At 36.8% G+C, this 288,358-nt stretch overlaps 2 protein-coding genes, 1 long non-coding RNA gene, 1 other non-coding gene and 1 pseudogene across 11 annotated transcripts in view; 4 read left to right on the forward strand and 1 right to left on the reverse strand.

Annotated features, from left to right (window-relative positions):
* Positions 1 to 51,777: 51,777 nt before the first annotated feature.
* Positions 51,778 to 52,222, forward strand: LOC108585928 (annotated as a pseudogene).
* A 7,602-nt stretch (positions 52,223 to 59,824) lies between these two features.
* BMP2K (BMP2 inducible kinase) lies at positions 59,825 to 202,369 on the forward strand. 2 transcript variants are annotated; one of them, XM_003898716.5, is made up of 16 exons: positions 59,825 to 60,188; positions 110,929 to 111,047; positions 118,371 to 118,476; positions 126,849 to 126,991; positions 129,383 to 129,504; positions 131,775 to 131,856; positions 135,555 to 135,687; positions 144,850 to 144,953; positions 146,629 to 146,708; positions 150,943 to 151,106; positions 157,050 to 157,300; positions 158,335 to 158,433; positions 159,093 to 159,277; positions 165,200 to 165,357; positions 173,599 to 173,709; positions 196,586 to 202,369. In XM_003898716.5, the coding sequence occupies exons 1-16, from the start codon at positions 60,011 to 60,013 to the stop codon at positions 198,007 to 198,009; spliced, it is 3,459 nt and encodes a 1,152-aa protein (XP_003898765.2). In that variant the 5' UTR covers positions 59,825 to 60,010; the 3' UTR covers positions 198,010 to 202,369. The 2 variants fall into 2 exon arrangements, with proteins under 2 accessions (XP_003898765.2, XP_009205139.2); XM_009206875.4 differs by lacking the exon at positions 173,599 to 173,709.
* Positions 144,126 to 144,256, forward strand: LOC116274338. The gene has a single exon (XR_004182964.1). It is a non-coding gene; the product is annotated as a small nucleolar RNA SNORA18 (small nucleolar RNA).
* Positions 197,854 to 225,207, reverse strand: PAQR3 (progestin and adipoQ receptor family member 3). 7 transcript variants are annotated; one of them, XM_009206879.3, is made up of 7 exons: positions 224,817 to 225,207; positions 220,896 to 221,058; positions 216,010 to 216,165; positions 212,340 to 212,537; positions 209,680 to 209,770; positions 203,745 to 203,864; positions 197,930 to 198,039 (listed from the first exon to the last, which is right to left on the reverse strand). In XM_009206879.3, exons 1-6 carry the CDS (start codon positions 224,999 to 225,001, stop codon positions 203,779 to 203,781), a joined length of 879 nt encoding a protein of 292 aa, XP_009205143.2. In that variant the 5' UTR covers positions 225,002 to 225,207; the 3' UTR covers positions 197,930 to 198,039; positions 203,745 to 203,778. The 7 variants fall into 7 exon arrangements, 6 of the variants coding, with proteins under 6 accessions (XP_009205145.1, XP_009205143.2, XP_009205140.1 ...); XM_009206876.3 differs by lacking the exon at positions 203,745 to 203,864 and adding an exon at positions 206,484 to 206,631 and having other exon boundaries at positions 197,935 to 198,039; XM_009206877.3 differs by lacking the exon at positions 197,930 to 198,039 and adding an exon at positions 206,484 to 206,631.
* A 34,372-nt stretch (positions 225,208 to 259,579) lies between these two features.
* The window catches only part of LOC103884377, a 349,506-nt gene continuing 320,727 nt past the window's right edge, over positions 259,580 to 288,358 (forward strand). Inside the window, exons 1-2 of the long non-coding RNA XR_002522050.2 lie at positions 259,580 to 261,192; positions 262,300 to 262,353. This is a non-coding gene — a long non-coding RNA (uncharacterized LOC103884377). The remainder of the gene's footprint in view (positions 261,193 to 262,299; positions 262,354 to 288,358) is intronic.

The following is a 288,358-nucleotide window of genomic DNA, read 5'->3' on the forward strand; positions in this document are numbered from 1 at the left end:
ATTTTAAAACTCAAGATCAATGATCTTGATAAATGCAGTTCTTCCTACTTCTCAGCTGTTATAACCATCGAGGGTATCTATGTGATTTATCTGATGGTATTTGAATGATGCTTTGACTAAATGTCAAAGGAGAAAGTAATATTTGTATTTATTGTTCTAGATCAGAAATCAGCAAACATATTCTATTAAAGGCCTGTTAAATACAAATTATAGAAGGCCATTGGTTTGGACTGAGCTTTTGCACTAGGCCCAACAGACCAAACCAAAATGCAGTCACTCATGCTGAAGTTCCAAGCCACCGAGCTGAAACCAACATGTTTACCCGAGAAATCAGGAAAGAGAAAGAGATAATAGCCAATTTTCCAAATAGGTCAGTTTTAGCTGCATGATAAAGAAGTCCCCTCAACTTCAACCTTTACAAGGAAAGTAACGTTGAAATGACCATTCCACTTTTTGCTCTGTTTCTGCTTTCTTCAGCCCTTTTCTGTCCATAAAGCCAAGCTCCTCTGCTTAGCTCATTGGAGCACTTATTCTATTTTACAGAATGAGGTTTTACGTAATTCTAGAATCACAAATAAAACAAATTAGATCTTTAAACTGAACTTGTTGTAATTTTGTTTTTTGGCAGGCCATGTAGTAAACAATTTAGGCTTTACAGGCCACATAGTCTCTGTTATACCTATTCAAATCTGCCTTCGTAGCAGGAAAGTAGAAAGCAGCTGTATCTTTTACATACTTTACATAGGAATGGTGTAGCTGAGATCCAACAGAACGTTATTCACAAGATTTGTTGGGTCAGATTTGGCCCATGGGAAGCAGCAGTTTGCCCACCTTGGTTCTAGATAATTTCATTTAGTCTAATTGAAAGTTTATAATGGTCCGGGCACGGTGGCTCACGCCTATAATCCCAGCACTTTAGGAGGCCGAGGTGGGTGGATCACGAGGTCAGGAGTTCAAGACCAGCCTGGCCAACATGGTGAAACCACATCTCTACTAAAAATGCAAAAATTAGCTGGGCATGGTGGTGCATACCTATAATCCCAGCTACTTGGGAGGCTGAGGCAGGAGAATTGCTTGAACCCAGGAGGCGGAGGTTGCAGTGAGCCAAGACGGCGCCACTGCACGCCAGCCTGGCGACAGAACGAAAAAAAAAAAAAAAAAAAAAAAAAAAAAAGAAAGAAAGAAAGAAAGAAAGAAAGAAAGAAAGAAAGTTAGTTTATAATGCAGTTTAGCTCCAAGATTTTTGGCTCACAGTAGCAACTCCCTAAAATCACATTTAATAGCTTCAGGTTTAAATAAACATACATCTGAAATGAACTTTGATTTTAAAAAATTAGTAAAATCTACATTGTGGTATATTCTACAAGATAACTGCCCTAGATGTTTTTTGGGAATTTTGGTTGTTTGTTTTTGAGTCAAGGTCTCACTCTCTCACCCAGGCTGGAGTGCAGTGGCATGATCACAGCTCACTGCAGCTTTGACCTCCCAGACTCAAATAATCCCCCCACCTCAGCCTCCCAAGTAGCTGGTACTACGGGCACACGCCACCACACATTGCTAATTTTTGTATTTTTCATGGAGCTGGAGTTTTGTCACGTTGTCCAGGCTGGTCTTGAACTCCTGAGCTCAAGCAATTCACCCATCTCAGCCTCCCAAAATACTGGGATTACAGGTGTGAGCCACCACACCCAGCCTGCCCCTAGATGTTTAAAAGAAAATGTGATGAGGAATGAGGTGGAAAAGCAGGGGGAATGTTCTAATCTAAATGAAAAGGAATTTAAGAGACTGTACAAGCAAATATAATGCATGAAGCTGTTTGGATCTTGGATCAAAAAAGAAAATAAAACGTTGAAAAAAAATCTGTGGGACAATTGAGGTGTTTGAATATGATCTATTTGAATATAATATTGTTGGGATTAGAAAATAATATCCCCAAATGAAGACCTCAGAAGCAGCCTCAGAAGGAAAAGTATTTATCTGACCTTTTCCTGCTCTCCTGTCCTCAGTCCATTCTTCCTTGAGGCTAGTTACAGAAATGAGAATCCCTGTTCCCCAAAGAAGGTCATAGAAACCAGAACCCCTTTTCTCCAAAGCCAGTCATAAAACCTAAAATGTTACTTAACGCTCCCCCCAACTTTTCTTTGTAAAAACTGTTCATTAAGAAACTATGTGACCAATTTTGTTTGACTGTAGGTCAAAAGACCTCTATTCCAGAGGGGGTCTGGCCCCATACTCAGAAGGAAGGAATGTATTCTCAGAGAGGTCAAGAATATGAACAGACAGGCCTTGCTGGGTTTTCCCACTCAGTCTATTAGTATTGGATTTGCCCTTTTTGTCCAACCGTGTTTCTACATAGCATTCCATACTTTGTCAAACGTAAGCATTAAAATGGACAATTTCCCCTATATCTTCGGGTCTTCATTCTGAAGGCTCCTGTGTCACATAAAACTATGATCAAATAAATGTGTATGCCCTTTCTTTTATTAATCTATCTCTGGTCAGTGATTTTCAGTGAAACTTCAGAAAGCAAGGGGGAAGTTTTCCCTTGGCCCTTGACAATATATTATATGATATTAAATCAATGTTATTTTACTAGATGTGATGATGATATTGTAGTTATGCAGACAATGACTTTGTTCTTACATGCTTGTATTTAGGGATGAAATGTGAAAATTGTTCAATTAAAAACAACAGATGATAAATTATCCATGAAAAAAAAAACCCCAGATACAGTCCAATTGAAATAGAGGGAAAAAGCCACAGAATGAAAGAGAGAAAAAGGCAAAATCTTAACAACGGTTAAATCTGGATGATGGGTATACAGGTTTTCATTGTACTATTGTAACCAGCCAGTGGGTTCATGTTGCCCACTGCCCAGATACAGCCGATTTATGAAGACAGGGGAATTGCAATAGAGAACGAGTTTAATTCATGCAGAGCCTGCCTAACAGGAGACTGGAGTTTTATTACTCAAAGCGGGTTTCCCTGAAAATTTGGAGGTTAGGGATTTTCAAGGACAGTGTGCGGGGCCAGGAAATGGGTGCCGCTGATTGGTTGGGGATGCAGTCCTAGGAGTGTGAAAAGTGTCCTTGAACCTGCTGAGTCCGCTTCCGGGTGTGGCCACAGAACCAGTTGGCAGGAGCAGTGGAGCCATCAGCCTTCAGAGATGCAAAAACCTGAAAAGACATCTCAAAAGGCGAATCTCAGGTTCTCCAAGAGTGATGTGATCTGCAGGAGTAATTAGGGAAGTCACAAATCTTGTGACCTCTGGAATAATGGCTGGTAGTCCTTTCCACTACAGCAGAATTCACGCTCCTCTCATCCTAATCTAGTGGTCATTCATTAGCTTTACAAAGGCAGTTTATTTTTGGAAAGGGCTATTATCATTTAAACTATAAACTAAATGTACTCCAAAGTTAGCTTGGCCCAAGCCCAGGAATCCTTATGGGCAGTTTGAAGATTAAGGGCAAGATAGGGATTGGTTAGATCAGATCTCTTTCACTGTCATAATTTTCTTACTGTTATAATTTTTGCAAAGGCGATTTCACTATTATTTCAATTTTTCTGTGGCTTTAACTTTTTAAAAAAGTAAAACTGAGGGGGAAATATTGTAGAGTTCAATGTACAGTACTTTTTTTTTTCCTTTTAAAATGCAGAAGAGGGCTGGTCTACTTCAAAAAGTTCGTTAGTATTAGAATTATATTCTAAAATAATGGAAGGCCTTATAGAAATCTTCGACTCAGGTTTGGGGTTGCCATCTATAACTTTTAGCTCCTGCTTTCCCCATGCTTACAACCCCCTTTCTTTTTTCTTTTTTTTCCCCACAAGTTGCTGGACGGTGTCATAAGATTGCAGCACGCAGCCATGTTCATAGCACCACGCCACATCCTTTCTGATGAGGGTATCCCATATTGTGTCATTGACATTGTCGCTGCTGACATTTTGAGTCTGCCCCGTCTGTGTCGGTGCGGAGTTGATCGTGATGAGGTGACAGAGGCAGAACTGCCAAAGGTGACAGAATCATCTGTGTACACAGTTCTCTTCTGCCTCCGGTTTTGAGTCCTGGGCTCTTTTATCTCGCTCCTCTTTCTGGCACAGCCCAGACTCCCTTCAGGGTCATTTCCGAAGTGGAACCCGTGCTCGGTCACTCCACCTTTCTGTTTCCTTCCCCTCACCAGTGAAAGAACCTTGCATTGAAAATGGTTCAAAGGGGGATGGGGCGGTTGGCAGTTGTAAGTAACTAAATTCAAACCTTATGAAAGAGCATGAATTTAGGCTCTTGTATAAATATATCCTGAGAAAAAAGATATGTATTCTGAAGAGAGAGACCAGTAAAGTGTTGTTTTAAAAGAATATGGCTAACAATAGTGACCATAAACGCATCATGCATATGAAAAAGCATGATCTTTGGGGTTAGGTAGACCTGGGCTTGACTCTCAACTGTGCCACTTGCTGACAGGGTGATCTTGGATAAATTACTTAACTTCTCTGAACCTCAATTTCCTTATCTGTAAAATGGAACAAACGATACCTGAGTCTTGCTAGGGTGAAAAGTTAAAATATAATTTTTCCTTCCTGGCTGAGAGGCTTCCAGACATCTGAACATGAATCTGGTGTAACTGCTGGGCTCAGCCCAAAGTGGTAGCTTCTGTTCCGCAGGAATGATTGAGTACACAGCCAAAATGAGAGACAGGGTCAGTTGAATAGGTGCCCTGAGGGTGAAACGCAAAGCCCTTGTTTGAAGTCTTTTATAATTCAAATCTATCGAGATAGTATCAGCACTTCTCAAACTTTAATGTGAAGAAGAATCACCTGGAGCTCTCGTTAAAATGCAGATTTTGATTCTTTAGGTCTGCAGTGGACTTCTAACTGTAGATGTCCTGAACTTCTATCTGGAACGTCTATCTGGCTTCCAGGGGACGCAGATGCTCCTCTTTCACGAACCATACTTTGAATAGCAAGGCCCCAGGGCATGCATTTAAAAACCTGAGATTTCTCCAGATTGAGAACTCTAGAATTTCCAGACTCTACTTTTTCTTCATTCTCACTCCCCTTCTGGAGCAGCAGCTCACTTAACATGCCCATTTTTAGTTATTATTCTATTAATTGCGATGCTCCTTTCACCGTGTTTTAATGAAGTAAAGCTCCTTTCAAAATAAACTAACAGCAGTTGTTCGCTGCCAGCGGAAACCTCACTGAAGAATTAAATAAAACTATGAGCTTCTCTGCAAACAGGAAGGAAGGAGTGAATGGGAATGAGAGAGGAAGCTTGGCAAAAAAAAAAAAATATCCCTGGGAACTGCATTTATCCCCTGCCCCAAAGGGTGGACATGACTACAGTCCCTTGTAATTGTGAAAGTGAAAAGGGGGAAAGCAAAAATGTAGAGACCTGAACCTCCGAGCATGTGCATTTTTAGTAAGTCCTGAGGCTTCTTCCCTTCCCTGTCCAGGCCTCTCTCAGAGGGCAAATGCTGGTCCTTCTGGAGTGACTGGAGGCCCAGGACCTCCCCAGCAGGTTCTATCCTATTTAAGGTCTCGCTTAGTGAGTCCCAGTAGCCCAGACATTTTGAGCTGCTTGATTTAGCATGTTTACAGTCAGCAAGGTGTTAACGTGAAATAATTGGTTAAATTTCTCACCCGCAAAAAAATCAAACAAAGCCGCAAACACTTTTTGAGAGTCCATTAAAACCCAAGAATTAGATTAGGGACTGTGAAAAATCATACTTAATGGCGAACTCCACTGCCTTTAAGTTTTAATGTTATGAAAAGGAAATAGACACATTATAAAAGTCAATGCTTTAACAGTGAGACAAGAGAGAAGGTGCAAGTAACCAGAGACGGGAATGATGCAGCCCATTAAACGACAGTCTGTCTGTGCCCAGTGAGTACCATGGGACCTGTTATGTAAATGCATAAATATTGCTGAATAAATAAACCAGTTAGTGAGAATGAGTAAGTGAATGCAGAACAAGACCTTAATGTCTCAAAGAAAGCCAAGCCCATTTTTCCCCCTTAACTGATTATCCAGTGCTAGGATTTCACAGGCCTCGCATCCAGCTCACTACTTTGCATCCCCTTGACTGACAGCAGTGAGGCCCTTGGAACGTAAACCACCCCTCACTGTGCCCTTATTAGACATTTTTTGGGGAGCTTATTTGTATATCAATATCTATATCCGCCAGGAATTTCCGTCTACTCTCAGCAGTTATCTTGATAGTGTTTGGGTGAGGGAAAAAGGACAAGATGGAGGAAGGTGTACAAGATGGAGCAGTCCCTATTGTTTCCGGGTTCTTCATCACAGATTTTCCCACGCTGGGGGGAAGAACCAAATCAACTGAGCATGCGCAGAATGACGTCAAGCCGGGGACACTGAAATTCAAGAAGCCACTCCTACACACACGCCCCAAACTCCTCCCCTTCCAGCTCCCAGGCATAAAAGTACACCGCCGGCAGGAGCCGTCGTGACTTCTTCGGCCCCCCATATTCGTGGAGCGGAGAACATCACCCGAGAGCGCCAGCGCGACTTCCCTGGCCCCCCACACCTGAGGACCAGAGAACCTCGTCTGAGAGTGTATGCATATTTGCAATAAAAGACTGCCACTTTCCTATGTACTTTGGCCTCATGTTTAATTACTTAGCTCTCCTACATTAAATTACATTAAATTAAATCAAAACAGATAGGAGTCATATAAGTTTAGAAACAACTGTTGCCAATTTTCTTTTTTTTTTTTTTTTTTTGAGGGGGAGTTTCCCCCTGTCTCCCGGGCTGGAGTGCAGTGGCCGGATCTCAGCTCACTGCAAGCTCCGCCTCCCGGGTTTTGCGGCATTCTCCTGCCTCAGCCTCCCTATAGCTGGGACTACAGGCGCCCGCTACCTCGCCCGGCTATTTTTTTGTATTTTTTAGTAGAGACGGGGTTTCACTGTGTTAGCCAGGATGGTCTCGATCTCCTGACCTCGTGATCCGCCCGTCTCGGCCTCCCAAAGTGCTGGGATTACAGGCTTGAGCCACCGCGCCCGGCCCTGTTGCCAATTTTCTAATCAAAGAAAAAAGAAAGCATCATGGACTGAATGTTTGTGTCTCCCCCAAATTCATAATATGTTGAAATCTAATCCACCAATATAATGGTATTTGGAAGCAGGTCTTTTGGAAGGCAATTAGGTCATGAGACTGGAGCTTTCATGAATAAGAAGAGACCCCAGGGAGATCTCTTGCTGCTGCTGCTGCTTCTTCTTTATTTTTTTTTTTGTTTTATTTTTTTGAGACATTGTCTCACACTGACACCCAGGCTGGAGTGCAATGGCGTGATCTCGGCTCACTGCAACCGCTGCCTCCTGGGTTCAAGTGATTCTTGATTCTCCCGGGTCAGTCTCACAAGTAGCTGGGATTTCAGGCACCCACCATCATGCCCAGCTAATTTTTGTGTATTTTGTAGAGATGGGGGTTTCACCATGTTGACCTGGCTGGTCTTGAACTCCTGACCTGAGGTGATCCTCCTGCCTTGGCCTCCCAAATTGCTGGTATTACAGGCGTGAGCCACCGTGCCCAGCCTTGAGTCTTTCTATCATGTGAGGATACAATGAGAAGTCTGCCGTCTGCAGTTTGGAAGAGGGCCCTCACTTAATCCTGACCATGCTGGCACCCTGATCTCAGACTTTCAGCCTCCAGACTGTGAGAAATAAATTTCTGTTGTTTATAAGCCATCTAGTTTATGGTATTTGTTATGGCAGCCCAAACTGATTAAGACAAGGGGGAAGAAGAAGGAATTACAAATGAGCTAGCCTGGGGAAATGTACAATGGCAGCAAACTGACCCTTTCTGGAACCACACCTGCAGTAGGTCAATCATGCCCCAGAGCAATGTGGGACAAAGGAGGACAAGGGAGTATGCCCATTTCAGTGGTAAGGATGTTTGACTGCAGGTTGTTCCTTACTTCAATAATACATCCAACTGAAAGAATAATATTCTAGGTACTAAAAATGAAAAAATGTGTTGTTTAAGTTTATATAATTCTATTTCAGAGCTAAAACATTGCTCTCTTTAATTACCATTTATAGAGTACTAGGTAAGTACTCCGTAAGTGTCCCACTTGGAATAAGTACCTATTGATGGCTGGGTGTCGTGGCTCACTCCTGTAATTCCAGCACTTTGGAAGTCTGAGGTTGGTGGATCATGAGGTCAGAAGATTGAGACCATGCTGGCTAAACAGGGTGAAACCCTGTCTCTACTAAAAATACAAAAAATTAGCCGAGTGTGGTGTCACGTGCCTGTAATCCCAGCTACTCGGAAGGCTGAGGCAGGAGAATTGCTTGAACCTGGGAGACAGAGGTTGTGGTGAGCCAAGATCGTGCCATTGCACTCCAGCCTGAGCAACAAGAGCGAAACTCCATCTAAAAAAAATAAATAAATAAAAAATCAATATAGTTAATACTTTTGCTATACCTATGTAAATAATCAAGCCAAATCATGTGTGTGTGCATTTGTGTGTGTGTGTGTGTTTATGATCATATAACAACCTTTAAGGAAAATTTGTGAAACTTTGAAATGTGAAAATTAAAAAAAAAGATTTTTATTTCCAGGTGTGTTTTTAATGGAATATGAAGTGTTATCTAGTATACCTTGCAGGGTTTATCTCATCCTATGGGGTCTGTGCCTTTCCCTGTCTTTGAATGAGCTGTCTTATAACTCTGTAAATTGTAGAAAATTGATGATGATGCCAACAATTTCTGTTCACAGAACTGCAAACACATTTTGTCAAAGTGAATATGCAATGGTTCCATATATAGAAGAGACTAGTTTGCCTCTATTAGCAAATTCATTTCAGCATTCCTGACTGCCAGTAGATGTGTCTGTTCTTTGAAGTCTCCTTGAACTGTTTTTCATATCTTACAGTTGCCTTATAAATAAAATATTTCATGTGTTCATTTTGTGTTTGTATAAAATCCATGAATTCTTTTTTCTCTTTCTTTCTTTCTTTCTTTCTTTCTTTCTTTCTTTCTTTCTTTCTTTCTTTCTTTCTTTCCTTCTTTCCTTCTTTCTTTCTTTCTTTCTTTCTTTCTTTCTTTCTTTCTCTTCTTTCTTTCTTTCTTTTTCTTTCTTTCTTTCTTTCTTTTCCTTCCTTCCTTCCTTCCTTCCTTCCTTCCTTCCTTCCTTCCTTCTTCTTCCTTTTTTTTTTTTTTTAGCAGAGTCTTGCTCTGTTGCCCAGGCTGGAATGCAGTGGCACGATCTGCAACCTCCACCTCCCAGGTTCAAGTGCTTCTCATGCCTCAGCCACTCAGCCACTCAAGTAGCTGAGATCACAGGTGTGTGCCACAATGCCCGGCTACTTTTTGTATTTTTAGTAGAGATGGGGTTTCACCATGTTGGCCAGGCTGGTCTTGAACTCCTGACCTCAAGTGATTTGCCTGTCTAGGCCACCCAAAGTACTGGAATTACAGATGTGAGGTGCCACGCTTAGGCCATTCCTTTTTAAAAATTATCCTTTAATATAGGAATAATAAGCTAACCAAGGGTATCAGATATTCATGACATATTGGCAATGGAGAAAATAGATTAAATAAAAATTTATAATCACAAAAGAAGATGTTTTGTGCACAAAATAAACATTAAAACCTTATCCATTAGAGCTGACAACTTTATTTTATTTTATTAATAGTATAGAGACAGGGTCTTGCTATGTTGTCCAGGATGGTCTTCAACTCCAGGCCTCAAGAGATTCTCCTGCCTCAGCCTTCCAAAGTGCTGGGATTACAGGTGTGAGGAAGTGTGTAACTTTAAATATGCCATATCACTATCAGTTTTCCTCAAAGCACAATAGTTGTACCTCAGAGAACAATTTGACATTTTTCCATTTTTTTCTCTAAAGTTATTAATCGAAACTTTTTGTGATATTATTGGTGCAGAGAAAGGGAAAACTTATCTGTTCCAATCTGTGACAAAAGAGAGAATAATAGAACTTTGTTCCAGGCCAGGTGTGGCAGCATGTGCCTGTAGTTCCAGTGCTTTGGGAGGCTGAGACATGAGGATCTCTTGGGCAGGAGTTCAAGACTAGTTTAGGTAAAATAGCAAGACCCCGCCTCCACAAAAAATTACCCAGGTGTGGTGGCACATACTTGTAGTCCCAGCTACTCAGGAGGCTGAGGTGGGAGGCTCGCTTAGGTTACAGTGAGCTATGATTATACCTCTGCACTCTAGCCCGATTGACAGAGCAAGACCCTGTCTCTAAAAAGTAAAATAAAATAAAACAATAGGACTTTTTAAAAAATTACTGATTTTGCAGGCACATAGGGGCTTCATGGAAAAGAATTTGAAACCCATAGAAGCAATAATGCCTGGGAGCTTATATATCATTTTAACAAAGGGTGATAAATTGTGAAGTGACCAGATGAAAAAAAAAAAAAAAGAGGTTTGATGCTTGGACTTTTAGGAGTGGTAAAATTGAGAGAAGATAAATATATGGGGGAAACTAATAGAACATAAGAGTTATTTTAGAAAGCTTTATTTGCTACCCATCTCAGTGCTGATTTTTCATTTCGTGTGCTAAAAGTCATCTTGTCCTCTTGGTATGGAAGAGTGATCAAGGGACATCTTTACAAATAAAACTTCATGACCTGCTGTTACACAGAAAGGGCGGGCAGAGAATGCCTCCTACATCTGCTGTTTCTCAATTGCCTTCAGCTCAAAATAATCCATATGTTAAAGTGTCATATTTTGGGATGGCATATTTTGATCCCCTTCATTGACATTCACTTAGACTGCTTTATTTATGACTGCTCTCTGATATCAATATGATATTTAAATTATTTCTCCAAGGATAATCACTGAAGATCCTCCTTATAGCTGTGAGAGCCAGGCCTGGATTTCTGTATGGCTGACTTGCCTCCCTTTACTTCCTTTTTTTTTTCCTTCCTTCCTTCTTTCTTTCCTTCCTTCCTTTTCTTTCTTTCATTCATTTTTTTTTTTTTTTGAGTCGGGGTTTCTTCTGTCACCCAGGCTGGAGTGCAGTAATGTGATCACGGCTCACTGTAGCCTTGACCTCCTAGAGTCAAGTGATCCTCCCGCTTCAGCCTTCTGAGTAGGTGGGATTACAGGTGCATGCCATCATGCCTGGCTAACTTTTAAAAAAGTCTTTGTAGAGGTGGGGATCTCACTATGTTGCCCAAGTTTGTCTTGAACTCCTAGACTCAAGCAATCTTCCCACCTCAGGCTTTCAAAATGCAGGCATAAGCCATTGCACTTGCCTGCCTCCATTTATTTTCTTATCACATCTAGTTCTCAAGATTTCATGCCATTAGAGAGTCATAAAGAGAATGTAGATTGGCTCAGAACTATTGCTTTAGCCGAAGTAATAAGTTATCATTGATTCAATCTTCAGAGGAATTGGAGAATGACATAAGAACTAACCCTGTTTTATTTTTGACATGTATATAATGGTTCTAAGAAAAATGTTTTGTGGGGTAGGGGAGGCTGTTTTTGTTTGTTTGTTTGTTTATTTTTGAAATAGATTCTTGCTCTGCCACTGGAGATACAGTGGTATCTGTATCACTGTATCTCCAGACTGGAGGTACAGTGATGTGACCTTGGCTCACTCCAGCCCTGACCTCCCAGGCTCAATCAATCCTCCCGTTTTAGCCTCTCAAGTAGCTGGGACTACAGACCCATGCCACCATGCTCAGCTAATTGTTTGAATTTTTTGTAGAGACAGGGTCTCACTATATTGCCCAAGATGGTCTTGAACTCCTGGTCTCAAGCAATTTTTCCACCTTGGCCTCCCAAAGTGCTGAGATTACGGATGTGAGACACCACACCAGGCCCAGAAGTTCACCACTGTTTTCTTCTAATATTTGTATAGTTTCATTTTTTTACATTTGATCTTTGATTCATTTGGAGTTTATTCTTATGTATGCTGTGAGGAATGAATCTAATTTCATATTTTTCAAAATGACCATTCAGTTCTCCCAACACCATTTATTAAAATGTTCATCTTTCTCTCAGGGATTTGGAATCCCATCATTACCATATATGAAATTTCCATATGTAGTTGACTCTATTGCTGGACTTTTAATTCTATTTCATTGGTCTGTTTGAGTACTTGTGTACCAGTATCATCTGGTTTTAATTATAGAGGCCTTACATTTTATTTTAAAAGCTGGTGTGACTTGGCCTTCCTTATAGCTCTTGCTTTGCCATGTTTTCCTGGATATTCTAGGATGTTTGTTTTTTCATATGAACTACACTTCTGAAACTTGTCTAGTTTCAAAAATAATGTTTGTGTTTTTATTGGGATCACATTAAAATTTTGAATTATGTAGGGAACTGATATCTTGATGATTTTAAGACAAGAACAAGGGACATGTTTTCATTTGTTTTAGTCTTTGTTTGTGTCTTTTAGGAATGCTGTATAGGTTTGTTTGTTTGTTTTCTTCATGGATATTAAATATTTTCTGTAGGCCAGGCACGGTGGCTGACAGCTGTAATCCCAGCACTTTGGGAGGCTGAGGTGAGCAGATCACTTGAGGTCAGGAGTTTGAGATCAGCCTGGCCAACATGGTGAAACCCTGTCTCTACTAAAAATACAAAAATTATCTGGGCGTGGTGATGGGCAGCTGTAATCCCAGTTACTTGGGAGGCTAAGGCAGGAGGTTTGCTCGAACCCAGGAGGCAGAGGTTGCAGTGAGCCAAGATCATGCCACTGCACTCAAGCCTGGGAGACAGAGCAAGACCCTGCCTATAAAGAAATAAATAAACAAATAAATAAATAAATATTTTTTGTAAAAGTTATTCCTAGATATTTTATCTTCTTTTGATACCTCAGTAAACGGGTATTTAAATAATTCGGTTTTATTTGTATATGCAAAAAGTGCTAATTTTTACATGTTTCCTGTTAATTTTATACCCTGCTAACTTACTCAATGATTTTAGTGTTGTATAAGTTTATATTTAATTATTCATATTAGCAATGTCCAATAAAAATATAATGTAGTCGGCCTAGTGTGATGGCTTCTGCCTGTAATCCCAGCACTTTGGGAGGCTGAGGTGGGCGGATCACCTGAGGTCAGGAGTTTGAGACCAGTCTAGCCAACATGGTGAAACCCCACCTCTACTAAAAATAAAAATTAAAAAAAATAGCCGGACGTGGAGGCTTGTGCCCGTAATCCCAGCTACTCAGGAGGCTGACGCAGGAGAATTGTTTGAACCTGGGAGGCGGAGGTTATGGTGAGCCAAGATCACGCCACGGCACTCTAGCCTGGGCGACAGAGCGAGACTCGGTCTGAAAACAATAAAAATAAAAATAAAACTTTCTAGCAGCGAAATTTAAAATAGTTAAAAGCAATAGGTAAAACAAGTATTAATGATACGTTATATATTTAACTCAATGTACCAAAAGTATTATTTCAGCCTAGAAACAATATAAAAATTATTAATAAGACATTTTACATTCTTTCTTCATACAAAGTCTTTGAAATCCAATATGTGTATTTCACATTTACAGCACATTCCCACTTGGATCTTAAATTTTTTATCAGAAATATCTTATGTGACTTTGGATTTCATAAAATTTACATTGAAAATATATATTCATGTATCCAAGTTGCTCCAAACATATTTGTTTTCTTATCACTCTAGCATGTACATATATATATATATAAAATCTTCCTTTAATATTCACATCCACATTAACAAAACTAGTTCTTCGTTTTTAGAAGAATAGATTTGACTGTGTTGTAAAAGCCTACATCTGTCCAAGTAAATTCACTAATTCTTGCATCAACATCAAATTCAACAGGAATTTTATTAACTGAAAAGTAGTCTAAAAGTGAAGAATCAAAGCCTGCCAGTGGCATTCCTCAACCAATGGGGATAAAAACCTCTTATATCCCATTATTCAGGTGAGCAATTCTGAGAGTGACTCCACATGCTCCTCAGGAGGTCACGTACAAACTGTCTTCATCAGTTACCTTGATAATGTGCCCTATGTCAACTTTTCCTCCTTCCCTGTCTAATTCCCTCACTCTAGCTCCCTGAGGTCACCTGGCCCCAAAACTACCTGGACCCAAGTCCTTATCGGAAATTCAAGCAAAGACAGAGATCTACCAAGTTTAAGGGATGAGTCATGTGTAAAAGTTGGAGCCCTTATAGAAGAATACTAGACATATTTCATAGGCTCTTAAAATATTGTTGAAGAACCAAACATTAAAACTTTAAGGTGAGAACCAGAAATATGCATTTAAATGTATTCCTTATTAAATTAAGTAGAGAGGAAAGCAATGTCTGAAGCTGTAGTCTGCACTGTGGTTATATAAGAGAATATTATCCTTAGGCATATGCAACTTACTCTTAAAAGTTCAGGAAAAATATGCCTCTATATGTATGTATGTATAAGTGTGTATATGTAAAAAGAGAGAGAGAGAATGGGAGAAACAGATAAAGCAAATGGGGCAGAATGTTTCCAGTAGGTAAATCTGGGTAAAGTGTATTCTCTTAGCTGGGCATGGTGGCTTATGCTTATAATCCCAGCATTTGGAAGGCTAAGGTGGGAAGATTGCTTGAACCCAGGAGTTAGGGATCAGCCTGAGTCACAGAGCAAGACCCTGTCTCAAAACATTTTTTTTTTTTTTTTTTGAGATGGAGTCTCGCTCTGTTGCCAGGCTGAAGTGCACTGGCACGATCTCAGCTCACTGCAACCTCCACCTCCCAGGTTCAAGTGATTCCCCTGCCTCAGCCTCCCAAGTAGCTGAGACTACAGGCACATGCCACCACATCTGGCTAAGCTTTTTTTTTTTTTTTTTTTTTTTTGTATTTTAGTAGAGATGAGAGTTTTACCATGTTAGCCAGGATGGTCTCGATCTCCTGACCTAGTGATCTGCCCGTCTCGGCCTCCCAAAGTGCTGGGATTACAGGTGTGAGCCACTGCGTCTGGCCATAAAAATTTTTTCAAAGCATACAGTCATCTGTTGGTATTTATGGGGGATTGGTTCCAGTACCTCCAGCACATAACAAAATCCACATTTTCTAGCCCCTGATTAATATAAAATGACACAGTATTTGCATATAACCTATGCACATTCTTCCATATACCTTAAATCATCTCTAGATTACTTTTATAATACCTAATACAACATAAATGATATGTAAATAGTTGTCACACTCTATTGTTTAGGGAATAATGACAAGAAACAAAAGTCTGTCTACATTCAGTACGGACATAATTTTTTTTCCAAACATTTTCAATCTGAGGCTGATTGAATTCATGGATGTGGAACCCATGGAGATGAAGGGCCAATTATATGTGGTTGTTCTTTAGACTATTCATGCAACTTTTCTGTAAGTGTGAATTTCCAAATTAAAAGTTAAAAAAGCTATTATAGACCTTTCAAGATAGCAAACTTAAGTCATAAGGCTTCAGGGTCAGCAGCCCTTTCTTTTTACCACCTGTCTTTTAAAATGTCCTAAAATGAGCCGGGCACAGTGGTTCATGCCTATAATCCTAGCACTTCGGGAGGCCAAGGTGGATGGATCACCTGGGGTCAGGGGTTCGAGATCAGCCTGGCCAACATGGTGAAACCCTGTCTCTACTAAAAATACAAAAATTAGTTGTGTGTGGTGGTGGGCTCCTATAATCCTAGCTACTTGGGAGGCTGAAGCAAGAGAATTGCCTGGACTCGGAGGACAGATGTTGTAGTGAGCCGAGATTGCACCACTTCACTCCAGCCTAGGCGAAAGAGAGAAACTCCATCTCAAAAAAAAAAAAAAAAGTCCTGAATGCTGACAAGTTGATATTAATAATAAAGGCTCCTATTTGGGCCCACTAAGAATAAGAGGAAACCTTTACTCAGACATGATTATAAGCAGTCACACTTTGTTCCACTTAAAAAAAAAAAAAAGGTAATGTTGGCTACCACCTCTAAAATGTTGGCTGGCCCTTTTCTTATCTTAGTGGACCGGCAGGCAATAGTACTGTGAACATTCATTAGAAAATTGTAAAACTTTTGAGATTTTGGGTTCAAAGGTCATGCACTGATGTTAATTTTTTCCCAGGGTTTCTTAGAAGTGTTGGCCAGGAAAAGCTCTTGCTGAGTTAGTAAAAACAACACAGATATGATGGGGGAAATTTCTGTTAATTAGCTAAAAGTACACTTGCTAGCCACTTGAGCAAATGAGTGTGAGGCAGCTCTACCTTGTCAAGGCTGGAAGGAATTTTACAACTGATAGTATACAATTCCTTCACTTGTCAGAGTTCTATTGGTGCAGGTCCCAACTGTCATGTGGTTTAAGTGCTCATCTGCAGTTTCCATTATCTCCGATGACACCTGCCATGTTGCTTAAATATGTTCAGAAACAAGCAGGTCACTATGCCTACAACAGCACTAATAATCTACTTCCTTGTATAAGCAATGGTATTAACTGCATTATTATTATTATTATTTTTTTTTTTTTTTTGAGACGGAGTCTTGCTCTGTCGCCCAGGCTGGAGTGCTGTGGCCGGATCTCAGCTCACTGCAAGCTCCGCCTCCCGGGTTCCCGCCATTCTCCTGCCTCAGCCTCCGGAGTAGCTGGGACTACAGGCGCCCGCCACCTCGCCCGGCTAGTTTTTTGTATTTTTTAGTAGAGACGGGGTTTCACCGTGTTAGCCAGGATGGTCTCGATCTCCTGACCTCGTGATCCGCCCGTCTCGGCCTCCCAAAGTGCTGGGATTACAGGCTTGAGCCACCGTGCCCGGCTGCATTATTATTTTTAACAGTAAAAAAAAATTAGCAAGAACTTAAATGTCAATCAATAAGGAAACTTAATTTATTAAAATTCTAAATATCATTAAAAAGAATAAGTTGAATCTACATATACCTATTTGAAACAAACAAAAAAAAATTTAAAGGGATGGGGTCTCACTATGTTGCCCAGGCTGATCTCGAACTCCTAGGCTCAAGTAATTCTCCGGCCTCTACCTCCCAAAGTGCTGGGCTTACAGGCATGAACCACCATGCCCAGTCGTAATACCTGGTTTTTTTGTTTTTTAAGTCTGCAATACATTAAGTTTAAAACATTGAGGCTGGGCGTGGTGGCTCACGCCTGTAATCCCAGCACTTTGGGAGGCCGAGGTGGGCAGATCACGAGGTCAGGAGATCGGGACCATTCTGGCTAACACGGGGAAACCCCGTTTCTACTGAAAATACAAAAAATTAGCCGGGCGAGGCGGCGGGCGCCTGTAGTCCCAGCTACTTGGGAGGCTGAGGCAGGAGAATGGAGTGAACCCGGGAGGTGGAGCTTGCAGTGAGCTGAGATTGTACCACAGAACTCCAGCCTGGGTGACAGAGTGAGACTCTGTCTCAAAAATAAATAAATAAATGAATAAAAATGAAAAATAAAAATAAAGTAAAAAATTGTAAAATAGTTTCATATTATTCTGATTTTTGTATGAAAGATGTAAAAGTTTATATCCATGTGCAATTTTTAAAAAGTCTAGGAACTGTTAACAGTGTTTTTTTCATGGGGAGGATGATGAAGACAATTACTCCCACTCATTTTGTTTGCACTGGAGGAGAGTTTCCCTTATACTTCTGACTTCTTTTTTTTTTTTTTTTTTTTTGAGACAGAGTCTCGCTCTGTCGCCCAGGCTGGAGTGCAGTGGCCAGATCTCAGCTCACTACAAGCTCCACCTCCCGGGTTTACACCATTCTCCTGCCTCAGCCTCCCGAGTAGCTGGGACTACAGGCGCCCGCCACCTCGCCCGGCTAGTTTTTTGTATTTTTCAGTAGAGACGGGGTTTCACCGTGTTAGCCAGGATGGTCTCGATCTCCTGACCTCGTGATCCGCCCGTCTCGGCCTCCCAAAGTGCTGGGATTACAGGCTTGAGCCACCGCGCCCGGCCTACTTCTGACTTCTTTACTCTTACTCCTCATTTCAGTCTCTAGGGGTTGCCTGGGCAATACAATGGGAAATGCATGTTGTCTCCAACTCTTACTGAGTCAAGCAGCAGGCATTGGAGAACCACCACTCCTGGGTGAAGGAGTGGCTTCTCATAGTGACGTTTGTACAAGTGAACAGGTGTGTAACTCAATCACATTTTTTCCCCTCTGGTTTGAATCAGACTCTAGCAGAAACCATCCTTCTATTCCTTCACTTCATCTGTAAGTTTATGGGGACAGGCTCACTTAGGAGGGGAGACTATGCTTGTACAGTGTTCCTAGAGACTAGGGCAGGTAAGTGCTAACCTGGCCCGCCAGTGCCTCACACCTAGGCCACATTCTACAGTAGTTCGGGCAGTAACAAAACTGATGTTTTGCTCTCTATCCACCTCACTCTGTATTTCTCTGATTGGTTTTTGAGCTTGGGTGGGTAACAGGGAGTATCATTCATTAGAAGCCCTCAAGTGTGAATAAAAACAATATTTTCTTTTAATTTTTTATGCTTCTGCATTGTTTAAATGTTTTATTAAAATGAGTATATATTACATAGAATAGTATAGATATCTCTAAATATAGAGATATGAAGACATAAAATCTGTATCCTTAAAATTTCCACCTAATCTTAGAATTCCTGTGTCCTTCTTGATTTGTATTGTCCTTTATACTTCAGTTGCTTGAAGTAACTGCATCATCTTCTAAGGTTAAAAGAGGTAATTTGCCTTCATCTACTCTCTACTCCTTTGGTCACTGGACACTAGTTTTCTTGTTCCATACATTCTTTTCCCTTTCTGATTAAACCATCTAATTTGGCTTCCTTGAAAGAGGCTGTTGCCTCTCTATTCCAGTAAGTCATTCCTATTTTGACTTGGGAAAAAGCTTTTCCTATTTTTCTAGGCCCCCAGGATACTTTTGCTGTGGTGACAGCCTAAGAATGGTCTTCCAGGTATTTATAGAATGTTCCCTTCATTTTCCACATCATAGCCTGCAAATTTATAAAGAAAGTATTATGTCCTCTCAAATCTTTTTTTCTCCAGGCAAAATATTCTCATTTTTTTTCAACTATGCGTCACACAGCATGGTTTCGATTCCCTATTTTGGCCACTCCCCTCAGAGTGGATGCCAGTTTGTCTATAAATCTCCTAAAGATTGACACCAAAAGGGGAATGCAGTTCTCTGGGTGATCTGATTAGTGTGGAATAGAAAAGGGTAGTACCCTACTTGTTATAACAATGGCATACTCTTACCACAGTGGTAAGAGTGGTCAGTATGCTCTCACCAGATACGTACACTGGGGATTATCTTGGTCTGCTATAGCAAAATACCATAAGTTGGGTGCCTTATGCACAAAAGAAATTTATTTCTTACAGTTCTGGAGGCTGGGAAGTCCAAGATCAAGGCATAATTTGGTGTCTGGTTAGGGTCCACTTTGTTACAGATGGCACCTTCTTGTGTTCCTACCTAGTGGAGGGAGTTAAGAAGCTCCCAAAGGCCTCTTTCATAAGGGCACTAATCTCATTCTTGAGGGCTCCACCCTCATAACCTAATCACTTCCCAAATGCCTTAACTCTTAATACCATCACTTTGGGAATTAAGATTTCAACATACAAATTTTGGAGGGAGTGGACACAAATATAGCAGTGAGCGTATCATGGGGTATACTCCTATTGGGCTTACTGTGATTTAAAATATGCAGATCACTTTCATCTATGCTATTAGTAAAACAAACTAATTTATTTCAACATATAAACATCTCAAATCACTTGCACACAATTATATTGAAATTATAATGATAATGATCAATTATATAATTATCATTAATTATTCCAATTAATTAGAATTATATTTCTACTTATAATTATATTAATATTTATGTATTAATATTTATAATTATTATTATAGTTCCAATTTTAAAAGTCTCCATGTTTCCTACAGTGATCACCCCTTCACAAGCAAATACCCTCCCTTCTTTACCCTCTATTCACTCCTCAAGCCAGGTGACACGAGCCTTCTGATCGGAGTAGTTTGAAGTTACTCTTGCAAATAATGTAATAAGAAAAATGCAATGGTCTCTTTTCAGGCTGAGTCTTGACCTTTATAACGAATTTGACATTGATAGCTATTTCCTCTTCTAGGGTTTCAGACACTATTGGTTCCAAACTCATATCACTTCTCAAAAGCTTCCCTTCTCATTCTAAGCAGTTTCACTTTGAGCTCTCTCACTTAAATCTGCCTCCATCATTACCCTGCTTGAAATGCTTCAGTGTCTCTTGAGATCTGTGGTTCTCAACCCAGTTGCATATTGGAATCATCTGGGGAGCTTTTAAAAAATATCTAAGCCCGGACCCCATCCCAGACTAATTGAATCAGAAGTAATAGGGATTGGCCTGAATCTTTAAAACACCAGAAGTAGCCCTTATGTTTTTGTCCAGTCTTTTCTCTCATCCTTTACCTACTGATGTAGCTATATTAAATGGAGGCCTTCAGTGCTCACTGTTTTATCTAGATTATATACTGTCGGTTAAAGTGTCATATCTTCTGTGAAGCCCTAGATTTACGTCTCCAACCTCATTCTATTTTAAATTTTTTTTTTAGAGACAGGGTCTTACTATGTTGCCCAAGTTGGTCTGAAACTCCTGGGTGATTCTCCGCCTTGCCCTCCCAAAGTGCTAGAATTACAGGTGGGAGCTACTGTACCCAGCCACTCACTCTATTTTCATCTTTTTTTTCTGAAATGTGTAGTTCCTTTGACTTGATAGGGAGATGGGGTTTAGGTTAATTCAAGCTGGTAGGGCTGCAGGTACACCCAAATCAAGGGCCAAGCTGAGTAGGGTGAGTGGTGTGTAGGGTTTGTGGAGGGGGGTGAGCGCTTTCAAACCTTTCAAAATCTTCATATCCATGCACACACACGCATATTAATACACATACATAGCCTGTGAACAAAGGCTGGCTCCTCTTTAAAGACTTCAAATTGCGAAAAAGGGGAAAAGCATATTAGGGAAAGAGATAAAGGCCGTATCTAGATTGCTTTGTAATTAAAGAATCAAGAGAAAGAAGAATGGAGTAAGCTGGGCATGGGGTGGCTGATGTCTGTAGTCTCACCTACTTTGGAGGCTTAGGCAGGAGGATCATTTGAACCCATGAGTTTGAGGCTATAGTGCACTAGGATGGAGCCTGCAAATAGCTACTGCATTCCAGCCAGTGCAACATGGTGAGACTCCTTATCCAAAAAAAAAAAAAAAAAAAAAAGAAAAAAAAGAATGGAGTAGATGGGGGCTAACATAATAATGAGAGAAAAGAGTTTGCTTTTTAGCAAGGGGCCTAGGGTGACTGGGATGAGAGAGTTGGGGCAAACATGGGGGAGAACTCATGGACTTTACATATCTGGTGGGCTGAGAGGCCTGTGGTCTGATCAGCTGTCTGCAGCTTCTCATAACCAGTTTGATTCTGAACTAGAATAGTAAAGTCATTGGTCTGTTATTTGTGGTCAACTTCTTTGCAGTTTTGAATATTTCTTGCTTTTCTGATTGTTTCAAAGGTTGCTATCTTGTGATTTCATTTGCAAATTGTCTTAGTATCTGGAAATAGAGCATAATATTGGTTGCCTACCCAACACCCATTTCCTCTTTACCCCACAAATAACTCCTCTCCCACACAGCATGTGCTTTAAAAAAACCTGATTCCACTGCATCTCCTGATCATGATGAATCTTAAGTTGAGAGCAATCTGTGCATTACAACTGTTACAGGTTTGAGATATGCACATAACCCAAGCAAGCTAAATCAGACTGGTTAGGGACTAGGTTTCTCTTCTTTGTTTCTGTTTGTTTGTTTGTTTTTGTTTTTGTTTTTTAACTGTTCCTGAAGCATTTATTTTATTTTATTGAGACAAGGTCTCACTCTGTCACCTAGGCTGGAGAGCAGTGACGTCATCATAGCTCACTGCAGCCTTGAATTCCTGGGATCAAGTGATCATCCCACCTTAGTAGTGATCCTTCTACCTTCGTTTTTTGAGTAGATGGGACTACATGCACACACCACCACACTTGGCTAATTTTTTTTTCTTTTTTAGTAGAGACAAGGTGTCACTATGTTGTCTTAACATTGTCTAGGCTGGTCTTGAACTCCCAAGCTCAAGCGATTATTTCGCCCCAGCCTCCCAAAGTGCTGGATTGCAGCTGTGAGCCACTGTACCCTGCCTCTCTTCTTCTGGACATAAAAATGAATACATGAAGCTGGATGCAGTAGTATGTACTTGTGATCTCAGCTATTTGGGAGGCTGATGTGGGAGGACTGCTTGAGCTCAGTAGTTTGAGAGCAACCTGGGTAACATGGCACGTAGAGAGAAAGGAAAAAAAGAGGGGAGGGGAGGGAAGGGAAGGGAAGGGAAAGGAAGGGAGAGGAAGGGAGAGGAAGGGAAGGGAAATTTGTAGTGGGAAGGCAAGGGAAGGTAAATTTGTAGTGGGAAGGGAAGAGAAGGGAAGGGAAGGGAAGGGAAATTTGTAGTGGGAAGGGAAGGGAAGGGAAAGGAAGGGAAGGGGAGGGGAGGGGAAGAGAGGGGAGGGGAGGGGAAGGGAGGGGAAGAGAGGGAGGGGAGGGGAGGAAAATGACTGCTGGCAGCCAAGAGAAAAACAACATGATAAAGCCACTCCTGAGGACAGCAAAGCAGAGTATTTGAGTCACTGAATCAGCCAACCTTGGATCCAACCCTACCTCTGGACTTCTTGTTACCTGAGATAATAGATGTTACTGTTCAAGCCACTTCAAGTGAGGATTTCTGTTACCACAGCCAAAAGCATCTTAACATTCATCTAGATGTAACTGAAAAGATTAAGTGCTCTGTACTCACTTAAATTAGATGATTATCACCTCATAATTTCTTTAACCTTCTTGAATCTTGGCCTCAGTTACCTCTGTCCAATATTTATTCTAGGACTTTACATTCAAATACCACTGAATTGTATAAGTTGGTGCTACCATTTAACTCATAGATGCTCTGGGAAAGTGAGAGAGAACTAATATAAGAATGTTTTCCTATTCCTAAGGCTTGGAATGGTCAAAATCGATTTTTAACTTACCAATATAGCAAGCAAGTGAGTTATTAGGTTTATTTTATGATTGTGATTATTAAAATAAGATATATCTGGGATACCTCCAGAATAGAATCCCTAAATGGTAGGACTGTACAATTTAGAGAGAGGAAAAACTTGTGAGCCAGTGTGTGACTATTTTGCTGTTACTGAAAATATAAAAAGTCCTATTTCCATTCATCCATCATCCAAGGATCCATCAACCTTGATTTGTAACTGTAAAATCTTTCATTGTTCTTCGGAGGAAAACAGAATACTTTTCGTAGCTGCGACTGCTATGTTTACCGGTCCCTGAAAGTTAGACAGAGCAGCAGGAGGAAACTGTCATTTCCCAATGACCTCCAGATTGAGAGAAAATGGTAATTTTTTCATCAAGGAAACGGTTTTTCAGATAGAGAAGTTAGAGGGTAGGTTTTGTTTGTTCTTTATTTATTTTTTTTTTGAAAACAAATTCTTACTTTGTCACCCACGCTGGAGTGCAGCTGCGAGATACCGGTTCACTGCAGTCTTTACATCCCGGGCTCAAGTGATCCTCCCACCTCCAGCTTCCGAGTAGCGGGGACTACTGGCCTCCACCACCGTGCCTGGCTAATTTTGTATTTTCTGTAGAGATGGGGTTTCACCATGTTGCCTGGATTGGTCTCAAATTTCTGTGCTCAAGCAATTCACCTGCCTCCGCCTCCCAAAGTGCTGGGATTATAGGCATGAACCACCACACCTGGTCACTTTTTTTTTTTTTTAAATGATGATACAGAAGAGACTAACAATTTGCTTTGTGATTTATTGTCCTTGTTGTATTCTTGGCAACAGAAGTCACTGTTAAGGTAGTTTTTAAAACGATCCAAGAGCCTAAAGCACAACTGTAAAAACTACAAACTGGCTGGTGGCAATGGTTCATGCCTCTAATCCCAGTGCTTTGGGAGTCTGAGGCAGGAACACTGCGTGAGTCCAGGAATTTGAAGCTGCAGTGAACTATCCTTATGCCACTGCACTGCACAACTACAAATTGATCAAATGAATTAACACTTAGGAAAGAGGAAGTTTAAGTGATTCTTTCAATTAAGAAATAATATACTAACATAGAGTAGTTCACATACTCAGGCTTAGTAGATAAACAATGAACATATACTTTGAATTTTATTTACACATCTGATTTAAAAGATTAAATTATTTTAAGCCTTTAAATTGAAATGAAAGAAGTAAACTCAGAAACTATGACTTGTGAAATCACTATCTCCCTTCCTTTACAGCAAGAGATTTTTGCAATAAGACTAGGCTGTCCCCAACCTCCTTGCTGTTGGAGAAACTAGTGGATGACTTATCGAGCGTTATACTAAGGAATTAGTCCAAGGATTTGAAGTGTAATTAAACTTCCCCTAGTCACTCTTTATCCAGTTAACGTTTTCATTTCTTTAAAGCATGCACCGCTCTCTGAAATGTTTTTGTCTGTTTGTTGTCTAATTCCATTAGAATGGAAGCTCCACGAGAGCTACAGCCTCATCTGGCTTATTTGCTTCTATAGAACACCTGATGCCTTTTAGGGGCTCAGTAAATATTTGTTGCATACCTAAATGGATGAACATATAAATTTTAGTTCAACTATATTATACTTTACAGAGAAAAAGAATAGACTGGCTATAGTACATCTGAACTAATTCAATTAACTAGGAAAATTTTCACTGAGAAATATTGATGATGTGACATTGTCAACAGATAGACATGTGTATTTAGGAGCTGGCTATAAAAAGGGATGCCAAATATGTATAGATTCCTTCCTTTTTCTTTTTTCTTTGAGACAGAGTCTCACTCTGACACCCAGGCTGGCGTGTAGTAGCTGCTGGTTCAAGCAATTCTCATGCCTCAGTCTCCCAAGGAGCTGAGATTACAGGTGCATGCCACCACACCTGGCTAATTTTTGTAATTTTAGTAGAGATAGGGTTTCACCATGTTGGCCAGGCTGGTCTCAAACTCCTGACCTCAAGTGATCCACCCACCTCAGCCTCCCAAAGTGCTAGGATTACAGGCGTGAGCCACTGCACCCGGCCAGATTCCTTCTTAATAATATAAAAATATGGTTTGGATTACTCTAAACCTTTCTAAACTTAAATTTAAATGTGCCCAAGGTAGAAAAATATTTACTCATTAAGAAGGACAAATGATATATCTAGAATACCTAGAATCAGAGATGTTTGACCCAGCCTGAGACCTGCGGCAACAATCACCAAAAGCGATTCTTTTCACTGCCCTAAGTACCTAACTACCCTTTCACATAAGGCCACTCAAAATCTCTCAAGACTGTGAAAGCTTTCCAAAGTCAGACAGACAAAATGTGGTAGAACAAATAATTGAAACTTCAGGTATCTAACTTCCAAGCGTGTTTGTGTGTGTGTGTGTGTGTGCGCGCACGTGCGTGTGTGTGTTTCTAAGGTAAGATGCTTTCCGGTAGATCGGAGTTTGGTAACCTGTCAGACATAAGAAGTGAGAGACAAAGGCAGAAGTTTAGATGCCTTTGTAAGGAAGAAATGCTTGGCATTTATGAAATCCCCTGCTTTTAGTGGTTGTCTTACAATTTTTTTGGTTGATAAAAAAGTGCAGATCACATTAATAAGGGGCCAGATGCTCTCAGCATCAGATAATGCGTATGGATACCATGCATGACATGATCATCGCCATCATGATCACCGTCAAGCTTCCTATTGGAGAAACTGGTGGATGACATATCAAGTGTTATACGAAGGAATTAATGCAAGGATTTGAAGTGATAAATTTGACGTTCAAGAGATCTCATCTTTTAACTGAGAAACTCAGTATTGACAGTATATTAGCATGAAACAATCAAGGTATGGATCTTTGTCAAGGAAATTTCTTTATTCATGTTTCCATGCATTGGAAAACTAATGCATGATTAGTAAGGTTTTACAAGGTAAGACGTAAAAATACTGAACTGGTAACTGTATATATTTAATTTAATATTTAATATTAATATTTAATATTAATATTTAATGTAATACCAAATTCTTTCTCACCTTAAACAGTTACAGTAATAATTTCTTTCTAAAGAATCTCCTCTGTGAGATTCTTACTGCAAAATAATGTGAATGAAAATAAAAATATCTTGAAATCTAGCAAGGTTTCAATTAACATTTGAGAAAAGCTTTGAAATGTGATGTTTAAAAAACATGCAAGGTTTTTTTTTTTAGAAATTCAGCCCATCGACATTCATGTCAAACCTTTTCCAGCACAGACAACATCGGTTACAGCTACTGCTTTATTTTCCTCAATGCAAATGAACAAAGGGATTCAGTAAAAGCCAGCGAGCCCCAATTTTGAGATTCTCATAATTTTTGGCAAATTGTACTACTATAAAGGCTAAAAGTTTTGTTTGGATTCCTAGCCGGACTGGGAGGATAGACTACTTTGCATATATATATAATGCTCCTGGTTACCTTTCTGGCCAAAGCTAAGATTATTCCTTTCCGATAAATATTAATACTTCCTGCAATACAATCTGCTTTTCCACCTGTTGTTGAAAATATTCTGTTTTCTCTCACAGTTGCTAGATTACTATTTACACTTTGATTTCACACAGCTTCTGTGAGTCTTTTGTTAGAAGGAAATCAATTCTGTAGCTGGATTATAGAAAATATTTGCTTGAATTCTAAACAATCTGATCAGTGGGAATTAAAGAGAGACCTAAGTGACTCAAAAGAAGGAAATGGAAGATTAAGCATCTGAGCTATTGCTGGTCAAAAGTCATATTTCTCCCTGGGCTGCTCAGCGGCCTGCAAAACAAATTGATCTTGGTTCTAGTCATGGAGGGTAAACAGGTGTTTTTGGTACCAAATGGTGTCATTTCTCTTTTGTTGTGGCAATTTTAGCAATAAGGCCAAGAAGCAATGGAGCCTATAGGACTAAACTCTTCACTGAAATGACTCAACTCTTCTGGAGAGAGAAACTGGTCCCATCCTGGATTTAAGCATGAAATTGCTGTGGCATCATCTCTTACAATCATAACACTCAAAAGAAATACATATTAACCTTTAAAAAACCGTTCTTGGGTCTTTGATCTTCACACTTTTCTTTGAACATCATGTTTTCCATAAATATAATCGAGCATGGTAAGAAGCTAAGTAATGTAAATATTAAGTTATAAATTCTTATTGGGAAATAAAATGACATGGCTAATTTTTTAGTTCTGAAAAAAATACATATATATATATATATACACACACACATATATATATATATATATATATATTTTTTTTTTTGAGATGAAGTCTCACCTTGTCACCCAGGCTGGAGTACAGTGGCGCGATCACTGCAACTTCTGCCTCCCAGGTTCAAATGATTCTCCTGCCCCAGCCTCTGAGTACCTGGGACTACAGAAATGCACCACCACGCCTGGCTAATTTTTGTATTTTTAGTAGAGACGGGGTTTCACCATGGCATGAGCCACCACGCCTGGCCGGAAAAAATTATTTTCTATTTTAGCTAAATACAAAAGTGTACATTTAGGAAAGAGATGGAATAGACCCCATCTCAGAATTCATATCAATTCTTAGAATAAACAGAGAGGCAAATCCATGGCTGTGTCTACACAATTACAAAGATTCATTTAAACATTTAATTACATGAATTCAACTAACAAAGTAAATTGTACTAAAATAAATAAAAGTCCTTTATTTTTCTTTTCAGTCATATAAGTGATATAAACAGTTGATTAGTTGAGGATATTAAAAAATACTTAATATCACATTTTGAATTAATAGTATTTGTTATTCTTTTTTTTTTTTTTTTTTGAGACGGAGTCTCGCTGTGTCGCCCAGGCTGGAGTGCAGTGGCCGGATCTCAGCTCATTGCAAGCTCCGCCTCCCGGGTTTTTTTACGCCATTCTCCTGCCTCAGCCTCCCGAGTAGCTGGGACTACAGGCGCCCACCACCTCGCCCGGCTCGGCCTCCCAAAGTGCTGGGATTACAGGCTTGAGCCACCGTGCCCGGCCATAGTATTTGTTATTCTAATCACGAAAGTAACACATGCTTGTTATGGAAAATTTGGAAAATATGACAAAATCTCAACAAAATTATCCATAAGTCCACCTTTCAGGTGTAATTGTTGCTTTTTTAGTGTATGTCTTTGGACTTTTCTATACATAAATTATATGTTTAAACAAAATTGGACTAAAATTGTATATATTGCTTGCAATTTGTTTTTTCCCCCTCAGTATTATGCATGATCAGTTTTCCTTTATTCTACTGCATCTAATCTCTTATGACTGATATGAACATTGGTGCCAATGTTTTGTTATTATAAATAAAGCTGAAATAAATGTCTTTGTAAATAAATTTGTGTATCCACTTTAGATTATTTCATTAGGAAAATATTTGTATTTGAATTTCAAGATAATTATTAAGGCTTTTAGAACATTTAACCTTTTAGAAACTTTGAAATAAATTATATTCTCACAAATAGTGATAAGAAAGCTAGTTTGCCCATGCCCTAACTAACACTGGGAATTATCAACTACAACTACCTGTTTTCATACATAGACACAACAAAATCTAACAAATGCAGAACATAGATAAGTACATGCATTTCCTTCTAAATTGGTCCAGAGATTGCACAAGGCTTCCTTTATGCTCCCATATCATTTGAATCAAAACTGAGTCTTTGAAAGCAAGGACAAAGGGAGTACGCTGACATCATAATTTTTGTCACCATGGTTCATAACTTCCTTTGTCAAACTCATTTGTTCCTTTTACAGATGGTGCCCAATTTATGATGGTTCAGTTTAACTTTTCAACGTTATTATGGTGTGAAAGCAATTGGCATTCAGTGGAAACCATACTTTGAGTATCAATATAACCATTCTACTTTTCACTTTCAGTATAGTATGAAATACATTCATGAGATATTTAACATTTTTTATTACAAAATTGGCTTTGCGTTAGATGATTTTTGCCCAGCTGTAGACTAATGTAAGTGTTCTGAGCATGTTTAAGGTAGGCTAGGCTAACCTGCAATGTTTGGTACTCACTAGGTATAATAAATGTACTTTCAACTTATGACATTTTTAACTTAGGATAAGGTTATAGGGACATAACCCCTTCATAAACCAAGAAGCATCTATACTCTCATGTGTCAGCTCAAAGGCTGCTTTTGTTTCAGGTTACTCGATAATTTACAGAAGTCAGGTCAGCAGCAAAAGAAGTGAGCTGGAACATAGTATATGGGATGGCCCCTTTATTCCTACATAGTCTATGCATTGTTACAGTATATTTGTTCATTTATCCATGAGACTGAAAAGCTGTGATTTGTTCAGTTTTTTTTATTACAGCAAGATAAGTTTATTTAAAATGAACAAAAACTTACCCTATTTCCCTGCATTGTAAAAAAATTAAAAAATAAGAAAATAAAATGAACAAAAACAAATTAGCTTCCTTAGAAAATTTCAAAGGAATTATAATCTATCAGAGGCATCAACAAATGTTTTCTGTAAAGGGCCAGATAATACATATTTCAGGCCTTGCAGGCCATATGATCTTTGGCAGGATTATTCAGCTCTGCCCTTATAGTGCAAAAAAAAAAAAAAAAAAAAAAAGCAATAAATAATATGTAGGCAAATAAGCGTGACGATATTTCAATAAAACTTTATTTATTAAAACAGGTGCTGGACTGGGTTTGACCTGCATGCTATAGTTTGCCAACTCCTGTTCAATCATACAATTTGATTACAAAGAAAAAATAGGCCAGGCACAGTGGCTCACACCTGTAACCCGAGCACTTTGGGAGGCCAGTGTGGGAAGATCCCTTGAAACGAGGTGTTCAAGACCAGCCTGGGCAACAAGCCAGATTCACTCTCTGCAAAAAAATTTTTAAAATTAGCCAGGTATGCTGTGTGCACCTGTAGTCCTAGTTACTCAGGAGGCTGAGGTAGGAGCATTGCTTGAGCCCAGGAATTTGAGGCTGCAGTGAGCTATGATGGCACTACTGCACTCTAGCCTGGGTGGCAGAGTGAGACCCTGTCTCTTAAAAAAGTAAAAAGAAAGAAAAAATGCACCGAGAAATTTTGTATAATTATTCCCCTAAAATGAAATCATTGTTTAAATGAAATGCAATCATTTTTATATTAAGACATGATTTATATTAAATATCTGATAATTGAGGGGGATCATATATGCAGACACTAATATTCCAAGAAAGGATGACTACTCTTGCAGGAGGGGCATAGGAGGGAAATGTCTATGAGTTCTAAGACTAGAGGGAAACAGTTTAGAAGTTGAGGTGCAGAATTTGGAGAAAAGGGAATTAATTAAAGAGGCACCAGGGGCTAAATACTTTGGGGCTAGTCTGGGACAAGAAAAAAAATTGAAATTTAAAAAGCTCATGACAGTAATTATAGCTCTTTGGGAGACTGAGGTAGGAGGATTGCTTGAGCCCAGGAATTCAAGACCAGCCTGGGCAACAAGGCAAGACCTTATCTCTACAAAATACAAAATATAAAAAATTAGTTGGGTGTAGCGGTACGCACCTGGAGTCCCAGTTCAGCTACCTGGGTGGCTGAGGTGAGAGGATTGCTTGAGCCTGGGACATTGAGGCTACAGTGAGCTGTGATTGCACCCCTACACTCCAGTCTGGGTGATAAGAGTGAGACCTGGTCTAAAAAAAAAAAAGAAAAAAAAGAAAAAGAAAAAGCTCCTTTTGCTTCACCCAAGTAAAAATACCAAAACTCTGCTATAGTTCTTTAAAACTTAAAAATCTTAGAATAAAGATTACGTGCAGTGGAAAAACAAAGCTCAACTTGACCTCAGTGCAAAGGCACAACTCTGCTAACTAGCAACAGACAGTGAATAGCAGCCATTTTCATCTCGATCACTGTGTTATTAGTTTTGGCAGATTCGTTGTACCTTATTGGAGATTTAGGAGATTTTTAAAAAAACATTAGCTATCATGGCTAGTATGTACAAAATAGCAAAGATGTAAGTGCTAGAAACTACTTGCAAGAGGCATACGGTGATGAGAGAAATGTTCAAATGGAAAGTCAGCACCAGCATAGATATGGATATGGATATGGAGCAATTTCATATAGATATATCATATTATGTATTGTATACATTTCTGTAGTATCACTTTGGTTTTATGAATAAAACAATGTATGTTATCAAAAGGCAAACCTGTTTAAGAGTTCAGAATAGCTTTTGTATTCTTTTCGTGCATTACACAAACCTTTCTGCCAAAGAGTTTTGGCCTATATGGCAGATTAATGATGGCCACAGATTCTTTGACACTGCCATGAGAGTTGGGCTGTTCCCGCTCAAATTCTCTGACTTATAGAATACACTGGAAGCAACGCTGTGCTAGTTTCTAGGCCCAGGCCTTAAGAGCCCAACTATTTTTATTTCCTGTGTCTTGTAACACTTGCTCTTGGAACCTTGAGCTACCCAGCAAGAAGTCCAACTATCTTGCTAGAGAGAACTACATGGAGTAGGAGACGGTCTCCACTGAGCCCAGCCTTCCAGTCATCCTATCAAAGCACAAGCATGTAGGTGAAACTGTCTTGAACCATCTAGACCAGCTCAGTTATCAATATGTTGAGAGAAGAATCATCAAGCTAAACCCTGCCTAAATTCCTGACTTACAAAACTGTGCGATACAGTAAAAGGGTTTTTTTAGTCCACTACATTTTGGCATAATTTGTAACATAGATATAGGTAACTTGAACAGCATACCTGAATGATGAACAGCAGGAGGCATTTACATGCATTTTACAGCAAATAGTTACTTCATGTTTCTCCCTTTTGTTTTTTGTTTACTTTCAATAAAATATAAATCCCCAGCTTTTGCCACTCTATGTGTAGTCATCTGAAAGTTATGATATTTCACTTTTTAAACTTCATCAAGACATTTCAAAGATTCTTGTTAACTCATAATTGCCAATTAAAAAGTTACTTTAAAAAAAAAGGTAAATCCTGCGACAGAACCAGGGTGAACAGGCAGGCAGATCTTTAAAGTAAGCAATGAACTAGACAACTGAATTAAGTAATTAATTTTCATAACCAAACCCAACTTAATTTGCCTTGTTCAATAATTTCCAACCTTAGTTTTAAAGCATACCAGGCATTGCTAATAGCTTCAAGCAATCACAGAATTATCCATAATATTGCAAAAGACCTTTTCTTGAAATCATTCACATTAGAATAAAAATGTAAGGCATGTCAAATAGCAAGAATTCGGGGGGAGGATAAATTGTAACTTCCATGCATATACAAACTTATTTAGAATGTAGGCTGCGTATCGTGAGAATGGGTAATACTTGTTTATGTACTTTCTTGGTATTCCCATCTGGTATTCTCATGTATGTAATTCTATGGCAACATTTTATTCTCTCAGGTCAGAGCCAGGAAGTCTGTTGAATTCTATGAACATCTGGCTCATGATCTCATGAGATATACTAGTTAACTCATGGGAAAATTATTTTTTTAACATGAAGGAAAATAACAGTTTATGGTGACAATCCTTTCTTATAAAAATTACTCTTTAACATAGCCTGGCATGATGAAGTATTTCTCAAAGAGTTCTGCAGGATTCAATTCCTCAGAATATTAAATATGTGTTAATTGGATTAAAAGATGCCTTTGCAAATAAGTTCAGGAAAATTTAGAAAGAAAAATGTTAAATATGTTTCCTTTCTGAAATTTTCTGGGAATCTTGAATGTGCTAAACTCTATGAATCTCTAAGGGACCCCACAATGTGCTGAATCAAACATTGTTGACTGTGGCATCATTTTGGAAAGGCATTTTGTGGGATGAGTGTAGACTAAAACACACTTTGGGAAATACTGGCAGAATAGAAAGAGTCTGGAACTTGGAGCCCAAAGGCCTTGATTATAATCCTGATCTGCCACTTACTGCCTGGTTAAGTTATTCTATTAATCTCAAGATCATCTTACATAAAATGAGGATAATACATGCATTAACTATTACCCCACAGAGTTTTTATGAGAAATGAATAAGAAATCAAGAGTAAAAGTGATTAATCAATGCCTAGCATTCAGCAGGCCCTAGTGACTGAATGCTAGAGGAATGATTATCTTTGTACAACAACATCTTTAGTTTATTCAAGGTCCTGGTGAGAGGCTCACATGCTTATGAATCAGGTACCAATTTCTGATAAACTTTGAAACCTTTGTATTGGTTGGATGAGTCTAGGCCTGATTCTCCCTGCGGCCTCTCATCATCTTGTAGCAATGACCACCAAGTGTGCTGTATTGCCTGCTAAAGTGAAGATCAACTTGGTTTTGTTTTTAAACCCATCTTGCAGTTGGGCAACCAATTCCAGGGATTTTAAAAACAGTTTCTCAAGAAAATATTAGATGGAGGTAGAACCTATCTTGGAGCAGAGGGCTAGAATCAGAAACTCAGGACAGGGTTTACTTAATCTCTTTGACTTTTTGTTTCCTCACTCATAATTGAAAATAATAATTTCCCCATAGTAATATTATGAGCATTGAATCTGATATTGTGTATTGGAAGTACATTGTATTGTGTATTGTTAATAAACCATTTTCATGACTATCATCAAAACAGATCTTTCATAGAATTATATAATATGTGTTAAAATTAAGAATCTATTATAGATCACCTAGTCAAATGTCCTCCTTTTCTAAAATTAAAAAAAGAAAATCAGAAAGATGAAGGAATTTAGCCAAAGTCATATAGTTCTCAGTGGCAAGTCCAGATAGAATATAATAGCTTTTTCCAAATATTCGAAGAAGAAAACACTTGTGCTATATGACCCCAAGAGATCAAATCAGTAGTGAAAGCTAGAAGAAACTATATGAAAATACACATCTAACAATCTCAATCTTAGTACTCTACTGTTGAAATAGGTTGCCTCAGGGTTGCCATTCCCCACCCTTCCAACCACATCCCCGCCCCCCTCCACCACCTATTTAGGTATTAAAGCTGGCTTTAGGGAGATGAAGTAAGCCATATGTACAGGTATCAGTCTCTGGGTTTGTGAATTGGAAATTAATCATATGCATCATGGTTTGGCCTTGTGGTTGACACATTGCCTGAGACAGTCCCAGACCTATGACAGAGCCAACTCTGGAACTGTATTTTATAGAAATGCAGGAGCCACAATCTCACTGGAAGAAAGGACTTAAAGCTATAATTTCTTAGCACTTTATGTAAGATTGAGAAAATGTCAAGTATCCATATCAAAGAATAGAGTTTGAAGGAGATTACAGAGGGGCTAAATTCCTTTAACCCACTTGGCACTGCCGTTGCTTATATATAGAAGCTGGGCTCAACTCTGCTGGATGGCTAACCACAATTTCAGAGCCTGTAATTTTCTGTTATCTGTACTGACACCCTTTTTATTTATGTGGATAATTGAAAATCGACTATAATTATAAAATCTGACAACCTCAAGATAAACTCATTGAGCATCTTTCTTTTAGAAACAATGTGAATTGAGATGTTTTATTCCCTAGACAACCCAAGGAATGTTCGCACATGGGTAAGAATGTACTATCAATCACAATATCCCAAACAAAAAACACAACAGAACAACCCTACAACAACAAAGTTTTCTCTTAGAGACAATTGTAATGAGACAGGACAGGCATCACCCCAAAAGAGAAGTGAGAGATAATTTGAGGAAGTAAAATACAGTTTAATAAAGGCTGGGATATTTCCGTGGAAACTACTAAAAGGGGAACTCCAAAATATGCCTCACATTTGCCCAGATCTAGATCTGAGTTTGCATATTTTGTGATTTCAGAGTATGTTCTGACTAAAACAGCAAACACACTTAGTGTAAGTGGTTAACGAAGCTACCAGCAAAGTGGGCACATCCTGTCACAGTGCACATAATAATAACAAAGCTAATATTAACTGAGTGCTTACCATGAGCAGGCACTGTGCTAAAACGTTTCACATGAGTTAACTTGTTTAATCCTCATACTAATTATGTTTGTACTCTTCTTAACGCCATTTTCAGGAAACTGAAGTTTAGAGACTACTTTCCACAGCTGATAACTGTTTAACTTCAGGTCTGAATCAAGGTCTTCTGACCACAGACCTCTATCTTCCTTATATCTTGTCCACCTACCCTTGGTAGACGTGAAATGGAGTCCAGTCTTGTTGTGTCAGTACTGCCGTCATTGTCCCCAGAGCAGCCCATTGTTTACTATGCAGGGTGACCAGCAATCTGTAGGCCAGCCTTTGGGGTGTAATGTGCCTCTTTTGTGTTAATCCTTAGAAAAAACCTACTTCAAAATATGTTCTTTTTCCATTAGAGTCATGACAGGTCAAAGATCTACTGAGGAGGAGATGTGTCTTTACTTGATACCACAGGCTTTAATCAGGAGAAGTGGCATAAACTTAAGGAAGAAAACCTTTGTGGTCAGGCGCGGTGGCTCATGCCTGTATTCCCAGCACTTTGGGAGGCCAAGGTGGGCGGATCACGAGGTCCAGGGATGGAGACCATGCTGGCCAACATGGTGAAATCCTGTCTCTACTAAAAATACAAAAATTAGCTGGGTCTGGAGGCACGTGACTGAAGTCCCAGCTACTGGGGAGGCTGAGGCAGGAGAATCACTTGAACACGGGAGGCAGAGGTTTCAGTGAGCTGAGATTGGGCCACTTGGGCCACTGCACTCCAGCCTGGCGACAGAGCGAGCTCCGTCTCAAAAAACAAAACAAAACAAAACAAAAAAACCTTTGAACCCTGATTTCACTTAATGTTACCTAACATTAAGTGTATTTCACAGGTGCTGCTGAGGAAACCATTCAAAGTCCTAGCCTATCTGTGACAGGCCTTAATATCCTAAAGCTAAGAAAGGTAGGGTACAGGGTCAGCCATATACACGCATAAAGCAGGTAGACATTCAGGATGCTGAAAAGGGTACCTGCACCAAATTTGTTTTCCCCTAGACTTACCAACTGGTCTGAAATTTTCACCACTACTATCACTTATTTGGATAAAGTCCCCTATCTTAGAATATAAACATGTTCTTGAAAAGATAAATACATTAAGCCATTAATATTCACTACAGACAGTGATGGTTAATACTATAGCTGTAATGTTAGAAAAGAACAGAGCTTTGAGGGAATGAAGCCTCATTCCCTCAAAATTTCTAAATTTTGAAGAAAAAAAGAAAATTGGAAAGGTCACAACAGTGGTTTTCAAATACAGGTTTGCAGATTAGACAAAGGTACTCATTAATTTTTGGTGAAATATGAGCAACAGGGACAATGTAGTAAAATTTCTAATTAAAACTATACATTTAAAATTGTAAAATTATAAATTCTGAGATAATGTCCTTCTTTTTGGATGGTATCATGTCATTTCTGTTATGGGATGATTATGATAGTATATGAAGGCTGAATTTTTTTAAATGTCTGTATTTGACAAAATAAAAAGCTAGCAATTTTTTGTTAATCTTTAATGGATATACACGCATTCAATATTCTATTACACCTTCACAGTAACTATGAGGAATTTTTTGTGATCATGCCTATTTTATAGATGAGGAATCTCAGGCCTAGAGAATAAATGCCTTATTCAAGTTGATATAGCTATTAAGTGGCAAAACTGTGAGTTGTCCTCCTTACTCACTCCTTCCATTTGGGACAAGGATATTGGGGCCTTTGAGGAAAAGATTGGTACTAAAAACAGAAAGAGAAATGTTAGAAAAGATACATTTCACCTACTTAATTTTAACAAAGACTTTCTAGAACTTTGCTGGCAAAAATGTTTTCCCTTATACTTGGCCTTTAAAAACTAACATCATAAAATCCCGAAAGTCTAAGAGCAAAAAAAGTTTTCAAGTTCATTCTCCTTCTTTTCAATAAATGAGGAAACTTAGAGGTAGCTTCTGACTTAAAATTCTACATTGTTGCATATCACAAGCACTCAGAAATGTTTACGTAAAGCAAAAGGCATAACAGGGCCATTATTGGTAATGTAGAGAAGAAAATAGCAAAGGAAAATGTAGCCTGATCAGACCAGCTAAGTAACTGCATGTGACAGACTTCAGCCACTTCAGTCATCCATGACAAATGAAGAACAGTAAATAGGAAAAATGCTTAAAATAGAATTAATTTCAACTCAGTGATTTGCACATAGGAAGCATTTAACAAATAGTCAATTACTGAAATAATAAATGAATGCCTAATTTTATATTGCTCATCATAACATGGACAACATACCTTATTTCTTGTTCTAGAAATAAACATTTGAAGACCTGGGAAAATGTTTAACCAAGAAAAATCTATTACAAGGCTACACATTGATTGACTACATGTATTTGTCATTAAATATGGGTATAAAATGAAAATGTCCAAATATGTTAATTTACTCATAATGCATATAATGATTAAGATTTAAGAACTAGTATCATTTATTTGGCAGTTTTCCAAACTCTCAACATTTGGAAACATTTTCCATGACTGAGTCTCTCTGCCACCAGGGAGCCCAACTGAGTCCAGAATTATGCTTTCTTCAGGGAGACAGGGGAAGTTCTCATCAGCCACAGCAACCTTGGCAGGTAGCTTCTCTTGTGCTTACTCTGGAACACATATTTGAGAATTAGAATAAAGACTAAAGGATATGCCAGCATTTCCAAGTCCTTATGTACCCTGAATTGGCATCTACTATTGACTAGGAGGACAATGGGTGAACAGTCAAATTACTTTTGGGGGATTGAGAGGAGACAGAGACAGAATGGTATTCTGTGGCCTCAGACATAAGCTTCAGGAAATCCATGGTAACTCTCATATATCTAAAGCAAAGAGCTAAGGAAGTCCATCTTCTTCCAAGCTTCTGACAGGCAAGTAAGTATTGAGGTGGCTGTGGGAACCTCTGAGAGCCCCTCATCTACCCTGTAGACCAAGAAACCACTTATCACAGTGGAAGCTCAGGTGCCCCCATTGAGGAGTTTCCCACCATGGCTTGAATTTGCATGAGAAACATCATCAGACTGACTCTGATTCTTAAAAATGGATGAAGGGACAGATAGGTAACTTTCAAGATGCTTCCTCATTAGTTAGGACTCCAAGATCATCGGATCCCCTCACCCCAGAGGGAAATTAAAGTTCAGAGGACAATGCCTGAGCCTACTGCTGGCTTACAGAATCCATCTCACTCATAAATTTGAGCCCCCAAGGCCTAACGGAGATAAGCGTGGTTCAAGCTTTCCCTTCATTTTCTTTCTATACAGACCTGGCCATTTAACAGCTGTTGGATCTCACCAAGCAGCTGCCTTATTTGGAGAAGTTCTAGCATTTCTCAACCTCTAATTTCTGCTTCAGGCCTTACATTCTGGAAGGTGCGAGATGCCACTAAAATGGAGGATTCCTGAAGCTCTATACAGAAGTGGTGCACCACAGAGGGCCACAAACCTGAACACAGAACTCCCATTGCAATGTGATACGGGCGGGGGATTTACAGCCATTTCAGGAGACCCTAAAATGGATCAGGCAGATTTTGATTTGGGTTACAGGATTATCCTGTAGCCAGGAAGCTAGACTCATTTTTTCATTTGTCCAGCAATAATGTATTAAGCTAAGCACCTATTTTTGTGAAACTAGAAAGGGTAGAATCCCATAGTTTGAGGACCACTTCACAGAGGAATTAGGATTGCTGGAGATGACCAGCACTAAGTATGGGGCCAAGGGACTCTTCACTTAACCCCTGTCCCATACTTCACTCATGCTCTCAGATGGAAATGACCTATTTGACATTATCATTCATCAAATGTTTTTTAGATCTACTGTATAGAAGACATCAAGGCCAAAACTGTTGGACTGTCTATTAATCAATAAAAATGAGATCTATTTTAAATCAACAAACAAAGATCTTAATTTTCCTTTGGCCTCAAGTACATAACACAGTGCCTAGCCCATAGTGGACATTTTAGAGATGTTCATTACATTGAAAAGAAAATAATTCCTATGATGAGAAGTATGTTACCTTGGGCTTTGTTTGGTTGGATGCAATTCATGGCTTGATATTTTCTCATCTACAATGTTTTTGAACCAGTGAATAGTAACACTAAATAGTAATATAATAACAATTGATTTATTGTATTTTTAAGCCAGGAAAATTTGCCCACTCGGGTAGCGAAATTCAGTCATCCAGTCCACTGAGTATTCACTTACTTTAATGCCAAAATTTCAGCCCCGTTGAAGTATTCATCAAAAGTGCTGATTTGAAGCTTTTCTAAAATTGACTCTTACAGTTTTTGCCTTGCATCTCATCTTTCCCTGCTTGTAAGATCCATGTTATAATTGCATATTCCCTAGGAATATCTGTGAAAGGGATATTACTATACACGTACAATTACTATTACTCTCATTGTCAATGATTCAATATGCAGATGTGTTAAAATCAGTTGTTTACTGCAAGCAATAAAGTATATTTTTTGTTTTTTTGAGATGTAGTCTCGCTCTGTTGCCCAGGCTGGAGTACAGTGGTACAAGCTCAGCTCACTGCAACCTCTGCCTTCTGGATTCGATTGATTTTCCTGCCTCAGCCTCCCTGGTAGCTGGGATTACAGGCGTGCACCACCACTCCTGGCTAATTTTTTGTATTTTTAGTAGAGATTGTGTTTCACCATGTTGGCCAGGCTGGTCTCGAACTCCTGACCTCAGGTGATCCATCTGTCTCGGCCTCCCAAAGTGCTGGGATTACAAGCGTGAGCCACTGTGCCCGGCCGATAAACTACATTTTTTAAACATGTGATTTAAACATTCAAATTTAAGACTACTGTAATAACATACATTCTCACTCATTGACTTTTTTGAGCTGATCTGAGAGAAAATAAGGAAGATTACAGCCAGGTACCAGCAATTACACATAGCACACAAGAAGTCTCATTGGTTTACCTATGGAAGTGTGTGACACATATGAATGTCATCAGTCACATGCATCACAGTGAAGGAGAAGCTTGAAAATTCCTGTTCTATAGTTACTCTCTTTTCTTGTGAATTGTAATCTTCTTTGGAAAACTTATATTTAGTTCTGCTACAGTATGATTGCTCATCGTTAGAAGTAAGGCAATCATCTTCTTGATCACACTAATAATGCACCCAACCGCCTTTATTCCACAGTCCCTTTTTCTGCAGTTTTTTTTCCTATAGCACTTATCTCTATCTGACATTCTATGTATTTTAATTATCAGTATATATCTTCCTTCTAGAATGTATACACTCTATGAAGATAGGAAGATTTGTCTTGTTTTCTGCTGTTTCCCCAATAGTGCGTGGCACGTAATTGGCACTCAATAAATCTTCGTTGAATAAAGGAATAAGTAGTACGACAAGATTTGTTCTACTGAGTAACTCTTATGAAGAAACTAGTGATTTTTTCTGTTTAGACTGTCAATTGTTCATTAAAACAATATTTGAATGATGAGTGAAGTAGAAACCTCTAGCAATCGAAAACACAAGTAAATCCAAAAGTAAAAATGGGTACCAGTGGGAGAGAAACAATCTAATATGGTTCTGTGCTCTGCTTGATAAATTAGAGATGAATACAGCTAAGTTGAATCTGTTTTTAATTGGCAGCTAGAAGTGAAAAGATTATAAAAAGTCCTACTTCATTACGTTAAAAAATAATCCAAAACCCTAAACTCGAGTAATTCTAATGCTTAATGTGGACTTAATCATGAGACATATTTGTTTATTTACTTTTAATTAAACTTTTAATTTTGAGACGATTCCGATTCACATGCAGTTGTAAGAAATAATACAGAGGCTGTGTGCAGTGGCTCACACCTGTAATTCCCCTACTTTGGGAGGCTGAGGTAGGAGGATAGCTTTAGCTCAGGAGTTTGAAACAAGCCTGGGCAACATAGAGAGATCCTGTCCCTGCAAAAAATTAAAAGATTAGCTGGGCATGGATCACCTGGGTCCTGGAGTTCAAGGCTGCAGTAAGCCATGATCACACCACTGCACTCTAGCCTGGGTAAAAGAGGGAGACCCTGTCTCAAAAAAAAAAAAAAAAAAAAAAAAAAAGAAAGAAAGAAAGAAAGAAAGAAAGAAAAAAAGAAATAATACAGAGGGAACCCCTCCAGTGACAAGATCTTGCAAAATTATAGTACAGTATTACAGCCAGGGAATCCACACTGATATAAGTGAACATATAGCATATTTCTGAAACCACAAGGATCTTTCATGTTGCCCTTTTGCAGCCACACCTATTTCCCTCTGTCCCCCAATACCTCCTTAATTCCTGGGAACCACTAATATGTTCTCCATTTCTATAGTGTTGTCATCGCAAAGAACGTTATATAAATGAAATCATACAGCATGTAACCTTTCGGGATTAGCTTTTTCACTCAGAATAATTCTCTGGAGATTCATATAAATTGTGGCATATATCAATACTTTCTTCCTTTTTTTTAAATAGTGTCCCATAGTATGGATCCACTGTAATTTGTTTAACCTTCACCTGTTAAAGGACATCTGGTTGTTTTTAGTTTTTGGCCATTATGAATAAAGCTACTATAAATAAATATTCATGTACAGTTTTTTTGTGTGAACTTAGACTTCCTTTCTTCGGGATGAGTGCTCAGGGTTACAACTGCTGGGTTGTATGGTAATTGCACATTTAGTTTCTAAAGACACTGCCAAACTGTTTTGCAGAGTGGCTGTACACTCCCACCAGGAATGTATGAGTAATTCACTTTCTACATTCTTGCCAGCTTTTGGTGTTGTCACTTTTTTTTTTTTTTCTGATAGGTGTGTATTACTATTGCACTGTGGTTTAAATGTGTCTTTTTGTGATGGCTAATGATGTTGAACATCGTTTCATTTGCATTCTTACTCCCTTCTGGTGAAATGTTTGTTCATATATTTCGGCCATTTTCCAATTGGACTGTCAGTTTTTTTACTATTGAATTTTGTAAGTTCTTTATATATTCCAGATGCTAGTTTCTTGTTGCATATGTGGTTTGCAAATATTTTCTTTCAGTTCACTGATTATTTCCTCTGTCCTCTACATTCTACTGTTGAGCCCATCTACTGAGTTTTTTATTTTGGTTATTGTATTTCCCCCACAATTTTCTAAATTAACCAATTGGTTCTTCTTGGTATCTTCTATTTAATTTCTGAGGTTTCCTATTTTTACATTTGTTTCAAGTGTGTTATAATTGCTCATTGAAGCTTTTATTTTAAAAAATTCGTGGCTACTTTGAAATCTCTGTTAGGTTATTCCAACATCTCCGTTATCTCAGCATTGACATCTACTGATTGCCTTTTTTTCATTTGAGTTTGAGATTCATTTATTCAATCGAGGCTCACTTATTATTGAATATCTGAAATAATATCAGTTTGAAATATTCCTCCTTTATATGACTAGGGATTTTTGAATAAAACCTGAATATTTTTGCATTACGAGATTCTGGATCTTATTTAAATTTTATCTTCTAACTGGCTTTATCTGAAATCACCCTGGCAGGAGAAGTGTGGGCACCACCTCCTTACAGCCAGGTAGGGGTAGAAGTCAACATTTCCTACTTCGTTTCCATTGTCCTCTGCTGGGGGCAGGCTCCTCATGAATGCTGGTGGAGTGGAAGTCCCATCTCCCCAAATGGTCTCCGCTGGCATCACAGGTGGGTGGCCTCATGACTGCTGAGTGGTCATAAAAGGCCTGACTTTCCACTAGACTTTCTCTGATATGACCTCAGTGGGAATGGGAAGGGATGTCTTGTTACTGCAAGGAAAGGATGGAAATCCAGGCCCCCCATGTGGTCCCCATTGATAGTAAAGGGGGATGGAGCACTCCTAACAGGCAAGTGGGGATGAAAGACCTGGTTTCTATTGGAACTTCTATCAGTCCTTGGAAAATCTGGCTGTATCCTTATAACCTTACAAAAATGGAAGTCCAGGATCCCCACTCAGCTTTTACTGATATGGGTGGGGTTGGGGGGGGTCACAGTTTGACTGAAGTACAGCAATCAATGTCAAAAATTTCTGCCTTGCTAGGGACCTATTTCCTGGTCCTTTGGCTAGAGAAAGTAAGCTTTTGCTGGGATTTTTTTTGGTCTTCGCCATTGTCATCCTAGGTTGCTTGCTTCTTCAGTTTTAAGTCTAGAACATATAACGAGAGAAAAAAAAAAAAAACCCAGTAAACGTTGTTCCATGGGTCCAAAGGTCCCCAGCTGGTCTGCCCTCTCTTCACCTTTCGGAGTCTTCTTATGTTTGTTTTATATATAATGTTCAGGGGAAAATAAAGAAATAGCAATAGAGAAAAGCACCTCTGCTTTGTCTTCCTAGACATAGAAGCTTCTGTAATATATTTTATTCCTTAAAAATGTTAAATAACTAGATAGTCATTACTGAACCTTCTGAAAGAACAATATCTAGATCTGTGTTGTCCAATTGATAGAACTGGTAACTATATGGGAGTATTTACATTTAAATTTATTAAAATTGAACAAAAGAAAAAAATCCAGTTCTTCAGTTATACTAGCAATATTTTGAGTGCTCAATGGAATGGTAGTCTAGTGGCTACCATATTGGACTGTGCAGACACAGAACATTTTGAGCATATGTGAAGGTCTTTTGGACAAAGTTGACTTAGTATGAACAAAAGTAGTTCATGATACCACTAAATATTGATCTGCCACAAAAAAATATGGGAAGAACTCAAGCATGGTGCTGTGCATCTCTAGTTCTAGCTACTTGGGATGCTGATGTGGGAGGATCACTTGAGTCCAGGAGTTTGAGGTTGCAGTGAGCTTTGATCAATCAAGTCACGGCACGCCAGCCTGGGTGACAGAGCCAGACCTTGTCTCTAAAAAAACAAAACAAACAAAACAAAACAAAACAAAACAAAATGGTTAAATAATACTATAAGACAGATGAGTGAATAAATGACACGGTGAAGGACAGAAAGAGGAGGGATATGAATTTAATCACAATGCAAATTTCCAAAATGAACACCAAACCCACTATCATACCACAAATTATATTTTTAGTGATTATAGTCTGCTTAGGTCTGTCTCTAAGACCATCCCTTTTCCCATAGGTTGGTGCAATTTGGAACAGTAAAAACTGATGTAGCAGCTGAGAGTAGTGTGTATTTACTCTGACATTGCATGTCATCTTCTGGTGTCATCTGACTTCAGCAAATGTTGGACATATTCAGTCAACATCATTTTATTTGATAGAGGGGATTCACATACTTTATAGACTTCAGTATTTTTAAAAAATAAACTGAAGCGATATAGAGGCAACTTTAGCAAGAGAGTACAATTTCAGAGCAGCAAAACCAATATACAAAGAAAATAGATGCAAATAAAATGGGAGATGGTAACAATATCATAAAGATGTCAGAACTGGAGTTTCTTATCATTTAACTTATTCAATAACTATTTATAAAATGCATAGTGTTATAGTTGAATTGTCAATTGCACAAATGAGAAATTGAGCTACAGAGAAATTGGCTTGGTTGTGGGGAAAAGGAAGGAAAAGCATTTAGGCCACTTCCCTCTACATCAAGCACTCTTCCCGCTTGTACTATATGGCCATCAAAAGGTCTTTCCTAGTCTTAACAGCCACACTGGATCTTTTATTATTTGAAAAAAAAATCTGCATTTTCTACCTCAGTGGTTTACTTATGTTTTCCTCTCATTAACTCATTCCACATATATTTGTCAAGCATCCACAATGAGCAGGAACTAGTAGGCACCAATGTACATCAGTGAACAAAATGAAAGTGTCTGTCAGAACATTCTAGTGGGGGTAGGCAGAAAATAAATTCAATACATTGTAAAATATGTTAGAAGATGAGTACTATGTAAAATATGAAGAAGATGAAGCAGAACAGGTGATATGGGGATCAGATGTGAGGTATGGGCCAGATGGAGTCACTCATATAAAATTGACCCATCATCACCATTTGTTGATGTCTTAGCTCTTCTTCAATCTTCATCTCAAATGCCACCTCCCCCATACAATCCTGCTCAATACCTTATTACGATTAATCCTTCCCTCTATGGTCCTATCAAGCTTCCCAGCTCTACTGCAACACTCAGCACCTGCTTTGTATTAGATGTGAATGCATCTAACTCTTCATCAGAGTATAATTCCTTAATAAAGAGAATGTGCCTTATTAATCATTTAATCAATGTGCAGAGTCACATATAGGGGCTAGGTTAATAAGTGTGTGCTGAATAATGAATCCTAAATTAAACGTGAATTGACAGAGTGCTCGATTGTTTATAAAAGACAATCTTGATATTAGGATTCAAAAATATAAAGTCAGTATGTAGATACTGAACGCCTATCTTCCACTCACACTTACATTGGTCCCTTCTGCTAACATTTACAGGGCTAGAGGGATAATAAATGCTTGTTGGAGAAAGTTTTTATTTTCTGCTCTTCCTGGATTTCTAATAACAAATACCAGATATGAACATGCCAAACAGATCAAGCAAAATAATGGCATCATCAAGAACTTAAATTTGTCTTCAGAGATAAAACGCATTATTCATACAGTCTACTAAATCAACCATTATACATTAGAATTTAGGCACCCTAACTAACACCATTGCCTTTTTATAGTATCATGCTTTTATTTAAGAAAATTTATGTGAAGTTGTCAACCTTTATTTTTCTCTTTGCCAATGAATAAAAACCACAGAAATAATCAAGTTATATTCTTCTCTGTTTCTTTCACAAAATATATTGCTTTACATGCACTACAACCAGTAAAACTCGTTGGCTAAGAAATTGTATTTTTTACAAGATGATAACCTGCTATCTTGAAAGCGCTGTCACAAACAATATCCATATACTCATACTACCAGATAAAGCATAGCTATAAAACTGAGTTTGATTACACACTCTGTAGGTATGCTGAAGGATAGGTATGAACAAAAGCCTTTCCTTAAACAATCATATAACTAAAAGTACAATGTAGCTTTTGCATTTTACTTCTTTTAAAAAAATCAGTTTTAGAATTTAAAGATTTAATTAGTACCTAATTAGAATGTGCTTATAAATTCTTGGTAATTCAGTAGATTGAACTGGTTGAATTAGTGATTAATGTTGCTTTTTTGAAAAGAGATGTGACAACATGAAATATTAATGAATGTTCTACTAGAATTGCTAACAATGGATTCTTCTGATGAAGAAGAATTTAAAGCAAACCTCTTTTAAATAAGGAAAGGTGTTTGCATTCTTAATATATTTTATTAAACTGAAACATTGATGTTTCTCTTAAAGGTACTTATTTTTATCCAAAATGTACATACAGTATACATTTTAATTAAATTTTATTCCCGATATGCAGGGCATTACTATAGAATATAATCAGTTAGGAGGAGTTTAATTGCTAAGGTTAGCATTCTCATTATTAGACAAACATTATTATAATTATAGGGAAGTAAAGTAGTTAAGTCATAAGTGAGAAACGTAACAATGGTGAATGAAAGAATGAATGTATGGTCAGAGGCAGAACAAACGCAAAAAAAGTACAGGATGACAACTTACACAACAGATCATGTCTGTATCCACTAGATTCAATGTTTGGCAAAGAATATGGCTATGGCTTATTTCTATTTTCCTACTGTGACTAGTACAATGCTCTGTGTGTGTGTGTGTGTGTGTGTGTGTGTGTGTGTGTGTGTGTAGGCCTGCAGTAAGTATGTATTTGACTAATTTAATTATGTACATAGGGCAAGCCAAGCAGCTGGCTCTAGTTACTCTATGTCTTTGAGGCTGTAGGTCAATGTTATCAAAACAAGTGATAAATTCAACAAAAATTAAAATTGTTATGTAAAATTATTTGAAACAATTTTAGTTGTTTGACTTAATTTTTAAATGTTTTGATCACCTGTTTGTTGTCATATTATTATGAGAAAGTTCAAAGTTTAAGTGTGCCAAATCTATGATTAATCCTCTTTGGTGCAAAATATTGACATTAATTTTTCTCATAATAATTATTTTGATTTAAATGTACTGTTAGGCACATTTTCAATGAGGAAGTGTGTTCACATATGTACGTAAAATTTGAATTTGGCATCTGTGAATACAGAATGGACATTTTAATGCACTGCTGCCTAAATATACTCATATACACAGACATACATATATCTATATTGAGTTTATAAGTTTGGTCAGGCACAGAGGCTCATGCTTGTAATTCCAGCACTTTGCAAGGCTGAGGCATTAAGATTGTTTGAGGACAGGAGTTTGAGAACAGCCTGGACAACATAGCAAGACCTTCATCTCTACAAAAAAATTTAAAAATTAGCTGGGCATGGTGGCACACACCTGTAATCTCAGCTACTCAGGAGGCTGAGGAAGGAGGATTGCTTGATGCCACGAGTTCAAGGCTGCAGTGAGCTACGATTGCACCACTGCACTTCTGCCTGGGTGACACAGTGAGACCTTGTCTCTAAAAAAGAAAAAAAGTTTATAAGTTTAGAAATTACAAACGTGCTTGTCTATAATATAGATATGGTATGGGGACTCAACAGAGAATATTTTATTTGTGTAAAAGTGACAAGCATTTTTGTAAAATATTTACATTATATGAGTTTATTTTAGCTACACAATTTCACATTTGAATTAAAGTTAACTCAGGAGTGCAAATTCCTCTTGCATTTTGTAGATGCTCTGACTTGCTGCTGCTAGTTTATCAGTAAACATTAGTTGGGTGTTGCCACAGTAAATGGAGAAAATGTTATCTGTCAGTATAAGTAGGCCCACTCGTGTCAGCAGATAACAGAGAGAAGAGAAATAAGGTGTCATGTTGAAGTATGAAAAACTAAAAGACTTTTAAAAAGTATATAATAGTCCCATCCTTATCCTCAGGGGCTAGGGTCCAAGACTCCCAGAGGATACCTGAAACCAAGGATAGTACTAAATCCTATTATATATTATGTTTTTTCAATCTGATAACCAAAAAGCCTGCTAAGTGACTAATAGGTGGGTAGCATATAGATCATGGATATGTTGGACAAAGGGATGATTCACAGTGGTGTGGGATCACGTGAGATTTCATCAGGCTACTCAGAATTGTGTGCAACTTAAAACATATGAATTGTTTATGAAATTTTCCATTTAATATTTTTGGCCTGAGATTGACCACGGGTAAATTAAACCTCAGAAAGTAAGACCACCTATAAGGGGGAACTATTGTACTTACCCTTTTAAGAGTGACTCCTGGCCAGGCACGGTGGCTTACGCATGTAATCCCAGCACTTTGGGAGACCGAGGTGGGCAGATCACGAGGTCAGGAGATTGAGACCATCCTGGCTAACACAGTGAAACCCCATCTCCACTAAAAATACAAAAAATTAGCCGGGCCTAGTGGTGGCCACCTGTAGTTCCAGCTACTCGGGAGGCTGAGGCGGGAGAATGGTGTGAACCCGGGAGGCGGAGCTTGCAGTAAGCCAAGATCACGCCACTGTACTCCAGTCTGGGCAACAGAGCGAGACTCAGTCTCAAAAGAAAAAAAAAAAAAAAGAATGACTCCTTTAAATATTATTTTCAGGGCAATACACAAATAGCATAATTGAAAAACATTCAATAAAAAGCAATTTGCAAATAATATGATTTAAGAAGTGGATACATATAGTTTCCATTGTAACTTGTAATATACACTAAGGTGGTATATGATCTTCAACAAGATGAAAACAAATAATAAAAATTGTTTTTAGGTAATATCTGCTCATACTTCATGGAGATTTTTTTCAAGAAAAGATCTACAATAGGAACTTCTTTTTTACTTTAAAACACCAGTGCAGTGAAACTTATCTCTGCTTATCTAGACTGTTCAGTTGTAACTCCCCCTTCAAAGTATTTGTCTTTAATTCATTTTATTCCTGGTAAACCAAAATACAATTTAAAAACCCCACACATCTCAAAATGTCAATTCAAAGTGGCATTTACTATCCAGGCACTAAAGTATTCAGCACCTGTAATATGCCTAGTATTGGGCTACATATGCAATGAGATTACCTAAAAATAAAAACCATGCATTTTGTTTCGTAAACAAAAAGCATGCATTTTGTTTCATAGTTAAGACTTATGCATAGTGACCAATTAAAGAACACAGTATGCCAGGCTTTGTATGCAGACAAAAGTGCTATGGTAATTCTGAGAACTGTTGTATTATGATGAAGTGAGAAGTTGGGAAAAAACATGGAGAAGGTAAAGCAAATTAGGAATGCTGTAAATGCCTAAAGTGGATGGTGAGGAGGAAAAGACAGTGTTCAAGGTTAGGGAAACAGCAAGAACAAAAAGAGTGAAAAAGGTGAGATATTTTAGGCAGGGGAAAATTAATCATCATCCTAAAGCAGATTTGTGTGTTCGGAGTGGTGAGGACGAGTCTTTTTTATATCCCCAAGCTTTGCTTTCAAATTTACAACTGTCAAGTTTCAGAGTTTCTCACCTATCTTTATCTTGTTGATGATTTTACTTATAGCATTCTCTTGGTCATGCTGTCCTGATTTTACCTTATTGCATAAGCTTTTCACTCTAGAATCAGAATATCCTTTCTTATATAGTTCTATACACTGAACAGTTGCCCATTTCCTGTTTTTTTTTTTTTCTTTTCTTTTCTTTTTTCTTTTTATCTAGCTGCCAGCATTTTTTTCTCTTAAGACTAGCATTGAAGATCCGGGACATGATCCAGGCTTAAGTTGGCCAATGCACTTCAGTCCGCAAATGTTTATTAAGCCCTTACTGGGAACAGGCATATATACAGATGGAAAAGCCATGGTTCTTGCCCTTTGGAAGCTTTTAGCCAGGGTTAAAGCCTCTTTCCTGCCTCAAGTCTGCCTACAATTGCAATTTTAAGTTTGCCAAAATAGGAAAAAATAAAATGAAATGATAAATGCTAAGAAGGCTAAAAACTCACCAAAAATAAGAATGAATAGCTTATACCTGTGAGGCATCTGTGACGAAAGGGTAGCATGGTAGAGTCGTTTGGGTCTTTACTCTGTCACTTCAAGTATAACTTTGAACAAGATGATACAGGGAAAGAAGAGGGGACTGGCATTTCTTGATTATCTATGATGTGTCCAGAACTATGACTGGTATTAATTATGTATTATTATTTAATATTCACAGATCACACTACCTCCAAACCCCCTTAGAAAACCATACCACCACCACAAAAAACAACAACCAGATTCTTCCTCTTTTAAAGACGACCAAAACTTAGGTGCAGCTAGGCTAACCTTGGAGTTTCAGACAGACCTAAGATTTCACCCTGGTCTCAACCCCTTAACTCTACCACTTATTAGATTTTTGGCTAAGTCATTCATTCATTTATTCAACACCTAGTATATGTCAAGCATGCTGCTTGACACTGGGTTTGTTGTTGTTGTTGTTGTTTGTTTTTTGGAGACAGAGTCTTGCTGTTTTGCCCAGGCTGGAGTGCAGTGGCATGAACTCTGCTCACTGCAACCTCCGCCTCCCAGGTTCAAGCAACATTCCTGCCTCAGCCTCCTGAGTAGCTGGGATTACAGGTGCACGCCACCATGTCCAGCTAATTTTTGTATTTTAGTAGAGACAGGGTTTCACTGTGTTGGCCAGGCTGATCTCGAACTCCTGACCTCAGGTCATCTACCCACCTCGGCCTCCCAAAGGGCTGGGATTACAGGCACGAGCCACTGTGCCCAACCGACACTGGGTTTTAAGGCAACATTGTGGCATGCTCCCTTTCCTCAAAGCTCTTACAGTTCAGTAGAGGCAGACAGCTATGTAAGGAAGCCCCTGTAGTTAAGTGATAGCTGTAGTTCTGAGGGTCTGTAAACTGTAGTATGGGGTACAAACTAGAACCTAGTCCATTCTAACCCTGGATTGGTAGGTGGCAGAGCTCAGGAAAGCTCTCAGAGGAGAGGTTACCCTGGGATCCACATAGTCACCCATTGAATCAGGTGATCATGAGAAAGAACAAGATATTCTAACCTAAGTGAGCATTAGGGCCTGAAACAGCTTGGTAAGAAATGAAAGTGTTTCAGGTCTGGCTGGAGTAGAGAGCTGCAAGGTAGTGGTAATAAAATCTACTTCACTTGTTAGAGGATTAAAGAGGTAACATATAGAGAGTGCTAACCATAATGTCTGAGAAATATTAGGTGCTCAAAAAAAATGTTTCTTTTCTGCTTCCTTTCAGTTTCTCCAATTGATTATATCACTTTCCACCTCTGAAATTCCATAATTTTTATCACACTGTATGGGTTCTGATTGTGAACTGGTTCACACACTACTCGGCACACTGTTCATGTTCAGTTAACAGTCTCTACCACATTTAATAGAAGGCTGGTAAAACAAGATGTAAATTTTAATAAATGATTGAAGCAAAAGCTGAATTGAACTTCAATACTTTCTTCTCTGTCCCTCTACGGTAACTACAGTAACTTGAATCGATTCTTTTGCATATATGTGTCATGAATATATAGAGCTTCAGTATCAGTTCCACACACTGAGGCAGAATTTAATATGTTTCCAGGGGAATTGTCCATTTGCTTCCAAACCGACAAGAGCTGCTTTTCTGTCTCCAGAAGTTTGTAAGATCACAACATCCACCATACTGCCAGGAGGAGACTTGAAGGCAACGTACCATAATAATATGACCTTAGAACCCATCATTTGTACAGAACTTAGAGTCAGCCTTATCTCCACCCCTAATTTGTCTCCGTCTCTATTATATGGTCCTGTACATACTTTATCCCCTCCAAAAGTGTGTAAACTCTGAAGCCATGACTTGTTTTATTCAACTTGTTCAGCTGCTGCTAGCTGCCCCAATCTACAGTGCTTTACCCTTTTCAGATAATTAGCAAATATTTGTTAAATTTTACAGACACCAAGTTGTTTTCTTTTCTCTACTCGCGTGCAGTGTGGTGGCAGCAGGCATGGTTTTGAGATGCAGAATTACAGCGGCGAGCTTGTGGACCTGTACATGCAGCGGAAAGGCTCTGCTAGTAATCGCAGCATTGGCGTCAAGAACCATGCATCCATCCAGATGAATGTGGTGGAGGCTGACAAGGTCATAGGCAGGTTTAACGGCCAGTTTAAAACCTGTGCTATCTGCGAGGTCATTCGCAGGGTGGGTAAGTCAGATGACTACATTCTGTGATTGACCAAGGCCAGTGGCATCATCTGAAAAAATTTTTGACTGGAGAGAATCATGGATATGGAAAGTTTGTCATAAATAAATAGTGAAAACCTAAAAAAAGGAAAAAAAAAAAAAGAAATAAAAAACATTTAAAAAATACCCAGTTAATCAGAAATTAAACATAATCCCACTTATTATAGTAGGGTTCCCTGAGCTGTGGTGGCATACTTATCTAAGATTAGTAGATGGAGGGTACAGCAGGAGGTACCTTATCATTTCAGACTGTAGCTGTCATGTCATTTATCATGTATTTTCAAAGAATCTGTATGGCGTGGTTAAAAGCATGAGCCATAAAGTCATAATAGCTGTTTTTGAACCCTATTTAAAGTCATAAGACCTTGCGCTTGTGCCTAATCTTTTCGTGCATCAGTATTCTGTTCTGTAAAGTAAGAGTAATCATAGACGCTATCATATAGTGTTGTCAGAAAGATTTACTGAGTTAATACATCTAAAGCATTTTAGGATAGCATGGGTACATTGCAAGTGCCCAACAAGAGTTAGTTCTTACTTTGTACTCTGCGAAAGTTTTATATAAATGTTAACAGGAGCAAGGTAGTAGCTTGTCTACAGGAAGGAAATGCAGGGCTATAAAGAAGAGGGAGGGCTGGGCGTGGTGGCTCACGCCTATAATCCCAGCACTTTGGGAGGCCGAGGCGGGTGGATCACGAGGTCAGGAGATCAAGACCATCCTGGCCAACATGGTGAAAACCTGTCTCTACTAAAAATACAAAAATTAGCTGGTGTGGTGGCACACACCTGTAATCCCAGCTACTTGGGAGGCTGGGGCAGGGGAATTGCTGGAACCCAGGGCATAGAGGTTGCAGTGAGCTGAGATCGCACCACTGCACTCCAGCCTGGCGACAGAGTAAGACTCTGTCTCAAAAAAAAAAAAAGGGGGGGGTGGGAACATATCCAGAAATATGTTTGTAATCCTACTTTAGGACAGATACTTCTCTAGGGAGAAAGCTATCCCTGTCATGAGGCGTGAGGACAAGGTACAGAACTCCTCTTATCCCCCACCCCATTTGCTGGGTAAGGACGAAAGTGCCTCTTTTGGTGGTGAAGATGCCTATATCCTGCAGTCTTTTTTAAAAGCATGGTCAAACTTTTTTAAAAGCATGGTCAAAACTCTATCACAGAATTGTATTTCATGTCAAATGAGTCATATTTCCTGTTAAGAATATTTGCGAGTATCTTGGTATTTTGCACTATACAATCAGATTTTTTTTTAGGCATATATGAAATTTTATAAGGTATAGTGATGATATAGAGTAGTTTTAACAGAGGATTTAAATATTACTGATATCTTAAAAACATTTGTTTTAATAATGGAGGCATATATATTCTTTTAATAGACCTTATAACTTTTACTTTTTGGAAAGCAAAGACATGAACATTTAACTTGGTATAATATAATAATATTAGGCAGGAAAAATATTCTTTTAAAAAAGTTAAAAGAAATGTTTTGTAGAGACAGAGGCTCACTGCGTTGCCCAGGTTTGTCTCAAATTCCTGGCTATGAATGATCCTCCTGCCTCTGCCTCCCTAAGTGCTGGGATTATAGGTGTGAACCATCATGCCTGGCCAAGGAAAAATAATTATTCTTAACAGTAAAACACAGTGAGGCTAATGATGATAGAAGACATGTTATCAAAGGAAAACACTGACTTATGAGGAAAAATGATTAATCAGGTATTGGGAGAGATGACTTATGAAGGTCACTGTGGCAGTGGAATAAGCCTTTCGGGATAAGGACATTTATTTAATCTGTGTCAGTCTTTCTCACTTCTCATAGGTCTTTGAGAGCCACCTTAATGCAAAATACATGGGGGTTAGGTTATATTTTTCCAGTAGAAGACAAAATGTAGCAATCACTCTTTCTTCCCTCATTGTCAAAATTCTTCCCGTTTAAGGATCTCAGAATCCTGCAGTTAGCTACGATCATATATTGACTTTATCAGAAATGTGTAACATGAAATGTGTAAAGGGAAGCAATCTATTTTTTTAAAAAAGAATCTTCGTTATATGGCAACTTTCCATCTATTTTTATAGTCATACAGTTATAAATATATGATTGATATATCTAAAACAAATTGAAATAAAATTATAATTATTTTACTTTTCTCAAACTATTCTGTATCTGTGTTTTGACTGTAAGTCACCTCAATGCCATTGTTTAAGATGGCCAGAATTTACATATCTACTTTTTTTTTTTTTTTTGGTAGAAATTTCATTTTCCAACAGAAAGCCACATTGGATGTTCTTCCATGGTCTAATAATGAGTGTAAAACTAGAAGATGGTGCTTTTGTGTTGATAAACACATCAAGGTGGTGGGAAGGTGGTGCACCTGGAGAAGTATGGATGCTTTGTGCACTACCACTTCCTGTACCTTGCCCTATGCATCTCATCTACGCAGCTGTTCCTGAGCTGTATATCTTTAATAATAAACCAGAAAACTGGATATGACATGAGATGGTGACACAGTAATAATCTCATCATTTCTGATGATCTGAAGAATGCCCAAAAAGTGCACCGAAAGATTAGTTTGTGCACTGGGCTCATCTTGATTCACCTGGTCACTACTACTGGGAGGTGGTCGGGAACATGCAAAGAATGGCATCTGGACATTTGCAAAAAAAAAAAAAAAAAAAAAAAAAAGCAAAAAACTCTCTTTGCCAACAAGAAATGTTACAACTGTTTATAGAACTTGGAACTTGGACTGTAACTAAGAGAAACAGAGGCTACGTCTCCAACAACACAATGCCTGAGACTGCCTTCTGCATGGAACTCCAAATACACAAGAGAGTTTTCCTGGATATAGACATTGGAAACATTTCATTTTTCAACATTAGCAATGGTGCAGTGGTGTGATCTCGACTCCCTGCAACCTCCACCTTCTGGGCTTAAGCGATCCACCTCAGCCTCCCAAGTAGCTGAGACTGCAGGCATGCGCCACCGCGCTCAGTTAATTTTTAAATTTTTTTTTTTTTTTTGGTCGAGATGGGTTTCATTATATTGCCCAGGCTGGTCTTCAATTCCTGGGCTCAAGCAATCCTCCTGCCTTGGCCTCCCAAAGTGCTGGGATTACAGGCGTAAGCTACCAGGCCTGGCCTTCTGACATCTTTGTATTCACTAAAATTTCTCCCTCTGAACCACTGAGCCCATTCTTTTCGCCTTCAAATCCAAATAATGATGATTAGGGCACTCTGAGTATATATACTGTGATGCAACTAGGTTCAGTAATCCTTGCAGTATATGCTGGGGAAGATCATCAGACTGCAACCACACACACACACACACACACACACACGCACGCACGCACACAAACGAATATTTGGAAAAGATCTATTTACTTAAAGAAATATTCTATTATGTTGCTCATTAAAATGTTGAAGGTCAAAATGTATGGAACCTCTTAAAATCATAAGCACAGATTTTAATAGTCTAATATTAATTAGAAAAGACTACATTTTCTTTGTATGTTGATAAAAAAGTTTGCTTTGGGGTCTGGGATTTGACTTCTGTATTTGTACCTCTTGAACTTTCAGATCACGTCACAGCATTTTAGTTTGTTCTAAACACTAGCCAGTGTATTACGAAGGTTTTTAACTCATGAAAAGTATTTTATTATGTCCAAGAATTGCATGATTCATTAAAATGAAAGTCTTTACAATGCTTAATCTACTATAAGCCAGTAAATAAATTTAAGGAGTAAGAAAGTAACATATGGCTATAAAATTTTGTGAAAAAAATCTGAAAGACAAGAAATTTCAATATAGTTTTTCTGCTGGTTACAGCCTGCCCTTAATATCTCAATTTCTGCCTAAAAATTGATTTCAGGTTACACATTTTTATTTCACAAATTTGCTAGAAGAATATGATTTAACAATAGATGTTAACATCTTTTGGTAGTAAAAGTGTTTGTAAATGTTTGGCCTTCTTGTTATTAGTAACATAGTAATCCCCCATCCCCACGGTTTCGCTTTCCTCAGTGTCAGTTATCTGTGGTCAACAATGGTCTGAAAATATTAAATAGAAAATTCCAGAAAAATGAATTGGTAAATTTTAAATTGCATGCTGTTCTGAGTAGCCCGACTGGTAGATGAATCATCCCTTTGCCCAGTATATCTGTCTACACTCTCTGCCTGTTAGTCACTTAGTAGCCTTCCCAGTTTTCAGATCCATTGTCACAGTGCTTGTATCCAAGGAACCCTTATTTTACTTACTAATGGCTCCAAGTGCAAGCATAATGATGCTGGCAATTCGAATATGCCAAAGAGAAGCCATAAAGTGCTTTCCTTAAATGAAAAGGTGAAGTTCTCAACTTAATTTAAAAAAAAAATCATATGCTGAGGTTGCTAAGATCTATAGTAAAAATGAATCTTCCATCCATGAAATTGTTATATTGTTCTAATTGTTCTAATTTATTATTGTTAACCTCTTACTGTACCTAATTTAAACCCTGAACCTTATCAAAGGTATGTATATACAGGAAAAAACATTATACATACATGGTTTGGTTACTATCCTCACTTTCAGGCATCTACTGGGAGTCTTGGAATGTATCCTTCCTGGATAAGGGGGAGAAATACTCTACAATATTTTTGCTTTTTTTTTTTGAGACAGGGTCTTGCTCTGTCACCCAGGCTGGAGTGCAGTGGTGTGATCACAGCTCACTGCAATTTCAACCTCCTGGGCTCAAACGATCCTCCTGCCTAAGCCTCCTGAGTAGCTGGGACCATAGGTCTGCACTACCACATCTTGCTAATGTTTTCGATTATTAGTAGTCTTCGCATTTTTAAGTTATATGTTTGTTATGGGGTGTTACAGAATATTGTGACATTAGTCATTAGTGTACTATAAAGATGGGAGGATATCCAAATTTTGTCACATGCTTGGTGAAAAAATCAAAGAACATATTGCTTGGTGTTACCCTCATCTTTCAGAGGGGGTCTATACATTATTACACATTTAATTATACATTTAGTATAATTATACATTTTAATATCAAAAGTCAAGTTACATTGGTACATACAAGTAATCTTTACCACATTAATTGTATATTGACTTATTTATTTACTTACAGACAGGGTCTTTCTCTGTCATCCAGGTTGGAGTGCAGTTGGTGCTATCACAGCTCACTGCAGCCTCAACTGCCTTGGTTCCAGTGATCCTCCCACCTCAGCCTCCCAAGTAGCAGGGACCACAGGCCTGCACCACCCCTCCATGTCCAGCTAATTTTTGTGTTTTTGGTAGATATGGGAAGTCTCACCATGTTGCCCAGGTTGGTCTTGAACTCCTGAGTTCAAGCAATTCACCCACTTCGGCTTCCCAAAGTGCTGGGATTATAGGCGTAAGCCACTTCGACTGGTCAAACTTCTTGTTTTTAAGAGACACCCAGCCTGGAGTGCAGTATGAAAAGTATTTTATTATGTCCAAGAATTGCATGATTCATTAAAATGAAAGTCTTTACAATGTGTGCCATCATAGCACACTGCAGCCTTGAATCCCTTGGTTCAAGCCATCCTCTTGCCTCTGTCTCCTGAGTAGCTGGGTTTACAGGTGCACCACCACCACACCTGGCTAATTTACAATTTTTTTTTTTTTAAAGAGATGACGTCTTGTTATGTTGACCATGCTGATTTTGAACTCCTGGCCTCAAGTGATCCTCGTAAACTGAGTTTGAAACTTATTATAGCAGGCTTGTTGTGATCAGGTGAAGTTATATCAGGCCCAAACTTTGTATGTTTGTCTGACTCCAGTTTTGAATCGCATGAAATGACTTAATCTCTCCATTATTCTGCTTAAAAAACAATTCAAAACAATTCAAATGGAGGAATGATACTCCACGATGAAGCCCACAGCAACGAAAGCGGTCAGCTTGTTTCTAAATGGAAATCCCCAACTGCCACACCACATCAATCATCTGACATATAATCTCACTTCTATTGAGCTGGAATCTACTTTAAAGGTCAGGTCTCTGGATGAAGAATTTTAGTTTAGTGGGTTATGTAGCAGAAATGCCTAAATCCAGAGCACTGTTTTAGTGTTGGCAGAAATAGCTTCTCTTCAAATAGCAGAGAAGAACGAACAAGGATTTTAAGTTCAAAGTTTTTGTCTAAGCACATTTTCTAATGTTTCTACCCGTTATCTCATTAAAAATAAAGAAATAGGGGTGGGGATAGAACCACATTCACCTACTTTCATAGAAGGTGCATACTGGAGTCCTGCAGATACAATTTATTTGGTCTATATTTTAAAAATTAGGAAAATGCCACATTAGAAAAAAGTTCCAGGTTTTTGGTTCTCTTAAGAAACTGGAACTTCTGAGCACAGTGTGTGTGCCTATCTTCTTCTGTGGAAAAGTAGGCTGGAGCTCAGAATTGGCTGCTCTCTTTACAGAGGCTCTACAGTTTTCCATTCCCTACCACTTCTGAACGTTTACTCCCGTATTTATTTTGCTGCTTCACCCTGCAGTCAGGAGACTCCTGAAGTTTATAAAATTGATGCAACGGGGCTTTTTTTTTTTGGCAGGGGGTGCAAATCTCTTTAAGAGGGGGACGCAGTGGTCGCTTTTGCTTTCAAACAGCCCTAGATTTGCCCGTTTGTCAACGATCTGACCCTAACCTACTTCTTCAGGGTGGCCAAAAGCAAAAAATTATGAATCAAAGAATGGTCCCCAGTTACCGCGAGCCAGCTGTGTGACCTTGGGCGACTCCGTTAAGTTTTAGCGAAGGGTGATAAATGGTCTGTAAAACGGCCTTAATACCTGCTCTGAATACCCCCATATGGCTGTCGTACACCACGAGTGAGATGTTTAAAGTACTCCTAAGTAATTTATAAACTGCAAAACGCTTCCCAGCACAAGCGTCCGCTACACAGTGCGACGACACCGACTCGGCTTTAGAAGTCCAGTTACTGGAAACCACTCCAGTTCCGTCCTGCTCCCACGTCCCACGCTCAGGGTGGGCGAGCGGAAGGAGATTCTCAAGGGAGAAGGCCTGGAAAACTGGCTAAGAAACGAAGCGAGAAGTTCCTTAGCATGGATAAAGTTGTTGGCGGCATTTTTAAGCCCCTAGAGTGACATAGCGACTCCTAGCCGACATGACGGACCCGGGTGCGTGACTAGCGCGGGAGCCAGTCCCAGGGCCACCTCCCTGCTCGAAGTCGGGCCTGGTCAGTGCCCTCCCAGCGCAACCCCGGACCAGGGACCCCCGACTTTGCCCTAGTCCCCAACCCCCACAATCACCTCCCGTGGTCCCCCTCCACGTGACAAGAGCCGGAACCGTCACTTCCGGCGGCGCGGGCAGCGCGCCTGCGCGAGGCGCCCGGCCTCAGTGAGCGGTAGGCAGCAGCGCCCCCCACCCCCGCCAACGGCCACGAGTGGCGGGCGGCTCGGGTCCGGCTGGGGCGGCGGCAGCGCGACGGGCTGCGGTACTGCGGGTTTGCGGCCAGAGACGTCCAGTCCACTCCCTGGAGGGGCCGGCCGCCCCGCCTCCTTCGCTCTCTCCCTCTACCCCGGCTTGCGCTCCAGGCGCTTAGTGAGGCGGCGGGGCGCTTGGGGCACTTGCGGAGGCGGCGGCGTCGCCCCTGCAATCAGACCCGCCCCCTCGCGCCCCGCCCCGTCCCCGCCCTCCCCAACGCTCTCTGCGGGAGCTGGGCAGCTGCAGCGGAGCCGCGGAGCGGGCGGCGGGGCCCGGGCTGTGCGCTTGGGGAGCGCAGAATGTGAGGTTTGGCGGGCCGCAGCGCGCACGGACGCTCGGACCGGCCAGGGGCGGCGACCCCTTGCGGACGCCCGGCTGCGCGCCGGGCCAGGAACTTGCCCTCTCCCTCGCCCTTGCGCGCTCCCTGCGCCCTCCAGCACGCCGGCGGGACCATGAAGAAGTTCTCTCGGATGCCCAAGTCGGAGGGCGGCAGCGGCGGCGGAGCGGCGGGTGGCGGGGCTGGCGGGGCCGGGGCCGGGGCCGGCTGCGGCTCCGGCGGCTCGTCCGTAGGGGTCCGGGTGTTCGCGGTCGGCCGCCACCAGGTCACCCTGGAAGAGTCGCTGGCCGAAGGTACGGGCGTCCGGGGAGGCTCGGACAGGCAGGTGAGGGAGGGTTGGGGCGTGGCGGCGGCTTCTCCGGGTCATTGCCCTCCGAACTGACTTTTATACCCCGTTGTTCCTCCGCTGCCGGGCCAGCGGGGACTCTTAAAAGAGTGACTCGGGCTTTCTCTCTTAAGCTGGCTTTTCTTGCCGCTGGCTGATCTGGCCGGTGCACAGTTCTCTCATACCTAGTTTAAATCATTTTCTGTGCTTTTTGACGCGAGAAAATAGATAGAAGACGTGCTAGGAAGTGGGTTGGTGTTGTGATTGGGCCAGTGACTCATTAGAGGGTCAGATCGAGCAGGATTGAAGCTCTGTTCTGCCAGCTGTGGCTCAGAGGAGTGTCATGCGTTGGCCTCTTCATCTGAGCCTCCACCCGCGCTGCAGGGCATAGGACCCTGCAGCCCCTGGTGTCAAGCTCGGGTTTGCTGCAGCTCAGTCATATGTTGAAAAACAATGTATTTGTGTGCATGTGTGCGTGTTGGAGGTGATCCTTTGCTCTAAATTCAGTTAGTAGGTTGCACTGAGAAGCAGGTAAACTTGAAGCCCATTTGTGTTTGTTATTTAGAATCTTCTCTGTTGGACAAGGTGCTATTCATGCCCTCCCAGTATGTCTCTCTGATAGTAGTTTAAAAGGTGATATGAAAGCAGGTTAATTTTCGTTTGCGAAGTTTTGTGGTCGGTCCTTCATGACCTGGAACAGGTTATGACGGCAGGTAGAAGTCTACTTACAAAAAAAGTTTACTCCATTTTAAAAGAAAAACTTGGAATTTAGTTTTGTATTTCTGGCATAATTGCCTTGTAGAAAATACTTGCCCTGTGTGCTTCATGCTTCAATGGCCTTTGAGTTTTTTTTTTTTTTTTTTTTTTTTTTTTTTTTTTTTTTTGAGACGGAGTCTCGCTCTGTCGCCCGGGCTGGAGTGCAGTGGCCGGATCTCAGCTCACTGCTGGGACTACAGACGCCCGCCACCTCGCCCGGCTAGTTTTTTGTATTTCTTAATAGAGACGGGGTTTCACCATGTTAGCCAGGATGGTCTCGATCTCCTGACCTCGTGATCCGCCCGTCTCGGCCTCCCAAAGTGCTGGGATTACAGGCTTGAGCCACCGCGCCCGGCCGGCCTTTGAGTTTTTAATTGCAAAATGACATTACAAAATAAACTCTTTAAAAGAAATACTTTTTGTTGATAAATGGCCCTTTTGAGTTCTATGGTTAAGATAAAAGAAATCGAAGAGTGGATTAAGTTCTCCGAGAGTTAGACGCTGATGTGGTTTGAAAACAGTAGACTGAGATTTTGCTTGTATTTTTGAAATGCTATAAACAACAGTAAATTAGCACAAGGGAAAAAACCTGAATATTTTTGTATAAAATATTTGAAAGAGAAAGAAATCGTGAATTATTGAGTTGTACACATTGTGTCGTGAACCATTGCTCAGAATAATGATCTTAGCCGAAACTTGGAGAGGTGGGAGAAGGAGGATCCTTAGTTTTTCAGAAGAATGAATATGTGCTGAGTGGTACTTATTAAAGATTTACTATACTATGAAGTTTTCTAGCTCTTTATTACACATGAATTTCAATTGTTAGTTTAGATTGTGTTGTAGGTTTTAAAAACACATGGCTATTAACTCAGATGCCATATTCTGTCTTTGAATAGTTTTAATAACTAATTGAAGTGTAGCTTGAGTAGTGTTACACTCACTTCATTCCACCAGATCCCAAAAGGGTGTTTTATTTAATAGAAAAAAAAATGTTGACATTTCACAAAGTAGGTTTTGAATTTGTAACTGGTATCACTCACTACCCTAAGCATATCTTATCACTACCCTAAGCAAGCCATTTTCAATAAAAAATAATTTTGGAAAATAAAAAATAAAGATGAATTTCAAAAGGAGTGTTCGTTCAACCACAGCGAAGAATAAAAATTTATTTCAAGCGCTAATGTCACTGTTAAGAGTGTTCCACTGACTTTTGCCATAAATGTATCATTTCTTTTGAAAAATCAACAATCAAATGCTAGGAGGAAGCAAGGGTTGAAGAAATCCTTTTGGAAGATGAAAGTTCTCCATGCTACACCCCAGCTTTTAATTTCCTGGAAGGGAGGCCAAGGCCTAGCTTTTCTTTCCTTGTATGTTTTTTCTGTCTCCATCACCCACACAACTGGAATTGTCTATGTATAATCAGTTTACTTTTTGATCTTGGCCGGTCTGTTCTTATTTCAGATGCTTAATATCCCCTCTCCCTTCCAAATAGTGCCACAATTTAGACAAGATGTTTAAGCACAAGTGTAGTTCGCATTTAAGTTTGATTAATCAATAATTGATAGATCTGCCTGATCATTAGATTGGGCCATGTGCTTGTGAAAATGCATTGAAATTTAAGAGTACTTGATTTGGGGAGAGGCATACCACTGAGTAGGAAAAGGGGTGGAAGCTAAGACAGACCAAAGCACAAACTTGGTAGGTTTTGCATTTTTTGCTTTGGCCCAAAGTTTTTTAAACAGAGTTAGGAAGACCCGGTAGATGCTGTGCCCTGAAGTGTTTTTGCCATGCTCCTGCAAACACTGGTAGCTTACTTATAATGACCTCTGCAGTGTCTTTTCAATAAATCAGTCCATCTCTCTTGTTATTTGTATATAATTAGTTACGTTCTAAAAGGTCACCGTGAAAACTGGATTAGCAAATACTGAAGCACTGCTCCTACTACAGTATTAGATTCCTGAAAACCTCTGGTCACAACATTTTTGTCAACTGATTAAGATACAACCTTGTTTTATGTGTGTTGCAGCCTAAAACGCACTTTATTTAATATATTTGGTTGATTTATTAACATTGAAATCATGGCCAACAGCTCTGTAACTCATGTCTCAATGAAGATTATCTAACATTTGTGTTTTCTCTGTAGTCTTTGCTCCTTGAACACTAGACAGCACTTTAGCACTATGTTTGGGGACTGTTTTCAACAGTGAAATCACCAATAGCAAGCACAAAAATGAGAAAAACATGGCACTAAATAGACCATGAAAAGGACACTTGTTTACAGTATGTAAGCTGAAGCAAGAATGTGCACGTCAGTAGACTGACATTTTTCACAATTGTGCACATGTCTGCAGATGACAGTGGAAGTGCTATGAGTAATGATTTTGGGGGTACAAATGTTAGTGAGTAGATGAATTTGCAAATATAGTATCCCCAACCAATGAGGAGCAACCATTGTTATAGGTAGATATGTATATACACATTTTATGTCTATAATTTAAAAAGCATATTCTCAGGGGTAGGTTGTATGTTATAACTAAACTGTTAAAAAGTTTTCTCTCTGAAACATTATATATACTTTGCATCATAATATCTTTGTAGTCAAGCACATAAATGTCTGAAAATAGAACTTGCACCTTTTAGTTCCTCCTCAAGGTTTAAAGGACTGATAGCATAGTGAGGCAGTTCATGTTTTTTTTCTCAAAAACTGTTTAGTTTAGGAGTCTTTGCTAAGCAGATCCCAACTTTGGTCTGTAGAAATGAGGGAGAGCCATATGTTGGTTTTAGCTTCAAACAGTGACAAATTGTCAGGCTCATATAATTAATTCAATGTAACCTTCCAGGTTTTTACTAAAACCTAGTATTGGCTTGTTGACCACAGGCATCACCTTTGCATAACAAGCCTTTGGTGGTAGTCTGAGGAATTTAGTACTGATTGATAATAAGTTGGTTTTTGAGTAGGGGACACTGTTTTCTCTAAATGTCCTTGGTACAAAGTGGGCCTAAAATGGGGTGTTGAGACTGGGAGAGCAGAGATAACTTGTTGAGATAATGTAATCACGAGGTTATGGGGGCTGGATAGGAATGATAGTGTGAATATGGTGATGTGGGTAAGATTTACTGAGATGGGTGTTGGGGGTTATTGGCTTGGTAGTAATTGGAGGCCAGCAATTTACTACAGGGTTCTTTAAAAATAGCTCGGTATTTCTCTTAGAGTTAAATGCTTAGATAAGCGAAGTATTAGCCAGTTCTCATTGTTAATTTTTCAGGAAGGTTGTACTATACATCTGATTTTGCACTGTAAATTAGTAGGGAAATGATGGATTTAAGCGTTATATCTCATTTGCAGAAACAATCTGTGGCTGCCCAGTAACTTTTAAGTTAACATTCCCAAGAGAAGACAGAGAGGATAGAAAGAAGGGGAGGATCAAATAAAAATATCAACAACTATTAACTACTACACAACTTCGTTAAATGCCTTTTGTGTGCTAAGCACTGCTAGGTGCTACTTAACATAGTAGAGGACAATAGTGGAGGTATTCTTCTGGCCTATGAAACTTACAGATTAGTGTGGAAGATAAATGCTAAACAAGCAAACCAAAATCACCAAGTTACTATAGTTAAAATTTTTGATATGTGTTGTGAAGACAATTTGCAGGGTTTTATGAGACAATTCAGTTTGGGGGGTCAAGGAAGGCCTTTTTGATCTTTCAGCAGAAACCTGAAGGATGAAAAAAGTTAGGTAAAAACAGAGGTGTGAGGTCGGGGTGACTTGAAGTATGTCATGAAGACTGAAGTCTCTATGCGAGGGAAGGAAGTTTCAGAAACTGAAATATGCTCAGAGCTGTGGACTACAGTGAATAAATCACATGTAAGAGAGATCCAAGATGATGTTGGCAAGGTAACCAGGGTCCAGGGCTTAGTATACCATGCTGAGGAGTTTAGGTTTTATCTGAAATGCAACGGGAAGCTGTTGAAGGATTTGAATTGGGGCAGTGACATGCTCTGATTTGTATTTTTACAAGATCATGCTGATTGCTGTGTAGAGAGGTGTACAAATTATAAGGTTAGAATGGTGACAGTGGAGATGAAGATGATAATGCTTAAATGGGAAGACCTTGTGGTGGTCATAGGAAGTGTTAGGAATGACTTGCTTATGTATCTCTCAGGTGAAAGTACCATTTGTAAACATAAGGAAGGAACAGATTTTTTATTTTATTTTTTTGAGGTGTTTGGAGGACAGCCTGTAGTTCCAGACATGTTTAGAGACGTGTTTGGATGAGATATCTGAGAGGAAATATCAAATGGGAAGTTGGGTATGTGGTCTGGAACTCAGCAAAGGTGTTTGGGCTTAGAGATGGTACTTCTGATTGATTAGTGAGCCCCTGGCTGTTATTTAAAGCCCTGGGAGAGGATGGATGTAGGGAGAGTGTAGGAATGAGAAGGTGCTCATTGAAGGACTCCTCTAGTGTATCCGTCTCAGACATTAGTGTTCATTGTAAACATTCAGAGGATTTGGTAAAACACAAAGTGCTGAGGCCGGTCTCCAACTTTTGATTATGTCTGAGTGAGGCCCACTCTTTCAGTGATACAGAAAGAGTTCTGTATGGTTGCTGCTGGTTCAGGAACCATTTGTTGAGTACCACTGATTTAGAGCGGGCGAAGAAGACTAAGAAGAAGGTGCTAGAGAGGTATGAGGAATACCAGGACACTCTGGTACCTGGAAACTTGAGAGTATTTCAAGAAGGGGAGGGAGTGAACAGTTGTGTTGCTGCAAAGTCATCTTACTTGATCACATTTTTTGACCTGGCATTCACAGTTATTCATGCTCACTTCTTATCTTTAAAAGCTTACCTGTAATTATTTGCTGGGTGAATACTCTTTGCGCCTGGCGCAATGTGCTCCACAATCTTGTACTTGCCTAGCACTCTGCCTTCGCCTTTGTAATCCCTGTTTCCTAAGTACTGGTTATGATCACTTCCTCCTTTCTGTAGACACATGTAACTATTTGCTTTTTCCCCTCTTGTCACATTTAACCTGTCTTGAGATGGAATTATGTAAGCACCCAGAAACACTAAGGTTGTTAACTACTGTTCCTCTGTCACCTCCACTACCAGATAGTAAAATTCTTAAGGCTAGACAGACTCTGTTTTAATTGATATTGTATCACACAAGTTGGCCATACTGTAAACATTCAGCTACTTCTCAAAGGAAATGATGTTTGACTTTTCTTTTTCTTTTTTCTTTTTAATCGGATGATGATCTTCAGTAGAATTTAAGGCCTAATTTGCAAATTGAAGAGCACCCATGGAGGGCTCTTTACTGAACCATCAGAGGTTTTGTACTTAGGCCAGAGGGTTCTGAACTTTCTAGTTTGGTGAAGACAAACAGCAGTTAAGGCAGTGTAGTTTCACTTAGCAACTTGAAACGGGAAAGGAAAAAAAAATAACCCAGATGCCCCCTTGTAGTTATCTTGCTTTATTTACATTATATTTTTATTTATCCTACAAAGGTGACTGAGTTTTTAAAAAAGTATGTTACATGCAGTTGTGAAATTGTTTTACATTTTGTGGTTGATTTTGGCAGCTTTTTTTGGGTGCTGAGCTTTTTGAGTGTAGAAACAAGGTCTGTTCGCCTGTGCCTTCAGTTGTCCAGTAGTACTTACTCAGCACCTTTTTTTGTTGTTGTTTAATTAAGCTCTTAGAAAACATTGTTTCCTCTTCTGAAACAAGGAGTTAATATCTATTATGAAGATTAGAGAAGATAATGTGTGACAGTACCTAACAGTGCATTGACAAATCTTCTCATAAATATGAGTGGACTTTTAAGTTCAGATTTAGTTATAAGCTTTCAGTGAAATCTGATTTGGAAATTGTAGTGACTTGATTATATATTTGGTGTCACATTTATCCTGAATAAGTATCACATTTATGTTTGCAAAATATCTGAATAGTTTGTTAGATAATTATGTGTACCTCAGCCATATTGAATTTTCAAGTTTCAGTCAGCTGTATAAAATTTTGACTTATATAGTAGCATATGATTTTACAATAAAATGGAAATTATTTGCAACAAAGGACACTATATACAATATTATTAACAAATGGTTCTCTTTTGGGTTATGTTGTTATTGTAGTGATAGCTCCTAGGATGTAATTTTGATTGTCCATTGATGTATTTCCTCTAGAGGTAGCAGTTTTATTCAATGACAAGCTACTGACACTAAAACAATTCTAAATTTTCAGTGTTCCAAAAAAAATAGTGGAAATTTATAGTGCATTTATCTCCAGTAAAGGAGCTAAATTGTACAGAATGGGCATGATGGCTCACGCATGTAATCCCAGCACTTTGGGAGGCCGAGACAGGTAGATCACTTGAGGCCAGGAGTTCAAGACCAGCCTGGCCGACAGGGTGAAACCCTGTCTCTACTAAAAGTACAAATATTAGGCATAGTGGCATGTGCCTGTAATAACAGCTACTCAGGAGGCCGAGGCAGGAGAATCCCTTGAGCCTGGGTGGCAGAGGTTGCAGTGTGGTGAGATAGAGCCATTGTACTCCAGCCTGGGTGACAGAGCAAGACGCTGTCTCAAAAAAAAAAAAAAAAAAAAAATATATATATATATACACACACACACACACATATATATATATAAAATAAAAGTGCTAAATTGTACAAACATGCCGAATATCTTTGCTTTTAGGCTGTAGTCAACTATTGTGGTTAATACTGACATTCTCATGCTGGGCAGATTGAAAAGGCTCTGTCTTTGATATTTTAAAAATAATGAAAATGAATTAATATTTGTTAGTATGTTTGATCATGGGGTGCACAGGAGGGAAACTTGGAAAGGTCCTTGATGATGTTAATGTTAGAGAACATACTAGAAAGTGAGATGGATGTCCTTATGTTGATCCTGAGTTTTCTATAGTGTTCTTTCTGATCTTGTATATTATCTTGGTTTTCTTTCACCATTTCACTCCTATTTTTTTGTCAAAACTTGAAATAGTTTCATATACATCTATTAGAGCTCATTTGGTAGCTATCAAAATGATTAAAGCCTTGACTTGGGGTTCCAAAATTAAGAGTCCTGAACTACCATTTCAAAGCTGCCACACTTTTCTAGTGGTCAGGTATAATATTTCATCTCCAAGGGATTGGGACGGTTTATTCCTTAGTTTTATCTTGCATGCATCTGGTGAACCATTCATCTACCCACAGCTTGCTATTTTTAGGAGACTAAGTTGGGAAGTTGAGTAGTTAATGACTGAGCTGTTTTAAATAGTTAGGCACTTAGTTAATTTGGAGATTCTTTGTCAATGTGTATCAGCTTTACAAATGAGGTCAGTCAGCACATGTCTGCTAACTGTTTCAAAAGTCTCTCTCTGCAGGAAAGTGGTTGTAAGGCCTTTTCTACAGAGAGACTTTGTTTTTGGTTTATCCTAGTCTTGTAGAATTGCAGTAACATTAGAGGCGTTTTGCAGTCAGTATTATTTAAAAATATAGAATGATTGTTGCTGCTAGTTTGCCCATTTTAACATTTTTAATTATCTTTGAAATAGTGCCTTCTTGGACGCATCTGTCAGGGGGAAAAATACCAGCTGGTAATCCCTGTTCTGCCTCTAACTTGCATTGTGACGTTTTGACTTCAGTTTCCTCAAGAAAAAAATGAAGTGGATAAAATGAGTTTGTAACATCCTTTTCCATTTTAGTGTTCTTGGATTCTGTCTATATAACTGATTTTTACTGCTGTTTTCGATAAGTGAGGAGCACGGGATAGGGAGGAATAGCAATGAACAATTTCAGGATTGAGACCGTAATGAAAGGATTGTGTTTGGTCGTTATACAATTTGAGTTCTTTGACAGACTTTACAATGGAATGGCAATTTATTTTTTAATCCTAAAGTATAAAATTATTTTTATTTTATTATTTTCAAGATGGAGTCTTGCTCTGTTGCCCAGGCTGGAGTGCAGTGGTTCAATCTTGGTTCACTACAACCTCTGCCTCCTGGGTTCAACCTCTCCTGCCTCAGCCTCCCAAGTAGCTGGGATTACAGGTTCTTGCCACCACACTTGGCTAATTTTTGTATTTTTAGTAGAGATGGGGTTTCACCATGTTGGCCAGGCTGGTCTCTAACTTCTGACCTCAGGTGATCTGCCTACCTTGGCTTCCCAAAGTGCTGGGATTACAGGTATGAGTCACTGTGCCCGGCCTAAAATTATTTTTTAATCATTGGAAAAAGGTCTTTTCAAAGAAGTTGCCTTACATGCTACTCCTTGAGATCTGGGTAGAAACTCAAATTAAATTGTGTGACATTTCAGAATACTATTTAGTTTCAGTGGGCATGCCACCTTAATTGCTTATTTTACTATCTTGATTGTGTTTTCTAAGAGACTCATGCACAATATATGTATTTTAGAGAGTATTAGAAAGTAACAAAACCTTTTTATTCAAAAAGAATATATGAGGAGGAGGTGTGACAGTACTTTCTCCGATTAAGTTTACAGATAGAAAGTTTACCCATGATATGTGTGGGAAATTGGGTACTTTTTGTTTCCAATGCTGTCAGCCCTAATTTGGGTCCTTAATACATCTCATTTAGAGAATTATATTAGCATTTGGACTGTTCTTTCAGACTCTTTCCTTGCCAAACCAGTTCTTGTATTCCTTCCAGCTTATTCTTCCTAAAATGGACTTATGCTCATGTCACTCTCTTATTTGCCTAAGCAAGTAAAGTACAAACTGATTACTCTAGGATTCAGGACCCTCTGCAGTGTGACCTCCAACCCACCTCTCTAGCCTTAATCTCTCTTACTCCCTATGTATGTTACACTCTTATGCTTGATATTTTCTACACTTCTCTCCAGCTTTCTGCTATCGTCTGAATGTTTGTGACTCCTCCCCCAATTCATATGTTGAAATCCCAACCCCCCAGGTAATGATATTTAGTGATGGGGCCCTTGGGAATTGATTAGGTCATGAGAGCCCTCATGAATGGAATTAATGCCCTTATAAAAGAGGTCCCAGAGAGATCCCTTATCCCTTCCACTATATGAGGGTAGAGTTAGAAGATGGCCATCTATGAGGAAACAAGCCCTTACCAGACACTGAATTTGCCAGCACCTTGGTCTTGGATTTCTAGTCTCCATAACAGTAAGACATTCTATTGCTTATAAGCCACCCAATTTGTGCCTGTGTGTGTGTGTGTGTGTGTATATGTGTGTGTGTTTTGAGACAAGGTTGTGTTGGCTAGGCTGGAGTGCAGTGGTGTGATCATAGCTCACTGCAGCCTTGAGCTACTGGCCTCAAGCAGTCCTCTTGCCTCAGCCTCCCAGATAGTTGGGACAATAGGCATGTGCCACCTTGCCACACTTTCCCATTTCTGTTTTTTAGCTTATGTTGTTATGTTTGCCCAGAATGCAAATACTGGCCTCCACCATTCTGTTAAAAATTGGGTCTTGTAGGATATATTTAAAATAGTTACTTTTTTGCAATCTTTATTTTTTCCTGAAACCCTATCTACAACAAAATAAGTGTAATTATGCCTTCCCTTGCTCTGCTTAGTAACTGTTACTCATATAGCACTTATCTTAAATAGCTTTGTTCAATGCTAATAAAATGTGTAGTTTTCTCTACTTTGAAATTTAATTCTTTTAAAGCTTATCTTGTATTCATTCTTTTTTCTCCCTCATTATTTTTGAAATATTTGGTAGGGATGGGATCTTGTTTTGTTATGCAGGCTGGGTTTGAACTCCTGGCCTAAAATGGTCCTCTTGGTTTGGCCTCCCAAAGTGCTGGGATTACAGGTGTGAGGCACCATGCTTGGCCTTGTATTCATCTTTTATCTCTTTTTTTTTTTTTTTTTTTTTTTGAGACGGAGTCTCGCTGTGTCGCCCAGGCTGGAGTGCGGTGGCGCAATTCGGCTCACTGCAAGCTCCGCCTCCCGGGTTCACGCCATTCTCCCGCCTCAGCCTCCGAGTAGCTGGGACTACAGGCGCCCGCCACCTCGCCCGGCTAGTTTTTTGTATTTTTTAGTAGAGACGGGGTTTCACCATGTTAGCCAGGATGGTCTTGATCTCCTGACCTCGTGATCCACCCGCCTCGGCCTCCCAAAGTGCTGGGATTACAGGCTTGAGCCACCGCGCCCGGCCCATCTTTTATCTCTTGCAGTGCTGTATTCGTGATAGTATTCAGTACCTCTGTAAGAGGTTGAGTTTCGGTTTTGAAAAGTAATCAGAGGGCTTGCTGCAAATTACTATGAAACAATTGGATAGCAGCCATACTTGACATGTCAAACTGTTCAGTTGATGTTTAGGAGAAGGCTGACCCTGTTTTTGAAGTTCTGTCCATTTTAAAGTAAGGAGATAGAGATATTTGGTAATAATGTAGTTCTAACCTTAAATAGATGGATGAAAAAATACTACCAGATTTACTTTTGGACTCCTAGCCTGTTTTATTTCTGTTATGGTGACATGTATAGTACATCTTTGTTTTGTGGGTACTGCATTGCTTGTATTAGATGTGACTCAAAATGTTCTAGCCTGAGTTCCCTTGAGCCACTACCGTTAGACAGAATGGGAGCTGGGTAGGTCTAAAGTATGTGCTTTGGATAACTAATCTTAAGAAGAAACAGTTTTGGGGATGGTCAGCTGTGTATGGCTTTATCTTGAGTGGCGGGTAGTACCAAGGCTTAATGGGATGAATGGTGTCTAAGAGGATGAGGGGATTAGGAAAAAGAAGGGGATCTCATCTCCTTAAGGCTCCTGGGGAGGGAAACAAGTGAGCATTAACTTTGGGGATTCCTCTAACAGGACTGTATGATATTAAAGGTACTTATTTTCTAGGTACAAAGACATTGAGTTTGCTTTTAGATTAGGAAATTTGTAAGCCTGGCCTAAAGGTCAGAAGGTAGCAAACCATCCTTGACTATTCTTTCATTTTCTGGAAGAGAGGGTTCCAGTACACTACTTCCTGTTGCCTAAATGTTATATTTACTTATTTTGCTTTGTGCTAGTTGGACCATTGTTAGTACTGCCTGGAACTTTTTACATAAGTATTCTCTTTTGAATGAGATTGTCAGTGGTGTGGTTAGGTTTTACTCTTCTTTCTGAATCATAAAGATACTACTAATAAGTAATTTTTTTTTTTTTTTTTTTTCTGAATCTTGTCAGGACTATTTTTCTAGGGAGTGGAATTATGCATCACTGGCAATTACCCACTTTTTCATTCTCTTGCCTGCATCACAGACTCTCTTCCATTGAATGTTAATGGCCTATGTTTTTACACAGATATAGGAAAAAAAGTTGCTACCGACTCATGATCAGTAGGACATGTATTCTGAATTATTTCTTCAGAGGTTGGGTGTATATATGCTCAGCTGTGCATAGGCTTTTTATGGTGTCTTCTATGATCACTAACAGGAGTATGTAAGATAGTTAACTGTTACGTGCAGTAATGTGGATCTAAGGATTTTTTTTTTTTTTTTGTCTACCTAATAGGCCTAAATTGAAATTGGAATAGATCCTTAGTTTCATTAGCACAGTATTATAGTTAACTCATCTAGACAGCTCAGTTTAAATCCTAGTGAATAGTTAACTGGATTGCTAAATCTTTGGTAAATTTTCATCTTTTAGCAAAATATTGTTTGTACAACCCAAAGGAGAAATTCTAAGGATGTCAACCCAAATTGGTACTTGTTTTTATTTTTAAACAAGTGAAGGTAGCTGTTAAGGATTTTATAGTTTTTCACCTTAGTGCAGTGGGAACTTCAGAAATATTGCAAACTCATGAGTTTTATTTTTTAAAATATGTGTTTGTGTATGGTATTTTTTGCTTATCCATAGGAAATGTTGGAAGTGCATTTGTAAGGGCTGTATGAATCCATAGTGTTCAAGGTTGGATGTAACTAATGCCCATAAATTTCTAACTTGAGAAACCCTTATATACAGATTCAAAGTTCAGATTTGTTATCATCTTAGAATAGTGGCTGTTTTTTTTTATTTTTATTTTTTAAAAAATACACTAAAGGTATTTCAAAAAGTTGTGGTGGGCCATTATGGATAGTATAAGGTCAATTCCACGATTTTTGTTTTCTTTTTTTCTTTTGCTTTGGAAGACGAAATAATAGGGAACGATGTGTAAGAACCTGAATTAAAAATAGGACGTTCTCGGAGCCTCTTTCGGAAAATATCCTAAGTATTATATTGACCGCATTGGTATTGTTGGACTCATAGTCTTTCTTTGAAAATACTAGTGCTTCATTAAATTTCCCATAATTGTAGTGATTGTCCAAATTTAGTTCCCTCATTTAACAATGAGAAAAGGGAATAATGAATCAACCCAAAGTCACATTATTAGTGTTGTTTGTGGAGAGTAGAACTTAGTTCTTGTGACCAGCACTCTTTCTAGTAGTTATGGCCTCTTTCTTTTTTTCTTTTTTTCATTTTTTTCCTTATGCCTAAGTACTTTTACTTATGGCCTCTTTAATTAGCTCCTATGCTGTATAGACATTGGCCTGTAGCTATAGTTATAGTTCCTGTATTTATGGGCATTGTCTTTTGATTGGGGTGGGTACTTGGAACTGGCTTAAGGGACCTGGGGACTTTTAATAGTCTGAAGGCAGCTGCAGTATTCCTGAGTGCATGAGGAGTATGAGGTGGAAGAAGTATTCTCAAACATTTTTGCTTGAGTTTCTAAGTTAAAACTTTTCTGCTTTGTATTTTCCTAAGGCAATCAAACCATGTGCTGCAGTTATTTGAGCTAAGATGTCACGATTAATTTTAAAAGTTTAAATTCCAACTTCTCCCAGGGTAGTCTGTTCTCTCAGTCTAGAGAGGACAAGTCATAAATGAAATAATATATTTGTGAACTGTAAAGTATGTAGCTTAAAGGTGCAATACTTTAGCTTCTTCAGTTGAATTTAGCATAGCAACATGGAGGACCTCCGGTAAGGAGGAGGGTAAAAGAGGAAGAGATATAGCTAAGTTCTTATCCTCCACTTTTCTTCTGTTCCTAGTTCAATGTTATCACGCGTGGAATCTGAAGTGCTGTAATATCAGATCCCTATTTGCATTTTACCTAGTAAATTTGTGTAGTGTTCGAAGTAAAAAGAAAACAAGGTTCTTTTAAGTTTTTGTTTATTAGATGACAGCAAAAATGCTTTAGACTTAAACTTGGAATACAAAACATCTGAATCTTTACAGTGACATAAATTCCTATGATATTATAAAACAGTTTCCTTAAAAATGACACGGCATTACTTTTATGATACATTTGGCATGTTTTTATACACAGGCAAGTAAAAAGTTAAAATAGAATGGTGCTTGATTTATGATTTTAAAACATTAAAGGATAACCTTTCTAAACTAATCTTATTTGGAAATGGCATTATTGTTTAGGTATAAAACTCAAAAGAATATTGAAAAGCATCTAGGATGTATAAGAAATATTTGTAGAGTAGTAATTACAAAATAAATAAAGCTTAATAGTTTCTTACATCTCAGTAATAATGAATTAGAAAATAAATTACATTTGTAATAGCAAAAGTATATATATCATCTAAGAGCTAAACTCATGAGAAATGTGCAGAACCTCTGTGAAAAAAATTATAATATTGTTTAGAAGAACATAAAATAAAACTTGTCTAAATGGAGAGCTATTTCATGTTACCAGCTAAGAAGACTCAATATTGTCAATATGTTATATCTTCCTAAATAAACTCAGCACAAAAAATAAAAAAAGATAATATTTCTAATATATTTCAAACTATGGAAGTATCACCATCATTATCAAGCAGCATTCATCTAGTGTCTGTATGGTTTTCTGAGTAAAATGAGCTTTTTCGTAAGTCAAAATGTAGAGCCTGGCGTGGTGGCCTACACCTCAGGAGGCCGAGGTGGAGTTCGAGACCGCAGTGAGCTGTGATTGTGCCACTGCACTCCGTCTTGGGTGACAGAGTGAGACCTTGTGTCTAAATAATAATAATAATAATAATAAATTTTTAAAAATGTAACCCATTCCCCCCTCCCATCTGGCTCTAATATTTGTCTCTCCTTCCCACTTTAGCTAGAGGCTGAGCCCCTGGTCATCTTTTCTCCCCCATTTTTTTCCATCAGTTATCTGATTTTTCTCTTACTGTTACTTGTTCCTTAATATTTTTTATACCTGTTAAGGTATACCAGTTTATACCCTGAACAGTTTATATCCTGTTCAGCTTGTAAGCCTGTTTAATTTCAAAAGATAAAACAAACAAAAATAAAACTTTTGTGGTCTTTCCTACTCTTTCCTTCCTTCATTAATTGACCTTTCTGAAAAAATAGATTTTGGTAATGGTTCTCAAAGTGCAGTGTGTGGACCCCAAGGGAAAGGATCCTCGAGACCCTTTGATAGAGAGTCTATCAGGTAAAAAATATTTTCATAATAATGCTAAGACATAATTACCGTTTACACTGTATTGGCATTCACACTGCAAGCACCTTAACACTAGTCAAGGGTAGTGAAAAGCATTTTATTACTCTTGGCCCTTGAGTACCTTTTCTTTTTTTTCAAAATATACATAAGATTCACCGTAATAACCATTTTTAAGTGTACAGTTCAGTGGCATTAAGTACATTCAAATTGTTGTGCATTCATCATCACTATTTCCAGAAAATTTTCATTTTAAACAAACTTCATACCCATCAAACACCAACTTTCCACTTCCCCTCTTCCTTTAGACCCTGATAACCATGATTTACTTTCCATTTCTATGAATTTGACTATTCTAGGTATCTTATAGAAGTGGAATCATAACATTATTTAGCATTTTGTGTCCGGCTTATGTTACTTAAAAATGTCTTTAAGGTATCATCTGTGTTGTAGCTACATCAGAATTTCATTCCTTTTTGAGACTGAATAATATTCAGTTGTACATACATAACACATTTTGTCTGTCTGTGGGCATTTGGGTTGTTTCTACCTTTTGATTGTTGTGAATAATGCTGCTGTAGATATGGGTGTACAAATATGTATACGTTTGAGTTCTTGCTTTCATTTCTTTTTGGTGTATATCCAGAAGTGGAATTATTGGATCACATGGTAATTCTATGTTTAATGTTTTTGAGGAACTGCCCTACTGTTGTTCACAGTTCCTGTACCATTTTACATTCCCAACAGCGTTGCACATGGGCTCCAATTTCTCTACATCCTTGCCTCACCAACGCTTGCAATTTTTTTTTTAATAATAGCCATCCTAATGAAGTGTTATCTATCTCATGAGAAATGTGCGAACCTCTGTGAAGAAAATCACAATATTGTTATAGAGGAACATAAAAGATGGACACTTTCTTAATGATTAGTGATTTTGAGCATCTTTTCATGTGCTTACTGGCCATTTTTAAGTATATGCCTTTTTAATATCTTATGTGAAAAAATGGGAAATACACACAAAGCACTTTTGCTGCATAAGGAAGCAGTATGGTGTAATTGAGGAAGAGCACTTGGGTGATGGAGTTGTGTGCTGAAGTAGCTGCCTTTTTCATAGAGTATCATCTTTACTGGAAACAGTGACAAACTATGATTATTCATTTAGACTTAGATATTTGGCACACATTTTCTCAAAAGGTGAAATGAGCCTGTCACTTCAAGGAAAACAAATTACATGTCTTATTAATGTAGGAATTTGAACTTTCAAAGAAAATCAGAATTTTAGAAAACTTGTGTCAGCCATTGTGAGCTTGACAGTTCCCTATTACTTTAATAGCCTTTCTGAGGAGATAGGTGATAAATATTAACAAATGTGATTTTTAAAACAATTCTGTAATGGAATATCTGTATAACTTATATTTTCCAAATGCATGATGTTACAAATACACAGTACAAGATTGACCACTGGATTTTAATTGTAATTGCCAAAAATTCAGTGATGTGGTTTTAGATTCCATATTACAACGAACCTTTGAGAAGTACTAATTATAATGTTTTGCTACAATAGCAAAGAAGAATAGACTATTCATAGTTATCTGAAAAGACTATAAAATAGTGTTCACCTTTTCCTCTACTTACCTGTGTGAGACTGAATTATCTTTATGTACTTCATTCAGCCAAAACAGCATATCATAGATTTGCTGTCAAAGTAGGTGTGAGAATCTAACAGTCTTTTATTAAGCCAAATGTTAGTTTTGCAAGCATGTTAAACAGTGCCACTGTAGTCTCTCTTTTGAAAAGATAGCTATTTTTTGTTAAAATGTTATGCTCTGAGTTTATTAATTTAAATGAATTAATAAAGGTTTAAAAATTTTCAGATTTAATTTCTAATGTAATATGGATTTATATAACCCATGTAAGCAGAAGCACTCTGGTTTTTGATAATTTTTAGGAATGTAAAGGGATCCTGAGGCCAAAAGACTTTGAGAGTCTCTGGGTCTACAATGTATAGTGTAATAAAACTGTCTGATACAGTAGCTAGTAGCCACATGTGGCTATAGAGTACTTAAAATTTGTGTTGCTACACTGATTTGAGATATGCAGTACATATAAAATGCACTTGGATATAAAAGCCTTGATATGAGAAAAGAATATAGAAGACCTTATTAATATTTTTATACTATGGATTACGTGTTGAAATGATAATATTTTGGGTATATTGGGTCAAAAATGTATTATTAAAATTAATTTTACAGTTTTTTTTTACCTTGTTAATGTAGCTACTACAACGTTTAAAATTTTGTATGTGGCTCATATTATATTGGACATATTAGACAGTGCTGATCTATAGTGTACAGTTTACAGTGTATAGTGTGCACTTTGCAGTTGGGGTTATATAAGCCTGGGGTTCATAGACATCCATGTGCAGTTTTCTTGGGAGAGGGCTTATGGTTTTCATCATATTCCCAAAAGGCCAGGTGACCAAAGAAAAGCGAGAAACTGCTGTAAAATTCGTAGACTCATCCTCTGACCTCTGCTTGTAGTTACTTTTGGGTACTGGTTTTATCTTGGATCTGGGGGGAATCCCTTTCTGAGTTTGGTAGGCTGAGTGAAATCTGTGTTGCTGGGGTGCAATGAGATGCATTCTTGGCCTCTCAAGTTGGAACCTTGAATGAATGTTTCCATAGAAAAGTTTCAATAGACCGTCATTAGGTATTACAGTACTGTTAGTATTAAACTGTAAACAGACCTGAGAACCTAAGAATCACATACAAGACTGTTTCTGTGGGAAAATACTCTGAATACCGAAAGTAGACTTAGAAACTGTCAGAACACAATCTACTAGTAAATTGGAGATTCATTCACTTCATGCTGGGAACCTGATCGAATGAGATATGTTTTTAAACTTGAGCATTAATAGTGTTTGAAAAGATTAAGCATGTGTTAAAGTAGTAATTATATATTTTTTTCCTTTACTTTTGAGATGTCCTTGCTCTGTCATGGCAGTAGTATGATCTTGGCTCACTGCAGCTTTGACCTCCCGGGCTCAAGCGATCCTCCCACCTCCACTTCCTGAGTGGCTGGGGCTACAGATGCGTGCCACTGCGCCTGGCTAATTTTTAAAATTTTTATAGAGACGAGGTCTCACTATGTTTTCCAGGTTGGTCTTGAACCACTGGACTCAGCTGATTCTCCCACCTCGGCCTCCCAAAGTGCTGGGATTATAGGTGTGAGCCATCATGCCAGCTGCCATAAAGTTATGGGATGTTTGTTTACTATTTATCTTTAATCATAAGAGGGATTATATAAATAAGCCACTGAATTGGAGGGTATGTGAATTAAGTGTTTGCCTGTTTAGTTAAATAGGTTGGTGATGCTGTGTATGCAATAGATTCTTGGCTTATGTAATCAGTTCTCATCAAAAAAGACTTCGTAAAACAATGAAATTTCAGGGCTTGTTGAAGTGAAGCGAGAATGTTGAATTATGTATCTCCAAGCATCATTATTTCATTATAACCGTTTGTCCTTCAGTTACATTTGCTCACATTTATCGCAGTGTGCCATAATAACTTTTTTGTCTTTCTCTCTCAATAGACTACAGCCTCACACATACGGTGTCCTATTTAAAACGTGTTCCAGAGACTTTCACAGACACTTAATAAAATTTGTTGACAAAATGAACGTGGAAAGAGCTCTCTAATTATCTAACTGTTGTGAGATAATTGCAGTTAAGGTGAGGTGACTGAGTATGGTCACTGGGTGAAGGGAACATTGAAGGCGATCTGAGAAAACAGATGATGGGTTAAAGAGTTGCAGATGCTGTTTAGGAAATCTGGTGGAAGAGGTGAGGTATTTTTGTACTTAACAGTTATAAGGCCACTTAAAGGAGTCCCAAGGAGAGGTTGGCATAATGCTGAATTTGGACAGCAATATATAAGAGTTCACTAAAATTTAATGCTTTTGGGGGTCCTGATATTCTGGTGAGAAGGAAGTTGTGAAATGGATGATTGTGATCTATATCCAGGCTTTGTATTTATGAATGGAGGAGTTTTGATGTGTAAAAAGGGAGAAAGAGTAATATTAGTAGAGAACTAAATGTGTAATCTTTTTCAGTTCTGCTAAAAAAAAAAGGTATTACTTCTAAAATGTGACTGTTCTACTGTGGGAAATAAAGTGGATATAAAGTAGGGGAAAGGATGTTGTGACTGGCAATAAAGGAAAGTCAAAAGGTAGTGGCTTCATTTTAGCCTTCATTTCAGCTTTATGCATGAGAGTTGTGATGAGGGGCCCTAAAGACTAGTGATATAGCAGGGAAATTCAAGAGTGCTATGAATGCCTCTGGCCTGTTTTAAATATATTAATTTTTTAAAACATTGTATTTTTTGGGGAGTCTTAGTCCTTAACACAGTGCTTCTTAAACTCTAATAAGTATATGAATCACCTGGGATTTATCAAACTGCTTACATTTAGTACATCTGGGTAGGGCCGGAGTTTCTGCATTATCAGCAAGCTCTCAGGTGATGCCAGTTCTGTTGTTTCCACAGGTTGCATTCTTCCTTAGCCAGTCTCCTAAAAGGAAGGAAAAAACTTAACCCCCAAAAGTGATCAAATCAGTCCATTATGAATATCTGCTTTGTTAATGGCCTTCAGATGGATTATTAGTAGCTAACAGGCGTAATGCAGAGATTCTTAAATTTTATCTAGGGTGCTTTATTGAACAGATTCCGTGACTTGAATCTCAGAGATTCAATTCCAGGTTTAGGGAAAGGTCCAGAAAACTTCAGGTTTAATAAATACCCTAGCTAATTTGGTAGTATTGGGATTTTGGTTGGCGTTATATGAAAACTCCATATTAATTTGGAGGGATTGGCATATTGAAAGTATTAAGTAGTGCTTTCCAGAAATATAGTGTGTCTTATCATTTTTATTAAGTTTTAAAAGTTTCTCTCAGTAAAGTTATTCTTCATTTAGGTCTTGCAGCTTTATAAACTTGTCTCATATGTATGTTTTACATTTTTTTGTAAATGGGTTGACCTTTCAGCAATGTGAGAAAGTTTTATGTTGATTATCTTGAAGATAATTTGTCTTTGATTAGGAATGTATTCTTTTTTATTTTAGAGATAGCGTCTCACTGTGTTGCCTAGGCTGGAGTGCATTGGCATGATCATAGCTCACCGCAGCCTCAAACTCCTGGGCTCAATTGAGGAATACTTCCTCCTCATTTGGAACCACAGGTGTGGGCCACCACACCTGGCTAATTTTAAAATTTTTTGTAGAGATGGGGGCGTCTCACGTCGTTGGCCAGACAGGCCTCAAACTCCTGGCTTCAAGCAGTCCTCTCTTGGCCTCCCAAACTGTTGGTATTACAGGCATGAGCCACTGCATTTGGCGGGAATGTGTTATAATAAGCTTATCACTTAGGCCTAAGAATCAAAAAGACAGCTCCTGCCTAGGAAGGTCTTGGAGTTTGGTATGTTTTTTAATGAACTAGTTTCCTCAAGTGCCAGTAAGCCAGGTCCATAGAGAAAGCCATATTCAAGTCATAAAGGTGAGAGTTGCAAGAAATTGTAGAAGATTTTGGTTGAAAGAAACAGGAGATGGAGATAGCTGCTGGATGCCTGTGAGGAACCTGACCTAAGGGTTTCAAAGGTGGGTCGAAGGGGATATCCTGATTAGGAATAGTTTTAGAAATACATGTGTAGAGTCTCATCCAGGGAGAACATAACCAGTTTTCTTTTCTTAGCTTCCTTTCTGTAGCATAAAAACAAATTATTTTACTCTGAAAACAAGTTGTTCTTAGAAAAACTATGATCATGTGTTCTCAAAGGAATGACTGTTATAGTAGTCTTCCAGCATGTCACTTTAGGATGGGCAATATTCTGTAGGGAAACTCCAATGGATACTTGGAATTCTGACTTGAGAATTTTGCTGTAATCATCATTAACCCAAAAGTACACATAACTACTGTTCTTTTAATTGAAATATATTTTAATATAAACCTAAATGTTAAAGATTTACAAGATCACTGCCTTCTTCCTTTTGCTGTTGAGAAGTTCATAGTTACTCCATTTGCTTTTGTGGGCAATTTCACATTGAGGCTAAGTGCTGAATGAGAGAATACAAGCTGAGAGAATTAAAATCTGGGTATCAGTGTTTTTAAGACAAACCTTGTTCTTTTTATGGCACTTACTTTGTCTGAAATTTTAAATGTCTTTCTAGACCATGCTGACACACATGGGAATATCCATAACAACATTATCAAATTATTTTATATTGACATTTTATTAGAAACTTCTAATTGTCTGGGGAACTTTCTACTCCAGACAAATTAATATGCCCAACATTTCTGAAAAAGACAGGGCAACAGTGCTGTTCTCGTTTTTACAAGAAGGAATCTGAGGCCAACATAGGTCAGGTACCCTTAGAAGCCAATTTACAGCAACAGTTTAAAGAAGTAGATATATAAACATATGTAGGACCAGAATTACGAAAAAGTTCTGTTTTCTACATATTTCAGTAAAGATACTAAAAAATAACTTGATTTGTGTTTTTGAGAATATCATGAAAGTTCTGTAGATCCTTTCCCCAGAAAAATTTGCATATAAAACCTACATATGATTTCAGATGGTGCATAGACTTTACATAAATATCCTTGCATTATATTCTTTGATTTCTTATAATGTTTACAATTTAAAATTGGCATGCAGGTTTTGCATTTTAGTTACTTAGATGTTTTTCATAGTGGTTATACGTATTTATAATCAGCATGAAAATATTGGAAAGTGAAAGTGTATAAGAATTTGTGTCTCTAGCTTACATACAAATGGAGTTCCTGGTGCTGATTCCAATGTGTGTATTTGTTTACGTAGAGGTTTACATCCAAGTTTTATCTTAGTGTGATTTGGCTTTTCTATCAAAAGTACATAAGATGTTTGTAAGGCTATGTCTAGACTTATGTCCGAGTATCAGAATAATTTGACTACATCTTGCCTACTCATTTGCTATGGTTACAGTGATATGCCATAAATGGGTTATAGGTGTGCCAAGATGATGATTTTCCTTCCACCCCTCAAAGTAGCCTGAAGGTCCCTGCCTGTCAACTCAGGTTGAAAGTAGACTTCATTTACCCAGTGGGCTGGCCAAGTTGTTAGAAAACAACAATAATAACTAGGTGGTTTTTCATTAGTAGGATAAATACAGATTTAGTCGATGGAATATTCAGTGCAGGGAATAGTGGAAGTTGGTGAGAAGGATATGCTGTACTCTGACAAGCTTGAGCTCTCTTTGCAAAGGAGAAATTATGCAAACTTTTACTATTTCAGTTTGAAAGTCTTGTTTGTCTTTAGTAACATCAAGATAAACCTATTTGAATAATTGTAGAGTGTGCTTTTCTTTGGGCTCAGGCAGAATGTATAAATATGTATCTGTTTTCTGGGCCATGGTTTGGGTATCAGGTCTTGAAGTAACAGATAGTGGCTCTGTGCTGAGACTTTCTCAGTAGTCCTCTCCTCCCCCTTCTGAAGTAATTACAGAAGACTGTGTTTACTTGGCACTTGAGGTAGTTACACAAAGTGCATGCAGAAGCATCAACATGTTAGGGCTAGTATAGTGATACAGGGTAGTGTCAGGAGGAGTTAACAAAGCCCATATAGCACACTCTGTATCTTCAATGACTTAATTATCATGTTTCCTAACCTACCCACGCACATTCAGTACACAAATTTTGGTGGTCTTTGTTTGCTAATGTTAAACTGTCCTATATAGTTTTAATTCTACTTTAATGAGTTGTATACTAGAATGTAGTTATGTCTGTAAATTGTTTAGTGTCAGGTTAATTTCTAGATGTTCCAAAAATGAATTTTTAATTTTATATTCTATAATAATTTCATGTTAATACTTTAAATTGGAATAGTTTAAACTATAGCTGTCTTTAAAGCTTGGAAATAGAGCTCTTTTTTATAAAATTAGAATGTGTGTTATAAACATCTAAAAAATGGCAAACTCAACTCATGTTAATGGTTTTAGATTGAATTGTTTTGTTTGTATACAAGTGTCTAAATACAATAAATGTAATATTACATTTATTAAGTATCAAATATAAATGCTGAAATTGTATTTCATGTAGAGAAGTTTTTAGAGGATGAATACATTTAAACGTTTAATAGATCTTTCCTTTCAGTGTATTTCAAAAGTTTTTTTTTTTTAACAAAGATTTTCTGTTCACCCTATTAGCAGTTGTCTAAAATATTTTAAGATGGAGGTAGCTTATTCCATAATGCTCAATGAACTTGTCTTCCTTTACCTGGTGTTGGTGTTTTACCTGTTAGTTATTCCCCTGCAGTCTCTCTGTGTAATAGATCTATGCACAAATTACCCATATCTCTATTTCTATAAACCAGGCTTCCTTGCTTCTATTGTAGACATGCTATCTAACTATTAAAATGTATTTTTAGATTTTCATACCTGAATTTCTCACCAAGTCAACTTCTCTTGTTTGAATAGGTGGCGCAATCCTAGACACTCAAGTGAGAAACGAATTCACGTGCTGTGTCTTTTCTGTGAATTATCTTTATTGCCTGGATGGTTGAAGTAGCTGTGTGTGTGTGTGTGTGTGTGTGTGTGTGTGTGTGTTTATGTGAGTGTCATAAGTAATAGAGAAATAACTTTTCCTTGTAAGATAAATAGTGTGAGGCAAAAGTTCTTCACCCTTCCCTGCCCGTACTCCCCTCTTAAGTCATTTGTATTGTTTTGAGACCCTTTTTCTTCAGGCTGAAATAGCTTTCTGATTTGTCTCCCAATTCTGATCTTGACTCCTTGTCAATCTCTTCAAACAGTGCTTTCTCATTATCTTTTTAATTCTTTTTCTTGCTTTGTTTTGGAATACTTAAGGTTCTCTTTTTTCCATTTTATTTCCTGCCCTCTGTTAACTGGAAGACATGTATACTTTTTCTGTTGTTTTAGTGTTGGTTTATCCCAAAAAAAGGTAAAACTGTGTGCCTCACCTGTGTAAGAACCTTAGAATGCTCTAACTCCTATCGCTGTCATTCTCTCCTCCTGAGAGGATGTGCTGTTGTTCTTATGATATGACATTGTTTGTGATTTTACATCTATCGTCACTTTTTAAAAAATCTACAGATTAGAAATTATACTTATTTTACAAGTCAGTGTTTAACAGCTGTGATCTTTGTGACTCTTTCTTGTATGTTGAGAAAGAGGGTCTTGTATGATCTTCCATCTAGGCTCAAGTACTTTCAGTCTGACACTTTCTCCTTTAGTGAAGGTCATTTTTTGTTAGCTTGAGAAGTCTTTATTTTAACTTCATTTTAGAAGGAGTTTTGCTGGATATAGACTTCTCTGCAGATAGTTATTTTCTTTTAGCATTTGAAGATGTCATTTCACTGCCTTCTTCGTTTTGCTGTTGAGAAGTTGGTAGTTACTCCAATTGCTTTTGTGGGCGATTTCACATTGAGGCTAAAGTGCGTTGTGGGTCTAGACTTTATGTGGTGATCCCAGTGTGACCTTCTTACTCTTCCTTATGTTGGCTTTTGGCTGTCATCCAATTTATGGATTGATACTTTCTTCTTGTTTTTGTCTCCAAAGAATTCTCTTAGTCTGCTTCCATGATTATTTTATCCAGAATTTTAAAAACTGCTTTTCCAGGAAAGCTTTTTCTGAACCTATAGTCTGCCATGTTTCTAGGAGCAGAAATTGCAATTTAAATTTTAACATGGTCTAACATAGAAGTTTTCATCTTTTTGAGATTTTTATATCTAAATAAGAAATTATTTTCTACTTTGAAGTTATATACAGTCTCCTATATATGTATTAAGACCTGAAATGTTTATCTTTTAATAGTTATATCTTTAAGTCATCTGAAATTTGTATTTGATGTGTTATGAGATAAAGATCAAATCCCTCTGTCTACCCCAGTTGTTCTAGCAAAATGTTTACTGGTTCCTTCCTCAATGATCTCTGATGTCATTTATCAACTTTTTATAGTTTTTATGTATACACAACTCTGTTTCTGAGCTTGCTCTATTCTGTAGCCCTTTGTTTATCTCTGCACCATTATTATATAATCTTATCAGCGTTTACATTTTTTTGTTCTGATTTTTGTTTTTTTGAGACAGAGTCTTGCTTTGTTGCCCAGGCTGAAGTGCAGTGGCACATTCCTGGCTCACTGCAACCTCTGCCTCCCAGGTTCATGCGATTCTCCTGCCTCAGAGCTAATTTTTGTATTGTTAGTAGAGATGGAGTTTCACCATGTTGGCCAGCCTGGTCTCTAACTCCTGACCTCAAGTGATCCATCCTCCTCGGCCTCTCAAAGTGCTGGGATTGCAGGCATGAGCCACTACACTGGACCAGAGTTTATAATCTTGATAATTGGTAAAGTGACTTACCCCACTTCATCTTATTCCTTTAACGTTCCTTTACATTTTATGTAAAAATACATATACCCCCTCCTTTTTTGGTAACTTTTCTTTAATGTCTTTTATTAAAGTTTTATAATTCCCTCATAAAGCTCTCATGTGTCTTCTATTTGATTTAATCCTTGATTTTTAAAAATTGCTATTAAAATAGTATCTTTATTTTTGTTTCAGTGTCTCTTGGTTACTTTTTTTTGCAGGGGAGGACAGAATCTTGCTCTGTCACCCAGGATGTAGTGCAGTGGTGCAACCTCAGCTCACTGCAACCTCCGATTCCCATGCCTCAGCCACCTGAGTAGCTGGGATTACAGAAGTGTATCACCACCCCTGCACATTTTTGTATTTTTAGTAGAGATGGAGTTTCGCCATGTTGTCCAGGCTGGTCTTGAACTCCTGGCTTCCAGTGATCCACCCACCTCAGCCTCCCAAATTGCTGGGATTACAGGCGTGAGCCACCGTGCCTGGCCGTTTACTTTTTAATAGGAATGCCATTGCTAGAGAATTACTTTCCTGAACAAATCAGATGAATATAAACCTTTGATTAACATTTTTCTGTTGTTTTCTAATCTCCTGCAGGGTGAAGTATGAACCTAAAAGCATAATATATGATGATCCTTCATGATTAGAATCATGTGTACCTCTTTATCATGCCTCATCTCCCATAACCTCATATTCTGAGATCTGTGCTTCAGCTGTATGGAACTAGATTCAGTCTGGAACTGAATCTCTTACACTCTGATTTTTTTAAATTATTGAGACGTAATTTACATATCATAAACTTTACCCCTTTAAAGTAAAAAACTTAGTGATTTTTAGTGTATTTGCTTTGTTGTGAAACACCACCACTAATTCTAGAACATTTTCATCAACCCCCAAAGAAACCCAGTATTCATTAGAAATTACTTTCCATTCCTCCCTCCCCACCCCAAACTCTTGTAATCTCTAGTCTGTTTTCTGTCTCTATGGAATTGTCTATTCTGGGCATTGCATGTAAATGAAATCATATGATAATATGGCCTTCTGTGCCTGGCTTCTTTCATTTAGCTAAATGTTTTAAGTTTCATTCATGTTTTGACATGCATTGATACTTCATTCTTTTTTATGGCTGAATATTCCTTTATATGAATGATACACTTTGGTTATTCATCAGTTAGTGGACATTTAGCTTGTTTTTGCTTTTTGGCTATTATGAACATTTATATACAAGTTTTTGAGTGGATATATATTTTAGATTGTTCTACACTTGATACCTAGGAGTAGATTTTCTGAGTCATATGGTAGCTCTATGTTTAACTTTTTTGAGGACCTACCAAACTTTTCCATAATGGTTGAACAATTTTAATTTCCCACCAGCAATTTATGAGGTTTTCCAATTTCTTCATATCCTTGCCAGCACGTCATCTGTCATTTTGATCATAGCCATCTTAGTGAGTATGAGTGGTATCTCTTTATGGTTTTGATTCATCAGTCATGTTCCTAATGACTGATGATGATGAGCATCTTTTCATGTGCTTATTGGCCATGTGTGTATCTCTTTTTTTGGACCAATTTCTATTCTGCTTTTTGTAAAATTGGGTTAATCGTCTCTTTATTGTAAAGGGATAAGCGTTCTTCGTAGATTCTCGATACTAGATTTTTATTAGATATAGAATTTGTAAATATCTTCTACCATTCTTTGGATTATCTTTTTGCTTTCTTGATAGTGTCCTAAAACATTTTTAATTTTGATGAATTTTAATTTATTATTTTTTGGTTGCATATGCTTTTGATATGTCAGTGTCAAAAAATCTTTGCCTAATCCAAGGTTTGAAGATTTATACCTATGTTTTCCTCCAAGAGTTTTATAAGTTTAGCTCTTATTTAGGTCTTTGTTCCATCTTGAGTTGATTTTTGTATATGATGTTATTTATAGGTCAAACTTCATTCATTTGCATGCTAATAGCCAGTTGTTCCAGCACCATTTATTGAAAAGGTTAGTCTTTCCTGATTGAATTCTGTTGGCACCCTTGTTGAAAATCAACTGATCATAAATGTATCGGTGAATTTCTAGGGTCTGAGTTCTTTTCCCTGATCTATGTAAGTATTACCTTCTACCAGTACCACACTGTCTTGATTGCTGTAGCTTTGCAGTACATTTTGAAATTGGAAAATGTGAGTCCTCCAACTTTGGTTTTTTCCAGATTGTTTTGGCTGTTTTGAGTCCTTTGAATTTTCATATATATTTTTGGATCAGTTTGTCCAGTTCTGCAAAGACAGAGATTTGATAAAGAATTTTCGAAGTATTTCAATCCAGTCTTTCAGTCTATGAGTGATGAATGTCTGTTTATTTAGGTCCTTAATTTCTTTCAGTGATGTTTTATAAGTTTTCAGTATACAAGTCTTATTAATTTTATTACTAAATATTTTATTTTTTCTGATGCTTTTGTTGGTAGAAGTGTTTTCTTAATTTATTTCAGATTCTTCATTGCTAGTGCATAGAAATACAATTGCTTTAGGCTGGGTGCGGTGGCTCATGCCTGTAACCCCAGCACTTTGGGAGGCTGAGGCAGGTGGATCATGAGGTCAGGAGTTCAAGACCAGCCTAGCCAAAATAGTGAAACCTCGTCTCTACTAAAACTACAAAAAATTAGCCAGGCTTGGTGGTGGGCGTTTGTAGGCCCAGCTACTTGGGAGGCTGAGGCAGGAGAATCACTTGAACCCGGGAGGTGGAGGTTGCAGTGAGCTGAGATTGCGCCACTGCACTCCAGCCTGAGCAACAGAGTGAGTCTCCATCTCAAAAAAAAAAAAAAAAAAAAAGGAAAAGAAATACAATTGCTTTTAATTTTTTTTTTTTTCATTTTTTGTGGCCTGTGAGACATCCCCTGGAGATCCTGAGAACATGTACTCCTACAATTGCTTTTTACCTAATTATCTTATATCCTGCAACCTGCTGAACTTGTTTATTAGCTCTGACAGGGGGTGTGTGTGTGTGTGTATATTCTTTAGGTTTTCCTATGTATATATTTAAATTTTTAGGATAATTTTTTTTTTTTTTTTTTGAGGCAGGATCTTACTCTGTTGCCCGGGCTAAAGTACAGTAGCACAACCTAGAATTCCTGGACTCATGCATTCCTCCAGTCTCAGCCTTCTAAATAGCTGGGTCTACAGGCACACGCTACTATGTCCAGTGAATTTTTAATTTTTTTTTGTAGAGGTAGAGTCTTGCTGTGTTATGCAGGCTGGTCTTGAACTCCTGGCTTCAAGCAGTCCTCCTGCCTTGGCCTATCAAAGCACTGGGATTACAGATATGAGGTATCATGCCCGGTCTGTATGTATAAGATGACATCTACAAATAGAGACAGATTTACTTCTTCTCAATCTGGTTGATCTTTTAAAGTTTTTCCACCTAAATTGCCTGGGCTAGAAACTTCTCCACAATATTGAATAGAAGTGGTGAGACGTAACTATATATACTTGCTGTGTATCAACCAAAATTAAAAGAAAAAAGTGGTGAGAAAAGACATCCTTGTCTTGTTCCTGATCACAGGGAGAAAGCTTTCAGTCTTTCACCATTAAGTATAGTGTTAGCTGTGGGATTTTTGTAGATTTCCTTTATCATATTGAGAAGGTTGCCTTCTATTCCTAGTTTGTTGACTGTTGTTATCATGAGCGGTGGTGGATCTTTTCTTTTTTTAAAAAATATTTTTGAAATGGCATCTCACTCTATCACTCAGGCTGGAGTGCAGTGGCACGTCCTCAGCTCACTGGAACCTCCATCTCCCGGGTTCAAGCAATTCTTCCTGCCTCAGCCTCCCGAGTAGCTGGGATTACAGATGCCTGCTACCACGCCCAGCTTTCATATTTTTTTAGTAGAGATGGGGTTCAGCTATGTTGGCCAGGCTGGTCTTGAATTCCTGACCTCAGGTGATCCTCCTGCCTTGACCTCCCAATGTGCTGGGATTATCGGCATGAGCCACTGCACCTGGCTGGGTGGTGGATTTTTTTCAAATTTTTTTCCCTGCATTTATTGAGATGATCATGTGATTTTTTTTCCCTTTCTTCTGTTAATGTTTTATTACATTGGTTGATTTTTGGATGCTGAACCAACCTTGCATTCCTGGGGTAAATCTAACTTGGTCATGGAATGTAATCTTTTTTTAATGTATACTGGATTTGGTTTGTTAGTATTTTGTTGAATTTTAACATCTATACTCAAGGGATATTGGTCTGTATTTTTTTTTCTTGTGATGTATTTTTCTGGCTTTCATAGAATAAGTGACAAAACGTTCCCTTCTCTTCTATTTTTTTGGAGAATTTTTTGAGGATTGGTGTGAATTCATCTTTAAACATTTGAGATAATTTATTAGTAAAGCCATCTAATCTTGGGCTTTCCTTTCTTTTTTTCTTTTATTACTGACTCAATCTCTACTTGTTATAGGTCTGTTTAAATGTTCTGTTTCTTGTATCAAATTGATAATTTGTGTCTTTCTAGGAATTTATCAGTTTCATCCAAGTTATCTGATTTTTTGGCATAAAATTATTTACCCTGTAATTGCCTTATAATCCTTTTGATTTCTTTAATGTCAATAGTAATATCCCCTTTTATTCCGGATTATATTAATTTGTTTTTCTAGTTTTTTCTTGGCCAGTTTAACTAATGGTTTCCCAGTTTCAGTTTTGTTGATTTCTCTATAATTTTTTTTAAAACTTCTGTTTCACTTATTTCCACCCTAATTTGTGTTATTTCCTTTCTTCTACTTTGGGGATAGTATGTCTTGCTTTTTCTAGTTTTTTTTTTTTTTTTTTTTTTTTTTGAGATGGAGTCTTACTCTGTTGCCCAGGCTGGAGTGCAGTGGTGTGGTCTTGGCTCATTGCAACCTCTGCCTCCTGGGTTCAAGCAATTCTCTTGTCTCAGCCTCCCGAGTAGCTGGGATTACAGGCGTCTGCCACCGCTTTTTCTAGTTTTTAACATCAGAAGTTACATTATTAATTTGAGATCTTTCTTCCTTTTTTAATACAGGTGTTTTATAGCTGTAAATTTCCCTCTAGGAACTACTTTAACTGCATTTCGTTAAGTTTTGGTATGCTGTTTTTTAAATTTTGATTCAGCTAAAAGTATTTTCTCATTTCCCTTGTGATTACTTCTTTGATGCATTGGTTATTTGAGTGTTTTCTTTAATATCCATGGGTTCATGAATTTCTCAAATTCCTTTTTGTTATTGATTTCTAATTTAATTTTATTGTAGTTGGAACATATTGTATATGATTTCAGTCTTTTTAAATTTATGGAGGCCAGTTTTATGTTCTAACATATGCTCTATCCTGGAGAATGTTCTGTGTGGACTTGATAAATGTGCATTTTGCTGTTGTTGAGGGGAATGTTTTATAAATGTCTGTTAGGTCTAGTTGGTTTATAGTGTTTTTCAAGTCTTATTTTCTTGTTCATCTTCTGTCTCCTTGTTCCATTCATTATTGAAAGTGGAGTATTCTCCAACTACTATTGTGTGATTATCTGTTTCTGTCTTCAATTCTGTCAGTTTTTGCCTCATGCATTTGGGGCTTTGTTGTTAGTGTATGTATGTTTGTAATTATTACATCTTTCTGATGGATTGGCTCTATTGTCATTTCTTTTATTTCTAATGCCTTTCCTTGTCTTTAGTCACAATTTTTGTCTGAAAGTCTAATTTGTCTGATATTAGTATAGCTACTCTAGCCCTTCCTTTGGTTATTATATGCATGGTACCATCCTTTTAGTTCTAATCTACTTGTGCCTTTTAATCTAAAGTGTTTTTGTTGTTGTTGTTGGTAGGATCTTGATTCTCTGCAGCCTTGACCTCCTGAGCTTAAACAATCCTCCCAACCTCTGCCTCCTGAGTAGCTGGGACCACAGACATGCACCACCACACCTGGCTAATTATTTTTGTTGTTTTGTAGAGACGAGGTTTCACCATGTTCCCCAGTCTGGACTTGAACTCCTGAGCTCACGTGACCTTTCTGCCTTGGTCTCCCAGGGTGTTGGGATTATAAATGTGAGCCACTGTGCCTGGCTTAAAGTGTTTTTGTTTTTTTTTTTTTTTCTTTTAAATAATTTCTGTCTCTTTATTAATATTCTTGGTGAACCATCATTTTCATACTTTAGTTCTTTAGACATGGTTTTTTATCAGTTCTTTGAGCATATTTGTTGTAGCTGATTTAAAGTCTTTGTCTAATAAGTCTAACATGGGTTTTCTCAGAGACAGTTTCTGTCAACTTGCTTTCTCTCTGTATGCACTATACTTTTCTGTTTCTTTGCATGTCTTGTAAATAATTGTAATGTGGCAACTCTGGAAACTGGATTCTCTACTGCCAGGATTTTTTTGTTGGTGTTGCTCTTTGTTTACTGACTTTCCTGTACTAATTCTGTGAAGTCTGATCCCCTACCCTGTGGGTTGCCACTGAAGTCTGCTCAGATTAGCAGTCAACTAATGATTGGACAGAGGTTTCCTTAAACACCTGGGACCAATAAGTCTTCTAGCTTTTGCTGAGGATATGTGTTGGGGCATGACTTCAATGCTCCAGTGCAGTTTATAGCTCCTTATAGCTCCTTTCTTTTGCAGAGCCTTAAAGATGTACAGAGGTAAGAGGCTAGGTCCTTCTCAGTTCTTTCCTGGGCATGCACACTCTGCTATACATGTGTGTGGCCTCTACATTACTAGGAGCTAGAGCTTTTCAAAGAGCTTTTTGAAGCCCCTGTAGGTATCTCATTCCTACTTCGATTTAAGTTTTTTGGTCAACCTGTTTTTATCTGTGGCTATTATCACTGCCTATGACAGCTGCAATATTATACAATTGCTGCTGATTGTTTTAAACAGATGCCCTAGTGATAGGGCTTTTTGCACAGAGTGCCGAGTCAGGTCACATAAAGACAAACCTGGAGAATGGAGCTTTTCTAGGTAGCTGCCTGACAGGTCTAACAGTGACAAGTCTTGGGCTTTTTGGTGAGCTCTAAACCTGTTTTGTTTCCTCCAGTGGATGCTAACTTGGTAGTTTTCACAGCTACTGCAGTTGTGAGCTGTATGACTTGAAGGCTGTCATGGAGCTGGAGAGAGAAGGATGGGAATAAAACAAGTTAAAATGCTGCAAAGCTTGCTGTTTTTACTGAGATTCATCCAATATTCTTGAGTAAAAATGTATTGTTACAAGGCTTTAGCTAATTTCTAGTGTTGTGAAAAAGTTGATTTTGACAATTTTTGCCAGTATCCTTATTGCTTTTTTTAATAAAGGGCCAAATTTTTGGAGGTCCTTGCTTCTCCATTGTGTAAGTGCTTCACTTCTGATATTTTTATACTTATTTTTTCTTTCAAGCGTTACTTTGCCTACCTCTTTGTAAAGTACTATGTACTCTTCTGAGATTCAGTTCACGTATTAGTATTACTTTTTCAGTGATACCTTTTCTAATTTCCCTGCATATACCTCACTTTTTGTTTTTGTGTGCCTTAAACATAACACTTTTACTGCACTTGTTGTGGTATTTCATTTGTTTATACTTATTGCCTGTTAGATTGTGGGATACTTTAGAATACTTTCTGTCTCTCATTCCTAAAAGCTGAAGAATCCTTGGAGTTTATCTGAGTTGTTAACATGAATTACAAATGAGGAGTATGAAGCCTAGAGAGAGGGTGAGACAAGTAAACCCTTGACTGAGTATTTTGTGGCAGGTGTGTCTCTAAAATATGCTTTCTACTAATCGTGTAGTACATAATAATTTTATATTTATTAATGCTATTTATATTAAAGTTATGGTTATATGTACTGCTAGATATTTATAAATGAAAACAAGTCTGTCTTATTAGAATTTGACATACAATCATATGCAGGTGAGACCACATGATTACAGATGCAAGGCTAGTTAATTTTAAACATAATGGGATATTCTCCCTTTTCTTCTTTCTGAATTTTATGAAAGTAACAACAAAATTGATGTATATGTGTGTATAAGGTAATAAGCTTAATCTTTTAGCTAAATATACAAACAAATGAGTGATGTTTTACCAAGTAATTGTTAGCAAGCAGGTCTATTTTTATCCATTTGTAAAGATATTTCTTACAAAACATTTTGGAAATCATTTAAGACATTTCTCTCGGCCAGTTTATAAAATACACAGCTTAATTTGTTGACCTGTCATGTATTGTCTTACAAAAACCCTTATTTTCCCTCCTCCATCAAAAACTCTCTCTCCTCATTTAACTGACTCAGTTAGGGATTACTTATAACTGTTACTGAAATTCTATCTAGTCTCAGGAAGTGAGAAATTTCCCGCACTGAAGTTATTTTTTAAAAAGTTTTTTTTTTAAAGACAGAGTCTCACTCTGTCACCTAGGCTAGAGTGGAGTAGTAGCATGGTCTCGGCTCACTGCAGCCTCCATCTCCCAGGTTCAAGTGATTCTCCAGTCTCAGCCTCCTGAGTAGCTGGGATTACAGGTGTGCACCACCGCGCCTGGCTAATTTTTGTATTTTTAGTAGAGACAGGGTTTCGCCATGTTGGCTAGGCTGGTCTCAAACTCCTGACCTCACGTGATCCACCTACCTCAGCCTCCCAAAGTGTTAGGATTACAGGTGTGAAACACCACGCCTGGCCTTTAATGGGAATTTTTTTTTTCTTTAAGATGCAGGAATATAATAATTCCCCTCCTCTCAGCTATAAATGATGATAGATCTTAAAAACTAAGCTACAAATAGGGGTAATGCCCAAATATATATATCTTGTTTTTATCTCTTCTGTGAACTTTACTCTTGGAATTCTAATCACCAATTTCACATCTCCCATTGGATGTCCAGTAGGCATCTCTAACATGGTATGTCCAAAACTGTGCTATTGATATTCTGCGCACACCTTCTCTGTTGTCTGTCAAGACCTGTTAAAAGTCTGAGATTTTACCATACTAAGTCTCCTGCCCCAGGGGAAGACTTACTACCCATTAAAGATTCTGATTCTCTAAACTCAGGGTTGTTTTCATGTAGTGCAACCCACTGCATATGAAGGTATCACCTGCCCTTTCCCATAACCCTGTGGGAATTAAGGCTCTGAGAAATGAAGCAAAGTGCTGTTAATCTGGCTAAAACTATTATGGCTGTGGTGGCTCATGCCTGTAATCACAGCACTTTGGAAGGCCAAGGCAGGAGGATCGCTTGAGCCTAGGAGTTGGAGACCAGCCTGGGCAACACAGTGAGACCCCCCACACCCCCATCTCTACCAAAAAGTTAAAAATTTTACTTACCCGGGCATGGTGGTGTGTGCCTGTAGTTCCAGCTATTTGGGAGGTTGAGGTTGGGGGATCGCTTGAGCCTGGAGGATCAAGGCTGCAGTTTGCTGTGACCATGCCACTGCACTCCTGCCTGGGCAACAGTGAGACCTTTTCTCAAAAGGAAAAAAATACATATATGCAGAAATGCATGAGACCCATGTTAAATAAATCAACAGTCTTCTCCATCTCATTTAATGACTTTGTTCTTCTGTTTCCTCAGTCCAAAAGCCCCAATACCTTGCAGTCGTTTTAAACTGTTTTTCTCTCATATCCAATCGTTCAGGAAATCCTATCAGGTCTACCTTCAAAATATATCTAGAATTCTTTTATTTCTCACTAATTCCCACTGCCCTCGTCAAAACCACTATTACCTTGCAACAAAATTATTTCAGATTTACTGATTTCCCTGCTTCTGATCTTGTCTATCTTCACTGTGTTCTTCACACAGCGGTCATATTAAAATTCGAGTCCAGTCATGTCACTCCTTTGCTGAGAACCCTCTAGTAGTTTTCCATTTCTCTTGGAGCAAAAGCCAGTGACATTACCCTCATCCATAGTAAGACCTTGCATGATCTGGCTCTCTATTTACTCTGACCTCTCTTATTTTCCTCCCCCTTGTTTATTCTGCTCTAGGCTTTCTGATCCTTTTGCTGTTCCTCAAACTTATCAACCATGCCTCCTGCCTTAGGGCCTTTGCACTTCCTGTTCTCTTTATCTGGAATGTACTTGCCTTGATGTCTGCATGGCCCATTCCCTCATTTTCTTCCTATCTTTACTCACAGTCACCTCAGGCCTTCCCCATGTACCTTGATTAAAGATTTCAGCCTCCTCCATCCTTCTCCCAACACAGTTTTCCAAGGGACCATCTATTCTTGCTTTAATTTTTTTCTTCTCAGGACTTATCGTTGTCTTCTATGTACTATATATTTTACTTGTTTATTTTGCTTCAGTCATTCTAGAATGTAAGCTCACAAGGTCAGTTCTCTGATTTGTTTGTAGTTAGTTTTGTTCATAGCATGTAGATCAGTATTTGGCACATTTTGAGCATTTAATATATATTGTTGATTGAATAAATGAATGACTAAATGGTGTAGTTTCTTTGACTTGAAGCAGATGCTCCAGCAATGTAAGAATGAGTGTAGGGGAGTGTGAAAAAGCAAAATGGGGACTTGGAATGAGATGAAAAGTAGAGTTTGGTAGTGAGTGAAGGTAGGGAAATGTTCTTTGGCAGTGGTGACATGGTATAGACATCTGTTTCCCTCTGTCCTCAAGAATTACTCCTTTTTGAGTTAAAAAAGGTATTTTTTTTTTTTAATTTATTATACTTTAAGTTCTAGGGTACATATGCACAACGTGCAGGTTTGTTACATATGTATACATGTGCCATGTTAGTGTGCTGCACCCATTAACTCGTCATTTACATTAGGTATATCTCCTAATGCTATTCCCCCTTCCCCATGACAGGCCATGGTGTGTGATGTTCCCCTTCCTGTGTTCTAGTGTTCTCATTGTTCAATTCCCACCTATGAGTGTGAACATTCGGTGTTTGATTTTCTGTCCTTGTGATATTTACTGAGAGTGATGGTTTCCAGCTTCATCCATGTCCCTATGAAGGACACGAACTCATCCTTTTTTATGGCTGCATAGTATTCCATGGTATATATGTGCCACATTTTCTTAATCCAGTCTATCACTGATGGGCATTCGGGTTGATTCCAAGTCTTTGCTGTTGTGAATAGTGCCACAATAAACATTCATGTGCGTGTGTCTTTATAGCAGCATGATTTATAATCCTTTGGGTATATACCCAGTAATGGGATGGCTGGGTCAAATGATATTTCTGGTTCTAGATCCTTGAGGAATTGCCACAGTGTCTTCCATGATGGTTGAACTAGTTTACAGTCCCACCAACTGTATAAAAGTGTTTCTATTTCTCCACATCCTCTTCAGCACCTGTTGTTTCCTGACTTTTTAATGATGGCCATTCTAGCTGGTGTGAGATGGTATCTCATTGTGGTTTTAATTTGCATTTCTTTGATGGCCAGTGATGATGAGCATTTTTTCATGTGCAGCGCCATCCCCATCAAGTTACCAATGACTTTCTTCATAGAATTGGAAAAAACTACTTTAAAGTTAATATGGAACCAAAAAAGAGCCCACATTGCCAAGACAATCCTCAACAAAAAGAACAAAGCTGGAGGCATTACGCTACCTGACTTCAAACTATACTACAAGGCTACAGTAACCAAGACAGCATGGTACTGGTACCAAAACAGAGATGTAGACCAATGGAACAAAACAGAGACCTCAGAAATAATACCAGACATCTACAACTATCTGATCTTTGACAAACCTGGCAAAAACAAGAAATGAGGAAAGGATTCCCTATTTAATAAATGGTACTGGGAAAGCTGGCTAGCCATATGTAGAAAGCTGAAACTGGATCACTTCCTTACACTTTATTCAAAAATTAATTCAAGATGGATTAAAGACTTAAATGTTAGACCTAAAACCATAAAAACCCTAGAAGAAAACCTAGGCAGGACCATTTAGGACATAGGCATGGGCAAGGTCTTCATGTCTAAAAAATAGCAATGGCAACAAAAACCAAAATTGACAAATGGGATCTAATTAAACTAAAGAGCTTCTGCACAGCAAAAGAAACTACCATCAGAGTGAACAGGCAACCTACAGAATGGGAGAAAATTTTTGCAATCTACTCATCTGACAAAGGGCTAATATCCAGAATCTACAAAGAACTCAAATTTACAAGAAAAAAACAAACAACCCCATCAAAAAATGGGCAAAAGATATGAAAAGACACTTCTCAAATATGGTATTTTCTTTTTCTCATGCTCATGCCGTTGCAAATGCTATTCTCTGCCCTGTGCTTGAGCTCTTCCTCCCTTACTGTCCTATTATTATCCATCTTTCAGGTTCTATCTTCTGTAGTGGATTCTTTAATCATTTCATATATTTGTGTTTTTTTAAAACATTAGCCTGTTGATGTGGTTTGACTGTGTCCACACCAAATCCCATCTTGAATTGTAGTCCCTATAATCTCCAGATGTCATGGGAGGGACCCGTTGGGAAGTAATTTATTCATGGGGGGCAGGTTCCTCCATGCTGTTCTCATGATAGTGAGTGAGTTCTCACAAGATCTGATGGTTTTATAAGGGGCTTTTTCCGCTTTTGCTTAGCACTTCTTGCTGTTACCATGTGAAGAAGGATGGGCTTGCTTCCCCTTCTGCCATGATTGTAAGTTTCCTGAGGCCTCTCCAGCCATGATGAACTGTGAGTCAATTAAACCTTTCCTTTATCAATTACCCAGCCTTGGGTATGTCTTTATTAGCAGTATGAGAACAGACTAATACACTTGTCAAGGGCAAAAAAATGATATATTATGGATGTTTTCCCTTTTATAACTTTTTAAAAAATATATAGTTTGCTGCTCTTGATGCCTTTACTACATTTAATATTATTATATTCACATCTAGAGACTGGCATTTTAATTTCATAGTGGCTTAATTCTAAGATTCTTTCATTTGGCTGATTGATAAAGGAGCTTACCTAATTTTTCAATGTTCTTTTCCCCAATTTGGGAAATAAGATGAACACTCCAACTTTAAGAGCAATAAATGAAATTAAATGAAGACTCCAATTTTCAGGGTAATGATAAGAAAGAGTGCATTTCCTGAAGATAAAGGTCATTCCTTTTCTCCTGTTGCTACTTTATCTTTAGGCCTCATATTGTTTCATTTTTAGACCACTATGGTTTGTCGAAACTATACACTTTGGTGTGAAATTGGTAGTTTAATTCTGGCTCTGCTATTGATAGTCATGATCTCGAAGAACTTGCTAAAATCCTCAGAGCTTATTATCATTTCTGTTTTTAAAAAGTAGGGGAATAAAGTTAATACCAAAAATATGTGTTAAGAATTAAATGAGGTAATTATGTGAAGGTATAGCATGAAACCTGGTACATGAAAGCCCATAAAATATTTTGATTTACATCTTTTTAAGTATAAAGAGGTAATTTCTTTTCAGGAGGATAAGAGATAATAGCCTAATGTGAAGTAATATTAAGAATTGTCAAATTTGAAGTACTTTTTAAAGGATGAACTCAAAAGGATTTTAATATTATAGTTTGTCATGTAATAATTAGACTAAACATGATTTATGTGGTAAAGAAATTAAATTCTGTTTTCAGAATTTGAATAGTATATTAGAAATGTAGTAAATGTCAAGGGAAAATAATGAATCAGAGATTAATTGCTTTTTTTCCATAAATGATCAATGTAGCAATTATAGCTTGTCAATTAGAACAACTTCCCACGAGAAGTAGTTCATTGATTTTAAGTTATTCACTCAACAGATATTTCAGTGTCTGACAAAGTGGTAAGCATCGATGATACTGTGATAAATAAGGTGTACGCAGTCTCTCCCCTTACAGAATTTACGTCCTAGTGGACAAGAGAGGCATTGAATAAGTATTTCAAGCCTAAATACTGTTGTGTGTAAATTAATTAGAAGTTCTTGTTGTAGGGCCTGTAAACTCAGATGCCTGTAAAGGCCAGGCGTGTAATGTAAACTAGTAAACTGGGACAGTGCCCTGAGACAATGGAGGGTAGAGGGGGCTGTGATGAACTGCATTAGCACATGCCCTGTGTAAAGGCTACAGCAACTAATGCCATTTGGTTGATGTCATGTAAGAATGAGGGCCTACTGTTTCTCTATTTCTAAGTTTTTCAAGAAAAGCTGAAAAATCTAGATTGTCATCTGATATAGTACAGTCTTTTTTAAGGCACTGAGTAGTTCAAAGCAAACATGGTTTTTGCCTGCAGGCCTTTTTTATATAGGGAGTGCTGCCTGTTAAGTAAGGTTCTATTTAGAATAAAATTTTAGAGACTCTATTGCTCTCTCTTGATTACTTCATTTTCTTTTTGTTCCTCCTAAATTCTGTTATTCCCACGTCTTCCCATTTGTAATTATGTATCTAGATTTTCTTCTGGCCTAACTCTAACAAGGGTAGTTGTAGACTGTAAAAATCATTAAACTGTGAGATTTGTATGGGAAAAGACCAGAAGTTCTTCTGTCTCCATCATATCTGGTTTATGTTGGCTGGCTCTTTTCCTTCATTTTCACTGTTTGGTTTATTCTTCATCTGTGAAATGGGGATAACAAGATAAGTGCCTCACATGTGTTGAGAATAAAATAAGACAGTATATTTTTTGTTTCTTCTTCCTGTTCTTGGCCCAGTCAGATGTACTAACTCATTCCTTCATTGCCTTGTGAGAGATAGCACTTACTGATGTACTAAGTTTGGTGAGAATTTAAGTTACTAATTACTCTTTAGGAGTATTTGCACTTTTTAAAGAAACTCCTGGAGTCCTTGCCTTAGTCTAAAGTAACGATGCTCTGATGTATCACAGGCTACTGGTCACTGGGTAGGAGGAACTTTCCTTTGGCTCAGACCCCACAGGCAAATAAGTGCTTGTTCCACTTATCTTGAAGATTGTTTTCAAATGACATTGTTTTCTTTGGCAATGGTTGAAACCAGAAGTTGTGGGACAGTTTGGTATTTCCTCTGTTTTACTGATTTGCATGATGTTTGATGATTAATACAGCACAGAAAGACCATGTGTAATTTTATCCCTTCATCTCTCTTCTTCAAGTCCCTAGGAAAACAAACTTGATAGGAGTAAATATCACTAACAGCCCAATCTTTAATAAACAAACAGTGCCTGCCTGTGTTGGGATGTTGGACCTAAGATATAGGAACTATATCTAGGGATGTAGGTCCCTAGGATACCATAAACATTTTCTGTGGCAAGAGACTTCTGGTGCCTTTGGGGATGTTTCAAGTCTGAATAATCAGCAGATAATTCTCAGTGGTGATGGTGAAGTTGTTGCATGGCAAGAGAGAAATCGCCTGGGGAAAAACATACTCTTGTTCTTATTCTTCCAACATTATTGTGAAAAAAATTAAAATATACAGAAGTTGAAAGAGTGATACAGTGAATAATATGCCCATCATCTACATTCAATTACTAATAACATTTTACTACATTTCCTTTATACATTTTTACAGCATGTGGGTAATTTTGAATAGGGACTGTACAAGATAATAATTATTTTCTTAGGTAGGACAGAGAGTACTATAGTTATATAGAATAATATATGGACTTTTAGGATGTATATGTGTTTAAGTATTCATTAAGTATTAATGAGTAAATTACAAGAAGTTCATGAAGGATGGAAACTTTTAAAAAAACATTAACGAGTAAAGTGACATGATGTGTACAGATTGCTTTCAGGTAGTTGAGCACCAACAACAAACATGTTTTACAGTTGATTCTTTGAAACTGGAATTCAGTCAAGGATTACGTATTGCATAGAATAACCCTCACTCACTCTAAAAAATGGGTCACATTGACTCTTTATCTAGTTATCTTGTATAGTGTTCCACGTCTAGCTTTGTCTGATTTCTTCTTTCTATAATCATTTTCCTCATTCTGGCTCCTGTATGTTTTTGGTAATGTGAAGGTAAACCTCAAGGTTTTTTCAGGCTAAAGGTTGTTTGGCAAGGGTACTTCATAGGCGATGCTGTTTACTTTATACTGCATCACATGTTAAGAAACATAATGTCAGTTTGTCCCAGTGTTAGTGACTACCAGATCTCTCCCTTGGAAAGTGATGTTTTTCTTTTCATACTTGGGTACTGTATGAATATCCTGTTTATTAACCTTTCATCTATGATTTTAGCATACATTGATGATCCTTGGGGAATCAATTTTTAAATATTTGACTCATTTTTTTCTACGCACTTTGATACTTTTTCTCCCAATTTCACTAACAGTGTCTTGTCATTTTTGGGAATGAGTAATTGGGCAAGAAAATGCATGGAAAACTACAGTTACAGAAAACATTTAATGGTATCTACTTTTATTTGACTTCTTCCAAGGTCGATTTTCAGTTCTTTGCAAATAAAGTACTGGTTAAGACCTGAGAGATGTTCACTAAGTGCAAATTATACTGGACTAAATTAATTTCTTGTAGTGAATCGATCACTTTTACTTGTCATGTCAAAGAAATTAGTGTGTGTTAGTTAAAATAAAGCATTTAAAAAACTCTTTTTCTTATGGGAAATCAGAGGAGCTTGGTTAATTCATAGGTGACTGGACACGTTGATTATTCATCGTGTATTTACTATTGTATGAAGCCTTTCTCAAGTTGCTTAACGCATAGCAGAAGAGACATATTGATAGTCAGCTATATGGTCTGGACAGAAATTTGTGTTTTCAAGAAATGCGGTACAACCTGAAAGGAAGTCTAATTGTATGGACACACAAATATTTAAAAATTTATCAAGTACTCATTAATTCAGTATTACATGTCTCTGAAATATTTGGTACTGATTTTGAGGACTGTTTGGCTTCTTGACAATCAGTTTTGAATAATGGATAGATTTAAAGCTTCTTAATTGGTAGTTGAATGCATACTTCTCATCCTCCTAAGCAGAAGATATAATACACCCATAACTTATTCCTGAGTAGATAGCTGTGTTCCAAAAACAATTCTCTGACACCAACTGGGTATACGGCAATTCCATTCAATTCTGACACTTAACTGTTCAGAGTTAGCACAGACTCCACAGGTTAAGGGACATAGTCCAACAAGACTACCCCCACTTCAAACACCAGCTCTAAGTCTTGGGGGTCATCTGTACTTCTGATAAACTTGACTACAAATTTGGGGGTTCCCTTTGGGTTTGATAATTTGCTACAGTGACTCACAGAACTCAGGAAAGTGCTATGCTTACAATTACTCTTCTATTAGAAGGGACACGAATGAACGAGAACAGGTACGTAGCATAAGGTCTGGAAGGGTGCTGAGTGCAGAAGTTTTTATCCTCATGCCAGGTACACCACTCTGCCAGTACAGCAGTATGTTCACCAACCAGGAAACTCTGAACCTCATATTCAGAGTTTTTATTGAGGTCTCACAAAATAAGCACGATTGATTAAATCATTGGCCATATGATTGAACTCAATCTCTAGTCTCTCTCCTATCCGGAGAGGTAGGGGGCAGGGGGAAAGGGAAGGGAGAGGCTGAAAGTTTCAACCCTCTAATCTAATCTTTCTAACCTCTAGTTGGTTTTCTGATGATCGGCCCCATTCTGAAGCTATGTAGGGCCCCATGATGACTTAACCTCTTAGCATAACAAAGAAATGTCTACTAGGGAATTCTAAGTGGTTCTGAAGTTCTGTACCAGAAACTAGGAATAAAGAACAGACATATATTTTTTCTCATATTATGGTAATAGAGTCAGAGTGATGCTTTTAATAAACATAATACAATTTTAGGGCTTTTCCTCCCTAAAATGGATGGGGGGAGGCATTCCTTTAGATCTTATTTTGAGTGGCTATATTGAATTGCTATTCCATTAGACAAACAAAGCCAAAACATAGAGGTGAATTATGGTGTTTAAAAAAAGAGATTTTTTTTTTTTTTTTTTAAATTTAAGCTCTGGGGTACATGTGCATAATGTGCAGATTTGTTAACATATTTATACACATGCCATGGTGGTTTGCTGAGGGTATATACCTATTATAATACCTATAATCCTTCAGGTATATACCCAGTCATGGGATTGCTGGGTCAAATGGTATTTCTAGTTCTAGATCCTAGAGGAATCGCCACACTGTCTTCCACAATGGTTGAACTAATTTACACTCCCACCAACAGTGTAAAAGCGTTCCTATTTCTCTACATCCTCTCCAGCATCTGTTGTTTCCTGACTTTCTAACTGGCATGAGATGGTATCTCATTGTGGTTTTGATTTGCATTTCTCAAATGGTGTTGGAAAAAAGAGATGATCTTAGCCTTCATTTAACACCTCACATTTCCAGTTCTTTAAAAAAGTATTTTATAAGCTGATTTGAGGTTTGAATAACTTATTTTGTACTTCTATTTATACTTTTATGCATGTATGACTTGGGCATGGTGAAGCAGGTAAGTATAGTCTCCTTGAATTTTACTGTCTTTATATTAGCTTGTCAAGCAATGTATTAGTTTCCAGTCTTCTTTTTTAGAATGTGTAGTTTAACTCTAACCTTCATAATATGAAGCAATGTTTTTTTTTCTTTCTTTCTTTCTTTCTGAGACAGAGTCTTGCTCTGTTGCACAGGCTGGAGTGCAGTGGTGTGATGTCAGCTCACGGCAACCTCTGTCTCCTAGGATCAAGCGATTCTTGTGCCTCAGCCTCCCGAGTTGCTGGTATTACAAGTGCATGCCACCATGCCTGACTCATTTTTTTGTAGTTTTAGTAGAGACAAGGTTTTACCATGTTGCCCAGGCTGGTCTGGAACTCTTGAGCTCAGGCGATCCACCCTCCTTGGCCTCCCAAAATGCTGGGATTACAGGTGTGAGCCACCATGCCTGGCCAAGTAGTTATAGCAGCAGCCTAATACTACTGATCGTATTAGTAGTAGTTACAAAAGCTGCCATTTATGAAATGAACTGTACTAGTGCTTTGCATACAGAATCTCATTTATTCTTTAGAATAGTCCTGTGAGGAGACCTTATTATCTCTGCTGAATGTATAAGGAAACTGGGGCTCAGAAATTAATTTGCTTATGGTCACACAATTAGTAATGGTGGAGTTAGTATTTACTTTTATGTCTGACTCCAAAAGCCTTGCTTCCCTCTTCCCCTTGATATGCTGGATTCCAAGAAGAAATTTAGCGGAACATTTTTTTCCATCTTTCATTAATTTGTTCATTCAATAAATAATATTGTGTGCCTACTCACTTACCAGGCATTATACATAGAAGTGCTTATTGCTTCAAAACCTCCAACCCCCATAATATTCACTGTTAATGTAAAGGACAGAATCCTTTCATTTCTTGTTGGTCACTTCTTTGAAATAATTTTACAATACTCAGTCTTGCCCAGTGTATAATATCTAGGTCTTTTTTTGTCATCTAATAGTAGGGTGTGGATTCCAGTGTATTTTCTGGATATTCTTACTATGACTTACTGGCATTATTAATATTATTGTACAATTATCTTATGTTGGTTATCTTACTATAGTGACTGTGAAAATGGAGAAATCTTGAAGCAACTTTAAAAGTTTTTAGGCTAATTTTAGTCTAACTGAAATTTAGAAATTTAGCAGGAAGTATTTGGTAAAATGCCATCAGTATATGATACGCCTACTTAATAATAGTATTAGCTTACTTGTGCTTACACATTCATCCATTGCTTTGTGAGATGACTGGGTATGGATATAGGGCTGAAGCCATTCTAGGGGAAATATGCAATCTTTTTCTTCTTCTGGTAACTTTTAGGATTTTGTTTTTATCTTGAGCCTTCCGAAATTTCATGACGATGAGCCTTGATGTGGATCTTTTTGTTCTATGTGCTGGGTATTTGCTTGGTGAGCCCTTTTCATATGGAAACTGATGTACTTCAAGTTTGATGTGTGTGTGAGAGTGTGTGTTATATCTTTGATACATTTTCCCCCCTCAATTTCTCTTTTCTTTTTCTGAAGCGTCTGTTGTTTAGATACTAGATCTACTAGACTTTTTTTTTCTGAGACGGAGTTTCGCTCTTGTTGCCCAGGCTGGAGTGCAGTGGCGCGATCATGGCTCATTGCAACCTCCGCCTCCCGAGTTCAAGCAGTTCTTCTGCCTCAGCCTCCCAAGTAGTGGGTTTACAGACATGTGCCACCACACCCAGTTAATTTTTGTATTTTTAGTAGAGATGGGGTTTCACCGTGTTGGTGAGGCTGGTCTCGAACTCCTGACCTCAGGTGATCCTTCCACCTCGGCCTCCCAAAGTGTTGGGATTACAGGCGTGAGCCACTATGCTCGGCCTGAACTGGTTTTTTAATATTCCAGTCTTTTATCCTTTGAAAAAATTGTGGAATATTTCCTTAATTTTATCTTCTAGCTCCTCTGTGGAAGCTTTAACTTTTGATTTCTTTATTCTATTTTGTAAAAGTAATTTCTCATTCTCCAAATATCCCTTTTATAGAACTCTGCTCTTATTTCATGACTGCAATGTCTGTCTTCTACTCTTAAGAATATTTATAGGTTCTTTGGATGATTTCTTTAGCTCCCAGCACCTCTTCAAAGTTCTTTTTTTCTGTTTGCTTTTTTTAATCTCTTGTCATGTTAAAGGGTTTCTTTGTACGTCTGATCATCTTTTTGTGTCTGTTCTTTTTATAGAATGAAGTTCTAAAGTGATGATGATGGAAGCGATTTGTGTAAATGGGACAAGTTTCTTGACTTGGGGCTTCACTTTAATGTGACGATGCGGAAAGCCACTTTTAAATTCTATGACTCCGACATTTCATTATCTGTATGTTTTTTCCTGTTTCCCAGAAAAAATTTTTTTTCTCCAATTTCTGTTTGTATGTCTCGCTGCCAGTGTTCTTGTAGCTGGGAACAGTGGTCTTGAGTTCAGGTGGGGAGTTCTCTTTTCAGTAGGCATTTACTTAATTCTTTGTTTTTTTTTTTTTTTTTTTTTTTTTAATTCAGGACTACACTCACCTTTCTTCTATTCCCATGCCCCAAAATGTTTCCTGATGTCTCGTATATACTGCTAGTTTAATTAATACTGCGTAGGGGCGAGTGTTGGCCTGGCTTTGGGGAATGGGGTAGTGAATCAAGAGGTCTGACTGACCTTAAGTCAGTTTTCCTATTTGCCGGTGAACTACTTAGCCACGTTTTAAGGATTATTTTGTTATTGATCAATTTCTACTCCTTTGGGTACCTCTGGTTGATCAATTAATAACTATGCCAGAGGAACTGTGGGAAAGATACGAAGGATAGTTACGTTAGCTTTATCACTTTTCATTCTTTTGTGTTATCTTTTTAAGTGAATTTGTGGAGAGTTCAAATATGTAAGCATCAGTAAATTAAAATGATTTAATTAACGCATGGAAATGACAAATTAAAGCAAGGAGAAATAATTGCTTAATAGAGGCAATAAATAATGGCTTACCAGAAGAAGTTAGTCTGTAGCAGTATATGCCATGTGTTCATATATAGTTACTACAGAGACCTGGCATCTCTAGAGCAGTGCTTTCCAAGTGAGTGTAAACTGTGTTGTCCTTATTTTATTATTACCATACTACAGTGTATAAAAATTGAGAGATATCCTGGGTGGCTGGCACTTGAGATTAGATGGAGAATTGTCCATTATGATTCTTCTTAGTTGAAACAAATTTAGATTGGCTTAACAAAGCTACTCTTTCATTTTAATCTCGTTACCTTTTTTTGTGTGTGTGTGGAGACCAAGAGGTAAGATTTCAATTAGGTGTCCTATGAAATTATTTCATGTGTAAATCTTATATCCTACCCTTGAAAAAAGCTGGAGGAGGCTGAGAATTACTGCTCTTTAAAGAATACGCCTATGAATGAAACTTCTATATTTAGTTATACAATTTATATAGTTTATAGAGTGCAAAAGATACCAATCATTTTTCTTACTTTCATGAGTACACATTTATTTCCCATTTTATTTCATCAGATCAATATCTGTCATAATTTTGCTTTTATGGTCTTTTGAGAACATTTAGAATGCTTTATAATACTCTCATAATTTCATGTTTGGAATTATACAATTTAGCATTAATATAACAACTGTGCTTTACAGTATTAATTGTACATATATATGTAGAGTCTGTGGTTACTGCCAATAATCTTATGATTTATGTACAGAAATTTGTGGAAAACTGAAGTACATGATAATATAGTCAAATTCTAGATAGAAGTACCTGAGTGAGTGATGAACGTGAAAGAGTTCTGTGAGGAAAAAGAAATACTTAAGAATTTGATAAGCTATAGATTGGTGGCAAGTATTACACTCCTCTCTTGGACTACTATAGTGTTATAACTGGTTACCTCTCTGTAAGTGCATTCTTCAAACAGAAATAATACTAGCTTATCGGAAAAGTCTTGAAAAGATAGTACTGGGGAAAGCATAAATATTTATTACATTTTATTCTCAAAGTAGATACAATTAACGATCACTGTTTACCATGTTTAGGTAGAAATCCTTTCTTGAAGTTGAACGTGTTTTCTGTATTCAGAAAACTTAACATTTGATAAGATCTGTCTAAATTAGGGTTAGTAGAATTGGAAAACTTTCATTTTGGGAATGGTTTTTGTGAAGAAAACCTACTTGATACTTTTTTTTCTCATTTCTCTGATTCACAGGGATAAAATCATGTTGTTCTGTGGGTGGGTAAGAATAGGTATATAGGATCCATGGTTCCTCTGGGAACTTGGTTCAGTGACTACATAACTTGGTTGTGCATCAGAACCATTTAGGGGAACTCTTTTCCCCTTTCCATCTAATAAACAATTTAAAACATATACAAAAGTATAATAGTATAACAAGTAGGGAGATTTTTAGTGCTCTTTCTCTCTCTCTATATATAGTTATATCTGTATATCTATATAAATATATAAATGGGGTCCCCATTTAGACCTACTGATTCAGACTTGGGGCCGGAATTTGGAAACTGTTCAAGATAAATTCATACACAGACCACCTCAGGCAATTCTGATGCAAAGCTATGTTTGGGAAAGCATTGTTTTAGGGGAATAATCTAGACCTAGATAGATAAATGTCTCAAAACAAATGCTATTTAAATGATTTCTCTCAGCTGTACTTGTACCACCTCCTTATCTAGATAAATTCTTTCTTTCCACGTTTTCCTTAGTTTTTGTAACCAAATAAAATTATGGTAGTTTAAGTGGCCCTTTCTATTAGGTCTTTTACTTTCTGGCTTGTTAATGTTTACATATGAAATTAGTGCTAAGTGAGTTTCTTTTAAAATAATGCCCTGCATTGTTAGAGATTTTACATAAAGTACCTTTCCCAGACATCGTCATCATCTGATTTATTCCTAGAACTGCCTTGTGGGGTGGTTGATTTGATTTCCCTAACACTATATATGTGGAAATCCAGATCTACAAAATGGAAAGTTGTACAGTTTCTTATAACTGGACATGGAAGATGTAGAGAATCTGGAAAGAGTATGTACTGATTCTGGAGTTTCCTAGGAGCTTGTATTAGTCTGTTCTCATGCTGGTAATAAAGACATACCCAAGACTGGCTAATTTATAAAGGAAAAAGATTTAATAAACTCACAGTTCTATGTGGCTGGGGAGGCCTCACAATCATGGCAGAAGGTGAATGAGGAGCAAAGTTACATCTTACATGGTGGCAGGCAAGAGAGCTTATGCAGGGGAACTCCCATTTATAAAACCATTAGATCTTGTAAGAGTTATTCACGACCACAAGAACAGTCTGAGGGAATCTGCCCCCTTATTTTAATTATCTCCAGCAGGCTCTGCCCTTGACACGTGGGGATTATTACAGTTCAAAGTGAGATTTGGGTGGGGACACAGACAAATCATATCAGAGCTCTTTCCCCCTATTATGTATTTCTAATAGTTTTTTTTTCCTTTTACAACTTGTATTGACCTGAGTGCAGGTGACTTATTATTGCTCAGGATGCTACTTTTTAAAGGCTATCAAATTAATGCAAGTGATACACCATTTTTTAAAAAAGTAATTAAGCTATAGCATATTCTGTGTCAAGATAAATTTAAAAAACTTCATGTGGAAATCTTTGTTTAGATATGACAGAATTGTTCTTTAGAATATCTACCTAGTGCTTCAGATAAGATGCTTTCTCAGCTGCAGTTAACAGAATTTCCGGCCAGGTGCTGTGGCTCACACCTGTAATTCCAGCACTTTGGGAGGCCAAGGCGGGCGGATCATGAGATCAGGAGTTCGAGACCAGCAGCCTGGCCAACATAGCAAAGCCTTGTCTCTACAAAAATACAAAAAAATAGCCAGGTGTGGTGGCAGGCACCTGTAATCCCAGCTACTTGGGAGGCTGAGGCAGAAGAGTCGCTTGAACCTGGGAGGCGGAGGTTGTGGTGAGCCGAGATTGTGCCACTGCACTCCAGCTTGGGCAACAAGAGTGAAACTCCCTCTCACAAACAAAAACCAAAAAAACCCAAAAAACAGAATTTCCGTGTAAACCATGGCTTAAGTAATGAAGACATTTACTATGTGAGTTCTAGAGGGAGGTGGTTCCAGAGTTGGCTGATTCAGTAAGCCAAATGTCTGTGTTTTGGATCATTTTCTTTCTGATTCTTTCTTCCATTATGGCCATAGATGACTTCTTTAGGTCTAAACATCATAGGCAACAAAATTAAAAAGCAAAAGAGCAGGGCCTTCTCTACCAGTCTCTTTTATCTGTGGAAAATCATTCCCTGCAACTCGGGCTGACTTTACATGTTCAATTAGCGAGAACTAGTTACATACCCAATCCTAAATCAGTTACTGATAAGGGGAAATGAGATTCCTGTGATGGGCTTAGAACAGTATTGGTTCATCTTCTGGAACTGGAGGAGGGAAGCACCTATCTGATCCCACTGATGTCTCATATTAAATAACATCAGTGTTTTGTTATCCAAGAGGGACATTCTAATACGTAGGCAATCACTTGTATATACCAAACTTTAGTAACATAATTGTGACATTTTTCATTATACTACATAAGAGGTAGTCTAGTGCAAAAGGTGAAATTTTAGCCTTTAAGAGGAAGCATTTTTATTCGAGAAGCATGTTTTCCTCTAAGTACTACTTCATGATTGACTTAGGAAGCCAGTGTTTTGGCATTTAATCTACTAGTGACTTATTGCACTTATTTTTGTCTTGGGTACAGTCATTGTTTATTTTCGCCCAATATTAAGCTCTACAATTATATTACATGATTTTGGCATTTGTTTCTGTTTCTTTTAAATTAATTGGTGCTTTGTTTTTCTAGGTGGATTCTCCACAGTTTTCCTCGTGCGTACTCACGGTGGAATCCGATGTGCATTGAAACGAATGTATGTCAATAACGTGCCAGACCTCAATGTTTGTAAAAGGGAAATTACAATTATGGTAAGTGAAAGAGTAATTCTCTTTCAGAAATTTGGCAAGTTTTTTTTTTTTTTTTTTCTTGAGATTGAGTCTTGCTCTGTCGCCCAGGCTGGAGTGCAGTGGCATGATCTCAGCTTGCTGCAACCTCTGCTTCCCAGGTTCAAGCAATTCTCATGCCTCAGACTCCCAAGTAGCCAGGATTACAGGTGCCCATCACCATACCTGGCTAATTTTTGTACTTTTAGTAGAGACAGTGTTTCGTCATGTTGGGCAGGCTGGGCTTGAACTCCTGACCTCAAGTGATCTGCTTGTCTTGGTTTCCCAAACTGTTGGGATTACAGGTGTGAGCCACCGTACCTGGCCTGTTTTGTTTTCTATAACATTAACCAGCTATTAGGCAAGCTGCTTATTTATAATAATATTTAAAGATCATTAAATTAAAAGATAATCTGGTGATTTGTAGTATAGTCGTCCCTTGGTCTTCTATGGGGATTTGGTGCCAGGACCCACTGCAGATACCAAACTCTGCAGATGCTCAAATCTGAGAATGCTCAAGGCCCTTATGTAAAATGTAGTATTTGCATGTAACCTACACACATCATCTTGTATACTTTAAAGCTACTCTGCTTTCTTTCTTTTTTGTTCTTAAATACATTTTAATTGTAGAGTATTTTCAGGATAGAAATATTTACAGAGTTATATAGTAAACACCAAGCTTGTTCACCATCCAGCTTAAGAAATTAAACTCTGCAAATACTATTGGAGCCTTCTGTGTGTTCCTCCTCAACTGTATCTCTGTATAGGCATACCTTGGAGATACGAGTTTGGTCCCAGACCACTGCAATAAAGTGAATGTTGCAAGAAAGCAAGTCACACAATTTTTTTGGCTTCTCAGTGCATACAACAGTTACGGTTACAGTTTTTATCTCCCCATTTTAGACCAATGTTTCAGTTCCCTATTCTTCTATATCAAACTATTACTCTGTGGAGGACCTTTCTCTGCCCCATTGTTGCACATTATGGACTGTACATTGTGTTCCTTGGTCTGAAGAAATGATAGTTGGCCCTCTAACTCTATACACTCTCTTTTGTTTTGGTTTTTGTTTGTTTGTTTGTTTTTGTTTTTTTTAAATGGCATTCTCAGCATTTTTATCTTCCATTGCATAAGCAAAGCCCAGTCCAGAGTCAATGTCTGTTCCTATCAAGACCTATTCATAGCCCCCCGAGGGCTACCAGCATCAGTCTCACTTGCCAGCTATGTTGAGGGCCTTCCTATCAGGGAATCTCATCCATAGCCATCGGTAGTCTCTGTCTGTCTTGCTGACACTTAGAACAGTTCTTACTGGCATTATGTGCCTGTGAGGGTGCGAAAAGAACACGTCTTTATTCATCCTATGTCTGCACTGCTGCAGTACCCCTATGTGCGCTCATTTCATGGACCCAGGTGGCCACCTCCAGGGAGCACACGGACAGACTTGCTTGCTGATTCCAGTCACTTTCCCGATCTGGAAGGGAGTTCTTCTGATGGGCACTGACTTGTTCTACTTTAATGCACCCCTCAAATTTCCATAGGTTGTGTGGCCAGGCCACTGATCACTGCCTGTGAGTCAGTAAAAAAACTCAAACACAGGGGCTTCCACCACTGTTCAGTTCTGCCATTACTGTTAAAAAAATAAAAAGTAAAAAAAAAAAAAAACTGCATGCAATTCAGCCCACCTTGCTGATACGTTTTTACCTTCTTTGATCAAAGTAGCAGCCATCCAAACGAATGTTGTCCATTCACTTTGGAACTGCTGTCTGTAAACCAAGTAACTCCTTGTTGGTCAATTAAGAGCTGTTCATAGTGCACTGTCCAAGTGTCCAGTAGAATCCAGCAGCACCTCACACAGTTCCAGAGTCAGCCCTAGGGGTAAAGAGGCTCCCTGCTTAAGAGTATCTCCTTATTGCATTCTCCAGGTAGCACAAGAGCAGACCCATCCTCAGTCTGGGTGGGCACCATCTAATCAGCTGCCAGCATGGCTAGAATAAAGCAGGAAGGAGAAGATGGAAGAGCAGACTTGCTGAGTCTTCCAACCTTCACCTTCTAACTTAAAGTTGCGGTTCCTACTACCTGCTCTTTAGGTTCTGTTAATTGGCTGAAGTGGCTGAAGTGGCTCACAGTACTCAGGGAAACACTTATGATTAGTGGTGTATTTTAAAGGATATTGCAAAGGGTACAAATGAAGTGATGCATAGAGTATGAGGTATGGAGGAAGGGGTACAGAGCTTCTTTGCCTCCCTGGGGACATCTCCCTCCAGGAACCCTCAAATATTCAGCTATCTGGAAGCTCCCTGAACCCAGTCCTCTTGAGTTTTTATGGAAGCTTCATGATGTCAGCATTCCTTCCCCTAGGGTATAGTGCAGGACTCTCTCTGGGGAGGGTTTTAAGACCCACAATCAGAAAGGTGGGGAATGATTAGACTCCTGCTTTGGGGCAGGTGAAAGGATGGCAGGGGAAAGTTTCTACTTCCTGGGGCCTAAGACACCCAACATTATGACAAAAGACTGTGACTAGGGCTTTGGGAGTTATGAACCAGGAACTGTGGACAAAAACCAATATAGTATCATAACACCACAACACTACACTGTAGTCTATAAAATGTACAATAGCATTATGCCTTAAAAAATGGTATATGCCTTAATTTAAAAATGTTGTTAAAAAACAACTGATGATCACTGGAGCCTTCAGCAAAGTGCATTCTTTTTGCTGGTAGAGGGTCTTGCTTTGATGTTGAAGGCTGCTGACTGATCAGGGTAGTGGTTGCTGAAGGAAGGGGCGGGGTAGCTGTGGAAATTTCTTAACCCATTTATGCTGGAGGTTGCAATTTTTTGAATTTTTGCATGAGTGAAAAATCAGACCTTGGCGATGACCTTGAGCAGTAGGATATAAATAACTCCCACATGCTCAGCGTTCCAATAATGGAACACTGGTTGTAAGTGGATTTTAAACAGCAGTGAAGTTTGCCACATCAGTTGACTTTTCCTTTCATGAAAGCTTTTTCTGTAGCATGCAATACTGGTTGATAGCAGTTTATTTACAGTAGGACTTCTTTCAGAATTGGAGGCAATCCTGTCAAATCTTGCCACTACTTTGTCAACCATGTTTGTGTAATATTCTTAAATCCTTTGTTGTTATTTCAGCAGTGTTCTCAGTATCTTCACCAGGAAGTAGATTCCATCTCGAGAGACCACTGTCTTTGCTCATTCATAAGAAGCAGCTCCTCGTTTCACAGCAATTCAGTCAGATCTTCAGACTCCACTTAATTCTAGTTTTTTTTTTTTTTTTTCCTGTTTCTACCATGTCTGCAGTTACTTGCTTCACTGAAGTCATGAGTTACTCAGCATCATCCGTGAGGATTGGAATCAGCCTCTTCCAAACTCTTGTTAATGTTGATATTTTGACTTCCTCCTATGAATCACGAATGTTTGTAATGGCATCTAGAATGGTGAATCCTTTCCAGAAGGTTTTTAATATACTTTGCCCAGATCCATCAGATAAGTCATTATTTATGGTAGCTATAGTCTTAAGAAACATATTTTTTAATAATAAGACTTGAAAGTTAAAATTACTCCTTAACTCATGGCTGCAGAATGGATGTTGTGTTAGCAGGCATGAAAACAATATTTCTTTCTTTCTTTTTTTTTTTTTTTTTGAGATGAAGTCTTGCTCTGTTGTCCAGGGTTGGAGTGTGGTCGTGTGATCTTGGCTCACTGCAACCTTAGCTTCCTGGGTTCAAGTGATTCTAATGCCCCAGCCTCCTGAGGAGCTGGGGCCATAGGCAGGTGCCACTACACCTGGCTAATTTTTTTGTATTTTTAGTAGAGATGGGGTTTCACCATGTTGCTCAGGCTGGTCGTGAACTCCTGAGCTTAAGTTATCTGTCCCACTTGGACTCCCAGAGTGCTAGGATTATAGGCAAGAGCCACCGCGCCCAGCCATCAGTATTAATTTTTTTGTACATTTCCGTCAGAGCTCATGGGTGACTAGGTACATTGTCAGTGAGCAGTAATATTTTGAAAGGAATCTTTTTTTCTGAGCAGTAGATTTCAACAGTGGGCTTAAAATATTCAGTAAACCATGCTGGAGACAGACGTGATGTCATTCAGGCTTTGTTGTTTTATTTATAGAGAACAGAGTAGGTTTACCATAGTTCTTTAGGGCCAGCAGTTTTGGAATGGCAAGTAAGCATTGGTTTCAACTTAAAGTCACCAGTCGCATTTGCCCTTAACAAGAGAGTTAGCCTGTCCTTTGAAACTTTCAAGCCAGGCATTGATTTCTTCTCTTTAGCTCTAAAAATCCTAGATGGCATCTTCTTCCAATAGAAGGCTGTTTTGTCTACATTGAAAATCTATTGTTTAGTGTAGCCTCCTTCGTCAATTATCTTAGGTAAATCTTCTGAATAACTTGTTGCATTTCCTGCTTTACTTTGTACTTAATGTGTGCTGGAAATGGCTTCTTTCCTTAAACCTCATGAACGAACCTCTGCTAGCTTCAAACTGTTCTTCTGCAGCTTTCCTTACTTCTTCAGCCTTGATAGAGTTGAAGGCAGTTGGGGCATTGCTCTAGGTTAAAGCTTTGGCTTTAGGGAATGTAGCGGTTGGCTTGATCTTCTGTCTAGACCATTGAAACTTTCTTCATGTCAGCAATAAGGCTGTTTTGCTTTTTTACCATTTGTATGTCCATGGGAGTAGCACTTTTAACTTCCTTCAAGAATTTTTCCTTTGCATTCAAAATTTGGCTGACTGGTGTAATAAAAGGCTTAGATGTTGCCCTTCTTTGGCTTTCCATGTGCCTTTCTCACTAAGCTTAACTATTTCTAGCTTTTGATTAAAACAAGAGTTGTGGGACTCTTCAGTATTGTTGTATTTTATGACGTAGGAAACCTCTTGGAGAGGGAGCCTGAGGAATGGCTAGCCGGTGAAACAGTTAGAACACATATAACATTTATTGATTAAGTTCACTGTGTTATATGGACACAGTTTGTGTTGCCATGAAACAATTAGAATAATAATATCAACCGTCACTGATCACAGATTATCATAACTGTTGTTATAATAATGGCAAAGTTTGAAATAGTGTAAGGATTACCAAAATATGACAGACACAAACTGAGCACATGCTATTGGGAAAATGGTGCCTATAAACTTGCTCTGTGCAGGATTGCCACAAACCTTTAATTTGTATAAAATGCAGTATCTGCAGAGCATAATAAAGCAAAGTACCACTTTAAAAAATGTAGCACAATAGAATGAGGTACACCTTTGCTATTCTCCTTATCCAAAAAAATCCTACTGTCTGAATTCTGTGTTTACTGTTCCTGTGCATTTACTGTATGTGTTTTCATTCACAAACAGCAATTAGTTTTCTTTTTCACTTTTAATATCATGCTCTAACGTTGATTGTTTTTCTGTGAACTCTAATAGCAAGACATCTTTCAACAAGGGAAAACTTCTTTTTAAATATTAGGAAAAGTGAAAAATATTTTAATAGGCCATTAAAAACTTCAGTGACTCTAACTTAACTAGCCTAAGTAGTAAAAAAAAAAAAAAAAAAAAAAAAGGTAGAATAAAAATTTCCTTCTTTTCTAGGATTGCATATGCTCAGTGCTCTGGATGGTTTCTTGTTCTTGTTCTTATTCCTTGTCCTCTCATTTCTCCACTGCTCTTCATCTTCTTTTTCTTCATGGTTTTTTGAGTGCTTACACACAAACACACACACAGGTGCATATGTATATTTGAAGATTGTTGAAGTGAAATTCACATAATTATAGTATTTTTATTTTTTATGGCTGAATAATATCCCGTTATATGTCTGTAACACAATTTATCATTCATCTGTTGATGCAGTTTAAAAAAATTATTTGATGAGCATTTGGGCTGTTTCTGTCTTTTGGGTATTATAATTAATACTGCCATGAATATATGCATACATCTATTTGCTTGAGTGCCTGGTTTCAGTTGTTTTGGGTATATACCTACGAGTGGAATTGCTGGGTCATATGTAGTTTATGTTGACTATTTTCCATGGCAGCTGAACCATTTTATGTTCTAAGGAAAGTCTTTTTCCATGTTATTGCCAACACTTGTTATTAATGTCAGTCCTATTTATCCACCTGCTAAGAGGGGGATTTCTTATTTTGTATCAACGTCTTTACTAACACATATTACAATCCCTTTTGTTAGCAAATAAGTGCATTTGCACAATCTGACTTTTTTGAATTCTACTTTTATTTTCTGTATTCCTTAGCTAGATTAGAGATGACTAGGCTTTGGCATTTACTTTTTTAAAAGTAAGGCTATTAGCTAGAAGGGTAAAAAGATTTACCTCAAGATAATGGAGAAGCTTAGACTAAGTTCTCTAACTTGAGTAGAATTTCTCTCTTCCTTTCGATAGAATTTGTATGATTTTGAGAGAGATGATATATGAGGAGCAGCACACTCAAATCTTACGCTTTTGAACATTTTTTTAGGGAGATTAGTTCTTTAGAATGGTGGTCTGTCAACTTTTTTGATGATTCATCCCCATTATGTATACTTCCTTATAAATAATTCCCATGTTCAGTAGCCCTTAGCCCTTATTTCAAATTACGTTGCATAGTTAAAACTAGGTTTGTTGCTAATGATAGTTGATGTAAATTTATTTTAAATAATATTTTTAATAGTTGTTTTTAAATTTCCCAGTAGAACAGAGTAGATTATTATTCTTAACCTCATTGTATACTGATGACTATCTTGTTAAAGACGCAAAAGTTTCAGATTTTTCATTTTCTTATTTCCGTATATTTGTATTAGCATTATCTTTATGGTTTCTTTTTAGAAATCTTTTTAGCCACTTGTTCATTTTTATAGGTTATTTAGTTAAAAGTGCATGTATCTATAAATTCATGTAATAGCTACACGTAAATTGCAATATGTTGCAGGCACAACAAATGAGAATGTAATTGTTAATAAATATTGGAGCTTAGTTATTTTATTTTTTAGATAAAATCAAATATAAAAGTTCTAATATTTTATTCTCAAGTTCTTTGTACACTTTTGGGAACTATTACTTTTGAATGAACCATTTTCAGGGTTGAATTTAAAAATAATTTTCATATTTGTCTGTTAGAAAATTACAGTCACATGCAGGTAAACTTTTTATTGAAACCATAGAAGCCTTTGCTTGGTTGAAATATGTTAGATTCTATACTCGTGTTTAATTCTTGCCTTTTGAAGTTCTTTACATTAATTTAGACTTCAAACCATTGCTAATTCTATACCTCTAAAATGTGCATTTTCCAGTTTTCATTTTTTTTTCTTTACAGAAAGAGCTATCTGGTCACAAAAATATTGTGGGTTATTTGGACTGTGCTGTTAATTCAATTAGTGATAATGTATGGGAAGTCCTTATCTTAATGGAATATTGTCGAGGTAAGTATTTTTTGCATTTGTATTATAATAAAAAATTTATCCTTAAATGGCTTACTAGATACCTTTGTTGTTTCCAGGGCAGCTGCTAACTTATTCTAGTCACTTACTGTAATCTTACTTTTCATTATCTAATTAGGAATATTGTTAAAACATTATTTAAAACCTAGTCATAGTTGCTGCAATTATGATATGAGCATGTAAATGCAGAATGAGGAAAGTGATATTGAGTTTAAAATAAGAAATCTACAGTTCTTGCTCTCCATAGAATTCTTTTGAAATCCAACCAAGAAGAGCATAATGTGTCAATATTAATGTTGTAAGATTTTTCCAGTGCTCTACTATGTTATTGTAAACATTAAATATAACAAATTTACAGGATGCATTTTGATCTATATAAACCTGTTTTTTGTAGTCTCTTGGTGTTGTTTGTAAACATTAGAATATAGAAAATCACATTTTATTTGGGCCTAATGTGAAATTTTAAAATAAATACTTATGTAGCATACCTTCATCATCATCATCATCATCATAAAAAAATTCCTGACATTTAATTTTTTTTTTTTTGAGATGGAGTCCCACTCTGTCACCCTAGTTGGAGTGCAGTGGTGCGATCTTGGCTCACTGCAAGCTCTGCCTCCCGGGTTCACACCATTCTCCTGCCTCAGCCTCCCGAGTAGCTGGGACTACAGGCGCCCACCACCACGCTCCGCTAATGTTTTGTATTTTTGGTAGAGACAGGGCTCCACCGTGTTAGCCAGGATGGTCTCGATCTCCTGACCTCGTGATCTGCCCTCCTCGGCCTCCCAAAGTGCTGGGATTACAGGCGTGAGCCACCGTGCCCAGCCTTAAAATTTTAATGTGTGGAAAGGTGGAGGCAAAATTCTATTTCCTACAAACTTGCAAGCCATATTTGGCAGTTGTGGTTCTAGGGAGCCCTGGTTTACATTTACATTCTCTTCAGACAGTAATGATTGTTAATTACTATCCCAGGAACTCTTACAGTTTCCTGAAGGTTGAGGAGGAAGAGGGATATGATGATGATGTTGGAGAGAGTATGATCTTGTTTACTGCAGTATTTTAAGGAGGGAAGGATGGGGGAAATGAAGTGAATCAATGTAACAGTGCCTACTGTGATGTATTTGTAACTTATTTCCATACACAATATTTAACAAACAGATGTTTCTCGATCGTTTTTTCTTTATATCTTCTCTACTATAAAGTACTGTACTGTGATCTCTTTTAGGAGAAGATACTCATTTTTTTCTACCCCATTTTCCTGAATTCTAGCATTTATAGTGCTAATTCTTAGTTAGATTAGAGTTTACTCATAGCCCTTCACTACTTGTGACTTTTAAAAGATATTTGAATCAAGCATAATCATAACCCTGGATAAATTTAATTGTCACTTAGAAGACATCTTAAAAGGGGAATCAAATGACCTTCAAGTTTAGGGGCAAATTTTATTTTAAAGTAAAAGAGTGATCATATCTGTTTTTTGAGGAATGCATTATTTTGTTTTAAAAATTTTTTAGAAATAGTTATCCGGTGTTCAAATCATCAAGCTCTGCGGTATATGAAATTTAAAATTTTTATCAAAGTAATTTATGTATATGGTTTAAAAAGTCAAATAGTTGACTGGGCACGGTGGCTCACGCCTGTAATCCCAGCACTTTGGGAGGCTGAGGTGGGCGGATCACAAGGTCAGGAGATCGAGACCATCCTGGCTAACACGGTGAAAGCCCGTCTCTACTAAAAATACAAAAAAAAAAAAAAAAAAGAAAAAAATTAGCCGAGCGTGGTGGCGGGCACCTGTATTCCCAGCTGCTCAGGAGACTGAGGCAGGAGAATGACGTGAACCCGGGAGGTGGAGCTTGCAGTGAGCCGAGATTGCGCCACTGCACTCCAGCCTGGGCACAGAGCGAGACTCTTGTCTCAAAAAAATAAAAAATAAAAAAAGTCAAATAGTTCTCTTAAGCTGTGGCTAAATCAGTACCTTCCTGCCTCATCCCTCTTCAGAGGTAGTCCCTTTAAAATATTTGAGATGTTTCTTACATTTACTTCCATATTTCCACACTGCATTATATAAAAGAGAATCAGTAATTTTAGTGATTTCCTAAGGGTACAAAAGAGAAAGGACTTAGAAAATCAAGGGAAGTGTGTATGTAATTCTGTGCATGAGGAGGCTCTTGAAAGAAAATTTTCTAGTGCTATTTTTGATTTGATGTTTTAGATATTGTCTCTAAGAAAAGATAGGAATTTTACTTCTAGTATAGATATGCTCAGGTTTTGGACCAAATCAGTGTTTATTTTCCCATTTAATGGTGTCTGTAATTGTATTTTCTTATACTTTTTGTTTTTCTGGAGTTAGTAATTATCTCGTTTTTCATTTGCCTAATTTTCTTCATGTATATTAATATTTTAGTCCCACATTTTCCAATAGACATACAAATAATTATGCAGTATGTTTAGACATTTTAATATTTGTGTTGATTTCATTTTTTCTTCCTTTAAAAACACCTCTTGGGGAGACATCATGGTGCTTAATTTTGAACAGCAGTTAGCTGTCCTTCTGGAAATTCCCTTTGCCTCCCTTCTGTCTTGGATTCCCTGCTACTTACACCACACCTTTGTTTTCACTCCCTAATTTGGAGGAGTGTGTTTTTCAGTAGCTTTCTGACTGGATTTTTGGGAGAAGCATTTTTGAAACCTTGCATATATAAACATATTTTTATTCAGTGCCCACATTGATCGTTACTTTGGCTGGCTAAAACATTATGGGTTGGAAATAATTTTGATCCAGAATTTTGAAGATATCATTCCTCTTTTTTCTTAGTGTTGTTGAGAAATTGATGTTATTGTGATTGCTTAATTTTTTCATGTGACATCTTTTCTCCGTGGACACTTTTAGTTTGAATCTTTCCTTTATCTACGACGTATTGAAATTTCAAGATATATGCGCCTTAGTGTTTGTTGTTTTTGGTATGCTTTTTGTGGAGTTTTTGTCTTCCATTTTCAGTTGTCTCTTACTGGACTTCTCATTTTCTTTCAGATATTTTGAGCTTTCTAGATTGATAATCCTCTGATTTTCTTTTCTTTCTTATTGTCTTTATTCTTTTTTTGTTGGAAGCATTCCTCTGTATCTTTTAGCTCTCCTATAGAATTTTGTATTTCTATTATAGTATTTTTAATTTCCAAGGACTTTTTTTTTTTTTTTTTTGAGACATAGTCTTGCTCTGTGACCTAAGCTAGAGGGTGCATAGTGCCATTTCAGCTTACTTCAACCTCTGCCTCCTGGGTTCAAGCGATTCTCATTCATGCCTTAGCCTCTTGAGTAGCTGGGATTGCAGGTGTGCACCACCACAGCCGAGTAATTTTTGTATTTTTAGTAGAGACAGGGTTTTGCCTTGTTGGCCAGGCTGGTCTTGAACTCCTAACTTCAAGTAATTCACTGCCTCGGCCTCCTAGAATGCCGGGATTATAGGTGTGAGCCACCACTCCCAGCTTGACTCTTTCTTGTTCTCTCAGTATTCTTTGCTGAAATACACCTTGTTACCATGTAGGGATATTGGGGAAAAAGATACACCTTGTTCTTGTTTTAGCTGCAAATCTTTTGTTGTCTGTGGATATTAATTTCAGTGTGTCCATTTTTTTTTCTTTGCACCCCTGACCCTTCTTTCTTTCTTTTTGAGACAAGGTCTCACTCTGTCATCCATACGATTCCAATGTCCAACTTCTGGACTCAAGTGATCCTTCTGCCTTAGCCTCTTGAGTAGTTGGGATTAGAGGTGCACATGGCCGTGGCCGGCCAGTTTTTTAATTCTTAATTTTTTATAGAAACGGGATCTCACTTTGTAGCCCAGGATAGTCTGGAACTCCTGGCCTCAAGCAGCCCTCCCACCTCAGCCTCCCAAAGTGTTGGGATTAAGGGCAGAACCACTGTGCCCAGCTAATTTTAGTTTTATTTTTTTTTCTTTTCCTTGCTGTATTAGTCCGTTTTCTTGCTGCTGATAAAGACATACTCAACACAGGGCAATTTACAAAAGAAAAAGGTTTAATTGGACTTACAGTTCCACGTGGCTGGGGGAGCCTCACAATCATGGTGGAAGGCAAGGAGGAGCAAGTCATATCTTTCATGGATGGCAACAGATAAAGAGAGAGGGTTTGTGCAGGGGAACATCCTTTTTTAAAACCATCAGATCTCGTGAGACTTTCACCATTGTGAGAACAGCACGGGAAAGACTTGCCCCCATGTTTCAGTTACCTCCGAATGGGTCCCTCTTACAACATGTGGGATTTCAAGATGAGCTTTGGGTGGGGACACAGCCAAACCATGCTTTCTCTTTTTTTGTTCAAAGTTTTCTTCAGATGTTTTACCTGCTAATGTTACTATATGTATTGCAGATCAGTTGTACCCTCTAAGTGGGCAATTATTTCTTAATAGAAGAAATCCAGAAGGCCTGAATGGAGTATGCTCAATTTTCTCAATGGAGTATATGCAATCTCATTTCTCAGATGAATCAATTAGATAAGTTCCTTTTTCTCCCATGGGGAAGGAGTGATTTGGAGGGACAAAAAATAGAGGACTAAATACTCTTCCCTTACTTCCTCTGTAACAGCTAATTGCATTACATAAAATTGTTTAACAAGGTATTTTAGTAAGGGAACCTATATAATGTATACAGTTCAGGGACATTGGTTATTATGTAGGGATAAAACTGTATAGAGAGTAAAAGAATATGTTATATAGCTCATATCCCCTTACATGGTTTTAGGTATCCAGTGTTTACAATAATCTTTTGTCAAGTGTAATCATCTTTTGTCTTTGTAAATTTGTGATTTGGTACTGCTTTATTTGCTAATATATAAAGAGAAATTATGTACTTTAGGTCTCAGACTTCTAGAAATCATTATTGGTATTTTGAGCACATTTATTTTATGAATAATTCGTGAATAAATTATGAAACTTTATGAATTTTTAATGTCTGTTTTTAGGAAGTATTCTACATATGTTCCCATGGATTATATATTTGTTAGTATTTGCTTAATTAAAAAAAATCCCAAAATTCAATAGCATAAAATAACATTCGTTTATTATCTATCACCTGTGTATCCATGGGCCAGCTGCTTTCAACTTAGCTTGGTAGGGTGACACTGCAGATTTTGGCAGGGCTTGCTCACATGACAGTGGTTAGCTGGAATTAGTTGGAGTAGCTCTGATTCACGTGTCCATCATCCTCTTTCTGGCACTAGCAAGCTATCCTGGGGATGGTTTTCTCATGTGGATGACAGAAACATAAGAAGGCATGTAGAAGCAAATGAGGCCTCTTAAGGCCTAGTCTTGGGACTAGGACAGTGATGCTTTTACCTTTTTCTGTTGGCCAAAGAAAAGCACATGACTGAGCCCAAATCAAAGAGCAGGAAATTTATCTGCCTCATTTATTGGGACAAACTGCAGAGTTACATGACAAAGTGCTTGTAAAAAGTCAGGTTTGAAAGTTTGCGACCAGTAATGCAATCTACTACAGATAAAATTGAATAATCTTGTTGTATTAATCAGGGATTTCTAGAGGGACAGAACTAATAGGATAGATATACATATAAAGGGGAGCTTATTAAGGAGTGTTAACTCATGCAATCACAAGGTCCCACAATATGCCATCTGTAAGCTGAGAAGCGAGGAAGCCAGTCCAACCGCAAAAGCTGAAGCAGTTGGAGAGATGTTCGAGGGCAGGAAGCATCCAGCATGGGAGAAAGATGTAGGCTGGGAGGCTAAGCCAGTCTAGTCTTTTCATGTTCTTCTGCCTCCTTTTTATTCTGGCTGTGCCGGCAGCTGATTAGATGGTGCCCACACAGATGAAGGGTGGGTCTGCCTTTCCCAGCCCAGTGACTCAAATGTTAATCTCCTTTGGCAACACCCTCAAAGACACACCCAGAATCAGTACTTTGCATCCTTCAATCCAATCAAGTTGACAGTATTAACCATCACAGTTGTAAAAATAAAAAAAGTCACATTATCAAAATTTAAATGGAATAGTAGGTTGCATTTATGGTTTTTTTTAAAGTAAGTGTTAATATGTGTACTCGGGAGGTTGTTGAACACCTTTTTAAGAGGTTAGAAAAATGTTGACTTTTTAATATTAGTGATGAAATTTGGCAGAGTGTAAAAAGCTTTTGTTTTGGAAATGATACCTCTTTGGAAAATATAGAAAGAATTGAGAGTTGTAGGCATCTCATTTTATTTTATTTATTATTTATTTATTTATTTATTTATTTATTTATTTATTTATTTATTTTGCAGTTGCAAGATTTAATAGAGTGAAAACAGAGCTCCCATACAAAGGGAGGGGGGACCCAAAGAGGGTAGCCGGCTCGAATGCCTGGGTTTATATCCTGATCATTGTCCCTCCCGGTGTGCTCTCAGGCGATAGATGATTGGCTATTTCTTTACCTCTTGATTTTGCCTAATTAGCGTTTTAGTGAGCTCTCTTTACTACCTGATTGGTTGGGCTTGAGCTAAGTTGCAAGCCCCTTGTTTAAAGGTGGGGCATCTCATTTTAAAAGACCTTAAGTATATAATGTTTGATTTTGAAATCTGACTTTTTACCTTTTTTATTAGAATACCTTCTTTTAAGCTTTAATTTTCAGAAAACTCTGATTTTGAGTAATGAAATTTTATTGATTTCATTTGAAATTCAGCCCAAATATAGTTTTTGGTTTTCTCTGGGGACTTGTTTTTTTGTGATTGAGGATTTCTACTTCAAAGGTTTCTGGATAGAAGAAAGGGAATTAAAGTTTGTTTAAAGTTTATTCTGCTTATTATAACATTGAAAGTTTGGAAGAGGTGGAGTGAGTTCAAGGTTATGATTTCTTTAGGTATGATAGGATATTTCAAGGGTGTGAATATATGCCAAGAAAGCACTTTTAAAAATCTTGTTTAATTATTCTTAAACTAGAGAAGGCTGGGTTTAATTAAAAGGCAGGGAGTCTGCCAACTGAGGGAGTGGTGGAAGTTGCTGCATGGTCAGGTGCCCCAGTCTTCTGAGATAATCTGAACTAATTACACTTGAGTTTTCTTAAAGTTGGGGATTCATAGGTAAAATTAATGTTGTTTTTGCTTTAAAATTCTATGAGAAAAATATTCTCAGAAAAGACAAGACTGCTTAGACAGTAATAATAAAAGGAACAAGTTTATATGTACCTTCTTATAGATTGTAAAATAGCATATGTTCATTTATCTAACCTTGTTAAAGGAAAGTTGCAAGTTAATGAATGCTTTATGTTTTTTGAATTCCCAAACTCAATTTTTATTAGACTGATTTCTGTGTGAATCACATATTTATTTGCATTCTTAAAATATAATGATGATTAACCTTTTGTTAATAATTAAGAATTATCATTAGACTATCAATTTCTACATTGTAATATGTAACTTTCTCAGGGCTTAATTGTGTATGTGTGGCAATTTGATTTTAGTCAATTATTTTGGTCCATTATCTCTTATCTGGATAGACTCTACCCCTTAGCCCATTTTGACTCTCTTGATTCCCCTAACCCTAGATGAAATTTTTTTGAAAGTCAGATGAGGAAGTTTCTTTGGCTCTCAAGATAGAATCTAAGATACGGCTGATCCCTGTCTTCCTTGCCAGTCTCATCTCACCTTACTGTCTCCTCTGCTTCCTAGAGCATATCAGCATTCATTAAGTTGTAAAGAAAGCATACTGGCTTTCTTTGAGTTATTCAAAGTCATGAAGCTCTTTCCTAAACTGATGGCATTTGTACATAGTACTCACTATCGCTAGTATATTGTGCTCGCGAGTCTCTGCCTGGTTGATTCCTAATTATCCTTCAATCTCAAGTATCACTTCCTTAGACCTGATCTGATACCCTCTCTTCCTCATCTTCCTTCACAATTTAAATTTAGGTTTCTTATATAAGTTCTTTCATATTATTGTTATGATATACAATTATTACTATATATCTATTTGTGTGATTGCTTCTACCTTTAGACTGTAATTCTGTGATAACAGAAACCTTATTTTTGTTCACCACTGTTTAGCCCATAAATAGTATGGTGTTGAATAACTATTTCTTCAAACCAGTATTATAAGATATGCTTTGATCTCAGAGATGTTAAAAAAAAAAGTGGGCAATAGCATTAATAAGATCTTTATTTTAAGATGATCTCTGAAATGTAAAATGTGAAAAAATGTGTCATTGAATCAATACAGTATGATGTAATAAGCATCCTTACATGAGAATTATGAAAAAGCCAATTTCCCATTACTTGAAGCCATAAAGACATTTCTTAATTTGCTTGTGAATAGACTTTATTTATTAAAAATATGTCCTCTCAAAATTACTTTTTTGGTTAGCTGGGCAGGTAGTGAATCAAATGAATAAGAAGCTACAGACAGGTTTTACAGAACCAGAAGTGTTACAGATATTCTGTGATACCTGTGAAGCTGTTGCAAGGTTGCATCAGTGTAAGACTCCAATAATTCACCGGGATCTGAAGGTAAGAACTTTAGAATACCTATGGATTAAGTAATAAGTTGGAGTTAAAATGTTCTTAGACTATTTTCATCTAAATCAGTGTAAAAACTAGCTTTGAGATTGGTCTTTCCCTCCCTTTCTACATTTCCTGAGGTCATGTTAAGAATGACTGTAGATTTGAAATTGTGGTTTACTTGACTTTGAGGATTTCTTGCGTGGCTGTGGAGGCAGATTTTGTACCTTCTACCCTGCATCCCTGTTTTCTATAGTAGGCTTCTTTAAAAGGTTTCGTTTGAACAGAAATGTGATTTTCACTGATATTTGTTAAATGTCTGTCCACACTATTGTCTCTCAGTTCAGCCAGCATTCCTCGTATTTCCTGTAATCCATATTAAGCATCAAGGTGTTCTCAAGGGATACTGGAGGAGACCATAAGTGGGTCTCTTTTTCTATTTCTTTATAATTTAGTACAGTTTTCTGTTATTTTCTCTAATTTGGTGGTGGTTACCTTGAAGGTCACTTCATCTTCTGTGGACTCTTGACCTCTTATATTGGTACCCACCTGTTACATTGAAAAAAGTCCCCAAAGAATATTGAATATTCTGGCGTTATATTGCAAGAGATATAATTTATCACCACAGGTGTCCTCTTTCATGCCCACAAGAACACTGAGATTACAAAAACTACTCTTCCTGAATTGCTTTATGCCTGGATAGTCCCCTGGCTACCCTTTCCACTCCTTCAGGTCTGCTCAGGTTCACCTTCTCAGTGAGTCCCATTGTGAGCCACCTTATTTATCACTGCAGCCTAACCTGCTGTACCTTTTATTAGTCCGTATTACTTCCTGTGATACTGTATAATTTGCTTATGTACTATTCCTGTTATTTATTTTCTGCCTTCTCCCTCTAGAATGTAAGCTCCATGAAGGTCAAGACTTTTTTTTTTTTCATTTTTAGTGATGTGTTTAAGCAATTAAAATAGTGCCTGGTAGACAGCAGAGTCTTAATAAATATTGAATGATTGAATCCCAGTTCTGACTGATTATACAGAATTTTATGAAATTTTATTATAAAATGCTTGTAAGATAAAAGAGAAAATGTCACTAAGAATATAGGCTGTTAATCATGAAAATATCATCTAGAAAACCTATGATAGTAGGAGATAAGGCAGGATTGAAATGCTTAACTGCAGGCCTCTGGCCTTAATTTGGATAACCAGTGTAGTTCTTTTGAATGTGCAGCTTTTCCATTTCCCCTAATAATTTGATACGATTTTTTGTGCTATTATGGTTAATTAATTTTTTTGCATAGAAAGTTGATATCTTCAGCTGACTCTTCTTTAAATTCAGAAAACATTTAACTGCATAATTTTGTATTGTCCATATTTTATATGCTTAGTTCTTTTTATATGTGTAAACATATGTAAACAATATATGTTTTCAGTAGATTTCTTTCTGAATTTTATTTTGTACAAATTTTTAAAATATACTAAAGTGAAATATAGAAGAAAAGTTATAATGAAACAGTATTTTGATGAAATGGAAATAAATGAATTACTTATCTAAGACTATCATAAAAATAAAAGACATTGTGAAAAAACATGTAATAGTAATTTATTAGGTGCTTACCATATTCCAGACTGTTCTAAGCACTTTACATATTTTAACTCATTTAATGTTCACTACAGTTCCATATGGCAGATTCATATTCTAATTGTTCGTATTTTACATAAAGAAACTATAGCACAAGAGTGGTTAAGCAGATTGTCCAAGGGTCCATATACTAGTTAGTAGCAGATTGGGCTCTGAACCCACATTTTACTATTCAAGAAACTGACTATAAGAATTTATTTTAGTTACTACAACCCTTATCTCCAAATTAAGTCAAATTTGTATTTTTCAGTGTAGTATTTTAAATAAAAATGGTACTGGAAGTCAAAGATGGAATTCCAGTGGTTTCCATTATACCTATAGAGAAGTAAAAGTGTCAGAAAAGGAGAAAAGTGGAAGTATAGTAAAAGAGAGAAGCTGGACTCTGCCAGGTACTAGTTCTTCTCTTTCATAAAAGCAGTTTTAGGGAGGATTTAGGGTTTCTTTGCCCCTGTACAAATCAACCTGGGGTGGAAGAAGCATTTCTCTGTTCTTAGTAAGAGAAGCAGTAGACATCGTATATTTTTGCTCCCGTTCATTTGTTCTTCCTCATAATTTGGGTATCTTACGTTTACCCAAATATATGTGTGTACTGTGCATATATATATATATATGACACATATTTACATATTTTTGTATATGGCATAGACGGTTCAGTGTTTATTGTGTAAAAATAAACTTTGTAAAAATAACCATTTTTTACAATGGTTGTAAAAAGTTAATTTTCACTTTGAAAATACTAATTATTGATTTTCTTTTCTTAAGGTAGAAAATATTTTGTTGAATGATGGTGGGAACTATGTACTTTGTGACTTTGGCAGTGCCACTAATAAATTTCTTAATCCTCAAAAAGATGGAGTTAATATAGTAGAAGAAGAAATTAAAAAGTAAGTATTTGTCTTTATTGCACTTTTGTCATGGTAATTTTAGTTAACTCGAGTTTCTGGCCAGCACTGGTAAATACAGATTTTAGGTATTTCATTTATAGATTTCTTTGGAATATTTCTGTGCCATAGATTTGATTAATTCATGTGTGATATAGCTCAGTAGGAAATATGTTTTGCCATAGATGCCGATTTTTTAGTCTACATTTGAACAGATTTAGAAAGAAATTTGTTAAATAAGCTGTAGTAATTAGTGAAATTGTTAAAGGGAGTTTGAAATGATTCTTGAGTTCAGTTAAACATCTTTGTTTTTACTGATACTGAGGGTTTGTGCTTGTTAAGAAAAAGTTAAATTATTTGAAAACATTTAAGCTTTTACTTCTTATTTAATATTAAAAGAATTGACTTTTTTATGCATTGAAAACTATGTAGAAAATGAAAGTGTTAAGACTGCATCATCACTGTTACTTTGTAATGATATACTGGAAAGCTCTGGAATGGAAATATGTCATGTCTACTTTATGTTCTCTTAATCCTGTGCTTTCCGTGGTTGCTAGAGTACCTGTGAGAATCTTTCGCTGACTTTTCTGCTTTCTACTTTTAGAAAATGGAACTGTTTGTAAATTTTAGGTTATCTTAATAAAGTGATACAGAATGCAGAAAGATCTCTCAGAATAGGACTTTCTAAATAGTTAGCTTTTCTGAATTGCCTTTCATCACTTCCTCACAAATTCCCTATTGCCTAATACTATGTCAGAGCCATCATTTGAACTGCAATATTTTGAAATAGTTCAAATACAGCTGATTTTACTCTGGCCCATTTGTATAATACCGTGGATTTCGACGCTACATACTACTACTCAGGAAACTTAGCCTATGATGATTATGTTAGATTTAATAAAAACAAACACGTTAGTAAATATATAAAGTCCTGAAGAACACAAGAATAATAAAGTATTGAATTGGCTTATTGGAAAATATATGTATATAATTTAAAAAATTTATTGGATTGTGATGTTTACTGGCTGCTGTATAGGATTCTGTCCAAGCATCCCTGACCTGCTAGACATTTTGTTTCTTGCTGTTGCCTTCTGAAGTATGAGGTTCAATTGAATGTTTTATTAGCGATGAACAAAAGTTCATAAGGGGTTCTCTGGTCCTTTGTGGCTCAATTAATGGACTAACTATTCATTCAATTGACAAGTATTTATTAAGGGCCAACACTTTCTTGATGCTGGGGTGGGGGTATAGTGAATAAAAATCCTGTTTTGGTGAAGTTTATATTTCTGGTTTCTTATGTCATTCCTCCATAGTAGTAGTATTCAGACTCTCTCATCAGTCAGAGTGATTTGGAAAAAGTAAGATAGTAGAATGTTGAGTTTTAAGATACTTCTTGCAAAATAAAATGTAAGACCATTCAATCCGAATCTTAAATTATGCCATGATATAAGATATCCATTCATATTCTGATAATTTCTAACATGAGATTTGAGCACTGCTTCCTTAAAATGTTCTGTTCATAATAAATATGGGGGTTTTCTGTGGATAAATATTTATTCACAATACCTTTTGATTCCACATAGCTTATTATGGCAGTCAGTATTAGAAATATACTTAATGAGTGCAGTTAGATTGTAGCAACTAGATTACTTTTAAAACAATTATAAAAACAAACTCAAAAGAGATTTACTACTGTGTCAAGGAAGTAAATTTGAAAACATTTAAGCTTTTACTTCTTATTTAATGTTAAAAGGATTGACTTTTTTATTCATTGAAAAGTATGTAGAAAATGAAAGTGTTAAGACTGCATCATCACTGTTACTTTATAATGTAACATAAAGTCCATAAAAATAAATTCCTTAGTAAATATATAAATTAAGTTTTTGAGAGTGTGGAAGTTTTACTTTTAATAGACTAAAATATTTTGATAAGGAGACTATAATAGCCAAATTGTGTTATTTCACATAAGAAATTCAAGGAGAACTGTTTCCAATATATTGTCATTATTTAAGATTTTTATAATAAAGAAAATTAAGTTTTTAGATTATTAGAAATACTGTTGTATTTGTTGAATAAAAATGTATATAGATGCTTTGTATTGTTTAATCTTTGATGGGTTTTTTAATGAGCTTTTTACAAAGAGTATTATTCTATATAATGTTATTGAGCCTAAAAGACTTTTTTTGTAGTGTTTTATGTAGAAACAATGTATTATCTGTCTTTTTTTTTTTATATATATATATCTCCACTCCATTTCACTCATTTACTGCCAGGTATACGACTCTGTCATACAGAGCCCCTGAAATGATCAACCTTTATGGAGGGAAACCCATCACCACCAAGGCTGATATCTGGGTAAGGCCAAGAAAGGCTGAAACTTGCTCTAACCAAATTAAAAAATCTGAGTTCAGTTGATTTTTTTTTCTCTGCTCCCCAAATGGCATTTCCTAATAAGTGGAAGAGAGTGATGTACAGTAGAGCTTCTTATTCGGGAGAAGAAAAATACTAGAACATTTTATCTTCTCAGTCCTGAGATGGAAAGCTTATGTATCAAAAAATAAATAAAAAACTTCAGTATAATGTAACTTTTTAACCACAGTATTTTTTTAGGATTTAGATTATATATGAGTGTTAACATTTTTTTTGAGTGGAAGTTTGGTTGATCAAAATACAGAAAAGCTCGACATAACGATTAAGTCATTATACAATAATTTTCTGGAATATTTTAGGATCTTTTTAATGGAAATTGATATGAATAAATGTTTTTCTAATTGCAGTATAAACATACCAGTGACTAGCTTCTGTACATTGAAGGTCTTTATCATTTAGCCTGTATATATCTGGATATAATTACTGAGATAAACCATATTTCTTTGTAGTTGAACTTTGTTAGAATATAGACATCTCTTTAGAACATATTCTGTAAGTAAAATATGCTTGTGATTGTATTTAATAAACTAGGAAAAGAGTATTTTAAGTGTTAATTCATTTAAATTCAACAGTTATTTAGCTGTATCTATCACAAGTGACCATGTTAGGAATTGAGGAATAAAATTCTTTGGAAATTGTTCCAGGGTTTACAGAAATATCAGATTTATTTTGTTTTGAAAACATAATGTTCAGAAAATTGTCAGGCATAATGTGTGAAACCAAATGAGTGTCTCCTTGGTTTTCCTTTCCTGGCCTCCTCCCTTTTAGGGTTGGGGTACCAAAGTCTTGAGAGACAAATATTCTTTTGTAAGGTTATTAAAAAAATTTTTTAATATCTTTTTATCTATATAACATTTATACATTCACCAAACAGTAATTCCGTGTGGTAGATGAATTTTTAAAAATCATATATACAATTTAATCAGTTAACAATAGGTTTATTAGTTAATTAGATCTCCAGCTTACATAACTCAAATTTCGTTTGCTTTCTGCAGCATTAGCATTTGACTCATTGAATGGCTTATAGTAAAGATGAAGGTTATTATAATGTAGAAAGCAAATTAAACTGGATCTTAATTTATAAAATCAAGGTATTAGAAGAGGTGATTATGGAGGTCTTTTCTGGCCTAATTTTGTGCTGCTGTTGAGTTCCATATTACCTGAAAAGAGTATTTCAATAGCAGATAAACAATAGGCATCATACTTTTCGTTTTGAAGCCATTGAAGGTTTATTGAAAAAAAATTATTCTCTGAGCACATGACTGTTATCCAATACCTTAACAAAAAGGAGGAGATCCTTTTTTGGGTTATTTTTTCCTCAGACTTAGTATACCAGTGAGGTAGCATACTAAATTGTCAATGATACTTTTAAAATTTGTACTGTTTATATATTAGTTACGGAGTAGAGATTCCGTGATGGGAAAACTGGAAGCTGTAGGCTTACAAATAGATACTCCAAAAACAAAAACAAAAACAACCGAAAAAACAAAAAACCCATAATTAGAGAACAGTGTGTTTATATGCTTGAAAGAGGGAGAATTTTAATTTCCATGATGCCTTTTTTATGCTGTCTTACTTAGCTCAGCTGAAACACAAGTTTGCTACAACGTTTTAGGTGTGAATTCAGTAATATCCAGAAAAAAATATTCAATTCAAATTGGCCAAGAACTATATCTTTCATCCTGCTTCAACGTAGTACTGATTCAGAGTTATGATATTGAAGTATGATATTGAAATATTTAGCACTTCATGTTTTAGAAAATAATTATTAAAAAAAATTTTTTTTTGCTTGGAAGTTTGTTTTAGGTTGTTATTTTTATCCTGAGATTTAGGATGCTGATTTTATAAAGTATTAGAAAATTCATTGGTTCCCTCCTGTTTCTTGTACAATTAGAAAATTGTATTAGAAAATTCACTGAATTTTCTAATTAGAAAATTCATTAGTGAATTAGAAAATTCACTGGTTCCCTCCTGTTTCTTGTACAATTCTCATTGAGATGGATAAAAAGGGAAATACCTTTGATGTGAAAAAATTAGTATACCTCATTGTGTTCACACTTTACAAAGCAGAGTATTTAGATTTATATATTTTTAAAGTATACTTGCGTTGCTAAAATTGTTATCTGGGAACCCTACAATATTTACTCTAACACAAGACAAATTCCTAAAGTTTGATTGACAAAATAAAACTGGCTAAAATGGAGATTTTTTTTTTGCCTAGACTATCATCTAGACAGTGCAAAGAAAGATGTAATCTAATGTGGACATTATACTATTAATAGCATTTTTTTTTAAGTGTTGTTAAGGGAGCCTTATGTTCAATTTGCTGTATATGAGCTGAAAATATCTTCCTTCAAGAAAAAAGCATCCATAAATCTTTTGTAACCATACAGAACTGGTTATCCCTACTTCAAATCTTTATAATTTTGTCATGTAATAACCCAGTAATTTTTTTGAACTAACATTAAAATTTTTATAGCTTTTGAACTGTTTTCATTGGAATATTGCTACAATATTGAAAACAATCTTTTGTAAATTACTGTTACTGAACTCACCAAGGGTGTTTAGGTCTATTATAATAATTATAAAAATTAATTCATAATAATTATAAAAATTAGTGCACTTGTTAGCTGAGTTTACTAAGTTGATACGTGGAGAAAATTTAACAAAGGAAAGCTGACTTGCTAATTTTTAGATAATAAGGCTAAATTTCAGTATTGCTGATGTAAGTGTATACTAACTTGGATAATTTTATACAATTTGGTTAGAATTGGAAATACACCTTACACTCTTAAGGCCTGTAGGTGACACTTCTTGAGAAAAAGTAATGATTTCTTGAGCCAAAAAATCACTTACAAAAAAATCCTTCTCAAGTTTAAGCTGTTAGCACCTTAGCTAGAAATTTCCTGTGCTACTTTTATAGATGCAATTGGTATTTTAGGGTGTTTTGCCCTCATTGTCAGCAAGTAGATTTATTGGTGCGTTGATAGTTACGAAGCCATGCAGGTTAAGCAGACAGAGCACTTCCCTTTTGAATTTTAATATAGATTACCCAGGTTACAAATACAAATATAATTAGTATAATGTGCAGTAGAAGTTGGAGGGTTGTATCTAGAAACAGAGAACTTAATTTTTATAGTGTAAAATAATGAGGTGTGCCTGGTAAATAGTAAGAATTTACTGATGGTTGTCTGATAAGTTTAACTGTGCTGGCTAATTCGTATTTGGAATCCCAGAACTTTTAAACATGCTTTATACTGAATTTGTAAAAATGCTGTTAAAGAAGAAGCCTTGTACTTTGTTGGTTATATGCTAGTTTTGTACTAAGTATATATCTTCCTGTGGAAGAAATAAAAGTTTAATTTTTTTCCAAAAGGAACAAGCTACTTCTAATTTTTATGATACCATTAATTCGGCCAACTAGCCACAGATGTGATAGAAGATCATGGAAATGATAGTTAAATGTCTTTTCAAAAATTAAATGTATTAATTTGAGAAATAATTTGTAAAAAGATTGTTGCAGTATAGAAACATGCCTTTTTAAAAATAACATTTAGTTTTTGGCTATTTTTATGTCTTGCTTACTTGAGCTCTAATGATATTCATGCTTCTTTGGTTTACAGGCACTGGGATGTCTACTCTATAAACTTTGTTTCTTCACTCTTCCTTTTGGTGAGAGTCAGGTTGCTATCTGTGATGGCAACTTCACAATCCCAGACAATTCTCGTTACTCCTATAACATACATTGCTTAATAAGTAAGTATTTGGAAATATATATGAAAATATTGTAGGATACTGTACTTAGGGCCTACTATTTACATTCCTTTACTTAAATCCAGTCTTTATTTCATATATTATAATTTTGTGAAACTATAGTAAAGAAAAAAATATTTTAAAAAGTGTTTGAAAACTTACATAAGAATGAAAGCAACCTAATTATTGATTAATATAGATGTTTTTAAGCCCCTCAGTAAGATTTAGTAGCACGCACCAAGGGATAATGTCAGAAGGGCTAGTCTCCGAGAGGCCCTAGATTTCAAAATAATACTTGAGTTTTTCTTCCAACCTCCTTTAAGATTTTTTTCTTCCATTTTGGTAGGTACTGTAATTTAACTTTTTATATATCTACATGGTAAAATTTATTAAAAAGGTTTGAGGAGGGGGAAGGACCACCAGCTATTAAATTAGGAAGCTACAATATTTAAACAGCTCCTCTTAACATGGAGTGTGTCTAGCATTAAGTGTGTCTAGCGTTTCTGCTTTGTTTTCTGCATTCAAGTGCCCCTTGTTGTAGCTTCCAGCTCACTGGAATAGAAAAGAGAGAAGTAGAAATATATTTGAGGTTTGTGTGATGAAGATGGCAGTTCAACTTTCTCAGCCATTTGTGGGCAAAAAATAAGACTGGATCTCTATTTCATTCTTTATGCTAAAATTGCAGATAAATCAAAGATTTAAATATAAAAATAAAACAAATGTACTTGAAGAAAATAAGTGTGAAATTATTATAAGTAGAATATGGAATTTATAAGCTAGACATTTAATCCCAGGAACTGTATTAAAAAAAGATTAATGCATTGCCATATAACTTTAAACCATTAAAAGTTCCCCCAGACTCATGAACCCAAACTCATAAATTAGAAATATTTGTTACTCATTTGATAAGTGTCTAAGTTTTATAATTTTTGATGGTTGTGTAAATCATAAAAGGGTAAAAATTCCAAAAAAGATAAAAAATGCCCAAAAGAAAAAGGGAGCATAGAAGAAATCTAGTCTGACTTGTGATTTAATTTGCTTACAGTAGTAGGATCTTATTTTCTTGTGATTAGGTTTTTCTTTTTTTCTCGCTGCGTGTGTGTATGTATGTATGTGGGAGTGGGGTGGAGTTATGTGTGTTTGTAATGGAAAGATGGAAAAAATAAATACTACTGATAATTTTAGATCTAATTAGGCTCTAGTTAATTGATGCATTACAGTATATTATATGCTTCCTTTATTTGTCAGTAAATGTGCTAATTTTAGTTTTTATCATTGCTAGTATAAATTTGATCGTGTATTATGTCTTTGGACTTATTTCTGAGAGCTAGGCAAAAATAACGAAAGGTTGAAAAAACATAAAAGCATTCAAGTCAATCTGAAATTATAATATTTCTGGTATTTTACCTCCTGTCAGAGGGCTTTATGGACTTTTAAAATACTGTATTGAGTAGTAAAAGCTTAACAAAGTAGAGATTTTAAAACCATAATGTACTTACCTGTAATGTAATGTGTTTTAGAAAATATTTAGATTCTTCACAATTTTATTCTTTTTCTTTGTCTTCTTTAAGAGACAAGGTCTCATTCTGTGGCCCAGGCCCTGCTGGAGTACAGTGGTGTGATCAAAGCTCACTATAACTTCAAACTCCTGGCCTCAAGCGATCCTCCCACCTCAGCCTCCTGAGTAGCTGGGACTATAGGCATGTGCCACCGTGCTGGGCTATTTTTTAAATTTTTGTAGAGATTGAATCTTGCTGTATACCCAGGCTGGTCTCAAACTCCTGGCCTTGAGCAGTCCTGCCACCACAGTCTCCCAAAGTGTTGGGATTACAGGCATGAACCACCATGTCCGGCGTGCAATTTTATTTTTTATATTTTTCAAATGTGGCCTTTTGTGTCTTTTGCCATTTTATTTCAGTGTCTCTGTGTTTATAATATGTAGTTAGTGATTTATATTACTTTTAAATAAATCCTACATTCAGAAAATCAGGAATTCCTAGCTTCCCTCATAGTTTTTGAATGTGAAACCTTTGTCAGTTGTGTATTCATGCAATGTAGTTTTTTCCATATATTAACATAAGGTAAAGCATAAGAAGGTATACATCTTTTTAGTATTAGTTCCATTTGCATCCATTTCATAGCACACAGAAATTTTGAAAATGAAATAGCTTTGACAAATCTTTGTTAAAACTGTATGGTTTGTGGTTACTTAAGAATTTGAATATACTTTTTCTTGTTACTAATTTAGGTCAAGATTAGTTACCATTATTTACTCTTCATAAAGCTTAGTTGAACCATTAAGTTCTTCTTTCTTTCCTGGAGACTTTTCTTCTTAAAAGTAATGGAGTCAATTGTTTAGAACTTTTCTTAGCTTTTGTTAACTCTCCCAATAGACAAATAATGGGGCCAACATGGGGGATGAGGAAAGAAGCACTTTGCATTTCCAGATCCAAGAGTTGAACTTAGAGAACCATTTAGAGGAGAATGAGAAGTGTAACTAACAGGATTACTGAATAGTTATGAATAATGTACCGAAAGCTGGCTGCCTCAGTTTTCTTTTGGCTCCTGTGTTGTAAGGTGATTAAAGAAGTACATTGCAGAGATTAAGAGCAAGACTTCTAGAGCCAGTGTTGGATTGCATCTACTCTGTCTGTTTGGTATGGAACATTGAGCACCTCCGTTTATCTCAGTCTTCCCATTTCTAAAAGGGTCATTTAAAAAGTACCCACCTCTTAGGGTTATTGTGAGAATTAAATGAAAGACGAAAAGTGCTTTTTAGTAAGAGATAGCCTTTAATACTGCAGTCATTATTACTGTAACAACTAGCACTATGACTACTCTTGATATCAATATTACAATTCTTTATCTAACTTAATTTCTGATTTTCTGGATAGGGGCAGGACATGCTGTCAGATACTAGAGCATACTTTCCCTGCAGAAATGTCTTCGGATGCATTGAAGTGGAATTTGGTTTTATGGGTTAATGGTGGATCTACCAAAGGCTTACCATAAATTATCATCTATTCTAGAATATACTGTAAATATAACTACTAAGATTATTTTTCTTATCTCCTTATTTTGTACAGTAAGGTAGTGATGAACACCAGGTAAAAGTTTTTTTTTTTTTTAAAACTTTTGGGTCTTCTCACTTATTGCTTTATGGTTTCTTTATCTTTGCTCTTAAGAGCTCATGTATTGGGGCTAAATTTATTATTATTTTTATTATTATTTATTTATTTTTTGAGACCATGTCTCACTCTATCATCCAGGCTAGAGAGCAATGGTGTGATCTTGGCTCACTATAACCTCCACCTCTCAGGTTCAAGTGATTCTCCTGCCACAGCTCCCTGAGTAGCTGGGACTACGGGCCTATGCCACCATGCCTGGCTAATTTTTATATTTTTAGTAGAGATAGGGTTTCACCATGTTGGTCAGGCTGGTCTTGAACTCCTGACCTCGGTGATCTGCCTGCCTCAGCCTCCCAAAGTGCTGGGATTATAGGCATGAGCCACCATGCCCAGCTATTTATTTATTTATTTAGAGACAGGATCTAGCTATGTTGCCCAGACTGGTCTCAACCTTCTGGGCTCAGCTGATCCTCCTGAGTAACTGGTACTATAGATGTGAGCCACTGTGACTGGTTCGATTAGGTTTAAATTTATTTCAATACCCATATTGTGGGAAATCAGGAATTTGCGTGCTTGTGTTTACTAAATTCAAATTTATTATGGAAATTTAATAATTTCTACAAATACTGACAGAGCAGTGCAATAAATTTTCATGTACCTCATGAAAATACCTCACCCATCCTCAGTGGTTATCAGTTCATGGCCATTCTTGTTTCCTCTATAACCTCACCCACTCTCTTCTCCTATATTATTTTTGAAAAAAAGAATCTCAGCTACTTCAAAGTACCTTTGAAATGAAAGATTAAGATAGGGTTTCCTTGGAGCTTTTCAATCATCGGCTCTGGGTTACTACTTGAATAGCTGTAGAGAGAGGGCTCTGATCAGTAACTTTTTGGGGTAGTTACTAGGACTATTCCAAATGTATTATCCTGGCATTATTTAGTGCTACTTAATGTTTTAGTTATGATTGAACATATTATCAGCTATTAAATTTAGTTTCATTTCAGCACCCGTATAATAAGGTATGTAGGACACATGTTACATAGTAACATGTAAGTTTCTATAACAATGTCTAGGTTAACAGATAGAAATAATGTTGATGCATGAAATATTTATGGTTGGAAAATTAGAGTGGATGTTTCCATTTCAGGGAAATTAAGGGTAATAACTTGAAGTTTGTGGGAGAGAACAATGTGTCTTTATGGAGGGGAAACCAAACAAATTTTAAGCAGAAAAATTGTTTTGAGACTTCTATCCAAAGTATTTTCTTTTTAAATTTGTTGAGCTATTAGATTAGAGATGGTGGCTTAACTTTATTTAGGCCCAGGCATGGATCCTTTGTTTTGTGTAACTTGATGGTAACTACTTTAATTTTTGGCTTGGGTCCTTGACTAAACCATAATATAAATTGACTGCTACAACAGCAACTCCTTTAGCTTCTATTTTTGTTGGAATGTGCGGGATTTTGTGCTTTTCTATGCAATATTAGTAGAGGCATAATTAATTCAATTGCCTCAGACCAGTGTGTACATCAATAGGAAATATTGTTGTAGTTTAGTCATACACTACCTTCAGTACTGAAGCTCTATTTTGTGTTCTTAGGTTGTGTTAGTAGTATTTGTGTCAATAGAAAGATTTACACAATTGAGTGAGCAGAGGAATATTATTTCTTGTGGCTAAGTTTTAAAAAGTTGATTTTATATTTATAATAGAATCAGATTCAGTGGTAATGGTCTTGTGATGATTCACGTGATCATTTTAAGTTGAGTTAACAAGGGTATATTCTAGCTTCTCTGCCTTTTTTGTTTGTTTTTAGACCTAATCACAAAATACTACTTTTAGGTGAACTGAACACATACATTCCTTAATCCATTTCTTTTCCCCAAAAGCATATTTTGTTAATAGATGATATAGTTTTATTGTCATGAAGTTGCAATTAATAAAACACTAAACTCGAGGTTTAATTATTTGCAGGAAAAAATGGCTTTAGAAAAACTATAAAAATTGAAGGGTCAATTTCTTGCCTTTTTTTTTTTTTTTTTTTTAAAAAAAAAAAGAGGCAGGATCTTTCTGTCGCCTGTGCTGGTTTGCAATGGTGAGATCATAGCTCACTGCAGCCTTGAACTCCCAAGCTCAAGCCACCCTCTCACCTCAGCCTCCTAAGCAGTTGGGATTACAGGCGAGAGTCACCATGCCTGAGTGAAATTGTTCTCCTTCAATTAGTGTTTAGCTGTATTAAATGTGAGACCTCTGCACTCTAGACTACATCCTTCAGTAATCCAGTAGTACATTTTGCAACCCATTCTCTTGAAGAGTTCAGTAAATTATATTATCTAACTTAAATGCTTAAAGATGCCTTCATGATTTTTTCCTTTTTTTAACTTGCTGATAATACTCAATTTAGAAATATTCAGAGATAAAAATGTAGCCAAGAGTTCTACCTGTGGGTTTTAGGTATGATTATTCATCTTTTCATACTTTGAATTTAGAACCAAGTCAGAGATGGTCCACTGTAGCTCATCAGGTAAAACTGTCAACTTTTTAGTATTGATAAAGCAAATTGCAGAATGAAATTTAGATCTAAAGCCAAAGGATCCTGTTCCTGTGTTCGCAGCCTTCAAATTTACAAACATCCAGTCATAGGCAATGCTGAAAAACCTTCGACTTCTTTCACAGAGGCAGGTTACTTACAAAATATGGCTCAGCAGAGAACATGTATGTTCTTAAAATAACCTGTTCTGAAAGAAAGATCATCAGAGATTGACGGATGGAGTTGCTTCATTCTTTTTTCTAGTCTAGCAATATGACAAATCACTATCTTTCCCATGGGGGAGAATGAGTTATAGTAATAGAGATTGTGGCACTACACTAGCACAGTGGCTTCAAACTTTTTGTGACTGTGATTCAATATATTAATAAAAAATATATTTTAGTTATGACCTGGTACACACACCACACACAGAATATACACACGTAAACTGAATCACATTTCATGAAATATTGCTTTTACCATATTAATATACTCTAATATTTTCTGTTCTTCTTTATTAAAATAAATAGTAGTTCTGACCTTTTGAGTTGATTTTATGTCACATAAATGGGATCAGTACAGTTAGGCAGACTAAACTGGCTCCAGCAGATATATTCCCACATGAAAACATGACCCAGGGAATGCGAGGTCCTTGTGTTTGCTTATAAGATAATATCAGTTCTACCTGCAACCTAGCTACCTAATCATTAGAGGATATAGTGTGCTTAACTTGAGTGACAGAAATACTTATACCCATATAGGTTAGGACACAAAATCTCAAATTTATTTTTTTCTCCCTTGGTGCTTCTCAACTGCTATGAAAGAAAACAAAACAAAGAAAAACCAGGAATGCCTGAACTATCATTTGATTTCTCTCTGGATACTTGAAAAGTTTTTCTTGGATTAAGCCAGGCCACAAAAGAAATACATTCTTATACCATACCCCTTTCTTTTACCGCATGGCATTTAGGCCACTAGTCCATACTGATAGAGTGTTTAAAACATGACCCTGTGTCACTCACTGCTATTCCTAAGGATGTTGTTCACTTTGTGTGAGCTATCTTTAGAAAGACTCAACGGAGAATTTGCTCTCTAGCTTTCAGTATCACAAATAGTGTTTTTCCTTAGCACCTGATTTGTTTTTGTATTAGATACACTGTGATTCATGTAATGGATCATATTGCCCTGTTTATATTGTCAGCTAAAAAATGGAGAGCACATTTTGGGCCTGCATTTATGACCAAATCATATGTAGTTTATAACTGACCTCATTATCCTGTCCAGCCCCCAAGCCATTATTTTTCCGTTAGTTTTAATTTTTTTATATATTAAAAAAATCTTAGTTTTGTGTGCCACTTCAAGTTCTTTATAGGACTAAATATGTATAATTAGCTATTGTTGAAATTAGATTTTAAAAGCCAAATAAATTTGTTAGAATAGAAAAATAGGACTATACGTTTGTGAATTCGCTAGATTTCATGTGATTTGTTTGGTTTTTAAAATTATATGAATAAGTATTTATTGTTAACAGTATGTTTAAATTTATCCCGATTTTGTGTACGGGTGTTATGTTAAAAACATTTAATGTCTGTTGGTGTCAAGATAAAATAAACTTTGTGGATTCCTCAGATCTTTTCTGGATTGAGTTTGAATATAAACTAGCAAATATTAGAATTAAAATGTTTTTAGTTATTTCAATCTAGCAGTGGTGGTAAAAATTATAAAAAAATCAATTTTATAAGTGATACATGTTAGCATTATAAATATCTAAAATCAAGTTACATTCAGAGTTTTGTATATTTTACACTGAGCTCAGAATCTCTCAAATAAATTATAACTTTCCACATAACTGTGTTTTTAGCCAAAATAAGTTTATCATGTCATTGGAGATGTATCACACATTCTGTATTCAAAATATTACTTAAATTTGAAGGGAAGATTTAATTCATTTTGATTTATAATTTTATGTAACCATTTACATACTTAGATCTCTCTATACATTTTTTTATTAGTAAACTTAAGAATATCATCCAATTCTTTAAATTTTACATTTTAAGTAGTTTAAAAAGGATTTAAACATTATAACAACTTAGTGTTAATTAATGAAGCAGAGGTAGACTTTGAGATGTCTTAACAAAATCTTTTACTTATGGAATTGAGTATAAATGTCAACCTTGTGAAATTTAGAATTAAAAATTATCCAAGAAATAGAGTACTGCCAAATGGTAGTGGTCATTTTGGTAGAAAAAAGATCAGGCATTTCAAGCAATGCTGTAAGGTTGTTTTGAAATCTGTTCATAAAAACTATAAAACTCTGCCCATATTTCTGAGCATGATATGGATAACATGTTAAGATACAGAACTATGGTGAATGTTGTTAGCATCAATATGGGAAGAGAGCATGTTTTTGGAAAACGACAGTGCCAATCCTTTACTACTTTGTTAGATTATAATGTACACAATTGAGACTTTTCTCAATGGTTCAGGATCACTTAAAAATTAATACAGGTATTAATTATTTTGAATAGAATTATTTTGAGTAGAATTATCTTGAAGGACCTTTTTACTATCGCCTTGGAACTTTCTTGAATAATTCCCCAGTGTTCACTAAACTCACTTTTTCTTTTGTGTCACTTTTTCAATAGAATAATCATGTTTGTCATTCATACTTGTAGTGTAGGCCTGTTCTGTGACTGATCTACCCTTAGCTTGGGATAATGCTTTATTTATAAAATAGCAATTTCTGCATTTTCTATAGGTATGAATAAAGTTTGCTAGAATCGGTTGAGGTCTGTCCCAATGGGGCTTTTCCTGTAGCTGCACGTCGTTGGAAACGCCTCATAGAGTAACTCTGTGGTTTTACTTTACTCACAGGACTATTGTTAGATCTGTGGGAAGGAACTACAAGACAGTTGCTAAAAGTTTGAAAAAGACAGTTACTAAACGTTATGAAAAACCAGATAATCTACTTTTTTACTTTAGGTATTGGCATATTCCACACATCTGTACCATTCTTGAGTGATCGCTTAGGAATGAATGTGATTTGAACTCATTCATGTTGAGAGGGTGTCAAATTGAGAACCAGGCAGATCCCCACCACCTACAGTATGAAGGACCCTAAAGTAAATTGGTTGAATAAATTAAATCCCAAAGATTCTTGGTGAATTTTGAAGTCTTCCTCAGTATACCCATATTAAAAGGAGATGACGAAGCCAAAGTAATTGTGGGCTGACATGACAACTGGATCAGTTTCATTAAAAAGGGCAAACTTGAAGATGACTCCAGCTCTTTAGAGGATCTAAAGGGACCCTGATGGACAGTGGAAGAAATCACAACATGGAATTCCTTGAATAAAAATTTATTGACTTAAAAATAAAAGTTTGCTAGAATCATCACTGATCTTAGAATGGAACAGAAAATATGTATTTTTTATCTTATAATGTGTGCCGCTACGTAGTATAATGTGTGTTTCATAAAACTTCTTAACATTTTTATCTATTCTTGCAGGGTTCATGCTTGAACCAGATCCGGAACATAGACCTGATATATTTCAAGTATCATATTTTGCATTTAAATTTGCCAAAAAGGATTGTCCAGTCTCCAACATCAATGTAAGTAGGTTTTCAAGTAGGATATAAATTTAAAATTCATTTTATCATATGTGAATATATTTACTTTCAGAGTTACTTTTTTGTTTGTTGCTGCTGTTAAACTACAGAGTTACTTGTTTCATGACAAGTGGTCTGATTGTGTGTTTGATTATATTTGTGGTACAAAGCTTCGGTACCCAGACTATGCACTGAGATACCTCGGGGAACTGCAGCAGACTCAGGCAGCATATTTTGCATTTTTGAGGAAAACACAGGGACATCTTTGTGACCTAGCACAAACTAATTTTATTAAGTTATTTGGGCCTAACCATTTAATAAACAGGACTATTAGAGTTTTTTTTTTCTTAGAAGTAAACAATTACTGAGATACTGAGCACTGTGTTAACTAAGTTTGGGGAACTTTGGTATAAAGAGCACAGGCATTGTTAAGTGGGAACTAAACAATGTGTACGCATAGATATAGACAGTGAAGTAATAGACATTGGAAGCTTAGAAAGGTGGGAAGCGGATGAAGGATGAGAAGTTACCTTATGGGTACAATGTACACTATTTGGGTGATGGTCATACAAAAGCCCAGAGTTCACCATTATGCAGTATATCCTTGTAACAAAACTGCACTTATATCCCCTAAAACTTAAAAAAAAATTTTTTTTAAAAAAGCACAGGCAGTGTAAACAGAGAGACCCAGATTCAGTTTTGTCCTTATCAGTGACTGACTTTGAATTTTTTCGTAAGTTACTTTAATGTCCATTTCTTTTTCTATAAAACACGGATAGTAATTATAAGGATTACATGTAAAACCCAGTGCCTAGTGCATGGAAGGTGCTCAGTTGGCAATAGTTAGTATTATTTAAAAGCTTTGAATTTTATTCACTGTCTGTACAGTGCATTTAACTACATTAGGTGAATCGTGTAGGGCAAGTCTCTGCCAGTGTTAATAAAGGTCTCTAGAATCATCACTGATATAAGCCATTCTTGACTTTGTAAAGATCATCTGGCCTGACCTGTTTCTCTAGGGTTTCCTTTATGTGTAACTTAATCTACCCCACTAAGAAAAAAAGAAGGAATGTGGTGCCTTTCTTTTTTTGAAGCCCTTGCCATACTGATATATTATTTTCTCTGTTGAAGCTGAAAGCTTTGCAGTTCTAAAAGTAGATAAGTAGACTCATTCGACGTTTACTCAGCAAGTATTTATTGAGTACCTACAATGAACTAAACATTGAGTATAAACAAATGAACAAGGCCTTCCGCCCTGATTTTCCAGGCCTTACATTGAGTGTCTTGAAAATTATCTGTAGTATGTAGAAACAACACTTGATGCTTATCCTTGGTGTTTGTTGCTTTTTCCAAAAGGCAAAGTAGTCATTGATTTACAAGTGTAATATAATCTTTCTTTTTACTCAAGATTTACCCACTTATAAATGGACACAATGGTGTTCTTCTGCTTATTTTCCAAGGTTTCTGTGGCACATGAATGTGAAATTGACATTTGTGTAACATGTAGTGATATTTGCAGATTAGATCTGGTGAATATATGTGAACAATTTATAGGTATCTGATATGATAGTAATAGCGTCTCATAGTACTTTTAAAGTTCAATAATATATCCATAGCTTACAAAAACTTTCTGCAATTAAAAAACTAAAATGAGAAGTTTTACTTTTTTCCTTCCAAGAATTCTTCTATTCCTTCAGCTCTTCCTGAACCGATGACTGCTAGTGAAGCAGCTGCTAGGAAAAGCCAAATAAAAGCCAGGTAGGCAAAACTATGCTAAAATTGAAAAGGCATTAAAAAAAAGATAGATTTTGTTTTTACTCCTAGCAAGTATAATTGATTAAATATCATCTTCATCCACAAAAGATGTTGTGTTGCTTATTGTATGTGGTATAATTGAGATAGCAAATACAAAATAAGCTTTTAAAAATACTAGATAAAGAGTTTGGCATCATCTCACTGGAACTGTTCACTCAATGACAAGTGATTGTTTGATGATGTTAGAGTGGGTCTTTTTTTTGGACAGGGGTTGTCATTTTCATCACACAGCAACTCTAATTTAGGAAATACTGTGTTTTCAGTTTATAAATACCATGTTTATTTTTTAAATTTAAGGAAAGAAAAAAATAGCTCTTACAGGCAACTAGAATATATAGAATATGTATGTACTTTGTAGAATTTGTAATGAGTGGTTATAACTATAGTACTTTTTAGGGCTGGTAAATATGTTTTCAATCTTATTTTTCAGAGTATTTATTATATTATTAATAATAAGTTTGAACTATATTATGTAGGTTAAGACTGAATCTGTTAATGACTGATTTTTACCCCCCTCACACTTTTTTGAATTTAAAAGTTAATAAGCAGGATTGTATCTTAGATTATCAGACAGGTATAATATTACATTTGGGGAGATTTCTTGGTCACAGCAATTTTGTATTGTATGTTATTTATGCAAAGTTTGTTTACCCAATACAAAAATATGTTTGTTCATATGCTTTTTATATGCAAGATATAGACAATTGAAACACAAAGGAAAAAAAGCAGTTTTTATTTCCAAGGAGTTCACATTCTAATTGACAAGTAAACAATTACAACCTGATAGATACTAGGCTACTTTGAGAGTGTGGAGGAAGGGAAAGACTGGGAACAGAGAAAACAGGAGCACATACAGAATGCTTTCCCTGCGGGTGGGAGTTGCTGCACTCCTCCTTGAATGGTGAATAGTCAATCACCTGGAAGGGTGGGGAGTGAAATTATAGCAGGCAGGCAGTTTAGGCAAGAATGACCCTTGTGAAACTACAAGACTAGGACAAAGGGGGACATATACAGGAGGTAGATAAATGCCCGTCATGAACAACTTTGTTTATATATCATGCTGAGAAATTTGGACTTTGGCCTATAGGTCAGTTAATTTTCAACCTTCTAGTCAGTTCTACTCTTTGAGACTTGGTTGTGACATGTGTTGTAAATGATCTGTTACTTATAAATGTTAAAATTTCATTTGTGAATGACTTATTTTCAAAAATGGTGTTACTCTAAAAATATCTTCATTCACTTGAATTTCAAAACGTTCTTTTGAGAAGAGATGAAGGTGTAAAGTTATATCTAACCTGCAGGAATCCAGCTTGACCAACAATGGATCTTATCTATGATGTAGCTTTAAGTAGCATCCACTGTTATAGTTGAGTGGTAATTAGAAATTATTGTAGGATTTGTCAGTTGAATTTTATTGTGACTTCTGTTTTTTAAAATAATTAGTAAATAAATCTTTGAGAAAGTAGGTGCAGATTTTTTTAAAAAAGCATAAGTCAGCTGAACAAGAATGATGATTTGATTTTCTTTTCACCCTAATGCAAGTTATAGCTGTGGAGTTACAAGACAGTGAAATAGTACTATTAAAATTCACAGTGCTTATTTATAGTATGTTAAATCTGAACATTATGTATATTAAAAAATAAGGTTGATTGGTACTTACTGGTTAATATAAATTTAGTCTATGAATATTAGTGAAAACTTGAAAAAATCTTAATGTATACAAAGCTTAATATTAAAAAATTTAGTTTTTTTCATGTAAAGAGCATATTTTGGGAGGAGAAATCATTTACTAGCAGTTTCATTACATGTTTTCAAAAAGCACCTGTGGGTTTTTCAGCTGCCTTCAATCTGTGGTACTCTTTGCCTTCTTAAAAGGTCGCTCTCATCTCCCTGAACTTTGCATCTGCTCTGGGTATGGTTTAAGATGTGAAATTTATCTGACGTGTCTTAAAGATGGAGACACTGAGAATCACTGGCCTGGCAGATGGAAACATTGAAGGATTTTAAGCAGGAGAGTGTGAGTCTGAGTTTTAGGAAAACTACAATGATTTTGTTCAGGTGATGGTGAGGAGAAGGAAGGGAAGCAGAAAAACAGCTCCATGACTGTTGTAATAGTGAAAATGAGACTATGCGGCAGTATTGATGCAATAATTACTGTTTTTAACTTCAGTCAATTTTGTATCTCCCTATGCCAATCTGCCCAGGCATTTTCTTCCCATTCCTTCCCATAGAATACCTGGTTTCTCTGTCACTGCCTAATGAAATCAAACTTATTCAGAAAATTTTAAACCCCAGTTTCTACCTGAAGCCTTCTGTAGCCAGATTAGGTTAAAAGTACAATTACATCTCCATAAACTCTTGACAGCACTAGCTTGGCACTGATGATTTTTACTCTCTTATATTTATTACATTTCCACTAACATGTGCCCTGTCTTCCTAGGTATACTGTAAATTCTTTGAGGACAGGGTGTTGTGCAGTGTTTTGCTGGATATCAGTAAATGTACAATACATATTAGCACTTTGGTAAAACAGGAGACGTCAGAGTGAATAAAGTATACAGACTTTTAATATGCTTCTTAGGGCTTTTGCTATGCCTACGTGTGTTGTGAATCTCTAAAGAGGGTTTAGATCAGCAACAAGGCAATGTCAGGTCTGGCCTGTCCTAGCCACTTAATACAGAAGGGATAGTTAAATAGAGAGATTGTGTACAATATTTTCCCCAAATTACTTGAGCTTAGGGAGTATAGCATTGGTTGTAATGGCACATCAATAATTCAATGTCAATAAATACTTGATTATCATTAAAACAAGATATAATTGATTTTTTACATATATATACCGATTATATGTATATATACAGATGTACAGTGTGTATATATATCTGTGTGTGTGTATATATATTTTTATATATATATATATATATTTGGCCTATTAGTTCAATTTTCATGTCTTTTACCATCCCCATCCCATCTAGAGCATTAGTATTATTTTCAGAAAACAGCATACATGTAATTCTAAGATCTTTTGATTCTGTGTCACGTTTTTTTTGTTCTTCTTGGAAAGAGTTGTTAGTAGGGTTCCCTCTTGTGGTACATACAGATACTGGGAAATAACTGGATCTGTGCACTTGTTGATAGATGCAAATGCAGCAGATGTGTGCTTCATAAATCATATGTATGTAAAAATTTAAGTATTCACTTGAAAATGTGTAAGGGGATTTAATAAAGATATTTTATTGTGAATCCTGTTGGAAAGTGAACATATGGTCCTATTAACAAGTATTTGAATTTTTGTACTTAATTTATAGAAAGCAAGCACGTTGATAAATATATAAAGATTTTACCTTTTTTTTGTTTGTTTAAAAAAAAGCAATGTCGGTGTCTTCTCACATTATGGTCTCTTGATTTCAAAACTGTGTTTACTGCTTAACTACCCACATCTGGGGCCTAAACTAAGTCCTAGTGGGATAAATTTTATATGCTTTCCATTCTGTGTTCTGAGTAAAGCAAAGTTAAAGATTCAATACGTTGAATGTGAGCAGGTGGCACCTGTTAAAAGTTTTGGCTTATTTTGTTTAACATGTCCTAGGCCACAGTCTTTTCTTTTTTTTTTTTTTTTTTTGTAGAGACGGGGTTTCACCGTTTTAGCCAGGATGGTCTTGATCTCCTGACCTTGTGATCCGCCCATCTCGGCCTCCCAAAGTGCTGGGATTACAGGCTTGAGCCACCGCGCCCGGCCGTCTTTTCTTTTTTTATGCCTTGGAGTCCAAGCAAAGGGAGATTATTCTTTGTTGTTTCTTATTTTTATTTCCCTGACAAGTTCAGAGAGTGGCTCCCAGTTTTGTCCAAAACCTTATGAAAAGGTTTCTGTTTATTTCTTTTCAGTATCATTTCATCTCCTTAAGAGCAATTTCTGGGACTATGTTCTTTTTCTGCTGGTTTTGATAGCAGACCATGAGTGGTTGTGTACTGTTTTAAGGAAAATTGTTAGTTTTATTTGTTTTTCTATCTTTATTAAACATTTGATACTTGAAAATGAGCCTTAGGAGAAAGATGAGGACTAACGTGATTATCAGTAATAGTTAAAATGCATCTGTTGAGTTGGATGCTTTATAGAATAAATAGTAAATTAGAAATAATCCCAATATTTAGAATGAAATATATTCTTCTTTTGTAGAATAACAGATACCATTGGACCAACAGAAACCTCAATTGCACCAAGACAAAGACCAAAGGCCAACTCTACTACTACTGCCACTCCCAGTGTGCTGACCATTCAAAGTTCAGCAACACCTGTTAAAGTCCTTGCTCCTGGTGAATTCGGTAACCATAGACCAAAAGGTAATAGAGCCCTGCCAATCTCATCCTCTTAAAGGTTAATGTAAATAAACCTTTTATGGTTTGATTTCCTGACCTCAGGTGATCCTTAATATTGTAAAGCGGGTAACATAATGCTTTCAGAAACTTTCTACTGATGTCTACTAAATTTGGTTGGTTTCTCAACAATTCAGTTGTTGTAGGCAAAAGGAGTTACTGGCAATATGAAAGTATGGTACAAAAAACTCACAATTTGCTTTGATACTATAAATACAAACTCTTATCCCTAGAATCATCAAGTAGTAGGGTTTGAGGTTGGGAATAAAGTTCAAAGGTATGGAAAAAGTCTATGTTATATGAGAAAGAAAGAAAGTTGAAACACTAGTCTTACAAAGTTATATGTCTTTTCATTGCACCTAAAGTCTTGGTGAGGGACTATCTTGAACCATCGCTATGGACATTACAACATAAAAACTTACCTGATTTTGAGAAAAATTTACTTATCTAAAGTATCTCCTAAGCATGATGGTACAGCGTGGTACTTTAAAAAAAATTTTTTTCCCCCAAAGAAATATCCCTAACATTAGAGTAAACTTATTTTCTCAAGGATTTGGGGGTATAACCTGAAGACTCACCTTAAAGAAATCCTGTTTTGCACTTTATTTCATGATCAATCTGTCGTGTTTTAATGTTAAAATGTTTTTAATGGAATACCCTAATGGTTAAGAGCCTACATTTTGAGTCTCACGGACCTGATTTGAGTCCTATTTCTCCCATTTTTTAATATAGCTTCTAAAAGTACTAGTACCTATCTTAATAGGATTATTGGGAAGATTAAATGGCTGTTTAATATGATACCTGATACTTGATATGCCTTTGATAAATGTTAACTGTTAACTACTGTTATCAAGTAAAGTATATGTTCAGGAAAGGTAATGTTTATTTTTATTTTTTATTTTTTTTTTGAGACGAAGTCTCACTCTTGTCCCCCGGGCTGGAGTGCAATGGCACCATCTCAGCTCACTGCAACCTCCCGCCTCCCGGGTTCAAGCAATTCTCCTGCCTCAGCCTCACAAGCAGCTGGGATTACAGGCACCTGCTACCATGCCCAGCTAATTTTTGTATTTTTAGTAGAGATTGGGTTTCACCATGTTGGCCAGGCTGGTCTCGAACTCCTGACCTCAGGTGATCCGCCCACCTCGGCCTCCCAAAGTGCTGGGATTACAGGCGTGAGCCACCGCACCCGACCTGTTTGTTTATTTACTATTTGTTTATTTTTGAGACAGGGTTTTACTCTGTCACCCAGGCTGGAATGCAGTGGCACTCCATGATCATGCTACTGCATTTGTGCCTCCCATGCTCAAGCGTTCCTCCCACCTCAGCCTCTTGAGTAGCTAGGACTATTGGTGTAGGCCACCATGCCTGCTAATTTTTTAGTTTTTTTCTCATAGATTTAGAATTGGGTCTCCCTATGCTTCCTATGTTTCCCAGGCTAGTCTTGAACTTCTGGGCTCAAGCAATCCTCCCATCTTGGCCCCCAAAGTGCTAGGATTAAAGGCGTGAGCCACTGCACCCATCCTGTTTTATCTGGCATATTGCTATGTACTTCTTTGGTAATCAAGTACAATAATTGGAGGAGTATTCCATGGAAAAGGGAAAACAATGTGAATTTGAAATCATTTGTATTTAATTCCTATTTCATCATTTCTTAACTAACCCACTGTTCTCTTATGTAAAATGGAATAACAACTACTTTTCCTGTTATGAGGAGTAAATAAGGTGTGATATCTATGAAAATTTTGTCTCATAGTAAACATTCAATGTTAGTTTGTCTTTTTTATAGCTTTTTGGGTTGGAGGCCCTATCAGTCTTATTTATCATGCATTAGTGTCCCCCAGTCAGAGAACGCTAGAAACACACTTGTTGTTGAACAAGTTATGTTTATTACTCCTAAACTATTCAGATCTGTGGGGTGTCTCAGGAAGACGGTGCTTGAAAAGACATATTAAAGGATTTGGGCTTGTTTGGGGTAATTTTGGAGAGGCTATAAGGAAGTGGGAGGCCAGACATGCTGACTCATGCCTGTAATCCCAGCACTTTGGGAGGCCGAGGTGGGAGGATCACTTGAGGCCAGGAGTTTGAAACCAGCTTGGGGAACATAGTGAGACCCCATCTCTACAAAAAATAAAGAATTAGCTAGGCAGGGTGGTTCATTCCTGTTCCAGCAACTCAGGAGGCTGAGGTAGGATGATCACTTGAGCCCAGGGATTCAAAGGTAGAGTGAGCTGTGATTGCACCATTGCAGCCTGGGTGACAGGGCAAGACCTTATCTTTAAAAAAAAAAAAAAAAAAAAAAAAGAAACGGTGTTACGATATGTTTAGGTTTCTTAATATAAATTTTGTCTAGAAGGAAGGAAGCTAAAGCCTCAGTAGCTAAACATGTTGAGACATTTTTGGGGTTTGGACAATGTTCATGGTTTTGTTGCTGTTCAGACATGATTTTGGAGTGGTCTTGTTTTGATCCATCACAATCATAGTGACCTTGTCTAATGTTGTATGAGATTATTCAACAGGAGAGCAACAAGACTTAGCTGTGATTGCCAGGCCTACTCCTGATGTCAGGGGCCATGTTTCTCTTTCTTACATGCTTTCAGCTTAAGTTGGAAAAATGTTCCTCTTTTTCCCCCGATAAGTGCATTTTTTTTTTTTTAACATTTCTTTACCCTTTACAAAGAATACAAAAATTAACATGTGAGTATTGTATTTTAAAATATTCGGATTATACAGTAGTATTCAGTGAAAATGTGAACATCTCCCTCCATTTTCTTCCCAGAGTTAACCAGCAGTGTTTAATGTTCATCTTCCCAGTCCTTTTTTATGTTTTTACATGTATATATACAGATATAAATAATTCATGTTGTATTTAAAATAAATGGAGGCCGGACATAATGGCTCACTGCCTGTAATCCCAACAGTCTGGGAGGCCGAGGTGGGTGGATCACTTGAGGCCAGGAGTTCAAGACCAGCCTGGCCAACATGGCAAAACCCCATCTCTACTAAAAATACAAAAATTATCTGGGCGTGGTGGCACATGCCTGTAATCCCAGCTACTTGGGAGGCTGACACACAAGAATCACTTGTGCCCAGGAGGCGGAGATTGCAGTGAGCCGAGATCATGCCACTGCACTCCAGGCTGGGCAACAGAGCAAGACTCTGTCTCAAAAATAGTAAGTAAATAAAATAAAATAAAATAAAAGGAGTCATACTATACATACATATTAGTTCGTTTTCTTGCTGCTGATAAAGACATTCCAGAAACTGGGAACAAAAAGAGGTTTAATTGGACTTGCAGTTCCACATGGCTGGGGAGGCCTCAGAATCATGGTGAGTGGTGAAAGGCACTTACATGGTGGCAGCAAGAGAAAATGAGGAAGAAGCAAAAGCAGAAACCCCTGATAAACCCATCAGATCTCATGAGACTTATTCACTATCACGAGAAAAACTGGCCCCCATGATTCAGTTACCTCCCCTTGGGTCCGTCCTACAATGTGGGAATTCTGTGAGATACAATTCAAGTTGTGATTTGGGTGGGGACAAGGCCAAACCATATCATTCCACCCCTGACCCCTCCAAATCTCGTGTCCTCACATTTCAAAACCAATCATGCCTTCCCAACAGTCCCCCAAAGTCATAACTCATTTCAGCATTAACCCAAAAGTCCACAGTCCAAGGTCTCATCTAAGACGAGGCAAGTCCCTTCCACCTATGAGCCTGTAAAATCAAAAGCAAGCTAGTTACTTCATAGATACAATGCGGATACAGGTATTGGGTAAATACAGCCGTTCCAAATGGGAGAAATTGGCCGAAACAAAGGGGTTACGGAGCCCATACAAGTCTGACATCCTGTGGGGTGGTCACATTTAAAAGCTCCAGAATGATCTCCTTTGACTCCAGGTCTCACATCCAGGACATGCTGATGCAAAGGTGGATTCCCATGATCTTGGGCAGCTCCGCCTCTGTGGCTTTGCAGGGTACAGCGTCTCTCCCGGCTGCTTTCATGGGCTGACTGTTGAGTGTCTGCAGCTTTTTCAGGCGCATGGTGCAAGCTGTAGGTGGATCTACCATTCTGGGGTCTGGAGGATGGTGGCCCTCTTCTCACAGCTACACTAGGCAGTGCCCCAGTAGGGACTCTATGGGGACTCTGACCCCACATTTCCCTTCTGTACTGCCCTAGCAGAGGTTCCCTATAAGGGCCCTACCCCTGCAGCAAACTTTTGCTTGCACATCCAGGCGTTTCCATATATCTTCTGAAATCTAGACTGAGGTTCCCAAACCTCAATTCTTGACTTCTGTGTACCCACAGGCTCAACGCCAAATGGAAGCTGCTAAAAGGGTTGGGGCTTCCACTCTCTGAAGCAACAGCCTGAGCTCTACGTTGGCCCCTTTGTTATTTCTTTTTTAACCTATAAGTTACTTAGGTTGTTATTAAAGTTACTTATTATAAAGTTATTAAAGTTACTTACTGTTATTAAATTTTCAAGGAGATAAAAGATACTAAAGGCTGGAAGGATAGGGGAAGTGAGGGGTAGGGAGGGATTTACTAAAGGATATAAAATTTTAGCTAGATAGGAAGAATAAATCCTAGTATTCTCTACCACTTAGAATGACTAGTTAACAATATTTTGTATAATTTCAAATAGGTAGAAAGAGAATGTTGAGTGTTCCTAACACACAAAAAAAGACGATGCTTGCGATGATGGTTTTGCTAATTACCCTGATCTGATCACTTTGCAAAATATGTATTAAAACATCAATATGTACCCCATGAATATGTACACTTATTATTTGTCAATTAAAAAAAAATTCAAGGTGAATGATTTTTGAGTAGTTATTTTAATATTCTTTCACCTGGAAAGAAATACACTTAAAAGGCTAATGATGGTTGTATCTGTGTGGTGGATTTGTGATTTTCATTTTTTAACTTACATTTTTATAAGTATTTTCAAGGATAGTTAAAATGAACATGCATTTCCTTATAAGTAGAAAAGTTAGAAATAGTTATAAAACTATGTTCATAAAGCTGTTGTACTTAGGTCTGAGGAAATTTGAGGATACTAACACTGATGAAAAAAGAACCCTTGTCTCCCTCCTTGCACTCTCTCCCCACTCTTTCTATCCTCTAGGATTGAACAGTTGCATTTGAATGTAGGGTAAGTTAGAGGAGAATATAGAAATTATAGTGTGTTAGTGTATTGCATTAAGTGCATATCTTTTTAATTAATTTTTAAAGTTTATATATAGGATTTGCCTAGGGCATAATTTATGGAGCTTATAAATAAATATCCATTTAGGAGACAGTGTTAGTAGATTCATTACAGTGAACATTTATTAATCATCTTTTGTATAAAAGGTTTTCTGGGACTCTTAACAGATGAGTAAGTCATCATCTTTTGCCTCAGGGTCCCTGGCTAGGAAATAGCCATGTAAGTCATTAATATGTGCAAGACAGACTAAAATGGAATAAACTGAGTGGAAGTGCTAGTTGAAGGAACAAGGAAGAGAGATTTGAGCTAAACTTTAAAGAATAAGAATTTCAGTAGGTGGAAAATGGCATTCTAGACTGAGAATTATTTTGGTAATGATACATACTCATGATAGTACATGATATAGTTGAACAGTGTAGAACAAACTAACATGGATATTGTGTTCATGGAGAGCCGAAGCATGAAACATGAAGTGTTTCTAAGATGTTGACTTGTTCAGAGTTGTAGATGACAAAATTAAGCTTCTTCGGTACTTATAATTAAAGTAAATCCCTATAAACTCTATGTATATGGAAGTTTCTGTATTATAAATAAGGATATAAATGCCTTAGTTAAATTACTATTGAAATGAGCATGTTGAAATCCAGCTTTTTAATTGAAATCATTAGTATGGTAATGTAAGTGTTTGGGACCTTGTCTCTAGGGGCACTAAGACCTGGAAATGGCCCTGAAATTTTATTGGGTCAGGGACTTCCTCAGCAACCACCACAGCAGCATAGAGTACTCCAGCAACTACAGCAGGGAGATTGGAGATTACAGCAACTCCATTTACAGCATCGTCATCCTCACCAGCAGCAGCAGCAACAGCAACAGCAGCAGCAGCAGCAGCAGCAGCAGCAGCAGCAGCACCACCACCACCACCACCACCTACTTCATGATGCTTATATGCAGCAGGTAATTTTTTTGTTTCTTTAGATATGGAAGTAGTGTGAAATTGATGCAGCAAATTGAATATCAGTGAATTCCTTTTTGTATCATGGGCGCCTTGAACTCTAGATTTGAGTAAACACTTTCCCCAATTTTCTGATTATGAAATAATATTTAATTTGCAATCAGTGAAATACTTAAGAATACTCTAAAATAGGTTGCATTGTGGCCTTATAAAGAAAAGAATGTTCATCTGAAACATTTAGTATTCACAAATAAGTACTGCAGTTTATAATGAATATTATCTGAGGTTACATTTTGAGTTCACAGACTAATAATGCTATTGTTGGAAAGGTGATATTAGGCTTTGCAGAAGTAACATTGTCTTAGATTTTTGTCACCTCCTGGTTTTGGTTGATAGATCCAGAGTGGAGGGTGGTAAGTAGGTGGTACCATGGGATGCCCAGAGGACACCACTGGAGGGGAGATAAAAGGAGAGTGTAAATTTAGTGTAATGGATCTTGGTTAGAAGTCACTTCTTGTGTCTTTACCTTCTAGGAAAAGGTGGTAAATGTGTTTTGGTAACTTTCTTCTAAACAGTCTTAAATTGTGCTACAAGTGGTTTTAATTGAATCTCTGTTATGTTTTGTTGATAATTTTGAAACTAGTTCTGGATCAGAGAATTGCTTCAGAGAATAATTTGCTCTTTTTTTTTTTAATAGCAACCACTGTATTAGTGACTTTTTCTTAAATATTTAAAAGAGGATTTTTGATTCTGGCCAAGTGAGCCTACCTTCAAAACTTTTTAAAAAGGTTTATTTCATCTTGCTGTGGTTTTCTAGTAATAGAGCTGTTCCTGCAGATGATTGGTTTTAGGTTTCTGATGATAAGCATATTTATTAATAAATTATAGTAATTTAGAGTGTAACTACTTTGTGTTGATGTTTGGACTGCTGATTTCTCAAATCATTATTATGGTAAGATCAATACTTTGAAAAAGGGCTCTGACACAAAAAAGGCATGAATAACATTTATTAATTTGTTTAATTTTCTCATTGTAGTATCAACATGCAACACAGCAGCAACAGATGCTTCAGCAACAGTTTTTAATGCATTCGGTATATCAACCACAACCTTCTGCATCACAGTATCCAACAATGGTAACTTAAATAATTTCTAGAGATTTCTCTTAGTATACATTATGGTGTTGGAATTCACAGTATGAATCATATTATGCAGAATTTAATAATTCAAAATCAGGTTAATTGACATGTATTTTATCAAAGCCAGTCATATATTCTCAAACAACTTTAAATTGCACTGAACTATGGCACCTAAATATGGCACATAGTAATTGACTGATAACATACTTCTCTTATTGTGTAAGGGAAATGTCTTACCTATAGTCTTTTGTCACATGTCTCTTTCATTCAGCAAATATCTATTGAGTAAAAAAATGAAACCCAAATGGAGAGTGTATTTGCTTCAGAGAATAATTTGACTTTTTTTTTTTTTTTTTTTTTTTTTTTTTTTTTTACAGCAACCACTGTGTTAGTGACTTTAAGCTACTCTTTTTCTTGAAATATTTAAAAGAGGATTTTTGATTCTGGCCAAGTGAGCCTACCTTCACAACTTTTTAAAAAGGTTTATTTCATCTTGCTGTAGTTTTCCAGAAGTAGAGCTGCTCCTGCAGGTGATTGTTTTTTAGGTTTCTGATTTTGTCACCAATGTGAAAGGAAGGAACATAGTAAATAGATGCAGTGCTGACAGTGCTTTAGGACTGGAGCATTGTTTTGTATAATATCATTTCTTTTTTCAGATGCAGCAGTATCAGCAGGCTTTCTTTCAACAGCAGATGCTAGCTCAACGTCAGCCGTCTCAACAGCAGGCATCACCTGAATATCTTACCTCCCCTCAAGAGTTCTCACCAGCCTTAGTTTCCTACACTTCATCACTTCCAGCTCAGGTTGGAACCATAATGGACTCCTCCTACAGTGCCAATAGGCAAGTATTTTTCCAGTGAAAGCAAAGGAAATTATTGTGGAAGTGGAAGTCATTGTTGAATGGTCGGTCATTAAGTTCTCTTAAATTAATTTGGACTTATTTTTTCTGTAGAGCCACCCATTCTCTCTTCCTAGTCCTGTCTTCTGGTCCCTTCGCATCCCCATCCTTCCATTTCCTCAGTTAATTCTGCTTACTGTTATTTGTAGGTAAGGCGTAGCAACATCTAATAGCATTTAGGGCTAAGGATATTATTGGCTTGTGTGTATAGGCATTTTTTGTAATGTAAGTATAAACAACACCCTAACAAGTGACTTTAGCAGTTAAAAATAAATCCTCATAGACTTTTTCTATTTACATGTTATTACCTTTGATTAATTTTACTGTTTACTCATAAAGGTTGTATAATTTAATTTAAATAGGTATAAACATTTTTACATATATATATTTTAAGATGATATATAGTAAACATACTGTTACTATAACAGTTGGGAATAGTATATTTTGGCTATTTAGATATATTGGTTAGGTGAGTTATAAATTAAAGAACTTTGGTACAAATTTTCTTTTACATATAAAATGGCAGGTGCTTTGGCATCTTGTAGTTAAGAATCATCATGAATGCCTCCTAATGTTTTTAGATACTTAGGAGGTAGGAGCTGTTAGACTTTTGTTACAGGAACACTGAAGAAGTTCTCATACAATGCTATTTAAGGATTTGAAACAATAGCTGAGAAAAGGTGTCTATAAGCTTTGGCTCAGAGTTGAGCAGGAGAAACAGCAGCATCAGTAGCATAGTCGTACACTGCATCTCAAGAGAGAGCTAAAGTATGCAGTTTGCTATAGAACACCTCCCAACCTCTGTGTGTGTGCGCGCACGTGCGTGTGTGTGCATGTGTGCACACATGCACCAGGGACAGATGGTGGGGCGGGTATGGTAGGGAGGAAGACAGAAACATGAACTGATTTCTTGAACTTCTTTTCTAAAGTAAGAATTGGGGTGGAGGAATTAGGACAGTTTTGTCTAGGGAGAAAGCAGAGTATATGGTTAAAGGCTAGTTTAAATGTCCAGCTCAGGCAGGGTGCAGTGGCTCATGCCTGTAATCCCAGCACTTTGGGAGGCCAAGGCAGGTGGATCACGAGGTCAGGAGATCAAGACCATCCTAGCCAATATGGTGAAACCCTGTCTCTACTGAAAATACAAAAATTAGCTGGGTGTGGTTGTGTGCGCCTGTAATCCCAGCTACTTGGGAGGCTGAGGCAGGAGAATGGCTTGAACTCGGGGGTTGGAGATTGCAGTGAGCTGAGATCATGCCACTGCACTCCAGACTGGTGAATCCATCTCACAAAAACAAACAAACAAACAAACAAAACCTTCAGATCAGTATTTGCCAAACTCGTTGTCATTTATCTACTCTAGTTAAAGTGTTTTGCTTTATTCATGTAGTGCTTTTTTTCTTTAATAATTAGGAACATTATTGTGTATAATAAAATTAAAACATTATACATTTTAAACAAATAAGATCCACTAAAATATAAAGTACGAAATGTAAATTGTAATCTAATAAATTTGCTAAGTCCGCTAGTGATAAGAATGGAATAATTTTCCTCATTAAAAATCGGATATTCTGCTTGATGATTGCTTAGTTTAAGATACCGATGAGGCTATTGTATTAATTAGATGATTGCTTTTTTCCACTTTTGAAGCTAACTAGCATAAAAAAATGTCAAATCTAGTGTATTTAGTTGGAAAGTAGAAAAGATATTAAACTGTCTTCTCTGACATAGCATAGGTATTGTGTATACTTCATATTGTAAAAGTCTGTCAGCTCCTGGAAGCAAAGTTATGTCACTGATGAGAATGGGATGATGAATTGGAAATCTGTCTAAACTTCTGATTAGTTACAAAGAAAGTTGGATATCCAGGGATTTGAGGCATACACTGGCATGCAAGGTGCTGATACCTGTAATGTATATTAATTACTGTAGCACTGCTTGCTTTATTCTCATTTGTAGTGATGCTATTCGACAAATCACAGGTTTGATACATTAGATACTTTTCTTTTAATTTCTGTGTAACTATTAAAAAATAAGTTATCACAAAAATCATCTTGCATTCCCCAGGTTAGGAAATATTGGGTTGCATATCTGGGAAAGTGCATAAGACTTGTTTTACTCCACTCCTATGAAATTATGTATTTAAGGATATGGTAGAAAAAATTATACACTTAGCCACTAAAGGTTAGAAATGTGGAACTTCATGTGTGAACATTGCTCCAGCGACACTTGGTACGTCAGTGCTACTGCATTAATATTATTATACCTATTTAACATCAGATTGTATGTTGAGTGTAATGTCTTCTGTAACAATTGAAAAAGAGCTCTACACTAATGTTCCTGCTTATAACTAAGTCAGTAGAAGAAGAGAATTGGGGTTAAATGTTTGTCTCTAAGTGGGTAAGGGGCTATTTGAGTAGAATATAAGAAACTAAGTAGTTCCTTAGACAGAGGGAAAGAGTCACTATCTTTGTTGAAATGATTATTTCCTTTTCTTTTCCACTGTCTTTTGCTAAACTTTCTACTCTTCCACCATGTTAATTTATCTTCACTATGAATATCAGAGAGTATTATTGTTTTATATTCCAATAATAGTTAAAATAAACATTTTCTATACATACGTTATCTTCTTATGATATAATTGCCCTGTTGTATTAGTTATCTGTTGATGCCTAATAAATTATCTCAAAACTTAGTGGTTTAAAACAGCAGTAAACATTTGTTATCTTACATACTTTCTTTGGATCAGAAATTTAGGAGTGGCTTAACAGGGTGGTTGTGTCTGGTAAGGCTGGTTCGGCTCTCCTCTGAAGGCTTGGCTGGTGCTAAAGGATGTAATTTACAAGATAGTTTACTCACATGGATTTGGGCAGGAGGCTTCAGTCCCCTGCCACATGGATTTCTCCAAAAGACTGCTTGAGTTTTCTCTTTGGCAAGGCAAAAATTATTTTGAACAAGGAATTATTGATTCTGGTTTCTCCCTCAACAAGTGATCCAAGAGACAGAGCAAGGAGGAATCTGAAATGTCTTTTTAGACCTGGTCTCAGCAGTCATGGGCTGCTGCTTGTGCCATGTTTCATTTGTTAGAATTGGGTCACTAGATCTAGCTCATGTTCAAGGGCAGCGAAATTCAGTTTCACCCTTTGAAGGGAGGAATGTCAGATAACTTGTAGACATATTTTAATACCTGTTTAAACTAGGTTAAGGTGATACCCTATTGAGTTAGAGCCTGCCAATGGGAATCCGTAAATTTATTTTGGGAATAGTAAGAGGGTGATTCATATAGGGAATCAAAGTTCTAAAAGGAATCATTGACAGACAGGAGGGGGAATGCCCACCATCTCTCTCTCAGTTTTACACACTCTGATTTGTTTTTTTTTTTCCTTCAATTTTCTGGATAAAAACATATCTGATCTGTGTTTTAAGGACTGAAAATTCTTAGAGATAGTTTCGGAATTAGAGATGGGACTCTGTCACAGGAGGCAGGCTCAGACTGCTTGGCAGTTAATGCATCCAGAATGGATTTTAAACTGAATTGTTTTTTAAATTAAGATAGTAAGTTCTACTTACTAAGCAAGTCTGTCTACTTGTAGGTAACTTACTATGTTTATTTTCCTCTATTATATGCTAGCCTTCAGTAAGTATTTAAGTATCCTATTCTTGGCTTAGATATACTGAAGGGGCTTGGACTAAGGGATTAAATGGATGACTTTTGCCTTTTTCTTTCTCTTCTAAGACCTGTTTGGTGGCAATGACAATGAGCTCTCAACAGTTAGGTAAATTTAGGGAATCAGTTAAGACTTGCGAAATTGGGATACCACTTTGAACATTAGGATTCTCCCTTCATTACTACTGTTAAGAGGATTTGGATGTGAATTATGAAAGGAACTTAATAGCTTTCTTACATTGTCTCATTCTTATGCTATACAGTCATGCATTGCATAACAACGGGGACATGTTCTGAGAAATTGCATCATTAGGCAATTTTATCGTTGTATGAACATCGTAGAGCGCATTTACACAAACTTAGATGGTATAGCCTACTACACATCTAGGCTTTATTATATAGCTTATTGCTCTTAGGCTGCAAACCTGTATAGCATGTTATTGTATTTAGTACTATAGGCAATTGTAACAGAATGGTAAGTATTTTTGTATCTAAACATAGAAAAGGTAGAATAAAAATACTGTATAAAGGATAAAAAATGGTACATCTGTATAGGGCACTTACCATGAATGGAGCTTGGAGGACTGAAAGTTTCTCTGGGTGGGTCAATGAGTGAGTCGTGAGTGAATGTGAAGGCCTAGGACATTACTGTACAGTATTATAGACTTGACTTTATAAACACCGCATTCTTAGGACACACTAAATTTATGTAAAATTTTTTTCTTCAATAATAAATTAACTTCAGTTTTTTACTTTATAAACTTTAAAAATTTTAAAAATGTTTTGACTCTGGTAGTAACACAAAACACAAACATGTACAACTGTACAAAAGTATTTTCTTTATATTATTCTATAGTTTTTTTCTATTTTAACTTTTCTTTTTAAACTTTTTTGTTGAAAACTAAGACACAAACACACACATTAGTCCTGGCCTAAGGTGTGGATTGTCAATATCACTATCTTCCACCTCCACATCTTGTCTCACTGCAAGTTCTTTAGGGGCAATAACAGGCATGGAGCTGTCATATCCTATGATAACAATACCTTCTCCTGGAATACCTCCTAAAGGACCTGCCTGAGGCTGTTTTACAGTCGACTTCAAATAAAATAAGTAGAAGGAGTATACTTGAAAATAACTCAAAAATATGGTATAGTAAATACATAAAACAGAATACAGTCATTTATTATCAAATATTATGCACTGTACACAATTGTATTGCTATACTTTTATACAACTGGCAGCCCAGTAGGTGTCTTCAAATCAGCATCACCACAAACACATGAATAATCTGTTGTGCTATAGTGTTACAATGGCTACGATATCACTAGGTGATAGGAATTTTTCAGCTCTGTTTTAATATTACGGAACCACCGTTATATATATGGTCCATTGTTGACTGGAAGGTCATTGTGTAGTACATGACTATATTTCCAGGCTGGGTTGCCGGGAGAGGTACACAGAGATTCTCGGGTTAAGAAATCTTTAGATTCTCATCTTCTCTTAAAAGCCTAGAGCCCTGTAAGATAATTTTGATAGAACCAGTGGTCTCAGGCTCCAGACTCTAGATACTTTAAATACTATAAATAATTTATTATATACAAAAATAACCCTCACTTAATTTTAGCTAACTTTTAAAGCAGTCCTAGCAATTCATCTTTTGTTAGTAGCTATATATAGGGAATGCCTTTGTCAAAAGGAAAATTACTGTGGTGTCCCAGCGTAACCAAGGCATTTGATCACTGTGTTCAGTAGTGATTTTAGAGTGATACTGTCTGATAGGTGACTGATTTTTTCTTTAAGGCTTATTTCCTATGATAACAGTTAATATTTATTCTTATTTTTACTAGATATTGTTCTCTTTGCTTTATGTGTATTAAATTATTTAATCTTCTCAGTAACCCTATGAGGTGGATACTGTTACTCCTTTTTACAGATGAAGCTGAGGCAGAGAAGTTAAGGAACTTGCCAAAGGGTATACAGCTAGTGTACCTTAAGTAGGTGATTATGGAGCTAGTATACCTTATGCAGGTGGTCTAGATCCCATATGTTCTCTCTCTCCATCTCATGCCTTTGTCTGTCATACTCTGTCATAAGGAAATGATTTGGTTTTCTAAGTATTTATAAACTAGGGCATTGTGAATTTTTATTAATTTTAATTTTGCTTTCCATCTTCTTTTTTCTTTCTCAATTATTACTATAGGTCAGTTGCTGATAAAGAGGCCATTGCAGATTTCACAAATCAGAAGAACATCAGCAACCCACCTGATATGTCAGGGTGGAATCCTTTTGGAGAGGATAATTTTTCTAAGTTAACAGAAGAGGAACTATTGGACAGAGAATTTGACCTTCTAAGATCAAGTAAGGGACACTTGAAGGCTTATTTTGCTTCACAGTAAAATAACAGCTCTATTATTATTCAGCAAGGCCAAAGACTTTTGAGAATGTATATGGGAAATTCTTTTTGTGCATTTGAGGGCAAAATTCAGGCCATCTTCTTATACTATCAAATTATGTTGTGTGCATTAGAAATCAGTTACCTGATAGTAGCTATTAAACCCAATATTGCTGATAGTATGCTAATATCCTAAAACTTAAATATTGCATATCTATAAATGTTAAATTCAGAATATCTCCAAAACATGGAACATTGATGTTTCAATAAAAAGGGAGACATTATTATTTTGCCTTAGTAATGATTGTGCAACTCTGTTTTTCTGCACACTCAATAGAAAATATTGTGGGTCTGAGATGCCCTTTGAAAATGCCTGAAAGAAAACATGGGCTACTACATTATGTTAATGTTTTGTAATGCCCTTTTAATGAGTGGTGACATAAAAGGGCTGCTTTGTTGTCCTGATATGGCAAAAATTAAATAAATTCTTTTTCACTTTAAATCAGATATCTCAATGTTTTTACTTGGAATCATTGCTTTTCTTTGAACTACCTAGTATATGTCAAGCTTCGCCACACATTTTAGAAATGTCCTTTTTTTGAAAGAATGATGCGAGTGTTTTGAGTAGGTCGCAAAATAGGAGCAAAAAGCTCACTTCTAGAGTATGTAGATAATTTTCAGGTTTCTGAGGCTTGTGTTTGTGTGTGTGTGTATGCAGGTGTGCACACAAAATAAGTGTGTTTTCCCCTTTTGCATGTGAAAAGAAGGCCTTAATAGTCCCTAGTTTATAGTTCCTAGGTCCTATTTCATTTAGGTAATTGGCCTTATGAGAATGTTTAATAGATAAATACTTTGTTCTAAATTGGTATATATTTTATATAAAATTCCTGTAAGAATAGTTGTTTGGGATTTAAATTTGTATTTTACATATTGGTTATATGAGTATGAAAATTGATGATTAAATGCGATATAAAAATATGTTCTGAACTGTTAATAAAGGTTTCTTAATAAAACCAATCATATCTTACTAAAACAATTTTTTTTTAAACCACAACTTTTTTATTTGGCATTTTCCTAGAATTTATGTTGAGTAGGCCCAAAAGCAAGAGTTTGTTTTTTTTTTTTGAGACTGAGTTTTGCACTTGTTGCCCAGGCTGGAGTGCAATGGCACAATCTCGGCTCACTGCAACTTCCGCCTCCTGGGTTCAAGTGATTCTCCTGTCTCAGCCACCCGAGTAGCTGGGATGACAGGCATGTGCCACCATGCCCGGCGAATTTTGTATTTTTGGTAGAGACAGGATTTCTCCATGTTGGTCAGACTGGTCTCAAACTCCCGACCTCGGGTGATCTGCCCACCTCAGCCTCCCCTGGTGCTGGGATTACAGGTGTGAGCCACCACGCCCAGCTCTTTCAGAGTGATGGAAGAGGTAGATACAGGGTGTAACCAAATCATTATAATTTATAGGACTATATTTAAAGCAAAGTATATTAATTTTAATGTGTACTGATCAGGGTTTGCTAAATTAGTATTTTCAACTGCTTAGGTAAAAAATTATTTTTAAAAAATGAATTTATGAAATGAGTATTCACATTATTTTGAATCCTATAAAAATGTGTTATTCTAAGCTTCCTAGAATTTGTAATGACATCAAAGTAGTTTTATTTACTTAGCATAGGCAAGAGTGACATATGAATATGCCTATATGTATATAACTTCATAAAAATTGGGTTGAGTACATAAAATTCTTAAGTAGCTATTTTTAAGAATAGCTTAAAACTTCATGATCAGATAATGTGTGAATTTTAAACTTCATGATCAGATAGCATTTGTAAATTGTGCATGTATCTGTGTGCACATGTGTATGCCAAAGAGAGTTCAGACTTTGCAGTATTAATTATAGAAAGATACTAAGTTCCAAAGGAAAGTGCAGGAGGAATTTTATGTGAAGGTTAGACTTGGAGCAACCTTAGCCATTTGGAAAAACACATAGATGGTCCATGAGCTACTGAAATTATTGTCACAAGTCTGATGCACTTAATTTGGCAGAAAACATAAATTTTGTTCCCTGGCAATGTTACTTAACTAGGTTGTAATCTCAGATAAGTCACTCAACTGCTGTCAGTCTCACTTCCGCATTTGTAAACTGGCGATAGTGATGCCTATTTCATAGGGTTGTCCAGATAATTAAATGATGCCTTTAAATCTGGGCACTCAATAAATAAATGCCACTTTCCCTTTTCTCACTTTCTGTATAAGCCTTTATGTCATGATTTAAGAGGTTTTTGACTTTTAGCCAGCATTTAAAAATTGTATTTAAATGATCAGTTTCTCAGTGGTGATGTAACCGTCAAATTAGAAGGGGCTTTGTGGGCAAACACATCAAAAGCAGAAGTGACAAATCATAGCAAGGAAGTTGATGGAAAAGTGTCTGTTTTTCTCTTAATAATTGATATTCACTGTTCAGTGACTATTTTGGGGTCAATGAACCCACCCTTTTAGGATTCAAAAAAGTGAAATGTCTTTAATAAAGAAGTTTGTAACTACTATAAAGTTGTGTATAAAATATAGTTTAGAAAGATTTCCTCTCAGAGTTTAACTTAACTGTAAAATTTAGTCATCTTTAGCACCTCTTTCAGAAGCAATAAGATACCTAATATGTGATCTATTTGATAGAGTTTATATTATATTGATGGGCAAAAGAACTCTTTCAGAACCTTAAGAGTTTATTAGAAGACTAATTGTGCAATGAAAATTGATAGTTGGTCATTATATTAAACTTTCTTAAAGTTTAATAACTTTTACTTTTTTGAATTCCGAAATAGTGGGTTCAATGACTCCACAAATTTGCCCATCAGTATAATATAAATCCTGTCATTTTCCAAAATGAATAAACTATTGATGTTGTTGAAATGCCGTGTAGGATATTTGTACCCTTTTCCTTGACACAGGTATTAACAATTTTCCAAAGTCTTTTCTAAAATAATTTATATTTGATTTATAAAACATTTTCCAGTGAGAAACTGAAAGCCTTTATATGGTCCTTAAAAGTAGAGGTATTGCCAGTATAATGATTATTCAGAATAATACTTTTCCATTTGGGGTTTTATTTTGAAAATGATTCATGGTTATTTGTTTAAAAGCAAAAAAAAAAAAAAGGAAAATAATATGTTGGTTAGGAAATATTTTACATGTATTATCCAGAAAGTAATTTTCAAATCATAATAGTATTTTGAGATATCAAAATTCTAAAATATTACTAATTGATAACGTTTTTTAGTGATCTTTAAGAAAACAGTAGGTTCCATATACTAGGCAAAGGGATTTAATTTGTAAAATAAACTAGATTCTTCTTGCTTTCACCTTCACTATAAATGAATACCATTTATGGTTCAGAATTGTTTTACCTGTTCTTAATTTTAGTAAGAAGAAAACATTAAATCAAATTTAAGCATTAATAATAAAGCTTGTCTGAATGATATTTTTAAAAATTTAAGTTTGTATTTTTACTTTTTTGTACCAGAATATCCAGACTAGTATGTAAACTTTAGCAATTTGTCATAATATTTTAGTATCTTAATATTTAATATGACAATTTAACATTGACATCATATTTAATACATTAAACTAATTAGAACACAGATGCTTGCTTTGGGGAATTTATAAACTTATATTTGTGCAAATAGTTGTGTACCTGTTAATTAAAACTATTACTTCATGAAATATATTTCATTTATTGATGGTGGATTTTTTCTGCTTAAAATTGGATCAAAATAACTAAAAGGAAAAATAGAAGATACTAAAGATATTGTGATTGCTTTATAAATTCCACTCAATGTTGTTGTTTCATCTATGAAGCCACAGAATGATAATGGCTTATAAGCATCTGAATCTACAGTTTATTGTAAAATATTAACCCTCATCTTTTTTAGCAAATTCATAACTATTATTGTTCCTTCAGTGCAGAATAACAGAACTTTTCAAGTATATTAGACCAGTTTCAAGAGTATCACATGACGACTGTACTTTTAAACCTTATTCATTAACCTTTTAGCCTTTTACACCATTATCCATATAAGCAGCAGAATTAACTTTGTAGACTATTTTAATTTCGTGATGATATTATGGAATATACTTTGATTCTAAGATTTTAAAATCCTGTATTTTCGCTATCTGTATCAATTAAAATTCTTGAAAAGATACTGTCTTTATTCACCAACATAATTCTTTTGTGAAGGTAGGAGGTAAGTTTCTTATATTGGATAATCAAGCTTTGTTCTAATCTAAAGAAAACCAGTCATTTGAAAATGTAATTAAAAGCATTTTAGGGATGACTGTGTATTTACAAAGTAGTTCTACATAACCATTTCATTAGATTTTATTTATAGGTAATTAATAATTACAAAATTAATGTGTATATTTATTTTGTATTTTGTGTCCTGAGACCCACATTTTCAGGTGAACTTTAGAAACATAAATGATTTTTAAAAAATTCCATTGAAAAGTTGATTCTGCATTTTATGGAACAATAACATTCATTTTACAATGAATTTATTCTGATTCCTATTTTGAAATAACTGGATAAATGAACTTTGCATAGAGCAGTATCTTCCATATTTTTACTTATAGGGACCCCATATAAAAATAAGTTCACCCCTACATGATAATGTGTATAGTTTTGTCATAATTTCACAGTACTGTTTATATCCTTACCATAAATTTACCACAGACTGATGGATGTAATATACCAGTGCATGAGAATTTAAAGAACCTTAGTGATAACTTCAGTTTTATAAGCTGGGACTTATTCATATAGTAGTGGTTTAAATATGTCGAGAGGGCTGGGTGTGGTGGGTTCTCGCCTGTAATTCTACTACTTTGGAGGTTGATGTGGGAGGATTGCTTGAGGCCAGGAGTTCGAGACTAGCCTGGGCAATATAGACCTCGTGTCTACAAAAAATTAAAAAAATAAAATTAACCAAGTGTGGTGTGCCTGTAGTTGCGGCTACTCCAGAGGCTGAGCCTTGGAGGCAGAGGTTGCAGTGAGCCAAGATCATGCCACTGCATCACAGCCTGGGTGAAACAGCAATGCTCTGTCTCAAAAACAAACATGCGCTGAGAGGCCGGGTGTGGTGGCTCATGCCTGTAATCCAGCACTTTGGGAGGATTGCTTGAGTCCAGGAGTTTGAGACCAGCCTGGACAACATAGAGCTTATCTCTACAAAAAAATAAAAAATTAGCTGAACATAGTGGCCTGTGCCTGTAGTGCCAGCAACTTGGGAGGCTGAGATTGGAGGATCGCTTGAACCTGAGAGATTGAGACCACAGTGAGCCATGATCATGCCACTGTACCCTAGCTTGGGTGAAAGAGTGAGACCCTGTCTCAAAACATAAAATAAAACAAAAATAAAAACAGAGAGTATGTAAAATTGCAGATTCCTAAGTTACTACTCAGATAACTTGATTCATTAGGTCTGTGGTAGGGTCCAGGTAACTACATTTTATACAGAAATCCTAGCAGTTATGATGCAGATGGTTGAGGTATAAAGTCTGTTTCTAATTCAGACTTAAATATTTATACTTTTGGTCTTAATTTTCAGGAATGAGGGCCCTTGGATATTGACATGCTGTCATCATCACTCTGAGTCAGTCTCTTCCATTTGTTCTTCCTCACCCCCTCTTTTCTCTGTCCTCAGTGCTTTATATACTGGAATTTGGGAAATGGAGAAGAGTGGGGGAGTCCAGGAGGATTCTGATACAAGGCATACTTACTGGTTTTACTGTTATTCCATAAATGCATTCAGGGCCTGAATAAATAAATAACCACATGTAATCTCACTCAGTGAATCTGAATCCTCTCCTTAAGGTTTGATTGCAGCCTCCCACCACAATAAGTTAGGGACCCTTCGTTATATAAATTATTCTTCAACCTTTTGCAGAAAGATGTTATGGGACTGGCTTCTCTTTAATAGGTGTTTTGACAACAAAATAATAAAAAAGTTTTTAGTAAAATGAGCATTTGTTACTGATTTCCTGCATTAAGTATATAGTTAATACCTTGAAAAATAATACCCAAAATAAATTTTCATTGTTAACCATTGCAGTGTTGGATTTGAATAGAGCACTTAAGTTTAGGAAGTTTTGTTTGTTCATAAAACAATTGTCAGATGTATTTAGTAACTCAATATTAGTGCCTCCATAAAATGTTTGATAGTGTTTCAACAAAATTTTAAGTAAAAATTTAAACAATCCAAAGTTTCATATAGATACTGCAGAATTCATGTTAACTGTAAAGGCTGGTAATTGTACCTATTGTCATAAAGGTTTTGAAAGAATTAGTTGCCCATAGGAGTAGTTATATTTAGAATATTATAGACTCTAGGGCCTTGTTTATTCAAGAGTGTACTTCTTGGACAGCAGTATCAGTATCACTTGGGGGCTAGTTGAAGTTCGCAATGTCAGAATCCTCCCCAAACTCATTCCATCAGAGTCTACATTTTAACAAATCCCCAGGTAACTGAAATGTACATTCAATGTAAACAGCACTGTTAGAAGAGATGCTGCTTGAACTTGGGGCTTTTTGCTTCACTCCAAATTAAAAGTCATTTTTAGGGAATTCCAGTTCTACTTGGGTTCCGCTTCCCCTACACTGCAGTCCCTTAAAACTCAGTTGAAACCAGTACAGCTTACCATGGAGTTCTTGGAATATAGGTCAGTCTAAACATGATTTGGATTTCTTCAAATGGCTGTGGACCAAAGGTCTGCTGGTAGAAATGCTCGAAATATCTGGAAAGGAGGTAGAATGAGTCTCAAATAGAATTTTGATTGCCAAGAATCGGAGGCTAGAGAGACATCCTACAAAAATCAGGAAGTTCTCAACTAGTATGTGTCTACTATGTGGAGAGATTTTTGTTTGTTTTAGAGACAGGGTCTCTCTGTCATCCAGGCTGGAATGCAGTGGTACAATTTTGGCTCACTGCAGCCTCAATTTTTAGTAGTATTTTTGTATTTTTAAAGTAATGTGTTTGTTATTGACTGTTATAGAATATTGTGAAGTTAACATTCTGTAAAGATCGGGAGAGATCCAAATTTCATTACATGCTTGGTGAAAAAAAATCAAAAGACCATCTCTCTGTGTTGCTCAGGCTGGTTTCAAGAAATCCTTCTGCCTTGGTCTCCCAGATTATAGGTGTGAGCCCACATCCCTGACCTATATGGAGAGTTTAAGAGCAGGGAAAAGATAATCATTACTAGGGAGTCAGGATATATCAACTCAAACACACTGGGCCTCCAGCTCTTTCTCTTCCTGATTGTTCTTTCCTAGGTATTCACTCCCTTGCTTCCTTCAAGTCTTTTCTTACCTAGTGACTATTAGAATCACTCTACTACTAAAACCTCTACCCATTCCCTGAATTCCTGTTACCCTGCACTACATTTTTCTCTATAGCTTTTAACACACCATATACATTCTTATTATGTCTATTGCCTATTATTTGTTTTTCCACACCAGCATATAATCTGCATAAGGTCAGGGGTCTTTGTTTTGTTTGACATTACATGCCAGTTGTCTAGAATAGTGCCTGGCACATTGGCACATAGTAGATACTCAAATTTACTTGTTGGGTGAATCAATAAACTCTGTTTTTATGTAAGTCTTTGTGAGTGTGGGGGGGGGGATGTGTGTTTGTGTGTGTGTGTATGTGTGTGTGAGAGAGAGAGAATGGTTTGATAATACAAGTAGTATGAAAAATGAACAAAAAAGTAAAATATAGTGAATTTTTATTGCTATTGAGAAGTAAGATTTACCTACTTTATGGATGAATGACCATTTGCAAGATTTTTTCTAAATTTCTTTTTGGAGACAGTCTGTTAAATATGTCTCTTTTTATTTAGCTGGGTTTGAGTTCAGGCCCAATGTCTTAAAGCTGAGGACAAGTAGTATTTAAATGAACCAGAGTAAGTTTATTATTAGGTTAATTGTATTTAGTGAAACCTATCATGGATTATATTGTTAAACTTGCTTTTGCAGCAACAAATACGTATTAAATTCAGGACTACTCCCTAATACTTAAAATGATAGATTCTGAACCTAATATTTTTCAAAAAGGCTGGTGCTTTAATTTTCACTTTTATTTATGTTGTATATCACTTTTTAATTTAAAGATCATTTTTATTTCATTTTTTATTTCATTTCATCTTATTTTTGCAGATAGGCTCGAGGAGAGCGCATCCTCAGATAAGAATGTAGACTCACTTTCTGCTCCACATAACCATCCTCCAGAAGATCCTTTTGGTTCTGTTCCTTTCATTTCTCATTCAGGCAAGTTACACATGTAACATCATCACTATCGCAAATAAAACACACAAGAACAACAGCAAAATCTTATAAAGTGGAAGTAAGACTCTGATATTAGCTACAGAAAGTAGAAAATATTTTAACCTTTAGCTATCCTACTCTTCTTAATGATGTTCTTTGCATTGAGTTATTCAGTTGTATCTTTGCCAACATAGAAAAATGCCGATTTATGTAATAGAAACATAACTGCTTCTTTTCATCTTCATTATTGGATACTATTGAAAAAAATATTTAAAGATATTTTTATACTTGGCTTTTGCTTAAAAATTTGATATTTTCCTAGTTTGTACATGCTCTCTTGTAGATGCATTTTAACAGTCTTAATAATTTTGTATTTGTCACAATCACTTTGTTTTAGCTACTCTTTTCTTCTTATATCCCTGCTTTTGATTCAATCCAGAATTTAAATATTGATGTTTTTCACAGTTAAAAGTTTTCAGTAATAATTTCAAATTACCCAGTTAACACCTGGAAGATACTAGGATGGAACAGGATCGTGCATTGGCATAAATGAATTTTCATGTATGTATGGTTATAGTGGAAAAAAGAGTTTTAATCTGGGCACAGGGAAATATGTTAGAAGAAATAATGCTTTATTAGAAGGTAAAAGTTTAATATATTCATGGTAACTGTCAGCCATGTTCTTCAGTTCTGTTCCTTTTATTTCTCACTTAGGCAAGTTACATATGTAACACCATTTAAAAACTACAGGAATAACAACAAAAGAAAACTTACAAATGTAAAGCCAAAATAAGAATTGAATGTTTAGGATTTCTGCTGAGTACATTGAACAACTTTTCAACATTCAGACTTGTTTGGTTATCTAGAATATACAGGATAGTAAACAAGATTGTTTTTCATTGCTTTCATACTCCATATTTTTCTCTTTGACATGTATTAAAAACAGTTCCTATTCTTGCTATTTTCTTCTTGCTGCTTTCAAGTTTTCTTTTTCATAAATGACATAATTAACTGGGGAACATAGCTTACTGTGTCTGTTTACTTATTCTGCATAAGTGTGTTCCCTTATACCCCCAATACCCTGGGTCATGGACTTACTACTTTTTAAAATTATAACAACTCAAAATAGTCTTTGTAAGTTCTCAAGAACATAGTATTCAGTGACTTGAGATACTGATCTATGTGTGGCAGAAAGCAGTTTCAGTACTAGCTGTTTTACATCCTCTGGAAGGAATTACATTATCCTTTTCAGGTTTGCATGGACCTATACAACTACTTCTTGCTCTTTAATAGTATCTGAGAGAACCCTGGGGAAATGAATAGTAGAGTTAGGAGAACTGAAGTAAGTGTCAATGATTGGTCTTTTCTCTGGACACCCTTATTTTGAGTTGGCTTAAAGATTTTGTACTTCGCAACATGTTCACAGATTTAAGCTTGATTGCTGCTATTTTGTTTAACTATTTACTATGGGTATTTATATTAGATTTTACGCTTATTGAGGGTGGGAAATATGAATTGTCTATCTTTGAATCCTGCCCAGTATCCAACCCAGTAGGTACCTAATACAAACATTGGATGTACAAACAAAGTTACGACTATCTGTAAAAATTCATATTCCTTAGATTTAGGACACTGACCTTAAAAAATGCCCATTAATATAAATGCTACCTTTTAAAGAAATCTTTTTAAACAGTGTGAACGTAAACATTGGAATGATTTGGTTACGAAAAAATTTAAGTATATAGACTGGAATAAAGGAGAGTATGGTCATAGGAGAAATGCATCTCTAGAGAAAGAAGAAAAAGTGATCACCTTGCAAAATTAGCACTGTTAATTTAATATATATCAGATCTAAAATATATAATTAAGTTAAAAAATTCTAATATGTTGCTACTTATCATAAAGCTTTGAAATACTTTGTCACGTATAATTTTTAGGTAAAGTATTTGGAGGCATTCATGTTTCTTTAATAGCAGAATAATTGAACCTACTGAAACAAAAATTAACCTCCCTATAAGCTTTAGGAAAAAGTTGGAAAGAGGAGTTCTATCCAGTGAAAATATTCATTCTACTCGCGTTGTGAGACTGAAAAAGCATCTGGAGATTTCCAGGACTAGTACTCAAGAAAGGCAAAAAACTACTCCCAGGAATATGTGTATATATACAACACAGAATGATAAGTGTATGCGATAAACCATCTTATTTGAATTTTAGAGTTGACAATTACCAAACAGAATTTAATTTTTAGTAAACCATATAGAGAATGCTACTTGAGAATAAAATGAATTTAATTATGCTGCAGAATGCTTACAGGAACTTAGTTAAGTTTTAAGTCTAATGCTAATGTGCATGTAAGAAGAACCACTGTCCTGAATCTAGTGTTCCTTACACTGGTTTTATTAGGAATCGTGCTTTTTATTTTAAAAGAAAAAGTTTTTGTGAAAACTTTTAATCTCATCTTTGATACTGTAATAGATTAGTTTATACTTTTTTTCTGCAGTTCATCATAATCTTACAAAGTAATTTGTAAATTGAAACTTTATTAAAGTATATATATAGTTTAAAAAGTCAGATTTAACAAGGTTTAAAAGAAAAAAAAAATCACTTCCCTCCCTGCTCCCTCCCAGTCCCCTTCTTCTACTTAAACTCCTTAGAAGTAATTTTTCACTTCTGGCATTTTAATATATCACGCTAATTATGCTATTTCTTACCTCTGCACTTTTAAAAACAGTATCTGTGAACTTTCTGTTATGGAAAATGAGATTTTTTTGTTTTGATTTAGATATTTTATAGTTTGTCCACCTCACACATACACAACCATGCGCTCGCGCGCACACACAAACACACACACGTGTCCTTTCCTTACATCCTTCCAGCATGTTTTTGACACAGTTTTTGGTTGAATCAGTGTTCAGTGTCTACATTTTTTTAATATGTAAATATTTGTCACCACTGAGGCTGACTATCCCATGATCACATTTCCTGTCCTTGTTTTTCCTGGAGTTAATTACTGTGTTTATAATTACTGTGTTTTTTGTTTGCTTAGTTTTTTATGTATCCTATCATTGATTAATCTCCGTTTAGAAGTGTAAATTTCCTCCCAGTTTAAGGTGGCTATCATTTTCATTCTTCATTACATCTCTCATAGAGCTTTGCAATCAGAATTGGTTGCTTTCTGGAGCTGCCACACACTTATAATTCTAGTATTTTCCCCACCAATCTTTATGGAAATTCCTGGATCTCTTCTCGTCCTTTTTCTTGGTTTGTTAGTAAAACAACTCCTCTAGTTGTTGCTAGAGAAAATATGCACGAGAGGAAGTTTAAGCTTTGCTGCCTAGGCTGGGTGTGGTGGCTCATGCCTGTAATCCCAGCATTTTGGGAGGCTGAAGTGGGAGGATTGCTTGCTTGAGGCCAAGAGTTTAAGACCAGTCTGTGTGACATAGTAAGACCCTGTCTCTACAAAAATAAATAAAAAATAAACTTTGCTGCCTAAAAGTTTGTATTTTCCCTAAACTGATACCTGATTGATAATTTGGCAGGGCAAATAATTTTAGGTTAGATATGATTTTCTCTGTGAGTTTTAAGAGGCACTCCTTCAAAGTATTGTAACTTCTTATATTTCTGTTGAGAAATCTGATATTACTGTCTTTTCGGATCTTTTATGTGTGAACTGTGGTGGGTTTCTTCTTCCTCTTTTTCTTATTCCTGCTCCTCCTCCTCTTCCTCCTTTCTCACCCCACCATGAACATTTTTAGCATGTGTATTAACTTGTTTTGAATATTCAAGATGTTGTACCTTTTATTCACTGTGCTGGGTACCTTGCGGGCCTTATTCAGTCTGGAAACTTATATTTTCTTGCTTTATATGTTTTGGTAATTTTCTTTCTTCTTCTTTCTGTACATTCTTCTTTTAAAATCAGTCCTCTTACTTACAAAAGGATATTGTGCCTTTTGGATTGAACCTCTAATTTAAATTTTGTTCCCCTCTGTTTTCTAGCTCTTCGTCTTTTATATTTGCATCTTAGAAATTTCCTTGGCTTTATATTACAGACATTATTTCTAATTGCAAATAACATATTATTGGATGCAACGTATTTTAATTTGTCTGAGGATACTTTGGGTTTGCACATTTTCCACACGTTTTCTTCTCTTTTCTTTCTCTTTCACTCTAAGAGTTTCAGCAAATTATCGTAAATTATTTTCTTCCCAGAGAAGGTAGCCTTAAACTGAGACCTGAAGGATGTAAAGAAGTTTGCTTATTAGATACAGTGTTTCCCAGGCTTGAGAAATCCTTTAGTTTGATACAGATTACTGAGTCTAAAATGTGATGGAGAAGTGGGGGAGGACTAGTGGGAAATGCCAAACCAACCTTGAATGTCTTGGAAACACCCTGGTTGACCACGATTTCTTTTATAAAAAATATATTGCTGTTTTCAATCTTTAAAAGGATTTTTTATTCATGAAGGATATTGAACTTTCGTTTTCTTTTTTAGACTTTTGTTTCAGAGTTATGTTGGTCTCATAAAATGAGTTGAGAAATGTTACCTCAACTTTCTGTAAGAGTTAGTGTATGATGTGTATTTTTTTCCTAAATATTTAGAATTCACCTGTGAAGCAAACTGGGCTTCAATTTACCTTTGTGAAGAGGTTTTTAATTACATATTTAATATCTTTAATAGTTATAGGGCCGTTTAGATGTTCAGTTTTCTTACATTGTAAATTTTGAAATTTATATTTTTAAAGAAATTTGTACATTTCATCTGAGATACTGGGTTTTATTGACATGAAGTTTTTAATAATGTTCCAGTATAATCATTTCAAAATGTGGAGGATCTATTTTGATATTCCTTTTTTTATACCTAATAGTAATAATTTGTGTTTTCCCCTTTTTATTAAACTTGCTAAGGCATTAATCTCTTTAAAGAACCAACTTTTGACTTTATCTGGTCTTTATTTATTGACATATGCTAAAATTTTTATGTTTTATTTTAAGAGATATTGCAGTGAATATTTTGCAATAAAGAGAGGCACACACAGTGTTTTGTTTTTTGTTTCCCAGTGCATACAAAAGTTACATTTATGCTATACTGTAGTCTGTTAAGTATGCAATAATATTATGTCTAAAAAGTGTATATACCATAATTTAAAAATAACTTATTGATAAAAAATGCTAACGATTATCTGAACCTTCAGCTGGTTGTAATCTTTTTGCTGGTGGCGGGTCTTGCCTCAGTATTGAAGGCTGCTGACAGATTAGGGTGGTGGTTGCTGAAAGAAGGGGAGGCTATGGTAACTTCTTAAAATAAGACAATGATTTAAGTTTGCCAAGTCAATGGACTCTTCCTTTCATGAAAGACTTCTCTGTGCATGCAGTGCTGTTTGATATCAGTTTTTATGCACAGTAGAACTTCTTCCAAAATTGGAGTTAGTTCCCTCAAACCATATCAAACCATACCATTGCTTTATGAATTATGTTTATGTAATATTCTAAATTCTTTGAGTCATTTCAGCAGTGTTCACAGCATCTTCACCAGGAACAGATTCCATCTCAAGAAACCACTTCTTTGCTCAAGGATAAGCAACTCCTCATCTGTTCCAGTTTGATTACGAGACTGCAACAATGCAGTCACATTTTTAGTTTCCATTTCTAGTTCTCTTGCTCTTTCCATGACAAAATTCAGTGAAATCTTAAACCCTTCAGAGTCATCCATGAGGGTTGCAGTCAACTTCCAGAGTCCTGTTAATGTTGATATTTTGACCTGTTCTCATGAATCACAAATATTTTTAATGAAATCTAGAATGGTGAATTCTTTTCAGGTTTTCAGTTTTACTTTGCACAGATTCATGAGAGGATTCACTATCTATGACAGTTATAACCTTATGAAATGTATTTCTTAAATAATAAGACTTATCAAAATGGGTCCTGCTTTGTCTTCCAGGCTGGAATGCAGTGGCATGATCATAACTCACTGTGGCCTCAAACTCCTGGGCCCCAGTGATCCTCCCACCTCAGCCTCCAATGTAGCTGGGACTATAGGCATGTACTAAGACACCTGCGGAATTCTTTAACGTTTTCCTTAGTGTTCGGGTCTCACTATGTTGCCCAGGTTGGTCTTGAACTCCTGGCCTCAAGCAGTCCTCTCACCTCAGCCTCCAGAGTAGCTGGGATTATAGGTGTGAGCCACCACGTCCAGCTAATAAGACTTGAAAGCCACAATTACTCCTTGATCCATGGGCTGCAGATTGGATGTTATTTTAGCAGGCATGAAAACAACAGTAATCTTCTGTACTTCTCCATCAGAGCTCTTGGGTGACAGGTGCATTGTCAATGAGCAGGAATATTTTGAAAGGAATCTTTTTTTCTGAGTGGGTTTTTTTGAGTGGGTTTCAGATATTTAGTAAACTATGCTGGAGACAGATGTGATGTCATCCAGGCTTTGTTGTTTCATTTATAGAGCACAAACAGAGTAGTTTTAGCATAGTTCTTAAGGGCCTAGGAGTTTTAGAATGGCAAGTAAGCATTGGTTTCAGCTTAAAGTCACCAATTGCACTAGCTCCTAACAAGAGAGTCAGTATGTCCTTTGAATCTTTGAAGCCAGACATTGACTTACTTTAGCTCTGAAAGTCCTGGATGGCTTCTTCCAATAGAAGGCTGTTTTGCCTTTATTGAAAATCTGTTGTTTAGTGTAGCCACGTTCATCAATGGTCTTAATGAAATCTTCTGGATAACTTGTTATACTTCCTACGTTACCTTGTACTTATATGTTCTAGAGATGGCTTCTTTCCTTACAGCTCATGAACCAACCTCTGCTAGCTTCAAACTTTTCTTCTGCGGGTTTCTCAGTTCACTCAGCCTTCATAGGATTGAAGAGAGTTAGAGCCTTACTCTGGATTAAGGCTTTGGCTTAAGGGAATGCAGTGGTTGGTTTGATCTTCTGTCCAGACCATTAAAATTTTCTCCATATCAGCAATAAGGGTGTTTTGCTTTCTTATCGTTCGTCACTGATGACTGGAGTATCACTTTTTTCCTTTAAGAATTTTTCCTCGGCTAATGGTGTAAAGAGGCCTAGCTTTTGGCTTATCTCAGCTTTCAGCATGCTTTCCTCTCTAAGCTTAGTCATTTCTAACTCTTGATTTAAAGTGACAGATGCATCTCTTCCTTTCACCTGAACACTTAGAGGCCATTGTGGGGTTATTAATTGGCCTAATTTCAGTATTGTTGTGTCTCAAGGAATAGGGAGACCCAAGGAAAGGGAGAGAGATGTGGAACGACTGATCGGTGGACCAGTCAGAACACATATAAACATTTATCAGTTAAGTTTGCTGTCTTATATGGGCTCAGTTTGTGGAGCCCGAAAAAATTACAGTAGTAACATCAAAGATCACTGATCACAGATCACCATAACAGATAAAATAATAATGAAAAAGTTTAAAATATTTTAAGAATTAGCAGAACGTGACATAGAGACACCAAGTGATCACATGCTCTTGGAAAAACGGCAGTGATAGACTTGTTCAACATAGGCTTGCTACAGAGTTTTAATTTTTTTAAAAAGGCAATCTTGGAAGTGCAGTGAAGTCTGGCACAATATAAAAACATACACCTGTATTTAATTTTACACTGATCTTTTTAAAACATAAGGTTTAAGGTACAGATTTCTCTTCAAACACTGTTTAGCTGCATTTCACACATTTTGATGTGCTGAATTTGCCACATAGTTTATAATTTTTCTAATTTCTCACAAATTTCAGAAAGTGTTTTGATTAAAGGTTGAAATCCCAGAGGGTTTAGGATAAATTTTTAAAAAATACTTGACTTTGAGGATTCCCTTGGAGTAAATGATACTAGAAGAAATAAAAGAACTGACACTTAAAAAAAAGAGGTAATGAAATAAAAGTTGAAAGTGAGACTTGGGGAAAAAATAAGAAGATGGATCTGTAGATTTATTAATGGAAGTTGGGATGTAGATGGGAATTTAGCTCATATCTATTGTTAAAGAATAAAAACCATCAGAAAATTTTATGGAGCAAAAGGACTATAATATCATTGCCAGTTGTACTCCACTCTAATTTTTATATGAACACAGTTTTTATTGTTGTTTTTGAAACAGCATCTTGCTTTTTTGCCCAGGCTGGAGTGCAGTGGCATGATCACGGTTCACTGCAACCTTGAACTCCTGAGCTCAAGCAGTCCTCCCACCTTAGCCTCCTAAGTAGCCTGGACTACAAGCACAAGCTACCACGCCCACCTAATTTTTTAATTTTTAGTAGAGACGAGGTCTTACTTTGTTGAAAAGGCTGATATTGAATTCCTGGGTTCAAGCAATCCTACTGCCTTGGCCTCCCACAATGCTGGTATTACAGGTGTGAGCCATCCTGCCAAATCCAAATACAGTGTTTAATTAATTGAAACATAGGGTGCTTTTAATTTTCTTTCCTTACCTTTATGAATCTATAACCTAACTTTTTTGCAGCCAAGATTATAAATGACCTTCATTTTTCTCACAACTAATAATCCTAGTGTCACTACCAGAGATTGAATATTGGTCTTGGTGAGCCAATGATCAAACTATCAAATTTGGCAGTTTTTTATACAAATGCCTATATTATGATAAAATACTCAAAGCGTGTGTATTGAAAAAGTAGGGATCAGAAATAACATTTAATTGTACTTATATTTAAAAATTACATGAGTAAATTCTTGAAGTTAAAATTATCTGGGTTCAGTTTAAGGTCTATTGTTAGCGTTTGACCCAGGCAAATCACCTACTTGCTGTGTATATCAGTTTCCTCATCTATAAAATGGGGGTAATATTCCATAACATGTGACTCATAGGGTTTTTAGTGATTAATAAGAAAAATATTGGTGAAGCACAAAAAATGCCTGGCACATAGTTTTTCAGGAAACGTTAGATTTTGTCATGATTATTATATATGGTGAATGCAGTGCAGTGAGATAACTATCAGACTAATATATCTACTTGATTTTTACAAATGACTTACCTTTTTAATTTTATGAGAATTTCCAGAAGTTGTTAAATTTTTAATATTTAAACTGTTTTTTATCACAATGTTTCTTTGCTACTGCTTTTGCAAATCCATCAAGAAGAGTTTGCAGTATTTTAAATAATTCTTTATTGAACATCCTTACACATGAACATTTGGCACATGGCATTATTCCTAGAGGAGGACTAATGGCCAAGAGCATGTACATTTACAGAATGGATTTATTGCTAGATGGGCCTACAGAATGAATACACTGATTTATGCTCACACTGGAAGTTTTAAAAAAATTCTCATTTACTTGAGAAGCTTAATCTTAGAGTTTTGATAGTTTCCTCTGTTGAAATACATTGCTTGGGGGAAAATGTACAATGGAGCTGGTAAGTAAATACACTTTAGTATGATTATATATATAGAGAGAGATAGATATATAATGCTTAAAATATGGAGTAAAATTAGCATAAGATATTGCTGATGGCATAAATTGGTAAAAGTTTTTTTTTAAAGCAACTTACGAATAAAATGGTTTTCAATTTTTTTTTTTTTTAAGCCTTATTTCTGGGAACTTACCTTAAGAAAATAACATAACATCTCGGGGAAAAGTGCAGCTACAGAAATGTTCAGTACAGCATTAGTTGTAGAAACAAAATTTAAAGCACCCTAAATATAAAATATTAGGTGAAATATTAAATTATGGCTTATTTAGTAATTAAAATTTAATGCTGTTTTTAAAATGATGGAAGTGAAGATTATGTAGGAATGTACAAATGTGTCTATGCTATAATTGAATTAAAAATTTATAATGAAAAATTAACTATATCATAAAACTTTGAATAATATGGAAAAACACAATCTCATATGAGCACAAGTATTTGAATTTTGAACCATTTACTTCATTTTCCTTGTAGGTCTAATATTTATACTTGTTAAGTATAGTGTATGTAAAACTTTTTGATCCTTTTTCTTGCTACTTCTGTGTTTTCATAGCATTTTTTATAGCGCTAAGTATCCTGCTGTGTACAGATAATTTCTGTTTTAATTCATATTTGCATTGGTGCCTCTTATTTCTTCTACCTTCTAATTTCCCAGCCTTGATTAATATCAGCATAGTCTCAGAAGTTAATTCAGGAGCTATTGCTATTACAAGATAGAGTTTTATCTGAAAATCTAAAAGGATTATTATAAAGATTACAGCCCCTGCCTCTCAAGGACTTCGAGATTGGTTGAGAGAGTCGTGAAAACTACATGCAATTAAGATGCAAATGCTAGAGGAGATAAATTATTGCAAATGCTAGAGGAGATAAATTATTCTGTTGGTGCGCAAAGGAGAGAGCTGCTTTATTCTCGTTGAGTTGGGATTGGGAAATGAGGAAAGCTTCATGGAAAAGATGTTACTTACGGTAGTCCCTGAGAAGTGAATGCATGTGAACTTGTAGGAATGAAGAGGGCATTCAGAGCAGAGAGAACAGTTGTGAGCAAAGTTCTGAGACAATTCAGTATGTTCAGAGAATTGCAGGTATTTGAAGATGGCAGTATTAGGTTTGGTGTGAACTTCCTCAATGCTGCCAAAGACCCTAGACCCACCCCGTGGGCTTTATTATCTAATAGGATGTTAAATTGAGTTTAAGATTGGGAAACATTACATTACATATAGCAAATATTTGTTGGAACATAACATTTACAGATTGCCAGTCCAAATGCTGGGCCATTTTATAAGCTACAATGAGGTATTGTTTATTTTAGATTCCAGTGTATGATTCTTGAAGAACTTCAGGATGTTAGCAATAATAGTTATGATATATTGAATTAACCTGGAGAGGTTGGCAGGGGCTATCATGTTGTGGAGACCATGGAGGCAATAGGCAGAAATGGAAGGACTTTAAACAGGAAAGGAATATGATTAGATATACAGTCTAGAAAGATTACAAAGTCTGTCCAGTGTAATCTTTCTGGGCTGTGGCTCTTCTTCACTTCCTTTAAAATGGTGACTGAAGCGAGAACTCCATCTCAAAAAAAAAAAAAAAAAAAAAAAAAAAAAAACCATTTGGAGCAGTGCTCCTCAAAGTGTGGTCTGCAACAAAATGACTACAGAAATTGAAAGCAAGTGAGAAATAACTTGATATGTATTGAATCACTTGGACAATGTGAATTGGGAATTAATAACAAAAATAAGAAATAAACCTATTGTTTCACTACTTCAGTGTGAGAAGTAGTGATTAAAAGATTATTGCAGCTGGTGCGGTGGCATGTGCTTACTCGGGAGGCTTAGGTGGGAGGACTGCTTGAGCCCAGTAGTTCTGGACTGCAATGCCCTATGCTGATCCTGTGTCCGCACTAAGTTTGACATCAATATGGTGACCTCCTGGAAGCAAGGGGGCCACCAGGTTGCCTAAGGAAGTCTGAACTGGCTCAGGTTGGAAGTGGAGCAGGTTGAAACTCCTCTGCTGATAAGTAGTGGGATCATGCCTATGAATAGCCACTGCACTCCAGCCTGGGCAACATAGTGAGACTCCTTCTTTTAAAATAAATCTATTGCAAAAGACTCCATGCTTGAAATAACAGCCTGAGAGAGATGAGAGGGACAGAATATATAGGATTTAGTAACCATACGGGAGGGAGCAGGAGACCTTGAAGGAAAGAGAGGAACTTAAAACGATTAGCAGACTTTTGTTTTGGCAAAATTGGTGAAGTTCTTTTCTGGAAAGGGAGAATATAGGGTAGGTCAAGAAAAGAGTTCACGTTCACATAGGTTGAGTTTGAGTTGTCTGTAGGGGCATTGGAATCTTTTTAGTAGGAATTTAGACACAAAAGAAGACATCCAGGACAGAAATCTTGGCCATCAGTTTACCATAAAGAAAGTGGCAGTTCATGCCAGTTAGAAGAGACTAGAAGAGGGATGAGAAGAAAATTCAGGTTAATTCTAACAGTGATGAGGCAAGGCAAAGGAGATAAGAAAAGAGATAGAGAAAGAAAGACCATAGAGACAGGAGAAGTACAGGAGAACTTAAGAAAGAAAATATATATATATATATATATTTATATTGAGCATATCTTTTGAAATGTTCACAGGGGTAAGGTGACTGGGAATAGTCCTCTAGATTTAGCACTTAGTAATTATTTAATCTTGGCAAGAATAATACCGTTGGAATCCTGATTGCAGTGGATTTGAGAAGCGAATGGGAGTTGAATAAGTTGAGCAACGGATTATTCTTTCGAAGAGTCCAGCTGTACTGAGAACAGAGAAAGGTAGGTAGGTAAGGATTAAGGGAAGAATTTAGATTTTACATGGGCAAGACAAGAAAATTATGCGATATGGGAGTGTTTATTTATACAGTTGACCCTTGAACAACACGGGTTGGAATTGTATGGATTCCTTTATACACTGATTTTCTTTCGCCTCTGCTATCCCTAAGACAGCAAGAACAACCCCCATTCTTTGCTCCTCAGCCTACTCTGTGAAGACGATGAGGATGAGGACCTTTATGATAATCTGCTTTCACTTAATTAGTAGTAAATATATCTTATTAACATTTTGTTTTATCTAACTTACTTTAAGAATATAGTGTATAATATAACATTCAAAGTATGTATTAGTTGACTCTTTATGTGATCAGCAAGGCTTCTGGTTAGCAGTAGGCTATTAGCAGTTAAGTTTTTGAGGAGTTAGAAGTTACACATGGATTTTTGACGGTGGCCGGAGGTTGATACCTCTAATCCCCTCATTGTTCAAGGCTCAACTGTATATAGAAAGATTGAAAGTGAAGGAAGGAGATGGATTAAAGAACAGTATCCTGGAGAGAGAAAGTCAGTAGCACAGTTGGAAAAATGAGTGTCTAACAAGACATAAAAATTTTTCTCCTTGAGACTGGGAACAGCTGTAAATAGGTTTGTGATAGGAAATTAAGGATAATTCATGTATTCACAATCTGGTACAGTCAGCTGGCCTACCTTACTTTGGCCACAAAGAATGATCTTTCTGATTTATTTGTTGCCTTAGTTTATATCATTTCCAGACTTTTAGGAAAATTAGCGAATATAACATTTTGGCAGACTATGTCTTAAAATGAATCAAGTCTAGTTTTTTCTCTTCTTAATTTTAAACATTGATTTCTGGGAAAGTTAAATTTATAATGATGCATTTATTCAAGAATCAAATAATTGTATCAATAATCTGCTGCATGCAAATGTTATGTTTTATTCCATAAGTTGATATTTTAATTATCATGAATTATATTTACCTTTTATGTCAGGTTACAAAACTGATGTTAGTAATGTAGTTTATCAGAAAGACCATTGACTTTGGAATTATAAAACCCTGAGTTAAAATCTTAGTTCTATCACAGATTAACCATTTGATATTGAGTATTGGCAAACTTGTTTTCCTTTTTTGAGATAAGAGTCTTGCTCTGTTGCCCAGGCTGGAGTGCAGTGGCATGATCATAGGCTTACTACAGCCTCGACCTCTTGGGCTCAAGCAATCCTCCTCCCTCAGCCTCCTAAGTAGCTGGGACTATAGGTGTGCACCACCATTCTCAGCTACTTTTTTTTTTTTTGTAGAGACTAGGTCTTACTATGTTGCCTAGGCTTGTCTCAAACTCCTGGCCTCAAGCAATCCTCTCACCTCAGCCTCCCAAAGTGCTGGGATTACAGGCAAGAGCCATTGTGCCCAGCCCAAACTTCTTGTAAAATTTATCTTAAATTGAAGATAGTACTGGCTACTTGATAAGATAATTGAAAGGGTTAAATGAGTGACTATTATGTTAGTGTTCTCTTCTGAATGAAACCGTTAAAATATAGAACCTGTTTGTGAGGATTTCCACTACCAGTATCTGTGTAAAATAGCGCCATTCCTATTTTCACTAAAGGATTAACTACCAGTGTTCATTACAGTATACTCATAAAAATCATATTTAAAGCATGGTATTCATTCCCTTTCCTGAAACCCATTCCGTTTCTTCTCCTCAGGACACTGTTTTACAGTTAGTTTGTATACCAACATAGGATAGGTGGCTCTGTGAATTATATAATGTAGTGTGGACCACCCAATTTTAATAAACACCTACAACTTCTAAAACGTAGTGTTCTTGAAATTCTAAAATTGTATTTGAAGAGTTTTAGTGACATGTAGGCCATATTAATTAGGTCACTGAAGTTTTAAATTTCTTATATTGCGTTTAATTTTTAATTAGGTTTGGTGAACTTCCTCAATGCTCCCAAAGACCCTAGACCCACCCCGTGGGCTTTATTATCTAATAGGAAGTTAAATTGAGTTTAGGATTGGGAAACATTACATTACATAAAGCAAATATTTGTTGGAACATAACATTTACAGGTTGTCAGTCCAAATGCTGGGCCATTTTTTAAGCTACAATGAGGTATTGTTTATTTTAGATTCTAGTGTATGATTCTTGAAGAACTTCAGGATGTTAGCAATAATAGTTATGATATATTGAATTCCACTGTATACATAGAGTAGAAAATGAGGCTCAGAAAGGTTCAGTGACTTGCTTAAGCTTACACAGTTTATAAGTAGGAATCTGGCTTTGTCTCATTCTAAACTCTAGTCTGTAAATAGCAAAACAAAGCATTAATCTATTTTAAATAAAAATTTATATTAATATGAGAACATAATGGAAATGTCAGTTTTATGGCATTTTTCATCTGGCTGGGAAATACTGTTCACAACTATTAGGATTCTCTTCTTATACTCAAACCCTGTCACTTGGCCTGCCTTCTGAGAAGCAGTACAGATTTTGATAAAACCTCCTAATCCACTAATCCTTGGGACTAACATGGTAAATTGCTGGGAGATGATGGCAGGCAGTATGCTGCCAATTCAAAGTGAACTTTAAAGTCTTATAGCCCCTCCCTTACACCCTCAATGATGAGACAACAGAAGGCATGTAATTACAATAGCAGTTTCAAGCCATTTATCTTCTATAATCTGACAGCGAAGAAAAGAACATCAAAACAAAATTTCCTTGACACTGGAAGCTTCTTATATGATTAAAAATGTACCACCTGTTTTATAACTAAAAGAACAACTGCCCTCTAAAAGGAAACCTGATTCTAGAAGAGTGGTAATATGCATAGTATGATGCAAACATGCTGCTCTCTTCACATTGGATATTTTCTAAATATTTTGAATTTTTTGGTATAGTTTATAAAGGTTTATTTAAGAATATATTGCAATATTTGTTTAAAATAGTGTGGCATTAACTAGGATCTCATTCTTTTTATGAAGTATTTGTTTGAAAAAATGCTATAACAAATACATGAAAATGTAGCCTAAGAAATGTTTTAGGCATTGACTACAAATTTTAACTTTTGAGTTTAGAATCCTTATTTGGACTGTGCAAGGCTATGAAGTCTGAAATTTTAACACCAGGGTATTGTATGGCATACAATACCTTGCTGAATGAATTCATTGTCAAATTTTAACACCTTCATAAAAGGCCTAAAATTAGCCTTTTATGAAGACTTATAAGCAAGAATGGGCAAATTCATGTTCTTACATTTATTTGGTGAATATAAGCTTGTTTTTCAAAATTATCCAATTGTTATTACCTTGGTCACTCATTTTCCAGATCACTAGAGTCAGATTAGCATGTTTCTGAATGCATAAATGTACATAATTATTTCACAAATTTTTAAGTGAATAAGCTTCTTGAAGTCGTCAGGTATTGTCTTACTCATCTTTGTATCCCATACGGTACCCTGCTGAATGAATTCATTGTCAAAATACACATTCATAATCTAACACACACTCCTACCCAATATTTAGTGAACATTCACTAAATAAAATGAATTATATTAACATCAGCCCTATCACGTAAGTTCTATTATTGGCTCTGTTTTCTAGATGAGAAAACTCAGGCTTATTTGGATGTTTCTCTCTCATAAATTTTGTAAAGTTGAGTATTCTTTTGTTTGTTGATAAAGCCTTATAGTATTTTTAGAACTTAACCCTACAGAATATTAAAAAAAAAAAAAAACAAAAACCTCTTAATACCGGGTACTCGTCATACAGGTTCAACAAAAGAGTCTTCATCCTGTTTGTGACTTTTATTTTTCGGGTATGGTTTTTAATGAGGATACAAAATAAATGCAAGATAAGTCTGTGTTTGTATTTTGTAGTGTGTTGGTGATAAACCATGTTGAATTTTTGCTGGTGATAATATTCTACTGGTAATTTAATTGTAGAATTTACAGATGAGAGTTTTAAGCTAGTGTCAGCAGAGAAGTCATTATGGCTTTGATATACAGCCTTAAATTTGGGCAGGTCTCAAATTTCTTATGTATAAAAAAAGTTAGACTAAATCTCCCAAAATCCTTTCTTACGCTTTCAAGATATAATTGGAGCTATGAAAGAGTACTAAGGCCACCAAAAGGAAAAAGGGCAAAGAGCTAAGAGAAAGCCAAGGACTGAGTTTTGAGTGTTAACAATGCATATTTTTGAAATGGTAGGAAGTCATGACAGTGAACTAACATGGAAAACAAGGAAAGTTTCTGAAAATGTGGTTAATAAGATTGAAGAGAAAAAAGCTCTAAGAAAGATCATAGTAAACCTTACAGAGCATTTTTTGCCCTAAAATGTTGTGGGAGCCTAATAGTAGGGAGATAAGAGGTAACATATGAAAAACTCTTGGCACTGTGCTTCAGGATATTAGTTCCTATTTCCTCTGATTCATTTCTGATTCAAGTACCATTTGTGTCCTCTTGACACTTATTTGAGTGGTACTTCATTGCTCATTTTTTGCAATACTTGTAATTTCCCTGAGAGACTATTTAGAAGCCATACAAGATAATTTAAAACTTTATAACCTATCATTGCTGTTCTTAATAAATTGCCCAGATCTGCATTGTCTTAGTTACTCACCTTATTCTCAGAATTTGGCTCTGAATGAATTTTGATGGTTTCCAGCAATCAGACTCAACCTGAAAAGATGAGGATTTGCTCTCATTTTCAGATAGTAGAATTCAACAGAAATAAAGAATTGAAAGAGCACTGCATTTGATGTTGAGACCTGTATTCTGTTCCAAGTTCTTCTGTTAAGTAGATGTATACTTTCATTTAAATTCTACTTGAAATGACTTAATTATTAATTATGGCTTAATAACAGCATAATTATTATATATTGTGAAAGTCTATGATTTTATTATTTTAACTAGGCTCTGAAAATAAGATAGTTATAATTCCATCTACAATAATGAATCTTTGAAAATTTGGTTCTTAGTAACTCTGTACCAAAGCTGCCTAAAGAAAATTTAATTCTGTATTTTTGTATAAATATGTGGAATATATTAATGTATTCCTATTTTGAGTTTTTTCCCCTAAAAATCTACTTAGTATTATGTTTTGACTAATGGTCTGTTGGTTCATTCTTAGTTGGGGAACAGCATTTGAAGTAACAGCTCTCAAGTAATTGATTAACCCTCTGTTAAGTTTTGTTTACAGGTATTGGTTGATCATATAGATTTTTGCATGGCATTTATTTACTAAATCACTGCATAATTAGTGAACTTGCTTTGTGTCACCAATTAACATGCAACTTCCTAAGATAATAAAAAAGCTAAAATTTTTAGTTCGTAGTTCCAAAGCACAAAAACATAAATAAAGAATATCTTGACTAGAAACCATCAAAATATCATTCTACTGTATTTAGTTAAAAAAAAAAAAAAGAAATACCTTTCTTAGAGCCAAAAATAAAAACAATGGGTGAATATATGAAATTTTACAGTATACTAAAATAATGTAAATGAGTTATGATTCTGTGCACCATCTACACAGTTTTTAAGGCTGTAAATACATGTTCTTAGTACTTATTCTAAATATTATACCCCCGTCTCCCACATACTTGAAGAACAGCTATTTTTATGTTAATAAAACAGATCTCAGTAAATATGGGGATTATTAGGATTTAGGATATATTGAATTATAAAGCAACATATTTAGGCTTATACTTTTGGGAAATTAACTTTAGCAGTGAAATAATCCTGATTAAATTTCATAGTAAATCAAATGTGTATTATTTAACAACTAGTGGGAACCTGGCCCCAGACACAAATAGTGGGAATATCTGAATTTTTTTTTTTAATTACAGGATTATGTTTAGGCAAATAAATAGAGTATAAATGTTTATGGCATTCTTAGCTAGAGGTCACATTCTAAAGTGCTGTGCATCGTATGGTTATAACCAACTTTATAACTTAAAATGCTTAGTCTTTTATGTCTATGGAATAGGACTGAAAGCCTTAGAATATACTGAAATACTTTTTATTTTTGTGTAATTCACCTTTCTTTCCCAGCTCTTCTATAGTTTCATAATGAATAGATGATTAAGTAGATCACTGCTACTGCAGAAAAGAGAAACTTACCTTGGATCATGGTAACTTGCAGCCTGGATCCTAACTCTTCCTCAGTAGGAGGTGCTGAAGAGATAAAAGGATTAATAGTTTCTCTTAGTATGCTTTCAGAGAGCCTCATTATTGCTCTTTTTATAAGTTTATGACAGCAGTAAAAGTGTAGAGTGAAATATTTAAACAGTGTCAGTGTGGGTTGCAAGAATATGGGAGAAAACAGGAATTTGGATAAATATTTTTGATTGTTATTTTAGTTTTATGTAGGGGGGCAAAATAATTAAAACCAGTCTATCTACATCAACAGAAAATTTCCCCAATTGCCTGTACTATTCGCAGATGTAATCTGAAACCACAAAGGTGGTATAGATGATTGTGTCTTTTCTTGCTCTTTTGAAAGTGTGTTTCCATTTCTTATACTGTGTTCCCAAATATAGCTGTCTAAAAATCAAAAATATAATTTCCAGGATCTAAAATGCACCCTTATGCTGTGTGGATATACATTGGTTTGTCTACTTACTTCTGGTCAATTCTGAAGTGGATCTCAGCTCCTCTTGAATTAGCCATAGACTTGCTTCTCCCCACACTTCTCCCTCATTTATATTCACCTGCAGCCATTGGGCCCAGAAAAGTTACTAGAAGCGTGTTGAGTGTGATGGATAGAATAATTGAATTTGGCCATTCCCTGGACATGAAGATGGTAGAGTGCTTATTATGTGTCAGGCAGCGTTTTAAGTCCTTTCTTCACAACAGCTCTGTGAAATAAAATGTGTTATCCCATTTTGTGTATAAAGAAAGAGTGGAATAGTGGTGACCTTGTCAGGATTATTATTGGGTTAGCTTTATTAGCTGTGTTAATTACCCATAAGGAGGGAATAATAGTATATAAATAAAGGGAAATTGATACTAAAAAAGGAGGGTTTCCCTTTTACTCCCTGAAGGAAAAAGTGCATGAATCATGGTTGTATCTAAAATGCTGAAAAACTAGAAACAACCTAAATGTTCTATTGCTAAATAGTGAACAGTTATATATGCAATATTTTATCATATTTCTGTCAGAATAAATACTGGACTATGTTGATACCTGAAAAGATGCATTAAAAATAGTAAGTTAAAAACCCACAGATTTATACCCACACTGACAATTATAAATGTGTATTTCTATTAATACAACTTTGATAAACTGACAAAGGGCCAACAGAATGGGAAGTATAAAGTGACAGATGTCTTCTGAAAAGTAATGGTAACCAGTTGGATAATGAAAACAGTAAATTTTAAGAAGACTAGGGATTACAATGTAGTAATTTTAAAAAGGTGAATTTAAATTCACTTCCAAATGACATTCTCCAAGATGAAATATCTGTCCTATGTTAAATGTTCTAGAAGACCTTCAGGAACACAACTAAAGTGCCCTAGAAATGGAAAATTTCAAGATAAGTTGTATAGCAGCGTTTCCCAAAGCACTTTTGCACAGTTGGTTTTAAAGGTTAACAGGCATTACATGTAAATAAAAGGGTAGTGAAGACAATTTGGGAAATCCTAGGGTTCATAAAATTAGATTCTTTTGTGTAGGACTCATTAGCCCCTTTAATGAGCATACTCCAGGTGAGTAGGAGTGGAGGCAGAATGCAGAGTGCCCCATTTCATAGACTTGTTTGCTTGAGACCACAGAACTGTTGGGCTTGGTTCTTGTTAGGGAAATAGCCTCTGCAGATACACTTTGGGCAACATTGGCATGTTACTTGGAGGTGTCCGTGAGCAGGCGTGAGGTGTGAATGTTGTGGCTGTGGGTGGGTATGCAGCTCGAGGAATAATACGTTGAATGTTCCACAGTCAGGGATGATGGGAAATCATCTGGAACCGTACATATTTTGTTTTATTTTTATTTTTCCCCTCTTCCTATATTTTGCTTTTGAATAAAAATTCATGAGAATAAATTCACTAATCTAAAATTAACTTTGTTTTTAATATCATAAATATGCGGTATAGGGAAGAAGTCAAACTTGAGAATCTGCATTTGATTTGCTTTTAATCTGGAAGGATAACAAATACAGCATGTAGCTCTTGGCTGGTTTTAAGGAACTGGCAGAAGATTATATTTGCATTAAAGTATAACCTGGTGGTATTCTCCACATATTTGTCTCCCACACATTCTTTAGCACCACAACTCATGTCAACATTGCCAACAAACTATACAAGATGACCAGATCCAGTGGCCATTTTATGTCCTTAGTTTACCGGACCTCTTTGCACCATCCAGCTCAGTTGTCTGTTACCTCCCTGCAAACATTCTTCTTTCTCCATTTCTGTGACATTGCACTCAGCTGTTTTCTTCCTTCTCTCTGGCTGTTACTTTGTAGTTTGTTTTGCATGTTCATCTTCCTCTGCTGACTTCTGAATGTTTTATACTGAGGGCTCAGTTTTGGATCTTGTTTTCTTCTATGTTTTCTTCCGAGGTGATGTCCTTTAGTCTTGTAGCTCTCCCTGCATACCGACTGCATGGTGATAACTCCCAAATCTATTTTCTTCAGCCAAAAACTAACCATTGTTTTCAAGTCACAGATACCTAACTGCTGTACACTTAAATGTTGTCTCACACATATGTCAAGCTTAATGTCTCCAAACAAAATTTTTAGTACTCCTCTTCACTTTCCAGCTATTCATTTTTTAAAAATTTATGCTCATTAAAATTGTGTGTGTGGGTACATAGTAGGTATATACATTTATAGGATACATGAGATATGTTGATACAGGTATACAGTGCATAATAATCACATCAGGGTAAATGGGTTTCTATCATGCCACTCATTCTTTCCTTTCTGTTAATGGTACTGCCATCCACCAAGAGTTTTCCATCTCTATTTTTTCTACTTTGATCCACTCTGCCACCACTGTCATGTCATCTAGGCCACCAAAATCTCTAATTTGCATTACTATAATTTCCTTTTGCCTAAAGTCCCTTTCTTATCTCCCCTTAGTCTGTTTTTTTTTTTTTTTTTTTGAGACAGAGTTTCGTTCTTTCGCCCAGACTAGAGTGCAGTGGTGCGATCTTGGCTCACTGCAACCTCTGCCTTCCAGTTTCAAGCGATTCTCCTGACTCAGCTGGCACCCGCCACCATGGCTGGCTAATTTTTCTATTTTTAGTATAGATGGGGTTTCACCATGTTGGCTAGGCTGGTCTCAAACTCCTGACCTTGTGATCCACCCGCCTTGGCCTCCCAAAGTGCTGGGATTACAGGGGTGAGCCACCGCACTTGGCCCCCTTAGTCTTTTTCTATAGAGCAGTCATTTTTTTTTTAAATGGAAACCTAATCATGACACCCATTTTAATAGTAGCTTTCCATTATACACTGAATTTTGAATAAAATCTATGCTGCTTATTGTGGCCTTAAAGGACCTTCACAGTCTGGCCTTTTCCAGTCTTCCTTACCTCATCTTGTACCTGATCCTCCCTTGCTCACTATGTTCCAGCCACAATAGCCTATTTTCAGCCCCTTAAATATGTCTTCATATATGCCATTGCTCTTACTGGAAGCAGCTTCCAGCTTATCCTTTGCATGGCTGGCTGCTTCTCATTGTTCAGTCCTGTCATCTCCTTAGGGTGGTCTTCACCGACTGTCCAAAGTAGGTTTATGCACCCATTTCCCTGCTCTCCTTTATTTCAGAGCACTGGTCACAATTTATGTTTACTTGCAACCTCTGATTGTAAACCCCTGAAAGCAGAAACCATGTTTCTTCTACTCACCAATGTACTATGTGTATAGTAAAGTGCCCTATATTTCTTTTGTTGAATGAACTCAGAAAATGAAGTGACTGAATGGATTCTGAGCTAAAAATATCTCCAGATGGTGTATATTTGTTTTTAAAAGCATCTCGCTTTTAATGTAATGTATAGATATTATAATTAAAGGAAGATATATCATCTAGAGAAGACAGATGTTCTTGGTACAGTCTCCATTTAGTATCTGGTCCTTAGCTTTGATCAGGCCATTCATGCTAACTCAATTCAAAAGATACTGGTTTATAAAAAATACAATGCTGATTTAAAAAAAATAGTGAAACAAATATGTAACTGAGTAGGCAGGCTGTTCATGCTTGTGGATCTCCGTGAGAAAACTTTACAACAGTTGAAATATAAGCAGAAGGTGTTTAGTGAATGTGAGATCTGAGCTTTCAGAATTAGCAGAATAATGTTATTTTGGTGGTGGGGTGAAGAAAATTTGCTAGTCTACTACATTCTGAGTGCTATAAATAAAATTTGGCTGTCAGAGTATGATGAGGAGGCAGGGTGTAGGGTCCAGATATGAGTAAGTCTGTTTACGTTAAGACTTAACCATCTACTTGAGGTCAAATGCATTCTCTAGGTCTACTGACAAAGAATTGACAACATTATTCTTTCCTCTAAGGGAACTCGTAGGAGGGATTTGTAATGCTGTGTGTAATACATATTAACATTTAGTGCAAGAGGATTTTGAAATGCATTGGAATGCTGTAATAATTTTTCTTTGAACTTGCAGGTTCTCCTGAAAAGAAAGCTGAACGTTCATCTATAAATCAAGAAAATGGCACTGCAAACGCTCTCAAGAATGGCAAAACAAGTCCAGCATCTAAAGATCAGCGGACTGGAAAGAAAACCTCAGTACAGGGTCAAGTGCAAAAGGGGAATGATGAATCTGAAAGTGATTTTGAATCAGATCCCCCTTCTCCTAAGAGCAGTGAAGAGGAAGAGCAAGATGATGAAGAAGTTCTTCAGGGGGAACAAGGAGATTTTAATGATGATGATACTGAACCAGAAAATCTGGGTCACAGGCCTCTCCTCATGGATTCTGAAGATGAGGAAGAAGAGGAGAAACATAGCTCTGATTCTGATTATGAGCAGGCTAAAGCAAAGTACAGTGACATGAGCTCTGTCTACAGAGACAAATCTGGCAGTGGACCAACCCAAGATCTTAATACAATACTCCTCACCTCAGCCCAATTATCCTCTGATGTTGAGGTGGAGACTCCCAAACAGGAGTTCGATGTATTTGGCGCTGTCCCCTTCTTTGCAGTGCGTGCTCAACAGCCCCAGCAAGAAAAGAATGAAAAGAACCTCCCTCAACACAGGTTTCCTGCTGCAGGACTCGAGCAGGAGGAATTTGATGTATTCACAAAGGCGCCTTTTAGCAAGAAGGTGAATGTCCAAGAATGCCATGCCGGGGGGCCTGAGGCACATACTATCCCTGGTTATCCCAAAAGTGTAGATGTATTTGGCTCCACTCCATTTCAACCCTTCCTCACATCAACAAGTAAAAGTGAAAGCAACGAGGACCTTTTTGGGCTTGTGCCCTTTGATGAAATAACGGGGAGCCAGCAGCAAAAAGTCAAACAGCGCAGCTTACAGAAACTGTCCTCTCGCCAAAGGCGCACAAAGCAGGATATGTCCAAAAGCAATGGGAAGCGGCATCATGGCACGCCAACTAGCACAAAGAAGACTTTGAAGCCTACCTACCGCACTCCAGAGAGGGCTCGCAGGCACAAAAAAGTGGGCCGCCGAGACTCTCAAAGTAGCAATGAATTTTTAACCATCTCAGACTCCAAGGAGAACATCAGTGTTGCACTGACTGATGGGAAAGATAGGGGCAATGTCTTACAACCTGAGGAGAGCCTGTTGGACCCCTTCGGTGCCAAGCCGTTCCATTCTGCAGACCTGTCATGGCACCCTCCACATCAGGGCCTGAGCGACATCCGTGCTGATCACAATACTGTCCTGCCAGGGCGGCCAAGACAAAATTCACTACATGGGTCATTCCATAGTGCAGATGTATTGAAAATGGATGATTTTGGTGCCGTGCCCTTTACAGAACTTGTGGTGCAAAGCATCACTCCACATCAGTCCCAACAGTCCCAACCAGTCGAATTGGACCCATTTGGTGCTGCTCCATTTCCTTCTAAACAGTAGATACTTCTGATGGATTCTTGGCATTAACTCCTGTTTCAAGAAAGTATGAATAGTTTCATGAATTTGAAAGAAAATTTGGTAGCTCTTTATATCATTCATTATTAAAAGATCAATCAGAATAGGTGATTTCTAAATAAACCAAATAGAAAAATGAAGTATCTCTGCAGGGTAGGAACTTGATGCCTCTTCAGGAGAAAGGGAGCTAAACTGCAAGCTCTAACGAAGGGTTTCTGCTACTGACATCACAATACAGAAATGCAAGTGTGGTACTTCCAGTGAAAGCACATGGCACCTTTCCAGGTGTGTAGCCACTGAGAAGGGACAGTAAAACTTATTTTTGATATCCGAATGTCATTTTTGTGTGCATATCCCTAAAATTAGGGTTATTTGTACATACACTAGTTACACTTGTGAATTTTTTTAAGGTCTCTTCTAATTTCCAGACAGTTAAAAACAGTCTAGTTATCTTAAAGCATTTGAAAGTAATTATCTGGAGAGTGCAGAGATTTCAGTCCATACACCTTTCTCCACAAAGCAGAGCCAGAAGTAACTGACTATTGTGCCTAAAACTCTGTTTCATTTTTAAAAACAAGTGCCATTAATATGGAATATCTAATGATAAGCATATGAAATAATGTGTAGTTAATTAGCGCAATTTAACTATTCCACAATTTACATATTTCAAAGCAATGTTATACATGATAAATATAATTTTTGTCAATTAAAACAGAACTTAAAAAATGGACTATCGCATAGAAGCCTAGAACAAAAATATGATGAGAAACACCTGACATTTGCAAAGAAATTATAAGAAGAAAAAATGATATAGAATAGAAAATGTTCACTACTTTAGAAACACTTTATGAATGGCTTCTTGCCCCAAACTTTTATTGTCATGGCCGTAATAAAGCAGATTATTGGAAAAATTGGAGTGAGGACAAGGGTTATATAAAAATTTTATAAGAAAATATGTAGCGGAAACTGAATTTTCAAGACATTTACAATGTGAAATCATGTTGCATTTAATAATGTACTTTATTAGCAACTTCACCAAATATTCCCCAAATCATAAGCAACAATTATTTTTATTAGGTTTGGGGGGTGGAGTAGATTTAATAAAGTGCACAGAACGGCGACACCCACAAAGCCTTATATAAAGGCAGGATTCATGCATCCTGCTGCAAGTACCTCTGCACTAATACACCAGATCCTAAAATGCATATAAGGTGGACTAGCATCTTAACTCTGCTAGTTGATTGTGTCTTTACTGAAGAGAACCCAGCTACCAATTTGCCTTTTTTTTACACCACAAATCCTAATTAGAAACTTGAGATTTTATAGAAATCATTTAATGATAGAGATTACATATGTGAATTAATGTGAATATAGTGTCTGTGCTTCCTGTGTCTGTAACTATTTTAAGTTATAATTGTGCTGTGCTATCAGATTAACATTTGGAAGTTTCTAGAACAGTTAATGCTATTTACAGAAAGGAGTGGACACTCATCAACTGGCACTCTCTTTGATTTTTATATTTTAAATTAACTCTCTTCGAACCCAATTAAAGTATATTTTATGAGTAATTTTATTAGGAATCTCTTAATTATAGTGCCCCAATGGGATAAGCTATTTGCCTCTTTTCACAGTTCTGAACTTGGAAAGAAGCAAAGTATATGTAACTAAACCACTTATTTGTCTTTTTATTGCTTTTTCCCTTCTTTTATATGCTAAATCAAATACAAATTTGTGGATAGGGAAGCAATATGTGAATCACAATGTAGCAGAGGCAGACCAAGCATTACATTATTATTTAGAGTTGTACTTTTAGAGCTGGACTGCACCAATTACTTGTCCTCGTGCCAAAGGCAAATGTGTTCGCACCTTTTTTTTTCCTTCTGATTCTCAGGTTGATTAATATTGCTAATGCAAATGCTCAAGTAGATGTTTAAAAACTTTACAAAATAGATTCAAGTGATACTTTCTTTTAAAAGTGAAGAGTTGATGATTACACATAGTAAATTCATGAACTACAGTAGGTTTGTATCAAACAATTTTTTTTAATGAAAATCTGTTGAGGTGTACACAATATGCTTCTTCATTGTATTAGTCCTTGGTCTCTGCTAGACCTCACGAGTTTCATCATTTAGAAAAGGGGTAGAGGATGAACTAATGTGGTCTCCTTCAGATGTAAACATGAAATACCTAGAGTTTTAATTGCTTTTCAATACACTGAATAATTTTAAATGATTCCGACACAGATGTAGACCTTTTGGCTTATAAATTCTGAGGAAACAACTCTGACAACTTAAAATATTTACATTCTTAATGTTATAACACAGCACAATGACTTTCTTCTTTCAAGATTGTAGCTCAGAGAAAAGATACAGGATTCAATTGGGGGTTCAACAGGATATAAATGGAGAGATTCCTTTGTGTTGTAGTAGAGGCATTTTCCTAAGGAGTATAGATTTATATTTTGCATTTTCATTCATCATCCCCCAGAATCATGGTCAAGGTGTAGGTCACTCCACACAGCTGATGCTCAGGTTATTCCCTTGTGAGAATTATGAGAATAAAGCTCCCAAGGTATGTGAAAGTGCTTAACACAGTACCTGGCACACAGCACTCAGTAAAAGTTTGGCTCTATGATGGGATGGTTCAATTCTGGTTTAAGGAAGTAAGAAAGGTTATATATATATTTATATTTACCACTAAGCAAATACACACACACACACACATATGGGTTTTTTCCCCTAATATTTGGGTGTCCCCTGTGCTTCTTTAGGATGTAGTTATAACTAAACCTGTTATACTTGAACATCACTAAGAGAAGTAAATTATTATGAAGCTAGCAAAAATCTGAGGCCAAAGTTGTTTCCTAACAGCTTTAATAATGCTTGTTGATTTTGAATAATCCTTTAAAAAGTGGACCATTTGCTTATTTTAATATTATCACGTCAGTAAAATGTTAGTATTAAAAAGATCAGCTTTTTATGGCATTGAAGAATGTATCTGCTAAGACACAAAAATTGCATGGTAAGTATATTAGGTGGAGGAGGAAAGGTTGTAGGCTGGATGAAAATTTAACTGACTAGAACATTTATTCAGGAGTGTAATTATTTTCCCTTACCCCAATCCCTGTGTATGTGTTGCGCATAGTTATGACATTATCTGGATTTGCAAATAGACACAGGTTTCATTCCTACCCTGTCTATTGTTTAAGAGTGATAGACTGTTGTTCTCTTGCTGGTAGAAAATCTAAGGTGGAGCCCACTCTTCTCTGCTGAAGTTCACCAGGCAGAGCGGTTTTGTTACAAGTCAGCTACTCTGCTTGGTTTATTTTAGGTTTTGGTACTTCACGTAAGCACTGTTAGAAGGTACAAGTGTATTAATATCACTAGTTTTGAGGAGCTTGGGTACATTTGTTTTTAATATATTTAGAATGTGCAGTAAACTTTTTTCTCTCATTTTTTTTTCTTTTTAGCAAACTTGTTATTTTAGGTCCAATTATTGAGTTGACAGTCTACTGTGAGAATGAGATGACATATCTACTGTGAGAATACCATAAATGACGAATAGTTTGAGAACTTTTATACTCAGTGGTGTTTTATATATTAAGATAAAAATATGTACACACATGCATGTCACATCTCTCTACTGTGGAGTTAATGTGAATTTTTTAAAAATGGAATTGCAACCACAATCATATCTAAGAGAACATTCACTCCTAGTGAGGGTTTACAAAAGCTACTAAGAGAATAAGGTAGATGATAATGCAAAGGGTCATGATTGGGGTTATTTTTGTTTTATTTTAAAATTTATAGTGCTACTTTTGAAAGAATTGTTTTTATGACTGTGCTCTTTTTGTGATTGAAAAGTCATCTAATAGAAGCTGTATAGAAGCTACTTTTTAATTGCTGGCAAACAGCTTTAAGTGCACTTTCTTTGATTACACTTCCATTTTTTGTTAAACTTGAATTTTCTGAAGCCTTTTATGTACCACTAAGCAAATAACTTTAACCTTTAAATAAATCAGATTTACATCTTTATTGTATTTCTACTTGTTACAAAACATACTTGCTGAAGTAACTTCAGTCCTCAAATATCGCTGGGAAACAGTTATGAGATAGACTCAGTCTCCCCTGCCATCCCCTTCCCCCTGCCATATCTAATTAAGCACTAACTGATTTTATTACTTTATTGCCTTTACATTGCTTATTCTTTTTGACTGAATTCTGTCCCTGATTCACTATATTTTGTTTGAAATTTAAAGTTATTTTCTTACTCTATTTATCATACCTGTTTTAATCTGTTTTCTTTAAATGCAATAAATCCCAAATGGATTGCATATTCTTTATAATCAGTGACTTTGGAGTTTTTCATTATTTGTCTTATTACGACGTTTGAATGTAAACTTCTATTCAAATTCAGTTATTTCATTCACACCACAAACATTAAGGACCTATTATGTAGCAGCTAGTGGAATAGAAAAGTTTGTAAGATTAGATCCCTATTCTTAAGGAGCTCACAGTTTACAATTTAGGTAAGAAAACCCATTTGACTTAAAGAGTTTTTGCTACAAGAACACTTAACAGAACGACTTTTTCAGTGAGTCATAATTACTGATACTCAGAGCGATGACAGTAGGCAAAAACTATTCTGTAATGCCTTCTGAATAACTTGTTTTGTAGCTTCCACATTATAAATTTTAAAAAATCCTTAAAACCTGGTAACATCTTTGGTTGAATTAATATTGGTTATTTGGTTAAATAACATTGTAATCCTCAATTATATCAGAAGAGAGGCTATGACACATTAAAGAGAAAACCTGTTTATTGGATTGATGGACTAAGTTTGGCATCAAGGTTATAATATTATGTATTATTCCACAAACTGGAGTCTTTAGATTGGTAGCCTGTGGAAAGGTTCATCTTATTTTTATGAATGAACTTTTTTTGAAGTTGTGTGAAAAAGGGGGCTTTGTATCTTTTTAATGAATGGTACAAAGCAGCAAAATAACACAAATGATCAGAAAAGTTCTATTAATAAAGAATAGTTTGCAGTGTTACTGTTCAAATTCAGTTATAGTTAACTTATTTGAGATGAATATATGCTGCAATTTGAGCTATTTATTTTGGATAATGAATACCTTTTTAAGGAAGCCCAGCTCAAGCATCACATGTAACATGTAGTTAATATTCTCATATTGAAAGCTTGAACGTTTGGTGTTACATATTAAGATAGTTCAAATGGTTGCCACAATTGAGATTACATGCATGTTAGGTAGTATTTTGATCTCAGATTTTATAGAGCAGGACTAGAACCTTGGCGGCTGTTCATTTCAGCTCTCTTGAGGATGGAGGTTAATTTTTCACAGGAAACCCCCTACTGCTATTTACCTCTCCCTTCCAAAAATGTTTTCTTAAGGGTAGTTTCAGTTCTGGATCATTATCTCATTACACTACTTGGGAATTCTGGTACAAGATCTCAGAGGACCGTATCTACACCTCTTCAGTGTAAACACAGTTTTTGTGATAATACACATAGAAGGTATTTCTACCCCTTCTCTAATAGGTGAGCTGATTCTTTACACACTTGGGCAGAGGAAGAATTCCCAGGAATGATGATTTAGAGTAGACAGGGACCTAATGCAGCAAAGCAACTAGCAGGAATTCAGAGGAATAGGCTTTGCCCCTTGACATTTAATACAGGGCAAAGTATTATCTAGTAGGTACCTGCCAAATGGAGAGTTGTATAGTTTTATGGCAGTCAATCACAATCTTCAAATCGGATATTCTGTCCAGGTGGGATGCCATAAGATGTGACAGACATTCCCTGAATCTTCGTTCCTGATTCTAAAATATGATTTTAAAGCTGTTATGTATTACAAAGAATGACAAGCAGCACTTAAAAATATTTAGTAAACCCGGTTTATTTACATAATACATATTTTGTCATGCAGCTTACTGAATTACAGTTAGTGTAATAACAAAAAAAGACAAGCACTGTCTTGCTATTTGAAAATGGCTTAATATAGAAAGATAATTGTTTCTTAAATGAGTTAACCACAACCATATAAATTGCGAGACAATTTAAAACAGCCATAGATAATTTTAAAATGTACTTGTAAAATCTGTAGGCAAAAGCTTTTATAGTTCACACATTGGTAAAATTAAAACCAGTCTTTTTTAGTACTGTAACTGGATAGTATATTTTAATCTTATTTTAATCTATAAAAACAAAAATAAATATACATCATTACAAGGCTCAGATTTGTAGACAACTTTAAAATATTTTTTAATGTTAACAATGTCTTCAAAATTTTACCAGTAGTGCTGTGCACACAGTAGGTGGTCATTAAATGCTGACTGACATACAGAAGTGTTTCTAGTTGACAGCAATCCACATTCATTCATTCATTCCCTACTTTATAATAAATACATCAAAGCAGTGAAAAAATGAGAGGATAACTTTCTTACAATATTTAACATTTTCATAAAAAGTTGAAATGTTTACACGGAACAATTTTCCTACAGAAAGACCTGTACACCCTTTAAATTCAAAGAAACACTGATTGAAAAACACAGTATGCTCTTTTTATGTATTAATTCAGATGGCAAGTATTAATTCATATAATAATACAGGGATTGCAAAAATTGAAATGATTCAATTTTTTTTATTTTGACAAAGTTTTCTAATAAAAATGGCTCCACACCTAAAATAATGACTTTCCTCTCATTTTTAACTTAAATATAACTACTCAGTGTCTTTTGTTTGGCCAAAATGACAAAATATCTATTTAAAGGCAATAAAATCATGTAAGCCAATAAGGGATGTTCTAGGAGAAATATATCCTACTACTGTTGCACCAAAATCTTCTATCACTTAACATATGGATCAAAATTTTAACCTTATAAGGTAAAATAGCCATTTTCAAAGCAGGGTTCCATCATCACGATGGGTAAGACATGGTGTTCCTTTACTGAGCCTCCTGGGGGGAAATTCTCTTTGCTGAGATACTAGCATGGGGAATTTATATTCCAAAAACACTACACTGGAAAAGAAACACAACATTTCACTGATGTATTAACTGAGGCACATTAAAGTGACTTTCCAAATATCATATGTACAAAAGGCATTTTGGGAATAAGCTTCATCATCAATTAACATTTTTTCTGATATTCAGTAATTTTGCTGTTCTGAAAATACACCAATATTTAAAACAGCTCATGTCAACTCATTAAGAAACTTGGGTAATATTTTATATTTCAATAAACAATGTAAGTTTTTATGAATGTCTGCTTTAAGGGATTTAATGCATATGAAAGACCAAAGAACAAGAGGGCTACAATGTATGATAGGGCAGTGAGATCTATTTTTTTAAGTATATACAATAAAGAGAAAGTTTAATGCTTCAGGTCCAAATATTAAGTGTTTATCAAGATTCTGAGTTATCAATGCAATGCTAACACATGCAGAAACCAAGGACTAGAGCACAGGTGAATAAGCGTATTATCAAATGGGGTATCTGCATGACTTTGTTCTAAGGCTTAAGGTTCATTTCAGGGTCAAGACAGGGCCATCTAGATTCTATGGCCTTGAAAGTAGCACCCATAAAGCTGGGAACCCCCATCACTGGATATTCAGGACTAAAAATTCAGAGAGTTGAAAGCTCTGGAATTTTGGGATCAAAAACCTGCTGTAATCCACTCACAAGAATTCAGTTATTATATGGAATTAATATCTGGAATTAAAATGTTTAGGTGGCTAATGACTATGTTGTTTGATCATATAATTTGTGTAATCCTGTACTTAGTTTCTAATGTGATTCTTATCTGATAGAAAATGACATGTTCTTTTCCTCTTCTCAAACCTTCTCTCAACTTGCAGGAGAAGTTTAAAGCTTTTGTTCTGGAAAACTAAAATATCTAATGTTCTTAGGGAGAGAAGAACCTATAGCTAAAGGATATAATCTCTGAAGTGCCAGTTTCTCACAAATCATGTACTTAAAAGCTAGTGATTATTTAAAATCACTATCCTAGCTTGCATTAAGCATAGGCTGAAACAACCCTTGACTTGATTAGGCACTTAAACTTGGTAATTTACTGAAAATAGTTAAGCACATAGGATGACTCCATTTTCTAATGGAGATGAGCCCTTCCTAAGGAAATTAAGCTGGTGCTAAGTAAAATGAATCCTATTTCAACACTAGTTTCCCATTCATCATTGTTATTCAGATATTTCTTATGATTGCCAACTAATTTTCACTTTCTGTACAAGCAGCAAATTAGTAGTTTTAAGGGTTTTGTAAAGCAGCTATTACTACAGATCCTTAAGTATACTTTTTTCCCCCATTTTTATAAAGTGTTACTCAAAGAGGAAAAAGGGAAAACGAATGGGAATTTTAGAAATAGTGGGGTATACAATTCCCCATTATATATTGCTTAACAACTGAATTCACCAGGTGGCCATACCTAATTCACAAATGTGAAACATAGTCAGGACAAGGCTTGCTATGTCTGTACTGCATGACATACACTGTTGACTGATGCCACCAATATAACATCACTACTGCAAGGATATGCCATATTTGGTGGCTTGATCCGAGGTAGTTTAGTTGTCCTGGAAAGAAGGTAGAAAAAAAATAATATTGATTTCAATATGTTGATATTAAAGGAAAAATATATTTCTTGGAAGTATAGTTTAGCAGAAAAATTTTCATAGTCTCAGAGTGCCTAGAGACTAACTGGAGATCCAAATGTTTTTAAAAATGGATCAATTCATATTTGGGTCTAATTTTAAGGTTTTATTTATTAAGTACACAGGTAAACTTCAGAAATGCTCTTCCAAGTGTGTTTTCAAAATCTAACTTAATTTCAGGAATTTGACCTTATGCCTCCCATGTCTCACATCTAGCAGAACGAACAACAACAAATTATTGAGAGAGGCAAAAGAAACTAGATGTTAAAAATCACGGGGTGATTTAGGTATAAATCTGCGAGAAGCAGATATACTGTTGGGTTTCGATATAAACCTACTAGAAGCACTTTTTATTTCAAGCAGGCGTGCAAAGAAAAAGTGCTGACCTGAATCCTGTGCTCTCTAACTAATGGAATAATCTGCAGGATGTAATTAGTAATGGCTTAATTAACTAAGGTTATTTCATATACAACTTCAGAGAACAATTTAATCTCTTTGTGGTCAAATGTTAAATTCTAAGAAGATTAAACAATTAACATATGGAAAACTTCTTGATCTCTCTTAGCAAATAACAAAATACAGAGCTATAATAATTTCAATGTAAATAACATACTCATGGTACTTCTATGGTCATATAATGTAAATATTCTCTAACCTCTCTTTTTTCTTACCAATCAGTACAGTACATAGATTTTAAAGTGTATGTCAACAAGATTCTTAGCCTTTTTTGTACCATGGACTCTTTTGACAGTCTAGTGAAGCCTACAGACTCATTTTTAAAAAAACAAAATACAGCAAATATTGATTATCTAATACAACTATCAGAGGTCCACTCAATTTTATCCACACACCTTGGGGATCCTTGGACCCATCAAATGCCATTGTATTGTGTATACATTTTTAAACATTTGACCTGAGCTGAATGAAAGCTTTTAGGTTAAAATTTATTTTATTTCCCAGTGGCCAGCTCATACATGAGGACTTGCCAGAGATAGTTTCTAAGGCATTTGTACATGAACATTTGAGACTATCACTTTTCACTGTAAAGACTTCTAATTTTTTAGTTTCTGTATCTCCACTGCTCTCATGTACCCGAACTCAACATGTTCTGCTACATAGGGCACATTTTATGTCAAGTATGTCTCGGGGAAGGTTAAGTTACAACGAGTTTGATTGTTTATAGATGTTCTATATTAAATGACTGGTAACTCCTGATCTGAATATTTTAAGGCCTAAAACCCACTATGGTCATAATCACATAGAGAGTTTTCATGGTTTGGTGTTCTACTTATCTATTATAAAGAAAATATAGAATTTTAAAAAGAATCATTAATAAAGTGATACAAAAATATGTTTTACCAGAATTGTTTTCTGAGGGAAATTCTGGCCCTGCCTGGAAGATGGGTGGTCTTCAATTCAGTGGCATGTCCTAGATCTGTTCCCAAATCCTCCTGTTTACAACTCAGGTTTTCCCCTGTATTTCCGTTCTTGTTTAAAGCTCAGTGGTGAAAAACCAAGTATACAGAGGAATGCCTGAGGATCCGTGGGATGCATTGTTTAGGCCAGGGTTTCTCACCCTTTCTTCTTCCCCAACACACGTGATGAGTGGGACAATCCCTTCTCTGATTCACCGTGGAAGTGATTCTTAACCCAGGAAGAAGAGGGGATAAATTTGCAGTTTAGATTTAAACTGCTCCCTGACTTTTAGCTCTCCAAACTGAAAAAAACATCAGTTTTATGCACTCTAAATGTTATTTCTGACCCATGCCAAAACTTACCTGGATTTGCGTCACTCTGTCTCTCACTAAACCACATATTTCACTTATAAGACCAGGGCTGGGGGACATAGTAATAACTGCTGTCATTTATTCAGTCCCTACTAATTGCTAGAAACCTGGTTACATGATATGTGCATTTTCTCATCTAATCCTCATTAAACTGTGTTATATGCATTTTTTCATCTACTCCTTACCATAACCCCAGGGGGGCGGAAAAAAGTATTTCCATGTTTTAGATAGGAAACTGGAGCTGAGAGCGCTTAAGTAACTTACTTAGCTCACGTAACTAGAAAGTGGTTGATGTGGGTCTTGAACCCAAGCAGTCTGACTCCAGAGCTAAAGTTCTCAAACAAGCAAATACAGGTTTTGGAGACTGTTGTTCACTCCACCCAGTGTCCTCTTATTTTCCATCTGAAAATATTTTCTTTGGAATGAAGAACAAAAAAATCTATTGGCTTGTGTATCTTGGAAACACAAAGACTCTTAACTTTCACTATTTTCTTCCTAGTGCTGGGTGCCAGGAAGCCTAAAGCCAGCTTTGTCACCATTATCTATTTTATAGACCCTTTTGATGTACATATTGTGAAGTGATCCTACACCTCACTTATTTTCACTATCTTTTTCTGGAAACATAAAGACTCTTAACTTTCACTATTTTCTTCCTAGTGCTGGGTGCCAGGAAGCCTAAAGCCAGGTTTGTTACCTTTATCTTTTTTATAGACCCTTTTGATGTACATATTGTGAAGTGATCCTACACCTCACTTCTTTTCAGTATCTTTTTCTTACTGTCCTTTGCTTCTTATTTCTTGCTTTATATATCTCTGCATATATAAATTACTTTTAAACAACCAGCTGGCATATAAAGAAGTAAATGGTAGTTGACGGTGTTCTACTTTTTAAAAGAAATAGTGGTTGGGAGTCAGAAGACTCAAAAGTCTAATGTCAGCTTTGTCACTAGTTCATAACCACAAAACAGTGACAACTCCACCTACTGGACTCAACTCACATGGTCAGGATGAAAGGAAAAGTTGTGAAAGCCCTTTGAAAGTTTTAGGTAACATTTGGAAAGAGAGGAATCATTTCCATAATCAATAGTATTAAAAAATGAAACTAAGTTTCGATGCTGTGATGCATACACCTTGGGCATATATTTAGGATAACAATACAAAACTGCTATAAAAGAGACACCTACCTGGAAAGTACCGCTCTGGGACTTTGGAAATGTAGAATAGGAAAGCAAGAAGAGCAATCATATACATCACAATTACACGGGGTGCAAAGTCCTGAAAAGCAAAACATGTTTTTTTACAGATCTTCCTGTTACTGAACTCCAGATTTATTACGAATCTAATAGTTGGATTTAAGATTGTTAAATCTGAATTGTTTTGCAGACTGTCTCCAATAATGAAACTTGTTCTCATATGCAGGAAGCAGTCTGCAAGAATGGAGCACAGAGAGTGCTCTAATGGTCAGGCTCCTAAAGGGGCTGGAGCTTTAACATGCTGAAGTTCCTAAGGGCACCCAACTCCATCTGCAACATAGGTATATGGGTAGAATGCATATGGAAATAGAGTTGGCAGGTAAATAAGCAAAGACACTGAAGAACAGGAACTTATGGCTGGAAAAGACCTAAGGGGTCTCCCCAAGACAGAAATCTGTTCCAATATCCCAGATAAATGGTCCTCTTGAATACTACTATATGAAGCACTTTGTCTCACTGCTGACACAGTATTGAAAAGACTTTCCTGGCCCCGAGAAAATCCAGCAAGCTATCCTTATACATATTGTTCCTAATACTGGTTATAAACCTAATTTACCAAGAACTCATTTAATAAGGACAGGCTGGGTGCATGGCCTATGCCTGTAATCCCACCACTTTGGGAGGCTTTGGCAGAAGGATCGCTTGAGGACAGGAGTTCAAAACTAGCCTGAGCAACACAGTAAGACCCCTCCCTCTAATTTTTTTTTTTTTTTTTAAATTAGCTGAGGACAGGAGTTCAAAACTAGCCTGGGCAACATAGTAAGACCCCTCTCTCTACAAATTTTTTTTTTTTTTTTTAGCTGGGCATGGTGGTGCATGCCTATAGACCTAACTACTTAGGAGGCTGAGGTGCGACGGCTGCTTGAGCCAAGGAGTTTGAAGGCAATAGAGAGACTCTGTTTCAAAGAAATAAAAAATAAAGACAAATTTCTCCTTCCTCTTCAAATATGAGAATCATCATAACCCTCCCGAACTCCTATATTTTTCAGATTAATCAACCTCAGATTTCTCAAACATTCTAGAACACAATTTGATCCTGCCTCCCAAGATTAACCCTTCCAGAACTTTTTATCTTTGTTAAAGTGCCCGTCTTTCCATCTTTTTTAAAATTAGAGCTTATCAAACAATTCTGTGAAAGTTTCCCTTTGCTTCCTCACTGGAAAGATCTGTGATCATATTAGGATTCCATCTTTGAAAACTATTATCTAAGCCATCTTTCCGTTTTAAGATTTCTGAATACAAAAAAAAAAAAATCCCTTTTTTTTCCTTAACTTCTCTAAAATTCACTGACTATTAGACCCATTAGGGTCTTATTCTTTTTGTCATTATAAGCTTAAAAGGAATGTGTTTATCACATCCAAAAATTTTGGTCACTTCTATGTCAACAATTATTCCAGTTGGAATTTATCTACAGTGGCAGTTCCCCATTCCATTTTCTTATTATAAGGGAATCAAAATAGTCAGAAAGATGTTTTCACAGATAGGAGGATTACTGATGTCTCTCATCACTACTGTCTCACCTTTCTCCCAATATCCTAATGTATGAAGACATCATTACCCTTGTCCTCAAATTGGCCAAGTGGCCACATTATATCACTCAATTGACTCTGTCACAGAACTTCCTTTCTTTTCAGCTGTACACCCAACTGTTTTCCACTATGCTGTTGCCAACTTCATGCAAATAAATGTAGGCCTACTAATGGTCTCTCCTCTTCTAATAAAATCTGATTCTTTTGAATAAAACCCACCCTTAAAGTCACACATTCTAGAGAAAGGGTACCATTGCAACGAGTAGATGTGATTTCTGTCAGATTTCTTGGCGTATTTACTTGTATTAAAAATTCTCAAGTTTACTCTCTAGTGCATACATAGAGCATTTTTACAATGATCTCTAAGAATGTAAGTCTTATTTCAAATCCTTTTCTCAAGAATCCTGAGTGCTCACTGAGACTCTTCCTAATGCACATCAACTGTTCCCCCATAACACCTGATTCTAACAAAGAGCTCTTCTTTTATTTCTCAATATATTGTCGTCGGTGGATTGAACATGCTTCCCTGGCTCCAGCTACCAATACAATGATTTCCAAATCTTTATTGCAAGTGTCAAACTCTAGCTAAAATCCCAGATCCTATCTCTACCTTTGGGTACCCCAAACTCATCGGGTCCAACATAAAAATCCTTCCCAACTTCCCTTCACCCCCTAAAAGATCAGCTGCTCCTATTTCTATAGTTGTGTTATCATTGGCATTATCACTGATCCAGCAGACAAAGCTAGAAACTTTGGAGTCCTCCTCCACAAATAAGGACTTGGGTATTTATATACTATGGGTAACAGAGAATAATAATGTATTCTTTTACAGAAAGACAACTCAGAGAAAAACAGTATTCAGATTTTACCTCAACTTCTGCAAGGTATGCTTATTTATATGACTGTGAAAATTATGGCATCAATATGCAATTACAAATATGTTCTCAAATGACAAACATCCACCCACTTGGCCTGATTATACTACTTTACCCACAAAGAGTAAGATTGAAAGGGAAAAAAAGAAAAAAAAAAAGAGAAAAATATCAACTACACTCAACCTACCTGTACAATAGGAGCACCAATTCCTCCATTGAGCCAAACCCAGTGAAGAGTAGGAATCACTCCATATCCCGAAACAGAACAAAAGATGATAGAACGGAGCCTTTGCCATTGCTGCGTGAGGTAATTGGGATGAATCTGCGCAAAGAACACTGCCAGGATCATAGCAAGCACTGTGATCAAGTATACCTGACGCCAGTACTAAAATGAAAGGAAATCACAGTTTAATTCTGTTATTAACAATAAGGGAACTGAAAAAGTAATTTTGGCTTTTACACTACAAATTCCAAACTCTATTTACTTGGTATTTGCATTTCAAATTCGGATTATCTCCCTTCCTTAAAAAATATGTTCCATACAACTTTTAGGTTGGTCACAATGACAAACCAAATTCCAAACTGAGCTGGTAAAAGACTACATTTATTCACACAAAAGCATTTTCTGATTACCTATTACATGCCATGCACAGTTCAAGTCCTATAAAAGCAAAGATGACTATGACATGAAGTCTCCCAGCAGTGAGCTCACAGACTATGGGAGGGGCAGACATGTCAACAAATGATTATAATCTTATGGTAGATACTGTAACTGAGGAACAGAACACTGCAGAACCACAGAAGAGGGAACAATTAACTTTACTTGGGGTAGCTAAAAAATGCTTCATAGAGGAGATGACATCTAGGATTTTGTGGGAAGACAGAGCTCGCGAGGAAAGAGAACAGCAAACGCAGCAGGAAGTTTTGAGAAGAAAGGCTGAAAAGGCATACTGTTAGGCTAAATGTTTTGAACTTCACCACACTGGCATTGGAGGAACAGCAGAATTCTTTAAGAATAGGATGACACAGCTGTTTTTCAAACTGACTTATTAGAAAGACAACTCTGACATCAGTGTAGAAAATAGGTGACAGGAAACCAGCTAGAAAGATAATAGTTTAGTTTATTCAAAGAGAGAGTGGGGGCTTGGGCTCCTGTTGAATAAAGTAGATGTGAGCGCCAGATTTAGGAGGCATTTTTGAAATAAGCTTAAGTCTTAATGGCTGACTGGATGTGTGAGAGGGCAGTAGAGGAAAGCTTGACTGTTTTTAGCCCGAAAGGCCACATAAATGGCTTCTATTAATGAAGCAAATGAACAAAGATGATCCAGGTTTGCTGTGTGTGTGATGGGGGAAGAGAACAGGGGCATGAGAGAGCACACACTTAGCTTAGGTTTGAAGGGCTTATGAGATATGTAGGTATTTAAATAAGCACTTAGCTGGTCTTAAAGTCAAAAGTCACATAAGACAAGAGTTCTTAATCTGGGCACCAAGGACTTTTTTGGGGCTATTAACTTCCTGAAATCAAATGTCAGATTGTTTGTTTAAGTGTGTGCCCAGAAGTACATTCTACTGGATTTAGGGTCCACAGTTTTCAATCTCATTCTGAAAGCAGCTGTGTTCCTTAAAAGGTAAAACGAGTCTTTTATAGGTCTACAGCAACTGAGTATTTGAAAATGATTAGAAACCAGATGGAAGAAAGCAATTTTTCAATGATCATGGACTGACTGTATCAGCTCCAGTAGTTCCCTTATCTGTTTAATCTATCTTGGACTTTTAGTTTTTCTGGTAAGAGATTTACAAAAAGTATCTCACTTTGATGTTTAGCAAGAGATAAAGGAAAACAGTTTCAGAGAAATACAGAATAAAATAAGCAAAAGAATTCAGATATTACATGGTTGTACTCACAAGCACCTGGTTATCAGTATGCTCTAATTTTTTAAAAACATATAAACCGTTTCATGCAAAATGGTTAAGTTATGAAAGCTGGGCAGAGCTAAAATCAAGTCAATTTACAACAAGGTTACCTGCATATATATTTAATTATGTGCTTGTGTTCCAAAGTGATTAGGCCTAAAAAGCAAATGGCTCACGTTTAAGCAGCTACAATTAATAATGTTCTTACGTATTCAAGTCAAATTTATGATTTTTCTCTTCACTAATTTTGACACCAGATATGTTGACAGTCTTCTCTGTCATTGTGTAGAGACAAAGGTCCTACTGAAAAATCCCAAGCAATCTGAGAAATTCCACACTGCGGCCAATCTTCCCAATAAGTGAAGGCTGAGGACTGTGCCTCAGAGTGGTCCCCAACCTTTCTGGCACCAGGGACTGGTTTTGTGGAAGATGATTTTTCCATGGATCGTGGTGCGGGGAGGCAGGCAGAGATGGTTTCAGGATAATTCAAGTGCATTACATTTATTGTGCACTTTAATTCTATTATTACTACATTGTAATATATAATAATTATACAACTCACCATAATGTAGAATCACTGGGAGCCCTGGGCTTGTTTTCCTGCAACTAGACAGTCCCCATCTGGGGGTGATGGGAGACAGTGACAGATCATCAAGCATTAGATTGCACAACCTAAATCCTTTGCATGTGCAGTTCACAATAGGGTTTGTGCTGCTACGAGAATCTAATGCTGCTGCTGAACTGACAGGAGGCAGAGCTCAGGTGATAATGCGAGCCATGGGGAGTGGCTGTAAACACATATGAAACTTCCCTGGCTCACCAGCCCACTGCTTACCTCCTGCTGCATGGGCTGGTTCCTAACAGGCCACGGACAGGTTCTGGGGGTTGGTGACCCCCAGATATGTAGGGCACCTGCAGATACCTGCCTTAGAGCACCTGTTACATGGTGGGCCTTGGGCAGGACAGGCTCTATTCTTTGTGATTAGGACTAGAAATAACTAGTAGGTATACTGCTCCTGAGGGAGAAGCTCAGTCTTGGTTCTGAAAGGGAGGTAACCAAAAGGGCAAAAGAAAAAACAAGAGTATGGTAGAAAAACAGGAAGAAAACAAAATAGGGTGGAAGGGGACTTTCTGAAAGGGAGAATTTGAGATGTACTGACCCCATGGGAACATTCAGTTTGTCTTCTTGGCTGGAACATGAGGTGATAACTTAGGGTTCACTCCATAAGGTTCGGTTGGCCAATATTTTTAGGTCAGGTGCTGTATTATCTGATTACAGTGTTGCAAATGCTGCTTTGCACAAGGCAAAAACTGACTTTTGTGTGAACTTAGGGACAGAAAGCAGAGTTGATCCAGAACTCAGAAAAGACACATCTCACATTTGTTAAAGACACTCACTCCTATCTGGTCTGTCTTACAAGCCTACCCCAAACATAAGACTGAAGACAGGAAAACATATTTTAGAGAAGAGTAAGGGCTAATAAATGCAGACACATTTTCCTGTGGTTTTTTTTTTTTTTTTTTTTTCACTGAGAGGAGAAAAAAGAAATGGAAAGCAGTAACCAACCTCATAATTTTAACAAGTGTGAATTTTAACTTCAGTTCTATAAACACACAAATAAAAGATAAATAATGTGAATATTTGAGGAACCATGCAGCCATATAGATTTAGTGAAAACATTAATAATTTAATGTCTACATTAAGTTTCAGAAAATAACTGTATATATATTTTCCAATAAAAAATTAGTAAAATAAGTATAGAACTGATAATAGATGTTAGAGATGACAGGGCCATTTTGAAAAATAAGTTTATGCTTATACAAACCTCTTCTACTTATTCTATAAGTTAATTATGTACTTATTAAGAAGTTCAAAAGAACCAAGGCAAGAAAACCCAAGACCTATACGAAAGGTAGAATGTAAAATGTTTCAATCTACTTACGTTATTACAATAAAATGCGTAAAATACTCCTGAGACATAGCAGCCCAGTATTCCAATAGAAATTCCTGCATAATCTAATGCCATCCATCTTCGACATGTTTTTTCTGACCGATGGCAGGAAAAAAGATGATAGCCCACAGAGCAGAGCATACAGACCTGTGAAAAATAAAAACAAATCTTAACAAAGTGACTGAAGAAACTAAAGCAACTTATGCATGATGTTCAGGGAAATAGTTAAAAGGCTAGGCTTTCAATTCAAACATTTATGGGCTTGGATTCTAGCTCTGTGCCTTACAGTAGAGCGAGCCATGTCATTACTCTAAAGCCTCAATTTCCTCATGGGTAATGTGGAGATAATAATGAGAAAATTTAAAATAGCTACATTAAAAAATGAAAATTATAAATAAATAGCACAGTAATGGGAAAGTTATACAATGCGAATGTTTTAAAACTATCATCTGAGGCTTATTTTGATCCATGAATTTGTTTTTAAAGAGTATTTACTATAGAAGCAATACATATCCCTAAAAAAATCAAAGAACATAAATATAAGCCACTCTTAATCTATTCCCCAGAGGTAGCCAGTGATAACATTTTTTATGTGTCTTTCCAGATATTTTCAATACATATGTCAAATACCTGTGATATATTAGTCTGTACACATGCACTCATTATATATATATACACACACACACATACACATTTTAAAATTAAATGAAATCACACTATGCATTCTGTTCCACAATTGGCTTTTTTTTTCAGTTAAGAATTTTCATGTCTGTATGAGATTCACTGGATAGAGTTAACTTTTAATTTCTAAGGTAAACACAGCTTTATTGCCTTCAAGAAAAAACAGGCTGGTGTAGTAGTGGCTCATGCCTGTAATCCCAGCACTTTGGGAGGCCATGGTGTGAGGATTGCTTGAGCACAGGAGTTCGAGACCAGCCTGGGCAACATAGGAGGACCTCATTTCTATGACAAACAAACAAACAAAATTAGCTGGGCATGGTGGCATGCACCTGTGGTCCCAGCTACTTGGGAGGCTAAGGCAGGAGGATTACTTAAGCTTGGGAGATCGAGGCTGCAGTGAGCCATGAGTACCCCACTATGCTCCAGCTTGGGTGACAGTGAGACCCTGTCTCAAAAAAAATAGTAATTTAAAAAACAATCATGACTTGCTAACTTTATATGGTTGCCAAACTGAGAGTAAAGCTAATCTGATTCAATCAGCTGCTCTGATAATTGATGAGGTTTCTATGGCAGAATGCCTTTCAGCCATCAAGCACCTGCCGTGTGTCATACATTGGAGGTGATACAGAATCACTGAATAGTACAGTAACAAATCCTACTGTACTTCAGTGCAGAGCATAATTGGAAAAGGTGGGAGGATATTGACTCTGTGAGGGTACATGTGCATTTGGAGGGTGGGACTGGTGGGAAGAAAAGAGCATCAGAGAAGGGCTGTTCACCTGAGGCGGATTTTAAAAGTTGGGCTGGCATTCACCAAGGACATAAAAAAAGGTGTGCACATATTTACGGCTGGGGGGCAGAGATTAAGGAAAAGCATCATATTCTTTATAATATGATTATGACATGTCCTACACATTAATGGGTTTTAACTTCAATATTATGGGTATAATATGATATGCCTGAAGATTTTAAGTGCCCCCTTACAGAGGTGTGGACTAGAAGGGCTGAAACAGGAGGTTATAGGAATAGCCCTGGAGAGCACGTACTAAGACAGTGACAGTGGGGTGCAGGCAATGGGACAAACAAACAATATAAAGTAGGTACAACCGATAAACATTTTGTAAGCAATTGCTAAGGCAGTAACATGGTCATCCAGCTATTAATATTTTATATTCTGGTCATTAAACAAATCTAGTTACTATAGACTCAATATCAATATTCAGTAACAATGTACTTTGTCACAACTTCATTGCTTCATCAATTGTCTAAAATCCTTAATAGTCTATAGCTTTTTGGTTACTAAGCAACCAACCAGTAACTAACTCTAAGTTCGTTATTTAAACGTAACTCTAAGAAGCCTGGTTATTTGTTTTCTCAGATTATCCTTGAGATTAAGCACCATAAATCAGGAGAGCATAAAAGCGTATATTTCTCATTGATGGGGAAACATCCCATTGCCACAATGTTGAATGACACAAGAGCAGGTCGCAAAATAGCAAGCAGGGATGACTGTAGCTTGGAAGTAGGTAGACAGGTAAGTGAGCAGGCAGGTAGGCAGGTGCAAGGTAGCTATGCATACACAAACATACACATTTGGGTTAAACTCATTGTTTAACGCAAATGTCCAATGTAGTTACCTCTGAAAAGTGGAATTTCAAGTGACGTTTTCTTCCATAAACTTCTGTTTGCCTAAATTTCTACATGATTATATGTTGTAGTAATAATTAGAAACAAAAATAAAGCTCACTTCATTGTGAAAAAGAAAATAAAAAGAGGAAAAAGAAAACTATGGGATCTAAGGGAAAAGTAAAATAGTGTTAACAGAAAACCCCAGATTTTAAAGTTAACCCATACCTAGTATGCCCTGTTTAAGAAGGAATATGTTATTCCTACAGCTCCTTTAAAAATGGACTGAAAGATAATCTGGGAAATTGGGTATGTCTCAGTTATAATGGAAAGTTTCCTTCTATGGAGTATCTCACTCCATCAAGGTAGACAGGTAATTACAGTGTTACATCCCACATCGAAGCTCCTTGGCCTGATAATAAAATATCTCATGATTTGATCCCTGCCAATCTCTCCAGCCTTATCTTTCTCCATTTTCCTAGGTTTCAACCCAAAAACCAGTACCTGCAAGTCCAGAAAGTGCTAAGAAAGTGAGTCTTGCTTCTTTTTTCCTGCTTAAATGCCACCTCACTGTCTCTTCTGCACGCCTACAAGTGGCTTGACCTTTATACCAGATTGGTTCTGTTCAGCACTGTTCAGATACTAGCATAGTATCTGGATGTATATAGGATGCATTCAACAAATATTTGTTAACTGAATGTAAATGGATCAAATCTAGCAAAAGGCATTATTGTATTCTGACATTCTTCTCCAAAATACAAATACCCTGGAAGGTTCAAAGCCCCTGAATTACATTCTACTGTTCAGAATGTACTCTATTAATCTGATTGCGAGGAAAGCACTAAAGCATATAGAAGCATAGGAGTGAGAAAAATGTTATGTCTTTTAATATTAAATGTAAATCGTCTTTTAATATTAAATGTAAATCAATATTAATAAATACATTTACGGTTTACTACACTGTCCACTGACCCTAAGAATCTGAAAAACTCAGATGAACAAGTTATAATTTGATAAGAAGTGGTCTTTTCAAGTAGGGAAGATGTGCTCATCTGTCTTGAGTAAGTTGTACAGCATATATTGTAACAATGATCATTGCACTAGCAATTAGGAGAACAGGATTTTACTGCCCTGCTGAATAATCCTGGGCAAGTCACGGTAATACTTTGGCTCTGTTTCTTTATTGGAAATTGTTGTAATTATTTAATCCTTTTAGTTTTGCAATGTATTGTTTTCTTACGTCAATACTGAAATTAATACACATTCTCTGAACTAACATCAGCTGTGGCAGGTGGTGAAGGCATAAAGAATAGGCCTCAGCATAAAGGAAAAGAGCAGAGATTCTCAAAGTAGATAATAAGCATATAACTAACAAGAATAGAAGCCAGTTTTTACTTAATGATTATTAAGAGTATGTTAATCTATACTGAGATGCACCTAAAAATTTAAAAAGAAATTGATTCATTTACATTACAAAATTGGTTATGGATTGTAAGGGACATTTTGGCTGAAATCAGGGCAAAAATTAAACCTCAGAAAGAGTACATTTTTAAAAAATATTTGAAGGAAAAATAATTTTCTAATAACAGAAATAGGTTATGCTTTCCCTCAAAGAAAATTAAAATATTATTCCAAAAATTGGAATTAATAAAAAAGGGGAAGAGAGATTTGTTTTGCTGTGTTTCTTGGCCATTTAAGTCCAAAGTTTAAACTTGAGTAAAGCGATGACACTCTGAAATAAAATGATACACAACGAAAGCGACATTTGTGCAGCTGAGTTACGGGGTTCACCTCTCAAACTCAGCAGCAACAGGCTAACTGCAGGGAATAGCTAGTCTGTGTCTGTCATGAGAAAGGGGGATAATAAGTTTTTCTTTTCATTTTTCTGTTTTTCTATATTCTCTGAAGCAGAAAAAATTGTTTTAAATGTCAATAGAACTATAGCCCACATTTGTTTTCTGTTTCAAAATTATCTGTTTGAAATCTACTAAATGTAACTTTTAAAGACATTTTTACAGGTTCTTGAAAAATGCCAGTGCTATGGAACTAACAAATACAGGAGGTAGAGAGGAAAATAAACTGAAAGTATTTGAAGCCAGGCCAGTGAGTTCAAAATAAATTAACATTAAAGCAACAGAGCAAAAAATCAATACCAGCAAAACAGGACAGTAAAATATAGTATGGAAATAACAACTACAAAACTCACAGATGCAAACAGGAAAGAGATGAGAAATCTTCCCCAACAAGTTTTAAGTAGACACTAGTGTTATATTTCAGCCAGCTAATAGAATACAAAGATTCCTACTTTTTTTATTAATCTTAAAGCAGAGGTGCCCAAAAAGAAGAGGAAAGAAACAAATTTTTCTCCATCTTTGTAATTTAATGGATTTCAAACATACTCTCATAAGAACAGACCATTTGGTGTTTATGTTATGAAAATCAATAAGCTGACCAACATGCCATTCCAGGGCTCTTTAAAGCAAGTGATAGGTCCGAGGTAAGGTCACCTGACCAAGCCTGCCTGACAAAAAGTTCTCTTTACCAATAGCAGTATTTGTGAAATGACTTACCTGGAAGCAGAAAAGACAAATAGAACAAATTACAAAATCTTCTCTGGACGCACTTGCTGAAGGTAACACAGATGTCATGTCATATATTCCCAAGGTGAAGAAGAGAAAGAAACCCAGCAAATGACTCCAGATGTTTACTGTCTCATTAGATAAAATAAACAAACTGGAAAATAAACATACATGCAACTGAGATTCACATTGGTCAACTTACTGTCACATTCAAAGGTTAGGGACAATTTTGAGGAGTTACCTAATACTTGCTCCAAAGCTCTTACCCCACCTGTACCTTTCTAAATTTGATATATTATCTAATCAAATTATTCTAAGTTTTTCCATATTGCCAACAATCTTGGGACCATAGTTTTTTGGGTGCTCACCTCTATTATCATACTTACCATTTCCTTCTCTGTATTGAGAGATTTACATACAAATTCCATCTCATCTTCCAGCCTATCAACTCCCTAATGGTCAGTACCATTCGTCTTTATGACCCCACTGTTCACAATGCCTTGCTCAGATTAGTCTACAAACTAAAGGTCTTCAGAAATGAACATGCAGAGGAAATCTGGATGTTAGCTAGCATATTCTATCAATAATACGTATCTGAAAACCTGCTCAGTGCAAGGTTTGGCATGAACTTAGAATACTTTCCTGGAGCTCATTAAATACAAATGCAAAATTAAATGGACTTAAGAGAAGCAAAATAAATATGTATGGATCCATTGGAAAGGTTCTTTAAGACAGGCATGCCAGAACAACTTTGCTGTGGATGTCTTAAAACCAGTCTAGTTTCCAGGTGGCATAAGTTTCTCATTTTCAGAAACAACTGGACTTTACTTTTAATGTGGGTACTATGTGCCCTCTTTCAAAATGCCCTGGGCTAACTGGTCTTGGCAGCACAGGTTGGTACAGTGTGTACCACCCTGAGTCAAGAGGCTCACTGTCCCCACCCCACACAAGTCACTTAACCTCTCCGGGCTTCAGTTTCTTCATCTACACAGTAATGGAGCCACATTAGATGCTGCTGCAACTTTCTTCCAGCTCCTTTCTTACTTTTGGGAAATGGTTCTCCAGATGTGGAGAGGACTCATCTGATTATTTACTAAAAGGTGACATCATGACTAAAGATTAAAATACTACTCTTGCATTTGTCTGCAAAATCTAGTATTTTTGCTTAAATTTAGGTTTTTGGTCTTCACTGATTCAGAAATCCTTGACATACTGACATTGACATATAACTCTAAATTTGTAGCAGTCACTGTGGTTCTCACGTTCTCATTTTTATAAGAAATGGAATTTCCTATTTATTTTGCTTCTCTTAAGTTCATTTCTTGTAAAAGCAAAAGCGAGAACCACAGTGAGTGCTACAAATTTAGTTATATGTCAACACTTACTAGTAAGGATTTCTGAATCAGTGAAGGCCAGATACATGATGTATATAGCAAGGTGTCAAAACTATCAAATGATCATCAAGAATAAAATGAATCTTGGATCATGAATTTCAGGCTTTATCATGTACAAAGTGTAAAGACTATTTATAACTGGAGGAAGGGATGCACGAATGTGCTTGAAACATATAACTACAAGACTGTTTTGACAATCAATACTATGCTCTGCTTATTACTTCAGAACTTTTCTTTTTGTGAAATCCAGTATAACCTGACTAACTTAACTGAGAGGCGCAACCTCTCCATGTTCCCTGCAGCTAACAGTGGACTCGCAAAACTGCTATGACATACAAAACCTCCTCAGATTACATCCAAAATCTGTCCCAGTCACTCCTGAAAGTCAAAAGGAGAGAGGGCAAAGGCTGAACTTGCAGAAGATAAGGCTGGTGGGAAAGCAAGAACACCTCTAATAAAGAATCTACTCTTACTGTATGAAAAGTTAGGTGTCTCCTGCACAGTAGACACACCTGACAGCAGTAACTTAAGCATATCCTGAGAATGACCCTATATGAAAAACACACTTGAATGTGTTTACAATTGCAAGCATGGCCAACCCTTAGACTGATTCCTTATCTATGAGGAACATCTGAGCCCCTGTCCCTTCTCATGGAATGCTGACTGTACATGGGATGGAGGCCTTTTGTTTTGTAAATGAAGATTACCAGGTGGAGACCGTCAGGGGGAAGGGTGTTAAGTAAAATGCTATATAAACTGCATGCTTTCTGCAGGCGGCAGAGGTTCTCCCGTTCAGGTCACTGCCACTGGACCTCTCTGTAAATTACCCTAGTAAAACCCTATGTCTTGTTTATTGGCTTTGGGTCTTTTCTTCTGTCTTTCGAATCTGGTGCCATCCTTATTGAAGTTAACAGGAGTCCAGCACCACATCTTCATATTCTGTTCAGTTTTAAAATCAATAATCATCTTCATTATCATCATCTGTTCAGCTTCAAAATCATTGGTGATGACAACAATCAGCATTTATTGAGGGCTTATTAGGTTCCAGGCCATGTATAGCATTTCACACACAGAATCTAATTGAATCCTTTTTTACCTCTGGAAGCAGATACTGTGATTACCCTCATTTTTACATGTGGGTATAATGAGGCTCAGTGAGGTTCCATTTTGCTCCAGGTCTCAGAACTGTTAAGTGGCAGATCTGGATACTAAAGTCTTTGACTCAATAGCTCAAGAGCTAATGCTCTATACTTAATTTTCCACTCCGTGAGATTTGGACCCTAACATCAGAATGCAGAGGACCACTGCTAGTTGGGTAGAAAATATTTAAGGCAATTCACTGCTTGCCCTATTCTTGTGGAACTCCAGATCCACAGCAGAACCCAGCTGTGTAATTTACTCATGCAACAGGAGGCATTGGGGAGGAAAACGGTAATTACGCTTCAAGTTGTGAATCCTAAGGGCCATCCATTCAAGCCAAGTAGGGATGACAGTGATGTCACCTTGTGACCATGAGTCACAGAAACACTTTCATGGCAGGACAAAAGGAAAGAAGGACAGGAAAAGATAATGCTGGAAAAATTAAGAATCAGACATGTGGTTGCCGCTTGAGCAACTCAACAGCCCACATTCTGGCACTAGGGTTTGCCACTACAGTGACCTGGAGCTAACCAACATCTGTATCTTAATTCTCCTAAAGCAGAGGTCCTGTATTTCAGTACAGGTAGTAAGTTTGGACAGTTACTCCAAGAACTAGAACAGTTATTTTTCAGTTTTGTTTTTTTTAAACACAGGTTTTCAAGAGACTGTGGTTTTAAAGGTTTAGAATGATAAAGAAATTTCCTTCTTAGAGATGCTTCTGTGGTGCTCTAGTGGAGACTCGGTGCCCGTTATGGGCTCTCTTTACCATAGTGCTTTTCCTACACAGCATTTTTTTCCACAATGGTTATTATGTAATTGTGTAATTATCTCTTTAATGTCTGTTACCCAGGCTACACCTTAGTAGCTCCATGAGAACAAGGGCCATATTTGCTTTTTTTCTGCATGGGCTCCATAAGTATTTGCTACATGAATAAATCTTGGGCGTATATGTTAACTTGTTTCCTATGATACAGGCATTTTTCTGGCCCAAAGCTACTGAATTCCCAGAGGGTTGCTCTAAAAAGAAAGCAAGCTTAGGTATACACCGGGCAAATATGGCTCAGCCCGATTCCAACATATATCTCATTGAGTCGAATAAACCGAATAAAGGATGTAAAAGCCCTTTGTAAACAGCAAAGCGCCATAGGAGAGTTGTAATTATGATCACTGTTACTATCATGATTATTCCGTGGATCAAGTACCCCGGCCAGGTAAGGGGAGATAACGGGGGAGGGGAGGCGGTAAAAAGGGATGAAAAGGATGGGGCGGGGAGGAAATGATGGGCAAGCAGAAAGGCGGGGAAAGCAGAAGGGGGACCAGACAAAAAGGGTGTAGGTGAGAGAAGGGGACACTCCAGGCGGAGGCGGCCAGACCGTACCTTTTGATACACAGCCTGGACGGCAGGTAGGCCCGGTAGCCGTCGGTGATGTACGGGTTGTCCTTGAGGGACACGGGGATCTGCTCGTAGGTGTACAGGCGGATGCCACGGGGCACCAGGACCGGCCAGTACTGGTAGCTGCCCAGCTCAATGTAATGCGCGCTCTTCAGCAGCTTCTGATGCATCGTTCCCGGCCGCCGCCGCTCCCTGGCTAGGGAGCTCCCCCAGGCCCCGCCTCCCCGGGGAGGGGGCTTTGCCGCTGGAGCCCCCGCCCCGGAGCCCGCGGACGCTGCGCGAGGTCCTACCGCGCCGCCGCTGCCCAGGGCCCGGCTCTGCGCTCACACCCGCCACTGCCGTCAGCGCCGCGGCGGACCCGGCGGCGTCGCAGCCTCCTCTGACGTCAGCGCGCCGCCGCGGCCCCGCCCCTCAGCCCTCGCTGGGAGGGGCAGGGGACTGGCGCGCGCCGGCGTGTGCTCCAGCGGGCTCTGGTGGCTGCCCGGGTGCCGGCGTCTCTGGCCCTGTGGTTTGGCGGCGCCCGGGGTGTTCCTTTGCCTGTGAGAAGAGCCGAAAGCATAGAGCTTCAGGCGAATACAAGTGGATTTTTTTTTTCTTTTTCTGTTTTTTTTATTAGAAGTAATAGTTGCTGCATTTTGAAAAATCAAGAGGAAAAGAGTTAACAGGAAGAAAAGTTCGAGGTAATTACCGTTTAGTTTATGCTTGGAATTACACGCACTTAGTGTCAGAAGGGACTTTGAGGATTTCTAAGCTGAAGTCAGCTCTTAGCACGATAGTTGGAAAGAGAGGAAACCTGGTGCACATGGAACATACACCAGCATCCAGCACATCCTGAGCCTTAAAGGAAAGCCCCCGCGCATTCAAAACTGCGACCCAGTTCAGCGTTATGTTCTCTGATCACAGTAGAATTAAACTAGAGTAACAAGAAAACTAGAAATCTCCACGCCTGGAATCTGAGCAATACACCAAATATTTCAAGGGCTGATGAAGAAATCACAATGGAAATAAGAATATCTACTAAACTGAATAATAAAGATAGAACATATTAAATCCTGTGGAGTGCGGCTATAGTAGCATTTAGAGGAAATGTTACAGCTTTGTTTCTGGCTGTGTACTGTGATGCAAATGTTTACTTACAGTGGCAACAGGGCAAAACATCAGTTTGAGTACCGCATGTATAATAGAACCCTTAGTCCATTGTTTGGCATTGTAAGGGCAAGAAAAATATCTTGTCCTCACTTATCGCAAGGTTCATAGCTGACATTCCTATGAAAAAAATTAAGAGAAGCCAGCCGGGCGCAGGTGGCTCATGCCTGTAATCCCAACATTTTGGAAGGCCAAGGCAGGCGGATCGCTTGTGCCCGGGAGTTTGAGGCCTGAAGCGAGAGGATTGCTTGAGCCTGGGAGGTCGAGGCCGCAGTGAGCCGTGTTTGTGCCACTGCACTCCAGTCTGGGTGACAAAGCGAGACTTTATCTCAAAAAATAAGTAATAAAAATTAACAAGAAAAGGCATAATAAATTTATTTAACAAAGTTTTATGTGACAGAGGAGTCTTCAGAAATGACACAGAGACCCAGGAAAAAATGGTCTTTTTATGCTAAGTCTGATGAAAGGAGTGGATAGTTGTGGAGAAACATGATTGAAAAGGGGCATCATCTAATGATAAACTGAGGGGGGAACCTAGAAAGGCCAGTTCATTAAAATTCTTGGCCTCAGAGTATAGGGCAGGAACTCTCTAGAATGAGGGTTTTATGACCTAGTTTCAGGTGAGGTAAGTCAGAATTCCTTTGTGACCACGGAAAGGCAGGGACGGTCAGAAAGTAATCTTACTAGATTTTTTTTTCTTTTTTTTTTTTTTTTTTTTTTTTGGGGGGGGAGACAGTCTCACTTTTATGCCCAGGCTGGAGTGCAGTGGCGCAATCTCAGCTCACGCAATCTCCACCTCCCAGGTACAAGCGATTCTCCTGCCTCAGCCTCCCGGGTAGCTGGGACTACAGGTGCCCACGACCACGCCTGTCTAATTTTTGTACTTTTTGTAGAGATGGAGTTTCACCATGTTGGACAGGCTGCCCTTGAACTCCTGACCTCAAACGATCTGTCTGCCTCGGCCTCCCAAAGTGCTGAGATTACAGGCGTGAGCCACTATGCCCCGTGCTTAGCCCCTTACTAGGTTTTATGGATTGCTTTAGGGAGAGAAATTCTAGGTTGTAAGACCCACTTGGGAAGAACAGGAAAAGGAAGAAAGGAGGACAGACAGAAGTTCAGAGAGACCTTAGTTCTGAGGCCTTCCCAGTCTCCTTTAGTTTAAAGAACTCAGCATGGCAAAGCACCAAACTTTGGGGTGTGGTGTTCTGAACCCTGACAACATACAATAATCACTCATAATACCTATTCTTATTATGTAGTAATATTGGTTAATTTTTGAGAAGCAGTATGGCTTAGTGATTAAGATCTTGGACTTTGAAGCCATGTACTGAAGTTCGAATTTCTGTTCAATCATTGACTAACTATTAATACATGTCCTAGTGCAGGTAACTTAACCTCTCTGAGCCTCAGTTTTCTTATTGGTAGAATAAGACTAATAACAGTTTTTTGTGTTGTTGAGGATTAAATGACTAAATCCATATAACAGTCTTAGAAAAGTACCAGACATACTGTTAGCACTCAACAAATGTGAGCTATGTAGAGAGTTCAAGGAAAAATAATCAATAAAACTGGAAAGGTAAATTGAGATATATCCTAAGTGGACTTAAATGTCCTGTGAAGGAAGTGAGACTTATTTTTTAAGTCATGGAGCTAAAAATAATGTTTGAGAACCTACTACATGCTCAGTACATTGTCTCTACTGAAGGTTACTGTGCATAGAAATTCTCGTTTCCCAGTGTAGGACGATCATGCCTGAGAATGCCTGCCTGCCACTCCTACAGACCCCCTCTAGGAGGTTCCTTCTGCATGTATTTCTTGCTGGTACCATATGATACTACCTTGAGGCTACTGCTGACCCACAAGTAGATTAGTAGTCTGTGACATGTGATGGCACAAATGTCCATTCAAGAACAACGGTAATTAGTTTGACCAATCGGTTACTTCCTTAGGAATTTGACCTGGAGATGTGGGAAGAGAATCCTTAGCCTGTTATTTGAAACAACGTAGAAAGATGCCCAGAGATTATCAGACACACAGAAAGTAGCTGAGTTATGATAATGATGGGAAACTAGTGTAAAGAACTAAAAATGGCACTTTGGGAGGCTGAGGCAGGCGGATCACGAGGTCAGGAGATGGAGACCATCCTGGCTAACACAGTGAAACCCTGTCTCTACTAAAAATACAAAAAATTAGCCGGGCGTGGTGGCGGGCACCTGTAGTCCCAGCTACTTGGAAGACTGAGGCAGGAGAATGGCGTGAACCCGAGAGGCAGAGCTGGCAGTGAGCTGAGATCACTCCACTGAACTCCAGTCTGGGCAACAGAGCAAGACTCTGTCTCAAAAACCAACAACAAAACAAAACAAAAAAGCCACTTATGAAATGCATGAACAAATATGATAAGGTAGATATAGCAACAATCCATGCCTGAGTCCTAGAGTGAGAAAGAGAGCTATAGGTAAAAAAACAAAATAATAGAAATGGAAAGAGCTCTTCCACTCAAGTTTGTACAACAGCGGAAGCAGGAGCAACACTGCTTTGGGACACCTCTAACAGAGGGTAACTCAAAGATGAGAGGGCACATTTCCCCACAGATAACAACAACATTGTGGCACTTTGAGGGCTCTGGCTGTTTAGTCATGGTGCTTAACAGAGATCTTCAGCAGCATGTCTGATGGAAGAATAAAACTTGTTGATGTACTTGGTGAGGCACCAGCATCTGTGATAGGTGGGGATCAACAGCATCCAGCAGGAGACCTTGGTGCCTCTTGAAGTGGCAAGACGGGGAACTGAACTGCCCAGAGATAATGGGAAAATGGCAGCACCCTATCATGAACACCTGTGAGAGAAACACTGGATTTTAGAGATGGTTGAGGTGGTGTGGATGGGACAGGGATGCAGTTCTCAAGGAGCTGAAGTCCTGAATTTCCAAGTGGGAGCAGGAGCCTAGGGACAGGAGACATGGGGGCTGAATGGGGCCTTTGGGTAAGACAGATCCTTCCGTCCCTCCTCCCTCCCTCTCCCTCCCTCCCTCCCTCCCTCCCTCCCTCCCTCCTCCTCCCTTCCTTCCTTCCTTCCTTCCTTCCTTCCTTCCTTCCTTCCTCTCTCCCTCCTTTTTATGTACTTTTTTGCATTTTACTTCAATTCAAATATGTTGGAGATTCACAGGTATTGGGATGTCCACAACACAGAACTTTACATTTACTGAATTCTGACAATGTGTCACACATTTTCCTATATGCTAACAGAGATGAATAAGACAAATTTTAGACAACAACCTCTGCCAATTTCAGCAGCACTGACATTTTGATCACTCTACCATTGAACTCTCTTTTCTGGACTTCTGGGACCACCCTCATCTGAACTCTTTTCCTTATCTTTCTGGCCTGTCTATAAAGTCCCAGGGGACTTTAAGCCACTATTTCTCTGACCCTTCAGAGTGTTTTCAGGATTCCTTCTTCAGTGGTGTAAATTCTATTTTTTCCCTTTATATTTCCATGGCTTCAGTTACTATCTTTTTCAGGTCAGATCTCCTTTCTGTGCATCTGGATTTGCATGTAGACCTGGATATAGAAACCTGAAATATTAAAAATATTAAAAATATTTTCTCCTAAATCTGTTTACATCCCTAAATCTCTATTTACTCACCCTGTTAAGCCAAAAGTGTTGCAGTCATCTCTTCCCTTGGCACAATTTTATTAGTAACATCCTTTGCTTCCATCCCCGTCACTGCAACCAGTTCCTTGTCAATGATTTTTAACTCCCCTGCCTAATTAAGCTTATCTGAAAAAACAAGGAAGCAGTTCATCAATTTAACTGTGTCCTCTTTAATTCTACAACCATATTGCTAAAGAAAATGACAGGATGGCGTGGATTGGTATTTCTGCAGATTGTTTACAATTTCTACAGAACCGTCAACATCATTTGGATATTTTAAATGTTTACTTGATATCATATCTCAAGTAAAAAAAAGATAGATGCCCATCTTCCCGCTTCCTTAGCAGATCAGCTCTTTCCTATCTAACAGAGAAAATAGAGGTCATAGAGTAAGCACTCTCTCAACTTTCTATTGCTAGCCTTCCACCTGTAAGTTCACTCATAATTAAAGCCCATTCTTTGTTTCCTTTCCTCTGTCTCAATAGAAATGACTGCTTTAACACCTCCTACTTAAGGTCAACCCTGCTACCTATTTTCTGGATCAGGCTCCCCTTAGTTTCCTAATGGACCTTGCTCTGTGAGTTATCCTTCTCTCAGATGTATCTCCAACCTTTCCTTCTCTATTTTTTTTCCTTTGATACTTAAACATGTTGCAAACAAGCATCTTTGGGTAAACAGACTATAGAATGAGAGAAAATATTTGCAAACTATTTTGCAAATAGTTTGCAAAAGAAAAAAAATCCTCTGTGATTTTTTTTTTTTTTTTTTTTTTTTTAACATTTCAGCTTTTATTATAGATGAAAGGCTACCCGTGAAGGTTTCTTACATGGGTAAACTGTATGACACTGAGGCTTCAGACCATCCAGGCAGTAAGCATAGTACCCAACAGGTAGTTCTTCGGCCCACACCCCCCTCTCTCCCTCCTCCATCTAGTGATCCCCAGTGTCTCTTTTTCCCATTTTTACAAGCACGTGGATTCAATGTTGAGCTCTAACTTGTGAGAACACGTGGTATTTGGTTTTCTGTCTGTGTGTTATGTCAGGTCGCTTAGGATAATGATCTCCAGCTCCATCCATGTTCCTGTAAAGTGCTGAAAGGACAATTTTGTTCTTTTTTTTGTGGCTACTCAGTGTTCTGTGGTGTATATGTACCACATTTTCTTTAATCCATTGTTGATAGGCATTTAGGTTGATTTCATGTCCTTGCTATTGTGAATAGTGCTGCAATGACCACACAGGTGCATGTGTCTTTATGATGGAATGAGTTATTTTCCTTTGAGTATATACCCAGTAGTGGGATTGCTGGGTCACATAGTAGTTCTGTTTTAGGTTTCTTGAGAAATCTCCAAACCACTTTCTACAGTGGCTGAACTAGTTTACATTCCCACCAACAATGTATATAAGCATTCCCATTTCTCCATAGTCTCACTTTATTAGTCTGCTTTCACACTGCTATTAAGATACTACCTGAGACTGGGTAATTTATAAAGGAAAGAGGTTTAATTGACTCACAGTTCCACATGGCTGGGAAGGCTTCGGGAAATTTACAATCGTGGTGGAAGGCAAAGGAAAAGCAAGCACTTTCTTGCATGACAGTAGGAGAGAAAGAGCACGCAGTAGAAACTGCCACTTTAAAGCTATCAGATCTTGTGAGAACTCCCTCCCTATCATGAGAACAGCATGGGAGAACTGTTTCCATGATCCAGTCACCTCCCACAGGGTCCTTCCCTTGACATGAGGAGATTACAATTTGAGATGAGATTTGGGTGGGTACACAGAGCCAAACCATATCACTCACCCTCTGTTGTTTTTTGACTTTTAAATAATCGCCACCATTCTGACTGGTGTGAGATGATATCTCATTGGGGTTTTGATTTGCATTTCTCTGATGAGTACTGGTGTTGAGCATTTTTTCATATGTTTTTTAGCCACTTGTATGTCGTCTTTTGAGAAGTGTCTGTTTATGTCCTTTGCCCATTTTTTAATTGGATTCTTTGGTTTTTGCTTGTTTATTTTTTTAAAGTTTCTTTTAGATTCTGGATATTAGTCCTTTGTCAGATACGTAGTTTGCAAATATTTTCTCCCATTCTGTAGTCTATTTATCTGTTGGTAATTTCTTTTGCTGTGCAGAAGTTCTCTAATTAAGTACCACTTGTCAGTTTTTGTTTTTGTCATAATTAACATAAATTTTTTGCCAAAGCCTATGTTGAGAAGGGTATTTCCTAGGTTTTCTTCCAGGCTTTTTATAGTTTGAGGTCATACATTTAAATCTTTAATCTATCTTGAGTCAGTTTTTATATATGGTGAAAGGTAGGGGTCCAGTTTTATTCTTCTGCATATGGCTAACCACTTATCCCAGCACAATTCCCCATTGCTTGTTTTTGTTGATTTTTGTCTAAGATCAGATGGTTGTAGGTATGTGGGCTTACTTCTGGGTTCTTTATTCTGTTCACTGTTGTATCTGTTTTTATACCGTTACCATGTTGTTTTGATTACTGTAGCCTTGTAGTATAGTTTGAAGTCAGATAGTGTGATGTCTCTGAATATGTTCTTTTAGTTATTGCTTTGGCTATTCAGGCTGTTTTTTGGTTCCAGATGAATTTTAGAATAGCTTTTTCTAAATCTGTAAAAAATGACACTGGTATTTTGATAGGAATGGAGTTGAATCTGTAAATTGCTTTGGGTAGTATGGCCATTTTAACCATATTAATTTTTCCAAGCCATGAGCATGGAATATTTTATATTTCTTTGTGTTGTCTCTGATTTATTTGAGCAGTGTTTTGTAGTTCTCATTATAGAGATCTTTCACTTCCTTTAATAGATGGATTCTTAGGTATTTCATTTTCTTTGTGTCTATAGTTAATGGGATTGTGTTCTTAATTTGGTTCTTAGCTAGAACATTATTGATGTAGAGAACTGATTCTCTACATCAAATGTAGCTACTGATTTTTGTACTTTGATTTTGTATCCTGAAACTTTACTCAATTTGTTTATCAGTTCGCAGAGCCTTTTGGCAGAATCTTTAGGGTTTTCTAGGTATAGAATCATATTTTCAGAAAAGACTTCTTCTTTTCCTATTTGGATGCCTTTTATTTCTTTCTCTTGTCTGATTTCCCTGGCTAGGACTTCCAGTACTATGTCAAATAGGAATGATGAGAGTGGGCATCCTCATCTTGTTTCACTTCTCAATGGGAATGGTTCCAGTTTTTGGACTGTTCAGTATGATGTTGGCTGTAGGTTTATCATAGATGGCTCTTATTATGTGGCGGTATGTTCCGTCAATGCCTAATCTGTTGAAGGTTTCTACCATGAAGAGATGCTGGATTTTATTGAAGGCTTTTCCTGCATCTGTTAAGATGATCATATGGTTTTCATTTTTGATTCTGCTTATCACATTTATTGATGTATGTTAAACCAACCTTGCATATCAGAAATACAGCCTACTTGATTATAGTGAATTAACTTTTTAATGTGCTGCATTTGATTCAGTTTGCTAGTATTTTGTTGAGGATTTTTACATCTGTGTTCATCAGGGATATTGGCCTGAAATTTTCATTTTTTTTGTGTCTCTGCAACATTTTGGTATTAGTATGATGCTAGCTTTGTAGAATGAGTTGGGGAGAAGCTCTTCCTCCTTGATTGAAAAAATGTTTCAGTAGGATTGGTGTCAGTTCTTCCTTATATGTTTGGTAGAATTCAGCTGTAAATCCATGTAGTCCAGGGCTCTTTTTGGTTTGTAGGTTTTTTGTTACAGATTCAATTTCCAACCTTGTTATTGGTCTGTTCAGGTTTTTACTTTCTTCCTAATTCTATCTTGGGCATTGTGTGTTTCTAGAAATTTATCTATTTCCACTTGATTTTGTACTTTGTGTGCATAGAAGTGTTCATAATAGTCTCTGAGAATCTTTTGTGTTTCTGTGGATCAGTTGTAATGTCATCTTTGTCATTTCTGATCATTCTGATTTGGATTTTCTCTTTTTTTTCTTTGTTAATCTGGCTAACAGTCTATCAGTCTTGTTTATTATTTCTAAGAACCAACTCTTGGTTTCATTGATCTCTTGTATGGACTTTTGGGTCTCAGTTTTATTCACTTTTCTGATTTTAGTTGTGAGAAAACCTCTCTCTCTCTTTTTTGGTATGTTATTCTGAAACTACAGATTTCTCTCCTTCCATTCTCAGCCATATTTCTAGAAACAGTCTACATTTATTGTCTCCATTTCTAACTTTCCTTTTGTTCGTTGTCTCATGGCAATCTGACTTCTTACCTCTGTCTGTCCCCTGGCCTCTATGAAAACTGTAGCATTGAATTTGCCACACTGCATGGGAACTGCCTGCTTTCTTCTAGATGTTTACTACAATATATAATGTCTTTTAAGGGATATTTATTCTATTTGTAGTACCAGTGCTTTTGATGTGACTATCTATCTATCTATTTTTTTTTTTTTTGAGATAATGTCTCTGTTGCCCAGGCTGGAATGCAGTGGTGCGAACATGGCTCACTACAGCCTCGACCTCATGGCCTCAAGCGATCCTCCTGCCTCCGCTTCCTGAGTAACTTTGGTCACAGGTATGTGCCAGCATGCCTGGCTAACTTTTTTTGTTTTTCTTTTTTTGTATTTTCGTCTTTTTTTTTTTTTTTTGTAGAGACACAGTTTTGCTATGTTGCCCAGGCTGGTCTTGAACTCCAGGTCTCAAGTGATCCTCCTGCTTTGGCCTCCCAAAATGCTGGGATTACAGGTATGAGCCACCATGCTTGACCTTTTATTAAAAAAATTAAACTTTTTATTTTGAGGTTGTAGACTCATATACAATTTTAAGAAATGACAGAGATCCCTTGTACCCTTTACTCAGTTTCCTCCAATAATAACGTCTTGAAAAGCTATATAGTACAATATTACAACCATGATATTGACACTGATAACAGTCAAGGTGTGGTATCATTCACCACAAAGATCCATCACCACAAAGATCCCTTATGTTGTGGATTCAGCCATACCTACTTTCTCCTGCCCACCCACTCCTTAACCCCTGATACTACTGATTTGTTCATTTCTATAATTGTGTTGTTTTGATAATGTTATATAAATGAAATCATACAGTATGTCACCCTTTGGAATTGGGTATATCACAGTTTGTTCAATCGTTTACTTGTTGAAGGACATCGGGTTGTTTCCAGTTTTGGGTTATTATAAATGTAGCTACTGTGAACACTATTGTACAGGTTTTTGTGAAAATCGAATTGTTCTTATCTCTGGGATAAATTCCCCGAAGTGCAATTGCTGGGTCATGGTCAGATGGTAGTTTCATGCTTGGGTTTATGATAAATACCAAAAGGTTTTACAATAAATTTTCAATAAATAAATAAATGAACAAATAATGTTATACCAAAATCTTTGGAATGAAGATGGGGCTTGAATAAATGTATTTTTACCGTCTGCACAGGCAATCCTATTAACTACAAAAATGACATTCTAAATATTCTGAAACATAATGCGAAGCAGAAATCAATAAAGCTTAAATATGGGGGATAAGCTTATGCATTACGCTAGGAGTCAGGGTTTTTTAGCCTAAAATGTATTTATAGCAATAGTGAAGTCTGATTCACCAGAAATAATGTACAGATATTACACTATAATATTTAATCTCCAAATGGCTACACTTTGAAAATTAGATCTAAAACCCCCACAAATGATAAACATAGCTTGATAATGAGTAATGTATATTAAATAAGTAACCACATGCTCTTTAAATATGTTTTCCTGTTTTTTATGGTAGTCCATTACTGTGTTCCATGTTAGGGTGCTCCACCAGAGTCCTTGCCTTGGTTACATCATCTCATCCCAATGCCAAGCCCATCTTTTCATTTGAAATTCATAGCCAGCACTTATAATAAGGGTCTTCATGTAACATAGAAGGAACACGTGCTAGACCCAGATGGACGTGAGGCTGAGTCTGAACAATAAAACTTACTGGCAAGTTACAGAGTTTCTCTTGGCCTTGATTTTCTCATCTATTAGATGAGGATAAGTCTAAACAACCTAAATAACTTGACAGGGTTTGACGTCACACGAAATAACATATACAAAGTACCTGGCATTGAAAAAGCATCAATAATATTCAATTCCCTTCTCTTATGGCATTTAAAACTTTCCGAGGAATAAGTTCCCAAGGCTTATTTATAAATGTTGCCCAAATTTGTAGTGGGTTGTTACAGATCATTCTTATCCAGAAGATTTGAACATGTAAATTTAACAACCCAATTATATCCAAGGAAATATTCAAAGGCAGTTGATGCAGTTTCCACTGGGCCTTCTTAAAATTAGAGATAGATATTAAAATAAAGAAAAATAATCTATACCTTATTGAAAATGTTTACATTTTGGGATACAAACCATATGTTCTTATTACTTGTTTTCTTATTTTTTTTTGGTATGAATATATATACACTCCAGTTCAAGAAAATGAAGGGATTTTTTTCTTAATTTGGGCCGATGTAGTTTTATTTTTAATAATTAAATGCTGTCAGAAACAGGACCACCATTTGCAGAGCCCAGAATTAAACAAACACCATCTTGCAGAATGGTTAAGAACATGCATCAGGAACCCTTATAGTAGAAATCACCTCTTATAACAGACAGGGGTAGTAGCTTACAATAATCTCCTATCTGATTTGAACTTATAAAATTGAGGAAGTTCAGTGGTGGCTTTATCATCTATTTGCTATGTAAAGTTTAGGAAAATATGCATAACAATGAAAAATGCAAGTTAATGTAATGTTTCATTTTTCAATCATGTTTTTAATTATTACTGGGAGCCTGTTTTTATCAGAGAAAAGCATGAGAAGAGATTTACATTTATCAATAATTTAAAAGAGCTGCTCTGTAGTAAAAAATGACTGGGCACATCTTCAATAGAATTCTTTAACTCTATTGTGGCAAATTTAGAAATAGGTTGAAATGATGGCATAAAACCAAAAATCAAGGTTCGTTCTGCTCTTTGGAGTATCAGGTACCACATACACCACAAGGCCCTGCCTAACTCAGAAGATCATCTCCATTAGCCCAACACAGAGGCCTACATGTTTGTTGTGTCTTCAGAAATACCTCACTAAAATGTATTCAAATTACTTTGGTGATGACATCAATTAGCAATTGTCATGAAATCATTTACTGGATTAGCTAGTCACTACTTAGATTAGAACCCTGAGAAAATAAAGTATGGGCAGTTTAGTTTTGTTGGGAGTAAGGGGGATTGTGAGAAGTTCCTAGCATGAAGTATTTATAAGGAAGAAGGAAGAAAGAGCTGAAAAAGGAAGTGAGAGACAGGGAAAAGGAAGCAGGAGCATCCTGGAGTCTTATAGGATCAACTGGCTGTAATCTTTTGAAAGACAGGAAATATGGTGGGTTCACCATTGTATGCAGGTTAAATATCACAGCACCTTGAACATAGCAGGTGCACAAAAATATTTATTGAACAAATGAAAGAACGTATGTTCTAAAATGAGGGCTGGTATCAATTCTGAAAGGGGAGGAAGGAGAGCATTCCAAACTAAATTTACATCGCTAAGTTTTCCTAGCCCTGACCCTGCTGAAGTTTGTAGAGCCATGGGTATAAATATAAGAGGTTGTGGAATTTCCTTCTGTAAGACTTTTAAAAATGATATAGACTCTTACATATCTGGAAGGGTTCCTGTGAAAACCAGGAGAATGATCTGAATAAGCTGAATAGACTCTGGTTCTTTCTTTGGGCTTTGATTTGTTTTTGTTTTTCAATTTCAAGAGATTCAGTGCAAAATTATATATTGCCATCCTTACTACCATGCAAATAACAATAATAATTTATTGAGTTTACTGTATGCCAGACAACTTGCTGAGTGTGGAATCTCCACTAATGAATTGTCTCATTTTTGTTAACTCTGAGGATTTTGCCAGGTATTATACAATCCTCCTGCAGATGGCACTCTTCTCCTGCAGAATTGTCACCTCTTGCTCTCGGCTTGAGCCTTACACTGAGATAGGGATGAGAAATGAGTGATTTTAAGGTTGGTACACTACGATTAAAAAAAAATTATCTATGTATGAATTGAAATTCCTAAATATGAATAATTCAGCCCACTAGAAATTTAAAGAGTTTTTAAAATACAAAACTTAGTAATTAAGTTCACATACTTTTTCAATGGTTTTGCAGCTTTGCCCTCTTTATCATAATGGAACATAATTTGCTGTTCTATTTTCCTCAGGAAAACTGAAACAAAGAATGTTTTCTTGACAGGCAAGCTTCAGCTCAGAAAATGGATAAATAGCTCTTCTCCTCCCCTGTGCTTCACTTTGAACTTCCCTCTCTACCTAATCCCTGGCTCATCTTTCCTCTTTTGGAGGGCTCAGGGTGATTGAGGCTGGGGAGATGAATAGCTGGTGAAATCTGACTGGTTCCTGGGCAGGCCACTGTTCATCAGGCTCACCTGGTCCAGCTGGGACTCAGCTTTTCCTTCCACAGTGTGGCCACAGCTAGTGCTGAGTACAGACCATCAGAAACCTGCAGGTATAGATAGATAAAGCAGAATTAACAACATGCCCAGAAATAGCAATTTCATTATTACTATTCCATGGTGTTTACAAAGACTGTTTTGTGCTTGCATAGCTTTCTTTATGCTTCTGGGCAAATGTGTAAAACACTTTTAGCTCTTATGTGGCTCTGGCAAGTCAATATGTCACATCCAGTGATAGCATCTAGTTGTCTGGCACACATGTGAAACATTTAGAATTATACAGCTCAGAGCTCTGGAATTGGTATTAACTATTTTATCAGACCCCTTGGTATAGCGCTGTAAGGCACTGCTTCTTAGAGTATGATCTATTTATTGATCATCTGCTTTTGAATCACTAGGATGTATGTTAAGAACAACAAAAATAAAACAAAATCTTAGACCTGCCTTTTCCCAGCTACATAACCAGACTATGAAGGATTTAAAAGAAACCAGTCATTCTTGCCCTCACTGAAGTTTCAGAACCATGAGAAAACAGTGCTTTCAGGAGCTAGCGGTTCCCTGAGCACAAATTAAAAGTCTGATTTTAGTACTGGCCTCCAACTACTATCCTTTTCCACTTGGGGATATCGTTAGTGATCTCCCACTCTCTTTATTCTCAATTAATTAAAGCTTATCCCCAGAGTCTTTATTCAGTAAAGATGATCTGAGAATCCCCCTAAGTTTAGTGCATTTTAATAAGGTCTCCGCTGCTTACTTAAGGGAACTCTGAATTCTAGCGTGCTTCTTTCTTCTGGATTAAGGGCTGACACAGTCAGGACCTTTTGTGTAACTTTGTCCTTCTCCTACCCCCATCTGTCTGGTCTCTTCTGGCCACTTTCTTTTCCTTCTTACTAGCAAGCAATGATGGTTTAAGATCTTCTCCGGTGTCCTTCCTCAGAGGAGAATCCCTCAAATCCTCCCGGAAGAGGTGGTTGAGCAGTCAGAGCACTTACTGCTCTGCTCCCTAACTTGTTTCCTGTCATCTTGGAAGTAGTTCCCATCTTGTTTGGATCCCTGGTACCAAGCCTAGTGCCTTGCAAATAGTAAATGCTCAGTAAATGTGCATTGACTCACTGGAGGATTAATAAAAGCACTCTTCACTTCTCTTCTTCTACAAAATTATAAACCAAATGTTAGTAAGTGAGCTCCTTGAGCATACACCCATGGCTTTTTCATCTGTTAACATGAACAAATGAACTTGTGAAAGAAAATGTTCTTTTCCATATACAAATAAAATGTTATTTCCATATACAAACTTGAGACACCGTGAACACTAAGGATAGGGGCCATATTTCATTCATGTTCATACCTCCAGCTCTTAGCACAGTATGCAGCACATAATAGCACTTGCTAAATGTTTGCTAAAATAAAATTTAAGAAGCTACCCACGAATCACTCTGTGTTACCTCATGCGGTACAGGAGAAAAGACAGTCTCACTTTTACATATGTGCCTGGGACATTCTCACAAGCAGAGAGTTAGAGGACTTGTCATAGGTGCTACAGCTATTTAGAGGTGGATGCCAGACTAGAAATCAGGGCTGTTCAGGTTTAGAGGAGTCATGCCTCAGCAGGAACAGGTGGAAAAACCATCTCTTTTTGAGCAGGCTGTGATGCAACCTCTCGTTGGTAGGGGGCAATACTGGCACACGATATACATGAAAAGGTAGCCTTTCAGAAGAGGAGACTTGAGCAAGTTTAGGGTGTCCTTTGGAATCAACTGATACAACCACGACCAGTGTAACAGCAACCACAACCAGCACCAGAGCCAGAACTAGCATCACAACCACCACCAATATTAATTGCCATTTATTTCATGATTGGTGAATGGCAGCACTGATTTTTTAGCACCGAAGTCTTCTGATTTTTAGTTTGATATGGTTTTTGTTGCACCATGCTATTTTTTTAATAGAGCTTTTTGTTTGTTAAAAAGTTGTATATTTTCCTTGTAAGAATGGCACATTATCCTTACAAAAAATTAAACTTAGAGACATGGATGTTTAAGAAGGTTAAAAATTCTTATTCCAGCCCCTTCCCATATACAAATAATGTTTTTAAAAATAGTTTTTCCTATGCATAAACTAATATCTATTTCTTTCATAGAAATTAAAACATTATAGATATGGCTTAATGCTTTAGGCAGAGTGGACCTAGACTTGCCGAATGAACTAACTGGACTAATATGTTATCTTATGTGTGGCTTTTTTGGACTATTGTATGTGGGTTAGTTTAAATGTTGGTCCTACAGCTCCTAACAATTATTTTTCTCTTATGTTTTTCAAGATTAGTATTATTGTTATGTTAGTCCTTTTAATTTGTAACACATAGTGTAATTCAAACCACTGAGTCTTAGCATCTGTCAATGATAAGATCATTCTTTTTAGTGATAGAAGGATGGTTGCCAATAATGTGGCAGAATTTGGCTTTTCATTGTTATATTATTAATGACTGCACCGGAGAAATTATGGGAAATACATTTTTTCTACTTAAGCTTCAGCCAGTTTTCTGAAGTCTCTTTTAAATTTCTACATCAAATTAAACCTAAGGAGATCTTAGATTTTCCAAAGTAAAATTTTTCTGTATCTCCAAAGTTAGAATTTCAAATTATTTATGTAGGACCAGTGAAAGTGATCTTCTCACTCCTTGAGATGTGGAGGTTGTATGTTGCAATTATAATGATGGGAAAGGGTAGTCTGGGTTAAGCAGAAAATGGTATCTAGTAGATCTTATCTCAGAAGTACCCTGGCCAAAAGGCAGTCACTTGTTTTCTTGGATACTGTCCTTGATGCTGCTGATTTAAGGGTCTGGTTCATTTTTTTTTTTTGGAACTCTTTCTCTTACTCTACTTAGAACTATTTATTTTTTATTTCACTTCTTTTAACTATAATTTTTGTGTCATTTTTTCCTGGTGTATATTATGTCTCTATATATTTGTATCAAAATATTAGCATTGTTTTAAATATATTATCTACACATGCAGCATATTATTATCATAGTACTTATTTGTAATTTAGAAATAAGTAAATATACATTTGTGGTATTGGGTATATATGCCTAAATTTTTTAGCGGATGATGGTGTACAATAAAACATATTTGAGTCTACTGTTCAATATTATGTATTTCTTGAGGACATAGATTATTTCTTTTCTTCTTGATAGCCTTAATTGCTTAAGGGAATGTCTGGTCTATATTAGGTAGTTAATAAGTATTACTGGCTGGGTGACTTGCTGGATAGATGGATAAATGAATAGATCATTTAATTATGCTTCTCTTTATGAATAGGAGGTAATTTTAAGTTACCATTTACTAAATACTTAAATGTACTAAGGACACAGCTGGGTAATCAAACAACTAGACTAGTAACTCCTCTAGATGTTATGTTTGGATGTATTAGAAACTGATTCGGTTTGCCACATTTTTCAACAATACACTGGAATGATGGATTAATACAAAATAAATAGTGAATATGATTGAGAAATTTTTTGTAACTCTGCTTCGAAGGATTCATCTGTGCTAAATATTGTCAGAATCACATTTAGGGTTTAGCAAGTAACCTGATCTCCACAAACCTCAAAGTTTGGGTTTCTTTATATTTCTTCTCTCTTTGGTGAAAATGGCATGTGATTAGAACAATACAATGACATGATTAGGGAGGAAGTAAGGGGAGAAGAAAAATTCTAAAAAGATGTGTGGGCTCGTATTCAACTGACATTAGTCTCCTATTCCCCAACTCATTAGGGTGACAGTGATGGGACTGACTTGGCAAATGGTACTGCCAGGCCATAGTGCCCCGGTATATACAGTCTCTCAGATCACGTCTCCTTTGTCTGATTTGTCCCTACCTCACTGTCAGTCTTGATATCCATTTTCACCACTGTGCAAAACCATTATACAGTGCATTGTAAGCAGTTATGATATATTGTTGACCTACTACATGCAGAACAGTTCTTCAGGTGGCCTTGGACCCACCCATTTCTCCCTCCTTTTTTGTGTGTAGTTCTCAAGAGAAACTGTAGAATGTGCTGGGAATGCAACATCCTGAGATACGGAGGGACTGACCTGAACAGTCCATTGTGCCAGTCCCCTCTGTAAACAAAATGTCACTTTAGCCCCGCATGTCATATTGTCCCTATGGTATAAAACCCAGGGCAGGCTGCCTACTGGGGGTCCTTCGGCTGTGGTGCAAGTGGGGCACATACTGATGAGATTTCATCTTCCCCAGGTAGCTTTCCTGAGCCTTGAGGGGACAGGCTCATCATGAATCCTAGGGTTTTTTTTTTTTTTTTTTTTTTTTTTGGTCTCTTGCTTCTTATCTGTAAGTGATAAATCCACTTCATGTAACTTGTTGTATGTGTGGTTGTTCTGTCTCACTGGACTCAGACAAATTGGTAGCCAGTGCACAGTGAACCTGCTTCACACACATTCCCACTATCTGATTTGTGCCTGTGTATATGTAAATGCATGTCTTTGATGGTGGAGGTAGTAGTCATGGTGCTGGCAGGGCAGTATGGGAAGGACAGTGTGACACCGCAGGCTTCACTCTGCTCCTTACCCAGGAGTGGCTTGTTTACTCAGTTCTGCTTGCCACCACCCAGCCTGCCTGTCAGTGGGGGAATGACAGTTTTGTCTTTTTTAGTTTTAACTTCTTTATGATAGTCCTCCCTTCTGCAAATAGATACATAGATTTTAAGAAAAGACATGTTACTACTATAATAAGTCCTGTGCTTTTTTTCCTTCAGAATTTCCCACATCAGCTTGGGGTGTTGCTGATGTTTTCTTATTTTACATGAGTTTTTTTTTTTTTTTTTTTTTTGAGTCTCACTCTGTCACCCAGGCTGTAGTACAGTGTTGCAATCTCAGCTCACTTCAATCTCCATCTCCCAGGTTCAAGTAATTCTCCTGCCTTAGCCTCCTGAGTAACTGGGATTATAGGCACCTGCTGCCATGCCCAGCTAATTTTTTTTTTTTTTTTCTAGTAGAGACAGGGTTTCACCATGTTGGCCAGGCTGGTCTCGAACTCCTGACCTCAGGTGATCCACCCGCCTCGGCCTCCCAAAGTGCTGGGATTAGAGGCGTGAGTCACTGTGCCCAGCTTTAGATGACTATTTTACTGCTATGGATTAAAATAGAAGGAAATGTGAATTACTATCAATGTGGGCATATTTGGGTGTTCATTTATGAGTCATACAACTTTTTATTTTTTGTCGATGAGATTGTTTTCTTTTTCTTGACCTCTCCTCTTTTACCTTTCTCAAAATAGTCACATACTAAACATGAATGTTCTTTCTTAGTGTTAATACCGTGATATACCTGACCAGTTTCGCAAGAGAAGAAAAGCGCATGACACAGAACAGTTTCTGCTAGCAAGTGAGGTGGAAGTTCTTTGTACTATCTTCTTTTTATCTGAACATAGTTTTTCTTTTCAAAAAAGAGTTTAAGTACTAATTATATGTGTCAGTGATTTTCCTTTATAGTGGATGGTTTAACACATGTTATGGCATAGCTGAAAGAAAATCTAAATCTTTCTCAGAATCATAGTAGAGGAATGGTTTATTATTGAAGATCTGGAATATACTATTTTTAGCAATCGCTGGTATGGTAACACTGTTCTTTTTTGCCTACAATTGGTACAAACTTTAAATTACAAACTCAGGCAGGCAAAAGATATAACTATTTTTCTAAAGCTTGCTTAACTTCTGTTACAGCTTGAACTGCGTTAAATATCTGCCCCTCCCCGTCCCCCTACCCCTGACAAATTGATGTCCACCTAGAATCTGTGACTGACCGTATCTGAAAATGGAGATTTTGTGGAGGTAATCAAGTTAAGGTGAGGTCAGACTGGGTCAGGGTGTGCCCTGATAAGAACAGGGAGTTTGGACACAGACACACAGGGGAGACAGCCGTGAGAGGATGGAGGCAGAGACTGGAGACATTCATCTACAAGTCAAGGAATACAAAGGAATGCTGACAACCACCAGAAACTAGAAGAGGCAAGGAAAGTTGTTTCCCCAGAGACTTCAGAGGGAGCATGACCCTGCCGACAACTTGATTTCAGACTTCTCGTCTCCAGAACTGTGAGAGGATAAGTTTCTGTTGTTACCAATTTGTGGTAATTCAGAGTCCCTTTTTAAATTAGAGTGGCAGACAATCTCATTTGATTTGGACAATCCTTTCTCTTTCTCTGGAGTTGTGTTAAGTAGCAGTAAGATGTGATGTTGGGGCAGGGTCCACAAATTCTTAACATCACTAAGCTACCCTGGTGTCCCTGAGCATCCTTCGCTTGATTCACCATCAGTGCTCTTCCCTGGATGCTGCAGAGATGACCTTTGCTCCCACTGACATGGCCCCTTCTGGTCTGCCATTTTCTCCGCTATTTCCAGGCCACTCTTGAATGACCAGGAATTAGTCCGCTGCTCCCATGTCATACTGTGGTTTATATAGATAGATTCAGCAACTATCTTATGTCTGGGATATTGATATCTCCCAGAATCAGCACTTTACTAGGACAATGGATTGCAAGATGTCTCTGCTTTTGAACCCCACAAACCTATCTGGGGGTGTTGCCACCTCTTCAGGACTTGGTCCAAGGAATGGCTCTGGGTTTCTTGCTGATGCACGTTCTCCTTACTTGCTCTGTGACTCTGTTTCTATCACTCTGGCCGAAGAATGTTTTCCTAGCCTTGTTTTGAAGGTAGGGTGGGGAAGTGGCAAATCCTTGCCTACTCATAATGTTTTCTCTAAGATCTTTTGTCTATGTCTTGATTCTTTTCTCTTCCCTTAACATCCTAAATCAACCGTTCTCAACTGGAGCTCATTTAGCAATGTCTAGACATTTTTGGTTGTCACATCTAGAGAGCTGAGGGGTTTTATTGACGTCTAGTGGGTAGTGGCCAAGGATGCTGCTAAATATCCTACAGTGCACAGGACAGACCCTTATCACAAATAATTATTGGCTCAAAATGTTGTTAGTGCCACTGTTGAGAAACAAGCCTAGATCCTTGAAACAAAAAGAATCTGAAAGATATGTCTTTTCCACTTTGCTTTCTGCCATCATAAATTCCTTTTTTTTGTGGCAATGAACACAGAATATTCTGCTTTGCAATGGGGAGAGTTAATGGTGAATAGAAATTCACCTTACATCAGAGTTGTTCTGATTCTTCAAGTAAAGGATATTTAAAAATCTTTCCTACTTCCTCTGTCACATAAATACATTCTTTATGTTAAAATATAAAACAGAGCATTAGCAGTTACGGGGACTTCGGAATTGGCTAGAAAGCCAAATCATCTAATTTGGCAGGGGACAAAAATCCACTTTAGAGTTTAAGCCGTTTTGGTTGACTGTCTAGGGAGCTCATATGACTTAAGCAAGTGCATGATTTAGCGAATTCATGCCAAGCTTGAGAAGAATGTGTAAATGTGGGTTGCAGTCTTGCTTCTCTTACCAACTGCTTGAGTAGACAACTTCATTTATCTGGGCCTCATTTTTCTCTTGTGATAAAGGTTTATTCTAGATTATTTCTGAAATTATAAATTGTCTTTGAATTTTTTCTTAGGATAGGACCAGATTCTGAGCAGAAATAATTTTTCATATACGGACTCAAAATGTACTATATAAAATCATCTTTTTTCATGATATTCCTTAGAAATTCTTTGTTGGATTGCAGTTGTCCAACAAAAGTTGTTCTCCTCTTTTTCCATGTACCTGTAAAAAAGTTGTTCTCCTCTTTTTCCATGTACCTGTAATTAGGGCAAAAGACTAAGCTGCTACAGTAAGGAGACCCACCAATATAGTGACTGAAAGAAAAAAAATGAGGCTAGACCACATTTCTCAGACTCCCTTGCATCAGGAATGATTAAGTTTTCACCAATTGAATGTGAGAAGTGAGGCGTCTAAACCCTGATCCCAGTCCTGAAGGCAGTGGAAGTGCCTCTTTCATGTGTTCCCTTTTCCTCCAGCTGAACTCTGGGCTTCAACTGTGCAGGTAACAGTGATGCCCAAGGGGGTGGAACAAGATGAAAGGAATCTGAAACCCTAATGACAAAGTGGAGCAGAGCCACCCCACCAAATTGGATTGCTTTCCTCAGAGCTGTTTGAGAAGAGATACAAACTTTTGTTTTTAAAGTATGGTTCAGTGTCTTTATTTTAGCTGCTTAGCCTTTTGCCCTAATCAAGGAATTCTTCATGTAGTAGTTAAAACAACAAACTTAAAAAAAATGCATTTGTGTTATACTCAGTATGAGGCCTGATGTTTCCCTATCTCACTGTCATTCTTGTTACCCATTTTCACCACTGTGCAGTGCATTGTAAGCACTTAAAAAATATTTGTTGACCCACCACATGCAGGACAGTTCTCCAGGTGTCCTTGGATCCACCCAGTTCTCCCTCCTTTTTTGTGTGTGGTTCTCAAGAGAAACTGTAGAAGGTGCTGGGAATGCAACATCCTGAGATAAGGAGGGGCTGACCTGAAAGGCCCAGGCTTTGTGCCAGTCACCTCTATGTTGTCTTCTAATATCTCATTACTAAAATGTAAGTGATTTTTTTTAAGAGACAGGGTCTTGCTCTGTCACCCAGGCTGGAGTATAGTCATGCGATCACCACACATGGCTAATTTTTTTAATTTTTAATTTGTTTACCTGTTGCCCAGGCTAGTCTCAAACTCCTGGCCTCAAGCAGCCCTCCTTCCTCAGCCTCCCTAAGCACTGGGATTACAAGCACGAATCACTGTGCCCAGCCATAAGTAAGAAGAAGATATGAACAACTTTAGGTCCGTCTTGTTCACAGTCTCTTCTTTTCTCTGTACTATTTTCTCTTGTAATTTCTGTACTAAATAACAATCCTCATAATCTACTCCAAGTTGGCATTTGTTGTTTCAGGGATGGCCTATGCTCCCAGGATGATGAGTTTCTATAATCTAAATGCAATGGCTCACATTTTAGACTTAAAGTATTACATTTCGTACTGTGTTGTTCCTCTTATAGCTCTTTCTACTTCATTGCTTTGCTGGAATGTAGGGTATATGGCCCTCTTCCCATGTGTCTAGGCACAATTGTCTGTTGTGGTCACTTGAAAAGAATACTTGGGAAACTCTTCCTTTTAGGGTACAGGGAGGTAGAGGCAGTGGTAGAAGTGGACGGTGGTTTAGATTGTCTTGGTTTTTACTGAGAAGGAAGCAATTTCTTGCCAGAGTTCTGCTCAAAACTCACTACTTTCTAGCAAGTGTTCTGACTATTGTTGCAGCCACTGATCTGTAAGTTATAGTAGTAGTGATTATTAAGTATCATTTCCGATATCAACCAGATTCTGACTGTGAACTATTTTTGTGTTAAATGAAATATCATTTGTTTTAACTATGCAAATAGAAACTATTTCTTTAGGATAAGTATTAATTTAATTGTCAGATCATGAATAAGAGAAAGACTAAATTGAATACTCAATTTTATATATGTTTAAATGTGGACAAATAGGTTAATCATTCTCCTGTTAATTTTTTTTTTTTCTCTCTTAAAAGGCAAAGGTGATTAGCTGATCTGTGATCTGAAGGGAAATGACTTTGATCATCTTATCAACCTTTCCATTTAGCTTTCTTTAAATGGACCCATCTTATATAGTTGGCTTAGTACTATTTGCAATATACTTGCTATTTGAAATCAAAATTCTTCCCAGGAAAGTTGGGTTAAAATGTTAGTTCAATTACTTTTTTTCTCAATGACCTGGTGAAATAACTTTACCTCATAATTTTAAATTGGTCTTTTGGAAAGAAAACTTGTTTGTACATTTTAATCTTGATATTAGTTCATGCAGGCCTATATATTTATTTTTCAAGTGGCAAAAATCCATACTTTAAATCTATAACCCAAGTTGAAATCCATACTTGCTTGCTGTGATTTCACTTGGATTTGAGTAGGAGACCCACCTTTCTTCTGATGTTTTAAGTAGGCAGTTGTGGATGGTTTCCCGGGAAGAAAATCCCCAACAGAGAACTTTTTGAAGAGTTGTTGCATTTGCTCTGTATGCTCTCTGTGTTTTGATACACTGAGCAAGGAATGTTGATGAGACATGAGGCAGAACAGCTTGTTCCTCCACAGCTATTTTGACTTTGCAATGCTGGCAGTAGTAAAAAAAAAAAAAAAAAAAAAAAAAAAAAAGAGAGAGAGAGAAAAGAAAAAAAAAAGTTTAGTGTGTTAACTAAGCAAACACATGGGGCTTGGAAGAAGGCTAGGGAACAGCTAGGCTATTCTTGGTATCCAAAACCCTATTGCTTAGGAACTTTTAATTCCAGTTTATGAATGCATAGTACTTGGAGTTCTACATTTCTCTAGATGTCCTTTGTCTCTGGGAATGTTAACAGGAACAAATGGTGTTTTTAATGAAGTAAAATTGTTTTTGTGTTCAAAAATGAAATTTCAGTACAAGGAGGATGACTTAGAAGAATAGACACCTCAAAGGATTCCGAATGTGACTGTGAAAACCAAATTAATTAAGAGAAATGCTCATGCTACTTTAGGTATTGATGAGTATGGATTATCCTGAAAAAATGAAAATATCAAAGATGGAAGTTTGTTATATTAGGGGCATTTTAGAAGAATATGGATTATAAACTTGAGTTTTGTGAGTTGTTCTTGCTGTTTTTCACAGAAGTGCCAGCATGCCAGCTCTGAGCCAATGCTTTAGGAGGCATGGAGAGTTTCCATTGGCCTCTCTTATGCTCTTACCATCTGCCATGAGAAGGACACACCATGGTTAGCCACAGCTCCTTTTGCTGGGGTCCCAGGATCAGAGATACAAGAAACCAACCTGAATTTGAGCCAGCCTGAGCCCAGTTGAGCCCAGCTAAATCACTGCTGACCTGCAGACCTCTGAGGGAGAAGTGGAAGTGAATATTTTCTTTGTTTTAAGCCATGGAGATTTGGCAGTTGTTTGTTATGCAGCAAAACCTGACTAATACACCTTTATTATAGGTCTCTAATTACAGGTTGTTGACATGTGAGAACTAGAGTGTATATGACCCAGATCTTATGTCCTGCTTTAGATTCCCTCAGCAGGTTTGCTTCTCAGCCCATGCTGTCAATGGTTTGACAGTGATTCATGCTGTCGCTGGGCAGTAGCTACAGGGCAGCCAGGTTTACTGGCTACAATTCAGAATTTCTTACTCCTCCCATCAGTTTTTTAGACTTTTGAACTTCTAATTCCAGTTTACAAATGCATAGTTGAAATTCGCTCTGATGAAATTGCGTAGTACTTGGTGTGGTGACTGACATCTTAAGTGGCCATCAGAAGAGCTAGATGACACAGCTCAGAGGTGTGATAGTATTAATTCCCATGGAGCAATATTTGACTTATGGGAAACTGAAGATGGGAGGAAGAAAGCAAATACCTCTCTCCCCTTTTTACTCCTTCCCATGCACTATTCCAATTACAGATACACAAAGCTCATTTGAAGTCCTGTATGACCAAGCAGGTGCTTTTGCTGAGTGATCTGCTATGCCTATTTATGGCTCACTGGGAAGCAGTGACCAGCAGGGTAATAGCATTTTACATGGCTTTCCATCCTTCTTTGCTACATCTCCCTTTTCCCCCCTGGTTCGTACAACCCAAAGAAAGCATCAACACTTAATTCTTGATTCAGGCTCTGTTTTCTAGAGAACCTAAGCTAAGGCCTTGACCTAGATCATCATGTCAAGGTGAAGATGATAAAACTGGTGGTTAGGATTATGTCAACTAATACCTACTGATGACCACTGACTGTGTATCAAGCAATATATTGAGTGTTTTGAATTCATTTTATTTAATATTAATTACAACTCATGAACTGTGTAGTATTATTAGCTCATTATATAGATGTTTGAAAATTTGCCAGGATCACATAGCAAGTAAGTGGAGCCAGGATAGAAACCCAAATATTTCTGATATTATATCTTATGAGTTAAACTACTAAGTAACACAAATAAATTGCAGAATAGGTCACTGGGTGCCCAGTTTCAATGTGTGACTAATACAGTGTACTTCACATAGCGTACATTCAATATAGAGTTTTTGATTTCATAAATAATTTATTAATCTTCTATTAATAATATTCTGGTAATGCTGGGTGCAGTGGCTCAGGCCTATAATCCCAGCACCTTGGGAAGCAAACGTGGGAGGATTGCTTGAGTCCAGGAGATCAAGACCAGCCTGGCCAACATAGACAGACCCTGTCCCTACAAAAAGAAAAAAAATTTAAAATAACGTTTTGGTAAACCTAGAGTTATTCTACTTAGGACTCATGGTTTGTCAATTAAAAAAATTAAAGTAAAAAAGCCGTATTTAACCATAAAACCTATTCTAAGTTAGAAGACTATTTAGAATTTTGGGGGGCTAGAGAGATACCATAAAATTATCTTCAAATAGACTTGTTTGAAAACAGTCTATTTGAACCTAGTGGATTTAGGATAAAGGCATATCTATTACAGTAGGAATGGTTTTTTGTTTTTAAAAAACCATCCTTGTTGCTTTATGGAGGCAGATCATTATAGTAGAAAAGCAGTGAACTAAGAATAAGTGGACATAAATTCAGCCCTTGAGTTTTTCATGAGCAAGTTTATGATTTTGTGAAAGTCAACCTGGGCTTGGGATTCAGATACAACATCTGTAAAATGCAAAACTGGTTGAAGAATATTTCCAGCTCTGAATAACATCTGTGATTTTCCTGAAGTTACTAGGACTCTGTATCCAGATAGTATCTGAAGAGACAGTTGCAGCCACACTTTTGATGATATGTTATGCTCTTTCCCTCTTCTAAGACTTCCCTTTATCTGTTTCTTAGTTTGGCAGATTACATGTTCTTTAAGATTCGTTTCAAATACCTTTTTAAAAAAAAAAAAAATTGCGAACCTCCCTTGACATTCTTAGGCAATTTCCTACTTTTTACCCATAGGAAAGCTTTATATACCTATGCTGTAATTTTTACTCCGTCATTTTGTGATTATTTGTATGTGTGTTTCTCACTATACTGTGGACATTTAAAAAACCACAACTAAGTATTTATTATATTTTAAGAAGGGAATCAATTGCGGTAGTGTTATAGAGGCTATATATATTTTTTCTAATGCCTTATGTGTTCATAGACTCTAGGTACAAACACTTTGATCATCAAATTCCACTTTTTGCCTCTAAAAATACACTAGCTCATGTGCACGAAGAGACTTGTGGAAGTTTCTTTATTGTAGCAGTATTCAAACTATTTTATTAACTGGGACTATGGGCACATGCCACCCTGCCTAGCTGTTTTTTTTTTTTTTTTTTTTTTTTTTTTTTGGTAGAGACGGGATTTCACCATGTTACCCAGGCTGGTCTTGAACTCCTGGGCTCAACTGACCTACCCACCTTGGCCTCCCAAAGTGCTGGAATTACAGGTGTGAGCCACCATGCATGGCCTGTTTTTCATTTTAATAGCCCCAATGACATATAATTGACTGTATTACTTTACTACGACTGCTATAACAAAATACCACAGACTGAGTGGCTTAAACATACAGAAATTTATTTATTCACATTTCTGGAAGCTAGAAATCCAGTTGAAGGTATCAGCAGGATTGATTTCTTCTGAGGCCTCTCTCCTGGGCTTGCAGATGGCCACCTACTTGCTATGTCCCTACATGGTCATCCTATGGTCTGTGTCTTAATCTTCTCTTCCAAAACAACGACAACAAGAAAATTCCAGTTTTATTGGATAAGGACCCACCAATATGACCTTATTTCACCCCAATTCTCTCTTGAAAGGTCTTATCTCCAAATATAGTAACAATCTGATATAGCAGTGGGTAAGACTTCAACGTACGAATTTTGGAGGATACAATTAAGTTCATAACATTGACCTACCATAAAATGCACATAAAGTGTACAGTGTGATGTTCTGAGATATACATACATCTACAAAATGATCACAATCAAGATAATGAATATGTCCATTGTCCTTTCATATTTTCCATGGTCTCTTTGTCATCCCTTCCTTTAGCCTTTCCGTACGTTACTCAGTTCCTATGCAATCATTGATCTGCTTTGGATCACTGTATATTAGTTTGTATTTTCTCGAATGTTATACACACGGAATCATATAGATTATACTCTTTTTGTTTGTTTGTTTGTTTTTGAGACGGAGTCTCGCTGTCGCACCCAGGCTGGAGTGCAGTGGCACCATCTCAGTTCACTGTAAGCTCTGCCTCCTGAGTTCACACCATTCTCCTGCCTCACCCTCCTGAGTAGCTGGGACTACAGGCGCTCGCCACCACGCCCAGCTAATTTTTTGTATTTTTAGTAGAGATGGGGTTTCACTGTTTTAGCCAGGATGGTCTCGATCTCCTGACCTTGTGATCCGCCTGCCTCGGCCTCCCAAAGTGCTGGGATTACAGGCGTGAGCCATTGCGCCCAGCCAGATTATACTAATTTTGTTATTCAGCCTGATTATTTTGAGGCTCAGCTATAATGTAGCACATACCAATAACTTATTCATTTTTGTGGCTGAGTAATATTCCATTGTATAGGTATGCTATACTTTCTTTATCCATTCATCTACTCATGGACATTTGGGTTCTTTCCAGTTTGGGCCATTAAAAATAAAGCTGCTGTGGACATTTGTGTATAAGTCTTATGTGGACCTGTCAACATTAGACAGATCAACGAGACAGAAAGTTAACAGGGATATCCAGGAATTGAACTCAACTCTGCACCAAGCAGACCTAATAGACAGCTACAGAACTCTCCACCCCAAATCAACAGAATATACATTCTTCTCAGCACCACATTGCACTTATTCCAAAATTGAACACATAGTTGGAAGTAAAACACTCCTCAGCAAATATGAAAGAACAGAAATTATAACTAACTGTCTCTCAGACCACAGTGCAATCAAACTAGAACTCAGGATTAAGAAACTCACTCAAAACCGCTCAACTACATGGAAACTGAACGACCTTCTCCTGAATAACTACTGGGTACATAATGAACTGAAGGCAGAAATAAAGATGTTCTTTGAAACCAATGAGAACAAAGATACAGCATACCAGAATCTCTGGGACACATTTAAAGCAGTGTGTAGAGGGAAATTTATAGCACTAAATGCCCACAAGAGAAAGCAGGAAAGATCTAAAATTGACACCCTACCATCACAAGTGAAAGAACTAGAGAAGCAAGAGCAAACATATTTAAAAGTTAGCAGAAGGCAAGAAATAACTGAGATCAGAGCAGAACTGAAGGAGATAGAGACACAAAAACCCTCCAAAAAATCAATGAATCCAGGAGCTGGTTTTTTGAAAAGATCAACAAAATTGATAGACCGCTAGCAAGACTAATAAAGAAGAAAAGAGAGAAGAATCAAATGGATGCAATAAAAAATGATAAAGGGGATATCACCACCAATCCCACAGAAATACAAACTACCATCAGAGAATATTATAAACACCTCTACACAAATAAACTAGAAAATCTAGAAGAAATAGATAAATTCTTGGACACATACACCCTCCCAAGACTAAACCAGGAAGAAGTTGAATCCCTGCATAGACCAATAACAGGCTCTGAAATTGAGGCAATAATTAAGAGCCTACCAACCAAAAAAAGTCCAGGACCAGAGGGATTCACAGCTGCATTCTACCAGAGGTACAAGGAGGAGCTGGTACCATTCCTTCTGAAACTATTCCAATCAATAGAAAAAGAGGGAATCCTCCCTAACTCATTTTATGAGGCCAACATTGTCCTGATACCAAAGCCTGGCAGAGACATAACAAAAAAAAAGAGAATTTTAGACAAATATCCCTGATGAACATTGATGCAGAAATCCTCAATAAAATACTGGCAAACCGAATCCAGGATCAGAAAGCTTATCCACCGTGATCAAGTGGGCTTCATCCCTGGGATGCAAGGCTGGTTCAACATATGCAAATCGATAAACATAATCCAGCATATAAACAGAACCAAAGACAAAAACCACATGATTATCTCAATAGATGCAGAAAAGGTCTTTGACAAAATTCAACAGCCCTTCACGATAAAATCTCTCAATAAATTAGGTATTGTTGGGATGTATCTCAGAATAATAAGAGCTATTTATGACAAACCCACAGCCAATATCATACTGAATGGGCAAAACCTGGAAGCATTCGCTTTGAAAACTGGCACAAGACAGGGATGCCCTCTCTCACCACTCCTGTTCAACATAGTGTTGGAAGTTCTGGCCAGGGCAACCAGGCAGGAGAAAGAAAGGGCATTCAATTAGGAAAAGAGGAAGTCAAATTGTCCCTGTTTGCAGGTGACATGATTGTATATTTAGAAAACCCCATCATCTCAGCCCAAAATCTCCTTAAGCTGATAAGCAACTTCAGCAAAGTCTCAGGACACAAAATCAATGTGCAAAAATCACAAGCATTCTTATACACCAATAACAGAAAAACAGAGAGCCAAATCATGAGTGAACTCCCATTCACAATTGCTTCAAAGAGAATAAAATACCTAAGAATTCAACTTACAAGGGATGTGAAGACCTCTTCAAGGAGAAGTACAAACCACTGCTAAACAAAATAAAAGAGGACACAAACAAATGGAAGAACATTCCATGCTCATGGATAGGAAGAATCAATATCGTGAAAATGGCCATACTGCCCAAGGTAAGTTATGGATTCAATGCCATCCCCATCAAGCTACCAATGACTTTCTTCACAGAATTGGAAAAAACTACTTTAAAGCTCATATGGAACCAGAAAAGAGCCTGCATTGCCCAGAGAATCCTAAGCCAAAAGAACAAAGCTAGAGGCATTACGCTACCTGACTTCAAACTATACTACAAGGCTACAGTAACCAAAACAGCATGGTACTGGTACCAAAACAGAGATATAGACCAATGGAACAGAACAGAGCCCTCAAAAATAATACCACACATCTACAACCATCTGATCTTTGACAAACCTGAGAAAAACAAGAAATGGGGAAAGGATTCTCTATTTAATAAATGGTGCTGGGAAAACTGGCTAGCCATAAGTAGAAAGCTGAAACTGGATCCTTTCCTTACACCTTATACAAAAATTAACTCAAGATGGATTAAAGACTTAAATGTTAGACCTAAAACCATAAAAACCCTAGAAGAAAACCTAGGCAATACCATTCAGGACATAGGCATGGGCAAAGACTTCATGTCTAAAACACCAAAAGCAATGGCAACAAAAGCCAAAATTGACAAATGGGATCTAATTCAACTAAAGAGCTTCTGCACAGCAAAAGAAACTACCTCAGAGTAACAGGCAACCTACAGAATGGAAAAAATTTTTGCAATCTACTCATCTGACAAAGGGCTAATATCCAGAGTCTACAAAGAACTCGAACAAATTTACAAGAAAAAAAACAACCCCATCAAAAAGTGGGTGAAGGATATGAACAGACACTTCTCAAAAGAAGACATTTATGCAGCCAACAGACACATGAAAAAATGCTCATCATCACTGGCCATCAGAGAAATGCAAATGCAAATGCAAATCAAAACCACAATGATATACCAGTTAGAATGACAATCATTAAAATGTCAGGAAACAACAGGTGCTGGAGAGGATGTGGAGAAACAGCAACACTTTTACACTGTTGGTGGGACTGTAAACTAGTTCAACCATTGTGGAAGACAGTATGGCGATTCCTCAAGGATCTAGAACTAGAAATACCATTTGAACCAGCCACCCCATTACTGGGTATATACCCAAAGGATTATAAATCATGCTGCTATAAAGACACATGCACACGTATGTTTATTGTGGCACTAGTCACAATAGCAAATACTTGGAATCAACCCAAATGTCCATCAATGATAGACTGGATTAAGAAAATGTGGCACATGGAATACTATGCAGCCATAAAAAAGGATGAGTTCATGTCCTTTGTAGGGACATGGATGAAGCTGGAAACCATTCTCAGCAAACTATTGCAAGGACAAAAAACCAAACACCCGATGTTCTCACTCATAGGTGGGAATTGAACAGTGAGATCACATGGACTCAGGAAGGGGAACATCACACACTGGGGCCTGTCGTGGGGTCGGGGGAGTGGGGAGGGATAGCATTAGGAGATATACCTAATGTAAATGACGCATTAATGGATACAGCACACCAACATGGCACATGTATACATATGTAACCTGCACGTTTTGCACATGTACCCTAGAACTTAAAGTATAAATAAATAAATAAAAAATAAATAAAAATAAGTCTTATATGGACATATTCTTTTATTTCTCTTGGGTAAATGCCCAATAGTAAAACAGCTGGATTTTGTGGTAATCTTAAAAAAAGTCTACTATTTTTCAAAGTAGTTGTAGTATTTTCTGATTTTATTTAATTTACAAATCTATATCTTAAATGCAAATAAAAATTGTATACATTTATGATGTACAGTGTGATGTTTTGATATATGTATGGATTGTGGAGTGATTACATCAAGCTTGTTAACATATCTATCACCTCACATGCTTTTTTTTGTGGTAAGAGCAGTTAAAATCTCTTTCAGCAATTTGAAGTTTATATTATTATTAACTATAGTCTCCATGTTGTGTAATCGTTCTCCAAAATTTATTTCTCCTGTCTAACTGAAACTTCACACTCTTTGACCAACATCTCCATATTGTCCCCACATTCGCAAGCCCCTGGTAACCATCTTTCAATTCTCTGCTTCTATGAGTTCAACTCTTTTAGATTCCACATATAAGTAAGAGCATACAGTATTTGTCTTTCTGTGCATGGCTTACTGCACTTAGCATAATATTCTCCAGGTTTATCTATGTTGTCACAAATGGTTAGGTTTCCTTTTTTAAGGCTGAATACTATTCCATTGTGTATATATATTACATTTTATTTATTCCCATTAATAGACACTTAGGTGGATTCTATGTCTTGAAATTGTGAATAATCTGCAATGAACATAGAAGTACAGATATCTGACTGACTTACTGATTTCATTTCCTTTGGATACATACCTGGAAGTAGGATTGCTGGATCATATGTTTGTTTTATTTTCAATTTGTTGACGAACATCTATTCTGTTTCCTCCAGTGATCATGGGTTATACTATTTTATAATTCTGCCATCAAGTGTATGAGAGTTCCAGTTTTTCTATGGTCAATTTCTATTTATTTGTTTGTTTATTAATATTTAAAATTTTATCCATTTACACAGGTATGAAGGGGCATCTTATTGTGGTTCCCATTTCCATTTCCATAATGACTAATGATGTTGAGACTCTTGTGTTTATTTGCCACTCATTATCTTTTTTGCTGAAGTGTCTGTTCAAATCTTTTGTCCTTTAAAAAATTGTGTTATTTCTTTTGAATATAGTGATTCAGTTTGTTTTGAATCATTATGTATTCTGGATACTAGTTTTTTTTTTAAATCATAGAAATCATTTGGAAATATATCCTTCCATCCTGTGGCTTATTTTCTCATTCTGTTAGCAGTATCTTTTGAAGAACAGTACATTTAATTTTGATAAGGTCCAATTTGTCAGTTTGTTCTTTCATAGATTATTTTTGTTATATCTAAAAAATCTGCCTATCATAAGGTCACAAAAGTTATTCTCCTATTTTAAAAAGAAGTTTTGTCATTTTATTTTCAGTTAAGTCAATGATTCATTTTAAATTAATTTTTGCTTGTGGCACAAGGGGCAGATTCAAGTTTCTTTTTTGCATTTGGATATGCAGTTGCTCCAGCATTGTTTTTGAAAAGATTATCCTTTCTCTATTGGATTTTCTTTGCATCCTTGTGGAAAACATTTGCTCATGTATGTGTGGGTCTCTCTCTCTTTCTCTCTCTCTCTCTCTCTCTCTCTCTCTCTCTCTTTCTCTCTTTCTTTTTTTTTGAGACACAGTCTCGCTCTGTCGCCCAGGCTGGAGTGTAATGGCACAATCTCAGCTCACTGCAACCTCCGCCTCCTGGGTTCAAGTGATTCTCCTGCCTCAGCCTCCTGAGTAGCTGGGATTACAGGCACATGTCACCATGCCCGGCTAGTTTTTTTGTTTGTTTGTTTGTTTGTTTTGTATTTTTAGTAAAGATGGTGTTTCACCATTGGCCAGGCTGGTCTTGAACTCCTGACCTCAGATGATCCTCCCGCCTCCGCCTCCCAAAGTGCTGGGATTACAGGCGCGAGCCACTGAGCCCGGCCAGGTCTATTTCTTCATTGATCTACTGGTGTATGTTACAAGTACTACATTTACTTGATTACTTACAATAAGTCTTGAATCAAATAGTGTTAACCCTGCAACTTGTTTGTTCTTTTTTAAAGTTGCTATTGTTTCTTGCCACTGAGCTTAAAAAAAAATTGCTGTTGACTATTTTAGGTTCTTTGCATTTTCATGTGTGTTTTGTCAATTTCTACAAAAGTCCTCCTGGCATTTTAATTGGAATTTGCTGGAATCTGTAGAATAATTTGGGAAGAAATGACATCTTTAAAATATTGAGTAATATTTTATATAATACTGGCCAATTAATATATCTATTTATTTTGTTTTTTCTTTTTTTTTTCTCAACAATGTTTTGCGATTTCTATTTATAAGTTTTCCACATCTTTTATGTAAATTATCCCTATTTCATATATTTTTATGTTATCATTAGTGACATTTAAAACATTCAGTTTCCAATAACTTATTGCTAGTATATAGAAATTCAGTTGATTTTATATGCTGATCTTGTATCCCAAAATCTTGCTAAGCTTACTTATTAGTACAAGTAACTTTTATTCTCGATTCCATCATATTTCTATACAAATAATCATATTCTCTGTGAATAAAGACAGTTTTATTCCTTCTTTTCTGATTCCTGTGGTTCTTTTTCTTTCTTTCTTTTTTTTTTTTTTTTTTTTATTGTACTAGCTGAAACCTCCAGGACAAAGTTGAATAGAAGTGGTGAGAGTGGAAATTCTTGTCCTGTTCTGGTCTTTTATCTTTCAGTATAATACATTTTCATAGGTGCTTTCTTTAGGTTGAGAAAATTCTCTTCAGTTTCTCCTTCACTGAGTCATTTTATGAGGAATGGATGTTGGATTTTGCCAAATGGTTTGTTTTACCTATTTTATGTGTCTATTATGTACACGTTGAAGAATTTCTGGGTTTTTGTTTTGTTTTGTTTTGTTTTGTTTTTTGAGACGGAATCTTGTTCTGTTGCCCAGACGAGTACAGTGGCTCAATCTCGGCTCACTGCAAGTTCCGCCTCCTGGGTTCATGCCATTCTCCTGCCTCAGCCTCTCAAGTAGATGGGACTACAGGCGCCCCCAACCACGCCCAGCTAATTTTTTGTATTTTTAGTAGAGACGGGGTTTCACCGTGTTAGCCAGGATGGTCTGGAACTCCTGACCTCGTGATCCTCCTGCCTCGGCCTCCCAAAGTGCTGGGATCACAGGCGTGGGCCACCATGCCCGGCCCTGAAGAATTTCTTTTAGCATTTCTTGTGTAGATCTCCCAGAAAAAAAATCTGGTTTGGGGAGAAGGGTATGAACATGTCTTTATTTTTCATTTTTGTAGGATATAGGACTATGCTACAATTTTATGTAGAATCTATTTAGAATCCTATACAGAATTCCAGACTAACATGTTTTACTTTCAGCTCTTTAAAGATGTCATTCTATTGTTTTGGCCTTCATTGTTTCTGAAGAGAAATCAGACATAATTTTATCATTGTTTTCGTCTGTGTAATGTTTCTTTTTTCTCTGACTGCTTTTAAGATTTTTGTGTCGTCTTTGGCTATCTACAGAGTGAATATGGTGTGCCTAGTTCTGTTTTTGTGTTTATCCTTTTTTGGGATTACTATGATTCGTGATGCTGAAGTTTGATATTTTTAATCGATTTTGAGAAATTCTTGGTCATTATGTTTTCAAGTATTTCTTCTGACCCATTTTCTATCTCTCACGGATGCAATTACATATTTACTAGACTACTTAATATTGTCCTAGAGATCATAGACTCAAGTTTTTTACTCACTCCCCCTTTTATTTATTTATTTTTGATAATTGACCTGTCCTCAGGTTTATTGCTTCTTTTTGCTGCTGTTAATAGGCTACTGTTGTGTTTCGTGGCCTCTTAGGCTCCTAATATGTATTCACTTTTAATGATAGTGTATTTAAAAAATTTTTGACATTTCAGTTCGCTTTCTTTTTATACTTTTCATTACTCTGCTGAAATTCTCTGTATATTCATGCATGCTCTCCACCTTTTCCACTGAATTATTTGACATATTTAGCATAGTTATGCTGAAGTTACCCCCTGATAAATCTAACATCTGTACTTTCTAGAGTCTCAGCTTGTTGACTGTTTTCTCATTTGATTATTGTTCACATTTTTTTCTTTTTGTGTGTCTCAAAATTTTTTACTGTATGTTGGACATTGTGAGAAAAAAGTAGAGATTGAGAAAATTAATATTTTTTTTACCCTAGAAAAGTGCATACTTTTTTTTTGTTAGGCCTTGGCTTGGGAAAGTTGAGGAAATCTGTTGTATATTTGAGGTATGTGGGTTTTATTTCAGCTTTAGTTGGATTAGTTTACGACTGACTTCAAATGTTTTGAAAACAAAATAAGGTCTTTTCTGTCACTAGGGCTTGTGATCTGAGCATTGGCAAGATTTCAGAGATCTCTGTATGCTCACAGACTGTTTTGGTTGCTAGGGAGTTCTTTTTCCTTCCCCGTTTCCGACTTTATTAATCTCAGGAGGTCTCTCTTATTTTTGCTCTGCTAGTTCAAGCCTTTGGCATCCAGTGCTTTGTACTTAATGAAAGTTCACAACACTCTGAGGAACTGTTCTCAGTTCTTCTGCCTTATTTCTGGCCTCAGTTGCAACTGTTTTGACCTAGTGAAGGCCTAGTCTTTCTCAGACAGATTTCTTTTAACTCTTCTGCCCTGACTCCAGTCTTCACTGGGATGCTGCCTTGCACTTAGGGAAGGTTCACATGCCTCAAGGATCTCTCTGTCAGATTTCTTGACTTTCCCTCAGTCTTCAGGATAGTCCTCCTATGTGCCTGGTGAAGACCTGTGGTAAAGTGCTGGCAGGTGAGTACAGCTTGATGGTGTGGATGGGTTCCTTGGGACTCCAGCATGTCAAGCCAGTTCACACACAGGTCTTAATAGTTGTTTAAGATTCATGTAGTTTCTCATTTTCTTTTCTATGGTAGATTCTGTTTCCTGCTACTCCACCAGGGATGAAAAATTCACTGGTCTCATCTTTTATAGAACGGGATCATAACTATATAGATTTTAGTTAAGTTAGCTTTATTAGTGTTCTCAGCTTTCTTAAGGGGATAAAAAGCAATGATTTTATGGATTATCTGACTTTTCCTTTAGTATTAGGTTTGCCCAATCATCTCCACGATTTCTAAATTCCAAACTTCTTGAATAAATAAATGTTAAAAGAAAACATTGTACTAAAGTCAAAAGAAGTGTTTTAAAACCTAGTTCTACTTTTTACTGTCTGTGTATGCTTGGATAAACTACTCCTCCGAAATTGTATTGCTTGCTTTTTCAGCTTGTTGAGTCTTTCATAAATTTAAGGGTTGGAATATGTCTCTCAGACAGAAAGTGATAGAGCTTTGCAAGTCTTCAGATGTATTCAAGTTTGGTAAACACTGGGTTAGGCCATGGATAAAAGATTGGTCTTTGTGTGTTCATAAGAAAACCTGGATAGGAAGCTCTTTTTCTTACACAAAGCCTCAATTGAGAAGTAAAGCTGGGACTATTAGTCCATGTTCTGCATTGAAATAATGGTAGCCATGCCTAGATTGATTTAAGATATCTGTCTTCACACAGTTAATAGTCACATCAAGGGAAAGAGCAACAGGCAGAACTCTTGGCTTTGTGTAAGAGCCCGAGGAAAGGGCCTGAGAGAGTACACACTTACTGTCTCAAAGTGCAGTGTTAATGTGAGGTGTTGGGGAAGAGGTCTTGGGTATGTGTGTGTCTGCATAATATATGTGTGGAAACTCTCAGTGCTGGTCCTTTGTGATATGTCTGTAAAAACTTTCAATTAACAAAAATAACCCACATTAATTGAATACTTTTTATGTGCCAGTCACTGTTCCAAGTTCTCCACAAAAGGTAATTCTTTAGTCCTTATAGTAGTACTGTAGTGGTGCTGATACTATTTTTATCTTCATTTTTCAGATGAGGAAGCTAAATCACGTAAAAATTAAGAAACAGCTCAGCGTTTCACAGCTAGTAAGTAACAGAGACGGGCTTGAGACCCAGATTGGCAGGATCAAGGTCTTGAGCTCGTAATGACTCTGCTATGGTGCCTCCCTTGAAAGCGTCTTCGTGCTTTCATTGTTGTTTTTGTTATTGTTATTCTGACTATTATTTAGTACCTCCTTGGTGGATAGTGGCTGTGAATTTGTAGTTGTTGGTGTGTTTCTTCTGGAGCTTAAGCTCCTGCCTCCTCTATTGTTGAGTTTTTGTTACCTTTGAAATAATTGCTGAATCAGCAAAATATCTGTTACATTGCTGCTGCTCGAATGGCTATCTTTTAGAATTAGCACTCTTCTTTCTGAATCTGATGCCACAGCCTTTTGAACTTAAGGTATTTGGATGTGTCAGTAAAGGGGCTGTGGTAGCTGTAGTAACAGCAGCTCCAATGGTGGTGACCATAGAGAATATGGAAGAGCTGTGAATGAGATGAAGACATTTAGTGATGGCAGAGGAAACTTTGGGATTTCACAGCTTTCTTCCTCCAAAAACTATTTGAAAGCAGATACGAGGAGTGGGAAATACAGAAATAATTCCAGCCTTTGTGCACCTTACAGCATAACGAGTGATGTTCACAGCTGATAAATAATAATAGCAAATACCTGTATAGAACTTACTCTATACTGGACACTTTCCCAAATATTTTACATGTGCTATCTCATGTATTCCACTCAGTAATCCCAGAAGATGGAACTCTGATCTCTAGTTTACAGGTGAGGAAACTGAGGCAAAGCAAGGTTAAGCGCTTGCTCAAGATCCCACAACCAGTAGGTGACAGAACTGATATTTGAACCCAGGAAGACTGGCTTGAGAATCTGACACTTAAACACTATCCTATTCTGCTAACAAATAATGAGCCAGTTGGCAACTGTGGTAAGAGCTGCAGAGACAATGAGAAGATGAGGGGGATTGAGCTGAGTCTGGAGGGTTTTGGGAAGGCTTGCCTGATGAAGTGATGAGGAGTGATGAAAAAGTCAGCTAGGTGAAGGGGCGTGTGTATATGTGCATGTGTGTGCCTGTGTTCCTGTACCCATGCATGTGACATGGTCAGGGAGACACATTTTCAAGACTTGTATAACACACCTCTGTAAATAGCTTCAAAATAAAATATCAATTTGTGATTCTTTTAATGGAAATTTACCTCATGCACAACTTTCAGGCACTGTTTTTTAGAATAATTCAAAGTGATGCTGTCTTTGTATATGGCTTTAAGACAGGTTTTGAGCACATATCTCTGTGTGTCTGTGTCCTGCTTTATGGGCAGTAACAAGCTTGGGAATCCTGGAAAGCTGAATTCACATTCCAGCTTTGTAGCCCTGATCATTGCCCAGTTACTTGGGGTTGTGTTCTCTGTTTGTTGATTAATAGAAAATGCATTAAAAATGCATAAAATAGAAAAATTATCCCCAATCAGTACAAACATCCACATATCTGAAGGCTTCTATTACAGGTTCCTGGTAATCATCAGAACTCCTCTAGTGAGACCACCAGGTTATTTCTAGGTTCCATCCCAGAGTCAATGGTCCCTCAAAAAGGAAGTTTTTGCTTACTATGAGCAAAACCAAATAGAATTAGAAGGATCATGGATTCAAGAACTCTAAAGACAGGGTTGAGAAATTAAGTGAGAAGGAGAAAACAGAGGAAGATCTAAACATTGAGATTACACCTCTGCCCAACTTAGTTGTGTTCTAACATTTTAAAAAAGAGATTAACTGGGAAGCAAATAGAAATTAGACTATTTATTAAAAAGCCTTTAGCAGTTTCTCATCAAGTGACACATTTGGTGTTTAGTGTTCCTAATGAGTTGCACTAGGGTTATTTTTACACTTTTGGGCATCTGTGGAGTGGTAAATGTGTTCCTAAATATTAGATATAATTACAATAAAATATGTTTATATAAATTTACTTGGTACCAGATTCAGACTAGTTTTGTTTTAATCAGGGTTTTGAATTATACATGACTTTCATCTCTCTTCACCTTTATCCTCATTAATCAAGAGCTGACTATATCAGGTGTCTGCACTTGAGTGGACCCACTGGATCTCTTTGCATTTTGGTTTTCTGATGTGTAAAAATCAAGTCAGCACCCCTATATCGCTCAGGGTATTTGTAGGGATAACATGATATAATATGCAGCAAAGTGGTTTGTATGAATCTGGTATAGGATGGATGCCCAAATGAGTTTAATCCTTTTTTTCTTTCCTCCCTCCCTTCCTTCCCTCCCTTTTTACTTACTGCCTTCCTTTCTTCCTTCCTGGCGGTGGGGCAGAAGATAAGGAGACCAAGTCTCAGGTTTGCTACTCAGAGGCTGGTGAGCTTGACTTGATCTTTCTGCTGGTAAAATGAGAGATTCATTAAATAGATCCCCTAAGAGCCCTGCAAGTTATAAAAGTCTACATTTTCATTTTCTTTGATTCTTGAGTTATACAAGAAAATATTTGACAGTACTTTCAGTTAAATAGTTTCAGTTTTTGCCTGTTTAAAGGAAGGTTGTAGTCTTAACTCTCCACCCCTCTAAACCTGGGAAAGGATTCCCACAAATACAGCTTCACCAAATTTATAGGCTCCCTGCTGAGTTAGCAGAAACCAGGCAACTGAGTGGATGAGCTTCTATTAGCACAGTGGTGTTTGGTTATGCAGCTGAGTGGATGAGCTTCTATTAGCACAGTGGTGTTTGGTTATGCAGCTGAGTGGATGAGTTTCTATTAGCACTATGGTGTTTGGTTATGCAGCTGCAGAACTGGGGAGAAAAGCCTGAGCCAATATTTATGAGGTGTGACTGTGACCTAAACTTTAGAACTAGTTCTCCTAGAAAATGCAGGTAATTATTTTTCATTTCCTTGGAAAAATAAACAGCCATGTAAGGTAGGCTGAAAAATGGTCCCCCAAAGATGTCCATGGTCTAATCGTGGAATCTGCAAATATGTTAAACTACACAACAAAAGGAATCTTGCAGATGTGATTAAGGGTTTGAGATGGGAGGTTATCTTTTACACTAGGGAGACAGGAGAGTCAGAGTAAGCAAATTGTGACAGAAGCAGAGAGACAGACTTTTGAGGATGCTACACTGCTGGCCTTGAAGATGAAGGGTGGGGCCATGATTCAAGGGGTGTGGGCAGCTTTTAGAAGCTAGAAAAGGTAAGCTGAACTCGCTCCTAGGGCCTCCAGAAGGAACTCAGCCTTGCCAACACCTTTATTGTAGCCTGTAAGGCATATTTCAGACTTTTGAACTACAGAATCGTGAGATAATAAGTTTGCATTGTTCTGAACCACTACATTTGTGGAAATTTGGTATAGCAGTGATAGGAAACAAATGTACCATGGCTACCAAAGTAAAAACCCTACATTTTGAAACATTTATTATTTCTCCAAATAAGTCTGGATGAACAACTCTAAGGATGGAAGAATAATTTTACCTATTACAACCTGGTAGTTGGAGAAAAGACTTGGTGAGTGGAGGTGATCTAGACCTTCCAACAGGTAAGAAAACCTCAAAATTGCTAGTTCTTGTGACATCCCAGGTAGGCCACAGTAGACATCTCCATTCAAGGGAGTTACTGAATTATAAAGGTGAAAATTGGTTAAAATTGGCCTATTTCCTATGGAAGTATTCATAAACTATTCAATTTCAGGTCTATTTTTTCTTTCTACTCTAGGAATATGGCCACAATTGACTGAGGAAGGGGCATGAATAAGGTAGTATTGATAGGAGATATGAAATAATTCTCTACTGAGTTAATCCCACTTTTCTATAAAATTAATATAATTTCTCTCTCTCAGTAAAGGGATGGCTATTAACAATAGAGCATTCCATATGTGGAACAATAGAGATCAACTACGCACAAAAAAATTGGCAATGGATGGACGTTGGATAGCTTTCAATGGGGCTTTTCCTCTCAGGTTTCAGTCAAATTTTGCTGTAAGTTAAAAGAGAAACCCTATTATAGGTCAGGTTCTAGGGGGTTGTATGCCCATACTGACTACTTACTGGCTGTGGGGCTGCCCCATGGGAAATTGCTTTATTTGGGGTGAGCCAGCTCCCTTCTGTTGAGGGTAATGCCCAGGGAGGGACTCAGCTGTGAACCAATGGCACCTGGAACATCCAGGCAACTGGAGAAATGAGTGCCTCAAAGTGGGTAGCTGGAAGGAGCTGGTAGGTGTACTCCAGGGTTCTTACAGACCCCTGGATGCGTGTACATAAAGGCAAAGCAGAGACATGGGATCAGCATGAAATAGAGCCCTTAATTGGGTTCCAGAAAGATAGATTTAGAGGTTCTATGCCACTGGCTTTGCGAAAGTTACTTGGTCAATTCATTAGTTCCATTGCTCTCTAGGTTTCAGTTGAATGACCTTTCCATTGCTTCTATATCATGATGATGGTGAAAAACAGAGAATTAGAATAGTTGAAAGTCAAAGATAAGCCTTATTCTAAATCTAGTTTTACAACTTTGTTGAAAAACATCTTCAGATGCGTTGTTACCTTCACCCTCTTTAAACATTTCCATCTCTACCTTTTTTGGGATTTACCCTGATGGAAATAGTATTAAGGCAAAGTAATTGTGCAAAGTTGGTGGCAGAAAGGAAAATAAGCACAATTAAAGGACTTGGATTCAGTGAACCATATGTTTATGGAACCTCTACTGGGTTCAGACAAAATATATATATTCAACTATTTATTTTAGATGATAGAATATCTAGAGATTAAGTAATCTACTTTTTAAACAAGGGTAGACATTGGACTAATGGTACATTTTTAAAAGGCGGGAGTTTTTATTTGGAAATACTTTATCCCTACAAATTACTCTTAGTTTGTTACTGTTGGTGAAAAAATTATCTTCCTCTAATAACTTAAGCAACATTGTGAGAACTACTGAAGGTAGATTGTAGCTTAATTACATGAAGTTACCAGTCTTTCTATATGTTTTTTCAGTCCTTGTAACACCAGTTATTAGTCTTCCTTATTGTCCCCAGCACACTTTTCTACATTTTACAAATATCACTCCCACTTACTGTATCTTTATTATTAATTCATTTAACTTCTGTTACAAGGAGATCAAGCATTTATTCCTTTTTGAACATTCACTTGCCTACATGCTTAGAAATATTTGACTGACAGCAACGACTACCCCCATGGAGCCTGTGTAAACATGAGTTTATGGGCTGCTGTGCAGGCACCTTTGGTGATTTACTTTCTGGTTATTGGGATTTATTTATTTTTTGATGGACTGGTAAATTATGAGGCTGTGGACCTTGCCAGGTTTTCAGGTATCAACTCAGCCCTGCTGGAAAAACTGTGGTTGGCACTGCAACACAGAGAATGACCAATGAGGCATCATATATTTTTAATAGATATATGTTTTAATAAACATTCTCCTCCTAAAGCAATGGATTTTAAAATAGGCTTTTGCCTTGAGCCATGTAGCTACCCAGCTGTGAGTTTTATAAGGCAACAATCTCCACATCATTAGATGTTGTGACTAATATTCCAGCAACTGAAATAATAGCTATTTACATGCACATAAAAAGTTAAAATGACATTTAAGGTGCACGTACACTTAGAAAAGTATGCTTGTAAAAGCAATGCCACATGTTTCTCCTTCATGTTCCTTCTATTGACTTGTAAAGACCCCTTGCAAACAAAAGGTAGCTTAGAAATCTTGTTCCAGACAGACACCTGGGAATTCTCCAAACTTGACAGCAAGGTAGGATAGCCTCCAACCTCGAATCCCACTACCCTTTAGGGTTCTAAGCTTCCTGAAGATTTCTACTGATTTCATTGGTTCATGTGCTTGTGGTCTGTTCCTGCCTTTGCAAGAGGCTTTGCTATTTTCACTTCAATTTACTGTTTTGCCCCTTTATTGGTTTCTGTATGAAATTCACTCACATCAAACATTTGGTGGTTTGTTGTGGATTTTAGTGGCAAGTCACTTTGTGTTCCTTACAGCATTCTGCCATTTCTGTAGCCCCACCTGCTTCTGCTCCCCACTCCTGCTTTATCTTCCTCTCATTGTTAGAAAGACATACTTTTCTTTCCTTGTCATATTCAGAGTATAGCCTAATCCTTTGAGGTCTCATTTTCTATTCCAAGTAGTTATCAAGGTGTCCTTCCCACCCCACAATAAAGAGTCTGGTGCCAATTTTAAGTATAAAATTATTTTTCCCATCTCATTATAGGACTGAAGACTTATTTTCTATTCCTACTAAGTATTTTGATCACAGGCATGCACCTGTTACGTGAAAGTTCAGAAAGTTCTTCTGAACTTTCTCCTGATATTCCTGTCTTCTGGGCAGGTGAACAAAAGAAGCAAGCAAGGAAGAATAGCATTAATAAGAAGCTCAGGATGGACAACTGTTTTAGAGGGGGAAATGCTGGTGTATCAGTTTCCTGTCTCTGGTGTAACATGAGAACATGCAATCAGGAGAAGAATTTGCCTATATTCAATCTACCTGGCTCAACCCCAGAACCATGCAATCTAACCTCATCTATTTTTTGACCTGTAAATCTCTATTATTCAAATGAAAACTAGGCAGCCACATTCTTTTTCCCTTGCTATTTTGGCCTATTACATAAAAACTTTGGCCTTTGGAAATATGGGGCAGATTAATTTTCTCTCCTCCCTCCACTTCTTACTTCTCCTAGGTGGTCTGTCCTATTAGAAGAATGAACAGTGTATTTGACTCTGCCTCTGCTTAGTTTCCTTTAAATAAAATATTTGAATATAGCTTAAATATCTGTTTAATTTATGATTGTGTTAAAGGTAATTTATTTCCTGAACTGAATCTTGTTTTAGTTACATAATGTAGAAGACTGTACTTGATATGAATTTTATGTAAAAATCATTTAAAAAATAATAACCAGGACTTCAGTGGATTCTCTCATACAATAGTATTCAGAAAATTTAGGTATTTCCCCATCTCTGGATAGCGTGGAAAAAACTGTCTCAAGCTTCTTCAAAGCTGTTATTCACCTCAAACTATAATTTTGGGAGTTTGCAGAATCACATTCTTTTAAGTTCATGGCAATTTGAATGAATCTGGTGGAATTTTCTTTCATCCAGTTCTATATTCTAATTTTAATCTGAATTTCACATTAAAGTAGTCTGCCCCCAACCTGCACCCCACACCTTCCATGGTGCGCATAAGTTCCTGAAAGGACTGAGACTGGGTCTCCTTTATCTTTTACCCCTTTGTAGCCTTGCCTGTTACAGGCACAGTGAATTATTTCTCTCTTAATTTGATAAGAAAGCATTAGCCTCTGAAACAGTTTCATACAGTTGTTGGTTGGTACAGAAGAAAATATGGAGTGAGCTCTAAATCTCCAGACTCATACTGAAACTAATATGTGTGTGTGTGTGTGTGTGTGTGTGTGTATATGAGGCGTCCAAGAATTTGGACTTCCTTTGTGTAATTATTATGTGAGTATCATTGCACACATCCCTTGCTCCTTAGTCATTTAAAATTACTAGGGCATTTTACAAAGAATAGGGGGAAACCAGATAACTTCTTAATTCTCTATAGTTTTATTAATATTAATGAAACAGCATGAAAGAGTTGCTTAAAGAGAGCAATGAGACAGCGAGACACTGAGTACCAAGAAATATACTTGCCTTCTTCTGGACATGTAACTCTCATATGAGTGAATCCGGTTGTTTCAAAAACAAAGAGAGATATTTCTTGTGATTTGATTTCTCTCCCATCTTATCTGTAGGAATCGCAGAATTCATAACAGAATCATCCTAGCATATGCTTTTTCCTTCAGTGTTCTGATACCGAAAGGAATACTGAGTTGCCTTGTACCGTGTTTGCACAGCATGCCCTCAGCTTCAGCTGAAGTCTTGAAAGACTTTGCGGGTTATGACATTCCCCTAAATGTGCTGAGCTTTCTTTAACCTTTCATAAAACATTGTGATCTTTATGGACTGTATCATATTGTGCAGTAATGTGCTTTATTGTCCACAGAATAAGCTTTTCTTAAAGATAATTGGAAAGCTGGAAATGGCTGCTATCGGCTGATTTTTTAAAAATACATTATTTCTGAAATGGGGCTGGTGTAATAATGACCCTATCTGTTCAAGATTTAAGATTTGTCTTGGCAGAGAAAATTGATCCATTTCACCTTTGTCTAATGGAAATTTTTATCTAGGATTATCTGTTTATGTAAATGAATTGTTCCTCTGAAAAGGGAACTTGAGGGGGCTGTAAATCTTGGTGACACTTCAGTTTCATAGGGGAGAAATTGGAAAGGATTCTAGTATTTATCTGCCTGAAATTGGTTATAAAAACAAAATTATCTTCGTGTACCTGCAGCATCTGATGTTTCCTGGAATTTCATTATATTTCTGAATAATTCAGTGCAATAGAGAGAATGGTGTTTCTGTATTACCTCATTCAGAAGTTTTTACTTTTTCTATTTTCCGGTTGCTTTCTAATGCTGACATTATAGAGGGGGAGAAGCTTTTGCTTACCCATTCTTTTAGGGATGAGATTTTTTTTCCTGCATAATTTTAATAGTCTTCAGCTATTGTAGGCTCATTATCTACAGTTATATGCAATGTATTAGCAAAATATCCATCATTTCTCTTTTTTAGAAAACATAGCTCATATAAATTCTGATCTTAGCTCAGTATCAGAATTGCTCTACATTGAAAATAAATAATTTGTTTTTTTAAGGTGAGTTTTGGACCAAGCTTAATCCAGAAGCTTAATTTGGAAGTTGTAAGGTGATAACTTTGAAAAATCAGCAGTGTCTGACAAATTCTTTTTCTCCAGGTCAAAGGGAAAGTGGAGAGTAAGGTCAACCCACTTAAATGTCAGCTAATTAGAGAAAACAAAGTGAGACAAAAAAAAAAAAAAAAAAAATCATTTGCATTAACTTTTTTGAAGAAAGGTATAATTTATTTATAGACACCACTAACTTTATTATATGGTAATTATCAGAATTACATTGTTTTTTGTGTCTCTTGCAGCCACTTGCTTGGAAGTTTCTCCCCTTTACCAATATTTGAGCTATTTCACCAGGATTTGAAAAAAATATTAGCAACACGTTGCATTCCAAAGATGACACGAATGTAATTATTTAGCTGTGTGACATTAGGACTGAAAATTGGTAAGAGCTTTGATTTTTGCAGCATGATTCCATTCATAAGAAGGGATAGAAAGGCTACAACAAGGAGTGGTGCTTGCTGCCTGGAATATTGTTATAAAAGTCCTATTTGGACATCCATATTCAGGATGATCATCACAGCTTTCTGTTAGTATTAAATAGATATGAACAACAAGTATGGTACAAAATCATCTCTATTTTCCAGAAGATTGAAGGGAAATGTAGCAGTATGGGATAGAAGACAGGGCCCAGGACTGGAAATGAGACCTGGATCTGGCAGGCTGGAGAGTTGTGTGACCATGGAGGGGTCACGGCAGCTTCCTGAACCCTTGGCTCCTCATCCTTAGGATGAAAATTGAACTTATGCCAAAACAAAATGTGCTGTGAGGAGTCAGAATAGTGGTTACCTTGGAGGAAGGAAGTGACAGGAGAGGTGTTAGTAGCTGTAGGGCTTCTGGGATGCTGACAATGGTCTCTTTCTTTTGGGTAATAGTCATACAGGTGTGTTCACTGTGTGAAAACTCCTCAAGCTATATGTACCTTATGATCTGGGTACTTTTCTAAATGTATATTAAATTATTATGTATGATATTCAGTTCAATTAAAAAGTTGCTTCAAATGCCTGCTTGTTATAAGATCACTGGGGGAACTGTGTTTGAAATTATTTTTAAAAATAACATGCATTCCAATGTTAGGTATAAACCTCTGCAAAAATATGTAGCTTTTTGGATAAGGATCACATGTATTTCCTTCTGCATACCTCTAATCTGTTTGTTACTATTTTTCTTTTTATTGTTTGTTCCAGCACAATTATGAAGATCCAATAAGTTTATATTCTACTTATGCATAATAAACTCCATTATATTTAGAGCACTGGTTAAGAAAAAAAAGGCTCCCAGATACAATCAGATGCATAATATCTCAAACTAAGTGCCATTATCACAAACTGAACCTTTTAAAATACTTTCTTCTGTGTGGAAGACACACTGAACCCTGATCATTCATTCCAGCATTCACTCAGTAGCTTTTAAGGACATAGAAGAAAACAAACTTTAATTGCTTCTGTACTGACTCCCAAGCTGCTCACTATGTTTTTTACTCAGAGCACTGAATGTTCTTAAGTGGTTCTAACATTCTCTCAGCATGCCTCAAGTGTCTTTGGCTCTTTACTCCTTCCTGTTTCTGTAGAATGGCCTGGAACTGCATTTTGAATACGGTGCAGAAAGAACTTTGTCTGCAGGACCAATGACCTGTGTGTGTGTGCCCGCGCGTGTGTGTATGTGTAGGAATGGGGTAGGGTGCTGGGCTTCAGGGCTTGGGCAGGTGGAACAAATTTTGGGGACCTTGATGCGAATGTCAGTCCAAATCTTGCTTCATGTCTTTGTTTAAAGCCTGTTTCTTCTTCTTCTTCTTCTTCTTTTTTTTGTAGCTACAGAAAAACTCTGCCTCAGCAGTCCTGACTATTGACTGTCTAAGCTCAGTATCCAAATTGATTTTAAGCACTATATGCTGGCAAATCTACATTTTCCCAACTGTTGAAGAGAGAACTATTTCTCAGCATAGATCCAGAATTCAAGAGATACATTTCAAAACCTGAGCTCTCAGCTTCTCTTATCTGCAACCAGAGCTACATCACAGAATGGGCTGAAACATATTTTCTCATTAAGAACAGAGAGATAATAATAGCTGCACTCTGCTTCATCAGGCTTGTTGTCAGGATTTAACAAGAGAATGCATGCTAAAATGTTTTGACAAGTGTAAACTGCTTTGCAAAGTTAAGAAATTAATAAATAGGACTTTTAAGCTTCATGCAACCTTTTCGAACATCTATTTCAAGTCCAACCTTGTAATTGTAAAGATGAAAAAAAGTACAGTACTTCGGTTTTTATATCAATGTTAAAAAGTAGCTCTGCAATAAAAACAGAATTGATATGTCCTAATGAAAGGAATGCCATCATTTAAATATTTAAATTTATAAAAACATAAATGATAAATATTTGAATTACTGAAGAGTGCTTTACTTTACAAATAAAGTAAATAGCAATCCTTCTCCCTCAGTACATTTAAAATTATTTCAGTATGTATGTGTCATATGAAGCTAGTACTACATACTTCAGTTTGTTAGTCTGAAGAAATATAAAGCCATGATGCTTCCCAGGAACATAGCAGAAGTGTCAGGCTTTCAGGAGCCAGGCTAAAATAGCAGGTTGTGGCTAAGCTAGAGCTCCTCAAGGACAGGGACTCTCTATTGTTTACCTGTATGAGATAGGGTAATGTAGAGGGAGACAAGAGTTTCTGCAGCAGGCAGACCTGGTGTTGAGTTTGGCTTTACTGCTTGTTATTGGTGGTTCCAGACACATAACTAAGCTCCATTTTCCATAGCAGCAAAACAGGAATGCTAGCACTGACCTATCACCGTTGTGAGAACTTGCTGAGACCTTGGTAAAGAGTCAGCTTATTATAAATGGAACAATGAGTTCCCTTCTCCCTACCCACAACCTCAGAGTCCAGTGTTGAATCTGAAGGGATCCAATAAAATAATACCACCTTTTCCTGCCTGAGAACCAGTTCAGAGCTAATTGCACAATAAATGTGTGTGTGTGTGTGTGAGTGTATGCATGTGCATATAAAGTTTATATATAGGTATATAAATTTTATTACCGACAAAAACTGGCTTGAAGGGATGACTTACATATGCAGTAACAATGGACTTCTTAATATAGCATCCCAGAATTAGACTGAACACTCTGTCACAGACATTACTAACGCTCCATGAGCTTCCCATGTGGGTGCCTGCACCTGTAAACTTAGGGTGCTGAGAAGAAGAGAGTGTTAGTTCTCCTTGGCCATCAAGCTCTCAGGAGGAAGAGTGGAAGGGCCTAAGCTGTTCATGTTTCATTTCTCCTTCCAAACTCATCAGTTGGGTAAATAACCTCACCTACCTTGAGAAGTGAGAGAGCAGCAGAAGGAGGCCGGGGATGTTACACTAATGGATGCATCTCTACTGAGAAGGAAATGTCAGCTGTGAAGATCAGGGTTTCCCTCAACACCCAGAACAGCTGGCATGGTGCATGTTTGATGGATAAATGTGTTTGTGTGTATCTCTAACAAAACTTCATTTTGCTGCCTACCTGAGGGCAATCATTTCAGGCAGATCAGGTTTCAATACCGTTTCTTGAAATATTGATTCATTTTGCTATTGATAGACATTTTATTTATTATATATGGCTATTATGAATAATACTGCTTTGAAAAATTTTTACATGCCTTTTAATGTACAAATATATTAATTTCTGTTGAGTGTACTTCAGGCATAGAATTTATGGGTTAACACTAGTAGGTATAACGAAGTAGTCTTTCAGCGTAGTTGTACCAGTTTTTATTCCCACCGGCCATGTGTGAGAGTTTCAATATTCACCTATCTTTGCTAACACTTGGTATTTTCAGCCTTTCAAATTTAGTGAAGCTGTTGTCCATCTAAGTTGGAATTTGCACATCTTTTCAGAAGTTTACCAGTTATTTGGATATTTCTTTTTGTGAAATGCATGCACGTGTTTCCTGTTCATATTTTTTGTTGGCCTGTATGTCTTTTTAATGTATAAGGGAGTTCTGTATGCAAATGATACATATGCCTTTTTTCATTTCTGACTGTTGAAAAAATACCTTCTTATACATATATTTGCCTTCTTGCCATCATCATGGTGTCTTTTTGGTGAACAGAAGTTTTTAATTTTAACATTGTCATATTGATGAAAAATCAGTGTCTGCATGCCTTTTAATAAGTCATCCCCACCTAATGTCATCAAAAGACTCTAGTAACTTCTGGAAAATTTATTGTTTATCATTCATATTTACATCTGTATTCTACTTACTAATTTTTAGTGTATGGTGTAAGGTTGAGGTCAAGTTTAGTTTTTTTTCATGTGGGTGTCTTATGGGCTAAACATCATTTGCTTATTTTTTTTATTTTCTCAATGCCTTACACATTTGTTATAAATTAAGTGTACATTCATACATGTCTCCTTTCCAATATCTATTTGTGTCAATCCTTGCAGAATACCGTACTTTCATAGTTATTTTAGCTTTATGAAAGGTATTGATATCTTACAGAGCAGGTCCTCTGTGTAGGTGTGTTGCCTTTCTTTCTTCCTTTTTTTTAAAAAACAAAAAACCAAAAAAAAAAGTTTCCTAGATGTTTGATAGTGTTGGTGCTATTGTAAGTGGGAAGTTTTTTTTTTTTTTTTTTTTTTTGACACAGAGCTCACTCTGTCACCAAGGTTGGAGTAGTGGTGCGATCTCAGCTCATTGCAGCCTCCACCTCCTGGGTTCAAGCGATTCTCCTGCCTCAGCCTCCCAAGTAGCTGGGATTACAGGCATGTGCCACCATGGTTTCATGATGTTGGCCAGGCTGGTCTCCAACTCCTGACCTCAAGTCATCTGCCTGTCTCGGCCTCCCAAAATGCTGGGATTAGAGGGATGAGCCACTGCAGCTGGCCCTTTTTTCAGATTGTTAAAAGAAAATAATGTTTAGCTCATTACTGGCATATAAAATAAAATTAATTGTTGAATATTGTTTTTGAATCCAGTAAACTTGCTAAACTCATTTATTTTGATAATTTATCTGTAGATTCTTTGGATATTCTAAATATACAAGTGCATCTTTTAAAAATAATATTCTGTTTGTTACTTTCAGTTATACTCATGTATTATTATTTTCTTCTCATCTTATTATACTGGTTGGGACTTTCAGGACAGTGTTAAATAGGAGCCATGATAACAGAAATTTTTATAGTTTTTCTGATTTAAGCAAGGAAAGCTATCAATATTTTGAATGTAGTGTTTGCTGTAGATATTTCGAAGTTAGCTTAAATCTTCATTTCTTTCATTTATGTTCCTTCACTCTGATTTTCCCCAGTAGACTGATCTTTATTTCTACCCCGTGTCTACAGGACCCCTTGTCTACTGGTTTCTAGTTGTGTTTGGCTGAGGATAGGCAGTGACAGAAAATCAGGAGGATGAAAGGAAAACAGTATGGTCTTCATCCTTCCAGAGACCTCCCTGTTGGGTTTGAGGAGGCAGTAACTGCATTTATCTACCAAAGTCATAGTTCCTTTCAGCAGAACTCTTCTGCATCTACAAGCTCATCTCATTATTCTTGCAGGAATACTAACAGCTTCTCTTTCCCATTTCCTATTGTTAACCTCATTGACTGTGCTAGTTTCTGCTGTGATCCTGACTAATACAGTACATTTGTCAAAGTAAGGAAGTTTCTGTCTATTCTTTTTGCTTATATTTTAAAAAATAATGATCAAATGTTAAGTTTTGTCATTGCCTTTTGTTTTTCTTTGACAATCATGTGATTTTTCTCCTTTATTCTGTTAATATAGATTACATTGATTGATTTTGCTGTCTTCCCAGTTAGGATATATGATGTAGAGACATATGTCAAGGTATGTTTTAACCTCACTTGTAATAGTTCTTCCTTGTGAGGTTTTTGTGGCCATTCCTTAAACATGAGATGGATCTCCATCCAAAATTTGGTTTGGGTATGGGGACTAATAAAACAACATGTACTCCAAGAGAATATAAAAAGGCTTGCCACTCTCATGAAGTTTTTTTGAGAGAGTAGAGCAGTCTTTCCAAGCTGGTCAAAAAATGACTTGAAAGAGTAAGAAGACTGGCTTGGAGTTTTGATGGCAATTAGAGAGTGGGCAGGTATAAGGGCTTCCATGCATGGGTAGGATTTTGCAGGTTTTAAACCGCCCACTGGTGCCTAAGGAGGAAGCACCTGAGCTTTTTTTTGTCATTTGTCCAGATGTAGGGCAGATAGACAAGGAGTGAAAGACAAGGGAGGAGTGAAGCTTAAAATATGTCAGCAGTCAAATACTTAACAAATGGAGTCAGACTGTTTATTGCAAGGTTTATCCCACAAGTTAGATATAAAATTATATTATTAGTTTTATTTTAATTTTTTCATATTTTAAGACTAATTTTTGAGTATATTTAACTATCTTTTGAGAGTTCATGAGTTATTTACAAGGAAAAAATCAGACTGTCATCAGACTTTTCAGCAGCAAATACTTTGTCTTTTCAATATGTAACTTCAGGTCACCTGTTACTTCAAGAAATTTTTCTTGGTTTATGGTTTTTAGTATTTGTTTCATTCCAATGCTTTGGTTTTCTTTTCCAGAGACTGCTATTATATGCATGTTGGATCTCCTTTACCTTTAAAAAAAGTAACCTTTTTAAAAAACTCCTTATTTCTTTTTGATTTTTGACATTTTCATTCTTTCCATTTTCTACTAAGGCATTGCCAAATGGGAATATTCATTCTTGTGTTCTTTAAAATTTGGTTTTCTTTTCTAAAATCCTAAAATCTAAAAATGGTAATTTTCTCTTTTATTTCTATTTTTTCTAAAGTTCTGTTCCCTCTCTTTTCAAATGTTCCTTTCCATCAATGACCTCATATGTATTTTTTTTAAAATTCCAATTTGTTTTTCAGTTATGCTTATGTCACTTATCTTCATCCTTTTGCTCTATTAAGGTTGCAGTTCCTACCTGTTTTGTGACACATCTTTCTGGCATGCTTTCAATTTTTGGAGATATGCTATTTTGATGATGATTATTACTTTTGTAAATAACTTTGTGATAAATTTGAATATGACCCTTTACTGTTGCTCATTTTATGAGTTTTATCATAATTTTAAGAAAGAATGATGAGCCAGGATACTTTTATTTAGGTCCACTGCTCTAGATCTCTCTGTTCTACTGCTTTCATACCATGATGTCTCTGTACATCTTGAATTCTTCTGCTTCCTCCCACACTTTTATCTGGACCTTTTTTATCTTTTCTTCCAATTATTTCTATTCTGCTCCATTAGATTATACTCCAAGCAGATTTTTCTTATTTTGTTCTAGGAATGAGAGTCAGTATACAAATTTTGATAGTTTATTTAAGCCAAGACTGTTCCAGTACTGCCATATCTTATCACTGTCCACTTGAATTCACCCATGTATTAGAGCCTATAAAACATCCTTCCAGTTTCAGATGCTGTTCTCATATTGCCTCACTGCATTTACCAGGGAGTAATTGTTGGAAAGCTTGAGAGTTAGTCTAGGGCTAAGGCAAATTTGAGACTTAGTCTCTTAGTCTGAAGCTATCAGAATCCTTATTGCTTTCTCTTTGTTTCTTCACAGGCTTTTTCTAATACTACAATGGTCGTGTAGTTGATATTACAGTGGTTGGTGATTTGTCTATACCAACTTATATTTTGAAGTTTCTGAAGATAACATATCACTTAGTTTTTATAGATGTTTTATGTAGGTTTTTGGTTTTGTACTCTATTTTATGTGTCTATTTTTTTTTTTTTTACAAGAAAATTAGAGTAAATTAAAAAAGAAAATGATCCTGCCCGAGGTCTCTCTTCTCAGAATCCTTCTGCTCCCTCTTTCTACTCTTCTGTGGAAGAGGCTGTGTAAGGCTGATGTTATTGCTATCTAAATGTTTGGAAGAATTCTTTAGTAAATCTATCTGGTTCTGGAGAATATTTTTTAAAGGTTTTATTACGGAAAATTTCAAATATATACAAAGTAGAGCAACTATTCTAATGAACTTGGTATAACCAAGACCTACCTTCAACAATTATTGAAACATATCAAATATTATTTTACTATAAAACCCTACCAGTGCATAACAGCTGATCATTTTAAGTAAATTTCTATGCCTCATTCAATTGTGCATATTATAGTATAGATCAATAAAGGCAAAGAATATTTTTGAAACATAAGCACAATATCTTATCCCACCTAAACAAGGTCGTTTAACAATAATTTGGTAACATTATCCGATATAAACACAATGTTCACATTTTCTACATTGCCATATAAATATCTTATTTAAAACTTATTTTATCCATACATTGTGATTGGTTGATAGATCCCTAGGGGTCTTTTAATTAACATGTTTCCCATCTTTATTTCCTGGAAATAATAAATTATAGATTTAGTCACTTGTAGGATATTCAGTTTTTAAAAAAGTTTTTGTTGTATTAATCTTGGTGAGTTGTGTTTTTCTAGAAATCTATTTCTGTTGATTTAATTTCTTTTCAATATTTTGTTCACTATATCTTCTTTTCAGCTTTGTAGTATCTGTAGGATCTATAGTACTGTCATTTCTTTTATTCCTGACTTAAGATATTTTCCTCCCTTTTTTTTCTTGCTCTTTTAGCAGGAGTTTAGTAATTTTAATAGGTTCTTTTCCCCTAGGAACTAACTTTTGGCTTTGTTGATCTTAATGTATATTTATTTTTATTTCATTATGTTTTTATTTCCTATCTTTTAACTTATTTGTATTATCTTTGCTATCTTTTTATAATTTCCTGAAATCGGTCTCGGTTCAATGTCTTTCAGTCTTTCTTTTTTTTTTCCCAACATGCATTTAAAGCTAAACACTTTTTTTAAAATGTGTGGATTTAGCCATATCTCATAAATTTTGATTTTTTTAATTTTAATTATCATTAATTTCAATTTCAAAATATTGTTTAACTGCTATTGTGAGTTATACTTTATCTGTGGATTATTTATAAGTGTATTGCTTAATTTTCAAGCATATGAGAGTTTTCTAAATATCTGTTTTTCACTTCCAGTTCATTTCAACTCTGACTAATCAACTACTCTTTATAACTTAAGTCCTTTTATATTTATCGGGGTGTCCGGAACTGGTGGGTTCTTGGTCTCACTGACTTCAAGAATGAAGCCAGGGACCCTCACGGTTGAGTGTTACAGTTCTTAAAGATGGTGTGTCTGGAGTTGGTTCCTTCAGACGTCCAGATGTGTCTGGAGCTTCTTCCTTGTGGTGGGTGGTCTTGCTGTCAGGAGTGAAGCTGCAGACCTTCGTGGTGAGTGTTACAGCTCATAAAGGCAGCGTGGACCCAAAGAGTGAGCAGCAGCAAGATTTATTGCAAAGAGCGAAAGAACAAAGCTTCCACAATCTGGAAGGGGACCCCAGCGGATTGCCACTGCTGGCTTTGGCAGCCTGCTTTTATTCCCTTATCTGGCCCCACCCACATCCTGCTGATTGGTCCATTTTACAGAGATCTGGTTGGTCTATTTTGACAGAGTGCTGATTGAGGCAATCCTTGAGCTAGACAGAGTCACAGCGTGCTAGTTAGCTAGATACAGAGTACCAATTGGTGTATTCACAAACCCTGAGCTAGACACAGAGTGCTTATTGGTGTATTTACAATCCTTGAGCTAGACACAGAGTGCTGATTGGTGCACTATGATCCTCCAGCTAGATATAACAGCTCTCCAAGTCCCCATCCAGTTCAGGAGCCCAACTGGCTTCACCCAGTGGATCCTGCACCCCTTGCTGCAGGCAGAGCTGTCCGCCAGTGCTGAGCCATGCCTACACTCCTCAGCCCTTGGGCTGTAGATGGGACTGGGTGGCACGGAGCAGGGGATGGTGCCCTTCCGGGAGGCTCAGGCCCTGCAGGAGCACACCGCAGGGGAGAAGCTCAGACATGGGGGGCTGCAGGTCCTGAGTCCTGCCCTGCTGGGAGACAACTAAGGCCCAGTGAGAATTTGAGTGTGGCACCAGAGGCCCTGCACTGTTGGGGAACCGGGGGCAACCTCGGCAGCTGCTGGCCTGGGTGCTAAGCGCCTCACTGCCCTGGGCCAGCAGTGCGAGCCAGAACTCACACTGGCCCTTGAGCGCAGCCCCTGTTCCCGCCGGCACCGCTCCCTCCACACCTCCCCGCAAGCAGAGGGAGGAGGTTCTAGCCTCAGCCAACCCAGAGAGGGGCTCCCACGGTGCCGTGGCAGACTGAAGGGCTCCTCAAGCACTGCCAGAGTGGACGCTGAGGCCAAGGAGGTGCTGAGAGTGAGGACTGCTAGCACATTGTCACCTTTCATTGGGACTTGGCTTATGGGCCTGCATATGGACAGTTTTGGTAAACGTTTATTCTTGTAAAAAATATGTGTTTGATATGCAAATAGCATACTTGCAATAGTATGTTCTATTTTTGTCAATTAGGTCAAATGTATTAATTTGAAATTTAAGTTTTATTTTTTACATGCTTTTGAAATTTTTGGTCTAATTCTTTCAGTTACTAAAAGATATATATTCTCCCTCTGTGATTGTGGATTTGCATGTTTCTCCTTTCAGTTCTGTCAATTTTTTTTCATATATTTTGATGCTAGTACGTACATACAGTGTTAGGACAGTTATGTCTTTTTGGTGCGCTGTTCATTTTACCATTAATGCTCCTTCTCATCTCTGGTAATACTCCTTGATTTGAGGCCTCCTATGCTAAATAGCCATACCAACTTACTTTTGGTTTGGGTTTCTTTATAGACGCTTTTCCATTTGACTTTTTTTTGTTTGTTTGTTTTTTGTTTTTTGTTTTTGAGATGGATTCTTGCTCTGTCACTCAGGCTGGAGTGCATTGGCACAATCTTGGCTCACTGCAACTTCTGCCTTCCAGGTTCAAGTGATTCTCCTGTCTTAGGCTCCCAAGTAGCTTGGACTGTAGATGCATGCCACGACGCCCAGCTAATTTTGTATTTTTGTTAAAGATGAGATTTCACCATGTTTGCAGGCTGGTCTTGAACTCCTGACCTCAAGTGATCCACCAGCCTTGGCCTCCCAAAGTGCTGAGATTACAGGTGTGAACCACCATGCCCAGCCCCCATTTGACTTTTAAACTTTATGTTTCGGATTTTTCTCATGAATAACATATAGTTAAAATATTTTAATTGGAGTATTTAGTATGTTTACATTATATTAATACATGTATGTGTGTGTATTTAAATATATCTTATTAAGTATTTCTTATTTGTCTTACCTTTTCAAACGATTCATTTTATTTCTTTATTGCCTTCTTTTGATCATTATAGTTAGAAATTTAATAATTTTATTAATATTTTTCAAAGAACCAGCTTTTGGTTTTTCTTGCTTTTTAAATTGAATTTGGAAAACTATTCTACTTTTTTCTATGTTAGCTTGAATGTTATATTCTTTTACTATTAGTAAAATTATGTCATGCATACTTGATATAAATATATATTATTAATTCGTACTGTTGTCATTTTTCTGGACAATAGAAAGACCTTCTAACTTTGGCTCTATTTATAACACTCCCAACTTGTATACCATTACAACTTCAGTTTTAATTATTTTTATATTTTAAAGGCCAAAACACACTGTTAATATTGTTTTATATACTCAATGTTTATTTAAATTTATGCATATATTTGCAATAGTTTGTTTTTTGTTTCTTCCTGCCTCCCTAATCTTCCATTTTTGGTCATTTTTATTTTTTCATTTTCCTTTATTGTATCCTGCAGGTGATAAATATTTTGTCTGGAAAATATCCTTTCACACATTTTCTTGAAGAATATTTCCACTGTGTCTAGAATTCTGGATTATTTCCTTTTGGTATGTTAAAGATATCATTCCCTTGTTATCTTTTCCTGGTGTTTTTATTGCAAAGTGAGTTGTAAATCTACATGTTGTTCTTTTGAAAACACTCAACTGAAAATTGAAGTTTGGCTCCTGTAAGATAACCTTTCATTTTTTCTGGCTATTACAATTTTTATCTTTATTTTTGATTTTCAGTAGTTTTATCACAATATGCATAGATGTGAATTTCTTCTTTGTATCCCACTTAGGGATAAAATCTCACTTGAATCTATGATGTCATGTTTTTCATTAGTTTTTAAATGTTTTTAGTTATTATCTTTTTAAATATTGCTTCTGTTCTGTTTTCTCTCTTCTTGCCTTCTGTGACTTCAATTATATAGGATAGATCCGCTCATTGTATTCTCCATGTGTCTTAAACTGTTGTCTGCATTTTGTATATTTTTTCTCTTTTTGATTCAGTTTAGATTTTTTCTGACCCATTTCTTCTCCAACAATTCTCTTTTCATCTGTCTAAATCTATTAATCTTATTTTTAGTTTATGTATTTTTATATTATTGAAATTCCATTTGTTTTTAATAGTTTTCAGTTTTCTGCCAAAATTTTCAATTTTTTCTTTTATTTTCTTGACGTAGTAAGCTTAGATATGTAAAGTATGCGCCTGACGATTATTAAAAAGTCAAGAAACAACAGATGCTGGCGAGGCTATGGAGAAATAGGAACACTTTTAACACTGTTGGTGGGAATATAAATTAGGTCAACCATTGTAGAAAACAGTGTGGTGATTCCTCAAAGACCTGTAACCAGAAATACCATTTGACCCAGCAATCCCGTGGCTGGGTATATACCCAAAGGAATATAAATCATTCTATTATAAAGATGCATGCACGTTTATTGTGAAGCACTATTCACAATAGCAAAGACACGTTATCAATCCAAATGCCCATCAATGATAGAGTGGATAAAGAAAATGTGGTACACATACACCATGGAATACTTTGTAGCCATAAAATGAAAGCAACTATGTCCTTTCAGGGATGTGAATGGAGCTGGAAGCCATTATCCTCAGCAAACTAATGCAGGAACAGAAAACCCAACACTGCATGTTCTCACTTATAAGTGGGAGCTGAACAATGGGAACACGTGGACACAGGGATTAACAACACACACTAGGGCCTGTTGGAGTGGCGTGCAGGGAAGTAGAGCATCAGGAAAAATAGCTAATGCATGTTTGGCTTAATACCTAGGTAATAGATTGATAGGGGCAGCAAACCACCATGGCACACGTTTAGCTACGGTGCAAACCTGCACATCCTGCATATGTATCCCAGAACTTAAAATAAAATAAAAATAAAGCATGTGCCTGAAAATCATTAACATCTGGAGCCCCTGTGGGTTCGTTTCAGATTTTTGTGTGTGTCATTTCTCTTGGTTTTGGTTCAAATTACATAATACCTTACAGGCATATTGCCTTAATTTTGTGGGTTATTTTAAATTTTGTGCCAGATAACATATTTGCAAAATTGTACAACTATCTTAATGACTCGGATGAAATTTTCTTCAGAGGATTTCTGTTTGCTTTTCCTAAGCACATAGAATGCTATCAATCAGGTTACTTTAATATAATTTTATAATCAGACATGCAGGAAGAACTTGAATATTTATAGGTTACTCAGATGAGGGAATTTTCACAGAGACCCTCTTGATTGATTTTAGATTTCAGTATCAGTTCTGCCTGCCCACGAGTCTCTGTCAAAACTCTGCTGAGCCTCTCAATTATTCCGTGAGAACTGAATTGCTTTCCAGGGTCTCCATACCTGATTCTAAGCCAAGCAATCCCTCACTCTTTCTATTAGCTTTCCAGTGCTTTCAAAGAAATTAAAAAAATGTTTTGTCTAGTTTTCTAGTTGATTCACTTAGCCCCAAAGTGCTAATGTAACATCATTGGAAGAAAAAGCCTCACTCATTGTTCTTGCATTTACTTTTTGAGCAGTTTGTAAAGTTCTTTGAAATTGCCTGTCAATATTTTGACAGAATTACATTAAATTCCTGAATTAATTTTTAGAGAATTAACATTTTCATAATATTTAATCTTTCAATCCACTTACAAAATATCTCTCAATTTATTTGAGTCGTTACAACCTTCACAATAGTTAAAAAATATTCTCATGGTTTTTCTGCATCTACTAATATCATATTTTTTTCTTTTTTAATCTGTTGATGTGGTAAATTACATTAACATTTGTTAAAAATGTTGGGCCAACCTTCCATTGCCTATGCATTGCTTAATCAGTTTGCTAATATTTTACTTAAAATTTTTTCTGTTTGTCACATATACAACAATAATCTAAGTGAGATTAGCATACATTTTTATTTCTTATACTGCTTTGTATGGCTTTACTTTCAAGGTTGTATTAGCTTCATAAAGTAATTAGGGAGTATTCCCTATTTTTAAATTATTTGCTAGAAATTTTAAATATTGAAATTATCCATCTCTTGATTTGCTGATCTAATTTCACCTATAAAACATTGTGGGAATATTAGTTTGCATGTGTGTGGTGGGGAAGAGGGGGAGTAGGGCAGTGGTAGTATTTCAGCTATAGCTTTAATTTCTTTTATGTTTAGTGAGTTATATTTTTTAAAGTTTTCTATTTTGTGAAAGCTTTCAAATAAGCTGGCATAATGTTGTTCATAGTATTCTTTGTTTTTTCTCTCTGTAGTCAAGTCCCTTTTTCATTTCTGATATTATTTACTTAGAATTTTCTTTTTCTTGATTTATTGTGGCATGGGTTATTTTTTAGTGTTTATCAGTTGTTTTAAAGAGCCAGCCTTTAGTGTTGTTGATTATTATATCACTCTTTAAATATTATCTCATAGGATTCTTGGTATTTTAACTTTTTATTCTTTATCGTTTCAATAAAAACAATCTAACAGGCACTTGAACATCATCTGCTTTCTCACTTAGTTGCTTTGATTTTGCAACCCACGTGCACTTTTAGAATGGTCTTCAGACTTGGTGTTTAAAGCCCACAGTGTAAATCATGACTTTTATCAATATTCTAGTTGCTCTCTCTTTTAGCTCCTAAATGCAGTATTTCTCAAAGTATGGTTCCTGGACAGTCTATCAGAATCAACTGGAGCACTTTTTACAAATGTAGTTTGTTACTCTCTGCCCTAGACCTACATCAGAATATGTTGGTGGAGCCTGTGAAGTGAGCCTTGAGTTAATTTCTGCAGGTGACTCTTGTGGACACAATACAATTTAGAACATCAGATCTCGTCATATTTTTATTCTAGTTCTCAATTCTTTCCTTATGAGGGAATAGAGAGGAACCTTTACAATTCTTTGAGAGCACAAAACTCAATCACAAGTTTTCATTTACACCTTTTAGATCAAGTAGAAGAATGGCTTCCTCATATAGCAGATTTTTGTTCAGTCAAAATTCATAATGTGGAGCATTAAATCTACTTTGCATGCATCTGTAATTAATTAATATGTCTTTTCTGCATTAGAATGATTTTTGAGATCTTTTTGGAAAGAAAAAAATGCCCACTTAAAAAAATTACATATTATAAAAAATTCAACTTAAGTAATTTGAAAGTATAATACAATAAACTACTGTATACTTTTCCTTGAGATTATCAATTTTTATAATTTTTCCTCTTTTGCTTTATTGTTTTCTCTCTCTACACACACATACTATTATTACTGTTATGTTTTTGCTAAACAACTTTAGAATATGTTTCAGATGTCATTCATCTTCATCTTTAAAAACTTCTGCCTGTCCTCAGGAATGATGAAGTTCTTTTACATAAACACAGTAAAAATGATCAAATTCGGGAAATTTAATTTTGAAGCAGTGCTAATGTTTAACATAGTCATGCTTATTACTTACACAAATAATATCTTAATTTCCCCAATTCAAGATCCAGTTCAGGATCTCACATTGCATTCAGTGATTAGATCTCCTCAGCCTCTTTTTTTTTTTTTTTTTTTTTTTCTTTATTTATTTTTCGAGATGGAGTCTGATTCAGGACTCAGATTTTCTTTGTCTCTTTGTCACAACAGTTTTTTTTTTTTTTTTTTTCTCTTAAGGATGAAGGCCAGTTATTCTGTAAAATGTTCTGCAGTTGAGGTTTGTCTGATTGTTTCCTCATGATTAAGTTATGCATTTTTGTCAGTGATAGGACACAAGTAATGTTATGTCCCTCTTGTGTATTTCATCAAGGGCAAATAGTGTCCGTTTGCTCCATTATTGGTTATGTTAATTTTGATTGCCTGGGTTTACATGTTGTTCACTAATTTTTCCACTGTATAGTTATGATTTTCCCTTTTCAATATAATAACTGATCTGTGGAGAAATAGTCTAAGACTGTATAGTGTTCTATTTCCCATCAAGCTTTCACTCAGTGGCTTTAGCATCTATTTGTGGTTCTTGTCTGAATCAACTATTGCTATGATGTTCGTAAAATAATTAGTTTTCTAACTATATCAGTTATTCTACACTTGTGAGTTGGCATTTTATTATAAAGAAATTTCCTTATACCATCTTAAGTAATTATTATAGCAATATGGTCTTAGGTATTTTTTATAATTGAACTGGTTATAATTAATTATGATCACTATTCACTTTTATGCTCAAATTGTCCCACATTTGGCCAATGGGAGCTCCTTTGAGCCGGCTCTTTTTTTATGTTTCCCTAGTTTTTCAGGACTTTATTGCTTTTTGCCACAAAAAGATACTCTTGGAATGTCACGTTCTAAGGAATCTTGATTCTTTTCAGTAGGGAATGATATTTAGAAACCAAGATCTGGATACCAGATATGCTCATGGCTATTGCAGTATCATTTTTAGATCCACCCCCAAACTTTTTTTATTTTTTGCAGAAAGAGCTAGGATATTTATCTCTCCTTTTATTTCTGCTTTTTTCTCTATTTCTTTTTCTCTTTCTCTCATCTTGATACTTTGAATTCCAATCCAATAGTACAAGGTTATTCACTACATTTACCTGTTACTTATTTGTATAATATGTCTTTTCTGCCACACTGAAAGCCCTGACTCCACAAAATATCAATTTATTTATTCTATTTACTCAATTGCTTAATTATACAATACAGATTAAGCAATTTTAGAAGCCTTCTTCCTTACCTCCACTGACATCAAATTTACTCAGTAGATTTCAATATTTTTAAATCATTCTTTCTGTTTTTTAGACTGAGAGTATATAGGCAAATTGATTTGATGAAATGCTCTTTGGACTTTTTTCCTCCTACTTTGGTGTGGTTGTTATTCATCTAAGTAGAACTGGTATTAATTTTTGAATGAATAAAGTTTATAATTATTTTTTGATACTTTCTGTTATTCTTATTGATTTAAATATATTTTTGAATATATAAAACACAAATATGGTTCCAAATATCAACACTATACCAAAAGAAATACTCATAAAAGTTACCC

This window comes from Papio anubis, chromosome 3 (assembly GCF_008728515.1).
Source record: "Papio anubis isolate 15944 chromosome 3, Panubis1.0, whole genome shotgun sequence".
Classification (NCBI taxonomy): domain Eukaryota; kingdom Metazoa; phylum Chordata; class Mammalia; order Primates; family Cercopithecidae; genus Papio; species Papio anubis.

Bases quoted from the DNA above. Each gene is read 5' to 3' on its own strand.
- BMP2K (XM_003898716.5), top strand. From the start codon at position 60,011: ATGAAGAAGTTCTCTCGGATGCCCAAGTCGGAGGGCGGCAGCGGCGGC. The intron at 129,505-131,774 runs GTAAGTATTTGT...ATTTACTGCCAG, and splicing joins GTAGAAGAAGAAATTAAAAA to GTATACGACTCTGTCATACA. The intron at 173,710-196,585 runs GCAAGTTACACA...TTGAACTTGCAG, and splicing joins TCCTTTCATTTCTCATTCAG to GTTCTCCTGAAAAGAAAGCT.
- PAQR3 (XM_009206876.3), bottom strand. From the start codon at position 225,001: ATGCATCAGAAGCTGCTGAAGAGCGCGCATTACATTGAGCTGGGCAGC. The intron at 221,059-224,816 runs GTACGGTCTGGC...TTTATTTTCCAG, and splicing joins TCCAGGCTGTGTATCAAAAG to TTTGTTTATTTTATCTAATG. The intron at 209,771-212,339 runs GTAGGTTGAGTG...TTTGCTTTTCAG, and splicing joins TTGGTGCTCCTATTGTACAG to GACTTTGCACCCCGTGTAAT.